The sequence below is a fragment of the Halichoeres trimaculatus genome, unplaced genomic scaffold, assembly GCF_033239565.1.
Source record: "Halichoeres trimaculatus isolate MK-OKI-2021-1 unplaced genomic scaffold, fHalTri1.1 fHalTri1_scaffold_17, whole genome shotgun sequence".
Lineage (NCBI taxonomy): Eukaryota > Metazoa > Chordata > Actinopteri > Labriformes > Labridae > Halichoeres > Halichoeres trimaculatus.
The window spans coordinates 2991625-3223220 of NW_027437195.1; the positions used below are offsets into that span (position 1 = coordinate 2991625).

The following is a 231596-nucleotide window of genomic DNA, read 5'->3' on the forward strand; positions in this document are numbered from 1 at the left end:
TGTTATGAGTGGATGAAACAAATGATTGATGTGTCAACAGTAATCACTTCTGACTGTGATATGTGGACACGCCTGTCAATCAGGACAGACTGAAACGTTCCTCTCTGTGAGCTTTGAGATTTTCTATAAATCAGAGTGAGTGTATCTGTTTTAAAGAGGAAATAAAAGTGTGCATTGAGAGTCTTTGGTGATTGATCAGACATCTTAAAGGGGGGCTGAGTGGGGTCTGGATGGAGAGGAGGGTGGTGGTTGATCTCCATCCTGGGGTCGACTCCTCTGGTGCGTCCATTCCTTCCGGCTCGATGGAGGCTTAATGTGAGTGTGGAAAAGTGGAAAATTTAATTAGGCTGCCAAGGGGGGTTTGTGTCACTTGGCATGAGCCATCCCCCACCCCCACCCACTCCCACCATCAGCTCCGTCTCCCCCTCTGCCTCATTCACTCACCCACACTCACCCTTTGCTCTTATCTCATTTGCAGCACTGAGCGCTCGCTTTGCGCCTCTTTCTGTGTTTGTACCTACAGTCCTCCAGGAAAACGACCCGTTGGGCCAGAGGAGCAGACAGAGGTCAACAGTTTACAGCTGGACAGAGGTCGTGGAGCCACCGCAGAGCGCTGATGTGTGGACACGATGAAGCAGAGAGGAGAGAAGGGCAAACACACTGGCTGCCATTTTTAACTCACTGTGTGACATTATGAAGACACTGAACTACACACTGCTGACTTTTAAATGTGTGGCTCATATGTTGGCTTTTGGAAAACTCTTCCTTTTTTCTAATCAGAGCGGGTAACACTTCAAAAGGACATTACAACATTATGATTTTGACGTTACAAAAGGACAAAGTCAAGTTCTTCCTGATACAATACAAACTTCCTCTTTCTTAAAAAGAGGGGGTATCCTGCTCTCCCATATTTTACAATGCAGGATGTTTAAAGTACATGTGCAGATTTCAAACCACTGTCTACATTTATATGTTGAGAAACTGATCAAAACTCTACGTTCCAGAAAAATTGCATGACACCTTCAAGGAGACTCTGCTAGTAGAAATGAGGTCATCACATAAGGGTCTCCTAAGTGTTTCATGACACACTAGGGGATTGGGCTTCAAACACCAAGGTCTGCCCGTACCTCTCCCTGTGGCTGACCAATCAGAGGATGGGGGTTTGTGGGGCAGGAAGCCTTAAAGGGACATCAGGTAAAATGAAGAATTTCAGACAGAGGCTGAATAAGTGTTTCTAAAACACCACTGAGAGAAAAATAGGGATTTTATTTTGAGCCATTAATCATGTTAAGATTCTATAGGAGCACCAGAGGGACAAAATAAAGCCTAGAATCACACAACTATGAACCAGTTTGAAGATACTGACGCAGTAACTTTATCTTTTTCACATGTCTTGTGAAGATCTTGGGCTACTTTTTTGTGTGTGTTTAGATCAGTTTACAGAGAGATTCGGGGACTTTAAAAAAATAACGAAATGGCAATTTGAATATTACTGGCAATGTTACTTTGTATCAATGTATGAAATATGGAAAAATATAATACCCCCTCTTTAACATTGAAAAATCTCAGTTTTACACCAAAGCTTGTCTGTGTGCTGTCTGTGTGTGAGGTAATCAGAAACACTCAGTTCTCACTGTCTTTCTTTTATCAGTCAGCTTTAGAAAAATCTAGACTCAAAGGAGCAGTTGTCTTTTTTAGCTTATCACCAGCAGAATGGGAACTGTCCTTGAGTTTCGTAAATCATCCCCCTATGTGATACCAAGTTTCAATAAAATATTGTTTTTGTAATGAAATGTACTTAGACATGAGCTAGGGTAAAACGTTTTGATCTTTTAGACTAATTTGTATAATTTTCTTGTGTTTGGTGAGTACTAGTTAACAGCTCAGGAAATTTGGCTCGGCATGCTTTGATTTTTTTTTTTACGCTCCAGGTTGAAGGTAGGGTCTGGAGGATTTTTCGTTTCTTGTTAGTGAACACAACATTCAAACTAGGCTCCTCCTTTTTGGCTCAGTGCCAGCAGCAGCACACACCCACAGCCTCAGACTGTGTCTACATGAACACACTCACTAGCCCAGCAACCACCCACAGCATCATGTTTCTATGTGGTGGAGACTGGAGAGCTGTGCACCTGACTTAGCATGTTAGCACAAGCTAATCACAGGTATTTGACACATACCTGGTTAGCAGAAAGCTAACTTGCGTTGCTCTTTGTCCCGTGCTGCTCTCCAACTTCCCAAAAGCAAGTGAAAGTTGAGTCAAGCTTCACCCTCATTTAGGAAAAAGCTTTATCTGTTTTGGTTGGTTGGTTTGTTTTATTTTGGTTGTGTTTTTATTTCTCTGTACTACATCCACTATTGTAGCTGCTCTGATTAGCTTCTTCCACTCGCTATAGTCAACACGCAAAATCACTTGCACACTGGGCACTCTGTGATTGGCCGAAGTAACCCTGAAACAACTAAACATCTACATCCAGGCAGAGGAGGGGGTTGAGGCAGACACAGACACACGTGTACAGAGGCCCGGAGGGGAAGATTGACTAGCATTATTCCTGAAAAAGTTGATTTTTCATTTTTTAGGAAAATCCTGCAGAACCCCTCTTTAAATAAATTCACATTTTGTAGCTCAGGATTTGAAAGTCTGCAACATTTTGCTGATTTTTTTCCATCCTGCAATCATAAAAAAACCTGGGTTTAAGTACCACTCCTAATTTTTCAAACAGCAGTGTTCAGTCCAGAAACTGTCTAAGAAGGTAAAGTGTAACTTTTATCTGTAATTTCATGCAGAGCGTGTGTGCAGAAAACACACATTCAAAGTGAAGCTGACATGATACCAAACTGCTGCATCACGTGTCTGCATCACATCAGCTCAGGCTCAAAAGAAAAGTTTCCCTCCACTCGTCAGGAAACATGCTCATCCCTTGTGCACTCCTCCAACTTCCAACACATGGATATTTATTTTTTGGATGTGCAGATGGGGGATGGGTGGGTGGGGGGGTATTGAAGGGAAGCGGGAAAGGCTTGGTGGTGGTGGAGGGATGAAGGAGTCTTGTCACATTACATGTACCTGTCTGTGCGCGTCTTCTCCTGTGGTTGTCATCTCACCTGACAGGTCTATCAGTGTCCACGGCTGATCAGAACGCGTCCCTCAGCCTGACAGGCTGAACCGACAGCGCCGCAATCCAGACTGACAGCTCCTCAGGTAGCTGGTGGAGGGAGAGCGGGAGGAACAAGGGGAGGAATCTGAGGGGGTGAGGGAGGACGGCGAGAGCCACTGAGGAGTAAAAAACACACAACATGAGTTGTAAATTATGAGGAGTAAACACCCTGAAATAATTCACTGATCTCACCGCTGTTCTCCTGAAAATCTCCTCACAAAGAGGTGATTCTGGGACAACACTTCCTACCTCTGTGACTGCTGCCAAACATTACCTTAAACCCTCCATTACACCAACAAATCCTCTTTCTGCACAGGAAACACAGGGTGCCAGTTTCCCCTAATTTAAAGTAAATTGAGTCTCGTCTTTGACGACAATCGAGCACATTGAACCCAGGCCAAGCTGCTCGCTTAATGCAGGGGAACTGAGCGCTTGATTCCACGGAGAGAAACACCTGCGGGATGTGCTTTGCGTAACCCATGAAAGGTTTAAATCAAGTGCCTGTGATCACACCCAGGGGGGAATGAGGAGGGGAGAGCCCCCGCGATCTGCTCTTGCCCCCTTCTCCGACAGAAATCAGTCTTTATCTCATCCAAATCCATCCCAAAGCATCCAGAACGCCTCGACGGCGCACAGACAAGACAAAAACGGTAAAAACCTACGAGCTACCAGAGCAAACACTCATCTGATCAGCTTAGCTACGCTCTCCTGGCTTCTCATGTTCGAGGAGTAATTAGCAATTAACAATCAGGGTTTAACTAGATCCAGTTATTATCTGTAAGCAAGAAGGGGGGAGAAAAAAAAAAAAAGCTGATGCTTTGACTCCAGAGTGCATTAGAGTTCCCGTGCTACTCCAGTTTGATGAAAAAAGAAGAGTGAGGGACCCGAGCAGTAATTCTCTCATTTTCACGACATCTCTGGGCCATTTTTTTTTTAAATTCCCAGATCAAACAGGCTGTAACAAAAGGCCCCAAATCCCCCCTCCGCTCTCCTCCTCCTGCTCTCTCTTTCCAAAATTAGTTAAGCCTCTCAGCTCCATCATCCTCAACATGGCTCGCATCAACAACCCTACGCTGCATCGCAAATGCTGCATAGCCTCTGAAATCCACCCCTCCCTTCACACACACATACACACACACACACACACCCTCCAAACATGCTGAGGATGAGGAGGGGAAAAAAGAAAACTCCCCATATGTCACTCTGAATTTGTACTCAGAGACAAAACAGTACCCCACAGTCACTTGAGTTTGAGATTTCTCCCCCTCCCTCCTCTTTCACTTGGCTAACTGTTTGTCTTTTGTCTTTTTTTTCTTTCTGGGGGAATATGTGAAGTCAAAAGGTTGCTGTTGAAACAATAAAGAGGAGAAGAAGAGTCAGACGAGGCTGACAGATCGGGTGATTCGGACACAGGGACGGAGGAGGAAAGTAAACATCTTACCTCGCTGTGACAGATTCAGGCCTTCAGACGCTCCTTGTTTCTCTCTGATTACCTCCTCACTGCCCTGGCTGTTCACCGTCTGATGATTCAGGATTTCAATCACTTTTTTTGTTTTACCTCCCTGTTCCTTTTCTGCTTTTAGAACCACGTGCGCTCCCCTCGTCAAAGCAGCAGTCATGCCACTTTCGGCACATTTCTGAAAAGTTTCCAGCGCCTCGCCCGACTTCTGAGGTGAAGCGGGGTGAGTGATGCCAAAAGCTAACTCTGGGTTATTGCCCAGGAAGGTGCTTGTTGCTGAGCTTTAAGTGATCCTGTTTCACACACTTGTCAGTTCTCCGGGCTGGCAGGTCCTGGCTGCCTCCGAGCTAGCTGCTTATAGGGTTGTCACCAGAGCGGTTAATGTTAATCTAATGCTAATATTCACGTTTGCCAGCTCCCTTCAGCTAAGGACACCTGCTTCTGGGGCAGACAGGCCGCTCATTAGAATCAAAGCTGCCGCCGTCCGTTGCTTTAGCTCCATCTTGCCTCCAGCTAATGAAGCTCTCACCTGAAGGCGCTCGGTGGGATAAAAGAAAAGTGGAAACAAACTGAAACACGCCACTTTTCTCTCTTAGGGGAAATGACCACTGCATCTTTCCTAAAACCAAGTCCCCGTCCAGCAAAGCGTGAACTCAGTCGGACCACAAGAAAAAAAAAGAAAAATCTCATCAATTTAATCATCCCCATCCACAGATTCCAAACTAATTATTCCAGCCTTTAATTATTCCATCCGACTGCTGTCGAGATCTCTTAAAGACGGCTGGATTAGTGGATTTGGAGTATTAGCTGGGAGGGTTGGCAGACCTCTGCTCTGTGATTCAGGGGGCTGAGAAATACATCTTCAAAAGGTACCTTGAGCAGCACCTTCACAGGATCATTACACTGGATAAATCCATGTTAAGTTGCTTAAAAGCGTGTAAAGGTGAGCCATGTTTCCGCACAGACACTTCAGTGGAGGGAGGAGGCCAAGTGATGGGGACTAAAACATCGCCACAGCGACGCCGTCTTAGACACTCTGAGAGGAATTGTTTACGAGATGCTTAAAGGGATTACGTCAAGTTTGGTCAACATCTACGAGTGGAGAAAACTTCAGGAATGAATACTTTTTTAACATAAACACAATAAAACAGACATGCATCAAAGTCTCATGTCCTGTGTTAAAAACATCAATGTAGTTCAGCTGCCAGTAACAAAGGCTGCTGTAAATTTGACAGTAAATCACTGTCATCATGGAGCAGCTGATTTACTGTCAAAGTATTTACAGCGTCATAACTGTGTCTTCATTTACACATCATTACTGCAGTTTTTCTTCCACAACCCTTTGCTCTTTACAGTAATACACCAAAAAGACTTTTCTCAGTAGTTACTGTAAAGTTGTAAGTACTCTAAAACTGTTTAGATCACAGAAACTTAGTAACAGTGCAACATAATGCCCACATGGTTCACACTGTGGTTGGAAAGGAAACAGAAAACAATCATTATTTATTAGTCACAGATATCTGATTGATGTCTGAAGACCCTGTGCAACTTTAACTAATGAAATCCAAATTAAAATACATAGACAGTAACAAATATGCTTAAAAACGTACAGTCCAGTCTCATTCTGGCTGATCTGTTGCCAAAATTATTTTAATAAGAAAACAAAAATATGTTTGAGGAATATTTGGGAAAAAAAAATAAATGAACAATAGTTTGATGGAAATGGTGATGATGAACATTTCAAGTAGAAACTTGTACTGAATGATCTGACCCTGGACCTGGACCACGTCTACATCGTCTTCTTCATCCCTCTCTTCTTGAAGCATCATCCGAGTTTGCGCGTCATTAACGTCATTGAAGAAACAGTTCAATATTTAAAGAATATTTTATAACAGTGGAGTTGAACAGCATGACTCGGGGATCTGAGTTTCCTAGTTTCTTTTGTCAAGAAACCAGAAGGAGAACCAGGACAGAAACTAAGCCAGTGACCTGAGCAGACAGGGTCATTATTATTTATTGGTCTTTTTTTTTTTTACTTTTTACGTCTCATTTCTTGGCGATTGATGCCAAACTGGTTGTATCTGCAGTGGTGTATTTACCTTTTTTTTGCTTCTGTGTGTTTAGAAGATTTACTTTATTAATCCCCTAGGGGAAATTCTGTTTTTGTTTTTTTTTTACACTCTGGACATGCTATATATACACACACATGCACAACAGCACTTCTGCACAGAAACATGCACTGATAAGAGAGGTCAAGGTGATGGTGCTGCACTCTAAGTACTCACCTGAGCAGTTTGGGGTTTTGATGCCTTGCTCAAGGGCACGCAGCAGTGCCCAGGAATGTAAGCCAACACCTCCCCAGCTATCAGCCAAATTCCCAATCTTGGTCCATGCCTGGGATCCTACGTCTGACCATGGTTGAATTGCTTACACACAAGATTTCACCTGTTAACAGCCCGTAGCATATCGATGCTAACCAGTGCTAGGTCCAATGTTCCCTGCAGGCTGAGGAGAAGGAGGTGAGGACAATGTGCTGGTGCTGCAGTGTGAGCTAAGAAGAGATGATATTGACCTGTCCTTCCATCCACCATTATAGGGAATATAAGATCTACCTTCAATAAGATGGACAAGGCTAATGATGCTAGCACCAGGCACGAAAGCCAGGATCCCCTGTGGGTAATACACTTCTTATTGACATGTACCTCACATAAACTCAGTGAAAAAACATAAAGACAAAAAACACCTCCTGGGAGATTCTTATTTATGATAAAAAGGCTTTGTTTCTCAAAACAGAACAAGAAGAAAGGAAAAGAAAGAAAGAACCAATAACAAGGAAGTCTTAACACAACAGCTTGAGGTGAAGTACAGCTAAAATATACTGGTATTGAAATCCAATCACTTCCTCTTTGGGGTAAAGTTGTGACGTCTCAGCTTGCCGTGAAATCACAGTTGAGCTCATCCTCCTTACAGAAGCTTCCCATCAGCCTGCTCCTCTCTCCCACTTCCCCCCAGATCTCCAAAATGAGAGCAGCTCGTCCCGCGGCTGACGACAGAGATGTTTGAAAGCAGGTCGGCAAAGGTTAGAGCAAGAAGCATGGAGCGGGGCAGTGAAAAAGACAAAAAGAATCTTGCTTTTTAATTATTTTATTAAGAGCCTTGATGCTATTAAATGCCCCAGATACATTCAGCCTATAGTTCTCAATTAGAGCTGACAGATGCTGCATTACCAACAATAAATATAGCAAAGGGCTGCGCCTCAGGCCGGGAAGGACCCCTAACTATGACCCTCATATTTAATGATGAAAACAAGCAGGCACACACTCTGCCTCGCTCGGGCATGTGCATGAACACACACACACACATGCACTGTGTGTGTGCTGTGGCTCCTTGTTATACAAGCACACTGAGGGCCTGTAAAAAAACAAACCACAGCAACTCCGAGGTTTATAAGTGCAGTGCTGACACTGCCCTGTGCAGACAAAAATACATCTTAAGAATCAGTGATGTGAAACTTTATCAGTGAAACAAAACAAAAAAGACATTTGTAAGGTTTTAATGCAGCTCTGTCTTCATGGCTTCATTTACATGGATTCTCTGGATGAGCTTCTTTTAAGTCTTGGTACAACTTTCAAATCTGGAGCACACAGGCGTGTCAACCTTTTGACTGCATATTTAACCATTTTAGAATAGATACAAAAACTGAAAAGACCAATGGTTATTGTTTCAGGACAAAAAACATGAGACTTTAATCTTTATCTTTTATATGTCAGCAGCTTCTGACTGTGCTGATTATCAAGTTATTCACTGGACAACTATTTTTGAATTTAGAAAGTCTGATAATGCATAGTTAGTGGCTGGTAATACTAATTAGAAACCTTACAGGGCGAACAGAACTCCCAAAGACCAGCTTCAGTGGCTCCTCAGTCTGCTCTCACATCTGTGCCCAGTAACTGTCCTGGTTTCCTGAATCTTATGACCACCTGAGACAGAAACTGTTTCTTTCCCATGCTGTTTATCCGTCCAAAACAGGTGAAAGATGTGGTCAGTTGGTAAATCTGAAAAATGTCAACTTGTGTAACTTCATTAAAAAAATGATATTGCACAAAAGAGTTCCTATAAATATGATTTTATCAGTCTACTACACTGTAGAAAATTACATTTAATATGATACATTTTTAAGACAAGCACCTGAACCAGTGTTGACAGCTATATTGCTAAAGCATTCAAGTCCTCAAAGATGAATCTGTCATCAGGAAAAGAGTTTTGAGTTGAATTTTACAGGAATATTTCTGCTCCGTCGTCTCCTCTGGGCCTCTATACATGTGTGTCAGTGTCTGTGTCTGCCTCAACCCCCTCCTCTGCCTGGATGTTGATGTTTTGGTTGTTTCAGAACATTTCTGGGCAGAGAGTAGGGGTGGTTACATCAGCCAATCACAGGGTGTTGATAATAGCAAGTGGAAGAAGCTAATCAGAGCAGCTATGATAGTGGACGTAACACAGAGGAAGAAAAACACAACCAAAGTGAAACAAAACAGCAAATAGTTTTTTTTCGAAACAAGGGTAAAGCTTGGCTTGACTGTCACTCGCTTTCAGACACTTGGAGAGCAGCACGGGGCGTAGAGCGATGTAAGTTAGCTTTCTGCTAACCAGGCATGTGTCAAATACCTGTGATTAGCTCATGCTAACATGCTAAGTCAGGTGCATGGCTCTCGAGTCTCTCCCACGTAGAAACACAATGTTACAGGTGGTTGCTGGGCTGAGTGTGTTCATGTAGTCACAGTCGGGGGCTGTGGGTGTGCGCTGCTGCTGGCACTGAGCTAAGGAGGAGGAGCCCAGTTTAAATGTTGTGTTTACTCACAAGTAATGAAAATCCCTATCATTGTACCCTACATTTAAAGGCACCATGAGGACTTTGAGGTATCTGTTCATAATCCATGATTTAATATTAGATTATCAGTAACAAACAGTAACAAAAAAAGACACTACACCAGCTGGGATGATCACTGAGCTGGCCTGTGTTTAGGTAGTTTCACAAAGGGCTTTAACAGAGAGCCCCTACACCTCAGTGAAAGAGCAAAAGGAAATCTTTAAAGTGAAAAACACCACGACACAGTGGGATGGGGTTAAAGTTGACATATCTAAATGAGTGTTCTTCCTGTTCAGATGATTTCCAACATTAAGACTCAGCAAAGACCAAGGACAGAAACACTCCACAGAGTCAGGGAAACAGAGTTTTTTTTTTACTGGATAAACTTTGGACAGAACATTTGCTTCAGTAACTTACAGTACTGTCACTTCACAGGACTTCAGAGGCTCCAATGGAACAGAAGACGGTTAAAAGGCAGAATGAATGTTGATTATTTCACACTGACAGTGCAACTAAACTTTTAACAGGTGTAAACAACAACGGTAAAGCTGAAACATCTGTCAGTGCCTGTGTGACTTCCTGTCCGCCTCTACACCACAGTGGCTTCTCTACAAACTGAAATAAAAGATATGAGGTGATTTTATACAAACAGAAGACTGATTCAAGGTCTACAGATGGAATTCACAGAGTCTGCGTGCAGCACACACACCTTCATTCTCACTGTACTGATGTACTACAGTCTATTTCACAAGTGTAAGTCTGTGTATACTCATTTACAGGTGCACAAACACACTTACACTCACATACACACTCTCACTCCCACAGGCAACTCTCCAGGCATGTCATTAGGCTGAAGAGCACTAGAGTTTCCCGTTGGCAAAGGCTCCCTCCTGGAACTGAGGGATAAAACTCTTGAAGTACGCCCTGGGGTGAGAGACAGAAAGAACGACAGAGACAGAGGGGAAGAGAGACAGAGCACAGTAAATAACAGATCAGAGTGTGACAGTAATCGTGTTTAAAGACTTCAGAGCATTGAACAAACTCACAGGGTGGGTACCGGTCCCATCATGTGTCAAAATAAAGAAGAAAGGCAGATTGTGTTTTCTTATTAAAATTTACCACCTCACATGAAAAATGAACTCGGCATGTTTAACACCACAAAGCTGAACCCTAAGCAGGAGATAAAATCTCTTTTCTCATGAGAATATCTTATTACAGTCAGCATGAGCCACGTTCACCTGACGAGTCCAGAGAAGCATCAGGTTTCAGGATCTTAAAAGACCAAAACAACACCACTGAAACTGTAATGAGTAAAGACAATCTGCCAATATGGTAAGAAAGACATTTGTGTGTAGTTTTGTGAGCTAAGACATTGTTTTTATTTTAAGCAGCTGGACAAGTACGTTTCTTAGCCCACAGACAGTTCAGGCATTGTTTTGTCTCAAGAGATGCTGAAATATGGTATTTTCTGGATATTTCAGGTGGAATTGGCTCATATTAAGTCAAATAAGATTATTATTATTATTATTACCTCTGCCAAGGAGATTATGTTTTTTGCGAGAGTTTGTCTGTTTCTTTGTCTGTGAACAACATAACTCAAAAAGTAACAAACTGATCTTCATGAAGTTTTCAGGAAATGTTCAAAATGGGATAAGGAAGAAGTAATTTAATTTTGGAGATGATCTGGATCACCTTCTGTATCCAGGATTTTTTTTAAAGGATTCTTTATCATTGTGAGATAGGGCTGTTTTCACCATATGTGTATATAACTCCACCATAAATGGTCGGATTGCTTTGCAAAACAATACAAGACAAGGTCACCATCATTTTAAACATGATGGAAATATTCTGCAAACTAAGACCTGGAATATATAATATGTACTGGAGCATCATTATTTTCATCAGGTAACAAATTATTGTGCAAACCTGCAACTAACACCGAATTGTAGCAGACAGTCTGCTGAAAGGGAGTATAACATTAAAGTCGGACTAAAGTGTTGGTGACAATCACAATATGCTTGGTGGAGGTCTGCGCTCTCTGAGGGTTTTTCTTATTCTTATTATCATCATTAGTTTTATTATCATTGTTATTATTATTTTACAAAAATAAGACAAAAACCTGCTTAGATTTCAGTTTTTGCAGTGAAATCATCAGGAAGACACAATAAAAGAGTAAAATATTTAAAAATCAAAGATCCACAAGGCCCTGTTTGTACGCAAACCTTTCATGCAAAAATGCCAAAAACTCTGGGAAAAAACATCTGCGTTTACACAGAAACAGATGAGGGACTGAAGACACTGCAGTATGCATGCCAGGCCTGTAGTTGGCGACATAACTGTAGACACACCCCTCCTCAGACCAGAAGAAGTCTAACTGGCTGCACATTTTTAGAAGTCTGCCATTGTTACTGTTGTTGTCTGCTTTGTGCATGGCTATTTAAGTTGCCACACTGAGAGTATGGCACAAAGCAGAATGTGACGTCAGCCTAAAACTCCAGGTTGCTTTTAACACAGCAACAGTGGCTGCAATGTTTCAGAAAAATTCCCCACTGAGGCCCTTTTCAAAAGTTTCCATTTTTTGGTCAGTGTAAACGAGAGGCTGAAACCCAACAGTTTTACGGTGACTAACAGCATGTCCCCGTTTCCTCTCACTCTCACTTGCCTGAGACAGAGAAACACCGACAAGTGACAAAATGTTTGGATAAAGCAGGACAACTCATGACATCACTGAAAAATTCACAGAAACTAAATTCTGACTTGAATCAGTTCATATTTTTCTTCTGCATCACCTGGTGTGCCATGAGCTGCGGGCTAATGTTTAATTCTTTGAAAGAGCTCACACTCAATGCAAATACAAAGAAAAGCCTGACATTACTCACAACAGGTTGAGTCTGAACTCAAGACAAGTTTCAGCATCAATACCCAGAAATGAAAAGCATTATCACACATTGTTATCTGTGCTGAAATCCTCCCTACACCTGCTCTTCAGAATGACTTAATGGATCCAGGTTTTCTGTGTTCTGATGGTTTATAAAGACTTCACTGAGGAGCAGGATTTTCTCCTGTTACAGTGAGACACTGAGATAAAACCACAGGTGAGAGAATTGTCCACTAATAACCTTTTAGCCAAACAGATTAAGTGTCGCCTTTGTCACCTTCTGTAAGCACTCAGATCTCTCAGTGCTCGCAGCAAATATTTACCTTTGCCATGCAAAAAGCAAAGCAATCCAAGGCCGAGGCTGACGTCTCTTTACAGGTTATATAAGTTAATGTTAGTGAAGGGAGGAATCAAATCAAGAAGTGGCCTGTGCTCAGAGCAGACCAGACTGTCATTTATATCGTCTAATACATGTGATGAAATGAGTGTGGAGGCTTGACAGCAAATCATTTGACTTCAGGAAGAGTTATTATAGAGTTTCATTCTAACTCTGTGAATAAAAACTGGAATATATTAACACATCTCATATTGTTCAGATCAGAAGAGGAAGAATCCACTCACTTGGCTCTCTTCGCCATCTCATTGCCGTCCCAGCGGGGGCTGTAGGGATACGACTTCTGCACCTGAGAGTAGAGCTGGCCGCTGTTGGTGAAGTGATACACCGACTGGAAGGTGAGGGTGGGCTGGTCTCTGGGGAAGTATAGTGGGAGATCCACTAGCAGGAGCAGAGGGAGGCAGAACAGTGATTAAAGACGGAGGATCATGAGCGCAATGCAGCAGATGTAATCACAGACCTCAGTGTGGATCTGTATGTGTGGTTTTTTTACCGTGTACTAGGAAGCAGAAGTCCTTCCACATGAGAAGAAGTGTGAGTTTTGTGAATCCCTCAGCATCATACTCCACCACGCCCCTGTAACACACATGTAATCATTTTAAGTGGCACTATTTTACGCTGACACTCCCCTGCTCTAGACAAACACAAACAAACAAAGAAACAAATGAAAGAGAGCAGCGTTTGGAGGATGAGCTCGTCTTTACTCACGTTCCAAAGTGGCTGAGGAAGGCTGCGATGTACTCTCTCCTCTTGTGGTAGCCTTGGATGACATACTGCACCTGAGGACCACAAAGAAAAGGGTCAACCACCCTGATAGAGACTTTTATCAACTTTATTCACCAATGAATGTGTCCTTGTGCGAGTAGGGTTTTTTTTTGGGGGGGGTGGAGGTGGGTATAGCGTTTGCAGCGCTACGTTTCCTGAGTGTGAAAACACCTTCAAATTATGGTATTCTGAGTTGAAAATGACCAATCTTGAAAACATTGCAGCTTCAAATGTGAACAAACATCGATCAGTAACATAGATGGGGTCCAGATATCAACTTTGTTGACACTGATTTGAGAGGAGAAATCAGTTATGCTCATATTTTTAGAGTAGAATTTGAAGGTGAGCTGCCGCTAATGCAAAATCTTTTTTCTGTTAGGTTATTGAGTTCACTTCTCTTTGTAAGGTTTCCTGGAATGAAGCAAATATTAAGCAGACAATTCAGTGTCAGTCAGGAATTAGGGAGAGCCATGAGATTATTTTTGTAATTACGTTAAAGAGGCTGTGAGGACTTTCTGGAAAAGAAAGCGATAAATACTCTGCTTCACATGAGTCGTACAGACTGACTCTGAACCAGGCATGTGTTTGTCTTGGAAAGGAACAGATATCAGATCTTCTTTTTAACTCTACTTTTCTTTGTTCAAGACAACTTTTTACTGGATACAACTCCACGAGGTAAAGTATGTATCAACAGTTAGGTAGAGCTGCACTGTGAACCATGATAACAAGCAAACTTTGTCAGTTTGTACCGTAGTTTAGTCACTGGCTTTATTTCGCTCTATTCGCAGCCTGGTGCTCTGAGACATGTCTGTAATGTGTAACGTTTCGCTAACATAACCTCACACTTCATTTTATTGATAGACTCTCAAGTTTGAACAGACCACTGCAGAATAACTGCTGACTGTGGGTTGGCATCAACATTAGCACAAACAGATTAGCTCCTGTGTTAGCCTTTAGCTCATGCTCTATCTCTCTCCTGTTTATCTTTCTTCTGATCTTCTGTCCTTTTTCTGTCTGACAGTTAGGCTCCAGTGTCCACCATCACTACAAAATTAATCACAGAAATCGTTTTCAGCAAAGAAAAACACTGATCTCTCTTCTCTCTACTAAACTTCATCAGCTGGCGTGGTGTTGTAATAGAGACCTGGATGTGCCGCAAATCAATCTGGTCCTGTCCAACTTGATAAGGAAGCTAAGAGGTCGTGCTGATAATGTAATTTCAAGTTGTGGGTTATGATCAGGCATATATCTTGAAGGGAGACTTCTTCAAGATCACTTACAAACTCCTTACAGTCTTTTCAAAGTGAGTTTGGGAAAGAAGTTCTAAAATTGTGGCTGTGAGCTTTGCAAGCACAAAGTGGACACAGGCCCTTATTGATGAAAAGATTTAGAAGAAAAAATGAAACACCAAAAACAAAAGATTTCTACACAACCAAAAAGTTTAAATGCACTGTAAAATTAATTTACAGTAAAAGGGTATCTACGGCATCAAAGCACCAAAGCCAGACTTTGAAAATAACCAAAAAAACAAAGTCCAAAATGTTTGAGGGGCCTTTTAAGTGCACCAAATACAAAAAACAAATGAACAAAGCAGAATTTAAATTTTCCCTACTTACAACAGCAAAACACCAGAAACAAAAAGACCACAGACTTTTGTTAGACACTTCAAATAGGATAAAATTTTTCTGTGTTTACCTTGTTTATTTAGTCAATAATGCAGGAGCAGTGCTTTGACTGCAAGCTAAAGTAATATAGTTGTCACTGTACGTGTTAAATGGCCTGATATGTCAGCAGGGATGGGTATCTTTCACATTCAAAATGATGCAGCACTGACGCCCAGCGCCTGGCAATCAATATTGTCCCTCGATGGTGCTAATTGTCAGTACTTTGTGTTCATGTGGTAATAAATATAATTTTTTTAACAATAAAATTGCAAAGATTTTCATTTTAACATAACTATTTCTCAACATATAAACTCGCAATGCTGTGTTCATGTTAGTGCTGCACGATTTGGGGAAAAGGTGCGATTTGCGATTAGGTGGACAATATTGCGATTGCGATTGCGATTGTGCTTGGGATTTAATAAAAAAAGTTGTGTCATGATGAGTCTACAGACTTGCTTGGTTATCATGGAGAAAAATCTGAATTGCATGTGCTGACATTGTGATTGCGATTGCGATATCCTCTTTTGCGATTACATAATTGCGTGTGCTGACATTGCGATTGCGATAATCGTGCAGCCCTAGTTCATGTCCACCATGGAAAATTGCCAACTCTTCCACTTCCTCACTGTCATAAGGATGGGTTTAGGTACCAAAATATGGCACCGTTTTATATTATGTGAATTGGTACTCTGTTCTCCAAATGAAATTTGGTTGTTACCTATAAAAGTACCAGATTCAGTTTCCATTCCTAGATGTTGGATGCTGCACTGTTGCCTCTGTTTAATCATAACTTATTTTGGATGAAGATGGGGATAGAAACTGGAAATGTGGGGAGGGGATAGTGCATGGAGAAATACATCAAAGGGTTGAGGAACTTCTCCTGTTCCATCCAGGACTGAAGCTTTTCCACTTGAAGAACATGCTGAAGTAGCTACACCACAGCAACACCCTGAACTGTATGTATCTGCGTGAGCTCCCAATCATTAAGATTAGTCAGGGCTGTAAAGGCTTCAGTGTGTGACATCACTTAGTTTCACAGTCATTAAAGGTTTAAATTTAATCATTCTTTGTTTGATTTCATCCATGTGTCACAAACTGCTGGTTTTTCTCTCTTTACTTCATGTCTAACCACATCCATCCATCATCCCAGGTGTCTCTGGGTGCAAGGCGGGCTGCACCCTGAACAGGTCTCCAGCCCATCAAAGAGCCAACATGTAGAGACAGACAACCATTCAGACACACACTCACACCAACGGGCGATTCAGAGTGACCAGTAAACCTGATGAGCATGTTTTTCGACTTTGGGAGGAAGCCATGGCATGGCACCTGCCCAGTCAGGGATCTGAACCTTCTTGCTATCAGGCAACAGCCCTCACCACTGAGCAGCTCAACCACAAAGATCCTGATTGAGCAGATACAAATCATCACAGACTGTTCAGAGTTCAGGGGATAGTAAAAAGTTACAGTGAAGGAAACAGGAGAGGAGACAGGATAGAACCTGAGGTTGTCATGACAACATGATTAATGGTCTTTGACCTATACGAGAAGAAAGCGCTTGCAGCTAAAGCTTTTACACACACCCAGTTTAATGAACAAGAACTCTGTGTTTATTGTTTTCACTCCCATCCCCCCTGTTTAACCCCCTCAGCTACAGTTCACTCACTTCTGTTTGAGGGTCTTCTGGCCCTGATTGAGGCCTTACAGGCAGGGCTAACTCTCAGCCTGTGTGCAGCCTGAGAGAAAACGCTGTTAGCTCTGCACGGAGAAGCTTTCAGAGAGAAAACTACCCAGAAAGTAAACAAAGCCTTGGCCTGCAGAGGGATTAGAAGAGGTGAGCGTTTTAATGGTTGCTTTCACTTTAAAACCAGACAGCTCAGAGTACAAAAGTGGTATTACATGAAATCTTTGTGCAGGCAAATTTAAATGTCACACAAGTACAAAGTCTTTAGCTTACCACTTGACAGCCAAATAAGCTGCTGTTAAAAGCTCTGCCATACAGTGTGTCAAAGCCAAGGAGGGAACACTGCCTGCTCGAGGTGTTCTTTTGAATATCACACCCCCATTTCACTCAACATTGTTCATCTATATCATGATTTAACTCCTGATCATACAAAATAAGACTTCACTTTCACTTCTTTGTTCTTGTTTACCAACCTTGTGCATCACATTAGAGAAGAAGACACATCAACACATAATCAGGGTGGATTATCGTCCATCTCACTAGCTCAGTGTGAAACCTCAAGAGAAATACGACTTTTCAGTGATGGACGTCCGCACAGAAATAACTGCTGGGTTTGTTGCCAAGAGGTCAAAGGTTAACAACAACACAAAGACAACAGCGATACACTCATGAACTCCCTGACAAATGGACACCACACGAGCAGCTTCTTCTCTCGTGACCAAACTGTCTTCAGTGTCCAAAGAGGAGAAGCTCAGGGCTTTTTTGACGGTTGATAATCCTGAGCAGGTGATAGAGCCTCCAGTCAGTCTGCAAACCAGCCATAAAGGTGACCCGCTGTGTTGACAAAGAGAGCCTCAACCTGTGCAGAGTGGTTATATGTCTCTAAAACAGACCCGCATCAGAACTACAAAATCTCACCATCTCATCAAAGAGGCAACAACGTGAAATCAATTCCACCACAGCAGTCTGATGACTCAGAGTTTTGTCACTCGCATCAGATTTGGCTGTTAAATACAAAGCTTAGAGTGTTTGCTCCCTTTGATTCCGTTTAGTGCTGGAACACACTCCAACATCAGCCAACATGAGTCTTATGTCTGATCTGTAAGATAAAAGTCTGCAAGTGCTGACTGTCTGCCTGTCAGCACTCTGACCAGGGATGTGCAATGTACTGTATATGAAGGGGTTTATGTGAAGGAAAGAATGTCTTCAACATGGAAGGTTGGTCAAAGCATACATTGAGTTGGTCAAATATTAATTTGTTTAATGATAAAATCTCAACGTTTTTTTAATTCAACATATTTATTTCTCAATATGTAAAAACACAAATATGCAGTTGCTCATGGACGTCTGGAGATTTCCAGTTACAAATTTTCTCAAACACTGCATAACAGCATGGATTCCAGTGATAACTAATAATCATGTTTACTACAGGTTATTTTCTAAATAAACAAATACCAACCATTCACACCACATTCTATGTTGTGTTTGAGAATTACAAGGCCCATTGAAAGCATCACCCGCGATAAGTGGTTGAGCGGCTAATGTCTGTGTTGTGTGTTTCTCTGCTTAGAGTTGTGAGACACGCTCATCCCAGAGTTAAACAGAGAGCTTAGTGTTATTCTCAGACAGTGTGTCATGTTGTTTCATGTTGCCAGTAATCAGTAATCCGTAATCATTGATCATTAATCAGCCATTTCTCCTATTGAAACCACAATCTCATCTCATCTCATTTTCTTCCACTTATTCTTATCCAGGTCCAGGCAGCAGTGCCATCAGCGAAGACCAATGGCCTCTGACCAAGGCCACTTCCATCAGCTCCTCAAAGGGGATATCAAGGTGTTCCCAGGCCAGTCAAGAGATATAATCTCCCCACTGTGTTCTGGGTCTACCCCGGGGTCTCCTCCAAGTTGGACATGCCTGAAACACCTCCCGAGAGAGGTGTACAGGAGACATCCTCACCAGATACAAGAACCACCTCATCTGGCTCCTCTTGATGCAGAGGAGCAGTGGCTCTACTCCGAGCCTCTCCCCGATGTCCGAGCTACGAACTGTAGAACTCCTAGAATCCCAGAACTCTCCTCCGTGGCCGCCACCTTGAGTGCCTCAATGATCCTGGGAGCTATGTTGTCGGGGTCAACCGCCCCTGGTAGGGTCTCCCAAGGCAAAGTGGTCCTAGGTGAGGGGCCAGACAAAGAGGGGTCAAAGACCCCATATGATGAGTATAAACAGGATTCAGTTCATCCTGGCCGGAGGGTCACCGGAGCCTCACCCTGGAGCCAGGCCTGGGGTTGGGGCATGCAGGTGAACGCCTGGTGGCCAGGCCTTTACCCATGGGGCCTGGTTGGGCCAAGCACGAATGGGTGACATGGGTCCATCTTCCTGTAGACCCACCACCCGCAGGAGGAGCCATGCTGGTCAAAGGCGGTGGCCTTGGCAGCCTGATCCCCGGCTGCGTAAACTGAACCACAATGCATGATGGTATATGTTGCTCACATACTGAGCCCTGCTCTTGCACTACTTTTTAAAATGCATTGTGGGATACATTGAGTGGGTATGACTGTGGTCACTCAGAACTCAGACAGCACTAAAAAATGTTGTACCCACTGTAGAGTGGACAGGGAGTGGTTTCAGACACAGCCAAGGACTCTGACTTCAGTCAGGAAATGTAAGACTCATGGCTCGTGCATTAACGACTCAGATTTGCAGGAAGACCTGGAGGACTCAGGCTCATTTATTAACGAATGCTTTGTTGATTTTTTTTTAATTTCTTCTGTGTACTGTCCCACTAACACATCAGTCCAGTCAGGCTATGGCTGGCATGTGTTATTGTTTACCTGTGTGTCCCTCCTTTGACGTCTTGTTCAGCAACTGTGTGTGTAAAAACAACAAAGAGGTGCCATGGGTTGCACGTTTTGCTTTTAAAGATTTTACAGCAAATGCTGGCAAATCCAGAGCAACATGTTCACTATGACTGGGATGACATATAACTTTAAGTGACATCTGTCCAAGATCGCTATGCTGAAGTTACTTTGACTGTTAACTTAGTCAGAGTTATCTGCTAAATAGTGATAGTGTTAGCCTCTAAAGTCATTAAGTCATGACATGTATAAACTCTGACTGCAGGTGAGTTCTGCATATAAAGAGGTAGGTAAGTAACATTTATGGTATGCATTATACTAGCCGTCTATGCAAGCCAAGGTTTCTGATAAAGGCTCTACTGATCTGTCTCAATGTGACATTCAGATCAACACACACTGATGTTAACTTTAGTGAATGTGTTTTCTGCACATTAAAACTGTTGACACACTCAGTCCAGGTCTTCACAGCCAATTATCTGGAGTCAAGCAGCAGCATTCTTTATCCTGAACTCAATCTCTGATATATGCTATGTGCCCTGCTATCTGGACTTTTCAATGACTTGGGCTAAGGTACTAGGGATACGACTTGGACTCAACTCGAACACTGAGGAGTCAAGCCTCAACTCGGACTCCAGCTCCACCAACTGTTTTAAAGTTCACATATGTCCAGGAAAGTAGCTGATCAAGCTATATCTATGTAAGGTCATGGTGTGATTCCCATTTCTCGTCCACAGTCTGAGTCTGTTCAGCAGTTCCAGTGTTTCTGCATCTGAGTGTGTGCTGCAGCCCGGAGCAGTCACACAGCTTGTAGTAAAACTGAGGAGTTCATCTGAGGACAGGATATGTCATAAATAAAACCGGAGACAGTAATATTTCACCCTCTGCCTCTGAATGGTTGTAATTACTCATCAGCCACGTATGAATGATGGTGTTTAATGAAAGAGGGAAAATGTAATCTGCGATACACATGGTCATATGTGTGTGTGTGTGTGTGTGTGTGTGTGTGTGTGTGCATGTGTGTGCGTGTCTGTGAGTGGTCTCATCTCTGTAAAGGCTCTTAAACACAGACGCACATTGTGCCTCCTGTTCTGTTTACATGGGACAGCGGAGGCGTTCTCAAAAGCTGCAAGGCCACATACTCAGTAAGCTGTTTATCTAGTTACACTGAATGTACGTGTGTGTGTGTGTGTGTGTGTGTGTGCATGTGTGTGCCTGAACATGTGTGTGAGTAAAGGGAACTGTGGATCACTGAACTTTCCCGCCCTGCACAGAGAAAGGGTTTCCCTCCCCCACTGTCACTCAGTCTTTTTATTGGCTGCCTGGAGGACTGAGTGATGCAAGACAGGTGATCTTGCTCTGCAGGTATTCAAACCTGCCTGCACCCATGGCTCCCTCGCCCGCGCATCCATTTATTGTGCTTGTGCATGTGTGTCTGTGGGGAGTGTGATGCAATAACGCCGGAAGTGCTTCCTGCAGTGTGATTAAGAAATCTCTTCTCTCTTTCTCTCTGTCACATACGCATTCACACCACCCCCGGCTTTTCATGTTATAAAGGGTGACTGATCCCATATCTGACAAAAATCTCATTTTGAAATCAATGTCTTTGGGTTATCTGATCCACATGGGCATTGAAAGAAAACACACAGGAGAGGAGAATTATTACTAAAAGAAAATCACTTTAAGGAGCTGGGAACACAGACCTCCGCCCCCCACTGACTGCTGCCATTTATAAATAAATAAAAAGCAGGCGGTTATATCACATTATTGAAGAGAGAAGGCAGCCTTGAAAGTGGAAGTGGAAATGGAGGAAAGACTGGAAATGTCACACAAATTGCAATCTGCACAGCATCTTTACAACCAGAAGAAAACATGGAGACAGGTTTGAAACATCATGACTCACTAAGTTTACCGCCTGCTTAGCTGCAGGGAAATCCACTTCCACAACTCATCGCTCCTTACTGTTTTAGACATGATTGGCGTTAGATAAAAAACAAACATCAACAAAAAAGGAAAACATTCAAATTTCCCACTGCACATACACACACGAACACACATGCATCCATGCATTAAGGCTTCAAGGTAAAATGTTGATTATCTTTAAGACATGTTCACATCATTCACATCAACATACATACAGCATTACTTCAGCAGCACAATAGGCACACACATTATATCAGAGGCCTTGTTTTGTGCTCACAGTCAGTTGCCTCCTTAAAGTCACTTTTAAAATTCACTTTTACAGACTTGCTTTTACACCGTCTTTTTATCCTTTATCTTGTCTATTTTCTTTATTTCTATTACTTCCATCTTACTTTGGTTTTACTGTCTTGTTAGCTTTTTTTTAAATATTTTTTTTTACTCTTACTCCTTATTCTATTCATTCTTATCATTTTTGATTTTGTTATTCTGATCTAAGCCTTTTTGTTTTAACCCTATCTGTGCTAAAGCTTTTTATCCAATTAAAGTGCTACTCAATAATAATAATAAAAAATAAATAAAATCTAATAATAATAATAATAATAATAATAATAATAATAATAATAATAATAATAATAATAATAATAATAATAATAATAATAATAATAATCATCATCATCATCATCATCATCATCATCATCATCATCATCATCATCATAATTCATCTATTTGCTTCTGATCTCGTCTGGTCCCTTTAATTGGTCCATTTTATTTACATGTTTATTTATTTACACACCCTTCCATTGAATGTTGTATTTTATCTAATTTTTTAATCTTATTTTAGCACATTCATTTAATAATTTTATTTCCACATGATATAATGTTGTTTTCTTTTCATTCTTCGATTAGAAATTGGTTTTATTTTTCCTTTTTATCTAGTTTTATTTTTACTATCTCCTTTTTCCCTTAATCATCAGAATCAACTTGTTTGCTCATGCTATGACTGCTTCTCTTTTCTCATGTTTTTTTTTTTTTTTTTTTTTATTCTGCACTGGTCACATCACTTTGTGAAAATCTGTTTTAAAATTTTCAATTTAAACAAAAAAACAAAAAAAATAACAAAAACATATTCTTAATTTTTGTTTCTTCTTAGGCAGTTCTGATTTTGATCAACTGGCTGGCTGCTGGTCACAGGAAGGTTTAGGTGATGGACACAGGGCGTCCCTCTGAAACTCACAAACACCTGGCTGTGTGCAAGAGAAATGGAGCCACACACACATACAAATATTTCAGCTTTGATAAAGCAACATGTTTGAATTCAGCAGGGCTGATTTTAATCATTTTGCATCTTAAGTACTCCCTGCAACATGTGTCCTAAAGCTGGATCTGTTTTGCAGGTTTGGGGCGGTTTGACCTTGAACATAATCTGCAGACTTCACAGCCTGTCTTGTACACAGCCAACTGAAGAAATCTACTAAAGCAATTTCAATTTTCATACCTATTAGTCATTTTGACCTTAATTTAGTAAAAATGAACCCAGGTTTGAAATACCTGAATTTTTTTTTTGGACTACAAGTACAAACGGCTCCAGCTAAAAATACCACAGCTCTGTTAAGAGAGCAGCTGTAACCTTATACACACAGAAGAGACAGAAGAGTGAACAATGGTTAATGCAGCTGAAGTGACTCTTAACACTTTTAATTAAACTGCTTTCATTTTCAATAACTCTAACCTTCAGTGAAAGGTACAGTTTCAAACTCACTGTTGCTCTAACGTCAACGAACACTCATCTAAAGGAATATCTCATGGAAAATGTCCAGAAAGAGCAACTCCATGTGTTGTTTGGATTACTTATTTAACTTTTGTAAATGAAAGATATCTTAAAACCCACAGGGCCAGTTTCATCAGCTCCTGATTCTGATTTGATGAGTGAGATTTTGTGTTGATGCAGATGCCAGGCTGCTGCCATCACCCAGAACAATCACAGTCACAGTCACAGCTGAGGTATGTGGCGGTATAGTTGTGTGGATATAATCACAGCATCTGGAATAAGTGGGAGGAAATAATTGGTGTTAAAAGAACAAAACGACTGCACAGCCTGTCCTCGCAGAGGTTTGGAGAATATTTGTCAGTGATGTTTGATGATGTCTGTTTTCTTTACCTTTTTTTTGTTGTTGTTGCTTCAGTTGATGAATGTCACTTATGTGCTTTTTGTCACTGCTTCCACACTGTCATCCTCTGAAAATCTCTTTATCATTCTGCCTCTCATAACATGTTAGGTTTAATACCTCCAAAGAAGACTCCAAGCTACTTCTACCAGAGAAAATCTACTCCTGAAAGAGACATAAATTGAATTGCTCCTTGGTGTTGTCTAAGTGTCTACTCTACTTTTAATCTCTGAGTGAAAAATGTTAAGGAAAAAAGACAAACCAGTTTATATAGTTCTGTTTTAAAGTGACACTTCTAATACTCAGAGGACTGCTGCACTCTCACACAGTTTGATGTCTATCTGAATACTACCAGTAGGAGCTCTTAGAGCTCTTCTAAGGAACATACAGCTTGCACCCCTGTGGGTAAGGTGTAAGTCTTATCGGTTTGCTGATCTCGTTCATGCGTTGACAAGTTTTCATCACTAACCCTACTCTGACAAGCTTTTTACTTTCAGTGTTTGGCATGAAACCATTCTAAAAAAGGCTGTAGGCAGAATGTTGTTAATTACCTGGTCTGAACCCGACTATCACCTCACAGCAGGGGTGAGAGGATTATATAATAACATTATAGACGTATTCTGTCTTTACAAAAGAGCAAAATATAACGAAGCTCAAAAGCAGAAGTGAAGACATAAAGCCAAGAATTTAAAGGTAGGGTCTGCAGGATTTTCCTAAAAATAAAAAGTCAGCTTTTCAGGAATAATCTTGCTCAATCATCTCCTCTTGGCCTGGGCGTGGGCCATTAATGTGTGTCAGTGTCTGTGTCTGCCACAACCCCCTCCTCTGCCTGGATGTTAGTGTTTTGGTTGTTTCGGGACGTTTCTGTGTGGAGAGTAAGCATGGTTACATCAGCCAATCACAGAGCACCCAGTGTGACTGCGTGTTGATGATAGTGAAGTAAAGAAGCTAAGAGCAGCTACGCTAGTGGACGCAGCACAGACCAAGAAAAACAACCAAAGTGAAATGAAACGCCAAACGCATAGAGCTTTTTCCTAAACGAGGGTGAAGCTTGGCTCGACTTCCACTCACTTTCAGGAACGTAGAGAGCAGCACGGAATGAAGAGCAACGTAAGTTAGCGTTCTGCTAACCAGGTATGTGTCAAATACCTGTGATTAGCTTGTACTAACATGCCAAGTCTGGTGCACAGCTCTCGAGTCTCTTCCACTTAGAAATGTGATGCCACAAATTTAGGCTACTGTCAAATCAGATGCCAAGATTCTATAAAATCTATAGCGGCAAAAGATGTAATAACTAAATGATAATGTAAAACAGTAATAAGTGCAAAGTGTAATAAAAATATGAAAAAACATAAAATGTAATAACTGAACCAAAATAAATCAAGTTGTTACATTTTCAGCAAAAAATTGTAACGTTTTGGGCTCCGAATGTTGTTACATTTTGGGTCAGTTATTACATTCTTTGTTTGTTACATATAAAGCTCTAACAGGGCATCAGTGTATGTTGGAGAAATTTTTCTCATCAGTTCAAAGCACCGCAGAGCTTCAAACCTCTGGTATTTTACTTTGAAAAAAAAAAACAGAAAAATAAATCTCATAGTTTTTGAGACCAAATAACAATGAGCTCTTCAGTACGGGGTAACAGATGATCAGAAGGACACTCTCTGTGACTTAAACAGGGAGTATTCTGCTTTTCTATACTTCAAACATGGATATCAAGTAAGAATGCTGAATGTTCAGGTAAAACGTGTAGATTTTCATACAGCTACATATTCAAATGTTGTAGAAATCCCAGGATCTGTCTGGAAACTGATCAAAGTTTAGCTCGAGATCTTGACGAGATCTTCATGAAACTTGCTAAATCAATGAGGTCATCACATTAGGATCTCCTTACTGGTTCATGACACGTAGGATGGACTGGCCTCAAGCAAGGTCTGCTCTGTTCCCAGGCCTGAAAGGCTGGCCAATCAGAGGGAAGGGGGTCCATGAAGCATGTAGCTTTAAAGGTAGGGTCTACATGAATTTTTGCTACATGTGTGTTAACACAACTCCTTCTTGGCTCAGTGCCAGCAGCAGCACACACCCCCCCCCCCGCCTCCCATTGAGACTATGTGAACACACATATGTGTGTGGGTTTCTAGGTGGGAGAGACTGGAGAGCCGTGCACCTGTCTTGGCATGTTAGCACAAGCTAATTACAAGTATTTTACACATACCTGGTTAGCAGAAAGCTAACTCGCATCGCTCTTTACCCTGAGCTGCTCTCCAAGTTCCTGAAAGTGAAGCCAAGCTTCAACCTTGTTTAGGAAAAAGCTTTACCTGTGTGGAGTTTCGTTTCACTTTGGTTGTTTTTCTTCTTCTGTGCTACATCTGCTATCGTAGCTGCTCTGATTAGCTTGAACTTGCAATCATCAACACACAAAGTCACTTGGACACTGGGTGCTCTATGATTAGATGATGTAACCACATCTACTCCCCGCCCTGAAGCATCCTTATACAACCAAAACATTAACAAAGAGTCAGAGGAGGGGGGTTGAGGCAGACACAGACACTAACACACATGTACAGTGGCCCAGAAGAGACAATTGAGCAGGGTTATTCCTGTAAGAGTTGACGTTTTATTTTTAGGAAAATCCTGCAGACCCTACCTTTAAAGAGACAGCAGCTAAAACAAAGCATTCCAGACAGAGGCTGAAATAAGTGTTTTTTAAAACACTAGTAAGAGAAAAACAGATTTCTTTGAGCTGTAAATCTTGTAAAGCTACTACAGTGGCACCAGAAGCACAAAATAACACCTAGGAAAAGCACAGTACCCCCTCTTTAAGTTGATGAATTAGCTCAAAAAGCATTAAAAAAATCAGCTTAAATTACTGTGAACTCACACCAATCTTATTTTAATACAACCAAGGGAGTCCCAGACTTTGCTGCTTGCATGTTTGGTCCATTAACAGTGCTTTCCATGTGAAGTAGCTCACAGCTTAACACCATTTCAGACTTCTGGCAGCAGTCTCTTCATTTTTTGCCTCACATTTTTCATCTACGCTGTTTTAAACAGAGCGTCCCCGTGGATTACTTGTCCTGTTCAGACGGCTTTGTGTCAGGATAATTCATTTATAGTTTTCATGTGAATGTGCATGAGAAGGATCGCAGGGACAGTGTTTTACAAACGTCTCTCACTGGGGTATAAGACCTGTTGCGCTTATATACGAAGAAAGTACAATTTGGACAGATCACAACAGAGTATGTCATTCTTCCCACGTTCAAAGGATGCTTTGAATTTCAAATGAAGCTGAACAGAACATACCATGATATATAGGCTTACAAACCGATGCTGTTTACATGCTTTCATGGCTCTGTTGTGTCAGCTGCAGTGCTCTTTACACCGCTGACAGGAGAGCAAAATGTGAGGTATTCAGTCTCATAACGTCTCTGACAACAAAAAGAACAAATCCCTCAAGCTGAATTTAGTTTCTTATTCAGATTTTAAATACTATTGATGTTTTACAACAGCCAACGGCTTGCATGTAGCGCCAACTGCTGGTGAGACTTTGCACACTGCAAGAAACAACCACCAGAAGCTGAACATGTCTCAACGCAACGCCTGATGTTAGGATTTAATCTTTTAATCAATGTAGTGTGGACATCGTGAGCATGACCGTCCCTTCACTTCTTTGTATCGCGTTGTCTGTACCTGCTCTGACTCTGCCTTTAATGTGCCCTCTAAAGATGACTGTGGTCTCTTTGACTCTTACAGCGTGGAGGGAGCACAGCAGCTTCCACACCAAGGTCGATCAGGGACACGAGTATTCCAGACACCCTGAGCGCGCTGGTCAGAGTTCAGGTGAATATGAAGAGATGTGTGCATTATGGGTATGCGTAGAGGTGGGTGGTGGGGGAGGGGCGCTCTACCCCCTCAGGGAAATAACATTACATGGTGTCTACACTGCATGCGTCTACCTGTCAACCTGCAGAGGCCAGGGAGCGCTCAGACAGACTGTGGAGATTGGCCAGTACGCCCACGTCGTCAGATGCCAGACACACGTGCATGAGTGCACATACGGGCATTAGCACACTCCAGCATTTACTTACACACACACACACAGCTCGAGAAGACATCCAAAAGTGGGTGCATGCTCTGCATCAAAAGCAGCAATGCGTTTACATTTTCAATAAAAGATAAAAGATTCCTGTCATGCTTGTTTCTGCTGTTTGATCTTTTCAGATTTATCACTGTGCAGTGCAGATGAAATCAAATGTCTGATTGAAAACTAACCTGTGTCCAAAAATCAGCTGTGAGTGCTACATCATCAGACGATTTTTAAACTAAAGTCACAGTGAAAACACACACTGCAGTGTGGTTCCTACCTGCTCTCTGAAGATCAATGTTGTACTGTTACTGTAAGTGGCTGTTAGCATCAGAGGTTGTGGTTTACACATTCATTGCTGTGAAATTACTTTTAGCGTGTTTGTTTTGTACGACGGCGTATTAGGGCCACTAAAGAAATAAAATAAATACATTTTCGAGAAAAAAACTCAAAATTTTCGAGTTTCTAAAGTCGCAAATTTACAACTTTAGAAACTCAAAAATTTGCAAGTTCATTAAGTGGAAAATTTACGACTTAATAAACTAGTAAATTTGCAAGTTATAAAAGTCACAAATTTACGACCTTGTAAAGTCGTAAATTTACTGGTTTATGACAAGTCCCGGGTGTTAGTTGATGCACAGGCACAGGAGATGCCACGCTTGAGAGATGTAGATAAGCTGAAAAAAGCTAAGTTGAAAAAGTGTAAAATTGGAGGTTGTTTTGTGATAGTTATGGGAGATGTCAGATGTTTTCATGTGCCTTTGCACAATCTATTTGTTCATCTGTGATCTACTGAGAAGTCAGAGTGGACTGTTAACTGTAATCGATTGCTCTGGTCTCCGCTGCAGAAGCATGAGATCGTCTGTTTACTGTTTTTCATTCCTTTAATAAAATGCTCCTGAGGAGGAAAGTTCAACAACTCGCTCTTTCGTTCGTGTCCTGTTGAACCACACACCCCACCTGTATAGCTCGGAGAACCATCTATATGTTTGCAATATGTTTGTAATTTCGATGTACTTGTTGTAATGACTAATAAAGTTCTTTTCTATATTCCCGTATCTGCGCGCTGTGTTAAACTTCTTGTAGGATAAAAGCAAACACCTCCTCAAGTCCAGTGTGCTGCTTTCTTCTGAACAGCCCCATGGCACAACAACGTCTTTTCAGAGCCTGTAAGAATGCAACGACTCTGGGCTAAAACCAGTAGTATCTCCTTATTGCTGAGATCAACTCCAAAGTACAATCTCATGAGGCTTATAATTCGGTCCATCTTGCAGTGAAGTACATAACTACGATGGCGTATTAAGGCAAAATTTGTGACTTTTTTAACTCTTAAATTTACTAGTTTATTAAGTTGTAAATTTTCCACTTAATGTACTTGCAAATTTTTTTGTTTCTAAAGTCTTAATTTTGCAACTTAAGAAACTCGAAAATTTTGAGTTTTTTTCAAGAAAATTTATTTAGTTTTGTATTTCTTTAGTGGCCGTTGTAGTTTTGGAATTAAATTGGATCAAAACAATTTTTCTTTGTTCAAGAACACTTTTTACTGGATACAACGCTCTGGGGTAAGGTTTTATCAGTACGATTACGTAGCACTATGGTTTGAAACGTGACATCAAGCAAACATTGTAGCAGTGGGCCCAGTGCTCCGATGGATCTGTAGGCTAACACAACAACAAGTAAACACTGTCAGTTTGTAAGTAGCTTATTAGCCGGCTATATGAAATTCTACTGGCAGCCCGGTGCTCTAAGACATGTTTGTAATGTGTAACATTAGTGAATCCTGGTTATGTCCTGCCAGTCATCTACCAATCAGAGCTAACGTAACCTCACTCTGCATTTTATTGATAGACTCTCAAGTTTGAACAGACCACTGCAGAATAACTGCTGACTGTGGGTTGGAGTCAACGTTAGCACAAACACTTTAGCTCATGTATTAGCCTTTAGCTCATGCTCTATCTCTCTCCTGTTTATCTTTCTTCTGCTCTTCTGTCCTTTTTCTGTCTGACAGTTAGGCTCCAGTGTCCACCATCACTACAAAATTAATCACAGAAATCGTCAGCAGAGAAAAACACAGATCTCTCTTCTCTCTACTATACTTCATCAGCCGACGTGCTGTTGTCATAGAGACCTAGACGTGCCGTGAATCAATTTGGTCCTGCTTGACACAATCAGAAAGCTAAGAAGTAAGATTTCAAAATAACCAGTAACCTGTAATATTGGTGCTGATAATCCCATTTCAAAGTGTGGATTAGAACCAGGCGTATATCTAGACTTAGATTAGACTTTTTCAAGATCACTTAGAAACTCCTCACAGGAACTTTAATAAATAAATGATTCATTCAAGTTATTAAAAAGATGTCTCACAAAGCACCCGGGCAAAACTGTCTTAAAATAAAATGACAAAGAAATGAAAACCAAGGTTTTTCTTTTACCTTGTTTGTGAGTAACTGGCACACTTGAGGGACGTAGTCAATAAGGCATCCTCCACTGGGGAATGCTGGGATATGAAGTGCAGAAGAGCCTCCCAGAGCGCTGATGGGGAAAAAAAAGATCAGTCAAAAATAAACCTATTTATATCACACGGATCATTAACTGGCTTCAGTATTTTCTCCATCACATCACTGTCTTAAAGAGAGTTGACCTGATTGTATGTGAACGTTTGAACCTTTTAAACCAACATTTATGATGTAAAGGAAGTCAAAGAGTTCCTCGAGCCTATTGTGATCTCTTAATTCTTCTTCACTCGTTCATTTATTCTTCTGACATCCTCCTGATTCAGTCCTGAACCGTAGCTCCATTAGTGATTAGTGCATGCTTGTTTAATCAGGAAATCTACTGCTGGAGCTCCCCAGTGACTAACCCACCGAAGCAGCAAGTCCCTTTTTTTTCTGATGTGAGGCAAAAACAGAGGGAATACCCTGAGGACGGGTTAAAGGTCTTAGGGAGCTGCTTATTGGCTGTTAATGCTCATTTAAAGACACATGAGGGAAACATTCTTTGCCTGCTTTCTATTTTTACTCCGTTCTTCATTAAAGCAGGGCACTCACAGGGCATTTGGATACGCTGTTATGCCATTTTAAAAGCATGCCAAAGTGGATGACTACTGTTTACCAGGTTAAGCATGCATGATGCATGCAAATAGCCGACATCATGTAACATCATGTCAAATGTCAAAGATCACGTATGTGGAGATGGGCGCTTCAGGGCTTTCTCTTTGGTTCATCAGAATGTATCCACGTCTGTCGGATGCCAACCACTGAGCAGAGGGCGATAGGAAGTCTTAAATAATAAAGTCAGACGCTCTAACAACTCACTGATATATCAGCCAAGTTTTGGTTTCAGCCCTTTTACTTGGCTTTAACTGACAGCAGTCTAAACATGCCTACCTGTTGCATAAAATGGATACAGCAAAAGCCGGTTATTGATCTGTTTTAATGGGACTGCCCCTGCCTTCTGGCCCGGAGTCTAACGCACACTGTCGTGAAGATGTGACTTTTAATCAGGCATGTTTATTTTAAAATAACCTTTCTTTGTTCAAGTCAACTTTTTTACTGTATACAACGCGACAAGGTAAGGTATTTATCAGAACAGTTATGCAGGGCTGTTGTTTGAAACTTTGGATGGGTACCTTTCACATTTGAAACGATACAGTACTGATGCCCAGTACCTTGCAATCAGTACCGGTACTCAACTGTACCAATTTTTGGTACTCTTATGTGTTTACATGCCCAAAAAACATTTTTTAATAAGAAAATACAATTTTTTTCAATTTAACATATTTATTCTTCAATAAATAACCTTGCAATGTTGTGTTCATGTCGTGCATGGAAAATCGCCTATTCTTCCAGTCCCTCATAGTCACCAGGATGTATTCAGGTACCTTGATGTAGTGCCTTTAGATTTTATGTGAATTGGTACCTGGTACTTTTAACAGAATTCGGTCGGTACCTATAAAAGTACCTAATTCGGTACCCATCCCTGTTTGAAACATGACAACTAGCAAATGTGTTTGTACCGTACATCAGTAGCTGTCTCAATGAAGTGCAACTAGCAGTCCAGTGCTACAACGTATCAGTGGGCTAACATGACAACAAGCTAACTGCCACTTTGTACAGTACAAATATTATATACATATATATATATATATATATATATATATATATATATATATATATATATATATATATATATATATATATATATATGTTTTTTTAATAAATAAATACATTTTAATTATAATTATTTATTTGTTTATTTCTAAATGATGGGGTATTGGAGTTTATCTTTTAAGAAACACAAGTTGTTTTTGTCAGTCTAATCTGTTGAAATTGTGGGTGTAGGAGGCCTGAATGACTAAGGGTGTATTTGGTCTTTAGAATGAACAGTACTTGGGGGCCAGTGGGTCAAAGGGAGTAAATAAACAGCAACAACAAAAAGCGCCTATAACTGATATAAAAAAAATCTATTTTTTAAATCAGAATCCAGAATGGGAGGATGTTTCGTTTTCTATCTCCTCATTAATGAAAATATTTCTCATACCATCTAATTCTCAAGCTGAAAGGAGCAGATTTAAGCAGAAGTCTTGAGAATTGCACAATATTGCACAATGAAAGGTTGTGGGAGTGCTGAGGTGGAGCAAAGAATCATGCACTCCACCTTTCTGTCATAACCAAAATCACAGATGTTTCTGGGAAAATGATGTTTTCACAGAGGTGAGGGAGAGGTCGACGGTGACTGGACACAGCAGATATCAACTCAGCCAAAGAGGTGAGTTAAGAATAACTGATTTAATCTGTGGAGAGACCAGCTGGATTACAGTTGACGGCTCATCTGTCACGTACAGGAGTGACTTACTGATGAGCTACATTTCCTTAAATCTGAGCCAAAAGATGATAATCACACCCAACGACAAAGATTTAATCACATTAAGAGCTTTTATTTGAGATCAGCGGTCTTTTAGTACTTTTGCCAAGAGATGCTCGTCTGAATATTAATGAGATCTTATTCTCAGAAAACCATACAGACTATCATCAGGCCACTTTCATTGTCAAAACCCCTTTCTTCAGACGTCTAAAGCCACCATTTACAGTAGGCTTTGTGCACATAATTAGCATTAGCCTGTGCATTTTGCCATGCACCAAGAAATGGTCGATTGAGAATAGCTCGCAGCGACGAGCAGAGAAGCCTTTGAAAATGAAAATCTAAATGATGCCCATCTTTCCTCCCACTGATCTAAGAATAGCTCCATATCATTCAGATGGAAATGCAGACAGACACACAAAATCGACGGTGGTGTGTTCGTCACTTGTGTGTGTCAATGGCAGGCGTGTGAACAAATGTGATGCTTTTTGGGGTTTCAATGGTTTTGCCTCAAGAAGATTTGTAAGAATTGAGGCTGATTAGACACCAGCTTTCAGCACAAATAACCAGATCCTCCAAGATCCAAAACCTGGTGAAAAGAGAACTTTTGCTCTGAGATTCTTCATCAGTCCAGTCTTTGGGTCCATACTGTCCCTTTAGGGGCATGTGTGAGGAGGGCTTCAAACACAGCTGTCAACATCCTGGTGTGTTCTATTTTCTGGTTAAAACATGCCTAAAAATAGCTCAGCAGCAAAGTTCTCAACCCACACCTTGTACAAACCTGAAAACCTTTACTCAAAAGTGCTGACACAGGAATTTGTTTATTGAACACAGGCCATCCTTTAGTGAAATAAGCTGTGATAGTTGCAATGAGAAGCCAAAACAAAGAATAAAAGATTCAAGGAGCCACACCTTAACCTACTTTGAAGGTGAGGGGGAGGCTTATATGAGCCGGGAGGGTAAGACACAGGTATGTAAACTTCTGTCTCACTGTTTATCCAACTCCAGAATTAAGACAGATGACAGAGGAGTTTATTGTTGGAAAGCAGGTGACTGTTAAAACACAAATGATCACTTTCTTTTAAAGGCACTGTGACCACTGTCCATACTGGGACACAGACCCTATTTCCCATGAGCACTATCACCTACCGCCTTTGGGACGTGACTTTAGACAAGGTGTACATTAGACTGTTTCAAAATCACCTATTAAGTCCTTACAGGGCTTTTGATGAATTTGACGAAGAGATCTAATATGCATCTGTGATAGAGGATTGAGTCCACGTAAAAAAAAAAAGAGAGCTAATTTACATAATTAATCTACTAGATTAACGGGAATAAAGTTGTAAATTTACAAGATTAATCTCATAAATGTACAAGAAGAAAAGCATAAATATAACTTTATAGCTAGAGGCTATCAGGAGAGCGCCTCTCTTTTGGCAAATCAGCACAATTATAACAAGTATAATTAAAATAATGACCATGTTATGCTGATGATGTGTGCTATCTCTTTAGGGTCCTTTAAGGTAGAGTCTGCAGGGCTTTTATAAAAATAAAATGTCAACTATTACAGGAATAATCCTGCTCAACCATCTCCTATGAGCCTCTATACATGTGTCTCTGTGTCTGTGTCTGCCTCAAACCCCTCCTCTGTAATCCCCAGTGGTTACTATAGTGAATGTGGCACAAAGATGGAAAAACACAACCAAAGTGAAAGAAAACTCCAAACAGATCAAGCTTTTTCCAAAAACGAGGGCGAAGCTTGGCTCAACTTTCATTCGCTTTCAGGAACTTAAAGAGTGGCACGTGATGTAGAGCGATGTGAGTTAGCTTTCTGCTAACCAGGTATGTGTCAAATACCTGTGATTAGCTTGTGCTAAGTCAGGTACACGGCTCTCAAGTCTTTCCCATGCAGAACGTGATGGAACAGGTGGTTGCTGGGCTGGTGAGTGTGTTCATGTAGTCACAGTCGGTCTGTGGGTGTGTGCTGGTGCTGGCACTGAGCCAAGGAGGAGGAGCCCAGTTTGAATGTTGTGTTTACTGAAAAGTTAAAAAAAAAAGTCCTGCAGACCCTACTTTAAAGATCTTTAAGGAAACTGGGACTTTATTAAAAACTTTAGTAAAGTTAGATAGGTATTCATAGATTTGGCTTTCCTGGTTAACTACTCATCCATGGAACATTGCTTTGACAAATCCACACCTCTCTGCAACCACAGCAAGGTAGACTGAGAGCTACAAATGTATTTTCAAGCCATTCTGGATGCTGGGAAGCTTGAATTGTCCTCTCAGCAGAGTGGCTCTTGTTCTGCAAATTGCAACGCTGATAAAATATGATACAGAAATATGAAATAACTTCACCCAGGAGAGGTGAAGGGTCATCAAAATCATTCTATACGTGAACTCATGTTTTTCAGATCATATTTCTTAAATCTTTTAATAGACGATAGCTATAGACTAAGATAATGAGAATATTTTCATACATTTGTGACTTAATTATTGTAAGTTTATGACTTTATTCTTGTGCATTGACTCTTTTTTTTCTTTAACATGGCCCTAATCCTAGTGCCATGATTCCCACCAAATTTTCTCTAAATCTCAGAGTTTTGGCTGTTTAAAAAAACTTTTCCTGTCAGAAACAACTTTTTCAGACTTTGACGACACCACAGGAATGAAAGGTCACTGCTGATAATTCTTTGTGTTGTCACACTCGCTCCACACCCCTGGTTAGTAATGCAGTTTTTTATGTTTTCCACTAATGACTTATGATCCCAAAACTCACGCTGAGATAACTCGGATGACTGCAGCTGCTCTAATCCAACTCCACATGATGGAGAGGATGACCTTCGTGTGAAAAATGAAAAGAGAAAAAGTGGAGTTCCCCTCATTCCCAGACAGTGGGCTGAGAGAAACTGACTGAAATGTAGACTTGTTGGTGACTAATGGGGGTCTGAATGTACAGTATGAGTTCAGGTCATGTTTAGATGGAGATGGATCCATGTTGTAAAACACAAACAGGTAAAGGCTCTCTGAAACGGTGGCACCTCTCAGACGGTTTCAGCCAGATGTCCAGTACAAGCTCTAAATGGAGCCTCCAGTGGGCGGGCTCGCAGTCCAGACATAATGATGTTTTACTCTGCAAGTGGCGCCCTGAAGAGTCCCCGCTTTTGTCTCCACTGGTGACACGGCTTTCAACACTGCCCACACACACCGGAGTCATCATGCAGACAAGCTGCCGAACACAAACCCCTCTGAGCAATGCAACCTACTGTATGACATATTTACAGTAGACAGTGGTACACATGTAAACAAACACACACACACATACACACTCATGCTGTACAGTGACAAGGCTGCCTGTGACTTCATCAACCAGGGAGATTATCCTGTGTGACTCAGGTGGATGGTGACGAAGCTCAGTTTGTTTATTTGTGTGTGGTTTTATGTGTGTGTGTGTGTGTGTGTGTGTGTGTGTGTGTGTGTGTGTGTGTGTGTGTGTGTGTGTGTGTGTGTGTGTGTGTGTGTGTGTGTGAGGGAAAAAGGGTGTGTATGACGGTGCAGTGACAGCGTGAGAGCAGATAAAGGCTCAATTGGAAAGAGGGCAGACGTGATTCATTACCAATGTGAAAGATAAGGCCAACATGAACTGTGTGTAGATGCTAATGTAGTTTCAAAGCAGCAACATTTCCATTTTGATTGCCTTCTTCATTTCCTCCAGCCTGCAGGCTCCTCAGAGGCCCACATATGACTCTGTTTGTTGACTGTTTGGACTAAATAACATCCTATTCTTCCCTCTGTGGCTGGACACAGCACACTTGGCCTATGGCAGTAGGAGTCAGTAACCTTCTGTTATGAGGTGATTATTCTGGCAGAGCAGAGCAGAGTTTTCCTCAAACTCACTGTTCATCTTCTGTCTGGATGAAACCAGATTAATAAGGGCCTGTGGGTACAACAATTACACACTTTCTCTAATGAATGACAAAGGTAAAACTGTTAATGTCCTCTATGGCCCCTCTTACTGGAGGTCATCCATCTCTATAAACAGACATTTGCATGTGAATGGAGAATCTGTGGACCAGGGACAACGTCTTGATCTGAGTGCGGATTAAAGTTGTGTTGGCTAATTATGCTGGTATGGATGGTGGTTACTTTCAGGGAATATATCCATGTGGAGAGCAAAAAGGGAAGATGCTGTTGCTGAAATCAAATTCTGATAAAGATAATGTAATAATTATCATTACTATCCCACATCCGCAAAGCTGATGAGTTAGTTTTTTTGATGTCTGATTGTTTGCTAAAAGCCACAGATATCTTGCGCTTGTATCGTAGACATGCTGAATATTGTTCATCTAAATAGCAACATAAAGCACAATAATGTGTGTGAGGTATTAGGAAGCCATAACTTGATACAGAAGGTGAGGTAAAAGAGAAAACCTTTGATAAGAACATGGTGGACTGAACCAAACTCACTGTGCTATGATTGTTTCACAGCTGATTTTCCTCAACCTGCAGCTTCAATCAGTCTTTGTACTGGCAAGAATATTATAATGAAGTTTTATAACAAAAATGTTTAGATACCTTTGGACACAGTAGGAAACAGTGGGACAATATGATAGGCACAGCTCAACAGACACTATACGAGTTGATATGACAAGACACAACACACCACAATACAACACAGTTCAGTTTGACAGGATACAATAGACAAGATACAGTGTGACACTGCGCTATACAATATGAATGAACGTGACAGAGAATATACAAAAGTACCCAACACGATATGGCACACCACAAAACAACCTGAGCTATACAATAAAAACAATATGACAGGACACAGCAGGATACGCAATGACATGAAAAATATGATAAGATGTGAATAAGGATGAGTACCGAATTAGGTACATTTATAGATACTGACCAAATCCAGTCTGTAGTGTTGAGTCATTTAAAATCAAACGGCACCATGTTTAGGTACCTAAATGCATCCTTGTGACTGTGAGGGAGTGGAAGAGAAGGTGATTTTACATGCTCAACATGAATACAGTATTGCAAATTTATCTATTGAGAAATAAATAAACACACAAAAGTACCTGAAATTGGTACTGTTGAATACCAATACAGATTGCCAGGTACTGGGCATTGGTACTGTAACATTTCAAACGTGAAAGGTACCCATCCCTGGATGGTTTGGACGAAAACAACACAAGATAACACAATATGACAAGACTTATCGGTATCGCTTTATATTAAGGTCCTGTAATAAGCTTTAATAAGACCTTTGTAAGTACTTATAAGATGCTTATTCACATTATCATTTGTTTATAAGACTATATAACTGCTTAACAAGTGTTTAATAATGTCATTGTAAGGGTCAGGCGTGAGGCCCTACAGGTTAGGTTTAGGCATGGGGCCCTGAATGGTTAGGTTTAGGAGAAGAGCTGGGGTAGGGCTCATGAGAGACAAAAGCAGAAGACAAAAAAACAAAGAGGGTTAGGGTTAGGGTTAGGGTTAGGTTCCATATACGTTATAGATTAAGTTGTCTTGTAGAAACTATTACAATGACCTTATTAAACACTCATTAAGCAGTTATATAGTCTTATAAACAAATAATAATTTTAATAAGCATCTTATAAGTACTTACAAAGGTCTTATTCATGCTTATTACAGGACCTAAATATAAAGTGTTACAGACATATCAGACATTATACGTTTCGAAACAATGCAATTCAGTTCAACACAACACAATATGACAGGACATGACGGACAAGATACAACAACACTACACAATACAGTGCCAAAGGAGACAGTGCAATACAGTACGACCATAGACTGTATAATGAATGGACCTAGTTTCTGTGACATCACTCATGTGTTGCTGATGCAGAGTTTTAAAGCTAATTGTTGGTGGAAGCCATATTGGAAATTAGGTGTGCTTTGAGCCTCTGCACTGAGGGTACCGCCTGTCAATCAGCTGAGCTGTGCCTCTGATTGGGCTATCTCCAAATCTTAATATCTTTTGCTGTGATTGAAAAAAATCACAGTACAGTGTGCTGTACGATAAATTAGCTAGTCATACTGAACAAAATCTTTTTTTGTACCAGGCTGTGAACATGTTTAGTTCTGTTATGCAAATCTTTTTTTTTTGTTTGTTTGTTTTAGCTTGGTGTGTACATGGTTTCCTATACTTATTGGGAGACAGCCTCAAGCAGACACGTGATCAACTGCAGTTTTTTAGTATTTCCATATTGCCTCATAGTTTTAGGTCAGAGGTTGGCCCTTGAGTACGATACGACCTGATATGACATTATACAACAAACAACTTACTTCACAACACTACACACCACACCATGACACAATACAACACAATATCATAAACACTATAAAATGACAAAATAAATAATGATTTAATACTAAAACAGGCACATCATGATACCAAAAAGATGTGATAGAGAACACTCTTTATGCCCATGCTTTACAATATGACAATCATTCATTTAAGTCACATTTACCCTGGGTTTAGGTACAGAAAATACTTGGTTGAAGAAATATAAAATTTCAGGTTTTTAAACTAAAACAATCAATACTAATTCTTTTGGGCTCTGCCTGGGGCTCCACGGTTGAAACAGATTTGTTGATACGATCATCCTATGCAGGCACTGCTTCAGATCAAGGTTAAATCTGTTTGATGGATTGACATGGAAATCCTGCACACAGGTCTAAACATTCTTGCATTAAAAGCAAATTCCCTGTGTAGTTTTTTAACATGCAGTTTTTATGTTTAGGTGAAAGCACAACAGCTGTCAATGAACAAAGCTGGTGAGTTATGTTTCATCATCAATGGAGATATTACGCATAAATACACTCTGTATAACAACCAAGGGGGACTTACAACAGCCAACATATTGAAGAAATCTTTTCTGCCCATAGCAATTCAGCATCACCAAACCCACAGCACACAGACTTATAGAAACCATATAACACAGAAGTGTTCAAGGAGAGCAGGAGGAGGATAAAGTGTACTTTGAGCGGCTGAGAGTGAGAGAGGTGTCTGCACTGACATCTCAGACTGTCGAGTGGGTTTGCCGGGTTAGTGCTGAATTTATTTTATCAGACTGGCAATTTCTCCCTGTGACAAGACGCTCACAAATCCTTGAAAAATATCTGATCGAAATGCAAAGATTTTCAAAGGCTATAAAACACCTCTACAGACCCTGGAGAAGGGACACACAAACTGTACACCCACACAGGCACATGCACACACAAATACTCACACACATCATCAGGCAGGCAGGCAGGCAGGCAGGCACGTACTCACACACACACACAAACACACACACACACACAGGCACCTAAAGGCAAATGCAGATACACAAACATAAGTGCACTGCAGCCTAAAACTGTCTCTCTGTGTTGATTTTTCTGGGCTCCTAAATCTGGTTTGGGGGCAGAGACGGTGCCCACTCGATTCTTTTATGCAATGCAGCAGGTTTTCTGGGGGAAGGAGAGATGTATCCAACTCATCTCATGGGCACAGCACAATCAGGTAAACGAGAAGGAAAAGTGAAAATGAAAAGAGCGAGGAGACTGCTTACAAAATGGTCGGAGGAGACACAAAAGCAATCAGGTAACAAAAAAAACATTCTCCAGACAAGATGTGTGGATGTGAATGATGGCTAAAGATCTGAATTATTCACTGAAATGATCTGCAACTGATTCAAGCTGCAATAAAACAACCTTATTACTCATTCTTTTCATTAACAAATACAGAAAAAACTGGTTATGTTTTAATGAGCGCTTTACTGCTGCAGAACGGACAAAGGCAGAGGATGGATTTGAACATAGGAGCAAACGGTATCAGGGCACATCTCAGAGGATCAACCTGTGTCTGATCCTTCCTTTACAACATTCTGCCCTCTTTAATGAAGACGAAACATTTCACTCCACATGTGTGCTGATTTAAACATGTTAATGTGAAAAATCACATGATCAGATTATCACACGTAACATCGGGTAAATCAAACCAGCAGAGGAAGCCTTACCCAGGTTAAAGAGTGGCCTTAAAACAACATTTTGGTGCTGAAACTGGAGTGGAGTGAAACGTCTGTTACAACACCTCCTCTAACTTTACTTTTCATCGTCCTTTGCACTCTTAATGAGGCTGTTCTGGTCCACAGGAGGCAGCTCTGACCAGCTGGAAAGCAGTTGTGCTAAGAAAGGTGAGAGGTAAAAGAGTTTCTTTATTGACAAATTAGGAGTTGGTGGAGAACAAATGCAAGCTAAAAAATAGGGTTTGTTGTCACCATAGACTGTATATAGAGTGGAAAGTGTGGCTCTGCCATTTTCCATTGTACGGTTTTGAAGCCAAAATTACCCGTCACAGCCATTGGCAGCCAGAGTCTGTGCAGTAGGGACTGTGAGGGATTCTGGGAGAATCTGAGTGGAGCCAGGTGACAAATATTTATATATATATATATATATTTTTTTTTCTTTCGAGAGTCTAATAACTTCTTTACTCTACCTCCAGATATATTTTACAATCCCCGAAAAAAATACACAAGAACAGCAGCTGTCAATCATCGTGAAACGTTACGTAAAGCCTTGTTTTTAACCTCGTTTAACTACTGAAAACGAAACTTTTCAGAAAAAAGAGGACTTGGATACAAGACAGCCAAATGATATCTTGAAATCACCACAACAATCAGATGTGAGAAACATTTCTATGAGGTGTATTAATTTTTTAAATTTTGACCACAGCCCATCTAGAATGACTAGGTTAGATTTTTTAACCTATGTTGCAGCCAGCCACCAGGGGGAGCAGTTTTTGTAGAGACCTCACTTCGAGGTTGAGCAAGCAGACATCCATTTTTTTACAATCTATGGTTGTCACTTGTGCATTGGGCACACTGTGATTGGCCCAGATCAGCCCAGAAACGTCCCGGTACAACCAAAGACTGTTAAAAAAAGAAAATGGACGTCATCTTGCTCGCTTCCAATTGAAGTCTCCACAAAAACCGCTCCCCCTGGTGGCTGGCTGCATTATATGTCAAGAAATCCATCTTCCCAGTCACTCCAGATGAGCTGTGGTCAAACTTTAACAAATGAATACACCTGGTAGAAATATTTCTCACGTCTGATTGTTGTGGTGATTTGAAGATATCATGTGGCTGCCTTTTATTCAGGTCCTCTTTTTTCTGAAAAGTTTTGTTTTCATTCGTTATTAGAGGTTAAAAATGAGGCTTTACATTACGTTTAATGATTTTTGACAGCTGACGTCCTTGTGTTTTTTTTTTCAGGGGTTGTAAAATATGTCAGGAGGTAGAGTCAAGAAGTGATTACACTCTCGAAAGAAAAACATAATTTTTATTTTTGTCACCCGGCTCCACTCAGGGTCTTAAAGCCTCTACAGGGCAGACTCTTGCCGCATGACAGCTCCAAACGGCAGCACCTGTGACAGGGGTATTTTGGCTTCAAAATCATACAACGGTAAATGGGGAAGCCACGCTGTCCACTCTATATACAGTCTATGGGTACAACCAAAACCTCAACATACGGACAGAGGAGAAGGTTCGAGGAACACACAAGCACTGACACATGTTTAGAGGCCCAGATGTGAAAATTAAGCAGGATTTACCTGTAAAAATTGACATTTCATTTTTTAGGAAAATTCTGCAGACCTAGGACTGCACGATATGGCCTAACACCAATGTCTCAATTTTTAAGCTATATCACGATATACATCTCCATAATCTGATTCCATTCATCTTTCTATTTTCTGAACCGCTTATCCTGTTCAGGGTCAAGGGTGGCTGGAGCCTATCCCAGCTGTCATTGGGCGAGAGGCGGAATACACCCTGGACTGGTCGCCAGCCAATTGAAGGGCATATTCTGATTCCTTCTCTAAATCACTCTTTGAATTTTAGATTCAACCCTTTAATTAGATTTTTAAAATTTGCATTTGCAAACCCCAAAGCCGCAACTGACAATTGAGATGCATAAGCACCTTTTTCCCCACCTTTCTTCAAGCAAAAACTCACAGGAGAGTATTCTGGGTGGGCAGGGGAGTGTGCTGCTTGCTGTGTCCATAACAGTTAGGTTGCCTCTGTAACAAGTCGACTGAAAATAGTGATTGTTTATTAGCTGAACTTCATAAGTACATGTCACATTGGCATGGTAACCAACATCAACAGAAGACAACGCCCCAAAATCCCAGATATTGAAGACACATCTGAGCCCTAGTTGGCCAAAACACACAACAAGGAGCACCAGGTAAAAGTGAAGGAAGTGAAAATTGAAAGAGAATAACGTACCGACGTCTTAATATAACAACAACTCATGACATATCGAATATATTTGATATACCCTCCAATTCTATGCTGACCCTACCTTTAATGACATGGATTGAATTGTTTTAGCTCTCCATATGGACTGTTGTTGATGGAAAAACCAAAGATTGCTGATACAATACTAGTCAACACAACCAACCACTTCCAAAAACCCAGACCCCTGTGGGTACCCTCCAGGTTTTGACACAGGATCTGTAAACACTGTTTCAGTGGGGATTAAAGGCAGTCACATCCCATCATGGACGTCTCCATACAGCTCAGTGAAATGGTAGAAATAAAGTTGTGCCCTAAGCCAGCGAAGGATACCATCAGTGTTAGTTCTGCAGAAACTGTTTGATGCTTTTTGTCACACTGATGTTAAAAAAACTCCACAGGGACAGAGACGTTTGATGTACATCTTCTGAAAATCTCTGTCCAGTCCTACAGCTTTTCATATCTTTAATTGGACTTTGGTTGATAAATCCAAGCTACATACTCCCTATACTTCTGACCCAGCTCCTGCTGTGGATCATACCTGCTTTAGGACACTGGAGTTTTTTTTCTGATCGTAATGAGCTTTTTAAGGAAAACTTGGGCTTGATTAAATTAAAAAAAAAAAAAAAGACAATCACACTCAAAGACGCCACCAAAGCTTTCCTTTTTCAAAACGTTTGCTTAATGTCTACATCTATTTAACACTTCACAGTTAGTTTACATGAATAGGGAGGGAAAATCATCAGTGCTACACAGCGTAACACCATGCCTTTCACTATGTATTTTCTTCCAGGCGGCCCGTGAAATATTATATAACAAATGAACACTGAATCTTAAGCAGGTGAATCTGTGAGCCTACAGAATAAGTGATTTGACTCCTCACAATCAATATTTCCGACAGAAAAAGAAGCAAGGATGGTGTAGCAGTCCCATCAAAGACAGGAGTCAATGCAAGAGTCTACATACACTGTACATTATCGGTAAAAATGTGGGTGTCTGTCAGGATATTTCAACATCTTCCCCCCTCCTCGCTGCTCTGTCAGGCAGAAACATTAGAGTGATCATGTGTTTGAAGACAGGGGAAGAATAAGTAACAGAAAGAGTAAGAAGGAAAGGAAGAGGGAATAGAAATAGAGGTATAACACTGTAGCTCAGGGGGCTTACGAGTCTGCGTTCAGAGCTCTCAGATCCGAGCCCCAGCTGAAGGAGAGTAAAAGTGAGATATCAAACAACTCAGGAGTGATGAAAGAGGAGAGTAGAGAGGTGGAGGAAAGAGAAAAGGAGAGTGAGGGAAAAGCTCTCTTCTCCCGTGTGTTGTCTTTTTTTCCTCGCTGCATTTCAGTCGAGCGAGGGACGACCTTGCTGGGTAGAGCGCAGCTCTTCTCTCTCTTTTAAGTCCCACTCACTCTCTGGGTTTCCTTTGAGGATCAGCCAGAGGGATCAGCAGAGGAGAGAGAGTGATAGAAAAACGGAGAAAGATGTTCAGAAAAGAGACAGGCGGCAGACATGTGAAAAACGGAGAGGCAGGGAGGGGGGTTTCAGACAGATATGACCGAGGACACAAGTGTTAAAAACTGGAAAAAGTCACATTTTAAAAAGTGAGATTGACTAGACGGCAGGGAAGGAAACTAGGAAGGAATCCAAGGTAGGAAACCAAACAAAGTGAGAAAAAGTATGATGGATAAATATTTGGAGGATTGGAAAAGAAATACTACTGGAAATCATCAGGGTGAGCACTGACTGTGGCTGTTCATCAAAAATCTGCCCAAAACTCAACACAGGATGCTTCTTGTTCACAGACAATTAGTACAGGAATACAGGAACAAAAAGTTCTTTCTTTTTTAGCTTGTAACTTTTTTTCTTTTTTTTTGCAAATGAAAAGTAGACTCTATTTAGGTATTTGTTCGGGGAATCACTTCTGTGTTCACAGACTTAGTGACTGAAATGTAGCTCTGAGGGGAACTGCCTCCAGTCAAGCATGCCAAATAAAAAACTTACCCACCAATAATTAATTATATTTTTACTGTCTTAGAGCATCACACAAAGGATCTATCCAGCTGACCCCAGGAGTTGCTGATCTACCACTACACTGAAAAAGAAATGAACTCTTATGAAGAGTTTTTGTCTTATTTTCAGTGGAAAATGTCTTTGTAGATGTAATGAGCCCCACAAAATGAGGTCTGAATGGCTTGTAACAAGTCAACAATCTGCCAATGGAGCAAGAAGAAGTTTTTAGTATTACAACATTTTTCTAGTTCAAGCAATTTTTTTTCATATACCATTAGCAGATTATTTTTACTCATTGAAACCAATCCAGACCTCATTTAGTCTTTAAGTAATTTGAAACATTTTTTTTTTCTGGACTGATAAGTTGAATGTGGATCATATCAAGTATAACAAGACAATTTTAACTTGGAATAAGACAAAACACTTTATAACTTAAAATAAAGCCACTAAACACAGGGTTCCTGTCACCTGCAGGTTGTAGCTTCTGGAGCTCAAAAGCAGGTTCAGTAATTGCCTCTCTATGAATTGTTTGTACTTTGATTGTTTCTAGTATTTTATGTGGGTTACCATGGTAACTTAAATGACGAAACAACATCAAATTACCATCAGCAAGAGTTATGACTACATGCTGTGCTGCTATATGTTTGGACACTTTGATTATATATTTCTTTTTCTTCTTGCACCTTTTACATCTGCAAGGACCTGTGGAGTCAGTGTTTTTCAGTTCTCAATCTCACAGTGCCATACTTGATAAATCAGCAACTGGTACTCATGGTTTCTCATGTTATTTGGAATGCTTTTACAGAAGTTTGATGTTGTTTAATGAGAAAAGTAAAACAGAACTCTGTCAGTTATATCACATTACAACCAAGTACAGTAAAAACAAACGGGGCAAGCCTGCAAGCTAGTTCAGGCAGACAACTGGAGCTGCACTGGGATGCACATATCACAGTCTCACTCATCATAGGCATCTTCCAGTTACGTCCTCTGTATCTCAATTGGGCGTTCTACTAAAACTGGGAATCTCCCATCTCTCTCTCGCTGATGAAGCCGGAGCCTGCACATGAAAGATAGAAATATATTTGCTGCCTCATAAACAGTTCAAACATGAGTTTGTCTGACTGAACTTTTTTTTTTTTTTTTTTTTTTTTAAGTGGGAAAGTAGTGAACCTTTCCATTTTTGTTACGATAAAAATATTCAAATCAGAATCAGGCCCACCTGTATTTGCCAAGTATTTTCAAGATTAAAAGGAATTAGACTCCGGTTTAAACTGCACTTTCTCAGTACAATTGTTGTGAATTTAAAGACACTAAGAGAAACACTAAATATTAAAAAAAGTAGAAAAAATGGAGCATATGTGGTAGGAAAAAATAATAATTATAATATTAAGACTCATCTGTAGTGCAAGCTTTAAATGGTAAAAATAGAAAATACTCTTATTTCATACCCATTTGGTCTGATGTCTATTTTTGCTTGAAATGCATGGTATATTTAAGAATCTAACACACACTGTCTGAAATGTGCATGCACAGTGATGTTACAGTGGAATGAAGAGGTTTAGCCTCTGATGTGTCATGGAGGTAGTAACAGAGGTGATACGAGGGGAAGACAGTGTATAGCATCAGAGTGTGTGTGTGTGTGTGTGTGTGTGTGTGTGTGTGTGTGTGTGTGTGTGTGTGTGTGTGTGTGTGTGTGTGTGTGTGTGTGCGTGCGTGTATGTATGTCTGAGTGTATGTGAGGTCCCTGCTGTAGGTTCACATGCTGTTCCCCTTGTGTTGCCATAATACTTTCTGAAATCTCACACTGGGAAATGAATATTGTGCTGTCGTGGAGTTCATACAGCTGTGCTGTGGCAGTGGAGCTTCGTTATGGTTCTGTTACAGAAGTGCTACCTGTAAGCAGCTTGAGACTAAAAAATAAGAAACTTATATCGGATCCACCTGATGAGATGCACACATAGAATGTACAGAAGTTATTCAAGCCGCTATAACACATGTTAAAAGCCTGCAGCCCCAAGTGGTTCAGTTCAGTTTGTCTCGGCACGGCACACATTTTGTGGCGTTTTCATTGACTAATCCCGGGACACGTCCCCAAATCACTGACCTGTACCGTCCCACTTTTTGGTACCTCTCTATTGGGGTGCCAGACGTACTGATCTGACCCAAGTAGGCGGAGCTAGAAACACTGCAGTCCGCTGATTGGTGAAAAGAATGGTCACTTCCTGTGTGACAGCAGCTGCTGTATTTCTCCAGGGGGGACACAGTCCTCTCTGAAACAAAGCTTGATTGTTCTTTGTGACAAAGAGACACGTGCCAGTCATAAAGAAGACGAACTGCTGGATGTCTTCCATCGTTGCTCTTTGTTTATTGTGTCATGTTCTTTCTTCTTTGTTGGATTTGTTCGTGGGGTACACTGTATTGCTATGGCGTCACATTATTATGTAGCTGAGCCAAGTCTACCTAGAGGGGGCACGGTTGGCTGTGGAAACGCAAACAGGATCAGGTTTTACTAGGGATGGGTAAATACTTAGGTACTTTTATAGGTACCGACCAAATTCTGTCTGTAGCACTAAGTACAGATTCACGTAAAATCAAAGGGTACCATGTTTAGGTAGCTAAATGCATCCTTGTGACTGTGAGGGAGTAGAAGAGTAGGTGATTTTCCTATTGGACATGAACACAGCATTGCAAGTTTATCTGATGAAGAATAAACATTTTAATTGAAAAATTCTGAGATTTTATAATTTAAAAAATGTATTATTGTTACAACATAACCACATACAAAAGTACTGAAAATTGGTACCATTAAGTTCCAATACCAATTGCCTGGTGTACTGATCCATTTCGGACTACTTGGTGGAAATGAGGCTTAAGTGTACTTGAACATGCAGACAGCTGAACTGCATGAAAACAGGAGTTTATTTGGGTGCATTGTGAACAGATACACCAGCTGCTTACCTGTCTTATCGCTGATCAGCGAGTGTTTGGTGTTGTATTAATCTGCACCTGCTGTTAGAGCAGTAACCATGAGTGTAACTCAAATCCACCAGGACAGAAATCTTCAGGATTTCAGTTTTAAGGAGAAAAAACAAGAGGGTTTGAGGGAGAAAGGATAGATTTAAGGGCAACTAGGGAAAGAGATGAGGGAGGAAAGGAGGAATAAGTGTGGGCGGGTGAAGGGTGAATGTACTGACACAAGCAAAATGTAAAATAAACATTAGGATGATTGACAAAAAGCTGGAATGATGGAAAGATTGCAGACATAAAGAACATTTTGACACTGAATAGATGCAGCAGTCTCTGCAAACAGTGAAATCCAGTGGTGCCAAAAACAAAGCTGAGCCAATTTTCTGGAGCTGTCCACATCTGCTGCCCTCCCTGTTTCAGAAAATAAGAACTGATTTAAACAATTTGCAAAGCTCTTTTGATGCAAATTTTATTATGCTGTTGTATGATTGTATGAATATCTGTGGTCGCTCGGGTTAACGCAGAAGCTTCTGAATGTTGCTGTCTATCAAACGCAGAGTGTGCTGCAACAAATGAGTTTTCCTCTTCACTGGAGACAATGCAAAGCCAACACACAGCTACACAAGACCAAGACTAACAAGGGTCAGCAAGGACATGAAGGAAAGCAAGAGATCAACATGGACACACGTACAGGGGAAAGGCTCGCAAACATGTGCATGCTAAATTAAGTAGCACCCTCAATGAATACAACATAAAGGCACTCATGCACAAACTTGCAAACACATGCAATCATTTCTCTTCAAACTACGGTGAAAGAGATGTACATCGTCGCCCTGGGTCATGAATTAACACACTCCCACACAACGACAGAAAGGTGCACAAAGCATGTAGCTGAGCATATTCATGCACAGCCTTGATATGCATATGTGCAAATATCCTGAGACAAAGAGGCAACATTAAGCAGGAGAAGGGCTGGTAGATGAGAGCTTGGCTCAGTGCAGCGCTGTTAAGCCTCTGCATGTTGAGATGTTTCTTAGAGGGCTTAGATGAGGAAGGTTTGTTTTATAGCCTCTCCTCATTTATCTACCCCCACCCCCCTCACTCCCCTAACTGCCCCTCTCCATCCCCTGCGCCACAGCTTCCCCTCATCCTGCATCCACTCTACTGCCTTCAGCCTCCTTCTGTCTGTTCTCCTCATGCAACTGGCACAGAGAGGAGAGCCTCTAACACCACTGCAACAGCTTCAGTCTGGTCTGCTGGAACTGTGGTAAGGTCAGTCTCCCTTGGAAACAAACAGACACACACACAGGAACGCACACAGCTCAATCATAAACATGAGCAGACATTGAATACACCGCAGCAACACAGCAGCTCTGTGGATGGAAGCCTCTCCAGACAAGTGGATTTTCTGTGTCCATCAAAACAGCACCAAAACGCGACTGATTAATACCACAAAGACCGCACGATACAGAAAAATAAGAGTGAAACCTCACACTTACACTTCCTTATTCAGAGCTTCATGCTACAGTAAAAAACAAAAGTGAAACATGGTGGAGGTTGTGCAGCATCAAGGTTGGCAGAGTTGCATTTTGAATACCAGTATAGCAGCACAGTTTTGCTATTAAAGGCTCGTGTGTGCAGCAGGAAGAGGATTATATAGGGCGAGCACTAGTAGGCGACCTATTGTGTGGTGTAATTAGAGTATTTTGCTGCAGATGCTGCATGGGTTTAAGGTCCTGTCACAGCTCATTATTTCATACTGAAGAGGAGGAGCATTGCATGTGTGTGTGTGTGTGTGTGTGTGTGTGTGTGTGTGTGTGTGTGTGTGTGTGCGTGAGTGTCTGAGTGTGTTGATGTGTGTGCTACAGTCATGTATCAAAGGTTTCATCATGACTTGTTATCACAGATTCATTGTTTTCTATGATATAAATGAGGTATTTGCTGATGTTATGAAGTCTTAATGAAAATATTTTAATTTGATTTAATTTAAGAGCAGGCAATTGATGAGAAAATACTGGTTATTCAATAAAAATATTTTTTCTACTCAGAAAAAATATTGATATTTCTTTTTCTGAACTTGTATTCTTTGAAATACAATAAATTATTATTATTATTATTTTAAAAAGTGGAAAATAGTCTGTTTTCCCTGAAGTATTTGATGACAGAGAGGGTGAGCTGGACCTGGAAAGGTTTTTGAATCCTCTCATTTCCTCTTCCTATCAACTGACTCGCTTAAAGGTAAGACAACAGCCAGACAGCACTCAGAAGCAATTTGCGCCTAATGAGGCAAGCCCTTAAGCAGGTGGTATCCTGTCCACTCCAATTAAAGGCACAAGAAGCCCAAAATAACTAAAAAAAAAGAAGGAAACAAAAAAGGGCGGAGTCTGCAGGTTAAAAATGTTAAATGGAATCACTAAGTGTGTAGCTAACATCAGCAGAGCTAGCCTTAAAAGTCCTGTGAGGACGATCTGTTTAAATCAGGCTGCAGCCAGCAGTGATGAATGGAAATCAGATTTTTTTTTTTAAAACAACTTTTCTTTGTTCAAGACAACTTCATGCGGATATTACAAAACAAGGTTAAGTATTTATCAACAGTTGCGTTGCGCTGTTGTTTGAAAAATGACAAGAAGTAAACAAAAGTTTGTACCGTAGTTTAGTTATAGTTTAGCGCTACTAGCAGCCTGGTGCTCCAAGACATGTCTGTGATGTAACGTTAGTGAATCCTGGTTATGTCCTGCCAGTCATCTACCAATCAGAGCTAACATAACCTCACTCTTCATTTTATTGATAGACTCTCAAGTCTGAACAGACCACTGCAGAATAACTGCTGACTGTGGGTTGGAATCAAAATTATCACCAACAGCTTAGCTCCTGTGTTAGCTTTTATCTCATGCTTTAGCCTATAGCTCATGTTTTAGCCTATAGCTGGTGTTTTTGCCTTTAGCTTGTGTTTTAGTCTTAAGCCTGTACTTTAGCCTTTAGCATGTTTTTTAGCCTGTAGCCTATGTTTTAGCCTTAAGCTCATGTTTAAGCATTTAGCTGGTGTTTTAGTCTTTAGCCTGTGCTTTAGCCTGTGCTTTAGCCTTTAGTCTATGATTTAGCCTTTATAACTCTATCTCTCTCCTGTTTCTCTTTCTTCTGCTCTTCTGTCCTTTTTCTGTCTGACAGTTAGACTCCAGTGTCCACCATCACTACAAAATTAATCACAGAAATCATTTTCAGCAGAGAAAAACAGATCTCTTTTCTCTCTACTCAACTTCATCAGCTGGCGTGGTGTTGTCATGGAGACTTCAGCAGACTTCAAACTTTAGCATGCCACAAATCAATCCAGTCCTGCTCGACCAACTGGGAAGCTAAAAAATATTGTTTAAAGTAATCTCTTTTTAAAGTGTGGATTAAGATCAGGCATTTATTTAGAAGGGAGACCTTTTCAAGATCACTTAGAAACTCCTCTCAGCCTCATTTATGCTTCTTGCAGGTTAACATCCACATGCATATGCAGCCACAGACAGCTCCACTTGAGTGGTTTAAGTATAAAGGAACTAGTTTAACCAGCTACAGCATTAGGGATGGGTGCCGAATTCTGTACTTTTATAGGTCTATATATAATTCTATTGAAAGTACCAGGTACTGATTCACAAAAAATCAAAAGATACCAAGTTAAGGTACCTAAATGCACCTCTGTGACTGTGAGGGAGTGGAAGAGTAGGTGATTTTACATGCTGGACATGAACACAGCATCGCAAGGTTTTTTATTGAAGAATAAATATGTTAAATTGAAAAAAAGAAAAGAAAAAAAGTATTATTAAACAAACAGATATTTTTTACCACATTCACCCAAAACGTACCTAAAATTGGTACCGTTGAGTACCAATACCGATTGCCAGGTACCGGGCATCAGTACTATCCTTTCAAATGTGAAAGGTACCCATCCCTATACAGCGCACATATGACTTTATCTCCATTCTTCAGATTGAAATAATTCTAAACCTTGTGGCACAACAAGATGCAGTCTGTGCTTGTTAACATCTGAGCAGTAGAGTGTTGTAGCTCTGGCTGCACTAGAGTTTAGGCACAGCTTAAGACCAGCATAACAAAAGCACTAATACTTAGTTTAACTGGCGAGTAGTTCTAGTAGTGACTAGGCCACAGAGGGTGATGACGCTGAGTCACATTAACGCGTTCATTCCTGGTTGAACACAGAGTTAGACACTGATATGTTACAGTGCAGAGGATTAAATATTTGTTTATTTGGAGTGTTATTTATTCCAAAAAAAAGATACAAATTAATGAAGGGAGAAGAAAACTTATGTTAAAATGAAAAAGTACCAATTACACAGAGGAACAAACTGCAGCAGAGGAGCATGGGATATGAGCAAGAAAAAAGGAACAGACAGGACCAGAGAGACACAGACACAGAGAGAGGCGGAGAGATGGAGGAGGTGGAGGAGGAGGAGGAGGAGGAGGAGGAGGAGGAGGAGGAGGGGAAGGGGGGAGGGGGAGGGAGCAGAGGTCTCTTAACCTGGTGCGACGGGGCGTGTGCTTGTAAATAAACATCAGCCTGAGATTATTCCGAGCACGAAAGCCCAGACCGCGGGGCCCTGAGGTCAGAGTGGGCCCATACCTGGCTCTCGCTCCTTCTCACATATACACACACAAGCACACGCACACACACACACACACACACACAACTCACACACACACTGTCCTCCCTCTCTCATCTGCATCCACACCTACAAAGACTTTGTGTGGAGAGCAAAGCCAATTCAAACACAAGCATGCATGCATCCAAACACACACAGACAAACACAGACACACACCCAAATGTAAACTGACAAATGCACACAAACACACACAGACACAACATCCTGCTCGACAAAAACTGGATTTAAACAAAGAGAATATGCACTCTGCTGAAGAACCCACTCACACTGTGCCCACAGACTCAGAAAACATGCCACACAAGCCTATGCACATACAACACATACACACACAAACACACACCGTCTTTGTACTGTTAACACCCCAGATGTCTGTAGACATCCAGTCATCCCGAGCTTAGACGCTGTGTGTCATCCATCTCATTTTATGTTCTTCCCTTGTTGTTTTTGAGGAACCGTCTGATGAGTCCAGACACTGGGACGTGGGATTATTCACAATGACATAATATGGCGGTAGATTCACAGCACACTCATGCTAATCCATCAACTACATCTTGTTTTCATAAAACCAGAGGCAGAGCGAGGAGGCCGGCTTCACCTGAAGCTAGCCCTGGCTGTTCTTTCAGAGTCAGTCTTAAGATATCTTGTTTTAAAGTTTAGAGTAACTGGAACAAACTTTCAGACCTTTTGAATTCTTTAAGTAAGTACCATAAATTTATAGCAAACAGAGACAGAAGTAAGGCTCTGGTTTGTATCTTTATCCAGAAGAATGTCAAAAACATGAACCTTTGATCTCAGACTAAAAAATACACAACCAGCTGAATTATTAATGTGATGAGCTTACTGTTCAATGCTCGGGGACAGGTAGAGTTTAGGGAAGACCTGGGTAGCCTCAGCATCCTCAAAGCTCACTGAGAGGAGAGCCACGTCCTCTCCAGGGTCCAGCGCTGTGTCCTGAAACATAAAAAGACAGATTTGTAATGTTAGTTACTGATATCTGTGTGTTCATAGAGTAATTTTTCTCTTCCAGGTGAAAATTAACAAACACAACAGATAGAACAGAAAAACAGAATACAAGAGGATGTACTTCATTAATCCTCCAAGGGAAATTCACAGCAGCAGTGCAAGAAAGCGTCTAGTGCAAAACAGAAAAAAAAAAAAAAGTCCTTCAGAGACAAAAGCTTATACATCATTCTCAGCCAGCCGGGATCCTGTCTGCTCACAGCAGGTGATGCTCTTCTAATGTGGCGCTGGTGTCTGGTGTTAGCTCCATTAGCCATGTCAGTGAATAGCATGATGCTACTCTGCCTTGTGGTATTCTCTCTGTTGCTGGGTTAGCACGGCTAGCTCGTTCATCTTGTTGGAGATAGATCTTACGTTTACAATAAGGATGGATGGAAGGACAGGTCGAAGTTGTCACTTCTTCTCAGCTTGCAGAGAACACCAGCCCCAGCACCGGTTAGCATTGACATGCTACAGGCTGCTAACAGGTGAAATATCGTGTGTGGACAATGCAACCATGGTTACTTGTAGGATCTCCAGACAAACACAGGAGCAAAAAAAAAAAAAAGTAAAAACAACACTGCAGACACAACCAGTTTGGTGTCAATGTCTCAACTGATAGGACAAAACAGTGACAGGCTCCAAATAAAAAGAGAAAGGAAAAGATCAGGAAAAAAATAATAAAAAAAAAAAAAAAACAAAGAAGAGAGAGCTGATGCAACAAGTAGCCACTTAGGCTGCGCCTCAACAAGATAAGATAAGAAAAAATTCACACACACAAGACAGGACTTAAACCAAAAGACAAACCCAATGAAGTTGTAAACCTTGCTCGAGGACTTGGCAGCACATTTCAGTAAGGTGGGGTTAATCTGGAGGAGGAACAGACTCAGGGACTGTTGAAGAATCTTAAAAGCCCTTTGTTAAACCCAGAAAATGTCTTTTTATCAGGACCTGGTTTGGTTTTTAGGTCAAAAGGTGTCCATGAATTATTACAGGATAGAGAACAGTAGGAGACAGGAAACGATACGATCCCATCCAATCCAATCAAAGACATGATAGAACATGATACTAGTGAATTCAACACCACTTGACATACACTTGAATAGGACTGTGGTGTCCGATAAACAGTCTGAACAGAATATATTTGCAAATCTCAACAATCAAACTTTAGGGTCAATCATTTCAAGTTAAACCCAAACAAAAAAACTCTGAACCCTCCAGTTCTGTTTGCACAACAAGTGTTCAACCCTCAAAACATGAAGGAGACTGAGATGAGGAAAGGAAAGACACCAGAAGAAACATCTGTTTTGTTTCACGCCACATTAGCTCCAGCAGCTGCACTGTGAGGCTGAGCTGATGACTGGGAGCTCCAATCAAGTCATGTGTGAGATGGATGCAGAGGCCACCCGGAGCTGCTCGCTGCGAACCTCGTCTGTCTCTCCGAGGTTTTAATTTCTCCTTCTGTGATGTTTTTCCTCGAGCTGGGCTATTTCTCGGGCTCTGTCATTAGTGCAATTCCACATCAAGTACCATCCCTGGCTCTCTCTGCCGACGGAGGCTCGACAGTGTTAATCAAATGTCTTACAGATGGTTTGAACTCATCCATTTGTTATAATCGTGGCCCGCTGTAGTGAGAGGAGACCTAACCACCATACATGATCAACAGAGGCACGGGGCAACCAGCTTAAACCAAGAACGCCTCAAACGTGATCAGGCTTATGAACTTATTTCACAAACTGACCATTGGTATGAGGAAACATGGGCTGAGTGGGCGGGACAGGAACTCCTTCACTGAACATTTCATTTCAAGTGGAGTGGAAAACATTTTTATGTATGTAATCTAATGATACGAACATTGGACTGAATAAAAAACAGTAAAAGACAACACAGATGACGATACACAAGGATAAATATAGATGAATGTATGACAAATGGGCAAAAATACACCATACAATGCAGTATGGCATCATATATGAACTTGAATTCGAGCAAAAACAAAGTTTTTCTACTTTGATTACCTGAAAGCTATATGAATAACAATGCTTTTAAATACCTGATTCTGATTGGTCAAGGCCTCATAACAGCAACACCAAGGATCATGCAAGTCAAATCAACCCACAAAGAGGGGTCTGGCATATTTCACCTTGGCTTGTGACACTGACTCAAAAACATTTCCAGTTTCCATTGGCGTCAAACTGGTAAACTTTGTGGCAAACTGTTAGCATGCTACACCAATAGGCTAAACAATGGTTTGCTCAGAAATATTACTATTGGATTCTGTCCTCCAATCCAAAAAGCAGCAGAGCTGGTGAGTGCATCTCTCACTTGTTGACCCATTAAAATAACTCAGACCATATGGATGATGATGACAACTGTGTTTAAAGTTACGAGCTGAATGAGGACAACAACAACAACATGGTTCTTGCAGAATTCCTGATCACCTCGTCAAACGTTACCTTCAGTGGAAACGCTGAGTGTGAGGAAACTGTAATAATCAGTCAAATGTTTTCTTTTGTCTCTTCCAGGAGAGGGCTAATAGAAATCATGAATTTCCCTTTGGGATGAATAATGTATTTTATTTTATTTTATTTTATTTTATTTTATTTTATTTTATCTATCTATCTATCTATCTATCTATCTATCTATCTATCTATCTATCTATCTATCTATCTATCTATCTATCTATCTATCTATCTATCAGTTTATACAGCAGAATTATCAATGAGACATTTAGAAAAACATGTTGTTCTTTTGAATCTGTAGACATAAATTTCACATCAATATTTTGTGTCCAATTGTTTCCAGCTGAAGTTGGTTGTTGGGTAATAAGTGGGATTGTTTGATCAGGTGATAATGCAAATTAGAATCCAGACAGGTGAAGCAGAATCCTGCTCATAATGCTCTCGAAAAATCCTACTTTTAAGCTGTTCTCAGCTCTGTTGGGGCAAGGCAGTCATAGCAGAGTTCATAGTCCGCTTGGCTTTTGTGATCCCAGCTCCTGAAGAGTTGAAGAATCATTGAGCAAAGAACAGCACCGAGACTCTGTTTATATAGCAAAGTTTCATCTGAAAACTTAAAACAGGTAGTGAAAAAAAATTGCTGAGGGACTGAAAACGCTGTAGCATGCATGCCAGGCCTGATGTTACGCTATGACTGTGTAGTCTTTTGGTAGCCCTCTGCAGTAGAGGTAGAGGTGAGCTGATCATGTGGTGTATTTAGTGAATGTATCTGCACTGGGAAAAGAAGTGTTGCAACAGATGCACATTTTGTTGAAAGGCAGTCGGGAGTTTCAGCAGCACAAGTCCAACTTGGTAGTGCGTAATTGTTTCTACTGTCGTTGTCTAGTTTGTGCATGACATTTCAAATGCAACAATGGACGTATGATGTTCAAAGTGGAGCATGACATCAATGTTTCCACTGAAAACTGTGTTGATCGATGGTTTAATCTGACTCTGAAGTTCCTTGTTTCCCCCTCCCCCTCAGTTTGGGCTACTCTCCCTCTACCTGTTCCGGCAGCTGCAGTCTCTTCACACCTGTGCCTCATGAGTGCAATCAGCACCTGCTCTTTAGGTCGGCTCTGACTGAAGACAGGCGTTAGTGCATTTCTGCTCTCCAAGCTAGGTATTACGGTCTAACTAACCTTGCTCTGAGTATCTTTTTGAATTTCTTGTTGTGATTAGCTTTACTGTGGACTCTTGTTCCTTCTTTTCCAGTGCCTCCTCGATCCTTGTGCCAGCAGCCCAAACCTCCATTCACTGCCACTCCCTGCAACTGGACTTACCTTTTCATGCTTAATAAAACTACCTATCAACTGCTTTCCTGCTTCTGTCTGCTTTTGGGTCCTGTTCAATATTGCAACCTCACAAAAACTCTGGCTTGCTGTTTACAAGACAATAGTGGCCATGATGCATCAAAAGAAATGTCCACTCTGGAGGTAAGAGGCCGAAATGCAACAATACCGTACCATTCCAGCCTAAAACTGTTATGAAAATGACAACGGAGAGTTGCTCCTAGTGGCATAGCTAGCAGCAGGTTTATGTCTATAGGCACTCAACAAAAATATAAACACAACACTTTTGTTTTTGCTCCCATTTTTCACGAGATGGACTCAAAGATCTAAAATTCATTCCAGATAAACAATATTACCATTTCTGTCAAATGTTGTTCACAAATCTGTCTAAATGTCTGATAGTGAGCACTTCAGCTTTGCTGAGATAATCCATCCCACCTCACAGGTGTGCCACATCAAGATGCTAATCTGACATCATGATTAGTGCACAAGTGTACCTTATACTGCCCACAATAAAAGGCCACTCTGAAATGTGCCTCTTTTTTTTTTTTTTTTTCTTTATTGGGGGTCTGGGGACTCAGAACCAGTCAGTATCTGGTGTGACCACCATTTGCCTCATGCAGTGCAACACATCTTCTTTGCATAGAGTTTAACAGATTGTCAATTACGGCCTGTGGAACGTTGGTCCACTCATCTTCGATGGCTGTGCCAAGTTGCTGGATATTAGTGGGAACTGGTACACGCTGTCGTATATGCCGGTCAAGCACATCCCAAACATGCTCAATGGGTGACATGTCCGGTGAGTATGCTGGCCATGCAAGAACTGGGACATTTACAGCTTCCAAGAATTGTGAACAGATCCTTGCTACATGGGGCCATGCATTGTCTTGCTGAAACATGAAGTGATGTTCATGGATGTATGGCACAACAATGGGCCTCAGGATCTCATCACAGTATCTATGTGCATTCAAAACGCCATCAATAAAATCACCAGTGTTCCTCGTCCATAACAGATGCCTGCCCATACCATAACCCCACCACCACCATGGGCCACTCGATCCACAACATTGACGTCAGCAAAGCGCTCACCCACACGACGCCACACACGCTGTCTGCCATCTTCCCTGAACAATGTAAACCCAGATTCATTCGTGAAGAGAACGCCTCTCCAACGTGCCAGACGCCATCGAATGTGAGCATTTGCCCACTCAAGTCTGTTACGGCGACGATCTGGAGTCAGGTTAAGACCCCAATGAGGATGACGAGCATGCAGTTGAGCTTCCCTGAGACGGTTTCTGACAGTTTGTGCAGAAATTCTTTGGTTATACAAACCAATTGTTTCAGCAGCTGTCTGAGTGGCTGGTCTCAGACGATATTGGAGGTGAACCTGCTGGATGTGGAGGTCCTGGGCTGGTGTGGTTGCACGTGGTCTGCGGTTGTGAGGCCAGTTGGATGTACTGCCATATTCTCTGAAACCCCTTTGGAGACGGCTTATGGTGGAGAAATGAACATTCAATGCACAAGCAACAGATCTGGTTGACATTCCTGCAGTCAGCATGCCAATTGAATGCTCCCTCAATGCTTGCGGCATCTGTGGCATTTTGCTGTGAGACAAAACTGCACATTTCAGAGTGGCCTTTTATTGTGGGCAGTATAAGGTACACCTGTGCACTAATCATGATGTCAGATCAGTATCTTGATGTGGCACACCTGTGAGGGGGGATGGATTATCTCAGCAAAGCAGAAGTGCTCACTATCACACATTCAGACACATTTGTGAACAACATTTGAAAAAAAATGGTAATATTGTTTACCTGGAATGAATTTTAGATCTTTGAGTCCATCTCATGAAAAATGGGAGCAAAAACAAAAGTGTTGCGTTGATATTTTTGTTGAGTGTATATTATAAAGACGGTTGGTCACTTGGCAGAGCATCTTCATTAGACTGGCCAGAGTCAAACCAGAGTCATAAAAGTAAATAGAATTGATCATTAATTAAGGGTCATTGATTAAGATAAGGTGAATAGTGACAAAATTTATATATACATAGACGTGCAAAATTAAACTCCTTTCTGGTAAAAGCAACACTTGCAAAAATGATTTGACAAAATTTTAAGTCTGGACTGAAACTAATGACTAACACTTCTAAGATTCTTACTGCTCTAAACAAAGCTATTGTTAAGGCTTTCCAGTGACTTTGAATGTTTTGACTCAACAATATAACACATAATTGTTATCAGGGGTCATTAATGAGCTGTTCATGAATCGTGAGTGCTTTTATATTTTGTCATATGCAGATATCAACAGTCACAACAAAGCAGCCGCAGCTCCAATAACTATCAAGCAGACTGCCTCACTGAGGCTGAGATGACTGACACAAGGAGTAGAAGGGAGGCAGCGAAAGACAGCGGGCTGTGTGGCTCCCAAAAGTGTTGCCTGATGGAATCAGCTTGCATCAATACAGTGAGCATCAGTAAACAAGAGCTGCTCCGTGTCTCACAGCAGCGCTCGCAGCCTCAGCCGCTGACGGTGGAGGACAGATAGGATCAGGCAGAAAGACGCGAGGCCTGGGTGGGAGTGGGGTTCAGGAAAGGATTGTTTTGCTCTAGTTTGTAGCTGTCATGTCCCGTTGTCATCTTTAAAGGTGATTTAATGGGTGCTTCCCTCAGACTGGGACGGCGTAAACAGACTGATGAGACCCAACAGAAAGGTGAGAGGGCCAGATGAAGAACATGGGCCAGCTGTGCACGGGCTGCAGCTTCATGTCCCTTCATTCACTCAGACCAAAGGCACTGTTGAAGGGGGAGCCTTTTTGGTGAGTGATTCAGACTCATCTCGTCCCGGCAGACAGCGAAGGGCTGTCACAAGTCATATTACATCAGTGAAACAAACGAAAACTAAAGGCAGACCCTTAAACTTTAAGCTATTGCCATTTCAAATTAATGTGCTTCAGTTAAGGGCTGAAGCTATGTTAGAAAAATGATCTTTTCTATTTTTGAGTAAATCTCTAAATGTCTCTCTCTTTAGTGTACTATCATTGTTTAAGCTGCAGCACAAAGACAAATGTAGGCATGTCAAGCTGTGAACTTTGACCTTAAGGTAGAGTCTGCAGGATTTTCCTGAAAAATAAAGGTTTAACTTTTACAGGTATCATCCTGCTCAATCGTCACTTCTGGCCCATACACCCGTGTGTCAGCATCTGTGTCTGCCTCAACCCCCTCCTCTACCTGGATGTTGATGTTTTGGTTGTGTCAGGACGTTTCTCTATGGCAGAGGAGACGTGGTTACATCAGTCAATCTCAGTGTGCCCAGTGCGCAAGAGATTTTGCATGATGTTTAGCTAGTGGAAGAAGCTAATCAGAGCAGCTACGATAGTGGACGTAGCACAGAGGAAGAAAAACACAACCAAAGTGAAGCAAAAAGCCAACTTTCACTCACTCTTAGAACCTTGGAGAGCAGCACAGGACGAAAAGCGATGTGAGTTAGCTTCTGCTAACCAGGTAAGAGTCAAATAAGGGTCCATTTACACAACAACGGTTTTAGGATTTCACACGAAAACTGTGTTTAAGCTGACCCAGAACAAAGACTTTTGAAAATAGCCTCCAGAGTGGATTTTTTCTGAAGCCCGGGTTTTGAATGGAAACGCAGATGTCACGCTCTGCTGTGAGCATGGCATGGGCAATCAGTAGTACAAAAGAACAACTGTACTGTTGTTACGATCATCGCAGATGTTGTGCTTGTGCTGCTCAATCTGCTGAATCTGCTGACTGTCTTTAAAGGAACAGTTCAGTTTTTTTGAAGTGGGGTTGTATGAGCTCTATGTGAACACTAAGGACATTAGATACAGTCGAAAGTTGTCTCCTCTCCCTCAGTAAGACACAAACTTTAATCGATGGTGACGAGGAAATAGACGCTAACAGGGACAGATGGTACCAAATTCAAAGGCTATTTTCTCTGCCTACAAGAACTAAAATCAAAAAGTAATACCACAGTTTAAGAGTAAGCTACACAAAATATTTTTTAAGTGCATTAAGTCTTCGGAAATATAAACATTTATCCGGACCTAACTAACTCATGTTTCCTTCCGCGCAGCGCTAGTGCGCTCCGTCCCCCCTTCTCCTTTCAGCTGTAGGGAATGTAAACAAGCTATGCTTCAGGCGCTGGTTTTAGCGTCGTGTAAGTTTGATCAAGTATCGTAATTCTTTTGTTTGTACTCTAAGGATTGTGAGGCAGCGTAGGAAATTCAAAATTAGTGACTATGACAGCGACGATGAAGTTTCATTCACTTTGGAACTAAAAAGGATATCTGTATGAACCGGAGCACACAGAAGAGGAGCTGCTACAGATGGCAACTGAAAGGAATACATAGCCTTTGAATCTGGTACGGTTTCTCCCTGTTAGCGCCTATTTCCTCGTCACCATTGATTACAGTCTGTGTCTTACTGAGGAAGAGGAGACAACTTTCTACTGTATCTAATGTCCTTAGTGGTCACATAGAGCTCATACAACCCCACTTCAAAAAAACTGAACTATCCCTTTAACAAAATGAGCATCAGTTGCTCCACTTTTGCTCTTAGCATTCACCGATACACCAGATGATCGGCTCAACTCTACTTCAGTGGAGATTTGCCAAAAGCTGCTTCTGGACAAGACAGTTATAGCGCCAACTACAGGCCTGGCATACTTACTACAGCGTTTTCAGGCCCTCAGCTTTTTTGTGTCAACGCATATTATTTTTTTCTTACTACATTTTAGCGTTTTGGGGTTTGGAAAAGTGGTGTTAACAGGGCCTGACTGTGATCAGCTTGTGCTAACATGCCAAGTCAGGTGCACGGCTCTCCAGCCTCTTCCACATAGAAATGGGATGCTACAGTCATCTGGACAGTTCACCCCTTTCCAAAACAAATAGACCTGATCATTTGCTCCTAATTCTATGTAAGTATAACTTTCTTTCTTAAGCTAGTGGGCGGGGCTTCTGAGCCTGCAAACTCAACTGTCACTCAGATATTCTTGCTCAGCATGTAGATCACATTACAAACAATCCAGCAAACAGACTGTTGGTATTCATGACAGTTAAACACATGATTTAATGGCTCACACTTAATTACACTGTCTCTGAGGAATACAGAAAGAAGAACTTCTTATTAAATAGTTTTGAATACTCTAACTTCTTCATGACTTCTGGGAGCAAAACAAAGATGTTTGTCTGTGAAATGTTTGCACTTCTCAAACTTAACAATTCCATTTTCAGGCGAAAACATTTAAATGCCTCTAAAGATGGATGTTTAAAGTAAATTAAAGTGCAGAGGGGCAAAGCAAGTGATTTACTTGACAGCTGGCTTTGGTTATGGAGCACACTGTGTTCTGAGGGGGTGTCCGCAAACTGTGGTGGTAATTTAGAAGCATTTGAAAACTCTTGTGATTTTCTTCTTGCAAAAGTTTGCAGAGTTATACAGGAAGCTGAGAAAAAGACAGTTAAATGAGAACAAAACTCGACCTTTTAACCTGCCTGCCTTGAAACCATAGCTCAACTGCAAACAGGAGAATTCTTCCGTCTGTAATAAAAGACGAAGAAGCCTCCAAACAGCTATTCATTTTCCCTTAACACACACACATACACACATATACACATCTATCTCCAACCCCCTTGACCAAATAGACTTGAGGGCAGCTGCTACATGCTTATGTAAAGAGTTGTTAGAGAAGTAGCTTTAAAAAAGCCTCTGCTCCACAGGCCACAGGCAGCACCTTAATGAAGAGACTTCTCCCTCAGTAAGTAATGAGCACTAAATGTCCGGGGTCAGAGGACCCAGAGACAGGCAGGGCGTCCTCTAGGGGTGTTGGCTGGACATCCAAGCAGTATTTACTACGTGCCCTGGGGGATGTGACTCAACCGCTGCAGGTCTGGATTTAAGAAAGTGGCTGAAGAGTGTGCAAGCCTGTGTGTGGACATCGAGGTTAGAGGGTGCCTCGGAGTCAAAGCCTTTCACGTGGCCACCAACCCCACATCTTCCATCCTCCTTACTCCTTCAGACACATGGACACACACATACACACAGCGAGGCACACACACTCTTCCTTGTGTCCGTCCTTGTGTCTCCTGCTGCCCCGGCCTCTGGCATCTCCTCTGTGTCGCATGTGACAGGTTGGAGATGTGACAGCTGTCCTTATGCCAGACCAAGTCTGGCCAAAGTCACAACACACACAAACACGTTCCTCCACGAATGCTACACAGGGGCTCGACTGCAGGGCGAGTACGGAGGAGGTGAGGGCACTTTGTCTGCTTTCTTCGCCCAACTTTAAATGTCATGTCCAACGTAATGGGGTGGCTTGACTGACAGCCGGGCTGTTGTGCAAGGACACGTCCAGCTTCTAGGCGAGCAGCTTTGAGTACCCCTGTACATATGCTGGACACAGTGCTGCTTGGCACCCTGATGCTTACAATGAATCCCAGGAAGTGGCTGCTGTTTCTTTTTTCCTTTTTGGACAACAAGGTTAACTAAAGGTGCTTAAACTACTGAGCCTGTTCCTCAAACAAACCTGGCTTATTAAAATTAATGACACAATCAAATCATGATGGTGTGACTAAAAAAACATTAAGACAGAAAAATTGTAATGTCCTTTTTTTTTTCTCTTTTGTTTGGATTTTTTCCATGAAAACAGCATTTTTCTTCTGTCTTCTGAACTCACGATCTTAACATCTTATCTATCTTATCTCTTGTGCTAATAGTGAAATTAGCATCTCATATGGGAGATGTTTTCTGTTCCAGGCTGTTAATATGTTAATTTCCAATGTGAAAAAATGTTTCTTTCTTTTTTTTTTTTTTGGCTGGGTGTGTTTGTGACCTCAGGAGCCAGCCTCAAGAGTTCACTGCAGATTTTAGCACTTCCTCATTGTCTCATAGTTTTAGACCAGAGGTTGCCACTTGGTTGTGATCATCACAAATGTACGGTGGCTGGTCTCAGATGGTTTGCAAAGCAACAACTTGAATGCAAATGCAACAACACAACAGGAGTACAGCTAGGCCTCTCACGATAATCAATAAATCAATTAACTGAATGATAAATAAAAACGTCCTCAGTAAGTTTGCCAGCCTTGATAAACTGACACGTGCATGCATGTTTGTTTTCCTCCTCTCTTTCGACCAAAGAGGCTGAATGAGAAGATGGCTCACTACGTCTATCTTTCCTAACATTGGGGTGCATAGGTTCTATAGCGGATTTAGCAGATTTATAGCAGAGTGAGCATCTGTCAAAAATGCGATCTTTGGGGTGAAGACGGGGCTGCTCGGGCGTACACACAGAGAGAGCTGCAGCGGGCGTCCTGAGGGGTAAGGAGGAAACACGCTAATATGAGTGATGCCACGAAAGATACAGCTCTTAAGCCGCCTGCCACAGTCCCAGTGTGGGAATATTTTGTTTTTTATCAGAATGAACAAAGTGTTAGCTCATGAACACCAGCGAGCTGATATGTTGCATTTGTTTGAAAATAGTGGCGACGAAGAAGAAGAGGAGAGGTGTAGCGGAGCCTTGTTCTTTGACAATCCGCTCTTACTGAGGCTTTTGGTCTGCAAAGTAAATAGAAATAAACCAAATGGTGGCGCTCAAAGACAGATACATTGCCAAAGAAATGCAGCCCTTCAATACGGTTGAAAGCCAGAAATGTTCAAAATGTTTGACAGACAGTACGGATTGACTGGGAAAAAGGACATTTTACAAACAATTCAGGAGCTGTATAAACTCCCTTTGATTTAGGCTATAGTTTTTTATTGTTTTTTTTTTTTTGGGAGTTTCATTTTTTCTTTAGAGACAGGGTCTATGTTTTATTGTTTTTGATTAGTTATAATTATTTTCACTGACATGTATTTTTTTCTAAAGAGTCCATTTCATTTTCATTGTATTTTTTTCTCTTTTGTTTGTTAAATTTACTATATTTTTTGTTTAATTTATTTTATTTAAAAGATCCTGACCTTTTAATTACAGTTAAATACTCTTAAGAAATTAAAGTTTCTTGCTTTTGATATGGTGTACTCACTTTATTATCCCATTTATCATAATTACATCAATGAAAAAAATGGAAAAAAAAACCCAAATAATATTGACAATAATATCGTTTATCAGCAATAATATTTTGGAAAATGATTGTCTTGCAAAATTTGTTATCGAGACAGGCCTTAGTACAGCCACAACATTAGTTAAGAGGTCATTTATCCCAATGGACACAGAAAAGTTTTAAAAATAGGTAAATGATTTTTTTCTTTTTTATCGTCAGCTATAATACATATAGCTCTAATACTAACATTATTACACAATTGATTCATAAATCAAAATACAAAATCACACAATACTGGTTAATATAGAAATATAAGTCCTACGGAGGATATCACAAGGTTTACTTTCACTGTGGCTGCACCTCTGTTTAATTGTGGCTTTTGTAAATCGTAAGACACCTACTGGCCATGGTACATATGAGCATCAATAGTTTCCTGCATGCTGTTTCTATGAAACAGAAACAGTGACCAAACTGGAACTCCTGAAAAGTGCAAATAATGAAGTTTGTGTAGGTTCATGCAGGACCCAGAAGTCATACACCCAGCTGTTATCAGCTGACGAGCTGATGATTGATCACTATTCCCTGCCCCACTCAACCAATCACAGCTCATGGATAGCAATAAGGCGGTGTATTTAAACAACGTCTCCACTCTCACCTTTCCCTGCTACTCTTATACTATCCACATTATGCTGCTGTCTCAAATTATCACCTCCTACACCCCAGCCTCCTCCTAATAAGTCTTTATGTTGTGTCTTATTAAGTCTGTATGCATGAATTGTATATAACCCATGGGGGATTTTAAACATAGTCCCTAGAAAGCCTGAGCAGGCTGCTTGGCTAACCCAGGAAGTTCTCTGAAATGCAGAGCTTCAACTCCAACTATAACTGTATTTCCATTTGAACTCAGAATACTGTGTGATTTCACAGAACAAGCCAAACAATAAGCTAAAACAGACCTCACCATCAAATACAAGAGCTGTAGAAGAGACTAATGAATCCAACTCCTGCAATAGAACCAATTAAAAAGGCAATTTTCTTTTACACAAGAAACAGATGGACAACCTGCTCTAACCTGCAGTGTAACATGCAGTCAGTGTGTACAATGATACACCAGTGCTGGGAAAATAGTTTAACATTTCTTACTTTCTTCAAATCTATAATGCTGAATGTCACAACTCTGGGATAAAAACTCAAATGACAAATTTAAAAATGTCAACAAATTAATTGACAGCAGAAACTGGTGGAGTACAGCTGTGGTAACACATTATTACTTATTGGTAAGCTGAGGATCTTTTTTTCTGCTGCAACAACTGCCAATGTCCCCAAAACAACCTGCAAGACACGCTGAAGATCCTTGTGTTCTCATGTGTGGAGTCCTTTAATAGAATATAGTGATTTACTGTCTGACATACTAAGTTATGTGTTTGTGTCAGCCTTTTCATAAGTTTGACAGAGACTTACGCATCACTCCCCGAGGGTGAGAAGCACAGGGTCAAGGTGGCAGCTGCCAAAATGTCTCATCGCATGACATGAAATGTTCTGATTGAGAAAGAGAGTTGAGGATATTGTTCCTAATGATGTGGTGGCAGCGGTGCGGCTGCTGCAGCTGCGTGTGGGGAGGGAGTAAGGAGGAACGTGGTGAAGTCCAGGAGGGTTTGGGACGATCTTGCTCCCTTCACCCTCAAAATACAGAACATGCAGGCAGATGTGCAGCTCCTCCATGTGGCACGCATGTCTCTAAGGAGATACCGTCCTCTTATCCCGCGTCTGAGGCTCTTTCAACAGAACTCTCTCTGCTGTTCGAACCCTCTCTAATGTAAAACAGGCATGGTAGATGATTAACCAGACAACTCACATAGTTGCACTTCGTGCCAGGGCTTAACTGTGACATGAGGACAATGGGGCGAGAGATTAAAGAGCACACATGCTCCACCTGGAATCATGCTGGTAGAACAAAACCCTAACACACCTCAGCTCATGAGAGCTTTGTGTTCAGGGTGTGTTTGCAAAATGAAGAATAAGACTTTTACAGTGTTTGGCTTTTTATGGAGTCTTAAAGCGTGGTGGGTGTGGTGATGAAGGGTAATCCATCAACAATTAATTACCAGAATGTTCCAAAGTTAATTTGTGAGTGCAGCCCTGCTGTCTGCAGCGTATAACACACACAGCTCTGTGGCCACCCCTAAAAGTCAACAGTTTTCATCATCAGTGAGTAAAGCCAAGATGAATCTCTGCACTTTGGTCTTTAGCTGAGTCAATGTACACAGAGCATCTTAAAACCAGGGTTTACCTTCACCCAGGCTGGCACAGGTCATCCTCAGGAGAGGTACTGTAGCATCCTTACACTTACAGCCGCCTTTAATCCCACGTTTAGCTAAAATGATAACTTCAAGACTATTAGCTTGACATTTCACTCTAAAGAAGGAATCAGCTGGGAATGCTTGGATGTCTAACCATCAGACAGCCTCCATAAAAGTCTTATAGGCAGTGATAAATCATGGAAGTGATGTGAGGGCTGTGAGAGAGCTTGGTGTGGCAGGTAACAGCCCTGGCATTAACAGCAAGTGGAAACAAGAGTATCTCATGTTTTCCTATTTTAGATTTAGTGAGTACTGCAGTGGTGCTAAAAAACAGTGTGTCAGTCGTTAGACAAAGTGACTGGGGTAAAGAGCTTTTTCCTAGCTTGATATGATTGATACTCTTTCAAAGATACTTTTATTAACAGAAAGCTTCCAAACCATTTCTGTTTTATTTTCATCTCTACTTTTCTTGTAATTCTGAGTATTTCTCAGTCTTAAAACAATGCAAACACAGTTTAAAACACATGAATAGGCAGCGCTTACATGATACACTGTCATTTGAAACACCAGACAAGTTGTGCATCCTCTTGGATGGACAGCAAATATCAAATAGAAAAGTGGAGAATGGAGAAATAAATGAAAAGAATGAGGATTTATATGTTTGTATGCACGGATAGGGTCAATGTACATCACATGCACGTAGCGTTCTGACTATGATCATAGCTTGATTGTAAAGCCACAGCAGGGGGTCTAGTCTTGTCTGTGGGTGCGACTCAAAGTTCCAAAGTTCCATCCTTCCTTCCTCCACTTGTGTCGTTAACTTGCGTCTTAGTCCCTCCCACCAGAGATGCATGGGAGAGAGGCGAGGAAATGAAGAGAGGAGAGAGGATGGAGGAGATTGGTTTTTAGAGCAATGGGACATCCTCTCCTCTGGAGCGTCACATGAAGCTATGTGTTTCAGTGATGACAGCATCAGCTGATTACCTCTGGATCATCTGTCAGTCAGCTCTAACAGCTGTTTGTGTGTCTGCACATGTGCTCTGAAATAACTCTGATCAAACAGAAACAGTAACAGAGATTTGTCTGTTCCTTTAACCGGTTTAACAAACACGTTACCATGAAGAAAAACTCCTCTCTGTTTATTCTGTGTGCTGTTTAGAAGCTCGAAGATCACTTTACTGGTAAAATGTGTGACTGTTTGATTATTTTATGAATTATTCAACCTTTATCTAGAGCCCATCTGATTGTGAACTCTGAAAGTTATTAAAAGAACCCAGTTTGGTGTGTTCAGGAAGATGTTATCCATTAGATTTCAGTTTTCTGTGTCAATCCTCTGTTATATTGATTTGATGATGGTTGTGTTCAGTGTTTTGTGCTTTAAACTCACAGCGAACACTTCATTACCAGATTTGTGATCCATTTCTGAATGATCCTCAGTTCCTGTCCTCAGCTCGTCTTTTCTCTCATTAAACTCTGTTGTGTTTGTGGAGTTTCATGTAGAGTAGTCTGAGCTGCTGCAGCGTCCAATCAGAGAGTGATATTCCATATGTCGGCATGACTGTCAGTGAAAAGACTTCCGCAAAGACAGCTCCTGTGTTTCCTCAATCATAGCTCCTCAAATCAGTCTCCTCCATCCTCTCTCCTCTCTCCTCCGAGCACAATTATCGCTTTGGTACAGTCTTCAAAATGGCGACTAAGAAAGTACTTCCTGTGCCGCGGAGGAGAGGGGAGAGAGGAGGCATGAAATTATCACTTTGAGACGCACCCTATGTATGCAAGAACGTCTCGCTTTGCTTCAATGGTGGCGCTGTGTCCTTATGATAAGTGAAGCTCCAGATATATCATACTAGTTTGCAGCTGTAGCTCTTTATGTTTTCATGTCAGTGGGTTAGGGTTAGGGTTGTTCCAGGGTGTGTGTTTGTTGTGTTTGAGCCATCAACTGTATGAGCAGGGACCCTATAAATCATGGTCATCTACTTCCTCTTCTGGCTGAACGCTGAGGCGTACCAAGACCTGCTGAGTCCAACCAATGTCCAATAGCTACCCCATCATCTAGATGCATCAAGTGAGCCATGCTTTGTCCGATTTTGGTTTGACTAAGCTGTTTACATGCATTCTACTAGTGCGATAGGGGGCTAAGCTAATAAACATAATAATCCTTACATTACTAAGCAGGTATGTAACAAACTGGTAGACTACCATCTTGGATTAATTGTGCATGTGCTATGCATTTTTAAAGTTGACTTAAGGACTTCGATGCTCCTTAAAACCTTAAACTCAGCTTCTCCCAACAGAAGTTTTAAAAATATCGCCACATTGGAAGGTGTATTCCTAAACTTCCAATTTCACTGATTGAAAACCGTTAATGTGGAGGTAAAAATGCAGAGAAAAAGAGTTCAACTTAAAACTTGAACGACAGCCATGTTTTACCTTCACCAAGGCCAGCTTTATTCACTGTCTGCAGCCAAGCCTTTTAGTTTTAGTGCAATTTTTTTTATAAAGGCCTTCATATAAATTTCTATTTACCAATTAAATGTAAACAGGAAGCAGCCTGTAATGACTGAAAACAGGAAATAAAAAAAAGTCTGTTTCACAAAACTTTTCCAGTAGAGTATTCATCCATGATCCTTAGCATGGAGTGCTGAGAACTGATGCTGAATGAGACACCTTTCACTGACTCATTACAACGAGTAAAATGTAGGTTAATATAACCAGGTGGACCAATAGCGCCGTCAGAGTGAGTCATCTGAGGAATGCATACAATTAAAAAAGAAATAATGCCACTGCAGTTATGACAATGACGTTAGAAATCCAGCTCTGAAAATAACCTTAGCTTTTTCCTATTTTTTCTTTATTTTTTTTTTCCTCTCTCTAACATTCCTGTGTCCTGAGCCAGGCAGAGGAAAAAATCTTCTTCTTCTTCTTGGTGATAATGGCTGGCAGATGACCAACAGATGTGCCAACCAGACACTTAAGTGAACCGATCGTTACTCCACCAAAACACGAGTCATACGTGTGACTGTGGCCAACTGTTACTGACCGTGTGTCACTGATAACATGTCACTGTGTGCGATGCTGGGGCTTCAAGCCACAAGGGTGACTCAAGCATGTGTGTTTGCATGTGGAGGACCGCATGCCTGTGTGTTTTGAGAAATGAATGAATGAATGTGGTATGTTGGGACTGATGACACAATGCAGAGTGACCTGTAAGTCAAGTGGCATCTGACTTCTGCACTCTGCGGTGATGGTATCATGTGTAATATCTGCCGTCTCTTGTTTACCACAGTTTAATTATACAGTGAAAAGACCTTTTCTCCTTTTTTCCATCTGTAAGGTCATGGTGGTAAAAAACATGAATCCACTGAGAACTTTAAGCACATTGCAGCTGTTTTTGTGGCATTTTCTGGGGGTGAAAATTGTAATTGCATTAACATTGCTTCACTGATAGTGTTAGAGGGTGTTTTGTCCCACTGCTGTGTTAATGAGACTATTCCGGCCATCTGAGCCTCTGAAGCCCTTTCGCTGCTATTTGGGAATGATGGGATGTTGGGTCTAAATAACCGTGAAATTAAGACATTTCCAAATCATTTGGTTCATAACAGAGCTGACATTTTCAATCAGGAGTGGTCTCAGCTGTCAGGACAAACCACCCAGTTTGAAAGGCCTTTACGTTTGTAAATACTTTGCCTTTTGGTAGACAACATTACCCATAATGCAACATAATCATTATACAGATTTTACAGTCTTTCCTAACTGGGCTTCTATTTTGACCTTTTACAAAACTTAAAATCTTCCTGGAAGCATACTGAAATTAGTGTAACCTCCAATATGACCTTTTCCCCATACCATTATTGAGTTACCAGGCAGAAAATGGGGCTTCAAACCTAACTAGAAGGTAATTCATCAGACATGTATTGTTGAGATCAATTGTTACATATTAAGTGCTGCCTCAGAGAAATAATTAGACTGATGTGTTAGTTTAACACCTTAAAACCCATGTGACCACTGGCGCTCCCGTTTTACAGGTGCTCTTTGAATTACCGTAACTCCTCAACTATTTGTGCTAACAAGAAAATTCAAACAAATCATTAATAAAGAAAATACAGGCTTTATGGTAATATCTGGGTATTACGGTACTGCTTAAAACTCTATGTGCAACAATTGATCCAATCGCAGGCAATAACTGATGCATGTTGTTTTTATTACCGTAACTCTTCAACCATTTGGACCAGCCAAAACAAATTTAACTGTTCCTGAAACAAAGCTCTCCAGTAGGGTTGCAATGATTAGTTGACATAGTCAATTGTATAGACTGTAAAAATTCATCAAAGTAAAATTCAAATAGTTGACGTCTCATTAACGTTTTTATTGTTGTTGTCTTACAGTGAAATTGAATATCAGGTGGTAAATGCTCATCTATAACTTCAGTTCACTGCATGAGCTGCTGTGTTATTGGATACTTTTATTGAAAAAGATCACTAAGTTCATACATGAGGAATCACTGGGTGCTGTTAGAGGCTCTGCATCTCCAGCTTGGACTGCCTGATAACATGATTAAGAGAAATAAAAGTTCACTCACATCTTCTTCGCTCTTCATTGTAGGCATCTTTTCAGTGTCTAATATCTCAGAACTCTCATGAAAAGTCATGAGTGAGTAGTAAAAGTGAGGACGTTTATCCGATGGAGCTTATTCATAATCACACTACGTTGGTCTAACCACCAACACTGAAAGGGGAGCAGGGTGTAGGACTGAGCAACCACAGGTTAAGTGAATATTTAAACCTCCAAATATACAAATACTTATCAAAGCTATGTGTAGATAGTTCTCTATGGAAACACTGTAAACATACTTAACTAAAGTATACAAATGAAACAAATATATATGAACTGACTTCACTGTTGAGCCTTCATATAGAATAGGGAATATATACCCCATAGATTTGTTTAGTATCCAGTTTTTGACCACTTTGTGTTTTAGACGACAAACAATAATTGATGAACTAATGTTGGTGTTAAACATTAATCTGATGGACCACCATCATTGATTCTTTTGGTACAACACTATTTTAAGACATATTATTTAGTGTGTCATTCTCTGAGTTATCTGTTTCATTATTTGACATTAAAAGAAAGTAGAAACAACATCAACATAGATCACCATGGGGTGAGTTACGCAGGTTGGATTTTACAGGTGTGCACTCTTTAGCCACTGATATCAAATGGTTGCTGAATTAGGTTTAAACATAAAACAATTGTGTTTGATCAACTAATGGAAAAAATAATTGATAGATCAGTTGACATTAAAAATATGGTTGCAGCCCTACTTCCCAGGCATGATCTCTCCCTGACAGGCTTGTGTTGTTTACCTTTTCAATCTATTGTTGATTTCTAAATAAAGAAAATATGTCCAACATTGAGTCAACTTTAATTTCAACTTCTGATTTGATGCTTAATGTATATGACATGAGTTGGCCAAACTATGTCCACAGGTTAAATCTGATCAAAAAGACACTAAGGTGGCTCAGGTATGCCCCTGGGAGTTGGCCATCGACTGGCCCAGGTTTGAACTTAGCATGCGGTTTGGATGTGGAACATCCTGTTCCATCCACTGTCCTTTCCTTTCTGAATAAAGGCATAAAAAGCCAGAAGTGGAATTTGTCTTAAATAATTTATAAGGTTGTACTATTGAGAAAAAATATTTTTTCAATAGGGAAACTGCTTTGGACACACTAAGCGGTACCTTGCAAAATAGTCATAAAGCTAACATAAAATATGACAGGAATAAAACCAAGATAGTGATTCTGCCATAAAAAATATAATAATAATAATAATAATAATAATAATAATAATAATAATAATAATAATAATAATAATAATAATGATAAAAATAATAATAACAATAATAACAATAATAATGTGTTGTCCTATAATTGTAAATCTTAGACCACTGCAACTTGATCACAAATAGCTGCAATGCCTTCATTGTTCAATGCTTGAGAGAAATGGAAGGAAAGAACAGATCTTTTTTCCTGGAGAGAAATGGACCTCTAATCTTGACGTTTTTTGAAGTCAAGCCAAGGGTAAGAGAGGCCAAGACTCGCAAATGAGCCCAGACAAGAAACATACAGAGACACCATTTCACCCTGAAGCCACAAATGTGTTAATAAAAGCCCTGATAAAAACAGGATGAGGCTCACAGAAGGACAGTAGCTGAGTAAGATCAAGGTTGAAATGACAAAAACAAACAATGGATTAGGAAGGGGAAGCGTTTGGAGGTGTTCGGAGAAAAAAAAAACATATAGATAGCGCTCAACTTAATATAGAGCGAGGGCGGAAAGTAGGCCAGTTAGAAGTAATTCCATGGAGGCGTAGAGACATGTGGGGGGGACGGAGGAAGAGGAAGAGGAGGAGGGGGGATATTCTCCAGAGACTGTAAAGCTGGAAACCTCTGATGCTCAGCTGGGGGTACAAGCAGGTGGGTGGGAATCTTCATTTGGAGATGCAGTGTGGGTGGTTAGAAAGGGGGAGGGGTTGGGGGGAGTGACTGTGGATCACAGATTCGCCAAGGGAGACGGAGGGAAGGCATGACCTTTAGTACCAGGGTGTCATATTGGGGTCACAGGAGCATAAGAGAGTGGATTTGAGCTGTGTGCTCTCTAACCATCTATCCTGAGGCGCTGATTTCTCTTTAATTCTCCTTCTCTACAGAGGATACTGAAGCACATCTCCTTAGATACTTTTTAACCATTTGCTTCCACACTTTAAAGAGGAGGTAATGGAAGCTTCCGGAGAAATATCTCCTTCAGAGCATATATCTTTAAGGTTTTCTCCCTGCTGTCAAAGATAAGGACTTTATTTATGGAGAATATGAAGAGAATACTGTGAAAAGCAGTGGTCTCTTTCAACAGGTAGACAGAAATAAAGCCACTTCAACATCAGATGAAAGAGACCATGGCAGAACCTTCATGACAGGACTATAATACCTGGAGCCTCAATTTGTTTTGCAGCAAAAAAATCAATTATACTCCTGTACATTTAGTGTGGTGGGGGTCAGACTCCTTCACTCACAAACTCTGGGAATTTTCATGGTAATTTCAGGACATTTGAGGCTCAAGTGTTTTTAGGAACTTGGGGTCCACACATGCAGAAAGTTTCATACCGTTGGAGGAGCAAAACTAAACACTCTTTTCCTGAGCTCCTGAACACGAGAAACAGACAATTAAAAGACCTCAAGGCAAAGTGACTTTTGGTTCTTTAAAGAAAACATAAAAAAAGGCACCAAACCGAGAAGAGTTTTATTAACCAGCCTTGGTAGGGCCTAAAATTTAACAACCCAAAATGTTATAACTGACCTAACGTGCAACAAATGCGTTGAGCCTGAAAAAATGGAATAAAACCCAAAATGTAATAATCCTGAGCTCAAAATGTAATATTATGACATTTTGGGTTTTATGACATTTCAGGCTCAGCTCTTTTGTTACATTACAGACCAGTGATTGAATTTGGGGTTTTGTTACATTTTTGGTCATTGTTACATTTCAGGCTCTTACAAGCCCTAAAGGTAGAGTCTGCAGAGTTTTCCTAAACTAATAAAATGTCAACTTTTACAGGAATAATCCTGCTCAATCTTCTCCTTCAGGCCTCTTTACATGTGTGTCAGTGTGTGTGTCTGCCTTAACCCCCTCCTCTGCCAGTATGTTGACGTTTTGGTTGAGTCAGGATGTTGCTGGGCCAAGAGATGACATGGTTACATCAGCCAATCACAGCGCGCCCAGTGCACAAGTAATTTTGCATGTTGATTAGCGAGTGGAAAAAGGTATCCCAAGCATGATAGAGGACATAGAACAGAGAAAGAAAAACACAACCAAAGTGAAACGAAACAGAAAACAGAAAAAGCTTTTTTCTTAAATGAAGGTGAAGCTTGGCTCTACTTTCACTCACTTTCAGGAACTTGGAAAGCAGCATGGGGTGAAGAAACTCTGCAGACGAGTTAGCTTTCTGCTAACCAGGTATGTGTCAAATACCTGTCATTAGCTCGTGCTAACATGCTAAGTCTTGAGGTCCGAGGGCCAGTCCCAGCTGGTGGTGCGAGACTTAAAACAAAGGGGGACAGGGCCTTCTCTGTGGTCGGCCCTAAGTTGTGGAACGCTCTGCCCCCCACATCTGATCTGCCCCCACAGTGGACTGTTTTAAGTCTTGTCTTAAGGCCTACTTTTATTCTCTGGCTTTTAACACTGCGTGAGTTGTGTGGTCCTCTGTGTCTTTTATTTCTTTTAGTTATTTTATAGTTTTAAGTTTATTGTTGTTCTCCTTATTCTATCTATTTTATTTGTATTTATTATCTTATGTACTATTTATTGTTTTAGTGTATTCTTGTTTGCTGTTACTTGTTTTTATTACCTTAATGAGAACTGGTGGAGCTGTTTTACTGTTTTCATTTGATGTTTTTGATGTGCAGCACTTTGGTAACGCTCTGCTTGTAAAATGTGCTTCATAAATAAAGTGGATTGTGGATTGGATAAGTCAGGTGCACGGCTCTCAAGTCTCTACCATGTAGAAACATGATGCTACAGGTGGTTGCTGCGCTAGTGAGTGTAGTCTCTCTGACGTAGTCACGGTCAGAGGCCGTGGGTGTGTGCTGCTGCTGGCACTGAGCCGAGGAGGAGGAGCCCAGTTTGAATATTGTGTTCACTAACAAGTAAAGAAAACTCCTGCAGACCCTGCCTGCAGGGTTTTCTTGACTGCTTGTTTTTCGATTATACAGCTTAACCCAGTAGGACATTTTGACTGTTTGTGTTTTCTAATGCAGCTCATCTGTAAGGATATCCCGTAAGTAAAGGGAATGTGTAAAAAGGAAGACAACATTTTGTTGCATACAGTTTAGAAAGTATTAAAACATGGTAAAGGTAATTGGGTAGCTGAAATGTGTCGTACAACAACAGCAGTGATAAAGTTTAGAAGCAAAAAAAACAGGTTTTACATTTTTGGGAGATAATTTTTGTAAATTGCTTAAAAATTTTCTGTGTGAAAGTCTGAAACCTGTTATTGCAGCACTGCAGTCAGCCTTTGAAAGCTTGAAGTCCCACTGTAAATTTGGCCAAATCTGGTTCAGAAAGCATGTCAGACTTCTTTATCAGTAAATTACAAATACCATCATAATGTAATGTTAATCAATTTATATAAGTTTCATTGTATGATAATGAAACATTTGACATCAGTGACCAAACAATAAACAAAAATATCAACAAAAGCTCAACAGGACTACTTATACTCCATACTCCCAAGACTTACTGGATAGCAGCACAAAGCATTTTTTCTTGTGACAAAATCTTAATTCTCTGGATACGATGACTACATTGTGGATTTCCGGTGTTAAAACACGTAAAACGGAACAAAATATGCGAAATAAGGAACAAGTCAGTGTAAAAGCGAACGTCCATGTGTTTCATCACCACTGAGATGAGACATAGAAACTAAATATGTTCCCTGCTCGCATGTGTTATGACATCATGAGTGGAGAGATGACTCAGTTACAGTGAGAAACATGCTGTTTATCATGTGCAAACAATTATCAATTCATCAGCGTCAGAGGCGCTCTGCAGGGTTAGTCACCAGGATGATCCAACACCTAGTTTTAACATGATGCAGCCAGACGAAATCGGCCAAATGTGTGTCATCATTAATGGGATGTGAGGGTACCAAGGCGTTTCTGATGTATTCTCACCTCACATGACAATATTCAGCTTAGCATGGCAGTGGCGTATGAGGAGAAATGACTATGGTAGGAGAAATAACACAGAGGAGGAGGAGCAGAGTAGAGTAGAGGAAACAAAGGGTCAGGGAGCACAGATCTGTTGTTAACCACCTTCTCATCATGTGGTGAGGCTCCAGAGCCACTGGTCATGTGTCACAACAAGGGCGAATGGAGGACCCTCTGACTTCACTTCAGGGCATGACCTTTCTGACAACCCGCCTGTCAATGCCGTACCACGGCTGTCGTCCCACTTGACGGGTCAGTGGACTGAAGAGCACTGACAGAGGTGAGGATGTATACACGAACCAACTGCAACCTATATCCAAACAATCAACCCAACCTTCTGACCTTTTACATTCACACTTCATCACAGGTCCTGAATGCAAGCAGTGGAATCCTCAGTGTCACAAAATGAAACCTTTTGACCCAAATGAAAACTGAACTCTGATGCTTTTCACGTCAGTACAGCGTCTTCAAAGCATATATCTTAGAGAGAAATATAGATCAAGATTAAATCTTATTTTGCTTTTCTCCAGCCATGCTACAGTGGCAGGAGACTTTTCAGTTAGTCCAAATGCTCCTCTCCTGACAGCTCCACCATCTCCTCTGGGGGGATTTAAAGGTGCTCCAGGTCAGATAAAATACATAATCCTCCCACTGAGTTCTGTGACAGCCCTGGGGTTCCTGTCAGCTGCCCTGAAAACCTCCAAGTGTCAAGGAGGCATTTCAATCCAGATACCTGAACCAATTCAACTAGCTGTGGCCAATGTAAAGGTAAACTGCTGATGTTTACTTATATCCATAAGTTGATAGAGTGTAGTTGATAACTGAGACAGAGATCTATCTTTGATACCAGCACCACCAACAGCAAAAGATGATAGAGAGGGAACCCAGTTGCTCTGTGCTGTGTTGTCTTGGAATAATCTGAAAAATTATTCTGAGAAGGATTTGCAAGCAGGCATCTTGCGTCTTGTAGCTGTGAAGTGTGTTGCCAGACAGTGAGCATCTTTTTGCTATCAGAAAAACAAAGCTAATGTGCAATTTACAGCAACTGGGTTGAACTGAATCGTGTTAATGTAAAGCACAGAGTCATATCTGGTGACTTAATATGGTTTTACAGTAATATTACAGATAAGTGAGTTTCTGTGTCACAGCAGATGAGATAGGGCATCATGAACAAGGCTACAACTGTTCTTTTATTCCTGATCAAAGGTGAGTCTCACACAGTCTGTATCCAGGGTGGTAGGGCTCAGCCACAATCCAGAGACCTGAAGGAGTGCAGACAGGTAAGAAGGGGATTGCAGATAGCAGCCAATCAGACAAACGAATGAACGGACGGATAGACGGACGGGTGGATGGACACTTTATTGATCCCGAGGGAAGTTGAATGCATCCAGCAGCAGGTTACAAGACGTCCATGACATGAAATATTGTTACAAATTAACCCCAAGGACTGATGCCCCCTTCTACACACCCATTACTGACTAGAAAAACAGACTTAAAACCATAGAATGTATGAAACATGTACGCAGTCCCCATGACGTCACCTGTCTTTTCCTGATACCGTGAAATGAAGCTAATCCTCGGACGCATCCACAGCTGTGAGTTTCAGTTCTAACAGCTACAGGGTGCCTATCAGTCACATGACCTGAGCTGTGTCACTGATTGGACAATCTAACAATTCTAATAACTTCTAAACCCATGGTACAGTGTGTGCTGATAGTGATATCAGCATTTTAGACTTAAGCTGTTATTTGAACCAGGCTGTAAATATGCTTTTTAATGTTGTAAAAGTCTGTTTTTATGGCTGGGTGTGTACGTGACTTTGGGTCTTTCTGCAGCCAGCCTCAAGCAGATTCTCAATGAACAGCAACTTTTAGCACTTCTGCATAGGCTTTATTTTCACCAACCAGATGTTGCCCCTTTGCACATAGCAGGGCTACAAAATGAAAATATGAATACTGAGAAAATAAAAAAAATCTGTTCTGAAGTTGTGGAAGAAAAGTAAATAGTGCAATTTTATTAAAATAACAGACAGTCCAAACATTAAAGGTGGTATTTAAGTTATTGTGAGGTAAACCGTAAATTATCCAACTAGGGGCTGACTCTTGGGACAGCTCTGCAGATGGGAGAAAGGGGGATTTAGCCCTCAATCACTGTGTCCTTTCCCATGCTCTGATCACGGGTGTTATACAGACATATGTCTTTGGGGACAAAAAAGTTCCTGAGTCTTTCTGTGGAACAGGACTGTGACAGCAGTATGCCACTAAATAGATAGACGATATATGTACTATATTGTTAGTTTATTTTTTTTTATTCTATCATTATTTGATTTAATTTAGAATCATGCTATTACTTTTTCTGTTCTTAATCTGTTTTTTGCTTGTTAACATGTTATTTTATATCCTTTTATTTAAACATTGGCTTTGGCAACATGTTCATAAAAAAAGAAAAAAAGAAAAAAAAAACCTAGCTGATAAAAGCTTATTTTGAATTTGAAATTGATAGAGTGATAAAGTCCAGCTGTATCACAGTATGAGATTCTAATAATAATATTCATAAGTTGCAAGTCATGTAGAAACACAGACATTAGTGCGGATCTACTCTAGCGTCCATGTTCACTCCATAAACAAAGAGTACCGGAGCTGGAAGATGGACATCCATGCAGCCATGCGGGACCATGTGAGGAGCATGTAAATGCAGGGTCAGTCTGTTTCTAAATTTGTGACACTATTTGTTCATTCAAGCATACAGTACTGATAGAGGCCCCTCAGCTGCCCTGCCCTGGCAGGTGTAACAGAACAGGAGAGTGAGGGAGATGAGTATCGAGCACAGTCTGCACATGCCCACACATATTCACACTTGCTGCTGGTATGGGATAAGTGATATACAGCTGCATTTTAAAATAACCCGTCCTACTGTTTCTCATAATTATGTCTATGTTTAAAATATGATTTTCAAGATTTTGAAGAAATGAATGTAATCTCTGCTGTTCACTGCTAAATGATTTTTAAAAAATGAATGCCCCCACTTTCTCAGAAAGTGACGTCTAGTGGAGCCAGCAGGGTGCTGTGGAGTTTAGCAGTAATGGTTATGTCATAGCCCAAAGTTTAAATATTTACATTTGGCTCTCTGGGTGTTTCAGGGTGTGGGCATCAGCAGCCACAAATTGATATTTACAAGAACATGGATAAAGAGCCTTCTGGTTTCCATGGCCTTTCTACTTTCAGGATTTAGACACAGCTTACAGTATTTTCAGCCGTCTATGTGTGGAGTCACATCTATTCCTGGCCATTCAGTGCAGTCATACTGTGCAATAACTTGCAATGACCTCACGCCCCGCGTGACATCTGTACTCAGTGCTTTTTAGATCAGTGTGATTAATTAACCCACTGTAGTTTACTGAATGTCACAGGAAGGCAGGGCCAAGGTAACTCCTTATATGAACTTTTATCCTGATGTAACCTAATGGAATTAGGGTAATGTCAGAGTGCTGAAACTTTCTGAGAAATTCACATTTTCTTCAGATCTTGAGATGATCATGAGTCCGATTTCAGTCTTTAAACAGTCTTTAGACAGTCTATCAGTCTATGTGAAGTATAAGAAGTCATATACCTTAGCAGAAACTTCATCACAAACGATTGGTTTGGAAAGAGGAAGATAATAACCACAGGCTATTAAACCTAATGTAATCTTATAATAACTGTTTTAAAAAGTCACAGGATCCCTCCTGCACACAAAAGTCAGTTCAGACATGGATCTGACGCAACTGAGTGGGTGTCTTGGTAACCTAGCAGTTCACAAGGTCATGAATGCCAAGAATGTCTAAGCCTTTGAGCATGAAGCGTTCAGTTCCAGACTGCAAAGCAGCAGACTTATTGCACACGGTCAAATGTCTTCTTTTCTTCCTCTGCCAGAGCTGATGGACGTTACCTTTCAGGCATGTTCACTGGTTTTACAGGAGCATTATTTACTGCTGCATTAAAAGTCGAGTGGTTTCTGTTCAACAGGTGAAACAGGCACACATGATGAAAAGACTTAAACCCAAATATTATTTGTTGGGCACACGCAGGTACACAGGTGCTCTTTGATGTAAGCACTACGGGCCCTGTATGACTCTTCAGTCAGATCTCTGTGATAGTCTGAAAATGAATGAGATGAAAGTGAGTTACTATTAACAGGAGCCACTTCATAAAGACTCCCTTTAACTTTCTCATTATGAGACGTTTTACCAACAGCTGTGAAGCAGCAGATGTGAAACCACCTGGCAGTAAACCAGCAGGGTTCTTGAATTTATAAAGCTCGTGTGCAAGAAAAATCAGATACAAAGTGCTGGACCTTGACCAAAGAAGCTCAATTACAGACTCCAACCCATACACCACCTGCACATTTGGTCTCAGTGCACTGCTTTATTCACACTACACATTATGGGTATTCAAGTCCTCAATAAAAGAAGACTTAAAATTGCACTCTTGCTATGGATGGAGTTTCTAGGCAGAATCCTGAACGCCTTTCGCATGAGAATGTTGAATATTCTTAGAATCAATCCCAATTTACCCCTTAGTTAAGTTTAGTTTAGACAACTTTATTTATCCCAATGGGCAATTCTGATTTTGCAGTCCACCTTGGCTACACATACATCCACAAACAGCGAGACAACAATGAACAATGAATAAAAATATAAATAAAGTCCGTACATGACAGAGAGCACATTAGTACACAGCAGCCTTCAACAGACCCTTCCCGTAGCCAGGGTCAAGCAGGTTACAGCACACATGAGCAATTTGTGGCAGGTAAAAGAGAACATGGAGATACCCAGCATTGCATTTAAGGTCCCACACAGTGCAACCACGAGAAACAAACAAACAAGTACCAGCATGTCATTCTATCCTATCAGACTGCTATCAAGGTTAAGCAGCCTGATGGCAGACGGAATAAAAGACTTAGAGTATCCGTTTGTTCGCCTACTGGGGGCTATAAAGCGTCGACCTGAGGACATTAGGGTAAACTCTGGATACAAGATGTGGTCATGTTGGGAAATAATTCCTTTCGCTTTTCTGACCACCTGTCTCTTCCATAAAGAACACAAATCTCTCTGCTGGACTCCTATTATTTTGGAGCAGGTTTTAACAATGCTGTACAGGCTGTTTCTGTCTTTGACAGACAAACCATCAAACCAACAGATAAAAGAAAATGTCAGAAGACTTTCAATAAAGGATTTGTAAAAGATACTCAGCATTTTGTCACAGACATTAAAAGACTTTAACTTCCTTAATAAGTGGATTCTTTGTTGACATCGACAAGCAATGCTCTCAGTGTTAATGTTGAACTTAAGCTGGGGGTCAAACATAGTACCTAAATACTTATAAGATTCAACGATCTCCACATCATTTCCGTGAATGGAACTGGCTTTAGGATCAACAAAATTCCTCCCGTCCTTGTTTCTGCGTGTGCATGTCTAGTTAAGTGGTGTCCTAGTTCTCTAAGGCTAAGGTGAAGGGCTACACACAGCCCACTCGAAACCAAGGGCTATGACAAATTTCTCATATTTTTTATCAGATATCCAATGCTTTGCTACTTCACGTAAACATTAGCCATGTTTTGAATTGTTGGTTGATTTTAAAGTCGCTTGTTATAACGATCTAGCTAACACTACTATGGCAACCACTAGAGCTAATGATAGCTACAACAAAGTCAGAGCAGGGTGACAGATTCACAGCAAACAGACTTCACTACAATTAATGCATTTTCTGATTAAACAGCTAAGCTGCATTCAGGTGCTGCATTAGCTACATAAGCTATGATAAGCTAACTTCACAATATTCAGAAGCTACTTATTTAGCTTCTGAATATTGTAATGTTAGCTTAACGTTAGCTTTTCCTAGCTTAGCTGTCTCATCACTCATGTAATACAGTACATGGTAGTGAAGTCTGTTTGCTGTAAATGTGTCGCCCTAATCTGACATCAGTTTATCATCACTTTGTAAAAAAGTGTTTGCGAAAAGAAACAGTCACTCTGACTACGACAGCTGAAGAGTGACCAGGGGTGATGACGTAGATGGTATTGAGTGGCGTCTTATTTCTAAGAGATGCGTTTTCATCCCTTCCCCTTTACCATCAAAACAGAGGGCAAAGGGGAAGGAGAAGATCAAGGGTCTGCAACCTTCACAATCAAAGGAGCTGTTTTGCCACATCTGGCCTGGATTAAAGTCATCCTAGAGCCACAAAATCTACTTTACCATCACAATAAAGACAATACAGTGTATAAAGTTCTATCCACACTTAAAACACATTGAATACTTATCCAAACAAGAAGTCTTTTGAATTTATGAAGTTGTAGAACTGCAAAAACTACTTAAATTTGACAGCATATATTGATAAAGTCACACAACTAATTTTTGTTGTTTGCAAATCTCTTGCCACTTGTCACCAAGCCGGCACATTGGCAGTGAAATGAATCCATCCACATATAACCACACATCCACATTATTATTTTTTTCAGATTTTTCTTTTTGTAGATTTTGTTTTCTTACCAAGGATGTGAAACTTGAGGTTAGCCGCAGGTGCATGGAAACTTGGAGGGCTGTTGATGATGTAGGAGGGGAACTAGAGCAGTGGCAGGCTTTATTGACAGATGTGATACATATAAAGTTCATCAAAATGTTAAATCAAGATTTTTTGAGTGTCAGTGTCATATATCATTAATATTTTGTGCAAGAAAAATAAAGAAAAGTATTAAAATTTATTTTTTTAAAGCTACAAGGAGCCACTGCATAGTTATAGAGCTGCATGAGGCTCCAGAGCTGTAGGTTGCAGACATGGGGGTAAATAAAAGGGTAAAAGAATGGGATTGGCCCTGAACCATTTCAGATCATTTAGGCCCTGTCATTGCTAGTAGCTTGCTGTTCACACATGCACCTTACAGAAGGACAGAAGAGGGCTTTTAGGAAAACTATTAAATGTCTAATAGAGGCAGGGCTGACTGGCTATCAGCCTTTCATTCTTCCCTGTTTTTTAATAATACAATTTCACTTAATGCACAGAGAGTTAATTTGATAATTGGAAACCTTATGGGCAACACCAGCTGAAGCACTTCATTTTCAACTCAAAAAAGCCACTGTTCATCCTCATTTGTAACAATGAGCCTTTCGCGACAGTCTTAATCTTATCTTGAAACCATTTTAACCTGATGTAACACTTGCATGAGGTAAAACGCCAAAACCCACTGACCAACCGTATCCTCCTCTTTTGCAACTGCATCCAAATTCTTGCAACAGAGAAGTTTCAGTTTACTGTGTCAGCAAACTCAGGAGAGGGCTGTGCGTTTCCTGACACCAGCTTGTAGCAGATGTTACCCTTATTTGGTCTTATCTGATTATAAAACTGATTGGTAACAAGTTAGTGCAGAAGTAGTTATTATAATGTTGTGAAAGCCAAAACTCAGATATATAAACAAATAAATATCTGAAAAATAAAAAAACGAGTATTTTAAGGCTTTCTACTCTGTCACTTCTTATTTCTGTTTTAGAGCTGTTACGCCTGACATTTAAATTCATCATCAAGAGCATACCAAGCTATAATACATCCACCATTTAAAAGCCACATAATTGTTTATCTGCGTGGAAGCATTGGCTGGCCTTTTCAGATTTCAGTGGTACACTGCATTAGTGAAGCCCAAACTGGCAATTACTTGACGATGTCTTTTGGGCAACTTGCTTCCTTATTAAATGCCATGTCTCAACGCTATACAGTCACGCCGTCACTCAGAAGCAGGACTCTTAAAAAGCAATATGAACACACTGAATGAAAGCACACTCGTGTGCTTTGGTTTACCCTGGATTTATTCAAAACAGATCTGAAGACAAGCTTTAGATTTGCAGTGCCTGGATGTAAATTTCCATGAGATATTAAGTGTCAGAGAGAGGCCTGTGACAGCACAGATAGCACTCTATCTTTACTAAAAGTCAAGGAAAAACCAAGGTCTTTTACTGAAACACATTCATCTAGATGAGGTATTTATATAGATGTGTATCTTAAAATGAAATATGTTCAGCTGATTTGTTTTTTTCAAATACTGCAATTAACTACATAATGATCAACTTCTGCCCAGAATCCAAAAACAGCCTCCTTTCATACAAGTAAGGAGCAAAGTGATCACTCGCTTAAACTCTTGGACACACCAGGGACTGACAGCTTTCTTTGTGTCATTAGATAACTGCAAAATGAGTAATCTGCAGAGCACAGGTAGCAGAAACATCAGCAGCGGATAGTGAAAAAAGAAAGATGAGGCAGAAGAGGCAGAGCTGAGGCAAGGAGCAGAACACTCTGGGCATTATGGGAGTAACCTGCAATTATTTTATAGCTCTTAAGATTCCTGAGCTCTTAGTCAGTGTTTACTGTGCTAGGGCACGGCAAGGCCACAAATTACAACCACTCGCTTTGGCACCAAATGTTCAACAGTCACGCACAGGCTCGACCAGCCGGGAATAGAAAGACAAAGGTAGAGCGAGAAAGGTGGCCATTAGGTGTTTGTTTCATTTCTTTCAGATGTGATGTGATCAACAGGAGTGGTATCACTTCAGCCTGTACAGACTTCATCACCCATCAATGGCTGACTCCGTCTGAGGGACAACAGGCGTTTTAACTGGCTGCGGTAAGAAACCACAAGCAGCAGGTCAAACCAGCAGAGGGATGAGTCAGTCACAGAGCACAGCAGACACAGGGGCCATTGAATCCCCTGCTCCGGTGAAGACTGGGCAGCAGACAGGATGGACAGTGAATGCCACACAGCCAGCTGTTCTGACTGTTGGCTCAAACGGAATAGAATAGAATAGAATAGAATAGAATGGAAACTATAGAATAGAATGTACTATTTTAATCCCCAAAGGCAAATCCAGACTCACAGCAGCAAAAACAGAAAGTATACAGAGCAAAACATTCAAGACTTAATAAATTGAATACTATAATAAGTGTTAACTAAAAAAAAAGAACTGAGCTGGACTTCTTCACCAGGCTGTTCAGTCTGGGTGAAATCCAATGTTGTGTTTGTGTCTGGAGTTAGCTCTGTTAGCCATGTCTGTGAATAGCATGATGCTACTCTGCCCTCTGGTATTCTCTCTGTTGCTGAGTTAGCACGGCTAGCTCATCCATCTTATTGGAGACAGATCTTACGTTCCCAATAACCATGGATGGAAGGACAGGTGGATGTCTCCTCTTCACACCACAGCACCAGCACGTCGTCCTTAGCTTGCAGAGAACACCAGTCCCAGCACCAGTTAGCATTGATGTGCTACCATAGACTGTAAAAAAATGGACGTTATCTTGCTCATCTTGAAGTGAGGTCGCCATGAAAACTGCTCCCCCTGGTGGCTGTCTGCAGTATAGGTTAAAAAATCCATCGCTCCAGTCATTCCAGATGGGCTGTGGTCAAACTTTCAAAAATTAATACACCTCGCAGAAATGTTTCTCACATCTGATTGTTGTGGTGATTTTAAGATATAATTTGGCTGCCCTTTTTCTGAAAAGTTTCATTTTCATTAGTCATAAGAGGTTTGAAACGAGGTTTTATATAACGTATAACGATGACTGACAGCTGCTGTTCTTGTGTATTTTTTCTGAGAATGTAAAATATATCAGGAGGTAGAGTCAAAAAGTGATAAGACACTCGAAAGAAAAAAAATATTATTATTTTTGTCGCCCGGCTCCACTCAGATTCTCCCAGAATCCCCCAGTCTCTATTGCGCAGACTCTTGCTGCACAAATGCTGCCAATGGCTGCACCTGTGACGGGGGAATTTTGGCTCCAAAACCGTACAATGGTAAATGGTGGGACCATGCTTTCCACTCTATATACAGTCTATGTGTGCTGCAGGCTGCTGACATCTAAAATCTTGTATGTAACAATGCAACCATGGTTACACATAGGATCTCCAGACACACACAGGAGCACAAAAAAAGTAAAAAAAAACATTGCAAACACGACCGGTTTGGTGTTAATGTCCAACAAACGAGACATAAAAAGTAATGACAGGCTCCAAATATGAAGAGAACCAAAAAGAGAGAAGAAAAAAAGACGAAAAATCAACAACTAAGAAAGAGCTACTGTAAATCACAAATCTAGTCCTTAAAGGAGCTCAATCTGTCTGTGTTGTTTTAGAAAACAATCAATATACAAAGAAAGTATTTAATCTCATCTTGAAATTAGAGATTTTATGACTTAATGCAACAAAAAGCTTGTCCAGTAACTCACTGGTACATTGCTTAACCTAGCAAATCAAACATCTTGGGAATTCTTTTATTTTATGAGTTATGTCTGTTGATAATCAGAATGAAAAAATGTATACAAAATGTTATTATTCATATGCACTTGTGCTCACATGTATATACTGTTGTTTTCCAGGTCTGTGCAGTGGATTGTGAAAGACTTTCATGTGACCCAGGGGGCCATCTTCAGCCACGACTTCTCCAAAAGCTCAACTGCCACGCAGAGGGAGACGTAAGCTGGACACAAAACCACATCGACAAAAGCCTCATCAGCGGTTGAAAAAGGAGAAACCATTATGTGGCAACCGGAAAGGTAAGGTAACAACAGCTGCTGCTAACTGAAGAGGGCTTTTCGGTTTATGTCGGAAAGCTGCAGTAAAGACAGCACGTCCACTTTAAAAACAACAATAAGAGAAATGAAATCTGCACCAAAAAGATGCCTAAAGGTGTAGGCTGTCTAATATCTTGCTTCTACCATCATGCACAAACTCTCCTACTTTAGGTTTTCTTACAGAGCATGGCTGCACATGACTGTCGAATATGACGACAAACTGGGTGTTTAACTAATTCAATAAATGACGTTCTCCTCCTGCTGGCATCCATCAATCTCATAAAAAGATAATACTATTTTTATAAACTCATTTAATGAAAGAGATTCATCATCTGTCAGTTTTGCTGTGAGTTTGATTAGAACTGGATGACAAACATTCGTCAACACTATTGTTAAACACCATTTCTGTGCCTGTGATGGCTCCATTGCTCGCTGTAAATTAGTTCATTACTTGGCAGTGGCTGACTGCTATTAACATTCTTGATCTATTTTAAAACCTCACTTTGAGACGCACACTATCAGCCAATAGGGATACACACAGAGGTGATGAGTGGGATGAAAAATCAATTGATTTGAATAAACAACACCTACTTTATCAGCCCGTGAATTAATCAAAAGCTGACCTCACGCTAACCGTGACGCTTCTGGTTTGATCCCTCCATGACCCGTTTAACACCAGAACGCAGAGTGAACTCAGAACAGGCCATGGGTTACAGGGATGTTTTTCTGTTTGGAGTAAACACTAGATTTATGCAGAGGAAAATGTGTGTTCAAAGGCGTTAGCTTTGAAAAGAGTTCAGCATTCATATTACATTTTAAACTCTGCTGAGATGAATCCTTGGGCTTTCTAAACCACATGGGTGTCGGGGCTCTACAAATATTCTTGTCTGAATCAAAATGAAAAATGTGGTGGAGTCTGAGGATGTCAGGAACAATAACTTTCAAAGCAGCTCCTCCTGTTAGCAAAGTGTATGTAAATCTGTCAGCAGTATGTTCTGAGGTCAGGAGCCTAATAAAACATTTTCAGGCATGACTTACCTGTAGCTGTAAATGTCCTGATAAAACTGACATTCAAATAAAAGTGAGATACTATATATCAGGGATAATTTTACAGCCTGGCAGGTATGAAGTTCAGGATCTGTTGCTGACACAGTTTCTTCTTCCTCTGGGTTTTTGGGTTTGCATTTAAAGCTTCAACTTAAAGTAACAGAACGTGCTCTATGGGGATACGGCATTGACTTCACACCTTCTCAAAAAAACTTCTAAATCAAATATCTGAGGATATTCAAGAATTTTTTTACTGTCAGCACACACAGGTGATAACCCCAGTCTGTTCAGCTGTGCTGATATTCCTTCATGTTAGAGGACTCAGCTTTAAAGCTTTAAAGCTAGTGGTGCTCTGATCGTTCTGTTTGTTGAATTGGCTCATACTGAAATCAAGATAGGTTCTTTGATAAAACAACATCTTGAGAACTAGATGATCTGATTTATTCCTGCAGATCATTCCAGACTTTTGTGTGGCCCGTAGCAGTGAAGTGGCCTGGTGGTGAGTACTCAAGAGAGAGTACTCATATTACTATTGGTCTAAAAAAAGTGGTATTGAACTTCCCTAGTTGCACCTAAATGTAAACTGCATTCTTCACAGCCTACTTGAATTGATAAGAATCATCAATGTTTTCCCTCTTAGTTGTTAATATTCTTTTGGCTTCTAATTCAACCAGTCCTACGTACAAATACTGTAACATGCTGCAGTTTGAGGTTCACTTTACTCAGCTCCTTAAGTATTTCAGCATAATTTGCTCATTTTCTCTCATCATCTTTTTAGGGTCCTCGGCCGCAGGAGGAGGGCACTTCTAGCTAGGGCTAAACGATTTTGGAAAATAATCTAATTGCAATTTTTTCAGACCAATTTTGTGATTGCGATTTAGCATACAATTTTTAGGGGTGACATTTGGACTGGAAAACTGGAAAAATTTACTGAACTACCGTTGTCAGTAAGAGTAACAAACCATACAAAACAAAGAGATTAAGGGGTATGGCTCTGCCAGCCACAATCATTCTGCTGGATGGAGCTTTGTAGCTCACAGGGTTTTTTTTGCCAGAAAAAAAACAGCATTTTGACTTTTGCTGGTTTTAAGGGAGGACAAGTACAAGTTACTATACTTTCTCCAGGTCTGTGTACATGAAACCTTTTTTTTGTTCAATTGCAGCCTTTGCAATTTGAAAATTGCATTCTATTACATTGCGATGTCGGTTTAAAATCGATTTATTGTTCAGCCCTACTTCTAGCAAGACATAGAAGGTGCCTTCGGCCTTTTGTCCATTTCTTTCTTATTCTGTCTACGCTTTGAGCTCTAATAAGACCCCTAAACATGCTCAAAAGCGCACCAAGATTGGTGCACACCCCACAATCGCAAAAAAAATTATATATGATATATATGATATAATACCAAATATGACCCCCAGCATCCCATAATACACCCTCTAGCGCCACCTAGGCACTCAAAAATACACTGAAACAGCCCTAGTGGGCAGAAGGAATATCGCAGAGAGATGAAACCAATGCCAAAATGTCCGTCTCATTGAGACGCACAAAAAAGGTGGGGTATTTTTCACCTATCTCACACAGGAAGATTTTGCTGCATTTTTACCCTTTCTACAAAAATGATCTCCTCCGAAACCACAAGTCGTATCGGCTCCAAAATCGCTGAGATGAAAGACTAGACCCTACTCTACAAAAGCTCTTATGGAAGTTTCGGATCCGGTTTTCAAATTCGAGCCTTCAAAGTTGCCAAACCCCAATTAAGCCCTCTGAGCTCCATCCATGTAAATACAAAGGTTTGGAGCCTCCACCTTGCGCAGGCTTCCACATTTGGGCCTCCAGACAAAAAAGTAAAACCTGTACAGCTTAAAAAAATGACATGAATGGATTTCTGACAAGATTTCCTATAAAAATATCATATTTTTTCACAGATTGGGTCAACATTCTGGCCTTTATGACATGATGTTTCCAAGACTTTTGCGAATTAAATTTCACCCTTCACTCTGCTGCAGTTCTGTGATGATGTCACACTAATTAGGTTTTCCATGCAGCTGGTCATGTGACTCAGCAGGGGAAATAATACATGGTATCAACTTTTATTGCACTAAGAGGGCCAGAAAAGGATGAAACCCTGACTTTGGATGTGAAATTGGCTGAAGGGGCCAGCAGGAGCCTGAGGACCCTAATTAATCACATTTTTTTTTCTACTGTTGGTATTCAATAATTCAATAACAATTAGTATTCAGTAACAAATCTAATTTTGCGCTGTAGAAACAGGAAGAGGTGAAATCAAAATCTTTATAAATAAGCCAAAGTCCATTTGGTGTATTGATTTGACATGTGATTCAGCTATCCCTTGTATCACTCTTCTCTTACGAGGTTTTGACCAATCAGAATCAAGTATTTAACACAACTGGACTAATCCTCAAACCTATGTTTATCCAAGCTGGATTGATTTTTCTGGAAAAGAAAGCAGTCTGCTTGATGTCATGTGTAATACCATGAGTCCTCTACATTTATACTGAGACTTCAATGTGCTTGCCCCCGCTCTCCTTAGCCAACAACAGCAATACAATCTGCCTCCAGCTCCTCAGGATCGCTGCGGGGAACAACGCTCCGCTCTCACTGCCGTCTTACTGAGGTGGTGCCATTGTTAGAAACCCCCCTGAGGAGTGTGAGGAGCAGGCTTTAAAAGGATCATTAGGAGGAAATGTTCTTGTTGTACCTCCTTCAGTGAAATGGTTTCTCAAGCTCATTTATTGCTTATATAAATACCTGCATCAGAAACAGCATTTCAGGCCGGGAGAAGTAGCTTCACTTGATTGTTTTCAATTTACCGTATAACAAGCACAGAGAACATGATGACAGCGACAACATGTATAATTAACACTGTGGGTTTTTTTTTTCAATTTACGTACGACTGTCCATGACATATTCATCTTAATTTATCATGTACCAATAACAAGAAGCATTAACTAAGGCTGAAGTAGCAGCTCAAGGCTCACACCTTCAATGATATTTGATGAAAGAAAATAACTACAGCACACTAAATGAAAAGGAAGCAAGGAAATAATCGAGTCAGTGACGCTCACACTGCAAATAAAAAGACAGAATGAGAGCCCAAGGCTCTGCTTCCTCCTGACCCTCCCCTGTCAGTTACTGCCTGTGCAGCTCTGAAGGTTAAAGTGGGTGTGTGTGTGTGAACATGTGTGTGTGTGTGTAGAGAGAGAAAAGAAGAGAGAGAGGGAGGCTGCAAGACCAAAATAATTAGAGTAAAACTAATTAGATGTAAGTGCTGTTGTTGAAGCATGCACAGCTTGTTCAGACCAAACAAGGATACGGGAACGCTTCAGGCTCAGTGAAGCCAGCCCTCAGGTTGGTTCAGAAGGAAGCAGAGTCCACCTGGGGGGTTTGGATGCAGGCTGCTGAGCATTTTGAAAAACCTGGGCTAAACAGGTTCAAAGTGGAGAAACTCAAAGCTTCACTGAGAGCAACTACTGATTATTCTTGGACAAACTTTTAGTTATTGCCGTCTTACAGAAAGCTGAACAAGAGAGGAGGGATCCAACTCTCATTCGTTCTCATTCCCTTTTTTTTTTTTAGCTTTTTCAAATTATTTCACTCCAGTTATCCAAGTATATCCTGAAAAACTGGAACTAAACGTTTTTCAAGAGTTAAGGGCCACACATCATCTCTTCGGACTTGAACTGACATTCTACAGGAGGCTTTTAGGAAACTGGTGCCTTTTTTAAATCTTGGTCTTTAGATAAAATAACTGACTGGTTTGCTTTTTTTTAGCCTTTGGTTCATTTATTTTACAAATTTTCAATTTTGATTCTTCTAATCCAACTTGAACACAACATCTTGACATTTTCCATTAATCTTCAAGACATTCTAGTCCTGATATTTTTAGAGACTTGTTAGCTCAGATACAAATTATGTGAGTCTCTCTTGCAACCGTTTACCATGGCTGGGGGTGACGAGGCTTGGCCAAGTGACAGGAGTGCAAAAGGAGGGACAGTCCTCCATAATGGTGACAGTTGTTGTGTTGATATTTTTTTGACATCTTACTGAGCAAAGAGACGTTTAAAGGACGTCCTTTCTACATCACTTTTGGACGTCTAACTTGGTCTCCTGAAGGTGCAGACTGTTTCTCCAGACGATGACTTTTTCCAACGTCTACTGATCGTCCATTAATGACGTCCAAAGTAGCTCCATATAAGAGCTTCCCACTGCACAGAGATGACCTTGAATCTGTAGTCCAACTTACTTTGCACATCAGATGCACATTTTTTGCATGAATATATCAAATGTTATTTATATTTTTCAAGCCTACTGATTTTTCAATGCAAGGTTTCACAACAGCGATGTTATTTTGCTGAGCAAAATTGCAGCTTTTATTTTTTTGGACCGAGATCAATATTTCCAAAGTTTTGCTTGCGACGAGTACACATCCCACCAATCAAAACACTCGTTGTTCGCGTCACTTAGCAAAAAATTCAGTAACGCTTTGTTTTTGTGTCCCAGCACCCAGTTCTTTACAATAAAGAATATAGAAACTACAAAGACAATGATTATACAGACATCTTTGGGGAAGAATAGCTGTGATGATTGACTATAACGCTTCCAAATTATTTGCAATTTTGTGCCATATTCCCCTTGCCATTGGTGTGCAAAGGCCTTGTGTCAGGATGAGCTGCGTCAGCTGTTTGCATTTATACATGAAGACAATTTCAGAAATTTTTCAGGAGCAAAGTCCATGTTGGAAAAATGCTGTCAAAAACAAAACATTTCTATTTTTCAAAATTTTAAGTCATTTGAAAGAGATAAATATCTTATATCTAAGCATCCTTTATTAATGGTCATAGTGCAAAGTTGACCAACCTATCTTGAGAAGAAGTGAAAAAGGATTTCTTTTCACACCAACTTTAATAATAAAAGAGGAATAAAAGCAAATGGATCTTTCCCCAAAATGTTGAACTACTCCTTTACATGTGCTGGAAATGTGACCTCAGAAAGATGTTTAGATCAACAGAGCTTTTCACAATGTTCAGATTTTTAATTTCCTATTTCAGCCAAAAGACGGGTCACCTGAAATATCCTTTTCTATCGATGACAGCTGCTGGGGGCCAGCCCCAGCTCTGAGCACATGTGCTCACAAACATACGCACACGCACACACGACACTCACAATCGCTTTGGAGCTGGTGACATGGGTCAGTGCTTGTGGGGGAAACAAAGCTCAAGTGAAGCGAGAGCAGAGGGCTCAGTCACAAACCTGGCATCACTCCACAACGTTTAGACGGAAGACGTCGCTGCGCATGTTCCACAGATTGAGGATGGACGGACGGTAAGTGAGATGCAAAGAGAAGCCTTTTCTCCCAAAAACAGAGAGCTTTAATGAGGAAAAAACATGAGATCCACAGATCAGTTTAGACAAACTGTGTGGTAAAACAAGTCATTTATAGCCATGTTGGCTATATCTGTGAAACCTCTAACGTGGGAACTATAACACAACAAATAAACATGTTATAGATTAAGGAAACGACTACAGCGACCAATGTGAAGAACGCCCTGTGCTGTGTGAGGTCAGAGGTCAATGTTAAATAAGAGCTTATGAGTAAAAACAACTTCAAACAGGAGGCTTCACTGAGGTCAAGGTACAATCAAAAGATGAGACACCAAAACTGTGCCCAAGAGGACCCAACGCCCTTTACAGAGGAAGAAATCTGCCAACATCCATCTGTGTGCATTTCACCATCCCTCTCTTGTCTCTGCGCTCAATGTCCTTCCCACTTTTTCATTTTGACCATGACGGAGCTGCCCCCTTTAAAACACAGAATTAAATAAATAATCCTTTCATTCCTCCCCCCTCCCCGAGGCTGGGCAGTCCATGCAGGAAGGTAAACATGTCCACAGTGGTGAGCTCAGACCACGCGGATGCTTCGCTCCAGGTAACAGTCGTCCTCCACAGCTCTGCGCCCACCAGCAACATCTCAGTATTCACGAGTAGCGCAGAGTAGCCTATGTCTGAACAAATTTCCGCTCCACTGCCGAACCCCCCCTCCTCCTCAAGCAAGGACATGCATGGATTTGATGAGGAGGTTGATTCAAATCAGGGTCAACAGTGTGCCCTCTACCTCTACAGCACCTGGCTGATGGCTTATAATCTGTCTGAACAACATCACCTTTTTGAGTTTTGAAGAGCTGACTTTTTTTGTAGGGGAGAACCAGCCACTGAAGGCTCAGTGGGCGTTAGGATGGTAAACAGCCGTGTCGACTTACTTTAGGTACCTGTGACGTGATGAGATGTGATCTAGGAGTTAGGGTCAAATAATCTATGACTATAGTCACAATTCTGGACACTTCGGCAACACAAACACAGTGAATTGTGGGTTATAACACAGACACTTGTTACTAATGATAACCACTCAATGCAGCAAAAGGTAAAAATCTGAACTTGTACGGTTTCTTTCACAGAGTATTTTCTCTCAGATCACTTCTGTCTGCACCCTGTACGAATCACCAGTGTGGACAGTGAACAAATTACCACCCTAAGGTGCAGTATGATTAATTTTTAACTGTGCTGGACTCTATGGCAGCGCACATTAAGCTGCACCTGAAATTGGAAGGAACTTGTACCTTTAAGTTTGGGTATTATTTTCTGCAACAGATTTTAAAAACATTGAATCTACCACAAAAAAAAAATCTCAGAAATGTCAAATGTAATGATAAAATTATGTGCATGTTTCATTTAGTTAGCAGGGTAATGAACTGACCAAGGATTAAGAGATGAATATATATGTAGCACTGATAGATATATATGTAGCTCTGTAGCTCTTCTAGAGCTAGAAATTAACGAGTTTGCGAGAGCTGCTGCGTTGTTTAATACCAAATTTTCTGACTGAAAAACAAATCGCTTTTGGCCTTCATGTATCTCTTTTTGTGTGTTCAAAGACACTTACATGGATACAAATAGAAATATTTGGAAAAATATATGAAAAGACAAAAATTTGCCTTATTAGACCCTGTACAGTACCTCCATGGACCCCCTAGGGGCCAAGGGTCCTCTGGTCCGAGAATAGTCCAAGAGAGCATAGACATATCCAACACTACACCACTGGTTCATAAAACAGTCGGTCTGGGAAAGGGTACCTTCACATTTGAAACAATACAGTATTGTTTCCCGGTACTTGGCAATCCGTACTGGTCCACAGCTGTGCTAGTTTTCAGTACTTTTGTGTGTTTGTTTATATGTAAATAAATAATAATAACTTATAATAATAGTAATTACTTTTAATAATTACTTTGATAACAAAATTTCAAATTTTTTCAATTTAACATATGTATTTCTCAATATCTAAACTTGCAATGCTGTGTTCATGTCCAGCATGGAAAATGTCCTACTCTTCCACTCCCTCACAGTCACAAGGATGTGTTTGTGTACCTAAACATGGTACCGTTTGATTTCGCGTGAATCAGTACACGGTACTACAGGGTCAGGGTTAGGGTAAAAATAAGAGAGGGTAAATAAGAGCCCCATGAGCAGCATGAAATACTTTAAAACCTGAATGAAGCAGTAACCCTGTGGGAAAAAAAACAACTCTTAAAGGGCAAAACTTCAACTTCTTCAAAAAGACAAAAAACAAAGTATTACAGAAAAAAACACAGCTCAAACCTCCTTTAGTAACCAGGAGTATACTTGTAGAGGCCTTACTCTGACTGGGACATATCAAAAAGCATAGCATGTGTTGGTTTAATACCTTATGATTTGGAAGAGCTGAATTGAGACTAGGAAACAGGCACAAAGGCTTCAGTTACTCCTGCAAAGTGTTAGGCTCTTTCGTTTTGTTTTCATATGTTCGTTCAGGGTCTGACTCTTGAGGACAGAACATTCACTTATCCAGAGATCAAAAGACCTCCAAGGTTACTCTGATAGATTTATTCTGTGCTGAGGTTAAGAAAATAAACACCATGTGTAATCTGTCAAAATTACTCAACTTACTTGTGGCTGAATAAAAAGGGTGACTCTGCCTGCTCAGTTTGGAGCACTGTTGTACATTAATTGTACTGGAGCTGCTTTAAAACAGTATTAAATTATTCTGCAGGAGAGATGTGCAGTGCATGAAAAGAATTGAACCCAGACAGCATCGAAAGCGATGGGACTAATTGTGTGACAACTGTCAAACCGAAAATCCAGGTCACCGGTTTGGCGTACAGTACATTCCTGTTTCAGAGTCCAGCCTATATGCAGCATAATCCGGTTCCTCTCTAAAGCGTAGGTGGACAAGGTGTGGGCTGATGTTCATTACTTTCCTCTCTGCCAGTCGATACTCTTCCTTAGTCTTCAAGCACTCCGGTGGAAATACTATGTATATCCTTACTGCCAAATATGGCACAACTGTGTGAGTGTGTGTTTATGTGTGTGCGCAGAGGAAGCAGGGAACATGATATGATTAAGGTGACAGGAATGTACATCCATATCCAAGATTTCGTCTCTAATAAAATCACTAAATAGTACACAGAGTTCTTTTTTGACAACACACTGTCAATGGCTACACTGCTACTACCACCCACTGGTTAAATGTGTCAGTGTGCCTGCCTTGCTTTGGTACGTCTTTGCATGGAAACCTCCAGTCAGTGACAACATGTTAGTTTGAAAAAAACAGGAAAGTCGCCACGAAGCTCCCCTCAGGCTAGAAAGTCAAAACTTTCCTGCTGTGAGACATCCAGGTAGAGAAAGAAAACACTCTCTCATGATAAATTTGACTTTGGGTAAGTCTGCACAAAGTCTGCAGAGAGACAGGGAGAAGTCTCCCCGCTTCAGGTCTGAGGGACGTGGGGACAAAGGCTGTGATGTGAGGCTGATGATGCTTGCTGCTTCCCTTATGTTTACCATCGTTTCCCTTCGCAAACAAGAAGCTGGGCTGGAAAAGGCCAGAGAGCCAGGCCCTCCAGCATGCAAGCAGAGGAAGACGAGGAGGGTGGGGGGGTTGACGGAGAGTGAAAAGAGAAGTAGGGATAAGGGACACAGCGAGGGAGAGAGGGATAAAGGCAGCCGATGATGAGTGAAAGGGAGAGAAGGAGTCCGGGCTAAGCTGCCTCCAGACACCACGCAGCTCAGAGCAGATCGAGAGTGACGGCTTGCTGATTAGTCAACTCACAGCCCCCAAGACTGCAGTCTGCACACACACACACACATGCATGCATGCACGCACACACACTAACATTGTAGTTAATTTCAATGAACCGCTACAATCATAACCACTCTTATCATAGCTCACATATAACTCACAGGAAACACATACATGCAAATAAATCAACACTCATAATCTAATTGTATCTATTATTAGCACAATGCTGCTATGTACACAAATGCACACACCACTGGCTCAATGTGTGTAAATAATATAAAGAGGGTCAGATCTTTATTATAGTTAAGTCTGTAAATAATTATTTACCTTGAGGAGATAGACGGGGATGTTGCTGAAGTCCACGGGGAGTTTGAGAAGGAAGCGCGCTGAAAACTCTCCTGTCTAGAGTACGAGAAGAAAGTGGGCAACGTTAAGATCACATGGTAACAGGAAGTAGTCTGAAGTTGACCAAAAAACAAAAGATTTTTTAGAAGTTTAAAAATCGGAACCATTGCTGAGATTGGTTTTAGCTAGTCTGTGGGATAATTAGACGATAAACAATACAATACAAAGCCTCAAGAAAACAGCGTTCTAAAAAAGCGTGGTATTTATAACACCACTACTATCAACTACTTTAATATGACACTTTTCATCATGAATTTATGACTGAGCCAAAGTGGATCTTGTTCTGTCCCCTCAGGGTTGTGTCCTGGGCCCACTACTGTTTTATCTTGACACTAACTCTGTAGAAGACAGAATGACTGCTGTCAGATTGATGTCAAGAGATGTGACTGCAATCAGAGAGACTGGTAGTTAAACTGGTATTTCCACAGATATCTGACATGTGCCCCTCCCAAAAAAACAACATTCAGCTGCCTCAGTCACATTCTCATGATAGGGGTGCCAGTTTGGCCAAATGGTTGACTCATGCACCCCATGTACCATTAATATGAACTTTTGAGCTCAATACCAGCCTCAGGCTCGTTACTGTATGTCACTCTCCAGTAAGCGGCCCTCTCTACTGTCCTACTCTTTAAACATTGGTTTTAACGCCCAAAACTGAACTTGAAAAGGCTCAAAAATAAGATAAAAACCAAAGTTAATATGTCTAACCTACCACCACTAATTAAGTAAACTAAACCAGGTCTGGAGAAGTCCATGGTCCATCTACCGAAAGTGTCTGTACATGTGTACATAAAGACACAAAATGTACCCATGGTGTCACAAATTAAATGAAAAGCTTCCTTCTTAATGTAGATATTTTTAAACCAATATTAGAAGTTATTACTGTTACTGATGTATTCACTTCAAGACAAACCAAGTGATCAAGTGACCAAGTTACTTTTGGGTATTTGGAAGACCTTTATTCCATCATGGTATTGGTCGTTTTTGATGATAACAAATAACTGGTCATGAAACATGACAGCCTACCCAGCTGTTCTTGCGTCCAGCATAAATCTCCATGCTGCGCCCGTAGTTGGGATCCTCCAGTAGGCTGTCGTACTCAAACAGCAGCCTGGAGCTTTCACGCAGACGCTGGCACTGGTAATTGTGGTACTGCTGGATGAGCTCCTTCACCAGCTGAAGCAAACACTCTGGGTTTCCTGCATCCCACTGGACCAGGTGCTGAAGAAAACAACAGGCAGAGAGGAGACATTAGGAGTGATGGGAAGTGAAGCCTTTATCTGATACATGGCACTCTAGGGTATCTCCAAGGTTGCCAATCATATTTCTTAAATCCAGCATTTTCCTGACAAAGATATCTGCCATATTAATTTAAAGATATTACGAGGAGGATCTGTTTTAGCTGGACTGCCTCGCCACCTTCTGGCCTGGAGTCTCACGCACACTGTTGTAAAGACGTGACTTTGAAATTTTCTAACAGCATGACAAGATAAGGTAATGATCAGTACAGTTACGTAGCAGCACGGTTAGATTCATACCGTATGGCAGGAGCTGACAATATGTAGTGCTTCTAGTAGCCCGGTGCGACGACTTACCTTTAGGCCAACGTGACAACAAGCTAACTTTAAGACAAAGACTCAAAGACATGTTAGTAATGTATCACAAACAGTTACATTCATGTTTTTAGCCTTTGGTTCATGCTCTATCACTCTACTGTTAAGCTTTCTTCTGCTCTTCTGTCCTTTTTCTGTCTGACAGTTAGGCTCAAAATCATTTTCAGCAGACAAAAACACAGATCACTTTTTTCACTACTAAACTTCGTCAGCTGGTGTGGTTCTGTCATAGAGACCTAGATGTGCCGTGACTCAATCCGGCCCTGCTTGACTCAATCAAGAATCTAAGAAGTAGCATTTTAAAATGACCAACATTGGTGCAGATAATCTCATCTTAAAGTGCGGATTACAATCAGGCATATATCTAGAAGGGAGACTTTTTCAAGATCACTCAGAAACTCCTCACAGGGACTTAAAGAACATTCAAGTCAGCAGTGAAAAAAGGCTGGGAATCACAGGGCAGTAGTGGGTTACTGTGGGAAATGGGCTATTGTTGTTGGATTAGTTAGAGTGACCGTGGTAGAAGAAAAAAAGTTGGGCCTGTAGGAAGCGAAAAGGTTCCAGTGATGGTCTAACTGTGCTTCTCATTGTCAGATCTGAAGGAAAGGGCAGTGCTAAAGGATTTCCTGTTGCCACACAGAGGTTTACTGGTAAAGTGATATGGAAAAGTACCAAGTAAGACCTCCTTTGTCTGAACTGGCTTGACCTCTTTTGCCAGATGAATGACAGAGTAAGATTTCTACCAAGACCATTTTTCCCAGTGCAATAATTTAGCAATGTCAAACCCTTTTATTTTGTCTATCTTTTATTTGTTAATGTTTCCTGATGCATACAGACATTCCCTCTAATCTGCAGACTAAAGCCAGAAACCAATATGCAAATTTCCAGGACATAACTACCATTCTATACAACCACCAGTCACGTATGACTAAGCAGAGCTGACCATACATGACCCACTAACAGGCTTATTTTACCAAACAGTGGTTTGTCTTCTCGAAGAAGGAAAGCTGCGCTCAGTGATGCGAAAGAAATGAAATGCTTTTAATTAATGTGAACAAAATTGCAAAACCAAATTGCAGCAAATATGTCAGGACTAATTAGGACAAATGGATGGCTGGGCTCTTGAGAACGAACACTGAGAGAGCTTAATAATGAAGGAGTACAGCGTGAAAAACAAAAATAAAACAAACCACGACTGGTTTGATTCAGGCTTTGAAATGAATGTATGTGTGCATTCAAATTTAAGTAACATCTTATATTCAGGTTCAGGGCTCTGGGTGCCCACATTCATTCACAACAGTGGACAGCACAGTTTTCCTGTAAAGTCAGAGTATCCTTTATTAACACAACCATGCCACCATGGAGATAAATGAAGTGCAACAAAAGTAGGCCAAGCTGTGCATCAACTGTGGCAGGCTAATGATGCTAATTTCTAAATAATAGTTATCAATGCAGCAGACTCATTAAATGACTGGTAAACAGACGAGGAACACTGTGTCCGGTGAAAGCCAGCGCTTCAAGACCATCTTATTGATGCTGAAAGTCAAAGAAAGTTTAAAGGACATGGGGACAAAGGCTGTGCCTCTGCTTCTCAGAGTTCAACAGTGGAGATCCAGTTTGTCAATCACTGAAAAACAGTGTAATATGACAAACCTGTGTGCCAAAAGCTACATTTACACGTCATTTATCTTCTATACCGCTTATCCTGTTCAGGGTCACAGGTGGCTGGATCCCAGCTGTCTCAGGGAGAGAGGTGGGATTAGGGATGGGTACCTTTCACATTTGAAACAATACGGTACCCACTGGTTCCTGGCAATCAGTATCGGTGCTCAATGGTACAAATTTTTGGTACTTTTGTGTGTTTATGTGGTTAGAAAAATATCAATTTGTTTGATGTTAAAATCTAAATTCTTTTCACTTGAACATATTTATTCTTCCTTGCAATGCTGTGTTCATGTCCAGCATGGAAAATCACCTACTCTTCCCCTCCCTCACAGTCACAAGGATGTGTTTAGGTACCTAAACATGGTACCTTTCAACTTTACATGAATTGGTACCCAGTACTTTTGACAAAATTTGGTCGGTACCTATAAAAGTACCAAATTCGGTACCCATCCCTAGGTGGGGTTCACCCTGAACACACTGCAATACACACGTCAATTGCAGTGCTGACACATAGAGACAGACAACCTTTCACTCACGCACTCATATCTTTGAGCAATTTGAGGTGACTAATTAACTATTAATTATGATCATGGTTCTGGACTGTGGAAGGAAGCCAGGGTACCCTGATACACAGGGAGAACATGCAAACTCCACGCAGGGAGCCAGGATTCAAATTGGTGACCTTCTTGCTGTGAGGCAGCAGCGCTAACTGGTGCGACAAATTTACACCTCAGTGACTCTTGATTGGATTCAAAAATGAAATGTAACCACTGCGTTGTAAGCTACAAACTGGGGTATGGCATTGTCTGATAACATCATGTTATGTTTCTTTTGGAATAGGCTTTATCTCAAAGGCAAAACATGTACGGGCTAGCCATGGCAGGGCCTCTTCTGCATCATCATTTTTCATAAATCAATCACATTTCTTAGGCTCAATATTTGTTATGTTAACTTTGCACCATTTTCAATTAAATGTTGAGTAAAAATGATTTGCAAAAGTTTTTTTTTTTTTTTTTTTTTTTTTTTTTTTTTTTTACAAATCTTTTAAATCTGTTTTTTTAACATTTCATTCTTCATCATCATGTTGTTTTCTTTTATACACAAGATGATGGTGCTGTATTGCATTCACTTAACAAAATAATAACATAAAATAATAAAATAAGAATAAAATCCTGATTTCACAAGATACGATCTCATAAAAACAGGAATTTATTAAAGGTTTAATTGTTGGTCAGGCAAGTGAGGGTATAACCACCAAAAATGCAGTTATTAATAAATAAAAAAAAGGACAATTTGATAGATGGTAAATGACTCCATTAGCCTCAGCCCAAAAAGAACTTTTGCATTTAATACACAAAGTGAAAACTGGATTTAGAAAATCATCAGTTGCTGGTGTTTCAATGTTAACTGATGCTCTCAGCTATGTCACTGATCACTGACATGTTCGGCTCAGCAGCTAACAGCTACCATAGTCACTCTTGACTCTAAAACACCAGTTGCTGTGCAACTCTGTCAATCTTAAAAACTGACTCACATGTGATGTGCAATTTTTGGAGAAATGTGGTTCCTGATATGGTCTGTAGACATCATTATCATCATCATCATCATCATTTATCTTTTTTCACATCATCTGGGGTTAAAGAAGCAAACTAAAAATTGCAAAAAAAAAAAAAGAAATATCAGCATATGTATGATGATGTGAATCCTTTTTAAATAAGATAGTTATCTTGTAATTTTTTTTCCCCTTTTTGAAAGTGAGTGCAAAACTCCACCTTACCCTTCAGATCACCCATCTTGAAAAGATAGGATCATCTTAAAGCCAGGTCATCTTGTAGTCAGACCAATACTGGATTGCACGAGTTTCAATTTTGCAGCACACAGGCCTCCCTGGAGTGTTTTATGAGTTAAAAAGTGAAAGTGGTTCCTTTCTCAACTCATTCTGAAAGTGAAATAACTGCTGGCAGACTCAGAAAGTGACTAGACAAAAAACAATCTGATGACATAACTGCAATACCAAAGTAAATGAGCAAGTACAGTTGATCATTGTGTTGCCCTGCCTGCTGAGCACTTCAGCCAATACACTAATAAAGGTCAGCCTGCATCTTTGAATAAATCAGAATAATGTGGTGAGAACTGAGCTGGAGAGGAGGATTAATACATGGTGGAAATATTTTAAAGATTAATAACCCATTTAACTTGTCTGCCTGTCTGTTTGCCTGTCTGGCAGTCCGTATCAGCCCAATGGAGAAAGCGTCTATTGTTTTAAGGGGAGGCGGGCTGCAAGGCCAGGCTAAACAGAGACAGTGACCTCATCATCCTGATCCACCAGTGGTTACCAGCAATGCCGGGATTCCCGAAAGGAGGGGGCGATGCAAACAAGGATGGGCATTGTCCAAAAGAGGCAGTCAGCGCTCCAGGGCAGGAGCGAGCTGAAACTGAGGAGAGACTGAGGAAGTGCTGTGTCAGGACTGTGACACAGAATATCAGTGAAACTCCTGTGAGGAGGAGGAGAGGAGGACAGGACAGGGGGAGGGAAGGAGGGAGAGGACGTGGAGCTCAGGAAAGTAAGTCAAGGCCAATGAACAGAGGCTCTGGATTAAGTTTGGGTTTCATTCGTTAGTGAGATCTCATGTAACAAATAAAGTCACTGGAGTGAGACGAGGCGCAGGAAGAATCTGATTCAGGGGTTTGTTTGTGTTAACTGTAGCTCAGAAAATCACAGGGACAAGAAATGTTCACATATGTCAGGACAGGAGAGGCTGCGCAGGAGAAACACTCCCTCTGTAATTACAGCTAAGGTTTCCTCATGCTCATTAGTCGACCTCAAGTGCTCCCAATGAGCTATTCACCGGCCAATGACAGAGCAGAAAAATCTCCCTGCCCAGGGAGGCTTCCAGGTAGAACACGGTGTCTCTGGAAGAGGTTCATTTTTCTCTGTCAACATCATCAAACATTTCTTCATGAAAACACTGAATTTAACTTTGCATTCCTAGTTTAAAAAAAGCAATATGACTGCAAATCCTTTTCTGCACAAGTGTGATCAATCTTACTTTATTAGTACCATAAAAAGGCCTCTTCAGGCTATCAAATGGCATATAAAATACTGTGTGTGTTTCTGATTGTGTGTGTGTGAGAGTGAGGATCTGGCTGTGTTTGTTTACAGGTTGTGCCCTCTTCTGCAATGAAGTAGCTCTGTCTAAAACAACACACTGATGTGATTTGGAAAAAAGCACATGAAGTACCAACTGTAAATCATTTTCAAGTGTCCATAACTGACACGTTGGCTTCTCAGTGCGGGGGTTGCACGCAGCTTTAGCACAGTACATGAAAAAAGAGGCACGAACAAAGACCTCAAAGGGATTGTGAGGAGTTATGTCGCATTGCTTCCAGCGAACCCTTCAGATGAAATCAGCAGTATTTTTCCAGGATGCAGACTGCATTTCCCATGAGCACCATCACTCAGTGCAGTAACAATGTGTGTATTTGGTGAGGAAGCAAATGAGTAGAGCAGATCTTCTCTTTAATTCTAGTCTTTATTATTAAAGACAACTTTTTGCAGAATGCAGAGTGATGAGGCAAAGTGCTGTGTATAAAAATCTCAATCATTACAGTTAGTTAATTTACAAAAGTTTCTTGGTTTTAAACAGAGCTTAAATTCAAAGGACAGAAGGATGGTAAAGAATCGATAAGTCATAAGCCTTTATACTTAATGATTTCCAAATCAGTTTTTTACATTCCACTGGAGCTGCCAGACCTTACATTGACTTCTCGCTCCAGCTATCTCAGTTTAGCAGATGACAATTCCCCAAGAAAACTCTGATTCAGGATTTTCAGCTTGAAGTTTCATTGATGAACTGAACACACAAAAAGGTGTATATTACTCTCTCATACGTGTTACCTATTAAATACATTCAACATGTTAAACATCTCCTAATATACCAAAAACAATATAGAAAAAAATACTTTAGCTTGATGCTAATGTAAATGGGAAATTGCATTGATATGCTAGGAGTTAGCATACACCAGTATAACTTAAGTTTTACAACTGAACTCCAACTTTCATTGCAGAAACACATCACAGTTACTTTCTGTAAACAATACTGAGAGATCCAAGTTCAAAATACTAACAGGCCAGATGGAAGAACAGGTATGGCAGAATTATGGCTGACTTCAGCATTATTATGGCAAGGTTCCAAACAGCTCAAACTATTGCTGTAACCACGTAGACACTAGATGACCTGTAACATTTAACGAAACAGTAAAACATCACATGCTATGTGATTTTTACTTATCTTCATTAATTTATGTCCAGACATATTCAGATCCAGTGACCAGTTTCATATTCATTTGCTTATAAACTAAATAAAATTGTGTCTACACAGAAAATCTTTAGAGCAGACCATTTTGTGTACAAAGAAAATTCACAGGAGGAACTGTTAAAGAAACCGATAAAGTATCTGGTTGATAGCAGAATTGATAATTGGGTTGGTATCAATAAAGTCTTACCAATATCCATCCCTAATGCTAATATGGCGGTTTCTGCCCTCTAAAGGGAAGTTTTTCCTTGACAATGTTGCCATTGTAACTTTCTAAATGCTGCCAAGTCCTGTACTCATGGTGGGTTAAGATGAGTTCAGACTCCCTATCTTGTCTTGATGTTGGGTTTCTGGTAATAAGACGTTATCAACATTAACGGGTCTACCCTGTTAATGTTTTTGGAAAGTGTCATGAGATAACGTTTGTTATGATTTGGCGCTATACAAATAAAGGCTGATTGATTGATAGAGACTGATGATGGGGATATAAATAATTGTAAGGTTTATGTTGAACAGGGGCAAAGTTTGCAGTTTAAATGAACTTTATTTAACCTGTTAGCATTCTAGCTGATTAGCATTTCACACATCTGTGATTGTAAGAGACTCAAAGAGACCTAAAAAGCCCACCTTTTTTTTATTTTTCACATTCAGCCAACGCAAAAATGACACCAGGGGATGACTAGAAGAGTAAACTGGACAAGAAAACAGAAAACTGAAAGTAATTACCATGTTGACTGAGGCGTGGCAATAAACACCAATCTTGCTTTGTCGTTTAATTTCAGTTGGGTAACAAACAAAGCGAGCATGGCCAAAGGTAAAAGTCCAAGCTTGAAAATCAGAACCAGTGAGTAACATGTAAACTCCTTAAACAGACTTTGTCAGTCATGAACAAAAGCATTAAACAGAAATAAAAGCGGGTAATAGCACTTGATGAAAGCCATAATATCAAGGATACTGTGGTTTATTCTCAGGGGCCTCTGATAATGTGAAGTAAACTCAAACGACTGTTAAATGAGTAGGTCAGACATGTTCCTTCATACCGACTGAGGAAAGTCAGCTGGGTTTAACCTTCCAGAGTCATAAATGATCTAAAATTAATGTCAGTCTTTGTAATGGTTGCGATAGTATTTCAGAACCAAAGTGGTGAGCTGACCCACTGACAGGCAGACCCAGAAATCACTGCCATCCCTCCAGACATGCCGCTATTTGAGCTAAAAACACATTTGTGGTCAATAACAGGAAACTGCTCTGGTACATCTTGTATTGTACTGAATGTTCTGACTTTGAGTTAACAAGGTAGTGCTTGAAAGCTGCAGCACAGCATTGGTCGAACATAGAGGGAGAGAAAGTATAAAGCACTGAGCCAAAAAGCAATGTCCATGTGTTGCAATGTTTATGTGTTAGTGTGTAGACATGTGAGTCTGTACAGACTCTTCTCTGAATTGATTTTATCCGCTCTGCTGAAGGCAGTGTGTGCCAAAACAAATCTATGTGTTTTTTTTCATGAATAGAATAAGCCCTGCGGAGAATGTACAGATTTGATACATGAAAAACAAAAGATGCAAAAGGCACAATCCAGGCTATTTGGGAGCAAAGAGTGAACACTTGATGAAAAATAAAACAACGTGCCCTCCAGCTCGTTCTGTATACAAGAAACAGCTTCCTTAGGGTTTTATCCACAGGGGGTAGATCCCATAACCCTCAGCAACACTACCTGGTTCAATTCAGACCCTGTAATCCAATTATTTTGTCACAACAAACCAACTAAACCTGTGTGAAATGATTAAACTTGGCTTATGATAAAACCTTCCACCACTAATAAATAAACCACTGATACCTTCCTTTTTTAATGGTGTGAAGCCATTCATAATCGTATTACACTGGGATTTGATTTAAGGTTATTGTTAAACACTACATATTAAAAATGTTGAGGATTAATGTTGTTATTCAGTATTTTGGGTTTTCATTTGGGAGTGTGTCGAAGCCAATTTTGAAAACAGAAAAGTTTTCAACATATTTCTTTCAAATCAGATTTTCTTTTCTCTGTGATTAATACAACCAAATATATGTTTTCAAATCAGACTTTCTGTACTTGTTTGCAAAATTTAAGAAAAGTAAAACAAGAAAAACGTTCATCAAGAAAATCAAGGGTAAATGTACAAAAGCTTATTGCATGCACGAAAGAAAAAAAAACAACTCAGGTTTTTCAGAGTAATTCATTCTTCGGTTTGTTTTTTGTGGTAATTCATTTTTGTTTTTCTGATTAATATGTTTTTATTGGTTTGTTTTTTGTTATAATTATTATATTGTTTTTGTTTTTTTTCTATAATTATTTCTGTTTTTATGAGTATTTTTCTTTTTGTGGTAATTAATTTAGTTTTTCTGAGTAATACTCAGAAATCCCACGAGAACCTCAACCTGGTTCTCGCTGGATTTCTAAGTATCTCGATACTTCAGGAAAAAAATACTCTGAAAAACAGGAAAAAAGTAGTCTGAAAACAGAAAAAAATACTCATAAAAACAGAAATAATTATAACAAAAAACAAACCAATATAATAATAACAAAAAACAAACCAATAAAAAAAATAATCAGAAAAACATAATTTCCACAAAAAACAAACCGAAGAATAAATTACTCTGAAAAACGCGAGTTTTTTTTTTTCAAGTAAATGCAATACGCTTCCGTATAAATGTAAGTTAAATACAAAATCCTAAATGAGTTCTCAAACACAAAAAGTTAAATATTTATATTAAAATCCAAATTTCAAGTGCCAACATACACAAAGAGCAAATAAAACTTTATCCAGCTCTAAATTAGTAAGAATTTGTCAACTGACCAAAGCAAAAGGGGTTATGAGACCAATAATATTTAAAGATGACGTTGTCTTTGTAAACTCTCTTTCTGGACCGTCATTTTAAATGAATATGATTAAGTGGGGTATCAAAATAAGCATCTTTCTTTTTTTTTTTTATCTTTACTTGTCTAAAAGAGCGTGAAATATTATTTTAACCACAGTCTCCTCAGTCATGATGCTCTTTCTGCCACATGTGCTGCAGCTGCACAGAGAGCTCTGCAAACTGTGGAGTCACAGCACGCTCCTCTGGACAAATCACTGGTGGATAGAAAACAGAATAGAATTTTAAACAACAGCAGGCATTGTTTTCTACCTGTCACTATCCATCAGATAAATCACACTCTGATAGTGATATTTCAACAATTACATCAGTCAGACTGTAAGGCTGTCTCACAGTAACAACCCGAGCAGAGTTCTTCATTTGAATTGTTTTTATGATTTTAGTTTGGTGCACGAACACATGATAATGATAATAGAAATAATAAAAAACATGTTGTAAATGTTAGTTTTGCAGGTTTGGGGTCTTAAAGTTGCTTATCAGACAAATGAATACGACTTAGTGGAGCAACAGGACAGTCAGAGGAAGACCTCAAATATAAAAAAATATTACTCTTTGCATTTAAGATTTGTTGTAGCATTATTTTAAAAATACCCACCCTGGCAATGCAGTGCAAAACACAGCAACAAATAAAAAACACTAAAACAAAACAACTAATTACAAAAGGAAATGTCAAATCAGGGAAGGACTGAAAGGATGGACTGTGCAGTTTTGTTGTGTCTTTGCTAATTCTTATTATGTTTTGCATTGCCACCATACATAACTGTCAAATATCACTTTTTAAGGCAAGCATGTCAATCTCAAGAGGATCGAGCAGAGAAATCCTTGAAGTCAGAAGAATTCATTCTCTGAGAGCTGAGATGGATATAATTACATTATATTATGTGAGCACATCAAACTGGTTTCACATACAGAAAAAATATGTTTTGGTTTCTGTTATTTAGGATTTAAAGCATTAAAATATTTCACATTGGTAAGGGAGCTGAGAGTTTTTCCAACCACAAAGTGAGCCTAATGTACGGTGAATGTATGTTGAGGATGAGGTGAAAACCCAGCAGGAACAGTGTTTTCCTTTAAGAACAAAATGTACACCTAAATTGGGCACTTCACAGTGAATAGACCCAAGTTGACAGAATTATGTCTTCCTGTGCCATCCGTCTGTAGCATCTTCGATCCAATATTTATCTTAGGCCAATGAGAGAGGGACTGGCATCTGAAAATGCAAGATAATTATATAGGCCAAGAGAAGATATTTGTTTTTAAGGTCTTAAATGTGATTTTTATAGATGCTGGCAACCTGATCCAATAAATCGCTGTAGACTTGAAAGTGTGAGGCATTAAAAAACTCCCAAGTATTAAATTAATCTCTGTTAGTCTCTAATTCAAGTGTGGGCTCACACCCTGTTTCGCCCCCGGAGAGTGCCAAGTCTAAGATCATGCTAAATTGCTCTTGTCATGTGTTTAAGACACTTGGCATTCTCAGCCCAGTGTTTTTTTTCCCACTGATCTGTGCTGTTTGTGTCCAACATAGTACAACTTGTTGACACAAATAGCACTTTTCTGACTACTTTTTACCGAGTGCTTCAGCTCAGTATCAGGGCTGATGGTGTCGTCCAGTCTTTGATTTGGCTCTGGGGCCTCTTGTTTTCTACTATCCACCAGCTGGTGAAATGCCAAGCCCCTTTCTGCCAGCCATCTCTGGTCATAAACAATAGTCCACCATGAAAAAGCATTCCCAGACCTATCAGTGAGCCCTGCCAATAATAAACTCTAATAAAAGCAGGAACGTATTATTTCCTAAAGCGGGAAGGAAGCAGGAGAAACAGTTGGTACACTTCAGCACAGGTTGACATAATCTTTGCTTTACGGGCCATCTGAGCTCCATTGTAAGAACAGTAGCAGGGGACGAGCTGGAGCAGCAGATAGGAAGTGCTCAGGAGTGTGTGGCATTCAGGATTACCAGGGGGTACGGTGAAGCTGGGAATGTTTCCGTTTTACTCGACTGAGGGGAGCTTGGGCTGGCTTTACACTCCAATTTCGTCGTGGGAGCTTTCCTGATTACTAAATTACAAACAATGTCTCATTGTACGAGAGTGAAATTTCTCCAAGGAGTCTTAATTTTCTTAAAAAGTAAGAAAATAAACAATCCTCCTGCAAAAATATATGTCACGTTTTCATTTGGGAGAGCTGGAGAAACTGGTGATATAGGCAAAATCTCAAAGGATGAAGCTTAAGACTTCTCTTTATATATATGTTCATAATACACACACAGACACACAGATTTCTGCTATCACTTTCCAAAGCAGCTAAGCACTATAGTTTTTTTTAATATCTGTAACAGGAGTAACATTTGTTGGGGACTATTTTAAGAGGCGTATTAATACACGTTTGTGGTAGTAAAAGGAAATCCATAGGGACTACTGAACAAAACGTGTCATTCCTGTGACAGATTCATGTGTATGAAAACTGTGATTTATGTCAGCTGTACAACTTCATCCTTGATTGCTGCTTTTTCTTTCTTTTTTTTTTGCGGTAATTATACAGGGCGAGAAAAAATAAATCTGCACACAGATGACTCCCTGGCAGGCCAACAAAGTGTATTTCTGCTCACCCGAGTACATTTCTGAACCATATTTTCAATCTTCTCTATTCATTCTTTGTGTGGTCGCCATCGATAAGACACGTCTCATATCTGACCACCTGCTGTGCCTGACACATGCTCTGCAGGGGATCAGACAGAGACAGTACTTCACCTCTTCCTTCCTGTTAATGCATTGACTGAGGCGCAACATTTCATGTTAGATATGAACCTTTACATCCTGCTGTGTTAGAAGTTATGTGCAGCTCTCTGCTGCTGATATCAATCTGCTCTATCTTAAGCTGCGTCCAAAATCACTCCCTATTCACTATAAAGTGCACTATATAGTGAATAGACCATTTTGTAGTGCTGTCCATAATCTGTGTGAGCATGGTCGCACACTATAGTCCACTCAATTTATCACACAATGCATTTTGAAAAGTAGTGTATAAGCAGTGCTCACTATGGCCCTCATTTATCAATCTTGCGTGGGAATTGGCGCAGATCTGGGTGTAAAAATATGCTTAGGGCAATGTTTGTGTGCTATTAATATAAGGTGCATACCAGGGCCAATCACAGCAAACGCCTGATCAGCTGTTGATAAATAAGTCAGCTGAAAACTATTGTAATTTACATAACACGCCCCTAAATATTCAAGGTTCAGCTGGCCGAACCCATGGAATTTAAGACATGGAGGGACACATTACCGGAAAAAGGGAACTTCTCTATGCTGGTAATCGACAACGCCATAGCAACAGAGGTAGAGAGGAAATGACGTTGACTTGTTCGGCAGTCAAAAACGTGGAAGTGTGTTGAAGTGTGTTGATTGTGCGCAATCACGCACAGGTAGACTGGAGTTTTAAGATTATTCATACCACGAGGTGAGCAGGTTGTTTGTGATACCATGTAAATGAACAGCGTTCTGTTACGAAATAGTTTACGTTCATATGATAATATTGTAGGAAGTGAAATAATCTGTTTCACTATAAATCCTGTAACAATACGACTTCCCAACAAAAATCCAGGCTAAAAGTTTGATCCAGTGTTGTCTGAATGTTCTCTGCAGAGACTTTATTAAGGACATGAAAGTGTATTAAAAACTGGTAACAGCATCTCCATTTTTACTTTTTTTTCATAAAGTAAACTGATGAAGGAAACACATTTTTTAAGGGGAGAAATCATCTGATAACTCGCGCTGCTCTTTTATAGCAAAGTATTTTACAGATTGGTGGAAGAAGAGTGAAATGTTAGAAATGTCCTAGGTGTCATTTCTAATTCAAGGATCTAAATATTAATCTAAAAACATCAGTTTTTCTGTCTGAAAATGTTTTGTGCTCATATGATCTAATAACTCTCCTCCACAGACGGTTTTCCTCACTGCATCGCGCTCTCCGCTGAAATGAAACATGCATGCACAAACTCAGACCTAGCGTGGGATTTGAGCGTACCTTACGCCTACGTTCAGATTGATAAATGCCGATCTGTGCGTGGAAAGGAGCGTACACCCATTTTTCAGGCATGCGCACGTTTGATAAATGAGGGCCAATGAGGTTGATATATACCACCATGCATTGAGATTCACACAGAAGAAATGGCTGATAACATACTGATTACTCAAAATATGGAACATTACAAACTGTCAGAGAACAACACCTAGCTTTCTGTTAAACTTTCAAATGAGCGTGTCTCACAACTCCAAGCAGAGAAATACACAACACAGACGTTGGTCAGTCAATCACAAATGATGCATTCACTGGACATTGTTATTTACTAACACAGCTTAAGTTGTGGCGTGAAAACATAGTTGCTATTTATTTAATCATCAAATTAACATGCAATAAATTAAATCTTATATTTGGCGCTTCATGTGGGTAATTATTTTAAGTATAAAATAAGTTATCACTGAAATCCACGCCATGTTGCATCTATTTCACTACATAGTGAGCAGGGGGGAGGGAATGAGTGAGTGATTTCGGACACAAGCTTAGTTTGAAATCATTGTGAAACATCATGAGCAAGTCTCATCCAGATGCAGATCACCTGCTGTGATAAGGTTGAGTGAAACACTTCAAAACACAAGTTGTGCAACATGGGTGTCTGGTATGGTATCAGGACACAACAGTACCAAAGTTTTCAATTTAACATATTTATTTTTTAATAATTAACCTTGCAATGATGTGTTCATGTCCAGCATGGAAAATCACCTACTCTTCACTCCCTCACAGTCACAACAACGAAGTGTTTCACTACCTAAACATGGTACCGTTTGATTTTACATGAATCGGTACTCAGTACTACAGACAGAATTCAGTCGTACCTATAAAAGCACCTACTTCGGTACCCATCCCTACATGGAGGCAAAGAGAACCAGTGAATCTTCAATTCTCAGCCACTTCCAACCCATACTGTGGAGCTTTTGGGGCATGTTCCACTTAAAAATGTGACTGGAACTTAATTAAAGGGAGAAAATACAGTATTATACTGAAAGGTCCACTAACATAAACATGCTTTCCAGAAAATATGTCTGTACGTGGTGTTCACTCATACCTGCAGAGGCATCCAAAAACAAACAAAAAAAACAATATGCATGGTTGGTATTTATAAAATACACAAACAGTATGAGTTTCAAAGTGGATCCAGGTGAGAAGAACTGTAGAGGAATTGAACTGCCAACCTACACAGCAAACTTTAATCTGATTTATCAAGGTCTAAACTTGCATTGTGACTCTTCCTGAGCACTTTAACATTTAACGACTGCATAGGTAGAGGAAACAGTCAAACTACAACAAATCCAAACATCAACACAAACATTCCTGGAAATTCCAGTGTGCTTGTAACACACAAACGTCCTGCAGGTGAGACAAGAGGAACCACGTTAAAGAAGAACCCAGGAGGGGCCACAGGGGTAAAAACCTGGTTCTGAGGACAGAGACACAGAATGAAAACGATGCCAAACACCGGGGAAACTCCCAGATTGTTTACCGCCTGCACGCTCCACTGGACAAGTCTAGACCAGACAGAGCATACATGAGGCGCAGAGAGGGGGACAGAGGGACAGGCACACAGCCGTATCAGGTGAGTAAGAAGAGGAGCAGTTAGAGATCACTGTTCTGATGTGTGGCACACTAAAGCCTGCCTCACAGTGGAAGATTAGGAGCTGCTACTTCATGACTACATAGAGGTTTTAGTCAAGAAGGTGACAAGAAATGTATCACACACATTGTTTCTCCAAAAGCACTTTGAGGGTTAAATGTTAATCAATGTATGATGACATTTGGGTTTGATATAGAAAAAAAGCAAACATAACTTTGCTTGTTGGAGGACATAAAAGCTTTATTTCTTATTAGAAGAGAAACTTTAAATTGAAGTTGTGAGTACAATATTTTGTTCCCAAACTTACGCTGCACTGATTTAAATGTACTTCTGTTATTACATCTCTAACAGCACGGAGATGTCTGAATTAAATGGTAGAAGACTTCTACAGTAAAGGAAAACAAAATTTCATGAAGTTTAAAGCTCCTGTGAGGACTTTGCTGCTTATAAAAGACCAACACTTGGTCTTTTTTTATTTATTTATCTGATTGAAAACAAAGTCTACTTAAAAATGAATGGGACAAAAACAGAAAACATTTTACAGATTTTGTCCAGAGGAGGTGATAAATCTGACACAAGAAGAAAATGGCCAACAGGAGCGTTAAGTGGCTTTCTTCTTTTCTTCTTGTTTTAACAATATTTAAAATAATTGCCCATCAATGTAAACATATTTACAGCCTGGTACAAAAAATGACTCCCATCTGAATCGCTAATTTAATGATGGGCACACACTGTACGGGAAGCGTTTTTTTTTTCTATCTCTGAAGTTCAGAAGATAGTAAGAACACAAGTTCCCCTAATCAGAGGCACAGCTCAGTGACTGACAGGTTCAGCTGTTGGTGTGGAGACTTTAAGCCTGCACAGCTTCCATTATGGCTGCAGCAGCCAATTTGCTTCAAAAATCTGTTTCAGAAACAGACAGGTGACGTCAGAGATGCTACGTCCATTAATTACTCAGTATGGTGGAGACTAGACAGCTAGTGACTAGCATAGAGTGCTGTTGTGAGTCTATCATCAACATTACATGACCATTACTGGAGCCTGACCGATATGGGATTTTTGGGGCCGATGCCGATGCCGATACTGGGGGGCAAAAAAAAAGCGGATATCCAATATATCAACCGATATCTGATATATCGGCTGATGTCCGATATATCGACCAATATCTGATATATCGACCAATATCCGATATATCAACCGATATCTGATATATCGGCTGTAATCCGGTTTATCGACCAATATCTGATATATCGACAGATATCCGATATATATATCGACTGATATCCAATATATCGGCTGATATCTGATATATCGACCATATCTGATATATTGGCTGATATCCGATATATTGGCTGATATCCGATATATCAACCGATATCTGATATATTGGCTGATATATATATATATATATATATATATATATATATATATATATATATATATATATATATATATATATATATATATATATATATATATATACATAATTCATTGATATACAATTAACGAAGTCAAACTTTAAACACAGTAAGTAGAAAAAAAATTATTATATTATATATGTATATATATATATATATAAATTCATTGATATACACAGGATATATACTGTATATGAACGCAAATTATTGTAACATCCATATGATTCAAGATAGAGACAGAACACTACTCAATTAAAGAAGTCAAACTTTAAACACAGTAAGTAGAAAAAAAAAAGTCAAACTGTAAACACACGATGAGCAACTTACACGACGTTAAAACGCCGTATTATAGTTTTACATTCGATAATGGTGGGCGTGTGAAATAACAGTACCATTTATCTCTGTTTATCTCTTAAAAAAGCAACTAACTCAACATTAAAATCCCCTTCTTAAGTCTTACATTACATAATGGTGGATGGAGGGGGGGCACTCTGGCAGTGTGCAGCCCAACACACAGTCACACAGGAGCAGGAGCGACAGAATCTCCGTGGAGCAAAAAGTTTTATAATCGGCTACATTTTGGCCGATGTTGATTAATCGGTGACAGGCATAATCAGCCCGATTAATCGGCCCGATTAATCAGTCGGGCTCTAACCATTACCACCCAGATAACAGATAATGCTAGAAAGAGCTACACATCTACATGGAAACTGTACATTGATGAATGCAATTAAAGTATTTGTAGACGAAAAAAATTGAAATGCTTTTTTTTTCTTCTAGGGGCCAACAAAAACAGACCACTTCTTCTGTTCTGGTCTACATTATATTCCAGATGTTGGTCTAAGTAGCACAGCAGTTTTATGGTTAGTTCTTCTTATTTATTTATATATTTTAAACCTCCCAACCCACCCCCAAATGCATACAAAAACTTTAAAATGCAACAGGACTGTTTCTAACTGGGGAAATCCATGTGATGCGATCAAAAGCTTCCCTGGAGACATAAAACTTCTTTGTTGATGATCCAGGAGTCTTGTGTTGTTTACCCAAGCCAAAGTCTGTAAATCAAAGGTACCCATGATTCAAATGTACTGTGCCAAAACACACAAAAACACCTTTATGGACCTTACAAGGCTTCTCATTTGGTTCAATTAACAAGCAACTGAAAAGCTTGAACCAGCTGAGAACATGTGGGTGTGCACAGCAAATGTCTTCCACAAATCATGGAGGGGAGTGGATGACAGAAAATGTATGATTACAGAACTGTATCACGAAACACCAAATCACCATCCCACTGAAAGCCAGAGAAATACACCATCACAAGCAGCAGTAAAGCTCATTACAGCACTGGGATTTGGATTTATCACATTTGACACAAAAGTCTTCCCACAGATTCGTATTTCTTGCATACGTCTTGCAGATGCCCAGATAAAACATTTCATTATCATTAACTGGATTAGAGAAGGGAAAAAGAACAATGTTAAGCAACAGTCCACTTTCTACGTCAGAGATTTCAGTGGTACTGCTCTCCACCTCCACCCCCTCTCCTTTCCTGCTCCTTCTCTGCAGCTTCTTCCTCTTTGGTCATTTTTCCAAATAACTTATGAGCAGACCTAGTCTGCTGTTTTCCTGTCACTGAGTTTAGTTAATCTTCTCTGTGCTCACACTCCTCCACCCAGTGCAGCCTTGATCAGGAGAGGCCTGTTGCACTGACTGGAACTGGGAGTGGAGGTGGTGCCGAACCCCAGAGGGAAAGGTCTGGAATTCAGTGTTTATGAAGAATTGGTGATAAGAGTGGAGATGAAGGATGGTTGATTTATTTCCCCAAGATAGTTTGTTTGACTTATGATCACTTACCACATTATATAAGAATCAAATAATAAGATAAGTACTGAGTGCTTCATCCACAAGGACATACTAACAGAAAGCATGAGGGGAAAAATAACAAAATGATAAAAAAAGAAAATGATCCTGTGTATACAGAATGTGTCAAAGCCCATTCCCACAAGCATATTTTGTCCATTATCAAACAGCAATGCAGGGTAATACAGTAGTATGCTGCTGAGCTGTGTTCTCATGTAAACAATGCCTGAGTTTCCCAGCAATGTTTTATAAAGTTCAAAAAAAGGTTTCTTCTTAAACATGTTGTGTTGAGTCTGGACTGCAGCGCCACCTTTTGACCCGTATCACGCACACTGTCATGACGTCGTGCGTTTTAACCAGGCATGTTTGTTCTGGAAATGAATGGAGATTGGATACAAATGATTTTTTTTTGTTTAAGACAACTTTTTTACCAGATACAACATGACGAGGTCAGTTTATACCGTAGTTCAGTGGCCGTCTAGCCAGGCTGTCTAGCAAAGCTGGCAGCCTGGTGCTTTAAGACGTGTCCGTAACGTGTAACGTTAGTGAATCCTGGTTATGTCCTGTCAGTCATCTACCAATCAGAGCTAATGTAACCTCACTCTTCATTTTATTGATAGACTCTCAAGTTTGAACAGACCACTGCAGAATAACTGCTGACTGTGGGTTGGAATGGACATTAGCACAAACAGATTAGCGCCTGTGTTAGACTTTAGCTTGTGCTCTATCTCTCTCCTGTTTATCCTTCTTCTGCTTTTCTGTCCTTTTTCTGTCCGACAGTTAGGCTCCAGTGTCCACCATCACTACAAAATTAATCACAGAAATTGTTTTCAGCCGTGAAAAACACAGATCTCTCTTCTCTCTACTAAACTTTGTCAGATGGCGTGGGGTTGTCATAGCAATTTCAACATCAATCAGGTCCTGCTGGACTCGATCAGGAAGCTAAGAAGTAACAATGACCTATATTGGTGGTGATATCTCTTTTTGAAGTTTTGGTTATGATCAGACGTATATCTAGAAAGGTGACTTTTTCTAGACCACTTAGAAAGTCCTCACGGCCCCTTTGCGTTATGTTGTTCAGACCTTGCAGTAATTTACACCCACAAATACAGTTTTGCAGTTTGCTCTGGGAAAAACCAGAACCCCACTATCAACTTGGTTATGAAAGGAAAAGCTGCCTGACAATAAATAAGCAGCATACAGGAAATCTAATGCCCCTTGTCCTGTTAAGAGGAAAGCATTGCAACCAACACTGATTTACTCCAATCAGCAGAGCTTTCACTTTGATAGGACCACTTTTGGAAAAAAAATAAAGAAACAGATACTCTAAGCTGCAATAAATACACAGAAAATACTTATAGAAGAAAAATAAAAACATATTAAGGTAATGACAAAAGCACTTATCACTTCAAAATAAGCCAAAAAGGAACACAGACATGAATTTCTTTATGACCTTAAACCCTGGAATCTCTCCAGATCCTTTAACCAACCAAATAAGGTCACTCCTGGCTCTGAACACTCACATGGAAAGTCTAAAACTCACAAAAATCAAACCTTCAAAGCTGCTGAACCCAATCCATTGGGTGAGAGCACAATGGCCACGTCCAATTCCTCTTTACAACATAGGCTAGACATGACCACCTCAAAAAGGCTTTGCAGCCACCCACTCATTCAGCTGGGTTTCAGGCTAATTTAGTTCCCATGGTAAAATCAACACTGCATGTTCTACACTATTTAAAGCTTTTACTTCACATGTTTGCCACGTTTAAGAAATCTCTGAGAAGCCACCTTTAACAACCCTCTGAAGCCAATTTAATCTCACAGTTAGACAGCTATAAATGTGTCAGAGCGGTCAAGTCATCATTAGTGGTGAGGGGGTAATCAGTGGTCAATTTAAGCTTTATTACCACACTTAAAAAGAACAATGTCACCAAAAATAGACGCATTAGACCTTCCACAGTTACAAAGTTTGAGTTAGACATAGCATGAGTGACGGTTAGAACAGGCCTTACAGTGTGTGTCAAAGAACAGTCCTGGTGGCCAATTAACCCCTCGATCTGCTTGCCATTTAGCCCACAGTGCACTTCAGAGTGAACGCTTGCAGCAAATGCAACAGTACACCTAAATAAATCTGAGACAGACTCAGCTCATACTGGATCCCATGGCTCATGGAAAGGTTCTGTGAAGGGTTTATTTGTGGGATCAGTGACCTCTCATCATCCAGCAACTGTATTTATATCCCTTTCATCCCTGTTCTGTGGTTAAAAAAGGTTGAAAGGATTTTCTTTAATGGGCACTAATGTTTAATGATTTCGTCATAAGGATACTTTCAGTACTTTTTTTAAGTGGCAACCTGTAGGCAGTTCAGGGGTTGAAGCAGGATTCTGAAGCAGAGAGGGGAATAATGGCTCTGTGAGACTCTCAGTCATCCTGAGTACTTCTGAGCTTGATCTGATAATGTCAACTGGACTTGGTGGATGGATAATCCACCCAGTTGATACTTTTGAAAGGTTCCCCATTCAAAAAGTCAAGAAATAACAGAAAAAAAGTGATGATGCAGAATAATATGCAATAAAACCAATATTGAAAGTGCAAACATGCAGTTCCTTAGGTGTCCACTAGAGGCTGACTCCAAAAGCCAAAGAAACAAGTCATAAAAACACTAAAATTTCTATTTTTTAACATAGAATTAACTGTGTTTGAAGCTGAAGCAGATTTTAAAAGAGTCTCACTTATTCTTTTATTTGAAACAGCTGTATGGTGCAGATTTTTATGACTGGTCTGTTTTGATTATACTTTGACAAAGACTTTTGCATAACAAGGGGAATGCCTGATTTGGCTCACAGGTGGGTCACAGTGCATCTGTTTGCCATGTGGCCTCAACTCCGCCTCTTCTCTGATTTCAAGTTTTACCAGAAGTTATGTTAGGTCAGAATTTCCAACATGGTTACTGTCAACATTTGGCTACATGAAATAATCTTCATAAGCAATGAGTGACATCAGAGACTAAATCCATGTATGAAAAAGACCATGGCTCTGGCTGAGGAATTTAATAGCAGGATAAGGAGGTACTTTAGAGTTAAACTATGCCTGTACAATGTACAAATTTGCTATTGTCTGTATCAAGACATGAAGTTTTTTTTTTTTTTTTTTTATCTGCCCACTAAACATTAGGCGTTTGATGCATCAAGTGCCATCAAGTCAATATGATGTCTGTCGGTCTAAGACTAATTCTGGACGTCTACACACCATTCAAATCAGGTCCACTATCTGGACGTCTAACAATGACCCTACTTGGGCGTCAATATGCAGTTCAACACTTCAACATCAGCTTTTTGGGCGTCTGAGCAGGAGTGAGTGAGTGAGTGAGCCCACAGCCCTATGACACGTTCAAAGGACATCCTTTCAACATCTTTTTTAGACATCTCATTCTAAACAGTTTTGGATCAAAGCAATACATTTTTGATTGTTTCCATTTCCTGTTTCCATTCCTAAATGGTGATGTGTTTTCCTGTAAAGATTAATTTTTCTTTAGTTTCATTTGGCTCAGCAGCAGTTTTGAAGTAGAAATGTATAACGCCTTTGTCTGTATTTACAGTTACCATCTGCTGCTGAGAAAATCAAATGAAGCAACTGAAACATTCTACGACCTTCAGAAACTGGACTACAGCTAGACACAGAAACTAGAAGGAGGATCAAAACAATAGGAATGAATAAATGGCCGCAGTGACATCATCGGCAACGACAACAGCTCAGTTAGGGACAAGGCTTTGGAACGGGGGGGGTATGCTGGTTAAAGGTCCGGCATGGACAAAGGTTTCCATACATCATAAATGGATGTTTAGTGGACGCCCTAAAAAGGCGTCTTCTGGATTAATAGTCTGCACCTTCAGGAGACCAAATTTAGACTTCCACAAGTGTCTTTGAAAGGACATCCTTTGAGCGTCTCTTTGCTCAATGGAAACAATCATGGGCTAAATGAAACTACTTTTGCTTTTACTGTAACATTCACAATTTGCATCTATCCAGAAGAACTGCTACAAAGACTTGTGGTCAAATAACACTGGATAACCACACTTCTAAACACTCTCTAATATTACATTTGCTGTGGAATTGTTTCAATAAGCTTACTCTAATGTTACAAGATTTATTTCCATCCAGTGTTTTCACCAATATCTTGCATTGATGATGGTCTAGTCTGACTGCTGCATAAAGCCTTCTCCAGCACATCTCAAAGATTCTCAATGGTATTAAGGTCTGGACTCTGGTGGTCAATCCATGTGTGAAAATGATGTCTCATGCTCCCTGAACCACTCTTTCACAGTTTCACCCTGATGAATCCTGGTATTTTCATCTTGGAATATGGCCGTGCCATCAGGGAAGAAAAACTCCATTGATGGAATAACCTGGTCATTCAGTATATTCAGATAGTCATCTGACCTCTTCTTTGAGCACAGACTGTTGCTGAACCTAGACCTGACCAACTGCAGCAACCCCAGATCACAGCCTGCCCCCACAGGCTTGGACAGTTGGCACTAGGCATGATGGGAGATCACTTCATCTGCCTCTCTTCTTACCCTGATGGACCAATAGTCTGGAACAGGGTCAATCTGGACTCATCAGACCACATGACCTTTTTCCATTGCTTTAAAGTCCAAGTATGATCCCAGTTAGCCTCACTGATTGGTGACTGACATCAATTAGACTCTGTCATCATCAATGAAAGATCTTGGTGAAAAGTTAATGCAATAACTGGATGGAAATAGATCATGTGACATTGCTGAAGCTTATTGAAACAATGCAGCAGTGAATGCGTGCTGTAATCAAAGCTTAAGGCGCGCCATCTAAATATTAGAGTGTGCGACCTTTTTTTGGTGGCAACTTTTTTTTTGGCCAGAGAGTGTATTTTATAGTATTTTGGTTAATTGCTTTTAATTCAAACTATTTAAGCAGAGTATGCAGACTAAAACTGGTATGTTTCAATTTTACAACATATTATATGAGACAACTGCTACATGTTTGAAGCGGCAAATGTAAAAAAAAAAGGAAAAAAACAAACAAAACTTCACCGGATTCAGTGTCTAAGTTGATGTCTTTTGTGTTTCTGGTTACAACTTCTCTAGAAAAGAGACTTTCAGCATGTTCATCACGATGTGAAGGATCTTTTTTCTTTTCCAACAGCATTACATTTCTCTGTCTAAACAGAGGCATGAAAAACTGACCTACTCAGGGCCTGGTGACAGCAAAGAAAAACACAAGGCTAAACAGAGGAGCTAATGATACCCTTGGCCTGCTGTAAACAAGAGTAATGTGTTGCTGAGACATCAAGAATTCAACCTGCCACCGAGAGAGGACCTAAAATTAGCCTAATGTCTACGCCCACTGGATAACAAAGACTAGAAAAGTAATGCTTGTGAGGGCCTTCAGGGACTCTTTGGGGGTTTTATGTAACATAAAGTCTAGGAATAACACTCTTTGTTTTTTTGGAATAATAAACAGAATCAAATTATTTTGTTTCAATAAAGAAAGAAAATGTTGCAGAAGTGATCAAAAAAGATGTCTGCCAAAAGCTGGACATGTTGTTTTATTAGGAGTTACTGAGAATTAATTTGGTCAGGGCTGATGGTAAAACTTACCAGGGGGATTTTGGGGGAACTGTAAGGAATTACTGGGAATTTTGTGTTTTACAGAGTTAGAGGGGGCTGTACTTACTGCAAACATACAGGAAAAGAAGTGAGCAGGAGAGGAGGGACACGGGGCAGAGAGACAGGCGAGGAAGGATTATGAGAGCAGAACAGCAAAACACCGCAGGAATATAAGTGTGAAAAATAAACAAGCGATGGGCTGCCAAGCACTGGCTCAGCAGAGGTACTTCCCCTTATGTGCACAGCTGGATTTGTGAGACGGTGAGCAATACTACCCGCACTTCTCCCAGACTCTGACACAAGCAGGGGAATTTAGCTTCTCCGTGTTAGGCTGCTGCAAAAATAGCCCTGGATAACTGCAAGGAAGTCAGCCTTAACAGCAACAGTGAGAGGAGACTTAATACACAGCTGATCTCCATTAAGGTCTAAAACTCCCCCAAAGTCTCAGATGGCCAACATTCAGTTCTTTATCATAACTTTTTCTTAAAACAAACCATATATTTGAACCACTACCAAAGCCCAGTGTTTCCTGTAAAGACACTGAAACAGACATCAGTATAAAGATCACTATCAGCCCAAAAAGTGATGAGTATCACTGATTTTGCTGGTTGATCCACTGATCTATTGTGTCTTTAAAATAGAAACTGGTAACAATAAAACCAGCTTTTAAATACAACCTTTCCAAAACTTAAAACCAAAGTGTTTTTATGCTTAACTTAGAAAATAATGGTTTTGTATCAATTGTATTGAAAAGTTGCTTAATTTTTTGTTGCCCCAGACATAAGGGTTTAGCACATTTCATTCATTTATGTTTTACCACCTACACTGTTCTGTGTGTGGCTGGAGCCTACCCCAGCTGCCTTCAGGACTGGTCACCACTCAATCACAGGGCTGACACACAGAGACAGACAACCCTTCATGCTCACACTCACACCACCTCTTAGATTTGAAATTTTAGAATCACCAGTTAACCTGACAAGCGTGTTTTTAGACTGTCAGAGAACCCACACGTGCACAGGGAGAACATGTAAACCCCACACAGAGAGGCCCACCTTGCCCAAACTGGGATACAAATTGGTGGCCGTCTTGCTGTGAGGCTACAGCTAACCAATGCGCTAACCATTGCTAACCACTGTCATCTAAAATTGCAAACAGGATTTCTATGATAATGATTTGGCAATCAGTTCTTTATGAAAAACCACTTGATGGGGTGAGTTGAAGTAAAGTGCTGTTAAACTTCTAAATTCGCACCAAACCAAAGTCTTTTGCCACAGATTATTGTCAGACTAACACCATACACCTGACAGGAAACCCAGGACATCAGCTGACCTCTCACAATCTTGACAGTTGATGAGGTCAATTTGAGCATCAAAAGATGTAGATGGTCTGGTTTTCATACATGCATCAGGGTGTTTCTGTGTGAGTGTAATTGTAAGTCAACTCAACCTTGCACTACATGTGCCCCATAAGGGGTGCCAAAAAAGCCCAGGCCATATGCAGAAACCACATGTGTGAGATGTAAACAACAGACATGGCAACACACCAGGAGGTTACTCTTGAGTAAATTCTGAGATCAAGGAAGTTAAGGCACAGGCAGTTGGTGAGGCAAGTCCACTAAAGCATGCCCAACTGTTTACTCTGGCCTCGTTTACACTAAAACGTTTCAACTGAAAACGCAAAAATGCAGCGAAAAAAATCTGTGTGACACGGAAACGAAAAGGGACTGAAAACGCTGTAGTAAGCATGCCAGGCTTGTAGTTGGCGCTATAACTGTCTTGTCTAGAAGCAGCTTTTGGTAGATCTCCACCAAAGTAGAGATGAGTCGTTCATCTGGTGAATTGGGGAATACTAAGTGCAAAAGTGGAGCAACAGGTGCACATTTTGTTAAAGACAGTCAGCAGATTCAGCAGATTCAGCAGATTCAGCAGCATAAGCACGACATGGTAGTCCACAACGATTTTAACAACAGTACTGTTGTCCAGTTGTATGCGCTTGCGCAAAGTGGAGTGTGACGTCAGTGTTTCCACTGAAAACGCTGGCTAACTGTTTACACGGCAAAGGTGTCGGCAGCGTTTCAGAAAAATCCCACTCTGGAGGCCATTTTCTAAAGTTTGCATTTTAGGTCAGCTGAAACGTCGTTTCCGTGTAAATGCGAGGCTGAAACGCAACAGTCCCTCTGTCACATCCACCTTCCTTCTTCTTCTGCTTTTCGATTTCGTTTTCTTCTTCTTCTTCAGGACTGGCACGAATGAACCCTGGCTTGTGACCCTCTTAGTGGCTGGGTAGGAACAGTGTCTTGATCAAGGACACATCTGCATGTGAGTTCAGAGGCTGGGATTAAATCTCTTCGGACTTCGAGCTGACGACTCAGAGCACCACAGAGCCACAGCTGCCCTGCCTCTACTACGTTAATGCTTTTCAAAGACACACACTGCACCTTGGGTCCATGCATCTATATACGTGTGCAAGAGGCCGCCATTGGGCATTTGACAGCAAGTACATCTTTGGCTTCATTCTGCCTGTGTAGATCCTACAAACAGTGAATAAGATTCCTCTGCTAAATCATTTCAAGTTCTCGTATCCCAAAAATATCTCAATTGTTTATTATGGACCAGTAAACTAATTTCCTCTCATTTGAGATAATGTTATTATATCTGTTTGAAATCCAATCAAAGGAGGGTTTTGTTGAGATAAAAAATACACATGTACATCTTAAGTTCAAACGGCACTGCAAAAAAAGTCAAAAATATTTCTGCAGAAAAACAATAAAATACTGTCAGATGATTGGCCTGTTCCTTTAATAAGTTAGTCACAGTTTGAGTAACAGTTAATGAGAGACATCAAGTTTGGTTATCACATGCACACAGAGTATCTGATCTGTTGAAATGACTTTTTGTGGCCTGGCAGCTTTAATAACCAAACAGACGTTAAAGCCTCACCCCTCACAGCACCAGACAGTGCTGATGCAATCCACAACCCTTCCCAAGATTTCAGATTAGACATTAAAGTATTTACAACAGCCAAAATTATTCTCCCTCAATTTTCCTGGTTATAGCAAGATATTTTACCCAATCATCAAACCTGACCTCAATCTGAGTAACCAGCTGCTGATAACACCCATCATCCATTGACTATGCTTCAAGAGAAAAAAAAAAAAAAAAACTGCACTGAAGTTTGATCTTGTTTGGACTTGGCTTGAAATTGAGTCAAAGCATCATGAAGACGATCTGATTCGCAGATAACCAATAAAGTGAAGAGCGACTTTATGTCGTAATGAAATACAACAACTGCCAATTATTGCAACATTTTCAGCTATGCAACACAGCGAACCCATGATGGCTGCAGAGTGTTTTCAAAAAGGTGTTTGTGGCACTTGTTCAACCCCCTCCGGCTACGTGGATCTGTGATGTTTTGATCGGGAATTTAACACATTTGTTTGACATTTATATTCACTCAGCATAGCAACGCACAGAACCACTCAACAAAGGAAACAAACAGAAAGACCTGGTCTCAACTAGTGGTGAAGTGTCTTTGTTTCTGGTGCTCACCGTAACATAAAGCACATCTTACGTGTTTGAAATAAGCATTTAATTACTTCCAGGAAAACGTCATTGTGATTCTCACATGAGTGCGTGCAGAGCTTTTAATACTTACTGGTAGTTCTGAAGGCTCAGGGAGGAACTCTGCATCTTCTCCAAAAATAAAATCTGGTGGCAATTCAGGATACCGTGCGTTGAATATGATATCCCCTAAAAGACAACAGAGACAGCGGATTACTTGATTTGACTCCCTTTGGATTCACTGTGGGCTTTCAGACCACAACACATGATGGGAACCAACCACAGCTTCATCTAAAAAGAAATCATTTACATGTTTTAGATAAATCTGTATTTCCCTGAAGAGAAACACAAATCTCATGGTGTACAAATAATGCATAGTATGGCGGCCCTGAAGAGCAAAACCCAACCACAAAACAGAGAACACAATAAGTTAGTGAGTCCTCTTTACTGTATTTATCTTCCTTTTAAGTCGGTTCAAAGAGTTTGCTGAATTTTCCTGAAAAAATAAAATATCAACTTTTACAGGAATGATCCTGCCCAGCCGTCTCCTCTGGGCCTTTGTACATGTGTGTCAGCGTCTGTGTCTGCCTCAACCCCCTCCTCTGCCTGGATGTTGATGTCTTAGTTGTGCCAGGACTAGGGATGGGTACCGAATTGGGTACTTTTTCAGGTACCGACCGAATTCTGTCAAAAGTACCAGGTACCAATTTACGTAAAACCAAAAGGTACCATGTTTAGGTACCTGAACGCATCCTTGTGACTGTGAGGGAGAGGAAGAGTAGGCGATCTTCCATGCTGGACATGAACACAGCATTGCAGATATCTATATTGAAGAATAAATATGTATAATTGAAAAAAAAAATCTATTTTATTATCAAACAAATTGATATTTTTTTCCATATAGACACAAAAAAGATCCAAAAATTTGTATCGTTGAGTACCGGTACCGATTGCCAGGTACGGGGTACCAGTACCATATTGTTTTAAATGTGAGCCAGGACGTTTCTTGGGGGAGAGCAGGCGTGGTTATATCAGCCAATCACAGTGCATCTAATGCACAGGTGACTTTATGTGTTGTAGCCGCTTAGCGGCTACGATAGTTGACGTAGCACGGAGAAAAAAAAACACAACAAAGAGTGACATGTGTTGGCTTTCCGCTAACCAGGTATGTGTCAAATACCAGTGATTAGCTTGTTTTAACACGGCAAATCAGATACACAGCTCTTGCATCTCCAACATGTAGAAACGCGATGCTATAGGTGGTTGATGGGCTAGTGGGTGTGTTCGCATAGCTTCAGTTGGAGGCAGTGGGTGTGTGCTACTGCTGGCACTGAGCCAAGGAGGAGGAGTCCAGTTTAGATGTTGTGACTACTAACAAGTGACAAAAACTCTTGCAGACCCTACCTGATATGCAGATGTTGTGGAGCTCTGAGGTATTTTTATTTGATTTAATTACCCACAGTAATGATGAGTGATCTTGGCATTTACCACAGAAGCCACATTAAAACATGACCAGGTCTTTCTTTTTGAATCTTAATAAATAAGTACAAATAAAGTGATGCTGGAGTGAGGTTTGGTTTTAGCAAAGCATTAATGGACCCTGTGTGTTTAGGTGAGATACAAAAGTAACTGCAGGCTGAAGATCCCTGTCACTCCGGCAAGAACCAGACATCACAACATGATCACATAATTCATTTCCTGGGCTGGCTCACAATGTTCTTATACTACATTACACAACTCTATTTGTGTGCTGTGAGATTGTTCTGTTCTGCTTTTTGTTGTTCCAGCAACGGCAACAAGGACATACTTGCACATATGGAAGCATTTTTCCAGAGGAGGAGAGTCAGACAAGGGAACGAGAGGATGTTCTCTGTGTATCTGTTTGGAAAGTTCACTGATAAAGTTAATTTATGAGCCTTGATGCACGTGTGTACGACTCCACACCCATATGTGCCGCAGACACTGCCAGGAATGATGTAAAAGATGAGAAGAGAATAAATCTATCACATTAACTACTCATAACTCTAAATAATAACTCTTTCTGCATTAGAATAGAATAGAATAGAATAGAATAGAATAGAATAGAATAGAATAGAATAGAAGTTTGTTGCCATCTGCACAGGTACAAGGCAGTACAGGTACATCTGTAGTTTTGTGCATATCTCCCTGAGTCAGATCTACAAGCTAAAATTATATATAAAAATTAAATCAGATAGCAATATAAAGAGAAAAAAAACAATTAAAAATATAAAATATGATTAGATAAATAAGAAAATAAATAAGTTGTAGTAACAACTAGGTAAGATGAAATGAACTGTACTAAAGGTTTCTCAGAAAGAGTTTTATGTTGGAATACCTGACTCAGTCTAATCATGGTATCACTTTTCTTTGTTAGCTGTGCATTTATAGTGGTTATAAAAATATTTTAAGAACAACAACAAAGGCCATGAGTTGTTGTTTATAGGACCCAGCCTTAGTAGTTTATTAGAAGAAGCAGGCTTGCATTTATAGCACTCAGCTCAGTAGAAAAAGTGCCCTGCTTTTGCACGCCACCAGTACTGTAAGCAGGCTCAAAGACTGGCACAGACCCAACCTGCGGCCCTGCATCCTTGATTTAACAAACATTCTTCCTCAGGCCGGAGCACAGGAAGCTGTACGTATAGAAGAACAACAGCTGCAGAGATGTCGCGTGCCATGCCAGAGCGCCGGTGGCCTGTTTTGTATTTGGAGGCGGGATGCAGCTTTCATGTCTCACTGAATTAAAGACTTCTTTAAAACGACGGCAGTTGTACCACAGACGTGTATATTCAGCAAATAACTTCACTGTGAGTGTAGAGATCAGTAGAGTTAAGTTAGACTTAATGACTTGCTTATAGGATGCATTGTTGTCTGTGAATGTTGGCAGTCATCCAGGCCTCAATCAAGTCATTCAGGTCAGAGTCACACGTCTAGTTCATTTTTAGATTGAGTATGTGAGAAACTAAACATTATAAAGAACCAAGTCCAGCTCTGTTTTACATTAAACTTTTTGAAATAGGAGCAATACATGATCAAGCTCTCATAACTTTGTTACACTTTTTACCTTTACTTTGCTTACTATAAATTTTCAACTGTTTTTCATATGTTAATGTTCATTTTCTGTTTATTTAGTCTGACTGCTTGTACTGCATCTATCTTTGCTCTAGAGTATTGTTGATGCCTTATGCATGTCGCTGTATGAAGTGCACTGGACGAGCTAAAGGTACTTTAAGGGATGCAGGGTGATGGTATTTTGCAGATATCTGATAAACCAATATTTTCACTCTCATTTGGCTGATACTGATACTATGGGTGTGAAATTAGGTACTTTTATTGGTACCGACCGAATTCTGTCAAAAGTACCGATTCATGTAAAATTAAAAGGTACCATGTTTAGGTACCAAACTGCATCCTTGTGACTGTGAGGGACTGAAAGTGTAGGCGATTTTACACAGGGACACAGCATTGCAATGTTATATATTGAAGAATAGATATGGGGTTATATTTGTGTCATCAGAAACTGAATTTGAATTAAAATATTGAATTCGAAAAGCATGATGTGTACTGAAAATTAATGTTTTGAAAATGAATTACTTTTTTTAATTAAATTATTTTTTTAATTGAACTTGAATTTGTATTTTGCCTATGAAAAATCAACTCTTTTTAAACTTGAATTCAACTTTTTTTTAACTTAAAATTAAAAACACAGAATTCAATTTCAATCCACAAAAAGCAGATTCAGTTTTAAAATTCAATTTAAATTCAAAGTGACATGACCGTTACGTCAGCTTGTGCCTGTAGGGAGACTAATCGAGTACAGATTCCCCTACACCCATTACCCTGTACTCCTCCTCCCCTAAACGGGACAATCGTCAGTTCAACGATGGCTGAACACCAGCGGTTGAATAATCAAGTTTGAAATCACATAATACACGTGGTTGTCTGTCCACTATGTCACCCTGCGATTGACTTGCGACCGGTACGGCCTAACGCCCAGTGACAGCTGGGATAGGCTCCTGCACTCGCCCCACAACCCCAAAAGGGATAGCCGGTTTTGTGCCATTTTCTGCACCCCCCGCGTGAAGTGCACCCCCTCGAGCCAAATGCCCATTGGAAGCATAGATATAGACCAGACGAAGTCTCTCACTGCACCACTTAAAAAATAGATACATTTTCAAATATAAGGGAAGAAAACGTAGTAAACAGGCTATTGCATTTTGACATCATTGAGTATATGCCATATTGTTAACCTTGACTGTTGGGGAGGTTGCCAGAAAATAAAAATAAAGGTGGTTGATTCAATAACCACGTGTACTTGCAAGTCATGAACAAAAACTGAAAGAAGTCTGTATTGTAGGGAGGATAAATATTCACACAGAAAATGACTTTGACCACATGAGCTACGTTTGGTGGCCATGTACGGCGACTGGCCCTTTAAGACGAGCATCCTCAGGCTGTGAGCGTTTACAGTCTATGCTCTATATCTATGCTTCCAATGGGCGTTCTGCTGGAGGGGGTGCATTACACGTGAGGGGTGCAGAATATGGCACAACACCGGTATAGAAATGAAAGAAATCTCATACACGCCCCTCACCACCCTCCGAGTTGACAATCGAAGATGGCTGCCCCCCATTCTAAACAGTTATCAAACTCCTGTAATAATCAATTCAAAAGCACTTCTGACAAATATTTGTAACACTAAATCAGCCGTATACATAGTATTGTTCAACTTATATTTGTAGAAATGCTGTCACAGTGTAATTTACATCCCTTGTGTGATATTTGTGAACTAAACGCAGGGCGTGCTAACAACAGCTAACAGTTAGCGGACATGTAGAGGGGTCTGTGAATCTGTTCGATTAGTCTCCCTACAGGCACAAGATGACGTAACGGGCATACCACTCTGAATTGAAATTGAATTTTAAAACTGAATTTACTTTTTGTGAATTGAATTCAAGTAAAAAAAATAATTCACTAAAAAAAATAAATTCAATTTCAAAACATTAAATTTCATTACACATCATGCTTTTTCAAATTCAATATTTTAATTCAAATTCAGTTTCTGATGGCACAAATTTAACCTCATAAATAGGTATATGAAATTGGAAAACATATATATTTATTATTAAACACATTGATATTATAAATGTGAAAGGTACCCATCCCTAACTGTTACTGATACTGATACCAGTCAAAGTAAAACATTAGCATGCATGAGCCTGAATCTCACTTAGAGGTTGTTTATAAAGAGGTATGAAGCCAGTGATGTCTTGTCTTTTTCACCTCAGGGTGGTCGCTGCCAAATCCAAGGATGACAGAGCCTGAGATGTTCAAATAAACTAGTGGTGTTAAAGGAGTATCATTTTGCTCCTCTTCACATAATCTGTGCTTCACAAACATTGCAAACAGCTACTCTGCCATCTGTTACTGACACTTCCATACAGCAGACAAAGTTTACAGATCACTTTATCAGCTGCACATATCAGGAAAAATGTTTCATAATTGCAGATATCAACAATTTACTTCCTTATTTATCTGTGAACACTGACATCATGCAGATATTATACCATGCATCCTCAGGTGCAATACACATAAAGTTATTGGTGTGCTAAACTTATCTTATAGTTTTTTTTACATAACTCCATGAAAACCAAACCACCTGTGAAGAAAAGCACATAACATTCCCTCAAGGCATGCTATGACAGCAAACGCTCATAAAAATACTTAAAATGATTAAATTACAGCGCTTAAATACAGCCACTCAGGCATTTCAACACTTCTGTGTGTTCGAAACTCCAAAGCTGTGGAGCATATTCTTAAACTTCAAATATTACTTGAAGAGCTACAGTATCCTGATATTGTCCACAAGCATTTCTGCTTGAACAGAAATTCAGAAAGAAACTGCAAAATAAGCAAATTCAACTTCCCCATGCAAAAGATACTATGAGTTTTTTTTCCAAGCAAAGCCACATGTAGCCTGATGATCCTAATGCTCTAAATAAAAACATCATGTCTCATTTCAAACTGCAGACTCAAGCCTTGTCAGCTGCAGCTTATTGATGTTTTTTTACTCAGGTGTTTTATTTAGATTTTTTTCTTTGGATAACTGTAAAGCAAAGTAGGTGTCTTTACAAGACAACAAACTTTCCTGCAGGTCAAAAGTTGTTTCACTGATCTAACTATGAAGGATCTAGCTTGAGTCTTTATCAGGAAACTGTAACTGTGACGTTATTCATTCTTGTTGTTGTTGTGAAATAATAATAAGCGCTATGTTTTCCACAAGCTATAACAGCAAACATCACTGCAACAAGCATACTCATGATGCTCTTAAGTGGAAAGGCTGGAGACAAAGCAATCATTTCCATCCAAATGACTAAAAGATTTCCTGATTAATTTGACTTTCCAAAACAATTAGTGAGTGATGAAATGCCCACGTAGAGCTGAAAGAGGCTAACTGATGGTATCCTTTCAAAGACGTGTGTAAACACATGCCCAACGTGGGGCTGGTGAGTCACCACATTTCCAGTAACACTGAGTTGAATTCAATTTAAACCATGATTGTAATCACTTAACAACACCCAGCGATGTTTCCAGTTGAGCTCTTCAGGCGTGATGCTCAGGGAGAGAGTCTGATGTGGGCTCTTGGTTCAGTGGGAAGAATCCTTCCAGTAAAACTTCAGTGGCACAAACTGCAGCATGTTGGCTGTAACCATTTCACTCATTATTTCACCACGGAAAAAATTCATGTTGTTTTTTTGTGCTTGAGGGATTCTTTTGATTTCTTTTGACCTCACGACTTATTCAGTAACTGCAAATACAAAGCCTTCTGAAGCTTTAAGTCTATTCTATTCTATTCTATTCTATTCTATTCTATTCTATTCTATTCTATTCTATTCTATTCTATATTTATTCAATAGCAATTTCTAGACCCTCTAAATGCTTTCTGCCAAAGACCAGGCTCTCACCAAAATGTGTCCACTCAAAGTTATTTACACAAATAGCAGGTTGTGCAACAAAAAAAATAGGATTTGATTTGATTTGATTTATTTAAGATCATCCATTAGTTATAGAAAATATCCAGTAGCTAGTCATCAGAAAAAGACACTGATGCTGAACAGTGTGATCATTTTTGGACCAGTAATAAAAGTGAGATCACTCTTCAAGCCACTTGATTCCCCTAATAAAACAGTAATTCTACAATGAGTCAATAGTTGAAAAATAGTTCCAAACTTTGCTTCTCTGATGGTAAAATGCCTCAGCTGAACTTATAAAACCATATGACCAAATGTTTAACAGGAATTTCATCTCTGTGTGCTTCCACAGCTCATTTTGCCACTGCAACCGTTTGTCTTTTTCTGTAGTCATTACGGCTGAACTATTTCGGAAAATAATCGAATTGTGATTTTTTTTGGATGAATATTGTGATTGCAATTAAGCATGCAGGGTGTTATCTTCTGCATTATTCACTGAACACAAGCAATAAATCCTTCTATAGTATGACCAACATGTCAAAGGAAACTGTCAAAATTCAAACACTTCTTTCCTTCGCTTTTTTTATTAAAAAAAGAAAAAGGAAAATTGAAATTGTCCTGACCTCCAGTTGTCAGTCAGAGTAAAAAACTACACAGAATAAAGTGAACAAGGGGTATGCCAGCCACAATCATTCCACTGTATGGATCTCTATAGCTTACATAGATTTTTTTGCCGGAAAAACCAGCAGATTGACTTTTTCTGGTTTTAAAGAGGAACGAGTACAAGTTACTTAATTCCCTCAAGGTCTGTGAACATAAAACTTCTAGTTTTTTAATAGCAGCCATAGATGCATTTTGAAAATTGAAATTCGATTACAACTTTTCACAATAATGCTTTCACTCTGAGCATGAACCAGACCGTGGTCACGTTTGGTTTGGACTGGGACCACCTCTTTTAGTCAAACCAAGATCTGGCTGTTTGGTCCAGACCAGAGTCCAGGGAGGTTACACACCGACTGTTTTGGTTCGGACCACACAGGAAAGTCCAAAAGTCTGGACCAAACAATGATGGTGTGAAAGCCCCTTAGGTCTTCAATACTAAAGCTGTGCTTTGACAAAGCACCTTTAAAAATTACAACAGTTTGTTATTTTGTATTCGAGGATTATTTCCTTTAAAGTTAAGATCAAGTTATAAATGCAGGACTCAACTAAAAATAGAGGTAATAATCCAGCAGCAAAGAGTGAACTTGTTTGATTAGTTAAATTAAAAGAAGAAAGGTTGATAAACTCACACTTCAGTGTTTCTCCAGCATACGGGATGTGCAGTTTAAAGCGATCACAGCAGGGACCAGGAGTCAAAGACGTGCACCTTAACATGGGAGTCAAAGAAGATGGGATCGGTCTTAGCCAAAGAAATGTCAGCAGCTAGAACTCAAAAAGCTTTTCTTTTTTTTTCAGAAAATCATTCACATCAAACAAATATCAACTATCACTGATAAAACCAACTTGATGTCCTGTAGTTTGACAGGCAACAGAGATAGACCAGTATGGATTTTTAATTAGTAGTCAAGGAGGACAATAACTGATATATGGAACCAAAATTTATTCACAGTAAAAGTGAAAATACTGGCATCAAACTTCTGAACAAAAACTCCAACACTTAACTTTGTTTTAAGGCTTTAAGCACATGTTTATTAAACAGCTCCCAGGCTCAGCGGCATGTCTTATTAAGTAAAATGAAAACTTAAAAAAATAATAGATTTTTTTTTTTTTTTTTGCAAACAAAACCTTTTCACCTAAATATTAGATTTAAAAAAAGACTGATACAGATATGCCTCAAAATGCTGAATATCAGTGCCAAGTTGGCCCGGCTGATAATGGTGTATCACTATTTGGCAGTATATTAATAACACATTAGAATTTCAATCAATTTAGTATTGATGTCATCATTTTCACAAACAGCAACATACTTAGTCAAATACAGAAGTCTGCAAAGGAGATAACATAGAAAAAACTGCTGATCAAATGCTAATGACATAAAACTTTGCTAACATAAAACTTTAAATGCAACTCTCCAGGCGCATGTTTGTCAATGTATCAATGCATGAAATAATAATTCATCTTAAAACTCTGGTACTGCAATTTGCAAGCATGGTGTCAAGTATTATCTTTGAGAATTATTTCTAAAAAGCATGTGAAAAGCAAATTATAGTAACAATAATATTAATGATAATAATAATAACTTTTAATCTTTTTTATTATAAATCAGAAGCATAAATCAGAAGACTCATACACTTAACCATAAAGGAATCACTGAAAATGCTAAGAAATAGCTCCTAACAAGCCATTACTGCCATTACTCCTTCTTTAAACTTCACTTCACTTCTAGCAGATTATCCTCTCTTTGCAGTTTATAATGATTTTAAGAATATGTTTGCAATAACTCATATAATCAAAAGGTAAATTAAACCTCATGCAAGGAATTCTTAGCTGGTTAACACTCAAATCCAAACTAATGTCTATCAATGACATACCAAAGCAGACTGGATGAATGGCAACAACACAACCTATCCACAGTCTTAATTCTAATGCCTGATGCCACGACCACAGTAGGTTAGGGCTGCAAATTATGGTCCAAAACTCATAGTCTTATTGTGATTTGCTTCATGGTGAGTGTTAATGGTTAACCTTGCATTCAAATTTAACCAGGAAGAGAGTAAACTGCAAGACACACTTTGTTGTGATGGATTATTTCTGCAGCACTTGGGTGCTTGATCACAACAATTCTTTACGAAACATTGTACCTTTACAAAATAAGTGCAGCTCCAGCCATGATTCTGATAATTTTGCAACGACCTGTGCAGCCTCACAGCATGGTGCAGAGACAGGCTTTGCTACATTTTCCTTTGCAAAGACTTTAAAGGACTGACACATCGGTCAGACAAGGAATGGCACATCGGTCCGTTGAAGGAAAGTATGATGAGAATTGAGTTTGTTTTGTTTAAAAGAATACCACCGTATGTACAGGACCAAATCAAGACGTCAGAGATTAGAGACAAGGAAAACTTATCAGAAACGTGTCATGACATAACTTGGGTTTCCCATCCATTCCTCACCCAGTTTTCAGGTCTGTGACACGGAGACAGTTGGTGGAGTCCAGTCCAACTCGACCGTTTCGCACAACACTGCACAGTAAGGGCCGCAGCTCAGGTGAGATCCGGTGCAGAGCAACCTCAGGGGACATGTTGTTCATTTTCTCAACTCTGAGGGGTCTGTGAAAAGACAGCGACACTTTAGTTTTTGCTCTAATGTCGTCAATCAAACCATATTCCTACAAAGCAAAAGAGATTTTCACTCATGACTGAAAAAGGCATCAAGCTACACCATGCAGGTGACAGCAACTTCCTGGTACAGTGGAAAACTTGCATGCATGCTAGAGTCAGATTCCTATGAAACCGATTAGACTTTCTGGCCCGGGTTTGAGTGAAATGTGAGTCTTGACAACAGCAGTGGAACATAAAGTGGGTTTAAAATCCTCTGTGCTTCTTGTTGCCGCATGATAACTCAAGCAAAGCCAGGGTTAAACTGATGTATATGACGTTAAGACACTGCTTCACATCATATTCTCTTTTAAAATAGGCTAACTGGATTTTATCGAAATGATATTTTGTTAATCGACTGATGTCCCTGTGAGCTAAAACATTCGTCCGTTCAGGCTGAATGAGTAATTAGATGTAATAGAAGCCTTAATAGTACATAAAACATTATCTTTAAACTTAGCTTCGTTAGCCACCGTTAGCTTAGCCCCGAATAAATTCTAAATTCTGTCAGTTTTTGGATTTTATATTTTTATGCAAAACGACCTTTTCTTTGATTTACTTATCAGTAAAACAGAATGTGTCATTTCAGGTACCTGAGTGACTCTGGAAACAGACAATTTCAGCGTTGAAGTCAATGTTTGGATGTTTTATCATGCTCCTGGAGAAAATGTTGTTTGGGTCCTACGGAAGCCCCTTTTCGGGTCGCTTAAGATAATGCCTGTTTTTTCAAAAAGAGTTTTTCCTCCTAGAGCTACTTTTTACCTGTAATATATTACTCTAATAGTGTGTTATGGGTCTAAATACTATCCACAACGACTTCAAGGAACTCTGAACTCTTCTGTTTTGAATTAGTGACCAAAAAATGTAAGGCAATCGCTGCAGCGTTATGCAGCTGTCACTGTGCACTTTGGCCGTCACCTGGGTGAAGCTGTTCACTCTGCAGAAGCGAATTTGAATGAAAGGTAATTATTGTGACGCATTTCTCAACAATACTGTCTCTGAGTTTGTGTTTTGGGTGTGAGGCTTCTTCTAATATAACCCATATGTGTTTCTTTTGAGTATTTTGAGGACAGTCCCTTAGACCACCATGCTCCCACAGTGGGAATGATTGACTGAACACAAAGCTTCTCTACAGTAAAATTACTATCAGTATTTTATGGCACCTGTGTGACAGCTATGAATTCATCATGTATCTGCATTACTGGATACTAGATTCATGCCATACTGCTGACAGAGCCAACAACGTTGCATTTTATTTATGCATTTATTTACACTTACTAATTTTTATGTTGTGCAGAAGCTGGATGACCTATTGATGCAGTACCTTCCACTCAGCATTTAGTAAATGTGTTAACCATACTTTGATGAGTATTTGAGTACATACAAAAGCCTTACCAGCCTCAGTAATCATTTCACCAAGCTCAAAGTTTTGAACAGGTTATGAATAAGTGCAATCTATAGCCTAAAGGCTGAGCTTAATGCTGAAGGCTGTGTTGATACGACTCCCTCACTGAACTGTATTTACCTACACAGGTAATAGACTAATTTATTTTAAAAAATAATTTCAATAATTACAAACAAACTAAAAAATATATATAAATATATATGACTTTAGAAAAGCGTGCATGTATGTATCTGTGTGTGTATCTGTGTATCTATCTGTCAAATTGTAAAGAAAAAAAAGTTAAAGGACCACACAATCTGGAAAGCACTGAAAACATGTATGGTTGTGAAGATAACATGTTTAATGTAGATATCTTATATCCAAGATGTCATTCTCCTCCTCACTCCTGTATAAAAATGTAAACACCGTAGTAATATTTTTTCTACTTTTCTATACTTCTTAAATTCTTTATATTTCTTCAAATTTTTGATTTTATATTCTATTATCATTATTCTATTTTTATTGTTACTGCATTACTGCACTTTTTTGTGAGCTGCTGTGGCAAAAAAAAAAATTCCCCAAGGGGAATCAATAAAGAATATTCTATATTCTATTCTATATATATTCTATTCTCTATTATGTGCAGCCAGACCTGCTACGGATTGATTTGTATCCACCAGATTTTTATTATCATTAACTATGTCGAGTAGTCATGAAACTTGTTTTTTTTTCTGCAGTCTTTGACAAGAAGCTGTGTAATTAGTACAACGAACAGCTAGAGTTGTCTCATGTGTGTCATTAAATGGTTTGACATTTAAGATTAGGAATTAGTGAAAAATGCTGGGTTTGGGGTAAAATGAGTGTTTTGCTGATTATAGCCATTGTCCAAACTTCTGGAACAGTCATATTATAGTTAGAACAATCTTAATCAAGTGAACTCTTCACTACCAAACCTGACAACAACAAAATATCTAATTTAACAAGACATTTAAAACGGATCCAACCCCAGTGTCTTTTGAAATTTGCTCATGGCTCAGTTTAAATTGCTGAACTCTCCATGTGCAAATTTGATTTGCATTTAAACTGAATCGTTCCAGTGCAGTCTTTTCAGAGCATGCTTTGTTCAAGTCTTAAATATGAGGGAGTCAAATCCTAAATCATCTCTTAATTCATTCATTATGCATATGTACTGTTTTCCTGCAGGCTGAGCAGAACCTTTAGTAAAGATATAGTTTATGAGTAAAGATATAACACCATTACATTGGACAAACTCTCAGACCATCAACCACTGGATGAAAACTTAGCCCTGAATTTAACAAGTCTTGATAGGGGGAACTTTGAGAGGTTTCCTTGATGCTTTAAGTGGTAGGACAATGCAGATCTCATAATATTATCCTGCAGCGGAGACGTTGAGAGTTCTGGGTTAGCTTTCCATGCCTGCCGAGAGGAGACAATATACTGCAAGATGTGGGAGAGAGAATTGAGCCATCCTGCAGCCAGCGGCCAGGCTTTCAAAATCTTCCCCTGCCTAGGCAGAGATTTGAGGAGATTAACACACTAGCATTAGCTCTGATACAAGCCGAGGATTGAATTAATTATAGACTCTGCTGGGCTGCGGTACATTCACGTTGTGTAGCATTGATATACCCCACAACCCCCCTCCACCCCCAATGAGGCTGGAACCTGTCCAACTCAGCCAGCACTGAATGCTCTATTTTTACCTTCCCTCTTGTTTCAGCTCATGCTAATGTGAGAGATAAATAAAATCAAGTGATTTATTGTTTGATGCTTTTGGGAAACTAGTTTGCATATTTTGCCTGATGTGCCCCTGAAGGATCCACTTTTCTTTTGATTCTGTTGTTGTTTATAAAAAGGTTTCACCCAAAAGGCCGGACGAGTGTGAGACATTTTCATTTCCTGCGTCATCAAAAAGTTATTTGGAATGAATCACAAAGATTACTGTCACTATAGAAATAAAACAAATGTGTTTCATCATCAGATAATGACGGAGCAGGCTTTGGATGTGGTGGTGGTTGGCTCCTGTATGACTGACTTGGTGAGGTGAGTGAATCCGGTCCATAACTTGACCTCTTCTTGTCAAACAAGTTGTGTCAGTACTTCTTGTTCTTCCTGAAATGATCATGATCTACTTTGTGTTTTTCATGTGAAGGGTGAGAGCAAAGAGACAGATAATTCTTGGTTCAGGAAACTCCTCTGCATCCTCAGGTGGGCTCAACAGGAAGGAGCTTTTTTACGAGCTCATTGAAAATGTATTTTAAGGATGTAGAGCAGCGGCTTTTAAGCCTCTGGTTTAATACCCATGTGGCTTTGCCTGATATGCAGACAGAGTTTCTGAAACCATCTTTATAAATACTCTTACACACCAAAAAATGTTTAAACTGCTTTGAAGTGTCAAATTTTCTGTGTACATATCTTATCAGTGCATTGAATGATATTTAAACATGAGATGATCAAAAGGGATTCCACAAAGTCACTTGTTCACCAGTGAAATTTCAATTCTGACGTGCTGCCTCCTTTTGAGGTAAGGTAACAGTAAGAAAACGTATACAAAATGGACAGTGTAGCTCCGCCTTTTAATGTCGTACGGTTTTGAAGCCAAAATACCTCTGTCAGAGGCGCCCCATTGTGAGTCTGTGCTGTAAAGACTGTGAGGAACTCTAAGAGAATCTGAGTGAAGCCAGGTAACGTTTTTTTTCTTTTTCTCCTCTTGGTTCTCCTCCATGACATATCTTGCTATTTCCATAAAAACATCAGCTGTCAATCATCAGTAAACATGACGTAAAGCCCCACTTTTAACCTGTAAAAGTACTTTTCAGAACTTGAACACAACACAGCCCAATAATATCTTCATATGACCAAAGTATATGGATGTGAGAAACATTTTACCAGGTGTATTTGCATCTTAAGTTTGACCACAGCTGGGATGCTGATGGCTTAGCAGTTTAGGTCGCGCCCCCAAGAGTTCGCCCTTAAGCGGGTGGCCTGGGTTTGAATCCAGCTCATAGCCTGTTTCCCGCATGTCACTCCCCACTCACCACCTTTCCTACTCTAACCACTGTCCTCTACTCTCTTATTGAAGGAGTAAAAAGCCCCAAAAATAACTTAAAAAACAAGAAAAAAGTTTGACCACAGCTTTTCTGGAATAACTGGGGAGACTGACATTTTGACCTGTACTGCAGCTAGCCACCAGGAACAGCAGTTTTTGCAATGATCGCACTCTAAATCGAGCAAGATGACTTCCATTTACAGTCTTTGTCTGAAAACAGTCAAACTTGGCATGTTTTTTCAACACTAACTCAAATTGGCTTGCCTAGTTTGGCTAATGGCTACACTGAGCACTGCAGGTCTTCTGTCCTCTCTGCACAGGTTAAAGTCCACATGCCTTCGCTGATTGACCATCAGTCTGATTCAGTTAAACCAAAGACAGCAACAACTTGAATTCAATATACTAAACCAGAATACTGACCAACCTATGAAATTTCTTTGAGCATGTGCCTGTGATAGAGCCTCAGCATTTAGGGGGTCACTGAACAGGATAGTAATAACTCAGACCTCGTCCTGACTTGCAAAGCTTGACACAGCCAAGTCGACTAGACAAGAGAATCTCTTTTTAAGGGATAAGAAACATTTATGTTCATCGTAAGCAATATTTTTACGTATGTCTTTCTTTTTTTAACAATTTTGATGTTTTTCATTCATCACTCTGAAAATTTTAACAGTGTCTGTCTTTTTAAAAATCCCAGATTCTTTAGGCAGTACTTTATTGTTAATCAGAATGTAAATTTTTGAATTACTTTCTCTCCAGACAGGAGTGTCTGTCTCCATCAGGGATGGGCGAGTACTGGTGTTGTTATCAGGCCAATACCAGGTTTTATTCAGTTTTAATGAAGGTATCTGTACTCGTGAAGGCTGCTGATACCAACAGCTGATACTCAAGGCAAAAAAATCTTACATCGAGTATGTCCTCCTTGCCAGTATTTGCCGCTACTTGCTGCGGTTTAACACCATGGCAAATGTGCGTCAGGTCCTGTTGAGACAACATGAATGAACCAGAAGAGTTAACGGTTTAACTGTTGTATTTTGCACTCCTGTTTATTTTTTTTTAAAAAAAGTAAAACTCTGGATGTTGTTACAAAAAAATCATAAACCCAGTTTGTGTTTTTTTTTTTTACTCAATGGCAGAGTGACTGTGCTTTCTTTGTTTAAAAGGATCTGTCACTAGTAGTATCTGTACTAGGTATCGGTGAGTACTCGGGAGGGAGTACTCGTACTGGTATCAGTCAGAAAAAAAGTGGTATTGAACATCCCTAGTTTCCATGCATGTTGGAGTCATCTTTAAACCAAGCTAATCACTTATCTGCACTTCAACACACTCAGATTGATCATTTATGTGTCAATGACTGAAATAAATTCAGGAGTTTTCAGCCCACTCAGATCATCAAATGCAGCTTTCTAATCATGACCAGAATACACATCGTACAGTCTCTTATTCTTCTGTTGTATGGAACTGCTCCTGCAGTGAATTCCTCTCTTTGTGTTATTAAAGCATGTTGTACTCCAGCAACCCCAGCTTATACTACCACAGAAAGAGCTCTGTTTGCTAACTCAAAGCTTAGTCATCTCTATAAAAGGCTTTTCTATCTGTAATATAAAAAATACAGCAGTTGAGAGAACATGAAAAAGTAGGTTGAGCGGCTCTACTGAATGAAATGAGCTGGGTTCATGTAGAAAGCTGTGCAGCACTCTACAAGGTCTCTGGGTTAGTCTTTTTTTCCATCTTCTGCATGGATTTTTAGCGCTGAAGATGCAAACATTTGCAGCTTCAGCTACAGTCTTTTTGGGATTTCCTTTATGTGGTTACCAAGTGCACATTGATGACCTGGTTGTACTTTTTGTTGTAGAGGAGTTGGAAAAAAGAGCAAGTTTTTCTCTCTACTTCAATAAATCTGCCAGAGTGAGCTGGAATGTGATTGAAAACAAGACTCTGCCTCTGTGAGCCTGTGTCTTACAAGACAGACCTGTTGTTTTTTCTGCTGAGGGATCAATGACAGAGGTCAGTAAATCATTTACTGTTAGGCTGTGCTGTGACTGGCACATGGAAAGACCAACAGACAGAAACAGTCTCCAGGGGTGTAGCTACAACAACTGTTAATTTTCTTATCTTTAATACATTTCCATTATTATTATTGTTATTATTAACCACCACAGGCATTATTTTCCTATGGGGGGTTATTTTGACATGCAAGCATGTGGAAAAAGTTGGCATGAGGGCTGTCGGGTGTTTTCCAACTGCAGAGTTCTGTCTGCACATAAAAAGAGGAAGTGGTCTAAACTTAGATAAAGCCACCGCCATTTCAGTTCTTATCCTAAAACCTGAAATGTTTAAAGCAACGTTTAACTTCTTCAAAGAGCAGCTTCCGGTCATTTAGAAAACCAGAGCTCTGGATATTGCTTGTTGTTCAAGCATCAGGGTTTCTTTGCAGTGTGGAAAACTGTGACGTGGGAATGACATATGTCTTTTATTATCTCTGAGTCTGGATTGTTACTGTCTGGAAAATTTGTAGGAAAAAAAAAAGGGAGAAATGGAAAATATTAGTTCCAACCAGATCAGCGCATTTCTTTGCGATTTCAAAATCAGATTTTAATGCAGTCTGATGAAACTTAAGCTGGCTATCAGCTGTACTCAGATCAGTTGCCCGTTTTGTGGTGAAAATAAACCGATTTATCCATCAGTTTTGTATTTATCAGAAACATGTTGCACATAGAGGTAATGTGTAAAATATGAAGAGCAAGAGATCAGAGCTTTGAATTTCTAATAGGGACTCTGTGTGTCCCAAGCTGCTGCAGCATCTGCTTTTATATTACTTTCAGAAACTTTGCTTCATCAAGTAAAGGTAGATTTACTCCTTACCTAACAGAATTTAAAATATAACCAGAATTTACATTTGAGCTATAAGCCATGAGCTAAGCATGGGGGCGCAGGTGTAGATTGACAACAGCTGGAGACTGCATCACAAGAGCCAGCAGGGCACTTTTGTTCAAGACATAGGCTACAGTGCTTTTTTCCTGATTTGATTCTTGATTCTTGATTCTTTTACAATTTTTGGGGTGCCAGTTCCATTTGAACTGCAATCCTTCGTTATTTCTGATTTTTATTTTTAGTTCTCTTTCGTATGGTGGCCGCTAGGTGTCAGCCGATTTGCAAAAGTGACAACACGAATGCAAAAAGCCACAACTTAATAGAAGTACAGCCACAATGAAAGTTAATCAGACAGTTACAGACACAGAAAAGTTGAAGGTAAAAAAGAAAATGTAAAAAGAAATGTAATAGAATGCAATTTTCAAATCGCAAAGGTTGCAGTTTGAAAAAAAAAAAAGTTTCATGTACGAAGACCCGGAGAGAATATAGTAACTTGTTCAAATCATCAAAAGTCAAAATGCTGTTTTTTTTTTGTCTGGCAAAAACCCCTGTGAGCTACAAAGATCCATACAGTAAATCGCATACCCCTTGTTCACTTTATTTTCTATGGTTTGTTACTCTTACTGACAACTGGAGGTCAGTAAAATTTCACTGTGTTCCTTTTTCTTTTTAAATTAAGAAATGCAACGAAGAATTGTTTAAATGTTAACAGTATCTTTTGTTGTGTTAGTCATACTATAAAATGACTTAAAATGTGTAACAAGTGAACAATGCAGAAGATAAATGTCCCTCCCCCAAAAACGTAAGCTAAATCGCAATATTGGTCTAAAAAAAATGGAATTAGAGTCTTTTTCCAAAATTGTTCAGCCCTTTAACTGAACTCTGACATCACGTTGATGACCTGAGACTTGTTAACGCTATGGTTGACCTCAGGCAAAAAGACATCCTCAGGTTGGCTTTGGTCTGGTTTCAGTCCCAGGTGTAGCAGTGTAGCATTTATTCAAGACCATGAAGTTAATGTCATTCAGTAAAGTCCACAGTGGCAGGTAGGTATCAGACAATTTGCAAAAGTTACCACACATTGGAAGTACAGCCATATCATAAGTTAAGAGGTCAGTTATCCCAACAGACACATAAAAGTTGTAACAGTAAGTAAATGATTGTTTTCTTTTTTAACTTCAGCTGTGAGGAATATAGCTATAACGCCAACGTTATGACATGATTCATAAAGCTACATAAAAGATGAACACATCACCGGTACACATAAAAATATAAATACCACCAAGGATATCACAAGGTGAGACCCCTACAAAGCTTTATTTATCATAGCTGAAGTTAAAAAAGGTAACAATCATTTCCTCACTTTCTCAACTTTTATATCTCCGTTGGGATAGCTGACCTCTTAACTCCCGATGTGATGTGACTTTTGCATTTGTGTTGTGGATTTTGCAAATTGTCTGCACCTAACAGCCACTGTAGAAGCCCCATTTAAGGCCAAAGCAAAGACATGCCTTTCATGGCATATAAACTTTATGAAATCATGAATACTGGAACTTAAACGTGCAATCAAAATAAATTGATCCTGTCACATCTCTACCAAAAAATGAACAACAATCTAAACAAAGGTATTTTTCTATATTAACATGTTTTTAACTATAAAAACTCAAAGCCCTGATGCTAATGTTCTCTGGATTAGCCTCAAGGGAGTCTGTCATCCAGTCAAATCACTTGGTGACTGATAAATGTTGTGCAGTCGAGGGATATGACTTATCAGCCAACTTCCTCTGCAGACGGGTTTGTGTGACGTACGAGGGCTTCCTGAAAGTTGAATGTAAGTTTTCAGTAAATTTTAACCCTTTAACATGTTGCTCAAGAGCACTTTTGAGTCACTGCATGTCATAGAAAATTTGTTGAACTGAGTAAAATCTGATCAGGTCATCTCTAAGGCTTGAAATAATGGTTCTGATTAATTTTTTCTGATCTTGGAGGTCCAGAAATTTTTTTTTAATCATTTTTTTATTTTGTTTTATTTATTTATTTATTTATTTTATTTTGTTTGTTTGTTTGTTTGTTTGTTTGTTTGTTTATTTATTATTTTATTTTATTTTACTTTATTTTTATTTTATTAATTTATTTTTTTAAAATTTTTATTTTTATTTTTTATTTTATTTTATTTTATTTATTTATTTATTTATTTTTATTTTTTTGGGGGGGGGGGGGTGTTTAAGGGCTAAAAATTAAATAGGCTTTATACCCCTTGATTTCAAAAGTGAAAGACTGCCTGAACTAATTTATAATTATCTAAAACTAGTTTTTGTGTGTTTTTGCACTCCTATGGATACAAAATTGGGTGGAAATTATAAAATTTGAATAAGGCACACACAATAGTTATAAATAGGTCATACGATATAGATATAATAATTTCACCCTCTGACCAATGTATTGCCTCCAAGGGGCAACATCCAGTCAGTGAAAATGAAGCCTATGCTGAAGTGCTAAAAGTTGTTGTTTGTCAAGAATCCGCTTGAGTCTGGCTGCAGAAAAACCAGAAGTCACGTACACACCCAGCCAGAAAAACAGACTTTTACAGCATTAAAAACATATTTACAGCCTGGTTCAAAAAACAGCTCGGGTCTAAAACACTGATTTCACTATCAGCACACACTGTACTGTGAGTAAATTTTTTTCTAACTCAGTAGTTTAGAAGTTATAAGGATTGTTTGATTTTCCAGTCAGAGGCACAGCTCAGGTCACATGACATCAGCTGCTTCGAGACCTGACAGGGTATGTCAGAAATCTGCAACAGGCATCGAAGGGTTAAGGGTTAAAAGGAGTGGGAGTTAAAGGGGTTAAGAAAGCTGCTTTACTTTAAAAAAAAAAAAAAAAAAACATCCAGAAAAAAATGAGCTCGTCAGGATTTGTTAGATTCCTCTTCATATGAAACACCAGCTGTTTGATGTCAAACATGACCTGAATAGTTGGCAGAGGAGTCTGGAAGTTGAAAAGGGAAACAGGAGTGAGCCCTGAAAACTGATCAGTTACTTGAGGTCATTGCTTTTCAGGCACTCAATCACTGCTGCAGCCCCTGACAGATGATGCAGGTGTGAGCGTCCCATGGTGGAGCCGACTCAGATTTCCAACACTCAAAATGTGCAGATGATCTGTTATAATTACTGCTTACTGAAATGTCAGTGTTGCATCATCATCGTACGTGGTGAGATCTGTTGAGCCAAGTAGGATCCATTCCCACTAATCGTTAGTCATCAACTCGCGCACAATGGGTTGGTTGAAAACAATTTGTCACCCTCATTTACCAAAAACCTTTGTGAGGAATGACACAATCTTAAAAGAAGTAGAATCGCTATAATGTCAAGGCTCCATGGGCTCTGGCCAAGTAAATGTCGTCCTGTCAGCGTGAAGAAGAGTGTTGTTGAGCGCCTGTGACAGTTCTGTCATGCAGCTCGTGTTATATTTTTATGGGATAGAGATGTCACCTGGTTGCCAGCAAATGGAGATCTGAATAAACAAACACAATCTGTGCTAGTGGGAGAAAAGTTTCATGGCACTCTTGCATGTGCACGCTCCAACTCAAGTCGTCACATTGTCACTCTCAAGTCTCCACTCATCGAAAACATGTGCTGTGTCTTTTTTTTCTCTGGCCCAGTATTTATTTAGTCGCTCATTAGCAATTCAACCACTGACTCTCTGCTTTGAAGGGCAGGAGTTGTCAATTAAGACTCTAATAAGCTAACGGGAAATGGCCTGTTTTTGGAAAGAGTGTGTGTTAGTTTGTGTGTGAGAGTGTGTGTGTTTGTGAGGTTGGGGCTTTTTGGATGGAGGTCAGAACGCGGGTAGGGGAGGGTGGTTGGGATACATTCACAGCCCTTCAAAGTGATATGCTTGGCTTTGAAGTTAAAAATCCAGTTGTCTTGAGCAGCCAGTGTTTGGGTGGAAGTACAATTAACTGTCAGACAGCAGCACACACACACACACACACTGACACACACCCTCACAGTCTCACACACTCTGCGTTCTCTGCTTCTGTTTTTAGGGGATCTCTCGGCTGTTTTGTAGAACAAACTTCAGTCAGACTGCAGAGAAAAGTATTCTACTTTGTTTATTAAAGGTTTGTTTTTAATGTGGGCTAAATAAGCAGTGTGTGGAGGAGAAGGAGCAGAGTGTCTCCAAATTTTTAACCCATTGTCAAAGCCATACAGTGCCCCCTACTGCCACAGCTGACTGCTTCTCCGTTTTATTTCCTGCATACACTCAGTGCACTGAGGAGGCTTTTTCCTGCAACTTCTTCTGGTTTGTTTTTATTTAGAATGGAACCAGAGCGTCTCTGTGAGGTGAGCTTTAAAAACTAAGGTTAAAAACAAACCCAGAACGATACACAGACCTCGTTATGGTGCTTTTATTCTCTGTAAAGAGACCAGACCTTCAGGTTTGTCCCCTGTCATAGTTTGGTGAGGAAGATTGAGGTTATCGCATTTAGACTCATTCTCAACCATTAATGAATTAAAGAAAAAAAAAGAAGAAGAAAGAAAAAAACACAAATGCAAAGCGTGGCAAATTTATTCCTAAGTTTTGAAGCACATTTTTTTAACAAGACGAAAAAAAAAAAAGGATACTACATCGCAACAGCACTAGACAAAAGTGACTTTACTGTATTTTCAGCTAAACTTGATCTTCTGTGTCTGTAAACTCATATTCTGGGGTTTTGATTGATCTTATAAAACAAATAGTTTAAGAAATATAACCATATGATTGGTATCAGATCACAATTTACTGACCATTTGTACATCCAGTAATACATCAGCCCACAAGAAAAGTGACTTTTTTAATATGATGCATAATACAGGATAACTTTTATTGATACATTTATCAGATATTCCACAGCTGCACACACTGATCCGCCTCCACAGAGATAGATAAAACATAGATATCAGGGCTTGACATTAACACCAGCCAACCGGCCAAATGCGGGTGGATTTTCGCAGTGGCTGGCAACACCGCCGCTCCCACTGGCCACTTTGGCATGTTGAATTTTATCTCAAACATGGAGCAGAGAGAAAAGCAAAAAGAGGACTGATGATGAAAGCTCTGGGGAAATTTAATTTACCTCTCCTTCATTGTCATTCTCATGAAAAAAGAAATGATTTTCTGATTACAATCCTTAATAAATATTTAAGCAGACAGTGTCTCTAGCTGAGTTTTTATCAGTTCAATTAATCCCCTTTACCATTTTATCATAAGCAATAACAAACTACTATTTTAATTACTATGTCTTAACAGACTGCATATTTTCATATGAAAGGAGCACAATGTTACACACAACTTTATCAGAGCTGAATACCTGATTAAGGACCTGTGGATTTTAACATTGATGTAGACTTGTTTTGAGTGTGCATAGGGGTCATTTACATTTAAAGAGGTTGTAAATTTTTTATAAGTAAACTTTAGCATTTCATCATCCGCTTTAATCATATTGAACATAATTATCCAACAATAAATTGTGGCCAATGAAAATACTGAGTGGCTAGTAACTAAGGGATACCACTAGCCACAGTGGCTGGTGAGCAAAAAAGTTAATGTCAAGCCCTGATGGATATAACCACAAACATATCTTAAATATTATTCACAAACGCTCTCATAAATTAGAGAAAAGTATGTGAGCACTATGATGCAAAAAAATGAAATAATGAAAATTAGAAACTGAATTAAAATAGGCAGAAATGAGTTTTAAAATGTTTGTCTGTAATGTTGTAGCTCATACTTTGAGTGGAGGATGTGAGAAGGGTCAAACAATGATCCTCTGTGCCCAGAGACAGGCTGCATGTTTATTACTAGAGCCGGGCCATACAGCTCAAAAATACACTCACTGATTCTGTCACACCAAACTTGATTTTTGATTCTAATCAACTTTTAAAATTGTTTCACACAAAAGATTAGAAAAAAAACACTAATAGTAAAAAAAAAAGACTCAAACCCACCTTTTCTGATCATGAGAGACGTGAGCTGTTTGGAGGCAGACTGTTCATAAAGTCTGATCATTGTTCCTAAAATTCACAAACACATGGAAGGTGGTTCAAATACTTGAGTTATTACTCTGAGCCATAAATACCAAAACTGACACCTCCAAACAAATTTCACAAGCGTTCCCTTTATCATGACACCAGGATGGTTGAAATAGACCTTGTAGATGCAGAGATATACTCTCTCCTTTATCTTTCCTGTAAAGTGAATCTTCCAGTTCTTTTTAAACCCCGTGTGTGAAACGTGATAGTTCAGCTGGAGGGTGTTTGCACCTGAAATCTGTTCACTTTTTTATGAAGCTGTTCAATAACAAAAAGCTTTCTTCACATAATAACTTTCCAAATAACATGAGAAAGCTGAAGTGCCAGTTGCTGGTAAAACAGGTGTGATTCAGAACTGGAGAAAAACACAGACACCGCATCCAAGAGTTCTGAGAGGAACTTTTACACAAATAATGAAAAAAATTGTAAAATAAAATCCAAAACATCAGGTTGACTTTACTCAGTAAAACTAGATTCTATACAAACTGATGAGACTGCACCTTTAGAAACTCTTCATTAACAGTGGCAGCCATGTTTTTGGATTTGTTGTTATTGTGTGTTGAGCTAATGAGCTACGAGAGCTCAGGAGGAAGTGTGGAGGAAGTTAAAGAGACGGTCTAACTTGTCTTAAATCTGAAGCCAATTGATAAAAATTGAGCTCTTCACTCACTCCTGATAGTTTGAGTGTATACTAGAAAAATAAATAAATAAATTAAATTGATTCAGTTTTAAGTCCTTTATCACATGACACGATAAATGTTTTCATTTTTCTTGGTATATTTTTCCTTAGATTCTTGGATCGTTTGTACACTTAAAGCTAAAATCAGAACAGTTAAACTATCCAGTGTGTAGGCTGTGTATAAATGAGTCGAGAAGAAAGGAAAAAAACTCTTTTCCTCCTTTTAATATCTTGTCCTTTCAGATTTGATCAGCTACCTCTTTAAACAGGTTGATTCCACTAAAAAGTTTGTTCAAGCACAAAGCAGCAAAGAGCGCAAACAAACAGGAAGCTGTTTTGTTATTTAGTTTTCTCAAACCGTTTTCTCGTCTCTTTCCCAAAAACTTCATGTCAAATTCTGTAAAACAAACTCCACTTTTGTAAAAATCTTCTGCAGTATAATTTGTCTACAGATGAGTTGTTGCAGAAACCGCTCCAGCTTCCCCGTGACTTCCTTATGTAAACGTAAAACCATGAGCCCATCCTGCGATGTTTCCATAAGCACCAACCAATTCAGACGTTGAATAGGTTGATAAGTGGCTCATTATATCCACTGATACGGCCATTTTTATGACCATCGAGTGAATAATAGCAACATACACGTGGGGCCGACCAATGGTCTGACCACACAAAAATAAACGCCCACGTCCTCCTCTGACACTGAACCTCTTGTTAGCAAAGCAGCTCACTGTGTCCATGCAAGGTATCCTCTCTCTGTACACCCTGTTCTTTATGCTCCGTCCTTGTCCTGCTTTCTCCATGTACCAATTATACAAGATCAAAACAGAAGCCTATAGGACCCCCACTTCAACGAGAAAGGATTCTGTGTTCACCTTGACTGTAATACTTTTATGAATTTTACATTAATACAGGAAACACATCTCATTCTCTTTATTCAATCCGTCTTTTAAAATGGTGAGTTCACCTTTTAGTTGTGTGTTTGTTACTGGAAAGAGAAGCTCTTGTGTAAACCCCTGATAACAGAGCTTTTAGTCCACTTCCCTGTTTCTCACCAACAGCTGAGGAATGACTTTAATAGAAACAGAGGAGAGGGAAATGAGAGCCAGCCTCAAAGCAAACACTTCACGTCACTGAACACCTGCTTTAGCCTTTTGGTTCCATGGGAGAAAACGCACTGAGGTTGCACTTTAGCACATAAGTGCCCTGTTTGTTTGGTGCACTCACCACAGACAACAATAGCCGAGTGTCTCAGTGGATACGAGGAGGCGTGGGCGGGTTTATTTAAGAATTTGGAAATCTGTTTATCTTACCTGTTAGTTATCCAGCTTTAGACAGCTGATGACCAAATGTTATTTCACATGTTATCTAATAATCTGCTGAAGTCTGTGCTCATTCATTTTTACAAACTCTGGCTGTTTAGAACTGAAGGAGAACATTTCCTCTACTGTGTGTGATCGTTTCAAATAGTAACACGTGTCAGGGAGCGGTTTGTAAAGGATAGATGTATACTTCTCCTCACTCCATGCCACATTAAACAATGCCCTCCTGACAAACAGATAACTAGAGCATCATGTGCTTCAGTAAAACACAGACATAAAAGACCAGATGTAAGGAAATATTTTACACCTTATAAAGTGGAACTGGATTATAACAGATAGGCTACTGCAATTGCTGAATTCACACAACAAGAGCAACTTTTTATATGCATCTGAAGAGATTAATAATAATAATAATAATAATAATAATGATAATAATAATAATAATAATAATAATAATAATAATAATAATTTATGTAGGAGTCAAAAAATGTTTGAAAGTGCTTTGCAAAATAAAATTAAACAGTAAATAATAAATAAAATAGATGGAAAAAAGGCTAAAAACCACCACCAAAGGGAAACATCCAGAAAATAAAAACAGTAAAAAATTTTAAACAATTAAAAAAATAAAAAAATCACAAATTAGGATCATTTTTTATTTTGAATTATTTAATGTGTCTTTAATTTTAAGAAGGAAGGAGGGAATGATGTGTAAAAGAATAAGAGTTGGATCTTAACCCGTGCTGTGCACCTTCAGTACTGTGTTTGCTTTACATGAGTTACTGAGCCAAACTGGTGCCCCAGAAAGAGGATTGTCTTTGAACAACAAATGAGTTCAGCCAGAGCTCCATATGAACTTTTCTATATGGTAGCACTGAAGTTACCATTTTAAAAAAGTTTTGAAGCATTCTCTGAAAACTAACAGGCACCATAGTTTCATAACCATAAACACAGTGTTACCCTACAACCTCCATCTAACAGGCTTTTCTGTGAATGCAGCACATTTTATTATATTTGTAGAGCAGCCTCAGAAAACTGTAAAAAAAAACATCAACATTTTTAACTCAAAAAAAAAAAAAAAAAAAAAATCATAACGCAGCACACAGAAAAACTCCCTCAAAGTTCTTCTCCTCAGTCGAGTCAGCGCTCAGTCGTGTAACAATGAAGCAGGGTAAAATAAAGTGATCACAGGCTAATTTAACAAATCTAAAATCACCATTTGAAGTTAAGACTGTCATTTTCACGTCTGATATGCTGCGTAAGCGTTGGACTGAGTGGAGCCTGTTAAAAAATGCATACAGCTCAGGAGCACATGTATCTTAATAGCTCTTTATTTTAGCCCTGGCCCCCATTATAATCTTGAATCTGTAGAATATGTATCACAAGACTTAGCCCAAATTCACATTGGTCACTCGTTTAACAAAGATGCCTCATAGTAGTTCCTAAAGTAAAGAAGCGTTGGTTTAATTTGTTGATCTAGGGTCTGGAGAGCGCCTGGTTGGCTGTTACCGTTGTCTACACTGCAAAAGAAAAACTAAAATCTTATCATGTGTTTTTGCCTTATTTTTAATTAGGATTGTTTTATTATACTTGATATGAGCCACATTCACCTGAGCAGTCCAGAAAAATGTCATGTTTCAAGTCTTTTAAAGACAAACATGGGTCTGAATTGCTTGTAACACATTAAAAAAATCTGCCAATGAGACGGAAAATGTGTCCGTCCAGTTTCTTGGAATTACAATAATGTCTTAATACAAATAACTTTTTCTCTTATCCCATAAGCAGATTTTTTATTACTTAATACAAGCAGCAGACCTCATGTTTGCCTTAAAATAACTTGAAATACGACATTTTTCTGAACTGCTCAGGTGAATGTGGCTTATATTAAGTCTTAAAAGACATTTTTACTGAAAATAATACAAAAACATTTGATGAGATTTTAGTTTTTGTCAGTATATGCAAAAATAAGCTAACTTTACTAGCTTTAGCTTTGTGTTTAGGTTGCAGTCATAAGAGTGGTAACTCAACTTAGCTTAAAAACTACAGCAGTTTGTGTTTGGTAGACTATTTCTATATAGGAAAGATGCTTTTTGTCTATCAGGAGAGCTGAGTGTGTGGATTACACCCATTTTAAAAAAAAGCTAAATCATCTCTTCTAATGCCAAACAGCCTGTTCTGACTCTTGCTCTGAGCTTCTGGTGCCCTCAGGTGCTGCCAATCAGAAGCCTGATTGCGCCTGATTAGCAGCTCCCAAGAGCTCAGGCTCTTTATAAGAGAAGGACATTTTTAAGATGCCAAAACTTAAAAAGCAAGCCAGAGGATAATTGTTGGATTCATAAAATCTGATGAAGAAGCACATTTGAAGAACTTCTGACCACTGTTGGCTTCTGGTTAGCTTAGCTTTAGCTAGCATAAAAGATGGTCCTGGAAGACAGCTAAGCTCTTCAAAGGTAAGAAGTCTATCAACACCTCTTAAGCTAACTGATCTGTTGTAACTCACTTGTGTAAAAAAACGGGGTGAGGAATGGAAAGATTTGACATGTTCAGCTGTTTTTTGTTTGTTCTTCTGGAGTTTTCTTCATCTGTGAACCTGGTAACCCAGAACTGATGGTTTAACTAAAAAGGACTGTTGTATTTACTGACGCATTTACTGACTTGTGTCGTTCGGTTTCGGGTCTGCGCTATACTAAGCTAATTAGCTAGGTGTTTCTTACCTATTGCAGGCTAACTGGTTACAGCACGGTTGTTACCAAATGATTTTGTCATCAGTCTGATGAATGTTAAGTTATTACAGAGAAGGAAACTTGTGGATTTTCCCACAACAAATGTTTAAGTCGGCAGCAAGGAGTTTTTTTTTTCCACAGTCACACAGCAGTGACACAGCGGGGGAAAATTTACTTGGACAGCTGCGCTATCTAGAATAGGTAATGTGTGTGTGTGTGTGTGTGTGTGTGTGTGTGTGTGTGTGTGTGTGTGTGTGTGTGTGTGTGTGTGTGTGTGTGTGTGCGCTCGTCTTTTGTCCTGTTTGCCTCTCACCACATTTCAGCCTCGCTGACCCTGCATCCTGTTATAGCTTGGGGCATTTTAATGTTTTCTCACACCGGTGCGAAAACAGCGGCATTTATAACAACCTCCAGTGTTTGCCACCAGCGTCTCACTTACTGGAAATCCTGGGATTGAATGAACTTACTGTAATAGCACACCTGCCACAAACACACACTCACACACGCACACACATGAGTTTGAAAAGAGCAACAACCGGGTGGAAAACAAGTTTATGACAACATGTTGCCGTCCACAAACCCTCTGTCCTGGGGCAGTGCTGGCCCGGGGCCAGACCACAGCATTCTGACGTACAGTATGAAGCCGTCTGTTGTCTCTCCCCGATGTTACTCACCACCCACCCTGGCCCAGTGATAGGAGGAACCAGGGAACAGACAGCTCCTCCTGGGGGCACCCACCTGTGGCGACTCAAACCTGAGGCAAGAGGCGGGACTTCACCCAACCCTGATGAGTCAGGCATTACTTGTGCAGCCGGTGTCAAGTTGAGACATCTGTGGGTTTTGCTGGTTGCATCATTTGCAAAATTTGATGCCAGTTACACGGGCACAGCTGAGTGAATGTCTAGGTAAAACATTCAGAGTGCTCCTAAAGTGATGAAGCAGTTCTTAGCTCGGTTTTCTGCCAGTGATTCTAAAATACCGCCGTCGTGTTGGAAATATAAAAAAAAAAAACCTCATATGTTCAATTCTATCCAGCGGGGTTTTATTTTGTTGACCTCTCTGTGAAATACCTCCACAAGACCAAAAGATAAAATCCTCCACAGACTCCACAGAAACCTCTTGTTTTTGCTTTTTGCACATTTTCCAGTGATAAATAAATAGCTTAACCAGGGAAAGATCTGGCCCTGAAGGGTTGTCTTCACATTTTGACTTCTCCCTTCCCTCCTTGGTTTTCAGAGTAGAGCGCTCGCAAGCCAAATAAAAGTGTTCTTAAAGTTTGAAGCAATGTTTTTAAACTTTGTGTGGAGTGTGGGGAGAGTCTTAGAGTTTAAGAAAAGCCATTAAGGATCCTGTACAGAGGGTTTATTTTTTTAAGGACAGGAGTTTTAACGAGACATCCCTTTAGGTTCCTTTGACATCTTTGAATGTGTTTCTTAAAAATTTTTCTCACTGTCCATTTCTTTTTCCCTCAGCCAGGCACCAAGGCTACCTAAAGCTGGGGAAACTATCCACGGTCACAAGTTCTTCATTGGCTTTGGAGGGAAAGGGGCCAACCAGTGTATCCAGGCTGCAAGACTTGGGGCCAAAACTGCCATGGTCTGCAAGGTAGGAGAGTCAGCTCAAATCTGCAGCCACTTCTGTATTTGTGTTTTCAGTCTTTGTTGGCGTGAATGTGAGCGTGTCTGAGAAAGAATATCATTGCTTTCCCAACCTTTGGCTCACCCACATCTTACTCAGTACAAACAATCAGCAATCAGCTACCGAACCAAGTAGTTAAGAACTCTTAAAAACCTTGTGGCATCGTTCACACTTCAGTCATTTTACAACATCAACTCTCCATGCCTCATTTTCTCTTGATCAATACCATACCACATGCATACGCCCACCCACACTTGCGCGTCTTCAAAAAAGCCTATTCCCTCACCATGCAACCCCGAGTCTCCAATCAGTAAGCTCAGAGTGGCCTTTCAACCTGAGCACAAAAGCACCGAAGCCCCACCTCTTCCAGAACAAAGAGGCCCGATCGATAACAACCCAGTGCGGGAGGAGCTCTCCGGGCATGGGGAGAACCCAAAAATAGAAACCCGGGCTTGTCAAAAACATCCAAGACGGAAGGCCGCTCTTCAAAGAGATTGGGGCCAAGCAGCCAATACCAGCCCAACCCACCATCACAGGCAGCTAGAAGTGCCCGCGATTTGGCACGTTTTTTGGAAAGCGTGGGTTCGAAGTAGGCGCCTCGGGGCAAGGTGGGGACCCCTTCCACAACCCAAAGTAGCTACAGATGTGGACATCCCTGTGCGGATCAGGGGAAGAGGGGAAGGAGGGAAGGAAAACGAAAGCGAGGTGGGCCTGAAGAGGCGGGAAGGCGGGGTTATTGTGTCTTCAAGGCTTGGCGCAGCTGGTCGTGTGTTTGCGTGTGTGTGCGTTTGTTGACTTTGTGTGTTCGTTTGTTCACATTTTCGGCGGCGGCACCATGCCAGTATGCTGGCAGGGCACACGAAAATCCAACCCAACTGAGGTTTGAGTATACCACTTTTCAAAAGTTGCCGCTAACCAAGTCTGACCCTGCTTGACACTCTCTTTGTTGTTATTGTTTTGCCTTAAATCTTTTCTAGGTTGGTAAAGACTTTTTTGGAGACAATTACATCCAGAATTTCAAGGACAATGGAGTAAACACAGGTAGGATACAGAGATTCTTTACCACATGCCAAATTGGATGCCATTTCCATGATGCATGGAAACACTTCAGTTTCAGAGCTGTGTTTCTTTCAGTCTGTTTTTTTTATCAGTTCTTTTTAGTAACTCAGTGCCTCTGGATAAATATACTCTCTATTTTTATATTCTTTAATATTAAAACCACTTGAATCAGTTAAAAAAAGGTTGTTGTGAAAAGTTTTTCTCAATGCAAACTACTGATGTTTGCAGCAGGTCTCTTCATGGCCAAAAGAAGCTACCTTAGCCAGCGCTCTCCATGGAGGGGAATGATGATGTTTCTTTTTCAGAAGGGCGCTGGATAGAAATTAGTCCCAGTTTTCAAATTCACCGCCAAAGATCAAGCTACAAATTTGGTTCTGCATGAAGGAGAGATGATGGATGCCTTCGCCCTTCACCTCAAGGCTTTAATCTTTTCTGTCTGTGTCAGACTTCGTAGGGCAGACCTCTGACGCAGCAACAGGAGCTGCCTCCATCATTGTGAACAGCGCAGGTAAATGCTTTCAGTATTACCCAACAGCACCCTGCTCTCAGCACAGGGCCCTGACGTGTTGAAATGGTTTTGTTTGTACATAACAAAGCGTCAACGTGTACGAGTAATGCTCATTTTCATTAGTCCACATACACAAGCTCACACTGTGGGCTCAGTGCTGTGATGTCATCATTGTCTCACCATGGCTCAAGTGATACACACACTCTCACACACACTCAGACTCAGATGACACATATGTTCAAGTGTAATTAAATGTCATGAAGGCAATCAGTGTAGCCTGCTTGACAAAGTGTCTTCATTTATGGAAAGTGACAGAAAATATATCCCATCCCATAATTACACTGCTGGCAAAGCTGTGTCAAACTTAATGACTTTATGTCTAAAATCAACTTTTGATGTACTTAGTGGGATTTGGTCCTGTATGGCACACCGTAGTTGGAGCACCGCACCACCTCTCTGCTTCCTGCTGCCATAATAATACGCAATGACATCTAAACTCTTTTAAATAGTAAACTTACTTTTAAAAAACACCCTAGCTTATTAACAAGTCAGTATTAATATGCGCTTTGTGTCGAAACAAAATAAGACAAGACCCAAGTACTTTGAGTTTGAGCTGCCATGAGCTAAGCATACAGGCGCAGCTAATCAGACTGAAATCAATGGGCAGCCCCATCACAAAAGGCAGCAAAGCCTTTGTGAGTGAATCTGTTTTCTGTTTGACAGTGTTTAAACACCACCAGATGTTTGTGATTATTTCACCTTTGACCCCGTCTTTCGCTGTCCTCTGCAGGTGAGAATGCCATCGTGATCGTGGCCGGTGCCAACATGCTGCTGGGCAGTGAGGAGCTGCACAAAGCTCTTCCATCAATCAGACAAACTAAAGTTTTGGCGTGCCAGCTGGAGATCAACCCTCAGACGTCCTTACAGGCACTTCAGATGGCTCAGGAGCATAAAGGTCAGTGAGGGTCAAAGCACTGTGAGCTGATGTATTCATGGATGGAACAATAAACAGAGAAACGTTACTGTTTTTATTTAAATAACCACTGCAGCTAATGTTTGAATGGTCTGTGCTTTCCTGATACAAGTTCTCAAGAAAAGTTCTCAAGAAAAAAATGAAGTTCAAGTGTTCTGCCCGGTTTCCACCAAGCTGTCCGGTTTGGATCAGTACAGTTTGGTACGGGTTGTAGGGGCCAACTGTGCCCCCTCTTGGTTAGGGATGGGAACCGAATGAGGTACTTTTATAGGTACCAACTGAATTCTGTCAAAAGTACAGAGTACTGATTCACGTAAAATCAAAAGGTACCATGTTTAGGTACCTAAATGCATCCTTGTGACTGTAAGGAAGTGGAAGAGTAGGTGGTTTTCCACGCTGGACATTAACACAGCATTCCAAGGATAGTGCACAGGAAGTGATGATTCTTTCGACAGATCAACAGACAGCAGTGTTGAAGCTCCACCTTCTGGGGTCTGATTGTTTTAGTCTATCACCCCAACAGAAGGGTACCAAAAAGTGGGACGGTTTAGCCCCGTTTCCACCAAGCAGATCAGTTCGGTTCGTCTTGGTACGGCACATATTTTACGGCGTTTCCACTGACTTATCCTGAGACGGACCCCCAAATAACAGAGTCAAGCCGTCCCACTTTTTGGGACCCTTTCGTATGGGTGCCAGACTAAACTGATCTGATTTCGGAAGGTGGAGCTACAATACTGCAGACCGTTGATTGGGCAAAAGAATTATCACTTACCCCACGACAGCGGTTGTATTTCTCCTGGTGGCACACAGACTTCTCTGAAACAAAGCTTTATTGTTCTTTGTATCAAAGAGCTACATGCCAATCACAGAGAAGACAAATTGTTGGATGTCTTCCATCGTTACTCTCTGTTCACTGGGTCGCGTTTTTCTTCTTCGTTGGATTTATTAGCAGGGTTCACTGTGTGGCACTGCTATGGTGTCACACTATTATTTAACAGATGTGGCTTTCGGCATCCGGCCTACCATGAGAGGGCATGCTGTGGAAACGCAAACGGGATCAGGCTTAACTATACCAAACCGCGCCAAACCATACTGAACCGAACCAGACTGCTTGTTGGAAACGCAGCTTTTGTCTCAGTAATTTAGGGACCTGTCCCAGTTTTAGTTACTGACGCCTCAAAATCTGTAACGTACCGAGACGACCCAATCTAAACCAATTAGTGGAAATGGGGCTCTTGTGTCTTAATTCAAGCTAAATTTCTGTTCTGGACTTGGTTGGAGCTTCATTCACTGACAAGACCAGAAAAATGTCTTTTTACAAGATATAAAAATATAAAAACAATACCTGAATAAATCCTAAGGAGGACAAAATATTGGCCAATGGTGCCAGAAAAGTTTACTGGTTGAATTTTCAGAGCTAAAACTTCTTTTTAATTTCCGGAAACCCGACCTGTGTTCTCTGTCTGACCCCATTAGCAGATTATTTTGACCAATTTAAGATCATTTTTGTGTTTTAGCTTCCTGAATTAAGATATTTTCTGAACAACAAGACTTTGATTATTGTTTGGTTTTTAGTTTTTGCAGTCTACAAACTCTCTCTGCTTCTGTGCAGCTTTCATACCTTCAGTGAAGGTCTAGTTTTGACGGTGTGGGTGACTATTTGACTTTTGCTCTGGCTTTTTTATTTGTTGCTGTTGCTGTTCATAGCTCTGTGTCACAGCCCTTCTCTGTCCTGGTTTAGGGATATGTTAGAGGGCATATTTAGTGAATTGTTTTATAGTTTTGATCAACTCTTAACCATCATAGCTGAGGATGTATTTCAAGGTACAGTTTTTCTGTAAAATAAAAAGGCTGTGTATTGCATTTTGATTTAGAGTCAAGGAACTCAAATCCAGCCTCAGTCACAGAAAATTTTGTGTCTTTTTTTCTGAGTGAAACACCAATTTTAAAAAATCAGAGAAGGACAAAATCATTTTGTGAAGATCTGTTTTTACGTTCCAGTTTGTATCACACATTTATGCTTTCCTACACTTTTAAGAGGACGGCTTCCCACAAACTCGCATCACTATCGTGTTTAGTGTGATAAGTTGACAAATCGAATGTCTTCACGAGTTTCTCTTGTTTCCCTGCTGCTCACTTTTCATACCAACCACTGAGTCTGATCACAAGCAAACAGGATCTGTGTAGTTCTCTATAAACATAACCTATTTTCCACTCCCACTCTCCCTCTGTCCCTTCCTCCCGCCACCTTTTTAGTGACAACCAGGTTACTTAGCTCATCATCTCTAACAGCATCCTATTATTAGCACACCTCGGCGTCATCAGAGACGTCTGGGGAGCCTCTCTCGCCCCTGTCATCCGGGCCTGTCGTTTGTAATCGCTTGTTGCCGGCTGCCAGGAATGAAAGAGTCGCAGCCATAACCGCGTTGCAGATGGGATACCCAGATGGCCTTGCTGAGCGCCACCCTTCTCCCTGAGACCCCCTCCCCACTGTGTCAACCATACCACGGGATTAGGCACAGCATGTGGCGCCAGGAGAGAGGCAAGGCGAGCAAAAGATGCTTGGCGAAGATGCCACCTCGACGCTGCCACAGCAGAGCATTGCGTAAATGAAGTTCTCTGGAGAGAACGGGTGCTAATAGGTTTGGCAGCGAGGATTTAATGACGCAGGGGTGAAGCGGCGCTTAAATTACGTAAATGTCACCAGCAAGCCACGCGTTGTTGATGCCAGCTCTCAGGAACGATTGTCAAGATAACCTCTCGGAGAGCTTCTCCTCCTTGCATGTAATTATTTCACCGTATGTATTGATGCAGTTCATTGCCATCGTCCATTTGATTTTGACAAGTTAATGGAGAGAAATTAATTCCAGAGCTGGAGAAATGGCAGGAGTTCTGTATTTCACTCTTTTCTCCTTCCGCCTTCCTCCCCCTCTGTCTTGTCTGTGCAAGAGGCAGTTTTTATATTTCTCATCAGATGCAATTAGAGCCTCTTAAAGCCCTTTCACATACTCACTGATGACTCATTCCTTTTGTGTATGTGTGTGTATGTGTTTGTGTGTGTCTTTGGAGTGTGTGCATGCGTTGAAGAATGTGCGAGCGATCCCTGTCTTTGCTCTGTTTCCTGTCGACTCTTGTTTTCCATCCACCTTTCCTCCTAAATTGACCACAGCAGCTAACTGCCATGTTCCTGGACCGTCTGGCTGCTCCTCCTGCACATGTGCGACCAGACTTTGAACCTCTGTGCAAAAAAAAAAAAAAGAAAAAAAAAGCCCAGAGTCATGACACACGCACACACAGTCTGCTGCCAGACGTGACTCAGTATACACACATCTCAGTATTACCACATCTGTCCCAGCAGCTGTGTGTGTGTGTGTGTGTGTGTGTGTGTGTGTGTGTGTGTGTGTGTGCTTTCACTAACACCTGGAGAGGAAAACAAAGCAACCTGAGAGGGACATGCCGGTTAAAGTGACGTCCACAGCAGCAGCGTCTTGCATCAGAGAGGCAAATCCCTGCATGCTTCAGTTTAATAGGGATTTTAGCCAAGCTGCTCTTGTGTGCATATTGATAAACTTCAGTGCTCAGCAGCCTCAGTGCATGTATACTCCAGGAGCTCTGGGTCTATGCGTTTGCGCTGCAGTGACACGATTGACGCAAACACTGTGGTAACACCACAGATGGCAAATTAGAGAGCAGATAGTGGAGGATAACATTGTACTTCCTAGTGGTGCTGTTCATGGCGACAAATAATGATAAGATTATTTACAAAAGTGGAGCATGAGTAAGCTTTTACATGATTCAGTGATACTTTCTCTTTTTATCCTGTTTACACAGAGTACAGTACGTAGTAAGTGCTGCTTCACTGACTAATTGCTGTCTGTTAATTCCACTGAAGTAAAAGTAACATATGTTACAGCACCTACCCCAAAAACAGCTCACAAGTCAACGTGTGACCTGTTTCTGAGCTTGAAAAGTGAGGAACATGACATAAGACAGAGGAAAAACTCTTTTAAAAGAGAGCTTTTTATTGTGGTGAGATCAGGTGTTTATTTTTCTTGTGACAGTAGATAGGTTACATTTCAACACTTAAGTTGTTTGATATTATTTGTGCTGCCAGCAGCAGAGCACACCCACAGCCTCCAACCGTAACTACATGAACACACTCACTAGCCCAGCAACCACCTGTAGCCTCACATTTCTACGTGGGAGAGAAATCAACAGTTGTGCACCTGACTTAGCATGTTAGCACAAGCTAATCACAGGTATTTGACACATACCTGGTTAGCAGAAAGCTAACTCGCGTCACTCTTTGTCCCGTGCTGCTCTCAGAGTTCCTGAAAGTGAGTAAAAATCAAGCCAAGCTTCACCCTTGTGTAAGAAAAAGCTTTATCTGTTTGGTGTTTCATTTCACTTAGGTGGTGTTTTTCTTCCTATGTGCTACGTCCACTATCATAGCTGCTATTATTAGCTTCTACTACTTGCCTTCATCAACACACAGTCACTTGGGCATTGAGCACTCTGTGTGCATACTCTCCGTCCAGAAACATTCTGGAACAACCAATACATTAACATACAGGCAGAGGAGGGGGTTGAGGCAGACAGACACTGACACATATGGAAATACTGAAAACAGTAAATGTAACTTACAGTCTAGTGCAACATTTTTTTTCCTCTTTATGACCCAATTTTTGACTGATATGACTTATAGTCCAGAAAATATGATCATCAATTACTAGGGTAAGTAATTATTGTGTCACTTTTGAAAATCTTTCACAAAGAGAAACAAATTCAGATTTTTATACAGGTTTTATTGTGGGACGTAATAAACAGTTCACATGCATGTTTTTATCCTACATCAATGACACTGAAGTAGAGTCTGTACTTCCATCCTGAACACACTGCGACAGACCGCTTTGGGCTCGCCACTTTTGCTACTCGGTCTCCTGTGTGGCTGTTTGCAGCATTGTCTTGAGGTTTGTAACAACCAAACCCATCCATATAAACACTGGCACTGATTGGCTTACCATGAAATTGTACTTTACCTTTAGCCAATCAAGTTTCGGTAATGGCATTGTAACGTTTGAAACAGTTGTTAATAAGACTACCCTTTACTGGAGAACAACTGTGGTACTAGTGACATTGTTATTTTTAACCTCATTATAACAACGATCACTTCTTACCATTCTGAGATTGTTCAAATAGTTCCCACCTTCCTCAGCTGACAAGAGCTAGAGATCTACTGAAGGAAAGTTTTAGTTTGATCTTCGTACATATTCTAGTTGTATCTTACATTTAATTCCAAAACCTGATAAGCAGCTTTCACATGCTTTAAAACCACGTCTGTTAGATCACATTATCACCAGAGGCTTGTGAAACAATTTAAAAACACATTTTTCAAACAGGATTATATTTAACTATTAATACATCAACTATTATCCAAATATTCAAAAAATATTCAATAACAAAAGATCCCTGTCCATACAATGTTTTAAAAAAAAATAGTTATTAGGACTGGGACGATACGCTTTTCTCCGGATTCAATTCTTTTATGATTTCTGGGGTGCCAATTCGATTTGAGTTGCGATTCTTTTATATTTCAGATTTTTGCAATATTTTGTTTTGCTTTTTTAAAACCAGACCATGTAAAAAAGTTGAATGATGAAGATAATGTCTGCAGACTATATCAGGAGCCATATTTCTTTTTCCCCCAAAATGCTGATCATATGTGAGTCAGTTTTTAGAATTTATTCAGGGGATCTGATGTCTCAACCTTTTTCCAACCAAGCTAAGAAACAAAGGCTGAAACAAAGGACCTGAATCTGAAAAAAAAAAAATTTAACAAAAATTAGTGATTTTTTGATATTACAATTTTTTCTCCCACCTCTAACGGTTATAGTCCATTCATTTAGAGCTTTAAACTGGTACTCTAACCTCTGAATGTTGAGAGTTGTTAAATTGTATTTTATGTCTATTGACTTTAATTTAATGACCTGCCCTGGTTAAAAAAGGCTGTGTGGTCTAATAAGTCATGAGCACCAAAGGAAAAGACAGAGTCCAAGTCCCATCATCCCCATGCCGCCCCTCCTCTTCCCTGCATCCCCTGTATTTGTTTGGTTTTACTTTACATAGCCAAAAATGCCAAAAGCAAGAAAAGAAATTCTTTTTTTTCTTTCTTTTTCTTTTTACATAATCTTACATTTGGGCTTCAAACCTGTACCGTGCCCACAGAGGAAAAAGAGGACATATGAGTAATAAATATAGAGGGCTGCAAAGATGGAGATCCTTCCTTTCCTGTAGAAGTAAGGCGTCACACTTCTGGAGATGTCACACTTGTCCTTGGAAGCAAAGTGAAGAAAATTGAGGTGCAATTTATTTGACAGACTGAAAGAGAGAGGAAGAGTTAGAGAGAGCCCAGAGCCACTTATTTGGTGACACGGTTGTAGCTTATGTGGGTATACATCCAGGAGGAGTGTGTGCGCTCGGAAAAACAGAGAGGGAGGCATCTCCACTTTTACTCGCGAGCAGCCCAGCATCCACCTCAAAGCGCCAGGTGGCCAAAGCCCTGCACAAACCCACGCAGCTGCTCTCTTATGTGCCCACGCAAACACACACACACACACACTACTCGGCACACACTTTTTCACAACAGACTTTGATGTCACCAACACTGAACATATATTCCCCTCCAAAACGCACACGTGTGCACGCAGACTTGCACGAGGCTTTATTTTATACACAGAGATATCAGAATTAATCGCTTCGTCAAGCTGGGCTTATCCTCACACATACACAGAAATCACGGTATTAGATGCATTAATGCTCCGCGCTCATGAATATGCATGAGACAGTGATGTGCAACACGTACAGAGGATTACTTCTGACAAACACTCCTGCTCTCTTCCTCTCATGCGCTCCCTGACATTCACAGAAAGGGTCACAACTCAGCTCACCCACACACTGACACACACATATAGGGTTACATACCTCACATCGAGCCTTCTTCCGCGCGCGCAATCCTCGAGCTGCAGGGGTTACAGCGTATCACAGGAAGAGGATGCAGGGCCGCTCCTCTCGTTTTTCTCTCCAGTGTTCTTTTCCGGGAAATGCTAATGTAATCGTTTAAAAGGTGTCTTTTTATAGAAGCATATCCACTTGAGCTTTGCCTGTGAGAGCAATCCTCAGTGGTAGCCCACCAGCCTTTGTTCCCATTGAAAGTTTAATTAAGGTAATGCCAGACCTTGACAGCAAAGCTTAACAAATGGCAAAGAAACATCACGTGATGTTAAACGTGTCACTGAGGGACCCTACAAATGATTTCCTTAAGAAATGAGCTGACGGCTGTATCTGCGTGAACAAACGAGCTCTGTTGTACTTTTTTAACCCTTACTAATGACTGCATGTTATCTCAAGTGATCTGTAAGTTGTGATATTCACCAGTGGTCCCTGAATGTATCACAGCCTGCTTTCTTCTTACAGTAAAGACCATATTCAACCCGGCGCCCGCTGTCCCTGACTTGGATGCAGGTTTCTACACAGCCTCGGATGTGTTTTGCTGTAATGAGTCTGAGGTGATTATTCACACACACACGAAACACTCCACAACACACACACAAACACTTAGTTCACAGTATTTATCACAGCAACATTTGAGCTTTATCACACAATGACTGCTTTTCTCACACATGCCTACACAGGCAGTCACCGGGGAGCGAAAAAGGAACCTGAAACAAACGCTGCAGAGTAATATGTCGCTGCAGAATCCTGAACTCTCATTATACACGTATGCACTTTGTAGCTTTATCTGTTGGTTACTTTCAGGAAACAAGTTCCTGATTTTACAAACAGTTTGAAACATTCTATGAAATGATAAATGTCTCTGGTAGATTAGGTGTTTCTGGCCAACTCAGCAAAGATTAGCTCCAAACTAACAGATATTTTGCATGAATCAAAGTTGAACACTTTGGCACAAATTACACAAATAGCTAATATTTGGGGCGACAGTAGCTCAGTCTGTAGGGACTTGGCTTAGGGATTGGAGGGTCGCTGGTTCAAGCCCAGATGTGGGCCAAGATTGGCATTGGGCTGATATCTGGGGAGGTGTTGGTTTACATTCCTGAGCACTGTCGGGTGACCTTCAGCAAGGCACCAAAATCCCCAACTGCTCAGGTGCGCGCTGAAGGTGCAGCACCATCACTCTGACCTCGGTCAGTGCATGTTTCTGTGCAGAAGTGCTGTTTGTGCATGTGTGTGTATATATAGCATGTTCAGGGGAAAACAGAATTTCCCCCAAGGGGATTAATAAATAGTAAATCTTAAATCTTAAATATCTCTCTCATGACAGGCCACAACTTTGCTCTCTTTTGACTGTGTCTGGGTAATCAAACACAAGCAGTACAGAAACTTGCTATGAAAGATATTCTCCAAGTCATAACTCCAGGTTTTCATGGGTTTTAGCTTAAAGAGATGTCCAGTAAGGAAAGCAAAGAGTAATGGTCAAAAGATTTGTGGATTATAAAAATAATCCCTTCTAACATAGTTTTTTTTATTATACTTATTGACTTTGTATTTTTCATTGATGTCCTTTATGAAAATGTTGATGAGAAAAGGTTTTAGGGATTGACGGGTGTTTTGAGCGTTTCTACCAAGCAGTTCAGTTCAGTTTGTCTGGGTATGACAGGCATATTATGGCGTTTCCTTTGACTAAAACCAGGACAGGTCCCCAAATTACCAACCCGTACCATCCCACTTTTGGGTATCTTTCCATTAGAGTGCCAGATATACTGATTCGACCCCAGAAGGTGGAGCTAGAAACACTGTAGTCCATTGATTGGTCAAAAGAACCATCACTTCCTGTGTGACTGCGGTAATAAAGAACAATGCATAACCCTGCCATGGACCTTCCAATGGACTTTGTGAAGATAACTTTCTTTTTGTTTGGAAAACAACGTCACAAAATAGCCCCTAACACGCAACAGCATTTTTCTCCTTTGTTGGATTTATTTGTGGGTACACCGTGTAGTGCTGCTACGGCTTCACACTATTACATACCTAACCCTGCTATCAGCATCAGGTTTCTACCGCCAACCAAAAAAGGCATGGTGGTGGAAACACAAACAGGATCAGGCATTACTAATCCTATCCATACCAAACTGTACTGATCCATATTGGACAACTCTGTGGAAAATGGGCTTTAGAGAATACTATAATCGATAATGTTTGCTTGATTTGCCTGAGCATAAACTCAGACAAAGAGCAGGACAGAGCATTTAGAGTTAGCGAATTCTCTGTAGTACTGTGGCTCCCTCTCTACTGGTTACCACAATACAGTAGAAGTCTTTGTTAGTAGAGTAGACTGTATAAATAATGGACATACAGTTTTATAGCTGTAAATACAAAGTTCAGCTTTTCTCCCTGTGTTCTAATTTTTTACAGACCATAAATTAAAATGAGTCAGAACGTTCACTCACGTCACGTTTAGTAGTTTGAAAACACAAAAAAACACAAACTGTGACATCACCCTTTTGTTTGTGATACAGAAATTTGAATTTGGTAGTCCACATGCACCATATTGAAGTCTGGCAAAATCAGCTTTTTTTGCTTGGTGTGTTTGTGGTCTCGCTGTTTCTGCAGCCAGCCTCAAGTGGCCACTTGATGAACTGCAGTTTTTACAACTTTCCCATAGGCTTCATAGTTTTAGACCAGAGGTTGCTGCTTGGTTTGGGACAGAGCAGAGAATCATTGTTTGATATTTTTCCTGATTTGCTTAATTTCATTTTGACTTTTTGTTTCTTTTCAGCATAGTTTCATTTACGTGTTAAAGAAAGCATTTTAGTTTAATACAGTTTTTATTGTTTTGTAAACCTTTTTTTAATCACGCAAACATTTTTCCTTTTAAATTCCATTTAAAAGGCATGCTTAAAATTTCATGACAAATTTATTTATTCCATATTGGAAATAGTAGCCCTTATCTGTGTTTTTATTTGGCAATCAAATGAATTCAGTGAACTAGGCTGTATGATCTTGACTTTGAGAGTTATCACGTAAATAAATAGAAATAGACTGCAGTCAGTTGTCACTCATTTTGCAAGCTAGCTGCATCTGTATCCTTAACTAACGGGCTATAGCTCAGGTTTGAACTGCTTTAATTACATTTTGCATTATTAATGATAAAAATATCTGTCAAGGTTGAGACTCAAAAGAGCCAAAGTACAGTGAAGTGAAGCTTAAAACATCACACAGCTTTAGAAAGGTACTGGAATACAAGATATGAGCAACTATAAGACACAAACCATTGAGGTAGAGTGCTTTGTTCTGCATTGTTTTATTTTAATTTATGTTTCAGAGCACAAAATACATTCCAGTTTTGGATGGTGCAAAGCAGTATTTTAAATTGATATCAGAAAATAAAATACCTCTTTCTATAAAAACTTAAAAAGCCTCAGACTCATGCTGTTCTGTGCTTTGCTGCTTTAAAAGCTACATGAAGTTAGCGCTGTAGGTAGCACAGTTGTAGTTCAGTGATACAGTGGGTAAAATATTTGTCCTCATTGTAAAAGGAAACAATCAGAGGCGTGAGATGTTTTGAGCGCCCACACACACACAAATCTTTTCCCAGTGATTCAACCACACCTCATGGGTCATGACCCCAGCTGGCACATCAATAACCTGACTGTAGCCTTCAGCCACACGTTAACTTTCAGGTGTGACGAGAGAAGCAAATACCTCTCCACCCTTTTACAGTAAAGACCGGTGTCATGGCCCCTCATGTCTTGACTGTCAGGTGATGACAGATGAGCGACGGAGGGCAGGGATAGATGGGAATCGTAGTAAAAACAACAAGGCAGATGTGCACTTTGGCTGAGTCAGCCGCCTCCTCGGGGATGAAGTGGATGTGAGTTTGCCCGGGAGCCTCTTTTTGATGTGGTGATGCGGGGCGGAGAGGAGCTGTAGCCAGGTGTGGGGACATGAAAGGGAGAGTTGACGAAAGCATGTCTTCTTTTTTTTTTTAAAGAGTGTCAGGTCACAGAGGGACTGCTGTGCTAGATATTATGCAGCATGCTGGGACGGCAGCGTTGTTGACTTTTAGGGTTTTCAGGGATTGTTTAGTGTTTTTAACCAGATTTAAGTTGAACGTGTGTGTATAAAACACCTGCAGTTGTTCTCAGCTCTCTTCGTGCAGCTCTGAAGTCTGTTCTTCTTCCTGCACTTGTCCCATCATCTAACATGCACTGTGTGGTTAGTTTTTAAGAGGAACCAGAGACTTTTCAACTTTGATTTCCAGTTGTCATCTTTGTTTGTATTGCAAACAGATGTCGGCTCTCATTTTTTCTAACCACAGCGTCCGGTCCAGGACGCAGCAGAGCGTGACTGAGGCTGCAGCATCCTGCTACATGTGGGCACTCAGAAAAACATGCTCACCCTCAGTGATGTGTGAATTCTCTGATAAATACTACAGGACAGTCATAACAGTAATAACGTTAAGTGTTTATTGCTGCTGAGACATTTCAGGAAAATGACTGTCCTCAGTGACTTCAGGCACACAAACTTAGTCACCAAATGTTTATTGAAATGGAACCCTGCAAGTGTTCATGGACTGTGAAGCCAAAACATCTGGAGCTTTCCTACTGGCTGACTGCAGTATGATTCATAAGCTCCACCTCATCACGTTAAAAGATAAATTTGAATTTAAATTTATTTAGGATAACCTCTTGAGATGCAGCATATAGTTTTCAAGGGGGTCCTAACACAAAACAGATATTTCAACATAACAATTACAGTACACAACATAAAATAAAAACATACAAGACAGACGGACCATGCATACTGCTCCTCATAAGATATCCATAAACACCCCTACATACCTCCATCCCCGCCAAGCACTCAAGCATGATCATAATAAGGAAATAAGTAAATACATATAAAACAGAATAGTAACATTATAAGAACTTTTTACAACCCAAGAGCATAGACATAGAATTGCGACAATGGATTAATAATAATAATAATAATAATAATAATAATATTAATAACAAATAAATAAATGAGTAAATAGAACACAAAAATTGATAGAGTTAATAGAAAATAAGGTAATCGGATTTAATGAGACTGCAGCGCCATCTTTTGGCCCGAAGTTGTACTCACACTGTCGTGAAGATATGACTCTAAACATGGTGTGTGTTTGTTCAAGACAACTTTTTACCAGAGACAATGCCACGAGGTAAGTTATTTATCAACAGTTAGGTAGAGCTATGCTTTGAAACGTGACAACAAGAAAACTTTGTCAGTTTGTACCGTAGTTTAGTAGCTGTCTATATGTAGCTCTAAGACAGGGGTTCCAAAACTTTATTCTGTCAAGGTCCCCCAAAACTGCATTTGCTTCTGGCCCGGGTCCCTCTTTGGAAACAGATGTTCAAAATAAGTAAAAAAAAAAAAAAGAAAAAAGAAAAAAAGTAAACAAGAAATGCAACTTTAAGAATATATTGTCTAACTTTATTGGCACTTGTTAAGAACAGGAAATTCCTCCTCTTTTACAAGTAGTCAGTCATTAGACACGGGAAGAGCCTCAAAGTTCAGGTTAGTTTTTCAGATAGCTTAATAACAGGCACAAATAATAAAAAAAAAAGAAATAAAATGAAAAAATGATCATCCTAGTTTTTTAGACTCTCAAGTTTGAACAGACCACTGCAGAATAACTGCTGACTGTGGGTTGGAATCAACATTTTCACAAACAGATTGGCTCCTGTGTTAGCCTGTAGCTTGTGCTCTATCTCTCTCCTGTTTCTCTTTCTTCTGCTCTTCTGTTCTTTTTCTGTCTGACAGTTAGGCTCCAGTGTCCACCATCACTACAAAATTAATCACAGAAATCATTTTCAGCAGAGAAAAACACAGACCTCTCTTCTCACTGCTAAACTTCATCATCCAGCGTGGTGTTGTCATGGAGACTGAAACGTGCTGTAAATCAGTTCAGTTCTGCTCAACCCAATCGGGAAGCTGAGAAATTGCATTTAAGAATAACCTACATTGGTGCTGATAATCTCATTTTAAAGTGTGGATTACGATCAGGCAGATATCTGGAAGGGAGTCTTTTCAGGATGGGACTCCTCACAGTCCCTTTAGATAAACTATCATCATACTCATTCATGTGCCGGTATTCAATTTCTGAGAAGTTTAGTTTCGATAAGTTAATAAATGTTTGACTGACAGCTCTTTTAACAAATGTGAGCTTCCACAGCGTCTGTACCAGATTAGCAGAGGAGATGAGAAGCAGAGGTGAAAAAAAAAAGCGTAACACTAACAGAAGAGTTATTGAACTTTCTATAGCCATGAGTGTCCTCTTCAACCCGTCACAAGAGCCTGTTCAGCTGTGGACTGTTCTGCCTCAGAGGATCTCTGATGTTTCATCTCTAAGATAGGTGCATGCATGCTAATGCGTCAAGCACGCAGGGGAACATGATGTCAGTCCTGCTGCTCAACCAGGCAGATCACTGCTCTGAATGCACTGGCTCCACCACAGCAACATGTCCAGGCTTCTCAACGCACAGGGGGAGGAGCCTGGTCGTTTACAGTCAGTGGGTCACCGGCTTATGACTGAGTTTGTTTGCCTGAAGGCACTGAGGACAGGTGTTTACCTGAAATTTAGAGTTACTGGGGCTGTTCTGGAGTATCTTTTTAGTATTTCTTGATGTGTGTAGTGACTGCTAGCTCAGACTCTGATCTATTTGATATAAACGCCTCCAATTGCTAATGTAACAACTATTGTTCATGAAATATCTTCAAAAAGTGGCACAAGTTGTCCATGAAAGTTCAAAAGGGACATAATTTATTTCATTTTTGTGCTAGTATTAATGTTTATTAAAGAAAAGTTTCCCAAACCAATAGATGCATTCCTTTACCAATCAAAAGATACAACACAAAAGATCATTATATGAATTAAAGCCACTGTGAGAGGTTTTAGGCCGTTATTAAACCATCATCGACTTGAATATTGGTGCCACTTTCCAAGCTACAGAGGTAATAAGCGTGATCATTTGTGTAAAGTGTTTTTATGTTTAACAACCACTGGTAAGGGGTCTGTGATAAACAGTGTGCAAACAAAAACAGCTTTTTAAAAAAAGAAAAATTCCACAGTAAAGATTTCCATCATCCGTCGGAAGGCAGCAGATTGAGTCAACTGTGAAACTCACAAAATTGTGTAAATAAAAAATAAAAAAGACGCAAAATAATTGCACCAATGGTGGAATTTTATCAGTAACCATCCTCCAAAGTGCAATGAAAAAAAATGCTATTTACAAAATCAACAAAACAGGTGATGTTCCAAAATCATTAAAAAAAACACAGGACAAAAAAAGGACATATGTAATGAAAAACACAGGTAAGCTGTTACCTTGTTGCAACACAGCATACACTCTTTGTCTACAAAGGGCGCCAATAACAACACTAACGTCAACTAACGTAGCTTACCAATTCGTAATTACCAAAGTAATAAAACCACTAATGTTAGAAGTTTGTTTTATGACAAGGACTCAGTGTAAGTTTTCTCTCCCTTTAAAGTGTGTTTTCTTATCATGAAGTGATGTTGGTATCAAACACAGTAAACAAGTTTTATATTATATATTATTATATAATGTTTATATTATATAATTAAGGTTGTATGCCTGTATTCAGTAAAACCATAAAACATCTTTAACTGTCCTTGTCAGCACCAGAACTACCGCTCAGTAAATCAATTATTGATACTTTGACTATCTTAGGCCCTTTAATACTTTGGGTCTAAGCTGTACCACGGCCACCCAACACTTGTTGCTGCTGCAGCTTCAGTGGCTGGCGAATGCTCTTCCTCTGATGACAGGTGGCATCTAGAGATGGAGTTGTGTGTATGAGTCAGCTGATAATGTGAAACCAGCAGAGCCATGTGGATGTTGACCTGCAGGGAGGCTCGAAGGTTGGCGGTGCTGGCTCTGCTAGTGTTAGCCACACTCAGTGGACCAATTAACAGACTCTGCTTTGAAACATACAACTGGGAAAAATACAAGGACATTTTAATGGTAAAATCCTGCAATGTTCAAACACAGCACTGCAAAAAATTTCACTCTGCTGATAGTATTTTACTGTTATCTTACAGCAAAGTCATTTTTGTTGTTATGGTGTTTTGAAACTTTAGGTGAAGAGGGGGTACTTGAAATGATACAGTGCAGGAGGCACAGGCTGTCTGTGCTCCACATGGCACTGACCATGCACCTGATGATTTTTACAGGGCGTTGGCCAATTTTGAAACAGAAAATGATCAACTGGGCTTGGTACATAGACGGTATAAAACATGGACGTAGTCTCCCTGACGTCACCCGTCTGTTTCTGAAACGGAAAATGAAACACATTAGCCACAGCGGCCATAATGGTAGTGGCAAGGGCTTGGCGTACAGCTATAGGGCACCTGTCGGTCAAGTGACCTGAGTTGTGCCTCTGATTGGGCGAAAAAATGTCCGCCCTGTAAAGTGTGTGCTGATAGTGAAACTAGCGACTCAGACAGGAGACGTTTTTTGAACCAGGCTGTAAATTGGTTAATTTCTGCTTTGAAAACAGCTTTTTTTGGCTTTGTGTGTCTGTGACTTCCAGTACTTTCAGAGCCAACCTCAAGCAGACTCTGGAGAAACAGCAGATTGTAGCACTTCAGCATTGTCTAATATTCTTAGACTGGAGGTTGCTGCTTGGTTTGGCAGTGTTGTTTTTTCAGTTAATTTCAGAACAACACTACTGGGGCAGTTGTTTCATTGGAGCACAGTCAGTGGAGCACAGGTAGCCTGTGGCTTCTGCACAGAAATTCAATGTACAGCAGAGTCCGATATCCACAACGTTCCCTCCTCATGCACAGTTTCAAAACTCCATCACAACAAAGTTTATTTTACTGTAAAATAACAGTAAATTACTGGCAGCAGGGTTGTTAGTATTTTATCATTGTTTTACATTAATATTCTGTCCAGTGTACAGTTTTATACTGTGATAAAATAAATCGCAGAGTATGCAGTGTAAAACAAAGGGAAACTACTGGCAATTTCTCCTGCGAGTATTGAACCGTTATTTTACAGTGAACACTTTTTACAGTGTGTAATCACCATGATGGAAAAAAATATCCTTTAATTTGACTTTTTCCTGAAATTTCCCTCACTGTTAGATGAGACTGTTAGTCTGGATTTAAAGTTCAGTTTTAACATCTTGGACTTGCTTTGTAAGTGAATGCTGCGTTCTTTCCTGCTGTAAAAGCTTTTTATTAACACCGCTGAGAACCTTAAGAACCTTTTTCATGTTTTAACGAAATTCCATCTTGTTTATTCGATGACTCATACTGAAGAGTTTCCCATTTATTTAAGGGTTGTAAATGTTTTTACTGCCATTCATGAAACACGAGACGCACATTTCCCTCTGCAGACTTTTAGACTCAAGATTTACTACTTTATTAAAAAAAAAAAAAGCTGCTTTTTCTCGATGTGTGTAATGGACATATTGGAGCTATCTAAAAGTAGACTTCAAAAATAAGTTACCTCTCATTTAAATGACCAGAGCAAGATACCAGCTTGGGTGAAAATCAAGAAAAAAGGAAGAAAAAAGAAAAAAATATCTTTAAAAAAAAATAAATAAATAACATTCTCAATCTTTGATGAGCTGCTTTAGCGATAACATACAGAGACCTGAGATGTCATCAGCTTTGTACCTCACATGCTTTTAGAAAAGATGCTCGGTGTGTGTGTGTGTGTGTGTGTGTGTGTGTGTGTGTGTGTGTGTGTGTGTATGAATATATAGGTGTATGTTTTTGATAAGCGCACACACACACTCACACACAGACAGACAGCGAGAGAGACATAATTCCACGTTCTCATATATTCCCGTCCACAGGGGGAGGTAGATTGATTCCCTGCTCTGGTGTGAAGCTGATGACTAACAAAACGGCTCTTTTTCTCTTCTGGCATCCGACAGCTCCGGGGCGGCTGCGGGCTCTGAAAGCACCGATACACTGCGGTTTATTTTTGAACTGTCCAAGGTCATTGTTCACTTTGACGGATCACAAAAGCGAGGGGGGGATCGGATCCTCGAGACCTCTATTCAACACGAGCATGAGCCGTGACGTGACCCTCCCATGCAGGGTTAAAGCTGGCACACACTCCCTTCAGGTGTGTGTGTACAAGTGTGTGTGTGTGCATGTGTGTGTGTGGTCTCACTGTGCCATGCTCAGGCCGAGGGGTAAGGAGGGGGGAGATTCGGGGGCTTAAGGATAACAAAGTGCAGACCCTCTTTGATCCTCAGCCCACATACTACGCTGAAGTGCTTTACAGAGGGGGAATCATCTTTGATGTCCACCTGAGGACCTCACGGGCCAACATTGATCCACATTTCTGTCATCCACTCATCTAAAAGTGATCTCTCACACACCTTTCCACAGAAGCAGATGGCGGAAAAAATAACTAGACATTTGTTGCGGTTTTTAAATGCTTCTCTGTTACTCATAGTTTGTGTTTTTGTGAGGAGGGCAAATTTAAAAGCAAAGTTTTACAAGCAATTACTCACACTGGAAGGAGTAGCACTACAGCTGGGCTACCTGCGGGAAAATTCACTTGGAGAAGTATCTCAAAACGTTCCGTTAAAGGAGTGCAAAACAACAGTACATAAGATGATTAGATGCTAGATAAAACAGGCACAAACAGGCGGGAATTACAAGTGTTCTGCTTGTTTACTCAAAGTAAAACACCTAAGGTGTGGCAGAAGCTAACAGGAAATTATCTCAAATGAAACGCTCCACCTTTTCTGAGCACCTGATGAGAAGAAGTGGTAATGAGCGCTTGTTGCAAACGCTTTGCATGGACGTGCTTTCACAGCAGCCGGGATGAAAGAAAAGAAAGAGGGTGGGGCTGACTGACGGCTTCAGTTACAGTTAGTGAAAGCGAGAAGTAATGGATCAGTTAATAAAAAACAACCTTACAGTCTCATCTGATACCCTTTGATGACACAAGGTTGTGGCTGAAAACGTGTCAATAATCATGTTTTATTCACTTCAGTGGATTAAATGTGAATTTAGTTCATATTTGATGAAACTGAGGCAAAATGCTGTTTTCAAACATCTTTAAATCTGTTTCCCCAATGCTGCTTTTTACTCTGTTAGTTTTAATTCATAGCAGTGTGGTGTGTGTGCTTTCTTAATTTAATTTATCTTTTGGCTCAGGGAGTTACATTTTTCTATCAGTCTCATAAATGCATTGAGAAACCTTTGTCCTCAAATATGAACTAATGTAAAAATCTAATCCACATGATCAGGAATTAATTTTCTTAAAAAACAGTTTATTGAATTTAACCAAAATGTCAAGCAAGTCTTTTTTCCTTCTCAAAACATCTACAGCAGACACTTCCCTTTCAATATTTCTGACAGACTGCACAGAAAAGACAAAAAGCCAGCGATAAAACACAAGCTCTGTGTGTGTGTGTGTGTGTGTGTGTGTGTGTGTGTGTGTGTGTGTGTGTGTGTGTGTGTGTGTGTGTGTGTGTGTGTGTGTGTGTGTTTGTGTGTGTGTGTGTGTGCGTGTGTTGTGAGTTTGCATGAACTTTAATAGAACAGATTTCTTTACATTAGCAGAGCTGAATTTGGTTTTCTATTGTTTATGAAGTGTGGAGGCGTGTGCAGCAAGAAACTACAGAAATCTCCAAACATCAGCGACACACAAACACTAAATGTGCCCCCAAAGTCTCACAAAGCACAGGAAGAGGCTGAATACATTTTGGTTAAATCTCACACAGAAGGTTTATATAAGAAAAGCAATATTCTATAGTAATTTACAGCATTTTAACCCCTGTATCTGCACGACCCATTTCAAGCAGTAAACTTTTTATTTTTCAAACTCTTGAAATTTTATTTTTTAATGTTTATTGCTTTTATCAGAAGTACAGAAGCACTGCTTATGTTTACTGTTTATAATATTACTTCTGTATTTTCCAGAGATGCATGGTATGAATTGTGCAGTCAGTCACAGGCGTCTTGCGATCCCCATCGTGAAAAAAAGTAAACATATTCATGCAGACAAATCATACAAGATGTAAGCACAGAACACATGCAAAGGGAGGCAACATACAAACTGCATTTAGAAGAATATTTATATTGTAAAGAAGCCCGCTCAGAAGAAATGTCTGTGGGGGTTTTTTTTCTAGAACAAATGGATCTAATTTGAGACATACATTCTGATTCAAATACAGAAGTCAGGATGTGTGCAGAAAGAAATCAGTGTAACCACAGTCTGTGAAAAACATTTAAAGCCTGTGATCATTTGAGCCAAGTCCATTGTTTTAGGATCAGGGTGGGGCTGATCGCAGGCCGAGTGGATCTGAGCGGCTGAAATCATTCACTAAGAAAACCTGGCAAAATATTAAACATGAATTTGAAAAATAATAGTATGAATATATATATATATATATATATATATATATATATATATATATATATATATAAATTGTATTTATTTATTTATCTATCTTTATTTATTGATTGATTGATTGATCTGTATTTCTATATTATTGTAACACAACCCAGAATGCCATCAAAAGCCTCTTTCATAATAATAAAAAAATGATGATGACCATATTTAAAATAAAAATTATAATAATAATAATAATAATAATAATAATAATAATAATAATAATAATAATAATAATATTTATAATGACAAATGATCACATATGTAAAGTGTTTATCTGTCTGATTTGGTCCCGTGCATGTAGTTGGATTTAATAACGGCTCGACAGCGTCTTCACGTGGTCAGTTTTATGACTTTTTAAAGAGGGGATGAACGCGATCAGAAACAATTTGTCTCGCTTTTTGTTCCACCTGTGTTTTGTACATACATGAACATCCCCCAAGAGCAGAAACAAAATCACACGGGATGGTTTATTTTGGTTCCTAGCCCCCAGGTTCCTGTAGCATGTACACATTTTAAAAGTTCACCCAGACGTGGCTCCTCTAAACTGTCTCTGAGACATTCCTGCTTGCTTCCATCACAATTCATTCCCTGACAAAGTAACAATGCTGTTTTTTTTATCAAATGGATCTTTTTTTTTTATTCAAAGCCCAGTAGAAAGGCTCTCAGATCCTTGCTTGTCGCTTGCTGTTTGATGGCCTGTGAAGCAGAGAAAATAACGCTGTGGCTTCTTTTATGAAGAAGCTGTTTACTCAGGAGAGGGAGCTTCCTTGAAGTTGGTGAAACATCAGCTGTGGAGTCCTGCTTTGTCACCGTTTAGTCATTTTGGAGCTGGCGTAGTCAGAGAATCCTCTCTTTGAAAGTGTTTGGCCCACAGACTGCTGACGGATCCAGCAAATCTTTAACAGACCGAATGTGTTTTATGAGTCCGTCTGACCACGGTCAGTGCATAATTAAGAGCTGAATCATCCCAGAACTGTTGATCAGAAACAGTTAACTGTAGAAAGTGAGCCAGGACTGATGACAGACTCCTAATGAGGCACCTATTAAAGGTTTCTGATGAAATCTTAAGTTTGCTCCACTCAGAAAATGCTGAAAAATTTGGTCTCCTCTTTTTAGCTTTTGCACGTCACACAGTTTCTTTCCTCTGGGGGAATTTCCAAGTTGTAGTTGTTTATTTTTGGTTTTTACCATATCTTTCATTTGGATTCTTAACCTCTGATTAACTCAGCTCCGTGCCTTAAACAAAAGGAAGACATTCTGCAGGAGCTGTACGTTACATCAAAGATAAAAGTAAATCTGTGAGTCCTCTCTGATTCTTCATCTTGGTATGTTGTCTCTGCCCCCTGCCTACAGGCTGAGCTGCTCACAGGTTTCTCTGTCGTTGACGTCGAGGACGCACACCGAGCCGGTCAGGAGCTGCTGAGGAGGGGCTGCAGGTCAGTCATCGTCACTTTGGGGCCTCAAGGCTGCGTGGTGCTCGAGGATAAGGAGTCAGCCTCAAAACACGTTCCAACTACAGCAGTCACAGCTGTGGACACGACGGTATACACACCACACATTCCTGCTGATTGTCTGTCAAATCTGGTCATTCCTGTTGAAATATTAAATTTATATTCTTTTAGAGGATTGTGAAGTAAAACCCTGCACCAACACACAAAAGTCCTGAATGCATCACGTTTCAGAAGCTTCAACCAAAGAAATTTGATGATACTTTATTTTCAGACACTGCAAAAAACGGAAATCTTATTGAGCCTATTTGTCTTATTCCAGTAGAAAATGTCTTTTTAGGCTAAATCTGAGCCACATTCACCTGACCAGTCCAGAAAATTGTCTTGTTTCAAGTTATTTAAAGACAAAAATGAGGTCTGAATTCCTTGTAACAAGGAAAAAAAATCTGCAAATGGAACAAAAGAAAAGTTTCTGGTATTTAGACATTATTCCAGTTTCAAGCAAATTTTGAGAACATTTCTTGTTCCATTGGCAGATTTTTTTACTTTTTTAAAGCAATTCAGACCTCAGTTTTCTCTTTAAATAACTCACATGAAGAAATTTTTCTGAACTGGCCAGTTGAATGTGGCTCATATCAAGTATAATAAGAAAAAATTACTTAAAATAAGACAAAAACACTTCATTAGATTTCAGTTTTTTGCAGTGGACGATGTTTAGAAATGTTCTGCCATCAAATGCAACAAAAATAAAACCCTAAGAAGTGGGATTTACAGGAGCATAAACCAAAACAAAAGCTTTTAACTGTTTAAAAGACATTTTTCAAATTTGTTTCATTATTATTGTTAACAAATTATTGATATTGTAAAAAAAAAAAAATCTACTTATTTTGAAAGCTTGATTTTTAGAGGGTCTGTTATTGTCAGCCTTTTTTGATGGTTTTATCCCATGTCACCATTTTATAACTATTCAAATATTTAATTTTGAAATGAAACATATTAAAATTTTCTGGAGCGATATATCTTTAATAATTCTATAAATTTCAAGTTCACTTTTCGGCAACACCCCTGTGAGTTAATCTGACAGGTTTTGACTTTGACGCAGATGTTGTTGCTGTTTCTCACAAAGGAAGGAAGGAAGAATATTTTTAATTCAGAATTATGCAAACCAGCCCACTCCTTGCTCAATAAACACCTCACAGAACCTGTGTCAGAAATGTTCCTCACAGCAGCAGCACAGTGGCAAACAACTTTTCACAGAAAATCCACAGATTCCACATCACTCCTCATATCAAAAATAGTCAGACATCACTTTTCATCTGCCCACGTATCTCTGCCGAGTGAGTTCCTGGTACTTTGAGCTCTAGTGGAGCTACAAATCTGTCTGCCGCTCGAGTGGAACAGTTTAAGATCATTGTGGAAGTGGTGACCACCGGCTGTTTCCCCTCCCTGACTGTAATCTTTGAAAGAGGCCAGCCTCGCTTGACTCATCTCACACCGGACTCTGTGGTTTGTTTTCGTCACAGAAGCCTCGGCTTGATGTTTGCGTTTCCTGTCTCTGAGGTGTTTGTGGGGCCTGTGTTCTTCTGAGCAAACACGTCACTGCACAGAGGTGTTAATCATCTCTTCATTAAAGCCTTTTCCTTCTTTGTGTAATGGATTCTCTTACCTAAGGCTTCCCTGAGGGGGATTTTTTATTGTGCTTTAATTGCTACGGCTGTTTATCATGCAGCCTGGTAGAAACTTGAATAAATCAGAACAAAAACAGGGCCACAGTATAAAAAGAAAACCACATTAGGTGTTGTGAAACTGGGGAAAAGCAGTGAAAGAAGCAGCACTTCTTTGGTGTGTCGTAAGACTTCCTGTCAAACCTGTGAGGCGGCACGTTTTGACTTTTTCTGATGAATTTCCTCTGCTCGTGGTGTAATAATATATTTTTTTTGTAATTACGGAAAACAATTTAGGTTGCTTTCCATGACAAATAACTACTGCAGAGGTGTGTATGTTTTCATATACTGTTAGCAGTTTTAGTGCAGTCTGCAGACCTCAGTGATCTGCTGCAGGTTCTGCTTTGAGGATTGTAAACTGTGAAGTCACTGAAACCATTTCTTGATCAGTCATAACGATGTCCTTGGGATTATTCTTCTGGGATAAAAAAGTTAGACTTATCGTCTTTTCAAAAGCCTAGAATGCACAAAAATAGAAGATCTAATTGGTCTTTATGAAACTGTTTCAAAGCTTCAGTTTCAGCCGTTTTGTTGATCAGGTTCACGACTGACCCATGGCAAAGCCACGCCCCCTCCACTCATTCGGACAAACAGTGAACATTCAGTAACAGGCTCCATGGCAGGTGTAACTGTAGGAGACATTTCACAGGATGCTGTTGATGATTTTTAGAGACAGAAAGATCACAGATCATCTTTCAGTCACCAAAAGTCTCTAAAGTCCACATTGGAGGGAGATATGAATCATTTTATTGTTGAGAAGGTCGACAAAAAGCTTCAGTTACAGACTAAATTTACAGAACATTTGACAGCCTTTGTTACCTCAGCTATTACAGATAACTTAAGAAGCTAAGCTCCAGAAGCTAACGTTCGATTAACTAGAGCCCTTTGGACAACAGCTAACAATGATGTACAATCACCAAAGAGAAAAAAATTAGAACAAAACAGGTCAATGAGCTCCTAACAAAGAGACATGATGAACAACACAGCTAGGAGCTAATGTTAGGCTAACTTTTGCTAACGTTAGAGAAAATCCCAAAGCATCCGTCAGACTGCAGTGTTAAAGATAACTTTATATTTCTTTACAGCTAAGTCACCTGCCTCAAATATGAAGTCAGCTTACCTTCGAGCAGATGGAGACATCCTTCTTCATTTGATAACTTTTCTCTGTTCAGATGTGTGTGAGGAAAGGGTTAAAAATACACCCCGCCTCTCAGGTTAGCTTGTGTTGGAGCTTTATGTACCCCATGAACACTGTTTGACCATTTAAAAAGATAAAATCTCATAAAACTCAACAAATCACTAAACTAAACAAAAACTGACTTTCATGCATTTCAGTGGAAGTCTGGGTAGAGAATGTGATTGGCTTGACTTAGCCATAGGTCAACTGGCTTGTGTCACCATCATCAAATTGGAAATTTAGATTCTGATGAACCAATTAGTCTAAAAAAGAATCTAATCAGGAAACAATCAAAAATTCACTACATTTAATCAAAACAGCCAAACACAAGGTAGCAAGGTCCACAGGTAGATAATGTCACATTGGTTTGATGAGTGTAGCTTGTTGGTAGACGTCCTCTGCTAGTTTTGAATTGTCCCAGCTAAGTTGTTTTGAAAAGCCTGCAAATGGCTTTATCTCCAGTTTCAAGATTGAAAATAAAAAATTCAAAAAAGAAACACCAAATAGCGCTGTGCTACAAGATAACACCTGTGCTTATTTGCATCCAGGTAGTAGAGCAACACAGTAACCATTAAAAGCAGAGCTTACTTATGAGTATCATATCAGACCTGATACAACTGAATAGAAATAATTATAACATAAATTAGCTTAGATAACAACTGGTGGATCTGGTGCTGACTCAGTGAAGGAAAATATGTTTCCTCTAACTAGATTAAAACTCTCTAAAATTAAAAGTTATAAAAAAGTTATATAAAAAATAGTATTAAATACGCTGAATTAAAGAAGACTTCAGAACATGGAGAAAAGATTTGTCACAGATCTTAAATCGTCTCTTTTTTCAGCTCATTTTCCCGTCACTCAGGCTCTGCTCCACAGGGACTACAGCCCAGCTAACAGTAGCACCTCCATGCGACCCGGGCTCTGTTTGGCCTCTCAGGAACAGAGGTCCCGCTTTCTTTAACAGTGCGTGACCTCCTCCATGCCCCCACTTATTAACAGCAGACACAAACAACTTATTCAACCTTATTCACCGTCCTCAATCTCCCTGCTTCCCAATAGCCCCCAGGAGGACTTACCCACCACCCTGTCCTCCCCTCTTTCTTCTCCCATGACTCACCTTTTGGGCCTGCATCAGTCAGCAGAAAGCTGCGGTCGGGGCCTGCTGCACGCTCCCCCCTCTGCACACACACCCCCACCCCCACCCCCACCCTTTCTGTTCTTTGATGGGCCCATAAATTCAGGAGTGTTTAACTCTTTTGGACATCATAATCCCTCTTCCAGTAAGGCCCCCTGTTTTTTTTTTTTTCCTAACTGGAGAGAGGAAAAAAACAGGTTGTTATCAAGATCACCCCTCACGTCTCTGCGTCTGTTCTGGTAACACAGGCCTCTTTGCTGAGGATTATCCCTGGTGTTGTTGCAGATTACAGATTGTGTGTTGTTTTGTCTTTCTTTAGCAGTAGTGAGTGAATTTTCAGCACAGGCTTTCTCTTTCTGACTCTCCAGTTTTCTCTCGTAACGGTCTGTGAACAGAGGCTGTATTCTAGGACGGGATTCTTCGATATCAACACAATGAGTCACTTGCGGTTTCTCGCTATTTTAGCTAGGCTACTGTTCAGCTGGGCGCCGCAGGTGGCACAACCCACAACTGATCCAAAACACACAAAATAACCTTTAACTGTTCATATTTTGAAGCATTTCATCACTCGGTTTGTCCCAGAAAAGTATCTCCGTTGACTGATATAGCTCGGTTAATGGCAGCGAAATCATGGAGCTTTTTTCATAGTGTAACTATTTCATCATCTGCTCCTCCTGCAGCTGTCTGAATAACACATTTTTACACGGCACAAGCAATTATCGGCTGAGTCAGGGTGGTGAATCTGGATGACAAAGCACATCCACTCATCTACTCTGGGTCTCCCTCATCCCTCCCTCTTTATCCATTTGTCTTAAATTGAGCACAGGCTTCCCTCGCTGAGATCAGAGCCTTGGCTGTTTCGTGTTGACACACACACAAACACACACGCTAACTGACACATGCACAGTGTATTGTAGCCCCAACAGGACTTGGGTGGCCTTTGTTTCCACTTCTTGGGGAGGTCCAGAGTGCAGGGGCGAGAGGGTAGACAGAGCTGTCTGAAACCAGACATTACAGCTGCACGGTGGGTCTGGACGGTCAAATTATTCCCAGTCTTCTCCTCTGACTGAAGCACCAATTGTGTGATTCCTTCCTGGAAGCCAGAGGTAAGGGAATACCTCCTGAGCGCCGCATTCCTGCACTCTGCAAACCGTGAGCCAGCATGACACAATAAGAAAAAGTGCCACATCACCGTGATTTAATGCAGCGCACGTTGCTGCCTCAGCAGCTGTTCAGCAGCCCAGATGTTCCCCCGGTCGTCTGCCAGCACAGGCATGTCAGTGTTTTATACAAAAGGAGGGAAAGAGGATGGAGACAAAAGCAGTGCGGATGGATCAAAGATGTGAGAGCTCTAATTGGTCCAATTAAACGTCTTTTTGATCTTCTGAATCCTCCTCCTCCCTCGTTGCTTCAGCCGAGCAGTTCGCCCCGGCTGTGTGCGAGTCTTTCTGTGGGCTTCCGGACGTTGAAGCCGCTGTGAGTCATCGCTGCCCCTCAGTTGGTCTTTGCTCTGCCCGGGGAGCCTTTCATTGACAAAGGCTGTGGGCTTCAGGAGTTAACGGCACAGCGCTCCATCCGTCACATCAGGACGGGAGGCAAGCTCGCAGGAGGCCTCTGAGGGAGGAATACAGTCACAAGTCCTGAGGAAAGCAGAGCGTGTGGCTCTCCACAGCTCATGTCTGCGTTTCCTATATGTTCTGTTTGTTGTTTGTTGTTTTTTTTGGCCTGCTGCGGCGTTTCTGCTCTGCACTTTACAAAGATCACTGTCAATCACAGCATGTGGGCGCTGCTGTCGTCTTTGTCCTTGGATCCTTCCATTGATGGACTTCTGATTTTCTGTATGCATCCTTTTGTTTGTCTATACAGCTCTGGCGTTTGCCGCTGCATGTGCTAACTTATTCAATTTCTCCTTCCATTTATCCCAAACACGTAGCACTCAGCGGCTGTCAGAAACACCAGAAGAAGGTTACTTTCCTGGATTCTTTTTTTTGAGGAAGCCTCACAGATGTAAAAGTTACAAATGGAAAGCTTTCACCGCTACATATCTATCACCATCGTGATAAATAAAGCAGAACAAAGTCCAGGAGATCATTGGATGTTGTTGGACCTACACAGAGCAGAAAGGTTCCTCTGATTAAACTTTCTAAACCACACTCTGTTCACTGGAGAAGCTTCTCGTAGACTCATCTGCCATCCTAATTTCTAACTCCAGAGTGAGTACCAGAAGAGAACAGGCAGAGAAACGGCGCAGAGGTCAAGACGGGGCGAACGGAGCCGACCATCAAGGCTCATTCGCAGCGAGCGCTTGTGTCACTTGATTGACAGGCCTTCAGATCTAACCTTCACCAAAGTGTGTCGAGGGCAGTGGTGGTGGGGCTGAAGGGGGTAGCGCTTGTCAGCCTCGTTGAGCTTCATTGACTGGATCAAGTAGCGTCACATGCCAGTCTCAGGGAGTGAGATGCTGGTAGTGAGACAGAGAAGGGTTGGACAGTGTCTCCAACAGCTGAGAGAAGTCCTGAGTGCTCGGTATTTTTTTGGATGAGGGATTGGAAATAACCTTTTCTTTCTTTTCTTGTATAAATTCTACATGGGCTATAGCTGGAGTTTTTAGATTTAAAAAAGAACAGATGTGAAAGGGGGTCACTCGAAACAAGAAACACCAAACAACGATTCAGTGTCCTGCTCTGCAGCTCCCCTATCAGAGCATGTCATCATCTGTCATGGTGTTCATCAGACAGCTTTACACCACAAAGCTCAGAAACCAGACAACTGCTTATGGTTAGTTAATACATGATGGAAACAAAAAAAAAAAAACATTTGTCAGCCACAAAGCTGCAAACTAACACTACTAAAAGTGGAATCACAATTATTTATCTATTTTGAAGTCATCTTTTTATGGCTTTTATGCCTTTACTCAGAGAGGACTGGATGGTGGATGAAGCAGGAAACAGAGTAAGAGCAGGAGGAGATGTGCAGGGTTCGGTTGGATTCACTGTGGACCTCCCCGACTCCAGGTAAATCCTTATGGGGTCTGAATTTGTGCAACTTTCTGGGACAAGTTCTCCAGATTAAGTTACAAGAGGTGTGACAACATAAAAATTTGCTGACTCATGAGTATGAGTTTACATGGTGTATTTATTTATTTATTTGAGAAAACGCATTTCATGTTTTCTAAAACAAAAAAAAGAAAAACAAAAAAGAAAGAAAGAAAAATAGAAAAAGAGAAGAAAAGGAAATCTTCTGGATCTTCTGGTTCTTGATGGCTTTGCAACAAAGGTTATGGAGATAAAGTTTTTCTTTTCTGGCTCTTTTTAATGAACATCACAAACCATAACTTTGTTTAGTTTTTTTTTTTTTTCCTTGAGTATTTTTTCCTGTATTGGACAAAACAGCTGAATGGAGACCAGAAATGTGGGGTGAAAATGCAGCTGGAAGTCAAACCAGTGACACATTAGCTGCTGACACTGACAGCTTTAGTCAGGATCAGGTTTATTAGTGAGTAGGTTTGACACACTGAAGAATAATGAACATGGAAATGAAATAGAAAAACATGTGTTCACTGTATTCAACTGGGATGGGCATCTTTAGCAATGATTGTGATGGTTCACCTATTTATCAATCAGTCCCCCTCCTCTCTGCAGGTCCCCTCACACTCTGCAGCATGGTAGTAATGTAATGACAGTAATGACAGGTGGTTTGTTGACAGAGTTTTTTCAAGTTTCTCTGGCTCCAAATCTCACAGAGCCACACCTGTTTGAGTGATACCTGGCACTGACGCTGTCTCCGTGTGTTGATGGTAACTGTCAGTTAGCAAACAGCGTCCAGAGGAACCAGAGACACTGAGTGCAGGTTAGTCTGCTCTACAGCCAGGACAAGGGTTACAAGGGTCTGAACTAAAGATGAAGAAACAGACACATTAATTATTCTGTTGTTTTTATAAAGGAATAATGACTGGTCCCCGATTTATAGTAATATGTTTTAATATATAATAAATAATTTCAGTTGTTCATAAATCTTGACCATTGAGTGAAAGTAAAGACAAGTTATGATAAAACAACCTGTGTTTTTCTTTACAGTTGGAAAGAATACACACTTAGAAAAAAATACACTGATGAAAAATGTGGAGTTCAAATTGTAAAACGTGTACATTTAAATAATTTCAATTTTTCAATCAGTAAATTAGACATCTAGTTTATTTATTTATTTAGTTATTTATTTATTTAGTCATTTATCTATCTATTTATTTATTTATTATGACCTTTAAACTTTTTTTCAGGGTATTTAAGGGGAAGTATAAATGAAGTGTCCATGATCTTGGATGTAAAAGTAATTTCTGAAGACAGGACTACAGTAAATGTTTGGGTTGAATTAATTTTCCTCCTCAACATTTCAAATGTTGTTTTTCTATTTTGAAATTCTGGTTTAATTTAAGTGAATTAATATTCATCACTAGCATGGTGGGTTTCAATTATATTATTAGCTTCTTTTGTTTTTTCTTGGAAATTCAATATGACTTAATAAATATAAAGCAAATAAATATGAAATTTAAAGTAGATATTGATTACTCTTTTGGTATTAATGGTTGAAATAGAAAATATTATTCAAGTTCTAAAATGCTTAGAAGCTGAAAAGATAGTTTTCATTTGAAATGTGTAAATTCTGAACTTCCAGTCTCTTTTTATTTAAAATGTGCAATGAGTAATGTTTTAACTTCTTAATAAAATCACTGTTATTTGCAGTCACCTAGTAAAGCAACAAAGTGAAATTCAACTTTTAATCTTTTCATTTATTTTATGATGAGTTTTCCCAACCTCTTCATCCTGATAGGTTTTTTCTTACACTGAAAAATCAAAAAAGAGTCTGTTCTCATCTGTAAATATTTTTATTCTTTTTCTAAGAGATTATCCAGATTTGACTATTAGCAACTTTAGCCCTTAAGACCAGTCTAAGCTCCCAGAACCTGTTTCAGCTCCACCCTACTGCCATCTAAGCAGACAAAGGCTTGTTTTAACAGGGATTTGATCATAGATTAGTTAACAGGTGATTCAAACAATGGTTAAAAAAGAGACATTGTCTCAGAAAACAACAGATCTCCATGACTGCAGAGACAGACTGGGTTCATTTCCTGATAATAAAGTTATCAAACCTGGCCTCCGTACTGGTCTGTGCTGTACCGGTCATCAGTCTTCAAGCATCAACTCGACTGAGGAGTCGTATCATCACTTCAACCACAACCTGTGAACTGGGAGACCAGCCAGAGCCAAACCAGAGGGACTGCTTCACCGAGACTTTGTTTCCAAATGTAGCCCAGCCCAGCTACCAGACAGGAGACATAAACACACAGCGGCTTTAAACATGGAAATCCATCAGGCCTGTGAAATGTTTCAGCTCTGATCTCACTCTTTCCAACGTCTCTGCAGTCCAGGCCAGGAGTCACGGCCGCGGCATGCACTGCATGGATGTCTGATGCAATAATGGGCTTCCAGAAGTCAGGCCACAACGCTTTTTTCCTCCTTCCTGCTCTGCCTGCATCTATCATCTGGCTTATCAAGAAATGCTGACACAGTCTGTGTTGTCTGGGCCGTGCCCTGCGGCTGCCCCTGTGAACGTTCACCCTGTTTGGCCCTCTGTCTCCTTGGTGACCTGTCCATCCTGAGCTTTGCCCAGTCAGGGTCACTCTTTGGGTTTTTGTTGCTCGCTCTGTGTCACTGAATCATCCCATCACAACTCAAAACCAGTCCTCAGACAAAAGAGTTACTTTGAGGATGGGGGGGGGGTGAGGGATGTTAGAGGGAGGGGGGGGCTGTGGAGGTGCTCAGAGTGCACTCAAGTCTTTGGAGAGCCACAGGGATGAGTAATGGAGCGGGCTTGTGAGAACTAGAGTCAGGGGGGGGCATTTGTGGTTAAACATGAGCGTGTCGCCACATACCATTGTGCCTTTTCCCATCAGCAAACCCACCCCCCTCCTTCTCCAGCTAACCCCCTCCAGGGCGTAGACGCCACATTCCATCTCTATCAATAGACGAGGCGGGAAAGTTTATGAGTTATCTGTTCGAAGATCACCAAAACCAGAGCTGCTGGCAGTTATGGTGAAGCCGCTGATGAGGGAACAAAGTAACCATGTGCTCATCATCTGACGTTGGAAGGCACTTAGAGAATGAAGCGGGGATTTTTCATCCTTAGAGAGTTTGTTTGTTTTTTTGCTTTTTGAAGTGGAAATTTAAAAATGGTTGTAGGAAAAAAAACTTGATGGTTAGTGTTTGTAGGATTTATCTTGCAGCCATGTGAAACATAAAACACAAAGATCTCTCATCAGTGACTCAGGTACAAATACAAGTCAGATCCCTCAAACTTCTTACAACATTTACTTTAACAACCAGCTCACACCTGTAGTTACAGGGAGTCTAATCATTACCTGCAGCATCATGAGATCCTTACTTTTCAGGTCAATTATGACCTAAATCATTGTGTCTGTTCAGCCCTAATAGCTCAGCAGAAAAAAAAAACACATTTTTAAATGTTTGCAATTTAACACTCATCCTGCATTTAGGATGTTCATGAACTTACCACTTTGAATGTGTTAATTTCCTGTGATTTATGCCGATAATCTAACTCCAGAGGAGCTGACTGACACATACAGAAATAAATTATCCTCTCCTTTCAAAGAAGTTCAAACTTCAGGAAGACATGTAAGACTCAGAAAACAGCTGACAAATGCCACAGCACCCCCTACTGTTCAGCATTTCAGGAGAGAAGCCCCATCTGTTTTAAAAAATATGTTTTTCCTCTTTAAAACACCAAATCAGCCATTTTTAAACTCATTAACAGTGCTGGTTGTTTTGTTTCTGATCTCTTCATTAACCTCTCACCTCCAGGTTTTTGATTCTGCTGAGGAACTGATCAGTAAAAATCTAATGAAGTACGGTTGTGGTGTATCCTCCTCTTAGGGTGCTGGAGACAGCTTTATTGGAGCGCTGGCGTTTTACGTGGCCCGCTGTCCCACAATGCCTCTGGAGGAGATGGCCCGCAGAGCCAATCAGGTGGCAGGAGTGAGTGTGCAGGCGGCGGGAACGCAGACATCTTACCCACACAGGAAGGACCTACCAGCTGACCTATTCTGAGAGGGGAAGACGCCGTGTGGGGCTGGATATCGCTCATCTATGCACACGAGTTGCTGCGTGGGACCATTCAAGCCTCTGATCAACTGGACACAATACTACAGCAGAAGATGTTGTTGACTGCATACATTTCTCCTTCTTAATCTTTTGCATGATTGAAATTAATTTTTAAAGAGTTCCTCTTACTTTTATTCAATTTTATTTAAAAAAAAAACTGCTACTTCCCGCTGCAATGATTTCTCAGCGTTGAAATTAAGATCTGTGATTTTGACTCATTCTGGGCTTGAGGATGAGTGTTTGGGTCGACCTTTGAGCTGATGTGAAGATGGTAAATCTGTATTTAGTTTAAAACCTCAGGAAACTGAAAAATGTCAGATTAAAAAAAATGTGGAATTCATACTTTGATATATTTTAATATTAAGTTGAACAAAAGTTTATGATTACAAGACAAATGATCACTTTTGTGCCTAACTTGATGCTTCCCACTAACAGCTGTTTTTTGTGAAACATTGACATTTAAATAGATATTTCTCTGGTGCTGCAAAGTAATGAACAATAAACAACATGAGTTTTCACTCAGGAGTCGTGTCGTCTTCATAACTTCTTCTTAAAGCCATGATGTCGTAGACTTTTTCATCATGCTGAGCTGCAGCAGTGGAGAAAACAGTCCTCTGGATGGATCCAGGAAGCGATCCTCTGGAAGCATGTCAGTCACTTCAAACACAAACGCTGGCTGAAGACACACCTTCCATAATCCAACATAGTAAAAATAGTCTGTGTAAACCCAGCAGGTTTATGTTGTCCTTACACTTTGGTGAGTTGTTAAATGGATTTGATCTTCCGTTTCTCAAAGAACAGGACATGCTTGTTCACTGCAAAGACAGAGAGCAGAGGGAGAAGTCTGTTCATAACAGTTTATGCAAAAGAGAATAAACAAGTAGTTAAAACAAGAGCCTGAGCAGAATGTGAAGTGTTGTCATCTGTTTTTCTTAGCGGATAATTTACTGCAGGTTTGTTTGGGATCTTCTTTCTAATATAAACCCTCAGTTAATGAGAATGTTAAACCTGTTTTGCTAAAGTTTCCCTCATGGACGCTGAAACAGGGAAATGCCACAAAGGAACAAAAGTGAAATGTTTTCTCTGATTATCGTCATAATTTACTCATGTCAGGAACTTTGTCTTCATCCTTTTGATCAAATGACAGATGCTGGACTCAGGTTGCTCCATTGAGATGGTTTGTGTCCCTATTTCCTCTTTTATTTCTTCTTTAAATAACATGTTGCTGTGGGACTCCTGTTTATTACTGGCATCATGGTACTGCAACTCAATCAACTGATTCAAGCTCAGGTCCTTGTTTACTTTAATGGTATAAAATCATCTGAGACCTTCCAAAGCAGGAAGGTCTCAGAAGTGGGGCTGCAACTAACGATTATTTTCATAATCAACTAATCGGGCGATTATTTAAATGATTAATTGATGAATCAGATAATGACACATTTTTGCACTTTCCTTTATAATTTAGCTTTAAATTGTTTTGGGTATTTTCTAGAGCAAAAAAGACAATAAAAAACATTTTTCCTTCAGTAATATTTTATTATAGTTTTCTCTTTCTTGGAAGTAAAGCTGAATCTGCAAATATAATTGGCCACTGACTTTTTTTCAGTGCATGTGCACCTCTTTCAGCAGCCTACGGCAAGAGAGCGGGCTCATCTCCTCCCAACTAACACACTGTAAGCTACAGTTTCATGCACCAAAACACCTGCGATTAGTTTCCCATGAAAATCGATTATTAAATTACTTGCCAACTAATTTAATAATCGATTTTAATTGATTTAATGGATTAGTTGTTGCAGCCCTACTCAGAAGGTCATTAAAGGATTATTTCACCAGCCTATTTTAACTGCTTTGTTTATATACAAAAATATCATTTAACTTCTCTAACTTGATAAACTGCATTGCTTAACTGTACCTCAAATCAGACAAAACTCTTGTTTTTATCAATAGCCTCATCCCTGCGCCTACATATCGTATGTATGCTGAAACATTTTTGTATACAATCTCAAAAGACCAAGAACTATTAATAAATGATTCTCACTTACTTCTAAACCGGTAATGATTAAGAATGCAGTAAAAACACAATTTCATTGACTATGAGAATTCTCATTTGGCACACAGTGACCATCTGAATGTACCCAACTCGACAGAGTGTTTGCACTGATGTCAGGATTTGGATAGTTACCCAGATGTGTGGCCGGTACAGATAAAAGGTACATGAATGAAAACATTGAAGGAACAGAGACAGAAGTGTGCAGTAAAATGTGATTTTAAAACGTCTTATCCACCAACACGTGGAAGAAACACACAGAGCACACTAGTAAAGGACTCAGCCAGCAAGAGAAAGAGAAATATTTGGAAAAATTAGGCCTAATAAGTGGGACAGACCCATACGAGGAGTTAGCATCTTGAACATCTACCCAAAGGTTTAAAAACATAGATACTACGACAACTTTTTTTTCATGAAAATTCAAATAAATGATATTCTTCTGGTAGAGGCTCACTTAAAAAAGCCCCCTGAAAGACTCTGAATTTAACTTACTGTTTACTGGTGTTACTTATCTATCTATCAAAGTTATATTCTATCATAATTCATTTACTTTTACTGAAGTGTAATTTCAAGATGCTGTGAAATCAGAATATGACCTACCTGACAGGACATGCTGTGAACAGACCCAAAGATTGTACAGATATTACTTTGGAAATCCTGACTGAGCTTAGCAAGCCACAATAATCTCTATTTTCTCAAACACTTGTTTGCACTCCTCACCCCTATTTGCAATTGTCGTCAGAAGTACACCAGTCTGACTGTCAATAATCCCATATGTATGCAAGCTCATTTCTGTTCTGTTGTGAGAGTGCCTCCAACATGGTGGTCTCAGGTTGATGGCGTCATGTGAAAACACTCCATGAATCAAAATAAATAGGTGCAGCTTTCTCCCTCAGCACAGCTACGTTTGACCAACTGCAGAGACAACCAAAAGTAATGGAAATGTTTTCTGCCGTTTTTGCAGCCAGATGAGACTGACTATCCCTTACCCTCAGATTAGCATGGACTGGTGAAACCACTTACTTCATGTGCTTTAATTTTCAGTCAAAATAACTTGAAAAATTCATACACATGAATGACATCTATGCCTCATAACCTTTTCACCACAGCTGCATGCATCACACTTTGCAGTCAGGTGTCACTGTTTTGACATTATGATATGTTTGTGTTTGCGCTACACACTACCCTCTTCAATCTGTCATTTGTTTTGGCACAACTTGGCGCCTGATCAGTGTGAAACAGCTAATTTCTTCACTGTGTTCAGATAGATGACAATAAAGCAGCGCTATTTCTTTCCACTAATGTGTGTTTTCAATGTAGCTGTCCAAAGCTTACCAAAGGGATCATGTTTGCGCAGCACCAGTTTGTCTCTGAGTCGGTTCCTCTTGGTGTTGAAGAAGTAGCCTGTCCCTGCAGCACTCACCATCTGCACCAAGATGGTTCTGCAAACAGACAATGTGAGGAGACATTACAGAGAGTGACTTTCTGTCTTTACAGATGTCATCTTTCAAAACACGAGTGATTAACCTCAAATGACATCCACTTACTTTGATTTAGCCTTAGCCACTGGGAATGAAGGAAGAATGGGGAAACAAACGGACCAAGGTGGTGAAAACGAGATGTAAACAAGACAACAGAGATAAAGGTTATCGTTAGTGATACACCCCGCTTACAGCAGGGAAATAAAGGCACAACTGTTCGGTCAAAACATTTAATCACCTTAGCGAGTAAATAAGGTCATTTTGAGTCAAAACTTAAGTTAATCAATGAAGAACTAGAGACAGTCAAAAGTCAATGTGAGGATCTTACAGTACAGGTCAGCTAGCTCAGGCTAACACCGAGGAACCAGCGGCTAATTCATCATGGTTAAACATTTCACAACAAGTTCTTTGAACAATTGAAGACTGTGCTAATAATACTTACAGTTAACCGTGGTAAGAAACATTTTGTACACTCTAAAACCAGCACATGAACAGAACCGTTAGCCCATGTACTGTTAGCCAGGCTAAGTCACATTGACCGACAACAAGCACTTCCGGGTCGTCTTAAAGGTACAGTACAGCTGAAAACCTGCTCCAGAGACAGTCGACCTTCTCAGAGTAGGAGGTCATTTAGTACCACGAGACTGAAATAGCAGAATAGTATGTGAGTAGAGTACAGAATGCAAATTAACAATGCTTCAATATGACCTATAATAATAATAAACCAGACCATCAGAAACAGGTTTATCTCCTTGAAGGCAGTTGCAAGAAAAAGATGGTGAACCATTTTGAATAACCTGGATCTCTCCATAAATTGTTCATAAAACATGCTCTGATCTTTATCTGAATAACAACAACAGAAAAACACAGTATGCTTAAATTAAGAGCCCACATGTATTTTTGTCATGTTTTTAATGAACACACAATAAAAACATTCACAGTGCAGCGTGAAAAAAAGGATGTAAAGCCTAACTGGTTGACCCTCCTTTGGCAGCACTAACCTCATCTACATGTGTCCTGCAGTTTCATGTTTTATATCATCAGTCAGGAAGAATTTTGGACCATTCCTTCGCAAAACTGTTCAAGTCTGGCAATATACTTGGGATCCCTTGAGGTCGTATCACAGCATCTCAACTGGGTTCAGGTTAAGACTCTGACTTTTTATTTCTTCTGAAGCCAGACACTTTGTCTTACCATGATCAACTTCAAGGATATTAAGAATACTTTTGTGACCCCTTACAGCATTATACAAGTCAACAATTCTTATTCATAGGTGTTACAACCCCAGCTCAGGGGAACTAACATACACTGTAAGAAAAAAAAAACTGTAAAAAAAAAAAAAAAAAAACCTGTAAAAAATAATAATAATAATAATAATAATAAGGTAAATGACTGGCAGCTAGTGCAAATACATTAAATCTACAGACATTTTCATTAAGAGTTGTCCAGAAAAATACCATTATTTAACAGATTTTTCTGAAACTATTAGGCTCAAAGACCTTCAATGGAGACAGTGCAATAGTGACAGAAAAACACTGTTATTTCTCAGACAAATACTTTTTGATGAGATGGCATTTTGTAACTGTGAGTGAGGAGGGAACACAGTGGATATAAGACCCTACTGTTCATTGGAGTCTTAAATAAAATGTTTAATATTTATTTGTTGCAAACAATATTACACAAGAAAACATATGGATGAATGATGCTGCTGCCATGCTGCCATCTTCGCTACAGTGTGGGAGAGCGCAAGAGGGGTCAAGTGCTGGTTTTTATATCCAGCTCACAGGCGCCAGGTATCAAGAGCTGAGCAGGTATAGAGGTCCAAGGTGGCCTCAAGATCAAAAAGAGAAACAGGAAATTAGGGTGGCACATAACAGGTCTTCTGAGGGCTCTTTGGTGCAGGCAATGCTTTTTAAGATCAACAAACACAGGTTTTCCTCCCCTTTCCTGTAAATGTTTAGATAGTGTGTTCAATCAAAGCATGAAAACATGCAATTATTCATGTGGTATTAGTTAAAACAGACTGTGTCTGACAAATGTGGTGAATTTGATGAAGATCAAGACACACCAGCTCCCCTGATGATGTTAAACTGCAGCTCTTATTGAACAGATATCTGTTAGAAAGTGTCCACTTTTACACTTAATCTTCAAGCCAAGATACAATCTCATGTCTCAATTTACGAGTTTCCCTCTCAACACATTTTAGCAGAAACCCAAAGTTTGCACTCAGGGAATAAGAAACTGAGACAGTGAGGACTGTTTTCCCCATGTGAAGCCACACAACCTGTTGAAAAGTCTGAGAGATTATCTCTGCCATTATTCTTCTGTTTCTTCACAAACCTGCTCTGCTGTTTCCAAGCACAGGGTCACTAAGTTCCTCTACTCAGCATTTTCATGGGTCTGAAGTAAAAAAAATATGTTTGTGGACACGGCAACAAACAAGCATCTGTTGAGAATTTGACAAAGATTGGGTTTTTAAATTAAGATGTGGTGGATGTGATCATAAAAAGATTTTCTTTTCCGTATCAGATTTTATGACTCAGAGGTGGCTTTGTCATTTCCAATCACTCCACAATTGTTTTCTTTTTTATTCCCAGAACAATAAAGCACATTTTTATTACACTGTTCTGTTATTTTCACTGTTTCCTGAAGTTTTATGCATATAGCTTTGTTTTATTTCCTTTAATCTAATGAATGAAGAATAATCACCACAAATAAACAAATCTGAAATTTGTCATTTTTGTTCTGGTGGTTGTGTCTCTGGCTTCAGGGGAGCAAACTCAGATTTCATGACTGAGCTGAAACCAAGAAAGAAGATCACACAGATTTTTTTTTACCTAGTGACAGATGAATGGGACACAAACCAGTAATGTCAGCATGGAAGTCCCCTTAACTCCTCCATAAAAAGAAACCTAATAGTCTTTTGTTTGACGACAGAGAAGCCATGGTGCAGTAAGAATGGGGATGTTATTGGTGTCTTTATATGACTTATGGAGGAATGTTCCCCTGGTAAGGGCAGGTTGAGAAAACACACAGGAATGAAGTCACTAACGACTGGTTTCACTCTCATGACGTCTGAACTCACAGTTTGAGTTAGTCAGTCCACTAGTCATATCTGAGACAAAAAGAGAGATAATGTGACTTATATAAACCCTGCCATGGCAGTCAACAGCTTCCACTGACAAATCAACAACATCCACTTACTTTAATCCTGGGCTTTCTAACAAATTGAAAAGTGACAAGAGATATTCAAATCATATCATAGAGTTATTGGAAAAAAGATTTTTAAAAAGTTACTGAGGTAGGCTTAGATAAGACAGCACCTCTGTGTCTTAGAAAGAAAAGGTTATTTTTAATTGTTTTATCTAATTATGTATTTATTTGTTGGCAGAAATCAACATTTTAAATATCTCTTTATGAGTTTCCTTTTCTCTGAAAATGTTAATTTCCTAAGAATAATGATCTTACTGCAGATCATTGAGTCTACTTTCAATACCTCATGAGAACCGTCCCAGGGTGAGCCTAACACAGGGGCACTCCTGGGAAATGTGCCACTGGTAAGCTTTCCGAGTTGCACGGTTTCATGTAGCCTATAAATTCAGAAATGTTCAAAATGTTTAGTAAAACCTTTGATACAGATCATACTGCTACAACTCAGGAGGAAGTAGTCTCTGGACCCAATAGCAGACAAGAGGCAGTAAGTGAAAATCAACAGGCTTTATTTGGTAAAGCGTGACAGTGATCCAAAATCCAGGGATAAATAAGGTAAGTGAGCTCGGCAGAGTGAACAGGGCGGCGGTGCAGGAAGCAGGGAAGGCACTGGAAAAAACAAGAAAACTCAAGGTAAGTACTAAATCAGATTCAACACGGAAAATCTTTCTTTACTTGCAAAAATACTCGAAAGGAGCGGCCTGTGTACCAACGTGGTAGCTGCAATACTCTGGCACTGGAAGCAGGTCTGAGCAGTCCTTATATGCAGTCCCTGATGAACCCAACGAGCTCCAGCTGTGCAGGTGAGGGACACTGACAGTGATCACAGAGCACCGCCCATGCTCTGCAGCAGGGAGAGGTAGAACTCTACCAGGATCACCACACATACAGTCCATACGTCAATCTATCCAGACTTGTTTGCAAAATGCTCTCATGGTTAGAAGTGCTGACTTTGAAGAGTAAATAAATAAATAAATAAATAAATAAACCCCCCCTGACCACAGTTTTTCCCTTTTCTTAAAAAGTGTCTACTAAGAAAAGATAAAATCAGTAATCCTTTTTAAAAAAAAATAAAAAATCAGTATGTGTATATGCACAAGTGGTCAGACTAAGGCCCCATGAACACAACAATGTTTCAACCTGAAACGCAAAAAAAAAAAAGTATAAAAAACAAACAAACAAACATAAACACAAAAACACAAATAAAATAGTAAAAAAAAACTGCATGAAAAAAACAATGTTTCAACCTGTAATGCAAAAAAAGACAGAAAATACAGTTGATAAAAAAGTACAACAACACAAAAAAAAAAGTAAAAAAAATTTGCATTTACACTGAAGCACTGAGGAACTGAAAATGCTGCTCAGACTAAGGCCCCGTTAGTGCAACAATGTGCCACCCTGAACAGCAAAAGAAAAAGAAAAAACACAGTAAATAAAAAAAAAAGCAAAAACAACACAAAAAAACAGTAAAAACATAAAAATAAAAATCTGCATATACTCAGAAACACTGAGGAACTAAAAACATTGTATCATGCATGCTAGGCCTGTAGTTGGCAATATAACTGTAGGGGCACACCCTTCCATAGACCAGAAGAAGTCTAGCCAGCTGCTAGTCAACAAAAGACGAAAAGTAGAGCAACAGATGCATATTTTGTTAAAAGGCAGTCACAGATTCCGCAGATTCAGCAGCACAAACACAACACAGAAGTCAGCCATTTTACTGCTGTTGTCCAGTTCACAAATGACAATTTAAGTCGTCACAATGAAAGTGTAAAGAACAAAACGAATCAGGAACGGGGTTGACCAAAACACCTTGCTTGTAAATGAGATGCTGAAATGCAAAAGTATCATTGGGTTTCAGTGTAAAACTGGTGCAGTGTACATGCTCCCTCAGGTCATAGCTTGATTGAAGTCCCAGTGGGGGGTCAAGTCATGTCTACATACGCAGAAAAGAGAATCAGACTTCTGGCTGAGAATGTCTCACTCTGCTTCATTAGGCGGAGCTGTGTCTTTTTTTGATAAGCAAAGCTGCGTGACCTGCAGAATCTCCCCATGGCTGTTTAAAACATGAACTGCCCTCTTGGTGGGCAAAAATGCACGCTGGAGTTTCCTCCAACACCTGGAACTTAGTGCCCTCTTCACTGGCAAGAACGCATTATATGAGCCCTTGGCCTTCAAAAAGTCTGTGCACGCCACTGCTGTGTACTGCTAATGCTATCATGGGCAGGGGTTCCAAAACCTTTCAACTGCTACACCCAGAAAAAGCAGCAACAGAGACCAGTGACCCTACGCTGTGGGCCTACACTAGTCCACTAACAGCAGACGAAAACAAACACAAGGATACTTAAAGTTAGATTCTAGATTTTTTTTCCCCTATTTTTGTTTATATTTCTATAATGATGGAGGAAGTGTGCAATCTACAAATAGTTTTTGATTGTCAAAAAAGGTGACTTGTTAACAACTTGTTACACGTGTTTAGCTGTGTCAGAAAGTTGACTTGTAAAAGCAGCGCCCAGGTTTTACTGGGTCAAACTGCGTCTCTTGTGCTGTGTGTGATCCAGCCTTTGAGATGTTTTACAAAAGGACTCGTGTTGAGAGTATTATGTCATTCCTATGTTCCTAAAAGGCTTTAACGGTAAGAGACATTATGAAAACAGGGAAAGCATGTCTCTTAAATCACTGAGGACCCTCCAACTATCTCTCCAGCATCCGGTGTATTTTGGTCTTCATGTCGTCACTCAGGAAGAACAATGCCTGACACTAGTGGGGAAAGAATACAGCTTCTCTTTCACAGTTTCTCTCAATGAAAATTAGATCCAGCCAGCGTTTATGCCACACCAAGGTCCCACTAGTGCCAGGATTAGATGAAAACAAAAGTAGTAGGTGAGCTAATGAGCCTAAATGGAGCTGTGTTGGTAAACCCAGTGGGGGGAAAACCGCACATTAGAGCGGAAATGAGCCTGAATGTTATTGGACGGTCCGAGGAGCTCTGTAACCAGGCAGGGAGCAGCTGTCAGGATGTGAGTGGAGGAGTGTACGTCACTGAGGGATAATTCTGAGAAGGAGGCTGAGACCACTAGCTCCATCTTCAGCTTTTCTCCTCCTCCATCACCTCCTCCATCTCCCCACCCACTCAGCACTTTCCACAGCCACTCCGGACGTTAGCTACGCTCTCCGTCTCCCACTTCATCATACTTGTGCTCTTCAGTCTATCTCTCATGATCCTTCTTTTCTTTTATAACCTCTTTTTATCTCTTAAACTCTAACTCCTACCCTTAACAAGTGATATCAGGGTCCATCAAAATCAGTCTGACCTTAATGAATCAACACAAGCTTACAGTCCATGATCAGGAATGAAACCAGACACTAAAATCAGTTCAGAGAGGTTGTTCTTCACAAGTTCTCGAGGACACATCTGTAAAGAGTCAGTGTCAGTGAGTAAAGCCAGAGCTGCCAGTGTCTGAAATCTTTTGATGTAAAACAGGCTTTAGATGTAAAACACATTTGCTATTTTAAGTGCTATGATTTTAGGTTGTTGTATGGGCTGATAAAGATAGAACAAACAAATGTGTACAGTATTTAGCTACAAGCTAACAACGCAACATAAGTGGGAATGTACAATATTGATTCAAAACTGCTACTTTGTCATCATTTAAGCTTATTTATCTTATATATTTAAATTTAACTTTTTTTTATTTGTTTGGCAAAATTTATTTTGTTGATACCGCAAACATTCACCAACATTCATGGCTTCTGTAACTATTAAACAAACTATAGACTGCATAAAACATGGAGAACACCACAGCTCCCCAAAAGTGAAGCCCAACAATTTTAAGCTAACTCATTTGTATTTGTGCTTTTTTCCTGTGAGGTAGGGGTTGGCTCTGTGAGGATCGTCAGTTTATTTTTCACCATATAGAAACTGTGGGGAGAATCTGTTCTAACTGGTCTGCAGCGCCACCTTTGGGCCTGGAGTCTTACACACACTGTCATGGTGACTCTTAATAAGATGTGCGTGTTTTTTTTTTTTTTTTCAAGACAACTTTCCACCAGATACAATGAAACAAAGAAGGTATTTATGTACAGTAAGGATGTAACATAATATCACTGCAGGATGTGGGATATGTAGTCATACAGTTTTTATTTATTTTATTTAATGTTTATTCAACAGGGACGATACATACAACATTGCCACAGGAAATGGGAAAATGTGATGCATATAAGACATCTAGCTTCAGCCAATGTGCAGTATTTGTCCCTGGCCAGGCTTTAGAATAGAATACAATCTACAGAATATGATAGAAAGGCAATAATAAAAACAGCAAAATAGCTCTGTATAATTAACAATGAGTTTTTGTAAGGTTCGGGTGAAGATGCATCAGCTCTGGATCAGCATGTCTCCTCACGTGCTCTCATCTGCTGCATCTAGGCGCACTGTCTTGATGTAAAAAAAAACTTTATTTAAGTTATGTTTGATCAAAACTACAGAAAAGCAGTATAAAACCACCTGTTCCAGCATGTTTCCCCTGCTTCACCGTGATGTCTGTATCAGAGTTTGAGAAAATGCTAACTGTCAATCATTCTTATTCTCATCAGCTAATGCTTGCATGAGCTAAAGCTAATGTATTCACGCTAAATTATTAGCCCCATCATGTCAAGTCTAACAGGTGGTTGTTTGAAGGTGTTCGGTTTAATTCTGAGGGTCTGAACAGGAGATATGACTTCAGTGTTTGCCGTCAGACTGATCCACTGAGAGACACACAGTGTTGGGAAGGATGTGTTTGATTTATTAACCCATTCTGCCCTGCAGGTGAAATAGCCACAGGTGTCATTTTTCATCAGTATAAGACATAAATTTCACAGGTAAACTTGAAATTAGTGCTAGTTGTTGTGCTGTAGTACTCCCACTTCTAGAGATAACGATACCAGTTATGTCAAACAGACAGAAAAATTAATAATTTTAGGAGGTAGTGAAAAGACAAGCATCATGAATAAAGCTGCTGTTTTTTTTTTTTTTCTTTTTGTTTTTTAATGTGAGTCTTCTCTGTGATATTGCAAACGAAAGAGTATTTTGTATTCTAGGTTTACTATTACCTTAAACTTCCAATCAAAAGTTACGTTGAGCTATGGTTTGAAACTTGACAACAAGCAAATGATGTAACTTTGTACCGTAGTTTAGTAGCCGGCTATTTTTGGCACTATTTACAGCGCGGTGCTCAGAGACTTGCAGGTAAAATCCTGGTTATGTCCTGCCAGTCATCTACCAAGCAGAGCTAACGTAACCTCACTCTTCATTTTATTGATAGACTCTCAAGTTTGAACAGACCACTGCAGAATTACTGCTGACTGTGGGTTGAAATGGACATTAGCACAAACAGCTTGACCCGTGTTTTAGCCTGTGCTCTATCACTCTCCTGTTCATCTTCCTTTTACTCTTCTGTTGTTTCTTATAACAGTTTAGCTCTAGTTAAAAGCTAAGAAAAAATGATTTTCTAAAGTAAAGTCCCTGATATTTGTGAACAGGTTGCTAGTCCTGAACTGGTCACACAAAACTGTAAATATATAAAATCCTCTTTTGGTTTCACATGAATGGGCACAATGAAAAAACATGTAGCTTAAATACAGGTAGAAACCAACATTGAGAGCCGTTCACCTCACCCTACACATACCTGATGTATTCTTTGATGTAGCTTCTGATTCTGAGTACGGTCTAATTCAATTACCAACGGCTGCTCTTTCTGCTGAAGTGCTGCTCCCTGAGGCTGATTGCTTCCACTGCCTGATTTTAATGGTATTTCAAAGCAGCATGTACTCGGCTCCAGAGAACACCTGAACACACACACACACACACACACACATACACACACATAATCAAAAAACACAAAAACATAAACCACATTGTCCAACTCCTCCAAACATGCATATTATTAGCTGTCACAACAACAGTTTGCTGTTCTTTTGACCTACCAACCTGATCACAGTAGGTGACACGATGACTCACTCACACACACAGAGTCAGAGGCTCCAAACACCACACACTGGTTCACAACTCCCCAGCTTGCGTCAGCACTATGCTCTATTAGCTATTATATAAAAGGAAAGGATACATAACAATAGGTGGTTTTTATAGAGTGTTTTTATTCCCTTCACCTCACCAGGACTGGCTCAGTTTAGCTTCCTACATGATGGCCCAGAAAATAAGAAGAGCCTTTAAAGAGAGATGAATAACTTGTGTTTTGTTGACATCAAATTAAATTGATTAAAAAAGTTCAGATAATTACAATGCGTGATTGCACCAGAGGAACAGTCAGTGGTCCATCCATTAGATATTAGCATGATCATAATCCAGACCTTAAAATGAGATTATCAGCCCCAATATGGGTCATTCTCAAATGCTGAGTCTTAGCTTATTGATTGTGTCAAGCAGGACCAGATTGATTTACGGCACCTAAGTGTCTCTGTGACATGCCAGCTGATGTATTTAGTAGAGAGAAGAGAGATCTGTGTTTTCCTCTGCTGAAAACTTTTTCTGTGATTAATTTTGTAGTGATGGTGGACACTGGAGCCTAACTGTCAGACAGAAAAAGGCCTGAGCAAAAGGCTAAAAAACGTGCTTAAAGCTAAAACACAAGCTAAAGGCTAAAACACAGGCTAAACTGTCTGTGCTAATGTTGATTCCAACCCACAGTCAGCAGTTATTCTGCAGTGGTCTGTTCAAACTTGAGAGTCTATCAATAAAATGAAGAGTGAGGTTACGTTAGCTCTGATTGGTAGATGACTGGCAGGACGTAACCAGGATTCACTAACAATACACACTACACACATGTCTCAGAGCACCGGGCTGTGAGTAGAGCTATATATGGCTGGCTACTATACTACGGTACAAACTGACAAAGTTTGCTTGTTGCCACGTTTTAAACCTTAGCCCCACGCAACTCTTGATAAATACCTCACCTTCTGTTGTATCCAGTAGAAAGTTGACTTGAAAAAAGAAACTTTGTTCTGATCTGATCTCTATTCACTTCCAAAACAAACACACACCTTGTTAAAAGATACATCTTAATGACAGTGTGCGTGAGACTCCAGGCCAAAAGGTGGCGCTGCAGTCAGATTAAAACAGATCCTCCTCACAGCATCTCTCAACTGACCTTTGACTTATCACTAAAAAAGTATTCAGTAAGTATTGATGAATATTCATCACCCCGTTAGACTTCTGAAATTTTTTAATTTTTGATTTTTAATTGTCAATTTAGTTATGAACAGTGCTGCCATATAAAAAGAATGGATGGAGAGTGGGTCGTTGTGGGAAATACAATTTTAGTGCATATGAACCATAGACTCCAAAAAAAAAAAAAAAGGACATTATCTTGTTAAGCTCAAAGAGAGGCCACCACAAAAACTGCTCCCCCTGGTGGCTGGCTGTAGTGTAGGTCAAAAATTCCATCTCTCCAGTCTTTCAGATGGGCTGTGGTCAAACTTTAAAAAATGAATACACCTGGTAGAAAAGTTTCTCACGTCCGATTGTTGTGGTGATTTGAAGATATCATTTGGCTGCCCTGTATTTAGGTCGTCCTTTTTTTCCTGAAAAGTTTCATTTTCATTAGTTATACGAGGTTAAAAACAAGGTTTTACATCATGTTTGACAGCTGGTCTTCTTGTGTATTTTTTGGGAGGTAGAGCCAAGAAGTGAATAGACTCTGGAAAGAAAAAAAAAAAAAAAAATGTTATCACCCGGCTCCACTCAGATTCTCCCTGAATCCTTCACAGTCTCTACTGCACAGACTGTAGCTGCACCACTGCTGCCAATGGCTGCACCCGTGACGGGGGAATTTTGGCTTCAAAACTGTACAGTGGTAAATGGCAGAGCCACGCTGTCCACTCTATATACAGTCTATGGTAAGAACAAGCTTAGGCACATAAAGTGAAAGTGTTTGGTCCATTTCTCTTTGAACCAACCTGCTCACTAGTCATCATATATGGCTACAACTACAGATACAAAAGAGTTGACACCAAGTATAAAGGTGATTCATCTATGCAGCTGAAACAAAAACAGTCCCTTTCTTTGACTGTTAGAAGCACTTTCACAGTAACATTAACCTCATCATTCTAATGGCTGTCCAAAAGTGGCATTTTTAGGAAGAACTTGTTGAACAAACACAACACAACACAACACAACACTGTCCTTGGGAATTCATACTCAGTGACAGCATCAAATAACTATCTACAACTGAACTACTCATGATGAGAACTTGTATAGTTTAACAGAAACTACAGCAGAATCCTGTCATTCATTGCATACAGGGTTTTATTAAACTGTATCATTATCCTTGAGCAGGTCTATCAGTCTATCAGTCCCCTCCATGAGTGAGCTACCACCTTATCGTGGTGGAGGGGTTTGCGTGTCCCAATGATCCTAGGAGCTAAGTTGTCGGGGGCTTTATGCCCCTGGTAGGGTCTCCCATGGCAAACAGGTCCTAGGGGAGGGGCCAGACAAAGTGTAGCTCACACAGACCCCTTATGATGAGTACAAACAATGGTTTTACGTTTCCCTTGCCCGGACGTGGGTCACCGGGGCCCCCTCCTGGAGCCAGGCCTGGGGGTGGGGCTCGATGGCGAGCGCCTGGTGGCCGGGCCTGTTCCCATGGGGCCCGGCCGGGCACAGCCCGAAGAGGCAACGTGGGACCCCCTTCCCGTGGACTCACCACCCGCAGGAGGGGCCATAGGGGTCGGGTGCAGTGTGAGTTGGGCGGCAGCCGAAGGCAGGGACCTTGGCGGTCTGATCCTCGGCTGCAGAAGCTAGCTCTAGGGACGTGGAACGTCACCTCTCTGGCGGGGAAGGAGCCTGAGCTGGTGCGGGAGGTTGAGAAGTTCCGGCTAGACATAGTCGGCCTCACCTCAACGCACAGCAAGGGCTCTGGATCCAGCCTTCTCGAGAGGGGTTGGACTCTCTTCTACTCTGGAGTTGCCGATGGTGAGAGGCGGCGGGCTGGGGTGGCGATACTCGTTGCCCCCAGGCTCGGTGCCTGTACGTTGGAGTTCACCCCGGTGGACGAGAGGGTAGCCTCCCTCCGCCTTCGGGTGGGGGGACGGATCCTGACTGTTGTTTGTGGCTATGGTCCAAATAGCCAGAGTATCCACCCTTTCTGGAGTCCTTGGAGGGAGTGCTTGAGAGTGCTCCGTCTGGGGATTCCCTTGTCCTACTGGGGGACTTCAACGCTCACGTCGGCAATGACAGTGAGACCTGGAGGGGCGTGATTGGAAGGAACGGCCCCCCCGATCTGAACCCGAGTGGTGTTTTGTTGTTGGATTTCTGTGCTCGTCACAGGTTGTCCATAACGAACACCATGTTCAAGCATAAGGGTGTCCATATGTGCACCTGGCACCAGGACACCCTAGGTCGCAGTTCGATGATCGACTTTGTAGTCGTGTCATCGGACTTGCGGCCGCATGTCTTGGACACTCGGGTAAAGAGAGGGGCGGAGCTGTCAACCGATCACCACCTGGTGGTGAGTTGGCTCCGATGGTGGGGGAAGATGCCGGTCAGACCTGGTAGACCCAAACGTATCGTGAGGGTCTGCTGGGAACGTCTGGCGGAATCTCCCGTCAGAGAGAGCTTCAACTCCCACCTCCGGGAGAGCTTCAACTGTGTTCCGGGGGATGTAGGGGACATTGAGTCTGAATGGACTTTGTTCCGTGCATCCATTGTTGAGGCGGCTGATCGGAGCTGTGGCCGTAAGGTGGTTGGTGCCTGTCGGGGCGGCAACACCCGAACCCGCTGGTGGACACCAGTGGTGAGGGATGCCGTCCAGCTGAAGAAGGAGTCCTATCGCGCCTTTTTGGCGTGTGGGACTCCTGAGGCAGCAGACAGGTATCGACAGGCCAAGCGGAATGCAGCTTCGGCGGTCACCGAGGCAAAAACCCGGACATGGGAGGAGTTCGGTGAGGCCATGGAGAACGAGGTTCTGGACCACCATCCGGCATCTCAGGAGGGGGAAGCAGTGCACTGTAAACACTGTGCTCAGTGGAGACGGTGCGCTGCTGACCTCGACTCGGGATGTTGTGGATCGGTGGAAGGAATACTTCGAAGACCTCCTCAATCCCACCGGCACGTCTTCCTTGGAGGAAGCAGGGTCTGGGAATGATGGGGTGGGCTCGTCCATCTCTGGGGTTGAAGTCGCCGAGGTGGTTAAAAAGCTCCTCGGTGGCAGGGCCCCGGGGGTGGATGAGATCCGCCCAGAGTTCCTTAAGGCCCTGGATGTTGTGGGTCTGTCGTGGCTGACACGACTTTGCAACATCGCGTGGACATCGGGGGTAGTGCCTCTGGATTGGCAGACCGGGGTGGTGGTCCCCCTTTTTAAGAAGGGGGACCGGAGGGTGTGTTCCAACTACAGGGGGATCACACTCCTCAGCCTCCCTGGTAAGGTCTATTCGGGGGTACTGGAGAGGAGGGTCCGTAAGATCGTAGAACCTCGGATTCAGGAGGAGCAATGTGGTTTTCGTCCTGGCCGTGGAACTGTGGACCAGCTCTATACCCTCAGCAGGGTTCTTGAGGGTGCATGGGAGTTTGCCCAACCTGTCCACATGTGTTTTGTGGACTTGGAGAAGGCATTCGACCATGTCCCTCGGGGAGTCCTGTGGGGGGTTCTCCGGGAGTATGGGGTGTCGGGCTGCTTGTTACGAGCCGTCCGTTCCCTGTACGACCGGTGCCAGAGCTTGGTCCGCATTGCTGGCAGTAAGTCGGACTCGTTTCCAGTGAGGGTTGGACTCCGCCAGGGCTGCCCTTTGTCACCGATTCTGTTCATAACTTTTATGGACAGAATTTCTAGGCGCAGCCAGGGTGTCGAGGGGGTCCGGTTTGGTGACCTCAGGATTGGATCACTGCTTTTTGCAGATGATGTGGTCCTGTTGGCTTCATCAAGCCGTGACCTTCAACTCTCTCTGGAGCGGTTCGCAGCCCAGTGTGAAGCGGCTGGGATGAGAATCAGCACCTCCAAATCTGAGTCCATGGTCCTCAGCCGGAAAAGGGTGGACTGCCCTCTCCGGGTCGGGGATGAGATCCTGCCCCAAGTGGAGGAGTTTAAGTATCTCGGGGTCTTGTTCACGAGTGAGGGAAGGATGGAGCGAGAGATCGGCAGGCGGATCGGTGCGGCGTCCGCAGTAATGCGGACTCTGCACAGGTCTGTCGTGGCGAAGAGGGAGCTGAGCCGGAAGGCGAAGCTCTCTGTTTACCGGTCGATCTTCGTTCCCACCCTCACCTATGGTCATGAGCTTTGGGTAGTGACCGAAAGAACAAGATCGCGGGTACAAGCGGCCGAAATGAGCTTCCTCCGTAGGGTGGCCGGGCTCTCCCTTAGAGATAGGGTGAGAAGCTCGGCTATCCGGGAGGAGCTCGGAGTAGAGCCGCTACTCCTCCGCGTTGAGAGGAGCCAGATGAGGTGGCTCGGGCATCTGATGAGGATGCCTCCCGGACGCCTCCCTGGTGAGGTGTTCAGGGCACGTCCCACCGGGAGTAGACCCCGGGGCAGACCCAGGACATGCTGGAGAGACTACATCTCTCGGCTGGCCTGGGAACGTCTTGGGATCCCCCCGGAAGAGCTGGCTGAAGTGGCTAGGGAGAGGGAAGTCTGGGCTTCCCTGCTTAGGCTGCTGCCCCCGCGACCCGACCCCGGATAAGCGGAAGAAGATGGATGGATGGATGGTCTATCAGTGCCCCAGACATCCCAGGAGTTCACAGTTTCAGCACCCAGAGCAGCTGCCATGACACACCTTTGAGCACAAAGTTGTAGTTCAGTTCAGTTTGGCACGGCTTAGCTGTGACTGAGAGGCCTCCAGACTGATCAGGTCACATTATCCTGATCTCCAGCAGGAGAATAAAATACAGGCAAGAACACAACCTGATCTGTCTGTGGGGAACCAAGCTGCTCTCCTTCAGCAGCAGGTGACTTATCATTGATTTGTACAGAGTGGTATGTGTGTTCACAAAGAGTTAAGTATATAGATAACCCATCTATAATTACTGTCAAAGCTCAGTGTGAATGTTTTATAACCTGACCGTTCATTATAATCCAAGGTTAAAACAACAGAAGTTTCAAATGCTGGTGGCTGGTTGTGCATGGACTCAGAGCTTTGATGGGTGCTGACTCCAATGATGTTGCTGGACTGAAAAAAGCCAGGATGACAACAAGATTCAGGTTTTGTTAGCTTTTCTGAGCAAGATTTAAGGAGACTGTAGATAACAAATGGCACATGTGAGGTTGACATTTTGTTTAAAAACAAATTTTTCCAAGATATGAAATTAGAATTTTGCCATTTCTACTTCAAGGCCACAATTACTATTTTTAAGTGATCATCCATTAAAACTCTTATAAGAAGTTGTCGTGATATACACCTGAATAACATACTAAACCATAAGTTAAGGTATGAACTAAAGAAAAATGTAAATCTAGGGCAGGGAAGGCAACCTTTTGACTCGAGCCACTTTAAAATACACGCATGCCCAAGATGCCAATATTTACTTCTTTCATAAAACCATCGACAGTAAATAGGAAAGTCTCCTTGGATGGTTTTCCATGCTAAGCAGGGGTCAATCGTATAACTTCCTCCCTTTCTGTTGCCTGGTTTTTAACAGTACTGAACGTTTTAAATATGTTGCTCTGTTTCACATACCTACATACACTGTTTTCATGTTTGGTCTCAAAAAGACTCTGCCCACTTGATGTCCTGCATACCACACTTTCACAGCAAAAGGTGCATATCACCTGATCTATGACCATCTCTGGCAATAAATCCATACACCCTTGTCATACCATGTTGGCAAGAATCTCTGGAACTTGGTTTGCTTGCCTTGATAACCCTGCTAAATAGATGCAACTGTGAGCTAGCAGACTGACCTCTCAAGAGATTTGCGGTGATGCAAATGCAAGGCACATTTACAGACTTGTAACGATATGATTAAAATTTATTATTCAATTTTATTTATTATATTTTTACGTAAGAACATTTATACTCTGCTCAGTTTCTAGTAAAGTGTCAAATAGAATACATTGCAATAGTTTTATTATTTATTTATTTATTTATTTGTCCTCTGCCTCTGTGTAATGATTGTCTGCGTGCCAACATACATAGCCTCAGGTGCCATCTATGGCACCCTTGCCCCAGGTTGCTGACCCCTGTTCTAGAGAAATCATCATTAATGTCTAAGGCGGGGCTTCCTCAAGTTACTTATATTGTGTGTTAGGGTTGACCAGTCTGCAGCACTAGACAGGTGCTGGGCTAATTTTTAAGAATACACTTAATTTTGACAGGCCCCTTGTTTAACCTGCTTTAAGTAAAATCGTGATCTTCTTTCAGCCTTAAAGGTAGAGTCTACAGGATTTTCCTAAAAAAAGTAACATTTCAACTTTTACAGGACTTATCCTGCCCAGTTGTCTCCTCTGGGCCTCTCTACATGTGTGTCAGTGTCTGTGTCTGCTTCAACCCTCTCCTCTGCCTGTTGATGTTTTGGTGTGTCGGGACATTTCTGGGTGCAAAGTGGGCGTGGTTATATCAGCCAATCACAACATGCCCAGTGCGCAAGTGATTTTGCGTGTTGACAAAAGTGAGTAGAAAAAGCTGATTCTGAGCAGCTACGAAAGTGGACTCAGCGTGAAAGAAGAAAAACAATCAAAGTGAAACCAATTACCACCCTTGTTTTTCCTAAACGAGGGTGAAGCTTGGCTTAACTTTCACTCACTTTCGGGAACTTGAAGAGCAGCACAGGATGAAGAGCGACTGGAGTTAGCTTTCTGCCAACCAGGTATGTGTCATATACCCGTGGTAAGCTTGTGCTAACATACCAAGTCAGGTGCATGGCTCTCAAGTCTCTCCCATGTAAAAACACAATGCTACAGGTGGTTGCTGGGCTAATGAATGTGTTCACGTAGTCACAGTTGGCAGCTGTGGGTGTGTGCTGCCGCTGGCACTGAGCCCAGGAGGAGAAAGAGACCCTACCTTTAATATCAGACTTCTTTTTCAAAGTAGACATTGCTTTCTGCTGGTAGTTAGAAAGACTGCAGTTTTTTTTTTTAACACTTTTTAAAATGGCATTTTGCTGCACAATTATATCGGAGACAGGAAACAATCAATCCTCTCACTTTGTGCTTTGCATTAAGGAAATAAAGTCTATTTTCTACATCAAAAGAGGAAAAATTATTAAAGGTAAAGCATGGCAGTGTACGTCCTGTTTAAGGTTACTCTTTCTACACTTCAGATTTGAGTAGTATGTACACAATGATTCTTAGGGCTGTTATGATATTTCTCCATGGAGTCCTTCTGTAGTTTCTTTCAGAGAGGAAACTGCAGCTGAATAAGAGCTGCTTTCATACTTGAGATCATAATCAGGTACTGCAGCAGCTCCCATGGTGCTGAAATCAAACTAAACCTCGGATCTGCACCTCTGACAAGTTGTAGGTGGTTGATTGTGTGGACTTTTAAAGGTTTCATTACGCTTTCACTCCCACATCTTTACTTTTATTCCAGCTCTGAACCAAAACACCTTCTTGCTTACAGACGAAACCCATCCTCTCATTCTGTTTTACTTCATTATCAGTGAGGCTGTTCCAGAAAACGCTGCCTGATCACATCACACTCTGCTCTCCACGCTCTCTGAGGCTTTTTCAGCAACTTCTCTCTGTCTGTGTATCTTAATCCTGCATCTTTAGGAATCGTCTCCCAGGGTGGATTCTTGCTTTCAGCTCGACCCAGATCTGATGTTGACTGTCTTCTTTTTTTTTTCAATGAGACGATCTAATCTCCGTCTTACATGACGCCGCAGATCTAATTTTTGTTTGTCTTTGTGTAAATCCAGCAAAGTCCATTTGCATCTGAACATACTGCGTTGCCACTGCCATTTATAAAATGTTTCTATTATGATCTGCAGCCACAATCTTATGCAATGCTTGTTCAAAGTCAGAGGTAGGAGCGGGTGCAGACAAAAACAATAATAGCAAAATGGTCTTTCCACTTGCGTAAATGGGGATGATTGTGTCAGTCATGATGTCATGAGCTGATGTGCATCAGGTCGCTATGGTTACTCCAATCTCGTGAAAGTGAGGCCTTAGGGTTGGATTTCCTAATAGGCAACAGGTCTGTGAGGGTGGGCCTGTCTGCAGAGTTGATCCCAGTTGATGGAAAAAGAATCGTTTAACATTTGACATATTTCAGCCTTTTATTGTTCCTCACCCTGAAATGATTTCACTGACTGCATAATCCTTTCAACCTTTCTCAAAGTGTAGGGCAAGTTGTGCTGCTCACACCAAAAGTGTCCCTTCCTGTTCCTCTAAATTCAGCTCAGACTATATATAGACCTGCTTGATGAGTCTACAATAGGCTGCTTCTTTACATAGTCGTTGTGATGACCACAGCGTTGTGAGGAGTAATGTTATAAAACAGCCAGCCAGTGTGTCCTCCTCCCATCTGTTCTCTCTCCTCTGCCTCTATTTCTCCCTGTTCCATGACGCAAAGCCTGAGTGGGAGTGGACAAACCTTCTGCTCCCTGAGAGGACTGAGTGGGCCGCCGCCATCCGCTGTGTGCGCACCAGAGATGGAGGCAGAGATGGAGGTATATGGTAGAAGAGGAGGGGGGGTAGGAAGCCTGAGAGAAGGTGACTGAGATTTCTACAGGAAAGTAAATAATGGGAATGAAAGAGGGAAGAGGAAAGATAGTGAAAAATTGTAGGATGAATTCGTTGGAGGGGGGGTTGAGAGATGTAAATGTGTGCGAATATGCAGAGAAGAAAAGGAGGGGGAGGAGGAGACGAGGGGATAATAATGGGGAGATAAGTGTAGAAGAGTGGGAGCAGGCGGATACAGACGAGCAGTGAAAGAAGAGGATGAAAAGACTAATGTACAGATTAAGAGTGTCAGGGCTTGAATGACATCTTGCTTTCAAAGACTGTGAGGAATCAGGAGGTTACTGATGGTTGGTTTGTCCAGTCCCTGCCACGACTTACAGGATAACACAATGTTATACAAACCAAAGTTTTACTGCACATTCAAATTAAAACATTAGACTTTCTTATATTCAGCTTTCAGTTAAAATATATGATACATAATCAATGCTGTTTGTTCTATGTGGAGTATATTGTAAAATAACCAGCATGTTGGGTTTTTATCTCTTGTTAACAAAAAATGATTATAATAATAAAAAAATCAGCAAATCATTTTGCCCAGTGGAAACGCCTAAATCAAGGAACTTGCAGTGGCTACTTATAGCTTTAAAAAATATTGTTTAAATAGAGAATCATTGTTTTTCTTACAGGGGGTATTGATGTTCACAACATTGATACTTAATAAAATCATGCATTAACATTTTGTTGAACTAAATCTTCATCCCATCTGTCAATAAAGCCTGCCATCGCTCTACTTCACCTCCTACAACATCAACAGCCCACCAACTTTCCATGCACCTGTGGCGAACAACAAGTTTTTAACTTATTGTAAAACAAAAAAAAAAAAACCTGGAAGAAAATACTGATTTTGATTCTGTGTGGATAGATTCATTTAGCTAACAATATATATATATATATATATATATATATATATATATATATATATATATATATATATATATATATATATATATATATATATATATATGCATGATTTTATTAAGTATCAATGTTATGAACATCAATACCCCCTGTAAGAAAAACAATGATTCTCTATTTAAACAATATTTTAGGACATCACATGTGCAATTTTATAAATTTCAAAGAACTTCTTGTTACTTTGTGAGGAATTTTATACCCTTTATTGTCTTTACTGTGAAGATAAAGTAGATTTTGTGGCTCCAGAAAATCTTAAATCCAGGTGAGCTGAGGGAAATTGGCTCCTGAATGTTAAGGTTGCAGACCCCTGGCTTAGAGCAACACAATTCAAACTATATATTTTATTTTATTTTATTATTATTATTTCACTGTGGTGGCCAAAAGTATTACAACACCTAATGGATCTGAAATATATTGATTAAATAAAAACTGAATATGAATATAAATATAAATTTATTCAGTATTGTTATTTTCCCTCCAAAGCATGACCACAAACCATGAAACAGTTGCTTTGAGCACAGAAAATATCAGACGATTCTAGTCTTTCTGTTCTTAGCTCTTTTTGACATTTGGTTTGTTCACCTTCTGCAGCAGTGACAGCAGCACGTCTCCAGCACAGTGTCAGTATATTCCCTGAGAACTCCAACACTAATGTTAACTCATGACTTCTGCAACTCAAGAAAAAAGACTTTCCTTTGAATGTTTCACAGATCAGGGCACTTTGTTTTACAACTCAACCAAATCTGCAGGATGGGGCTGAGGTCTAGAGTTTATGTTGCTTTTTTTAATATGGAAAATAACATAAATCTCCTTCTGGTGGCTTTGTTTTATTATTTATAGAGCATAATAACATAACAATGACTTCATTCATATCTAATTTATTTATTAATTTATTTATTAAAGTATTTAAACAGCCAATTCAACAAATACTACTAAAACCTCTAAATTATGATCAGAAAATATTTTCAAAAGACTAAAACCAGATGAAAGATCGGGGTCTTAAAGATACTCGAAAGTAAATAAATATTTCACACAGTACACCCAAATATCCTTAAATGCATTAGGTAAAATAAAATAAAACCAAAGGAAGGGTCTGTAGGGTTTTATGAAAAAACAGAATGTCAGGAATAATCCTGCTCTGTACTTGTGTGTCAGTGTCTGTGTCTGCCTCAACCCCTTCTCTGCCTGTATGTATGTATGTCTGTCTGTAATGCAATGCTGCAGATGGTTGCTGGGCTTGCTGGGTTGCTGAATGTATCTACGTAGTCACGGTTGGAGGCAGTAGGTGTGTGCTGCTGCTGGCACTGCGCCAAGGAGGAAGAGCCCAGTTTGAATTTGTGTTAAGTAATAAAAATCTAGCACAAATCTATAAATGCCAGTTCTGTTCTCTTACTTTACTCACAGCTTAAACACGGGTCTTTATCTAAATACTTGACTTCTTTTCTTATTCTTTCACTCCCTCTTTTTTATTGAAGTGCCATTAATGAAAGTCATCATTCTTTTCTTTGTTGGTCTTATACTGTTCACCTGAAATTATTCAACATTAAATCTTTAAACCTTGTACTGATGACTATATAACCTTAGGGTACTGACAGTTAAAGTTTTTACCTCTGAAAATTGAGTGTTTGTATCTAAAGGGGTGGTGCAGTTTTTAGTGATTGAACATGAGAAGATGATACATTCAGAATTAGGAACAGGATCCTGTGGAGTTGCGTAAGTACAGATCTTTCTGAGGGAAGGGGCTGCACTCTTTGGGCTTTGGTGCGTTGTTAGCTCCCAGGAAGTGAGCTCACTCCTTTCCAGTTTCCAGCCCAATTTCCGGATTTGGTCCACTGGTTTTAACTTCCAGTTCCAAAGCCAGGTCTGATGACAGAGTGACTGATGCCTTTGTCTTATCTTAACTCTTGAATTAAGGTGAAGAGGCAGTTTTGCCACATTTATGAATTCAACAAACTGCAGAACAGGAGTGAAAGATGGCACAATGAGCATCCATGGTGTGTTGCAGTTTGGCTGGCTTCATCGTGAGCTTTTTAAACAGAGCAAGGTGTAAAATAATATATCTAAGAAACCTATGATATAATACTGTACTCAAAAGACAAATGGACTCCAAATTTTACTTTCAGTGATATCAGCTAAAAATAGAAAAGAAAACGATACAATTTAAGTATGATCGTTATCAGGAGTGAGCCTGAGTTGTGTACACACACAGTGGTAGTACAAAACAAAGAGGGAATGAGAAAATACTGAATGTTCATACTCTGTTGCGTGAAAGTTTGCTAGCCAAAAGATGCAAGAGGTTCCTGTTTCATCTAAACAAGCTTTAGCAAAACAAAGCTCCAGATTCATCATGTAGAAGGAAATCTAAGGGCAGAGGGTTTTATTTGGTGGCATTTAGTAGAATAGACTCAGCAGAAATGGAATCTAATATTCATAATGAGGTTTGAATTTGTGTATTATGTGCAAATCATTTTGTTTCTTGTTGAGAAAGAATAATATTGTGCACAAAAGGATTTGTGCTGATGACTTTTTGGATGATAAAAACTTGAGGCGATCATTACCTCACTGACAGGACTTGAAAATGACTTTGAAAGGAGAACCTGGCCTTAAGATATCCCCAAATATTCCTCGTTTTAAACACTGCACCTTTAAAACCGCCCCGTCCGATGTAGGCGTGAGCTGGTGGAGACTGTGACGATGGTTTTATAACCGCTTCATGAGGCGACAAAGTTTCACAGAGGGTCATGTTTGTTTTGTAGTTGTTTATCCTTAAGGGGTGAAATGTGTTTAAGTTAGTCACACTTACAAAGCAACACACTGCCTCCAATAAGCAAAACAAAAACATCTGACAGAATTTATGAGTTTACAGCCAAAATAAACAGGTTTGTCATACCCAAAAGGTGATATCTCTGCTGCTTATCTCCTTAGAAGTGACTGTTTGTCACTCGTCACTGTCCTCGTGTTTCTGTCCACAGACGTCCAGTTGGGTACATGACCTTTAACTTCCTGTGAGTCAGACTTTCATCCATGGAGTTATCATCCAAAGACTCCTAAAGATGAGAGAAGATATAAGTGCACTGTTTTATTAAGTGGCTGAAAACCCTGCTGGATCACACGTACTGAGTCATCTTTTCTCAGAGATGTGGTAACGAGATCACTTCTTTTATTAGGATGACGGTTGTATCAGGTTGCTTTTGGTCCGTACTTGTCTAAATCGTATTCTTCTCCCATCTATGAACTCAAACGTGCCCAGTCAAACAATACTTCCTCATGAATCAGTGGCCCTCAAAGTGACCTCAGCCTATTTTTTGATACGATCTCCGCTTGCTTTCTGCTGCTATCTTTAGAAACTCAGCCCCCCTAATGATCCATCAGTGGCTATTTTACAATTTGGCTAAATTCAGCTCTGAGGTAACAAGTGACACCTTCTGTTTCCATGCTTCCGGTCGCTAGGCAACCTCAGCAATTATACCACTGCCAGGAGAGGGAAGAGAGGAAGTAGCACCCCGAGGCCCCCTGCCTCTGTTAATCTTGGCTGCGGCCGGTCAGGCTCCATCGCTCGGCTAAGTGCTTTGCTTCCGTAGAAAGGTAGTGACGAGGGCCACCGAGGCATGCTGTGCTTCCTACCGCTCTTATTAAATCAGCTCTGTTTCCTGTGCTACTGAGATCCAGTTGTCTGGTGAGGACGTCTATTGATCGCATCAAAACACTCTGCTGCCCTCTGTTGTTCTCTGCTGTTCAATCATGAGCAGATATAAAGTGGAGGGGAAAAAAGCATCCAGCAATTTTTAAAAAGCAGGCCACAAGAGTTTCTGTAAAATCAAGACCACAAGTAAATGGAGACCCATCTGGATCACCAGCACCTGGGATTATGGCCCTTGCATAAAGGTATGTGAGCAAACAGTTTAAAGTAAAATCTAGGAGTAATTTAGAAGATGTTTTAAAGTCTTTTAACTTACTTTTTATTGCTGCTTCTTTTGATTTGTATCATCAGAGTCGTCTCAAAACTGTCCTCACAGAGATATGAAGCAAAGACCCAAAAGTTCAGAAACATATCAAGAAATGGACAAAAACAGAGCCTGAAACAGGTGAGCAAGATGTTAAAATAAATCCTGAAATATGATGACTGGTGAAGTAAGCAGATAAAACCAATCTTAGAGATTAGAACTCTGGCACTTTAGTCACAAAGGCCACAACATGTGACCTGTGCACCAACCCCTCTGGACTAATTCTGCTGATCTACAAACACAACCCCTGCTTTTGCTTTACTCTAACCACAGTTTTGAGAACACACTTCTGTTTTTTAAAACAGTGCAAACATTTCTCTGTGCTTGGCTCAATTAAATAAAGAAATTCTCTCTCTTTTTTTTTTTATTTTTTTTTTTAAATCAAGGAAAACACTGTCATTAAAAAAAGTTAGCATAAAGGGCTGTGGCCAGATAGAAACAAAAGAGAAGATGCAGCATAGTTTTTTTTTTTTCTGTAAAAATAAACTTATTTGTTCCCATTTATTCATGTGTTCTTAGTATAAAACACAGTACCCTAAAATATTTGATAACACACTCCTGACTGTACTGTCTGTAGTCCTGTAACACTGAACATAAAAAAGGCCTAAGTCATCTGATGAATAGCAAAGAAGTATTTCCATTCATCATAGTGTTTTACAATGAGCACATCAGTGTTCAGCTGCTTCTTATAAATATATGTTCCTCTGGTGGTTATAATGTGCCATTTAAAAAATAAAATACCATTTGGAGAAGAAGTGACACTGATTTAATAGTAAAGTTTCATTCTGCAGGAGAATTGAGGGATTTTACCCATTGTGTGTTTCTTGATTTGTGTGTAGAGTTCTGAGAGAATGAAGCCTGCTTTCAGAAAATGTGGGTAATAAATGAGAAATGCGATAAAAGCAGGTTAGAGGCTATGCGTCCCCATGGATATCTCTGTCAGTACAGAAAACTTTCCCCATCACCATTACCAACTTTATAAGAATCACTTAATCATTCTCCTCCCCTTTACTTCTTTGCGTGATGTGTTTGTTATCCTATCATCAAAGTGTTGTGCTGAGCAGCAAACCCCCTGGTGTGTTTCTATATATTGATATATCTATTCTTATATGAGGTAGTGATGCAATGAGTGGTGCCTCAGTCTGGGGTTTTAATATCTGATAACACAAAGCTTTGGTAGGAAGATCAGTTCAGATCCCTATTCTGAGTGAAGATACAGTAACATACTGTAAATAGAACAGCATAAAATAGAATAGAATAGAATAGAATAGAACTTTATTGTCATTATAACAAGTACAACATAATTGAAGTCACAGCAGTAATCAAGAAAACAAAACTAAGAAAGTGTATAGAAAGTGCAAAAAAGTCCATAAGAAAATAGATGCTGACAGCTTGTCCATCATTGTCCAGTTCAGCCAGTCTCCACCTCCACAGGGTCAAGGACTGAGCTTCTTCAGCAGTCTGTTCAGTCCCTGTCTCCTGGATCCTGTCTGCTCACAGCAGGTGAAGCTCTTCCAATGTGGCGTTGGTGTCTGGTGTTAGCTCTGTTAGCCATGTCTGATAATAGCATGATGCTACTCTGCCCTCTGGTATTCTCTCTGTTGCTGGGTTAGCACAGCTAGCTCGTCCATCTTATTGGAGATAGATCCCACGTTCCCAATAACGATGGATGGAAGGACAGGTCCATGTCGTCACTTCTTAGCTCACACCTGAGAACCAGCACGTCAACCTCACCTCCTCCTCTTCACCTTGTGGGAAACATCAGGCCTTACACCAGTTAGCATTGACGTGCTACAGGCTGCTAACAGCTGAGTTAACATGTAAACAATGCAGCCATGGTTACATGTAGGATCTCGAGACAAACACAGGAGAAAAGTAGTAAAAAATATCACTGAAGACACAAAAAGTTTGGTGTCCATAAAAAAGAGACAAAAAAATTACAAGAAACTGACAAAGAAGAGAGAACTACGTCAAAAGACAGCCATAGCCAACAGGGCGGCGCCTAGCAAAATACACTCTTGGATAGAGCTGAACTAACTGTAAGAATTTCTTTTATGAAGCTTGAGTTAGCAGTGAGTTGAATTTTGGGTGTTCATGGTAAAAGCAATGAACATGACACATTTGTGGAAAAGTTATTATATTTTGGTAGTGGAAGAAGTTTTCATGACCTCCTGTTAAGATAATTTTCAGAATAATTTTTAGAAATACAACAAGTACTGTGGTGCTACCAGATCTGAGTGTTGATTCATTTATAAATAAGGTTATTTCTAGGTAATAGCTGCCTTAAAGAATGCTGCTTATAACTTTGGTAGTAAGTCATCATCAAAAGTGTTTTTTTTTTTTCAAATGTTCTCATGGTACCAAGTTTCAGAATTGGGTCACACACCTGCTGAGAAACAGAAAATGCATTTAACTCACAAATACAAGAGGTAAAATTTCAACCAGAGGGCACAGCAGAGCTGCCTCTGCACTTACATGACGCTGAAGTTTAGATGATTCACACCATTATGCTCTGCTGGTGTCTGTGATTCACTTCCTTTCTAACACCAGTCTGATTAACTGCTCCGCTAAGCTAGCTCTCAGGTGGTAGCTTTTGCACAATGAAGCACAACAGTTGTGCTTGACACAAGTTTTTTTTTGACTGGACAGGAAGTTTTTCAGGTTAAAGGATGAGTTCGGTTTATACAGCTTTTACATTGTTTATAGAATGAAGTAGAACAAAATACTCACCCAGAAGGCTTTCCTGATCCAAGCAGTGCTTCGGGAGATATTTAGATCCAAAATCGTGCAGTGGACGTCCGTATAATGGGATCCATCGGGGCAGAGACAGCGCCGCGCCTGAAACTGCATGATTCGTCCAAAAACTCGTGTTTTTCACCAATATTCCATCATGGTCCGCTCCGGGTTAGTCCTCTGCTGCAGTCTGTGTCACTCCAGACAGCGCTGTGTGGCTGTACTGACCTCTGAACTGTCAAAGACTTTGTTTACGATTGCCCCTCCGCGCATGCGCAGTGCGGCTCATTGTTTCAGGGGAAGACGGCAGGCTACATGAGGACGCGCGGAGGGGCAATCGTAAACAAAGTCTTCGTCAGTTCAGAGGTCATTACAGCCACACAGCGCTGTCTGGAGTGACACAGACTGCAGCAGAGGCTAACCCGGAGTGGACCATGATGGAATATTGGTGAAAAACATGAGTTTTTGGATGATTAATGCAGTTTTAGGAGCGGCGCTGTCTCTGCCCCCATGGATCCCATTATACAGACGTCTGCAGCTCGATTTTGGATCTAAATATCTCCCAAAGCACTGCTTGGATCAGGAAAGCCTTCTGGGTGAGTATTTTGTTCTACTATATTCTATAAACAATGTTAAAGCTGTATGAAACGAAATTATCCTTTAAATGAGCAGGATACTGCAGTGACTAACTATGGTGTGCTGAAAAGGACAAAATACATACTTTGTCTCAGGCTTTAACACATTTTTTCCCTCAGCAATAGAGTGTTTCATATGACGTACAGAGACACGAGTCCAATGAGTCCAATGACAGGGGACTGTCCACTGAGCTTTAAATCTAAACACAGGAACTTAGTTATTGTTGTATTCCCAAAGAGAAATTCTGCATTTTCCATTCGGAGTTTCCACACACTTTGTTCCATGACGACATTTGGTTCATGTAAAACTTAAATAGAATCAAAGGAACCGCTGCTGAGGAAAATGTGCTTTTACTGTAAAGGCCATGGTACAGTTTGTAACATCTCGTGGAAAAGGCTGCACATGTATAATTAAACTGCTGACCCTGGAGAGACACGCTTAACAAGGTTTAATGTCTGAAAACCTGCAGCACGTCACTGCTTGAGGACTCAGTGGTATTGCTCTGATGGTGATGGTTTCTCTGTTCCAGAGCTGGAAGAACAAACATGTTTTGTTCCTTAGTGATGCCATGGGTTAAAGATAGTGTGGTTTAGGGCACATGACCAGTTTGTGGTCAGAAAAGCTATCTTCAGCTGCAGTATCAGCTGTTAAACCTGCAGATTAGATCATTTCTCTTTTTTTTTCTGTGCAGTCATCAGAACCAGCAGTCATCTCAAGTTGAGACACTTAAATGTTGGATTAACTGGAACTTGGAAATACTGACTAATTCCTTCAGCATCAGCATTTTCATAAAGTGAGCAACTGTTATATCAAACACACATTAGAGTAATGAAACTGTATGAAATAGAAAAGATTTTGCTTTAGGCCAGCAGCTTCACGCTGTGCCTAAGTTAATACCACAGTGTTCTACATACATGAAGAGGAGTGCAGAATATAACCTACAAGCAGTGAACTGTGCATTTCATGTTGAAAATGTCATCATCTCTATGTCCTTTATTAACCTGAGGGTAGTATTTTACATTTATGACCCTGTTCACTTTAGCAATCTCTCCCAGGCAGTTTGTTTGGAGCTGCTTGTACATTAGAAACATGAAGAAACACCCGATAAACAGATGTGCTGATAACAATACACAGTCCATTAAACCTAAAAGTCTTATTCAAAGTTTAATGTGTGTGTTCAGCTATGTTCTGTCATTTTACACTAAAAGCAGCATTTCTCTGGGGAGAACAAAATTCTTTGTAAAGTCATATCTTCTTATCTTTTTAGACTATATATAAACCATGTCCAATTACATGTACATACAGGATGTTACAGGTCAAAATTAAAAGCCCGACCTTATGTTTTATATATATATATATATATATATATATATATATATATATATATATATATATATATATATATATATATATATATATATATATATATATATATATATATATATATAATAATTAAGCAACTTTCTTATTTAAAGAGTCTGAAACATAGATTCTCTGTTGACAACATTGGATTTGTTTCAGGTCTCATTTTGGAGCTTGTATATCTTCCAATATAATGTTTATCTGGACCAGTAAGTTAGTTAGTACATATCTTGAATCTTATTGTTATTTATTTGAAAGAATAAGACAACAACAACCAAAAGTTTGCTTTGTTTTGATTTTGTGCCAGATATTTCCTTTTGGACACAGTTTATTTATTTATTTAAATACTAAATAAATATTATATTTTTTTCATGATTATAATATATATGAGGTTGCTATAGTGTAATATAATATAATATAATATAATATAATATAATATAATAATAAAATACAACATAACATAACACAACAAGATAACATTATATAATATTATGTAACTTTTTAATCATTACTTTATTCATACTTAAAATATATGTTGTTGGTATAGTGTTCTACCTAATATAATATAATATAATATAATATAATATAATATAATATAATATAATATAATATAATATAATATAATATAATATAATATAATATAGCATAACATTATACAACATGTCACAATATGATGTTACTTTCATTCATTCATTCATTCATCTTCTACCACTTATTCTGTTGAGTGTTATGGGAAATTTTAGTATCACCAATCAACCTGATAAACATGTTTATGAACTGTTGAAGAAAGCCAAAGTACCCCCAAATCCCATGCAACTGGTGAGCTTGTTTCTGTGAGGTAGCAGGGCCAACCACTATGCCACCATACAGTCATGATATAAGTTGCATGTTTATAAAAAGAAAATCAAAAAGGCCTTTTGGAAAGAAGACCCTCTTACTTACTCTGATAAATGCTAACATGAGGTCAGCTGTTTTGTATTTTACTAAAATAATCTAAAAAAGAATCTGTATGGATTTGTATAAAGTTGGTGCTTTAAAACTTTGGTGGTCCTACATTGTCTTCAGCGCCACCTGCAGGACAAATCTTTTCTCCCATAGCCTAAAATCTCCGTATATTGAAATGTATCTTAATGACAGGTGTTACTATTGTAGTTTGATCAAGAATTCAGTGAACTTCAATCAGTGCCATTCTTTGTGTAGACTGATTAGCACGTTAGCATTAGCACTGTGCTCAGAGCAGCACTGTGTGCAGTCATAAAGCCACACTGTTGCTACCTCAACTGTTTTACTCACAAATAAGAAAACATTAGATTAGATTAATTTAACTGAATCACAGGTTTTGTTAAAATAACTGCTGAGCATGGACGTCATCTCTCACCACCCCCTCCACGCCTGCAGCTACAGAGCAAAGTGAAAAGAATCCTGGAGCACCAGACTGTAGATAAATCTGGTTCTATTGATCAACTTTACTCCTTTACAGCTCTGAATATGGAGACTTGGAGCTGAACTAGATCTGCAGTTTGTATTTCTATCTGATGTTATTCCTATTGGACTGTAGGAAATAGAGCAACCTTTGTTAGAAAGATCTAGAAGAACACAGTGGCTCATACAGTATACTCTGATAATTTGCAAATAGACATGTGCTGATTTCTTTTTCATTCTTGTGTTGGCTGAAAATAAATACAAAACCTCAATGGGTCCCATTTTTTAATCCTGTATTCTTTCATTGAGCTGTGGATAAAAGATCAGCCCATGTCTAAATTTGTCATTCTTCCTACAAGGCTGTGCTGCCACGGGCCAAGATGCACTGTTGTGTAAACAAGACCTGTGAAGCAATAAGAGAAGAACCAGAGTGAGACGAGTCTTGCGTAAGTCAGCCTGTGCTTTGTGTTTTAATAAAACACAGTGAAGAGAAAATAGCAGCCTGGGAGACTAAAAGTAACCTCTCCAGCACAGATGGCCCCCACGCTTTCCGCCAGTGGGTCAGTGGGTGAGGGAAGAGTGGAGGGGAGAGGAGGCGAGAGGAGAGGCTGTGGCCGTACGCCGCTATCCAGGGGAGAGCGTGGGCGATGCGGGCAGCAGGAAAGAGAGAGACAAGGACTTCCAAGGCCAAGTGGGCTGAGTTTTTTAGCCGTATCCACAGCTAAAAACAGACGTGATGACGCTCAGGGGTCAGCTGGCTGATTTGTCATCAGCTATTTCAGAAATGTTAAACAACTGACGAGGGAAACATGTTGACATCACTGCTGCATGCTCACATCACGTCTTCCCCCCACATTCTTCCGATTGTGCAATCAGCAAGCAGAGAAATCTCACACCGTTTCCTGGATATCACTTGGTGCCATATTTGGTCACCAGGACAGCACTGGGTCAGTCTGAAAACTGGAGTCACAGCAGCACCTTTAGGTGCTCTCTGGTCCTGCTCCTGCTCTGTGCAGACAAACCAGTCTGATCTGTCATCTTTTCTCATTTCCTCATCTTCTTTCTCTTTTTTGTTTGCTCTGTCATCTTTTCCTCTTCTTTTCTTCTCCTTTACTTTCCCTCAGTCTCTTTACCCTCTACTGCATATTGTTTATTTTCTAGTTTCCTCCAATTCTTCTCCTCCTCCTTTCTTCTCCTTTTGTCTGTCTCTGGTTATTGTTCATCTTGTCCTTCTCTGCTTTTTGTGTCTTTTTTATTTTTTCCACCTTGGCTCTTTGCTTTCATTTATACAGAAGAGGATTAGGGCAACTGGAAAAAAACATTTATTTATTTATTTATCTATTTAATTATTTATTCATTTAAATGTCCAATATATGTCTAATATTTTTGTTACTATTTTTTCAGAGAAAGAAGTCAGAATTCAGATTTTTTTCCCTCTAAATTCTAAGATTAAAGTCATAAAAAAATTCAAAGTTCAGACTATAATCTCAGAATTTTGAAAAAATTAGTAGTAATAAAAACAGTTGTGCAAAAATAGTAATAAAAAGGAATTTATTTTTTCATTTTGTGTTTATTTATTTGTTTATTTTTGTTCATTCGCCTTTAATCCCCTTCTGTACCTCTACCTCCCTTCTCTTGTCTACCTTTATTTTTTTCTTCTCATCCTCTTTCCTCATCCTTAGTACTCCTTATTTTCTACCTTTCTCCTATATTTCCTTCTCACCTATCTCTCCCCCCTTCTTGGAAAAAAAAAAATCCTGAACCTGCAAAAAGATGGCCCTCTTCTCTTCTCTTCTCTTCTCTTCTCTTCTCTTCTCTTCTCTTCTCTTCTCTTCTCTTCTCTTCTCTTCTCTTCTCTTCTCTTCTCTTCTCTTCTCTTCTCTTCTCTTCTCTTCTCTTCTCTTCTCTTCTCTTCTCTTCTCTTCTCAGAGAGTGTGTGTTTCTCCTTTCTGAATCATACTCCTGTCTTTTCAAACCTTATGAATAAAACCGGATGAATAATCTGATGAGCCAGCGTTGAACCTTGAGATGACCTCTGGTGTAACATCTCTTGCATGCGGTGGAACATCGTACAATAAATGACTAATCCTTGGTTATAAATAGAGGGAATCGTTTCTCTGTTCTGACCCTGAACAGGAACGGATTTTACCGCCTTGTAAAGCAATGATGAGAAAATAAAGTACCTGTATGAAGTGAAGTGTCACAGAAACAAGAACAAACAACTCTCACACCTCTGATCTCCTTAAACACTTGGAGGAGGAACACGTAGGGCCGCTCAGCCTACACTCAGGTGATGTGTGCAGTATCACAGAGCTGCCAGCAGAGAGCAAACTAGATACAATGAACACAGCTGCCTGCACTGTAAGAACAGAAAGCCCGATACCATCTGAAATATTTAAAGTATTCATTAATCCACAGGAAAAGATTTTGAAAAGGGACATTTACAGTAACATCAGTGCTGCTTTAGTTCTTTTCATTCCTTTTTTTTTTGCCCCTACCCTTTTAAACGTCTGTGCACGCCACTGTCTCCAAGTGAGCCAATCACCAATGAACCCTCTCAGCTGGAGGAAAAAGGGCCTCAGGGGTCCAACGCTTTAACACACTTTAAGCTCTATGTCAATGGTACAGTTAAAATACGACAATTACCACATTACAGACAGAATAACAAAGCCAGTCCTGAGGCGGTTTGATCATCAGCTAGGAACACATTGTACAGAAAACCCATGTCAAGAGACAGTTCTCGCCCTGTTTGTCGTGTTTTCTGTAAAAGCAGGAACTTTTAGATCCTGACCTTGCAAAACCAACAATGGATTATTTCTGTAGCACCAACAATAAAGGACTGGATGGCTGATACTGGGGAGTTATATCATGCTACATTTGTTACATAACTTTTATTTGTTGACATAATCCATCGTTTAGTTTCCTGTTCACATGAGCTTCATTCTCCTGTTGACTCTTTTAAGCTCCAAGTGTTTGTTTGTCTAATCCGTCCATCAACACTGAGGCATTTGACAATACTCTGACTCCATATGCAACGTCTGGTTTTATTATAACTCTAAAAGCTTGTTATTTCAAAAAGAGCAGAGGCTTTACTGGACAGGAGAGCTGAAGACAGACAGGTCATGTAGAGTAGAGAGTTAGATAGGACATGCAGCATAAGGTCATGGTTGGGAGTTGATGATGATGATGGCCGACAAGGGCTAAATGCGCTGCAATGGCAGCATAAAATATGGGCATTGAGAGACAGAAAGTGTGTTTCCAAATGAACTTTCTTCTGTGGATCTTTGTTATTTTTGTGTCACAATACCAACGCTCCTCCTTTATCCTGCCTTGGGACTGGAAAAAGTGACCATAAACTGTAACTTCGTCATTTTTTGCTGCAGGTCTCCCTTGAAAAAGTTTTTAGTATCAAACTTCACTTTTTTTCTTGCTTCTTTTGTTGTTTTGTTTGTTTTGTTTGTTTGTTTTTATCTGCACACATCAGAAACTCAAGTCTGACTAAGTATTTTCTCATTATCAGTCAAAATATCACTTTACTCTTATTATGTGCCAAAACATCTGTAAAGAGGGTGCAGCAGTTAGCGCTGCAGCCTCACAGCAAGAAGGTCATCGGTTCGATTCCCATCTTGGCCAGTGGGCCTTTCTGTGTGGAGTTTGCATGTTCTCCCCGTGCATGCCTGGGTTCCCTCCAGGTACTCCCGCTTCCTCCCACAGTCCAAAAACATGCTCATCAGGTTAATTGGCCATTCTAAATTCGCTGTAGGTGTGAGTGAATGGTTGTCTGTCTGTGTCAGCCCTGTGAGTGACTGGCGACCAGTCCAGGGTGTACCCCACCTCTCCCCCAATGACAGCTGGGATAGGCTCCAGCCACCTGCGACAATGAACAGGATAAGCGGTTCACAAACCACAAACTGGATGAATGAATGATACCTGTAAAGTCCAAAAACAGGAGTTTTCTTTCATGATGTGACAAGCTGATGATAAGGACTTGTATGGTTGTTGTATCAGTAAAAATGGTTGCTGATGCAGAAACCAAAAATCCCTTGATTAATTTTTTAAAGAATAAAATCTAATACCTAAGTCAGGAAACCAACAAAAAAAAAAAGACGCTGCCAGCAAAAAAACAAAAACAAAAAAAAAAAAAAAAAAAAAAAAACAACCCTGACCAAACTTCTATCTCAGTTCAACTATTTTTACTTTTTCAGCAGTGACTTCTGGGCCATGAAGCTGCGTAATTTTCATCTTTATTTCTGAAAAAGTTCTCAAAGTATTTTGTATGGAACAGCTTTTGTCTTTAAAAAACCTAAATAATGTGTACATTTTCTGATTTTGTTTAAAGAAAAAAGAGAACAGTTCTGTGGCCTGTCAGCAGCTAAAAGTTAAATTTCAATTTGTGGAGTGTTTGAGTAGGTGAATAAATACAGCTGCTGTCATGGGATAACTTTTTCTTATTATTATTATTCATTATTTCTAAAGAGGTGGACATTACAGTGCTTGCTGCTGAATTAAATATCCCTATATTACATCTCTTTCATTAAACCATAGTACATGTAGTGTATAACATTTATAACTCAACAATCAAAGATTGTTTCTTAAAAGAAATCTGTGTCTCTGGCCTCTACAAGAATACAAATGCTGCCCCCTAGTGGCAAAAAGACCAAAGACAAGGATCGAAAATATGTCAAGCTCAAGTCTTCCTGACAGTTTTTCAGGAGAGACAATTGTGACTTTAATATACTTTTCCCTCTTTGTTGGAATGGAGTGTGTGTGTTTAAGGGGCTGAACACTTACGCAGTGAACACACACCATGAGTATGGCTGACTAGGAGGCTATATTCAGCAACAAATTGGATTTGCTTTGAGCTTGACCTGCAACCAAACTGAAGGTTCCTGGGAAGTTTACCAGGTCAGTGACCGGAGGTGTTAGTGAGAAAGCCTCTCACACATAAACCAGTAAACCAGTCAGCCAGGAGCCCATTTAAAGACACAGCAGGCTGCAGGTGTGTGTAACAACAGTAAAGGCCCTGGGATGTTGGTCAAACCAGCAAAACAGAACGATAACCCCAGTCAGTGTGAGAAATGTAAGGTAAACATTACTCATTTCCTTTTTTAACATCAGGTTTCAGGCGTTGCAAACATGTCTCATTACTTTGTTTTAAAAGCAGCGAGAGTGAAGCACATACATGCAGCTCATGCACACGTGCAGAAACATCTTAGAGTAATGTGTGTTTGCAAAGAATGACATCACTGAAACTGGATGCCCCACTTACAGCAATTATACCTGCCATGCTCTCTTTCCTCTGCTTCTTCTCCCCCTGTGTCTCTCCAGCTGCAGAAGAAGATCTGATTGTTGCTGGGTTAAAAAAACAAAGGTGGTAATCAGCACTACGAAGAGGACACGGTGATAAGAAGCATCACAGATAAAGATGTAGCTTTAAATAAAGTATTACATGTCCTTAAAAGCTTAGCTCCTGCAGGTGTTGTAAGTTTTTAGTGTGTTTACGTACTCATTGAAGTAACGACGTATTTGTTTTTCTGAGTGTGTACCTGCAATAACGAACAGAACACTTAAAACCAACCCCAAGGAATCATTTGCATCCTACGTTTTTACGACATACATCCCAAATTGACTTTCTGGCGTCAGTTTTCTAACAATGACCCAAAGCTGTGTTTACTTTTAAACATGGACAAAGCACATGGTTGAACACTGATGTACAAGAGTTCACTCAGTAATTTGACAACTCAGAGCAGTTGTGGGGATAATAAGATAGACAGAGCTATCTTTTGTTAAACTGCAGCAGTTGAGCAATTATGTTAGTGGTTCTGAGCTGAGGATTTTCAAATCATTGATAAATGCTGTGACGTATCTGGGATGTTTGTCAAGTGATAGTCACACCCGTATTTATACATTAACACATTTGGTTAAAAATCAAAACCAGTCAGAGTGAAACCGATACACAGGAAGTCACACTTT

At 40.2% G+C, this 231596-nt stretch overlaps 3 protein-coding genes across 5 annotated transcripts; 1 reads left to right on the forward strand and 2 right to left on the reverse strand.

Moving 5' to 3' along the window:
* Window positions 1-9804: 9804 nt before the first annotated feature.
* babam2 (BRISC and BRCA1 A complex member 2) lies at window positions 9805-138444 on the reverse strand. Its single transcript, XM_074691965.1, has 12 exons — window positions 138331-138444; window positions 137534-137689; window positions 135710-135786; window positions 127523-127617; window positions 99794-99988; window positions 98690-98764; window positions 53540-53649; window positions 30323-30422; window positions 13462-13532; window positions 13247-13329; window positions 12981-13134; window positions 9805-10405 (listed from the first exon to the last, which is right to left on the reverse strand). Exons 2-12 carry the CDS (start codon window positions 137668-137670, stop codon window positions 10342-10344), a joined length of 1161 nt encoding a protein of 386 aa, XP_074548066.1. The 5' UTR covers window positions 137671-137689; window positions 138331-138444; the 3' UTR covers window positions 9805-10341.
* Window positions 138445-138540: 96 nt separating this feature from the next.
* Window positions 138541-192399, forward strand: rbks (ribokinase). 3 transcript variants are annotated; one of them, XM_074691966.1, is made up of 9 exons: window positions 138541-138699; window positions 141121-141182; window positions 157330-157462; window positions 158473-158536; window positions 159000-159062; window positions 159853-160017; window positions 167509-167600; window positions 180837-181025; window positions 191915-192399. In XM_074691966.1, the coding sequence occupies exons 2-9, from the start codon at window positions 141124-141126 to the stop codon at window positions 192086-192088; spliced, it is 939 nt and encodes a 312-aa protein (XP_074548067.1). In that variant the 5' UTR covers window positions 138541-138699; window positions 141121-141123; the 3' UTR covers window positions 192089-192399. The 3 variants fall into 3 exon arrangements, with proteins under 3 accessions (XP_074548067.1, XP_074548070.1, XP_074548068.1); XM_074691969.1 differs by having other exon boundaries at window positions 157334-157462; XM_074691967.1 differs by lacking the exons at window positions 138541-138699; window positions 141121-141182 and adding an exon at window positions 155416-155584.
* Window positions 192400-192482: 83 nt separating this feature from the next.
* Window positions 192483-196256, reverse strand: mrpl33 (mitochondrial ribosomal protein L33). The gene is made up of 4 exons (XM_074691970.1): window positions 196113-196256; window positions 195737-195755; window positions 195525-195631; window positions 192483-192957 (listed from the first exon to the last, which is right to left on the reverse strand). Exons 1-4 carry the CDS (start codon window positions 196132-196134, stop codon window positions 192908-192910), a joined length of 198 nt encoding a protein of 65 aa, XP_074548071.1. The 5' UTR covers window positions 196135-196256; the 3' UTR covers window positions 192483-192907.
* Window positions 196257-231596: the final 35340 nt, after the last annotated feature.

Excerpts from the sequence above, each read along its gene's own strand:
- babam2 (XM_074691965.1), bottom strand. The coding sequence starts at position 137,670 with ATGAACAACATGTCCCCTGAGGTTGCTCTGCACCGGATCTCACCTGAG. Across the intron at positions 99,989-127,522 it reads CTGAGCCTTCAGAACTACCA|CACCTGGTCCAGTGGGATGC; the intron begins GTAAGTATTAAA and ends TGTTTTCTTCAG. Across the intron at positions 53,650-98,689 it reads TCCCCGTCTATCTCCTCAAG|GACACAGCGCTGGACCCTGG; the intron begins GTAAATAATTAT and ends TTTATGTTTCAG.
- rbks (XM_074691966.1), top strand. The coding sequence starts at position 141,124 with ATGACGGAGCAGGCTTTGGATGTGGTGGTGGTTGGCTCCTGTATGACT. Across the intron at positions 141,183-157,329 it reads TGTATGACTGACTTGGTGAG|CCAGGCACCAAGGCTACCTA; the intron begins GTGAGTGAATCC and ends TTTTTCCCTCAG. Across the intron at positions 158,537-158,999 it reads GGACAATGGAGTAAACACAG|ACTTCGTAGGGCAGACCTCT; the intron begins GTAGGATACAGA and ends TGTCTGTGTCAG.
- mrpl33 (XM_074691970.1), bottom strand. The coding sequence starts at position 196,134 with ATGTTTCTTACCACGGTTAACT. Across the intron at positions 192,958-195,524 it reads GCGCAAACATGATCCCTTTG|TGAACAAGCATGTCCTGTTC; the intron begins GTAAGCTTTGGA and ends CTGTCTTTGCAG.